Source organism: Meleagris gallopavo, chromosome 4 (assembly GCF_905368555.1).
Source record: "Meleagris gallopavo chromosome 4, MGAL_WU_HG_1.1, whole genome shotgun sequence".
NCBI lineage: Eukaryota > Metazoa > Chordata > Aves > Galliformes > Phasianidae > Meleagris > Meleagris gallopavo.
This window is the reverse complement of record NC_139407.1, coordinates 7,572,979-7,861,336: the sequence shown is the minus strand read 5'-3', so window position 1 is coordinate 7,861,336 and position 288,358 is coordinate 7,572,979. Positions and strand designations below refer to the sequence as shown.

Genomic DNA, 288,358 nt, shown 5'->3' with positions numbered 1-288,358 from the left:
GGTGGATTTTTCTATAAAGTGTGGTACAGAATAGTCTACTTTTCAGGTTATTTCAAATTTTCTTTTCTTAACATTTATCATGCAGTAACAAAGATATCACTCTAGCTATCTTTCCCAAAGGACAGTATGTACTCTTCTTGTTCAGAAACACTTTCCATACAATGTTTATATTGTTTTTGTTGTTGTTTCTGTTTCTACTATTAAGAAGGAAAGCAGAAGTTAAATAAGCTTTAATGTTATTTTTGAGAAGGCAGAACAGGTCATGTTTGACACTATTTCTGCATGCTGGTTGGCCTTGATCATACCATCTCACATTGACTAAAAAAGACAGTTAATATTTGTTAAAAAATAAGGACAGTAAAAGTTCAGTAAACTTTAGCTCTGGTGAAAAGCATATCTTCATAAACATTTACTTGCATAATGACATGGTTAATTGAAAATATGCTAGTCAACATCTTTACAGGTTATTGTGACAAAATTTGCATAAGTTTAAATCTATTCCAAATGTCAACAAAAACACTAAGAATTTCTCCAGACTATGAAAAGAAAAACCCGCTAAGTTTGATCACATCTCATTACATTTCATTGCATCAGACTTCACTCAAATCCACAAAATATAATTTGTATTATCAACTGTTAGCCAAATTGTATATTACTTTTCATTACGTTGTCACCTTTTAAAAATACTGCAATCTATTCCATTTATTTGCAACGCTGTCATGCAGTATTAGCAAAATAAATCAAGCACACATTAAAAGTCCCTTTTTCTTCTTATTCATTCTCAACACTCGCTGCATCCAGTGCATTTGTGTAAATGTGCTTCTCAGCAACTCTCACAGTAACAGCTTTCTTCCATATCCTAGAAGAGCCTTTTAAAACGTGTAACTTTTGATGTATACAAATGCTAATAGAGTTTTTTTCACCATGTGTATATGGTGGAAATAAGACCCATTCATCTGGCTAGTGCATTTTAAATTTGGCAATCTTTCTGCTTAGTTGAGATTGGCAGACTGGCGAGTGTGCATAGGTCAGTACATTTTATTGTTCTTACTTTCTTGTTTAAGACAATTCATCATTGCCCTTTCTATCTGGAGAAGTTTTAAGTTTTGAGAGTTAATTGACTGAAAAAAGTTTGATTCAATAGCCTCTGAACTTTCTGCTTGCAAGTGAGCTTATATTATATTTTTCCTACTTTTTCTTTTTAATAATCAAAATCATGGTTGATTTCCACATAGTGAATAATTAATAAAGTAAACTGTTCTGCTGGATGAATTAGAAATAAAATAATATCAGTATAACAGAATATCATTTTTCCTTGACATACGGGGTAGAGAAGTGCAATTCTGAAGGAGGAATATGAGTCGATGAATAAATATTCAACTCTCACAGACCAGTAGTTGCTATCTGGAGACATCCAGCCTCATTTCACTGCAGGACAGACTGGTACACATGTCATTTAATCCCATGTTGCATCCATTGACGCCAGACTACTGTATTCTATCATGTTTCTGTGGCTATGTATAAATCAAAAATGACCAGATTTTGTTGGAGGTGAACATTCAAAACCAGAAGTAGAAGAGAACCAAATACTTGATGTACTGAACCTAATTAATTCCTTCACATTTACAACTTACTTTCCTTAGAAAATTCCACAAAAATTAGAAAGTGAAGCAAAGAGTAAGAGGCTACAGGAAACAGATGTAAAAGAACATTTAGCATTTTAGGCAATGAGCATACTTCTTCTATATTAGCTTGTTATATACTGTCTTCTGACAACAGAAAATACTCCAAATAGTTTCCTTGGAGAGTGGAAAAAAAGAGTAAAGGATGAAAGAAAAAAAAAAAAAAAAAAAGCCAGTACTTCACATTTTCAGTCATTGTAAAAGTTTATCTGTAGCACTGGGAAGCAGCTATGTCCTAACTAAGTCAGATTCTTTTTATTGTTATAGTAAGGCAAACATTTACTTATAGTTATCTACATAATGTCATACTTCAGAAAACAAATGAAGAAATAACATTGTCTTGATAATATTTCGGCAACTCAAATCTGGTATCTTTTTCACTTAAAATTATTTCTTCCAAAAAGACACATACTATGGATTTAAATTCACTATGTGGAGGAAGCAGTAAGTTATCATTAGTGTACGAAGTGTAGGATTTGTCAGTGTTGAAGTATAACAAATTACCTTTTATAACACTAGGCTTTATTGAGGTCCCTAAATACACACAAAAACATGAAGCCCACAGATGCAGAGGTGCTAGCTGGATATACTGTAAATAAGATGTTCAGGACATCTAAGTGTGGAATGGAGTAGCTTGTGCTCCTAAAAGCTGTGAAATTCAATAGGGGTCATGAATCAGAGTTCTCAGCTGTGGTAGTACATAGATCAATACATTAACACAGACTAAAATCAATGATGTTCTGCATAAATATGCTGGGTTTTAAATTGCAGCACCTTAAGATCAGGCTCGTTGCTCTTCAGCCAGTTTCAGGACTTGTAAATGCCACTCAATGAATGTGATGGACAGTTAAGGGTGATGACCTCTTAAATTGTCCTAGTCTGAATCAGTAGAGTTTATGAAACAGAACTCGTTAAGAACTCCTTTCCTCCCGATGCAAAAGAAATATCTAGACCTTTCCCGCTACCTTCTTTCAACTCTGCTGCTTATAGAATTTTATGAGTACTTAGTAGCTGCAAAACCTTCCTTTCTCTTGTCCCCTTTATCTTTTTTATCTTCCTCAGTTCAACTAAGAATAAAGAGGTAATAACTTTCCTTGTCCATTATTCTAGCTTTCTTGTTTAGATAATCATAGCACTAATATATATTGCTTTCTGTATGAAATTAGTCTGCTCTTTTCTTTATACAATCCAAACTCATAAAAGTATATAGTGAAAAACCTAGCAGTTTTCAGCTGAACAATTTTTACTAGAGGAAACTTATAATATCATTATTGGTCATGGTAATGTTTAGACTTCACTTTTGTTTCAGAAGCATAATTTGTGACTTTGAAAAGTAGACCTAAGTTGATATAAATAGCTAAAAGATTTACTTTGCTTGAGTGCCTGTCAGATTCTCCCGCCTACACATAAATTGCAACATACGATTCATTTAATACATAGAATATCTATTAACTTAATGCAAGACAACAGGATGGATACATAGGTAACTCATCTGTCATATAGTTGCATTAGAGAATTATAGGAGCCTCCCTTTGGTCTACTGAGAAACATGAGGGTTTGCTTGTTTCTTGGCTCATTTTTATCATACTTCACAGTCCAGTCACAGAGAACACCAGTCCTGTAAGGTAGGAAGCAGAGCTGTGTATCTCTAAGATTATTCATGTACTTAGGGTTAACCAGGTTGGGGCTACAAAAGAATTTTCTTCCAGGCTGAGCTGTAGAGATTTAAAAAATAATTTTGCTTTCTCTCATAGCTTTAAGTTCCTTCTTCCTACTGCATTGACCTAGGACAGCAGTGATACCCTTCATCTTCTCCATTGGCACTCTATAAATTTTACAGTATTTTTCAAATAAAAACTTTAAGAGTCTGTGTCTGTATTACATCCTGCTACATGCAGGAGAAAGTAGAGAACCGCCAGTTTGTTCAGGCTTCAACTTAAAGTAGAGCAAAATACTGGATGCAAACACACCTGCCATTCAGAACAGGCTTTGGATTTTGTCATGTAAAAAGACAGTTGCCAACAGTAAACAAGGCATAAGCTGTCAGTTCAGGTACTTCAAGTTGTCACAGGTACTCACACCATTTTTCAAATCATACTTTGGTTGCATTTGACAACACTGCATAAAACACCAAAGACAATTTGCATACATAGTTTGTCCTGGAGATAGCCAATTGTACAACTGTAAAAATACCTGTGCAAAGCAGCTTGGCTAATTGGAAGAAGTCCTGAATTTTATTCCTGCCTTATATATATACCATTTACTGTGTGAGGAAAAACTGCAAATATGTCCTTTTGTTTTACCTCATCATTTTGGTGGTCCATCTGACAATTTTTATAGCATGTCATACTGTTTCAGTAAGCCATTCCCATAGTCTTCTCTGCCTGCTGTACATTTTTGCGTGTGACTCACTTCTCACTGATGTAATCCACAACACCTTGATAGTACTTTGAATATTTTATGAAGAGAAGTCCTCCTTCCCACCTGCCTGCTGATGAGGAGTGGAAACTGTACAAAACCATGACAAGGCATAGGAAAGAGCATAGTGAGGATGGCACTGCCTGAGCGGGTCTGAAAGGCAAATGCACTAGAACTTCAATCGGCATAAAGGAACTAGAAACAGGTGCAAAAGGAAGTAGCTCACGCTTTTAAGAAAGAATGTGTCTGACTAAACTCCAGCTCCAAAACCACAATGAGCTGGACAGAACGGTAGAATACAACTTAATTTCATGTAAATGTGGGCAACAGCTATAGAAATATCAATACTGAAGCTAACAATTCTTTTTGAAGGACCTGGCATCAGGAACGCTTTCATTTGCTGGAAATTTGTTCAGGCAGTACATACATGATTCGGACTTCTATAACCCTCTTCCATCTCCACCGCAGAGCAGTGATTTTCGTACTATTCTAAGGGAAGGAAATGTTAAATATTTACTGATTGGTTTTCATGGTTCAAACCAATATGTACCCTTACAGTTGCAGACTAGCTCTTCTTACTTTCATAAGGAGTGCATATGAACCCAAATCTGTTCTGATTTCAATTTATGCATGCTGCTTGTTAGTCTCTCACTGGTTGCTCACAATTGTAACCACTGTTTTGAATAAAAGCTGTGCTTCCATTTGCCCAGGTAAAACAGATGCACCTTTACCCATCTAGCAATCTCACCACAGCAACTGTTCATAGGTGAAAATCAGGTCACTTGCTATCCTTGCCATTTCTTTCATCATCTGCCTTGGTACATGCTTTTCTCTGTAGAAATAGCACAATGAAAACAGAAAACATTACAGAGAACGCGGTTTTTGAGCACTCAGTAATATTATTAAAAAAATAAAAAAGGAGAATGATAACAATATAGGCAGTTAAATAAAGAAAAAAGTTAGTGGAATTTTCTTTTGTATGTAAGGAAATTGTTTAAAAGTCTTTCATTTTGTAAAGGTAAAATTATCTGAAATTAATTTCCACAACAAATCCTAAAAGTTTTTCTTTTCACCCGTTAGGACCTATATACTTTAGAAGTCTTTTTAATGTAAGCAGACCTTTTTAAAATGTCTTTATTTTTTTCTTTCTACAGTAATGCTTTTAACAACTTAATTTCTCATTTAGAGCATAGAATAGTAATTTCCAAAGAAAAAGCAGGCAACAAGCTACAAATGCAAATTGCAGGGAAACTATCACTCTTTTTTCCCTTAAAAGCTTGAAACGTTCTGTGCAGTGCAACATGACATTGTCTGAACATGTTGCTGGCAGCATGAAGTGGAATTTCAGAAACAGAAACCATGTTGGCCATAATATTGTCTGAAAGGACAGGTATTTTGTTGTTTTCTGAATAGGTAGGTGTACTCTATTAGGCAAGAAAGAACACGGTGTTACTTCAGTGAACATTGTGTATGTGTAGCCTTACAAGATTCTGCTTGCTGCTCTCCTATAGGTATATGGGATTTGTTCCCATAGATTAGTGAAAAGTTGCCTGAAGAACATTAGATGTAATCACCAACCTGACCTCATCAGAAACTGTATTCCCTTTCTCCCTCAACCTGTGCCCTTCTAATGTCATTAATTAGATATCTGGCCTCATGCAGCCTCCTTAATGATAAATGTAATGCAGTGCAGCAGCAGAACAACATAAAGACCACTTCTATCAGCTCTGTGGGCAAAGAGGATGAAAAGTGAAAAAAGAGATTCTCTGTCTTCAGGGAAAATACTCTAAAAGCAGCAATATGAAACACCGTGCCATGCAAGCCAGCAAAAAAGCACTCCAAAATATGAATAGCAAACATCCTTTCATGCTCTCACATCAAAAACCAGGAAGCAAAGTGGGCAGGAAAGCTCCTATTTGCTCTCAAAGACTAAATAACACAACAGAACTGCAGTAGAACTGCAGTTTTCTTTTTTCGGGGGGGGGGGGGGTGGCATTTTGTTTGTTTTGTTATCACTCCACACAATAACAATTCTGCAGAACAGGTGTTAACTATGACCCGAGGGTAAAGACAGACTTCTGACAGCACCCAAACGAGAAAAGGCAGTCCTTACCAGGATCTCTCTAGCATAACAAAGGCTAAGTGAGTTCACAATCACTCCAGAGGAGGGTGTTTTACTACTAGTAGACCACATATTGAAGAAAAAAGAATTTCTGATGCAAGGAAGGGCTCATGCCCGGACTGAGAAGAAGGTCATGATGATGTTAAGCTGGCAAAGGAGTGGGTTTGGTACAGGAAATGGTCTGAATGGGGCTAGTAACAGTGGACTAAGAGGCAAGAAATCTTACATTACAAGACGTATATATAACCTATGCCAAAGATGCTTCTTACTTTATACATCCAGATAGCAGTCCTTACAGTCCTTCCAAGTGTCAGGGTACGTCCTAGGAAAGAAGCTTGAAGAATGAGTGCTAAGACTATCTAAGCACAGCAATATAGAGATCTTTTCCATTAATTTCTTGAGCCCAAATGTCAGCATGGATATTATGAATTCATTGGTTATGAATTATTCCTCATCACCTATGTTCATACATCATACTGAGCACATTATTTTATGTGTTTTGCACTTGTTTCCCCTTTAAAAGCATAAAGCCTTAACAGCTTCTATGGAAGCTTCAGATTCTCCTGTTGACCTCACCAATCAGTGTAAGAAACAAAGTCTCAGGTTTCTTATTCTAACTGCCTTTAATCTTCAGCATTGGATGCCAATGAAAAAAATCTGGTATATATGGTATATGCTGTGTGTGTGCGTGTGTGCCTATGTGTGTATGTAATCCTTCCAGGGCTAGGAGGCACTGAGACATGTGTCAGTTGTGCTCAAACAGAAAGCAGATGTAAGCAGTTCTTGTTTAAGATGAGCAAGTCTTCCTACAGCTTCCAGTGCTCTCAGAGTCCATCAGATCTTTGTTAATCTGATGTTATATATGAAGATAAAAAAGATTTTCTTAAAAACACCTTCTTCTCTCTTCCATCAACAGAGGCACATAAACTGTAAATTTGAATACAGTTTAGAACATCTGTAATACAAACCATATTCCAAGTGTTCCTGTGATCTAAAGATGCTGTTCTTTGTTTATTCATTAAATGCTGATATTCAGAAAATATTCCATTTGCAAGGTGCTTCTACTGAGGAAAAAAATAAATAAAAATGAGGCTTTATAGAATTTTCTCATCTAATAAGATTTAAAAATAATCAAGAGAGAAGAGAGGTAAAACAAGTAATAGTGTTCACTAGTCAAACAGATATTTGACTTTTCAAAGTAAAGGAGTTTTCCTAACAATGAAGCCCTGAACAACAGTATTAGCAATAGCGTGCAATTTTCAAATATAAATACCCCACAGAAAAAGCAATACTCTCCCTATTAAATCAGAGCAAAAAGAGAAAAAAAAGGTAAGCCTGATTCATTTTAGTCCTAGTTTTCAAGTACTCTTTTAACTATCTCCCTTAGGCAATGAAAGAATTTGCAGACAGTTTTGGTGAAACATTAAAAAAATCTCCCTTCTAGTGTTTTGAAATCTTGCTCATTTAATTTTTTTTTTTTTTTAACTTCATAGCATTTTAAACTCACAGGAGGAAGCACATCCAATTCAAAGACTTTCTGCTTTCTCCCTACCTTGATGTATGCTAAATATAATACACTAAGTATGACAAGATAATGGCTTCAAGGTAAAGAACAGTAGAATAACGTTAGTTGTGCAGCTGCTGCAAAATACATAGAGTATTTTGTAAACTGAAGAATGACATTTGCCACTACTCTACCATAAATTTTATAGTTGCAATTCAGTACTATACAGACACTGTATGTTTTTATGTTTCTAGCAAGAGATTATAACTTTTCTAGGTAATTTCAATGCTATTAGGTTTCTTTTATAACAGGATCACAGATTAGGCGTTTACGTATATTAAAAAAGAAACAGTTATTTCACCTGTTATGATAAACTAATGAATGAAATCATCACCAAGCCTTCAATATCAGACAAGCTTTACAAAAAAGGTTATTACTCATTTATCTCAAGTATAGAGTCATATATGGATGTCTATTTATATTTAAGGCTGCATCTTTTATAGGTAGAGAAAACTTTTACTCAGACATCAAAAACAATATAGAGTTAAGATGATGTAGAAAGTATGTCAATATCTGAAACAAAAGTGTAGGGTTAAATAAAGCATCTCAATTCTAAGTGTCCTTTGTCTTGAATGTAATTTTTATGAGAGGGATGAATTAATGCTACATATATAAAGGAAGTATCTATCTTGCATTTCTAAATTTCTAGTTTTCTTCGTGAGGTATACTACCCTGAAAAAACATTGGCTTTTTTTTTTTTTTAATTATTTTGCTTGATCCTTTCAGTTAAGCAGAGATGGAAGAAATCCATCTAATACAAGGTTCCAGAAAACCCATAAACAACTTCTTCCTGCTACTGAGCAAGAAGCTTTATTTGGTCAAGGAAATTAGCTTTCTTTTTCTTTTGCATCTCTCCTTATTTATTTATTTATTTTTAATATGCTTATCCATCTAGATCTCCTTACTTCTACTCCTTTGAAAAACAATAAATGCAATGACTAAATATTTCCAACCAAGTCAAAAGATATGTGCATTTTTTTTTTCTTTTCTGTTCTGGGGACAACGGAAAGCAGTTTAGCAAAGAAAAATCTTCTAGTTAATCAGAAACTCATAACCTCTGATATTCTTTTATTTTATTATGGGGATTCACCAGTTCTAATTATCTTTTGTTCTGAAACAGTGAAGGTTCAGGTTAAAAAAAGTAAAGTGTTGCTTGGGGAATTATCCCTTCTAAAAGGAAGTCTAGTTGTCAATACTGAGAAGATAATCTAAGAATTTATTATCCTACAGAGATTCATATTTTAACTTAGCTAATTCAAGCTGTAACTCTAAGGGTCTGCAAATACCCTTTCTAATACTGTTGATGGTAGAAACCTGACTAAAAACAAAGCTATGACACTAGTTTGTTTGGAGATTTACACCATCTCTCAGTCTTCTAAATATTTAATAACAAAAGGCTAGTCCTTTGAAGAAGCATAATCTTCTAGCTTTCTTAAAAGAAGGTCAAAACAAGTTTCTCATCAGCTTTCTTAGAAAAACTTTTGATAGAATATTAATGATAAATCTTAATCTGCATTTTTTTTTTTCAAAAGACTTGGAAATTACCATAGGAAATTAATCTACAGAATAATAAAAATAATTATACAAAAAAGAAAAAGTTAGTGGTATTTTGATTGCGGTCTTACATCTTAAAGGTACATTCAAGTAAAAAGGGAAAGAATTTCCACTCACTTTTGAACTTGCTCAGTCATTTTTATTTCAAATGTGTTAAAGAAGAGAAACAAAATAGTTTAATTTCTCTCATTTCAACTTTCAAATGTATTGTGAAAAACCCTTGAAACTGACTGGTGGTCTCAAGAGGATGACAAGGAGTCCAGAACTATAAGATATGGGTCCCTACATGGCTGTTAAGCAAAACAGCTGACTAAGATTCTCTGCAACCTTCAACTCTGCTTTATTTTATCCATGTATACTCCCCTGATTCAAGTTTGCACAAAGAAAGTCTGGTGAATCATGAATGCACTTTCAAAATAACTGCCTGATATCTTATGTTGCTTGAATTCTTAATAGGCGCCTAGAACTACTTGCCAGAATGGATATGTATTTAGTTATGCTTGGATTTTACAGTATGTGTGCACAGTAGTAACAGGAACAGGGAAATGAAAAAATTTTAAAGCCAACCTTTTGCTAATTTTACTTTCAGGGGAAAAAAAAAAAAAAAAAAAGGTAAACAGTCTTCTAGAAATGGCAGAGACAGTTCTTCCAAGTATGGATGCTACAGTTACTCAGCACTATATGGAACAGAGATGTAATTATCTGACATTTAGAAAGATTAATATCATTATTAATACTCAGTACCACAAACAAATAATAATATTAATAATTCAGTACCACATATAAGTCACATACATTTAACTATTCTCCAGATGGAAGGTGCCCTTAAATTATTTATCCGTGTACATGCTATTGTTGGAATTATAGTTTCTTGCTTTCAGTAACCAGTGTCAGTAAGAGAAAATAACTTTCACAAGATATATACTAAATCTGAACAGTGAACTCATCAGGTACATTTCTGTTCAGCACTACTGAACCTGCCCACCAACATGGACCCTATTTGAAGCAATGATGCATTCATCTAAAGCTAGGAAAGTTAGGTATGAACTTGAGAAAGTTTAAATGTTTTCTGACAACAGACCCTCAGACAAAATGAGAGACCAGAAATCTGCTAATCTGCTCATTATCCCTCATCATCTTGCACAGCTAGTATATGTATTCATCTACTGAAATCACTTAAAGACATAATAAGGATTTCAAGGATAATGGCATCCTATTAATATTATACGGAAAATTATTTTAAGTCTCAAAGATAAATCTGCGCTAAGGCACTTGTTTCAGTAACTACGTATAGTTCAAAGTTAAATAAGTGGTTTGATGCTATGATAAACTAGCATTCATGAAAATTTTGTTCAAAAACAATAAAAATGATCTGTCAGATTAGTTGACGGACAAACCACGTCATAGAAATAGTGATGAGAGTGTCTATGGCAGGTTGCAAGAGATATCAAGGTATATTATATTGTAATATAGGGTAATAAATGCATCTGTCTTCTTTGAGGCCATCTGTGTCACTCTCAACCCTTGACTGACAACCATGTTTAGCTGCTCAGCAGTGGTAAGGAAGCTGAAGATTCAGTTCTGGAGGTAAATGTACAACTAAGGCAGGTCAATAAGTCCAAACATCATCTTGCTGCACTGTGGAGACCCTCAGCTTTGGACTAGAATTTCAGATTAAAATCTCTGAGGTTTATTATTTCGGCCATGATTATATAATTATAAACACAGAGTGATTTAAAGAGCTAGTTGGTGCAAATAATTCCATTATGAATTCATCTCTGGAGAGTGTAATGCCTTCAGTCCTCACCTCCTCACTAACTTTCTTTCCTTCCTGGGGGTTGATATAACTTCGTACCTCATATAAAACAAGGCTACCAAGTGATCCTGTTGAATTCCTGAAGTGATATACAGAAATCCTCCCCTTGAAGATGTCATATTCAATTAGAGATTTCTTAAAGTCTATAGCTTGGAAGGAATGAAACACATTGTTCAGATTCAGCAAAGGAAAACAGAAGTGAATAATAGCAAAAGAAAAATAGAGTATGATGAGTGTGAAGAAATTATCTCAAGTAATAACTGGCAACTGCAAGTAAATGACTTGTCTAATGCCTAGTGATTGAAGCAGAAGCATAATATACTAAAAGTAATGCAAAGTTTTTAGGTGTAATGTAATTGTGAAAAAATAATCAGTTTTCAATTACAAAGTCTCTTATTATGATTCAGTATGACTGTATTTCAGGTCTTTTTGAATTATTTCACAGCTACTTTGAAAGGATTTAATTTTCCTAATTTGTTAGGTTTCTCTTTAACACTGAATTACTCTAGAAGTCTATTTGCTCTCTATTTATTTCCCAGTACAGTGAGTGTTCACACTTTAACTCACGTGCATAACTTATTTATTACAATCCTGATTAAATATTTAATACTATGGATAGGTTATGGAAATTGTTATGAATTGCTGGCAGTGGTGGGTGTTAGCAGTCACTTGTCATTTAGGGCAGATGTAAAGAACCATTAAGCTCCTTTATGCAGTTAGGCAGCTGAGGCATTAAGTACGGGAACTCAGAAAAAACGTGTCCCTCTTCCACTCCACCCCTGCCTTCAGTTTGGGAGCTAGGTAAGCACATTATGTGATGAATTCACTTGCTTTTCTGGGAAGAACGGATTTTAGAAGAGAAAGCAGAAACTTTTAAGAGAGTAAGTGAGCACAAAACAGAGTGAACAGGTATAGCAGCAAGTCTCTGACAAACGTTAAAGGAGAGGTCTCATTCGTTTTTGTCTGAGATGTGGTAATAGAAGCTCATGGAGGCCATAAGCAAAGAATGCTCTGTTTTCTGAATATTCTTAGGGTTTGAAATATAGGAACTGGGAAGTTTCTTATACAAAAATTCTAAGTATTTTATGAGCTCTACTTGATTCTAATACTTTCTGCTGTTAATACCAGTATATGAAGACTGAATTTTGCAGAATACTTCAAGTAGTAAAAATAACTGACTTTATGCTATCTTTTTCATTACTTATTCTTCTTTTTGTCAGCAAGTAACCCTATTTTCCACTGATAAAACTGCTCAAGAAGTGCTTCTATAAAATACTACATACAGTTCAGAAATTAATCATGGTGTTATTACTTACATTGTGTCTGAAAGGAATAATGCCTCAGAGACATGGACTGAACCAGATGGTACAACAAAGGAAATCGGGAGTCATTAAACTACAGAGAGAGAAAGAGATGCTGTGGAAGAAAATTACAGAGCTAAAAGACACATATGCTATGTAGAGCAGAAAAAGAACTGGACAGAATATTTCTAGATCTCCCTGTGAGGTACTGAATACAGTAAAAGTGTTTTAAAAATTCTTTTTCATTTTGTTTGGAGATTTTTTTCTTTATTTTCTGAAAGACAGTTTTGGTAAGAATTTTATGAGTTAGTAACTGTTTAGATAAGTGTTTTTAAAATTCTTTCTGTGAGCCACTTCATTTCATTATTTTATTCTCAAAGAAGGAGTTGTCTATTTTCTTCTCCCTTGAAAAAGATAGATAATATCAACTAGCAGTTTGGAAGAAAAAAAAAAGTCTTGGAACTAAAATTAACCATGCTATTTCAAGCTACTATTATTAAGTCACAGTATTCTGTACAATGAAAGAAATGAGTCAGTATAAACCTAATATGACTTATTAGTTTTTGAGATTTATTTTAAATGTAAGGCTGGCATAAATCAGTATAAGTTACTCAGCTTCCATGAAAGAGTTCATGCTGAACCTGCTCTCACCTACCAATAACTCAAAATCTGAAATTAATTTTCTAATCTAGGTTTAAATTGTGAATAGCAATGTCTAATCCAAGACTTCTGTGCTATTACTCTGACACTTGATAACCACTCAAATTAAGCCTACCCAGGGAATAGGACACTTAATAAAACCAGTCAATACATGAAGTCCTAGATGTAGTAGCCCCACCTCCTACACTCTTCCCAGAGGCTACTGCTCATTATAGTTTAATTTACCTGTTGCTCCTTTGTTTTTCTGTATTCTGGATTAATGTAGCTAGAGCTGAGCATATGGGAACAAGAGCTCCATTATCTGAGAGTGCTGTTGAGTAAGCTTCACTCTATACACAACTGTACAACTTTTTAACAGACTCAACAAATAACACATCATACTCACTTAATATCTATATTTTTTACTCAGGTTATTAGGTACAAACTTTGATAGTCACAGGATTTAAAATTCCATTTCAAGTCAAGCCTTAGAAAGGATACTTAGGAAAAAAAAAAAAATTGCTAATAAATAGCAAAAGATATCAGACAACAAAAAAGCTTCTCCTTGTCTATGTGGTGGAATGGAGGTTTTGTATTAGGGATTTGTAGGAATTACGCTTTTAAAAGAGGGCTTATGTTATGCAAGCATAACATTTGGACCTTAAAAATGAGAAAATTACTTAATACTGATTCTGAAAAGGAAGGAAGTATTTATTAAAAAAAATGAGTGTTTTTTTGATACTGATTATAAACTGTTACTGATTATAAACTACAAATAAATTTTTCTAGAAACAATTCAGTTCCATGTTTTTCCACATGTATCTCATTAATAGTTAGACTGATTTTTCTCACACTTTATATTCCCTTCAGAAGCTTTTTTATTGTATAGGTTTGTCTAAGTAACAAATTGTTTGAGATTTCTAAATTTCCATGTTTTTTGCCTGCCAGAGGCATAACTAAGGCTTATAATGTCCTAAGCTTCTAGACTCTGTGGGAGCACCAAGAAGAAATGGCCACCATGGTGTCAGAATTGTCTTGCTGGAAAGGACCTCTGGGGATCGTGTAGTCCAGGTTCCCTGCAGTATGTTGCAAAGGAGAGCATCCAGGTGAGTTTTTAATATCCCCAGAGAAAGAAAATCCACAACCTCCCTGAGCAGCTCATTCCAGGGCTCTGTCTCCCTAAAAGTAAAGACGCTACATTCTAGATGGTAATAAAGATACACATGTAATTAAAAATATTCAAAATCCAAATAGATAATTTACCTTCACACTTGCTGATCAAGGTTATCAGAGTAGTTTACTGAAATGTTCATTCTGTTAATAGGAATGCCAGTCCATACACACAAAAAGAAATAACTACTGCAAGCTGACAGACTCCTGCCTCCTCTGAAAAACTCTTAGTGAGAAGGATGGAAAAGTTTATACAAATAACTTAAAAAAAAAAAAAAAAAAAAAAAGAGGCGACTCTTCTATTAATGTAAGCTTTTAAAGATTCTAGCTACCTTTCAGTGACACATTTTTAGACAGAGGGATGTTATTGCTCATTTGCAGGGTATTCTATGGCGCTGTATGGTAATACTTAAAAGACTTGGTGATCGAGACTTTCTACAAGAATAGTTCTTCACAGATGCAAAATACTTGACTAATGGTCAGAAGATCCATTCTAGAACTGCTTGTATGTGCAGTTTCTCTTTGACACAATCTCCTATGTCTTTTTCAGACCAAACATTTAGCAGAGCTTGAAAAGTATAAAGCAGCAGAAGACACGTTCTTGAGATTGGATCTTATAAGTTAAAGCAGAATTAAAAGGAAGAATCATCAAATAATAATAATTTAGGGAGGAACTGAAGTCTGTTCCATCAGAATAAAAAGCAACCAAATACACTGAACAAATCACTCTGTGAAAATTATTCACTTGATTCTGACATAAGTAGTAAATTTTACACGTCCACAAATTTGAAAGAGTACCTTGCACTTCATTCAGAGACTGCTTGCATATGTAAAATTTGCTTGTCTGTCAAATCTTTTTGCAAAAATGACAGTAAAAAGGGCTTGTCATGTACAGTCTCTGATCTCAGTTAATCCAACTGTACCATTCCAGTCTTTTATTTCCCACTGATCCAAATGAGGGAGGAATCAAGCAAATTGTCAAAACTGTGCTTATGACAGTGCTTTGCTGTGTCAGTAAATACAAAGTATCTACAGGCATACTATTAAATTATAAATGGATGTGCCATAAGTCACACCAATAGGCATTAGCACACACATCTGCAAATTGTAGTTAGGCATTGTTACAATAGCAAGTGCTCATGAATCAGAGAGAAGTCTCTTTTTCTTTCATCAGCAAAATAAATACCATTATTTTGTTAAATCCAGGTAAGTAATTTTGTATAACCAGAAAGTCTGAGACAAGGTGGAGAGTGAAAACCACTTACACATTTTCTTCTACTATTTTAACAAAGAGCCATATTTAATCAAATGGAACACATTATGATTATCTCTAAAAAGCAGACAATAACTTTCCTTTGATTGCTTGCCTCAGCCTAGAAGCAGTGTGAAAGTTATAGAAGTAATTTGTATTAATTTATTACAATGTCACCTCATTTCAATCCCATGTTAGATAAGTAGCAATAAGCTATCAGTTAGATGACTCCACATTATAACCATTAGTACAAACTCTGATGGTGCTCAGTTGTTGAAGATTATCCTAGACAGTTATTGAGATTTAGGAGGGGCAGCTTTCTACTGATTAAGGACAGATTCTGTAGACAATTTTATCATTTCTTCTAGAACTGAGGTATAAAAGTAATATCATGAAGAGACTCATGATTGTTTCCTTCCAAAAGGCAACATAATGCTCGCAGTAGAATGATCTTCTTTCTCTTTACTTCAAGTAATAATGTTGCTGCATTTTCTGTTGGCACTTAAAATACAGCTTAATGCCACGTTTCGATCAAAACCTCTGTGTGATTTCCAAAGGCACTGAATTATTTGAAAAACTGAGAACTGAACTGAGAACTGAACAATTTCAACGTATTAGAACACTGCTGGTTGTTTTTGTTTGTTCTTTTTTTTTCTCCTTCAGGATTGCGGAATGGAGATGATTTTCTTATCAGGTGAGAAAATGTCTGCACCAATGTCTATTCTGAGTTTCATCAAAAGTACACATGTGAAAACATGTAGTTTTGTTTCTGTATAATGATTCATAAGGATTACTTCTAACATGCATCCCTAACATTGTTTTACTTATTTGTATAACTTATTTGTCGTATGTGCAATTAAAAACAAACAATCAAATAAACAAAAACCCACAAAAACTTAGGGCTGTATCTGCTCATTACAGCCTGAAGAATGAATCAACTTCCAAGAAAGAACACTTACAGAGTGATAATGCTTAAGCAGAAATGTTGGAAAGAGCCATAAAATAACATGTCAGCTCTTGGGAGAAGACATTTATAATTTTCATTGAAGATTGTAAGATCAGCCAGCTGAATGTATGAATGGCTGAAGAGAAATTCTGGTTTAAATTATCTCTTCCTTGTGAATACATGGAATTATTTTCTTCATTATGTTTAGATGTGTCAGTAGGATCAGACAACTCCACAGTAATACAGTCATGATCTCCTTTTAAATTAAGATTTATATTTACACTAATATCAAATAATCTTTAGTCACAGTGAAAACTGACTTCAGTTTTTTCTTTGCTCAGATTTTTTGAAGGTACATCTTCAGATATTGTGTGTTATGCAAACATCACTAAAAGTCTGAATTTGTTTTTTAGTATTTATTAGTACTTTTGAGGAGAAAGATGAGTTATGATTTGCCTTTCTTAACGTACTTTCTCCTGTCGTAGGTAAAGGAGAAGAGTTGGTGAGGAAGTTGCTTTGGTGGTTTATATTTTTTCATTTGTTTCCAGATACAGAATATTTGCTGATGACATATTACCGTGTTAGAATTCACCATGTTTATCAGGAACACACAGACTAGTCAAATGAGTTTTCAGTTTGAAGAACACTAGTGTGCAAAGTCAAACAAGCACAGGCACTTATCAGGGCACTTATCACAGTCACTTATCATAGGCACTTTCTTCATATAGACTGCTAAAAATGATGGTTCAGAGTTTATTGATGAACTCTCTCAACATGCTATATTACAGGATGACACTATATACTTTATAAGATAGCAGATGTATAAGAGGAAGATTTTATTTTTGTAATCTGCAGGAGTAGATCACATATTTAAAATATTGTCAAAATGTCCAAAAAAAAAAAAAAAAAAAGCAAGTCATTTCTGAATCAGATGTTATTTAGTCTTGAAACTTGATTTGAAACAAAAACAGTAAAAAGAACTATTACAACATCCACAAAAGAAAGACAAATTGCAGAACTGTGCAGTCCAACCATAGCATTCATCTAGTATTAAGCATGCTCCAGGAACAGGAACTTCTCATGTGAGGTGCTAAACATAGCTGCAAAGGATTACCTAGCTTCCTGCTCCATTCTATTGCTTGTTCAGCCAAGGTTACAGTGACAAGATTATAAAATAACTAATCATTACCTACCATAAAATAAAGTTGATGATACAAAAAACGTTCATAAACAAAGAAACAGAAGGATAGATATACTTTTCACTCTTCTCTCCTTTCCTCATTTTTTCTTTCTTAAAACTGATTATTCTTAGAAAGTTCATGTTCAAGAGAAAATCTGTTTTAACAGCTTTGGCACACACAAAAAACTTTCATGGTCAAAGAGTCCATCTGAAACATGTAATATTTAAGTTATGAAGGAATGCACAGATAGGGGATATTCTGCTTTAGTACCTAAGATATGAATTTGTGCCCATGAATAATTCTGCATTCATCCATGAGACACTGTGGCTTTTTCTTAGCAGTTTTAATTAAAGAATAGACTTTAGAATATAAAGAGATAAGAACTGTATATGGAAAAAAAGTCCTACAACATAGAAAATTAATGAAAACTATCAGGATTACAGCAAGAGAACAGAGAACCATATCTTGTTCTCACACTTGCCCTCAAATGCACATTTATTATTGCAGAGTTTTCAGTCTTTTTCTATTCCTTGTCCCCTCTAGGCAAAGAGCTAATGGCAGAGAAGTGAATGGAGCCACCTAACTACTTCACTGCATCAGTCAGGATAACTGGTGGCTTATTTAAGGAGTAGTGATCAGAGACAGAGGAAATTCAGTACCAACAACCTACAGAGGCTTTATGAGGTAAACAGATATAAGCCCAGCGAAGGCAAGATACCAGCAACGTACTCTTTAGTGTCACTTTCTCTTAAACTAATTTGAACCCCTTTTTGGACCTAAAATAATAAGTTCTAATTCAAAACTCATTTCAACTTTTATTTCAGTAACAGACGAAATAGAGATACAAACATAAAATAGAGATGCAAACTGTTTTAAGAATAGATGAAAAATGTATGGCTGGAGTGAGAAACTTTGTGAGAAAATAAGAGTTATTGTGTACATCTGGCTTGTTACACTGCTCACTGTGAGATCTCACCTGGGAAGACTAAAGGAAAAACAAATGAAATAAAAAGTGAAAACAAGATATTAAATATATTTTTGTGTTTCTCTTAGATCTGTAGATCTATTAAATAATATGTAAGCTTCCAAGTTATAAAAGGTTTTGCCTGAAAATGAATGGCAAAAGGGGGCACTATAAATAGAATACAACTGCAAAGATTCCATTTCCTGCCAGCCAAAAAGGCAGATGTCTTCAACTAATCACTTGAATTCCTTCTACCAGTACACCTGGATAAAAAAATTCACTAAAGGAAGAGTGCACTTAACTTTGTTATGGCACTGAAAGGATTAAGAAGCTGATGGCAATTAGCCTCATTGTATATATTTCCCTATTTCATCTTCTTGTTTCTGAACAAGTTTTAAATGAGTGAATTAACATGATTGCTCATTTCTGTGTAAATCACATTTTCAACTTTCTAAGTGTGACCCTCAGCAGCATAATCAAAAATATGATTTGTAAGCAATTCAAGCTTCTTAAAGAATAAGCACTTCAAATTTTGCCTCATCAGCCAGCTCTATGTTCATAACTGTCATAAACTAAAAACATTAAGCAAAGGTAACAAGGTAACAGATGATACAAATTTTACAGTGCAACACTAAATGCTTCAATATTTTGATTTAGAAAGATTAGCCTATATAAATAATACATCAAGAAATAGCTGAAGTATTTTTGCAGAATGGAATAGCTATAGTTGAGGACACCAGTGGAGAGACAAATCTTATCCATGTATTTAAGTAGATCAGAAAAACCGGGAACAAAAGTAACTTACCACTCAAACATTGTGGTAACAGTAAATTAACCTTGCTAAAAACTTCAATTATTTATTTGGACTTTCCAGCATATGTCAATCAAAGTAAAAGACAGCTGAAGAATAATAGCTCCAGAAGTTTTAACAACCAAGATCTTTGAACTCTATAGTGTATTAATACAAAGAAATGTAGGATAACTACAAAACTCAAGACCTATTTTCTGCCTAAGAGTTGCTACCAAATATGCTTCCTGTGTAAGAAGTGTTAAGTGATATTTTCACCTGATAATAAAGATCTTTATATTTTAATCCAGATGCTCAGTCCAAAAAAAAAAGACATCTTAACAAGATCTCTTGAAAATTAACTTATTTTTTCATGCAAATTCAAAACTCATAATTCATAAATTTCAGCACATAAGATAATCATATAATAATAATGAATTACATACAAAGTAAGAAAAACTTAGAAAATGTTTTATGACAACAATGACACACATTTCTCTCTTTGGATTTAATCTTGCCATTTTAAAAGTAACTTTTAAGCATTTCTGGACACTAATAACTCCAGCAGTGATTGACTTCTTTGATCCTTGAGATTACAGTATAATGAGATATTAAAACACAAACCAGTAATCTTTAGGGAAAAACAAAACAAAACAAAACAAAACAAAAAAACCATCCACAAACAAAAGGAAGTGAAACTTAAAGTGAAATAGAAAAAGAAAAACAATCATCTGCCGAAATTGGGTAAGAGATGATCAATGAAACAGTTTCAGATCTGGTCTCCCATACTGAATGCAGCAATGCTCATTGCTATCAGTTGTAAATAGTTATTGGTTTTGTTTATTCTGAAGTCAAATTACGGATAATTGTGGTGGGAACACAAAATAATGTGCAGAAGAAAAGTCAGAGATATTAGAAATTACAGTATCCTCTGTTCTTATTACTTACATATTAATTTTGGTAATCAGGGCTAAAAGTTTGTAAACCCAAGCTTATTTCAGACAGCAGTAATAATAAAATACTTTTACTTTCAGAAACATGCTATAGAATATATATAATTAAGAAAAAATGAGGCTGATATTGAGAATTTATTGGAAAATCTTTACAAAATGAGAACTATTAGGATACATATAACATGTTTGCCAGAGAGCTGCCAAACATTTCTATTTATTTTCTTAGCCATTATTCAAATTTGATGTCAAGGATCATCATTTATAATTTTACATGAGATGTATTTCGAATACAACGGTAAAAAAAAAAATTGTATTTTATTAGATGCAAACAATAGAGTTAGAACAAAAATACTTATGGCCTTATATCCTGTTATCAAGTGGCCATTGAAGCCTAAAGAACATGTAGAAAAACAGAAAGAAAAACACCAATCACACTACTTTCAGTGAACATTCTCACCTTTCAAACACTTGTGTAGTAGCATTTCTCTTTTCTATAATGGATGATGATAATTATTTACTTTACGAATTTATTCAGGTTTTTATTTTTTAACCCATTTAAAATTTTAGCATTCAAAATATATCATGCAATTTAATTCCACTGCTTTGTGAGGAAATACTTTTGTTTGTTTTAAGCATGTTTTTCATAAGCATGTTTGTTTTATATCCAGTTATTGTTTGCTTCATTTGATGTGGTTATTACATGGATTACAATCTCTTCATTTTCACCTTTTTCTTAACAAACATCCTTTAAAAGTATATACCATGCCCTACCTAAATTAATCTTCTTTTTTCCAGGATGAAGTTTTATACTCCAAATATTCTCTCTGGATATAAAAGCAACCCTGCAATTTGACAACCCTTATAGTTCTTACTGTACACTTTTGACATTCCCTTTTCAAAATGTAGGATCCAGAACAATGCCCAGTATTGAGGTGTTGTTATCTCATGGGCATATATACTGGAAATATTGGATGTTTCCTGTTTCTGTATCTGTTCATCATAGAATGTTCTTAACATTCTCTTTACATCTGAACCGATGGTTTGACAGATCTGTCAAACGGACAACCATTTCATCTTGGATAGAAATAGATAAATTAGAGCTCACCGGTGTCTATAAACTTAAAACTACTTTTCTATGAGAATATTAATTTGCATTTATCAATTTTAATTTCATCGGCCATTTTATTGCACTATTACTCTTAACACCAAAACATCTTTTTGTGTTCAGAATCTTAGCAGAGTTTGTGAAGGGTCGTCTGTGGATTTACCGGTAACTGCCTTTCCCACACACAGGTCTCATATCCTACTACTGTGTGCCTAAGAGTAAACCCAGTCGTAATTCATCACCTTCTCCTACATTTTATCTTATTATAACAGTTGTCCGTAATAACCAGTGTAATCATCTTTATCATTAGGTCTTTGAAATGTTAGGAGATTTTTTTAAAGAACATGTGATGTTAAACATTGCCAAACAGTTTGGGAAACTACGTAGATGTAGATGTATCAACTATATCATGCTATTCTATTCAAGAAACATCATATCACAGCAATCTCACAGTAGTCTAGAAACTCACAGATACGTCCTATTTTTATATTGTATATGTAAATATATATACAATATATATGTATGACTTGACTTGTCTATTTTCATAAGCTAGAATTCAATCTGAAATAAAACATGATCAAAATGTTCATCATATGAATCTTATTGCAATAGAGCCAATGTGTCAAGAAATACTGCCTCATACTCATAATTTAATAAAAATTTGTTCTACTTTTTCTAATGTCTATCTGAATATAATGTCTGCAACATGAAATACCTTACCTGGGAAAGTTGAATTTAATTTTTAGATTAACACAGTTTAATAGCCAGAAATGAAAATGAGAAAAAAATAGTATAAAATTAGGTTACAGGGAACAATGTTTGAGAGCTGAACAAGAGTCTGGATCATATTCCAAACAATATCTCTATTATTTCTAAATATACTATATTCAGAAATAATTTTTTCCCAATTAATCTCTGATTATGTAATTATTTTCCCATTATGAGTGAATTATCAATTTAAAAACTTGTTGCCAGTAGGAAAATCTAAACTAAAGAAAACCCTACTTCACACTGAAATTTTTGTGGTACTGAGAAACTAAGTCTCAAATGTCTTCTATTAGACAAAGTCATAGATCTAGTTTTACAGGGATATGCATTCTTCTCTAGATCTGAAATGAAAAGTATACATTTCAAAGGTAATACAAGAAAACAATACTAGATCTGAAATAGAATAGATATGTTAAATGGGAAATACCTAAGAGAAAAACTACTAGGACAAAGAGGAAACATAATAGGAAAAGATGATAAGATGGTTTGCTTTTACAGTTAAAGGAGAGATTTACCACTAGTTGTGCATGACAGGATAGCTTCAGAGGGAGAGGAAAAATTGTCACGTCATAAACTGGATAACTCTATCAGGTTCATGATTTTTAGCATTCAATAAAAATTACATTGTTAACTTTTATGAGTAAATCTGGACTGATCTGTAAATTTTGTTTGACTGATTTATGGGTTTTAGTTTAAAGAATAAGAAATCAAGGCTTTCCACAGCTTGACACAAAGACTGATGAAAAACAGTCCTCTTCAGTTTAACATTTTCTTTTACACTGCTTCAAAAATAAATCCTCACTAAATGTTAAGATTTTGTACTCACTGGATCTGAAAGTAAACCTACCTCTTGAAAATACCATCTTTCACATACATCCAGATAATGCCTGCTTAATAAATATTTCAGTTAAAAAAAAAAAAAAAAAAAAAAAAAAAAAAAAAGACCATCGTTTGTGAAGAGCCAGTAAGGATAATAACAACTGAAAAAACTAATACTAAACTTAATACTAAAATGAATAACAGCTGTTAAAATATATATATATATATATTATTTTCAGAAGAGCCCTGCTCTAGAATACTTATGTAACTGCAACAGTCTCTATCGACAGAAATGAATCACATCACCAATATTATAAGGTAAATCACATGAAAGAGATATTAAAAATTATTTTCAACATTTTCAGAATTCAAGTTCTGTTTAAAATTAAAAACAAAACAAAACAAACAAACAAAAAAACAACAGTGAAACTGAATTACATCACGGTAACTGAAAACCAAGTTTGAAAAACACTAAGAACTTTATCTCTACTGTGAAAAACACAACACAGCATGTGACTTCACAGTTCTTGACTGTACAGCAAAATGACATGACAGTCACAAAGATTGTGATTATGGTCTTTGAAAATAAGGACAGTACTGACAATATAGACAGATTCATGACAAAGCTCACAGCAAAACTCAGAGGTTGGCTATATTCTTCACTAGTCTAAATTCATGCTCTCTCACAATTCTATTTAAACATAAAGAAATCTGATAAACACTTTCTAAACTGGAAAAAATATAACCCACATCTCTAAATGATGTTCACTTTCTTTCTTCGGTAACATAAAATAGAAAATTCTCTCATTTTGGTGGTTACAGGTAAGATATTGTTTAAAAAATGTTTGTATTACATATCTAGGTTCATCTTTTATTTGAATCTTAAACTTCTTCCATTTTAGAAGTTGCAGAACACATCTTAGGAGGAGAAGAATATATGTAAGTGGATATTACAAATTCTCTATCAGAAAATACCTATAGAAGTATAATTTATTTTGCTTTAATATACTTCATTTTATTTCTACATTAAAAATAATGCAAAAAAAAAAGTCCATTTAAGACAGTTTTCTAGCTACAGCACTATCTGTAGAAGATCTGGCTTCCAAACTAAGCAAGTGTTCCATCACAGAAAAATTTTCTACCCACTGTTAAAAATAAATAAATAAATAAATAAATAGATAAATTGATTCACTTCTAATTGAAGAATAAAGTTGTTTGAGGTGTCTGCCTTTTGATAGAGATTTAACAAATAATCAGACATTCTAGATGGAATAGAATCTGTGCTTCAATGTAAATTAATATTTTTCCAACAAACACTAGGAAATAAAGCCTGATTGCTTTTTCAACTGCACTGTGATAACTGTGCATTATAGAAAAGAAGGGGGAGTTAAAAAAATGTCACTTTCAATGTAAATATAAGAGATTGTGCACAGTAAGTTTAAAGAGTTACCATCCCCAGTGATTTACAGTTCTACACACTTGCTTTCTCTGTCTATCAAGGGGTTTTGTTTGCTTTATTTCTGCTCTGCTTTGTTTAATTCATAAAACTGGAGAATGAAATGGAAGTCTGTAATCATGTCCTAAGGCAGCATCTTCACTACACATAAAGCTGTCAAAGAAACCAGTAAGAGTCTTCCTTGTTTTCATAACGGCACACTTAAAATTTATATTATGGGTATTATGAGTTGTTCATTCATTTCCTCATAGTCAAAACAGAACAATTCTAAGCTTGTTTTAATTTATGATATAGATACAGTACCTCCATTCCGCACATTGGCACACAAGAGGGTTACTTATAGAAACTTAATTGGTTGCTGAATGGAGATGGCACCCCCTTTTTAATCATTATAATCAGTTAAAAGAACGAGGACCTTTTTCCTATTACTGATTTCAAATTCTTGAAATTGAATACAGATGTATAGTGTCTTTCTCTATCTTTCTCCCTTCCTCTTATTAAAACACCCAAGGAAGATTGGGCTATTGTAATTGAAGTTAGGCCTTTCGAATGGCTCAATCATCTAGAATATTTTTTACCATAACTCCTGAGTTTTTAAAACAATTAGTGTGTGTATATTAATTCTATGGTAAACGAACTTCACAGAAATATCTCAAATTTTTTTGTTTTCCAGAAGAATGTTTTTACCACACGTAAAGCCATAGCTTTCGTCAAAATGGGGACACGTTCAATCTAAATACTGCCAATGAAATCTAAGGCTCTAGCTTTTAAAGGTCGGGAAATATGTCCAAGCTCCATGTTGAAACATTCTTCTGTTTCTTTATCAAAACTCAAAAATGCTAAATGTAGAAGATGGAATCATGTTAAGAGATTTTGACAACTCATCCCTGGAGGTGTTCAAAACCAGTTTGAATGGGGCTTTGGACATCATCTCTTCTAGTGGGAAGTATGCCCGCCCGTGGCAAGAGGTTGGAACTAGATGGTTTTAAGGCCCCTTCCAACAAAAACCCATTCTAAGATTTGGTGCAAAAGAAGCGAAGAATACTATCAAGTAAAAGATTTGTACAGCATCACAAATGTAACCTTTGGCAAATGTAAGTGTCAAATTAGTGGAATCTCGTTCCAATCCCTCATACTCAACACCATAGCTCTTTTTTTTTTTTTTTTTATTGTTTGCATTTTACACGTAAAATGTTTTGATTTAAATACTACATAAATCCTCACTGTATTATCTGTATTGATTGCAATCATACTGCAATCATGAAAGACATAATTGTATCTAATTTTATTTTCTTTTTGAGGATACTGTGTTACCTATAGCACCAGAGACAGATCTTTAGTCACTATTTGCCTGCTTGCCTGCTTGTCTTCTATATTTACCAGCTCCAAGTCACAGTAACTGTGTTTGCCTTTGGAGGATGCCTGACTTACAAAGGTACACATGGAAGGAAAAACAGAGTAACATTATTTGTTGTCATTTATCAATATAAATAATCAGGCATTAAAGACTTAAAGAGAACTAAGATATATATCATTATTTTTACTGCAGCATAGTAAAAATCTTAATGTTAGTAAAGTAGAATCAATTACTACACAGATGTGAATAATAAAAAACATTGCAATATTCACCCTGAAACAACCTCTCATTTTAAAATTTGTTATCGTCTGTGTAATACTAATTTGACATCATACTCTTGAGAAACAATCATGGCCACGGCATTAGAAATCATGTACAGTGCACAGCCTCACGTGAAGAGCTTCCAAAACAAACACTCATGGTCCATAAGAACTGTCAATCATTACTTCATTGGAGCTGCATAAGAAGCAGCCATGCCAAATCCAGTCAGCTACTATAATTATGAGTTTATTTATTATCATGTGTTCTTGAAAATTTAGCCTACTCACACAAACTGTCTCCAGAGAAAGAAATTTAATATAGACACAGGGCTAGCTTAATCTCTTTTTGAACTAGATTAAAAGGACTGGGTTAAAAACATCATTGTAGACCTTATCCTAATCAGCAACACCTGTATAACTATGAAATAGGAATTTCATTCTTTGCCTCTGTCCCTGCACATTTTAGAAAATATCACAGAAAATGGCATTAGGCAGCTGCCAATTATGGCATGTGATGTCTTACTGTTTTAGAATAATAATTTGCTGGCTGCTAAAACATCATCTACCTAAAGAAAAAATGGAGAGTTTTATGGCCATAAAAAAAATTATCACAGGGTCAAGTGTCTACCTTGCTCACACAGCACTCAAGTTCCACACTGCTTTGCTAACAATTGACAGTAAAGAAAAACATGAAACTTCACCCGGAAATCCAGCCAACTCTAATGTACATTTCTAATAGCAACAGTTAATCAATCTAACTTAAAGGCATAGATCAACAACGCAGATTTTCTTTCCTCTGATATTCACTTTTAAAATACTGATACACACTTATTCTGGTACTGCATATATATATAACAGTAACAGATGTATATACCAATTCTAAACCCTAACACAAAAAAAATCTGATTAAAAAATAAGTAGCCTATTGGTATTCTGTGGCTATAGATCAAAATGCTTACAGCAAACTGTCAGATCTGAAGCTCAGTGCCTTCAGGAAATGTTGCAAAGCCTTTCCTCAGAAAATGAATTTCCCTATAAGCCAAATGGTATCAACAAAACTGATTCCATCAACATTTGAAACACTTGTAAACCCCTTCCCCCCTCATCACTCCCCACAGGCACCGAGATTTATCTTTCTGTGGAAAAATTTTTTTGCCATCTCATTCTTACCTTCTTCTACCTTAAAAACATCTTTTGACTTACTTATAGCATATGTAGAAATAACAGTCTCAAGACTGAGATTTATATGCCAACAAGGAGTCTGAACACATTCTACACAGGTTGATTCAAGATTTAATTTCTATAAGTAAATCTTAAATTTATTTACAATCTGAATTTATCCAAATTGGAATTTAATAGCTTCCAGCTATTAAAATGTTAGCAACTTTCTCTTACGCACATCTTTCTCCAAATTCATTCTTCAATATGTGCTTTAAAACTGATTAAATCTGTACAATCTTCATACAAGCAGTCATTTGACAAGGCTATTTTATTTTTTTTTTCTAGGAAGGAAGGAAGGAAGGAAGGAAGGAAGGAAGGAAGGAAAGTTCTGCGTCTGCCAGGAAAGTCATGTTTATAGTAAATCTACAGCAATTTCACTGCAACCAAGAATGTTCTTCTAGAATAACACGATCAGAATGTGGGCCTACATCATTAGATCTGTGTGGCCCAAATAGCGGCTGGTTTACCACTGTAAGTCAAGTATCCAGTTGAAATTCTGGACATTTCTGTACACCTGTGAAAGCCTGTCAGACTGAAGAAAAGCAGTGCTGACACCTCTGTCTCTGTATATAACTGTTGGAATTGGTGACACAACCCAGTTCATATGACACATTTAAAATTTTTTTCTCTCTTCATTCGGGAATTCTCTGATAGATTTCTTCATCATATCTTAGACCCTCTGAATGAGCAAAGTGGCTTTTGCTGCATTTGTTCTTAACAAAGAATAGAGAAGTTCATGATATTTCTTGAATGATTTGTGTAACTTTGGGGGTGTTTTTCTTCTCTTTTTTGTGGTATCTGAGACTTGGCAATAAGGAGATACATAGTCAAAAACATATTTCTTAGTTCATGATAATATTCACAGGATTAATGTAACTGAAGCAGATATACTGAAGTGAAGCGATTTGAATGGGGCAGTGAGCAACCTGATATAGTGGGAGGGGACCTGCCTGTAGCAGGAGGGTTGTAACTAAATGATCTTAAAGGTCCTTTCCAACCTAAACTATTCTATGATTCTTTGATTCCTATGAATATAAATGAAAGATATTTTCATATGCACTTTTGCATTTTCTACTTCAGAAGAAACACAACCTTTTTTTATTTTATTTTATTTTTTATCTTTTATTTAGATTTAGTTAGGCTGTCTCATTCAGACCTTTACATCTTTCTTTAGGCAGTCCTTGAATCACAATTCATTGCTTTGACTTAATTATATGCAGCACATCAGTATTTACAAGGGAAGTTTAGGTTAGGATCTCTGTTAGAAAATGAATACTATGGAAATATTTGTTTAGAAGGGGGGCTTAGGACCCTCTTGAAGGAGCTTCTTAGATTTTGTATAGTATAGGTTACAAGGAATATCATGGATGGCATTTCAAAAAATATCTGCTTTGAAAGGGAGTTTACTGATCATATCTTAACTTCTCTATTAATTATAGGTGTTTGATCTTTTCAAAGGTCAAAGTCAACATTATTTCCTTTTGATTCAGCAGTCTGTTGACTCTGAGAACCTGATACAAGTTCAGAAATATCTTTGGCACAGAACTATCTAGGAAAATAAGCATTATCTTTTATAGGACTGTTGTAAATCTCTGTGATTCTTTACCATAAGACAACTTCAAGTAACTGGGCACAAGTCCAATCTTGAACAGATCTTCTCTGAAAAAGAAAGGACAATAACAAAAAAAAGCAGATATTAATTATATGAAACCACAGAGCTTCATATACATGGTGTGTGTGGCTGCTTTCCATCAGCATGAGGTTTATGACATGCGCTGGCCTCCAGCCTTGTGTGTTCACAACATCAATGCTATTAAACTCTGTTTGTTCCTCATATTTTGGTTTGCACCTGGTTGTAAAATCACAAAGTCAAGGAAAAGCCCCAGTATAATTTCTGAACAGCAAATTACTACAACCCAAGGTATCTTGTAGGCAGTTCCTTCTTCTGTTCTGACATGGCCTATCATATTCGTCACCCCAGCCTTGGTATTTTATGATAATCTGGTGGATTGGAGCCTGTACCATTACCTTCTATGTGAACTGACTCAACAGCCTCTCAGATGTTAATTTTCACCTAAGCCAGGTTGTATGTATGCATTACTTTGGACACAAAAAGCTTAATCTTCTCATCATCCATTATCTCTTCATAGCTCCTTTAATAGGTGAAAGCACATTTTCATCCATTTGCATGTTCATTGTTTGAATCAAATAGGAATTAAAAATCTGCTTACTATTGCAGTAACTGACACACACATAAGGCAAAAGAAAATCCTTGAAAAATGGTATGCTGTCCAAACACTGATTTAACATTGAAATCCCTAAACTGGTTTCAGAGTAAAAAGCATGATTTAGTAGAGGACAATTGACTTGTGAATGATGTATCACAAATCTAAATCTTACTTCTTTACATCATGGATGGTTCACACAGATAGGAATATAGAATATTTTGCAAAAGATGCTCAGTCAAAACTGTAAAAAGTCCAGAAGAACTGGCCTCAAACTGGCAGCAGAAATCTGTACAGGAAGCAAGTGCCCCTGGCATCAGCTGTGCTGAGTGCAGATAATTACAGTTGACCTCAACCTCCTCCTAAGCTACTTTGCTGGTCTGACATTTACATCTACTGAGAATCGACACACACCAACTGAACTGACAATATATACTCATTCAGCTATGTCAGTCTACATACCAACTAAATTCTCAGAATGCACAGCTACAAAAAGCTTATCACTTGTTTTCTGACTTCTTTGAGGAAAGAAATCCCTGTGCTTTTCTGCCTCAAGGCCCTAGTGACATAGGATACTGGTACATTTTCAAAGGTCTGTGTTGTGGAATCAAATACACTCCACTTCACACAGCCTTTTTAATGATTTAAGCTTACAAGTTATTAATGTTATGGTTCTTGAAAAGTCATTGTGGGATGTATGTTTATTAAGATGCTATTAAAATGTACTGAAACACACTAACACAGCATGAAGAAATTTTCAGAGCTCTGTCAGAATGTAGATAAGGCTATACTGAAATAAAATTATACCATGTCCCACTTTAGTTATACAGTCTTTTTTGAGACATGTTATCTTTAGATAGGAAATAAAAGTTGGCAAGCTAAAACATGGCAGTATCAATGTCTAGAAATTAACACTTCATATTAATTTAGATGATTAAAGTCAGAGTCTGACATTCATTCCAGAATTGGAAATATACGTGGGTCCCTACAGATCTTCACACATTTTTCCAGATACGCATCCTTTAATAAGCTTACATCAGATTCACACAATTCTCTTTTCCCTGTATGGTTCTAGGTTACAGGATTACTACAGATTTAAATAATTGCTTGGGAACTGCTGAATGATGGCCTGAACCTCTGACTGACCACCTGAGGCAAGCAATGTCAACCACGGGAGCACAGGTGAATTGCCTCGCTCCACCCTTCCTATATCCCATTTTAAGTGCTGACTGCCACTGAGGAAGGACCTCTTCCTGGAGATTGCTCCTTGTGGAGAATATTGTGAGCCTACAACGTTGGTAAGCATTTTCTATTTATTTTCATCCTGTTGTAATAATCTTACTTAGCCTAACTTTCCTGTATATTTCTTAATTATAACATCTGTGTATTCATTGATTGTACAGCAATAAACTTAATGTAGTATTGTTATACACATGTGGTTACCAACCTGTTCAATTTTACTACGTACTACTGGCCAATGCAATGATCTTGGACCTGAATGCTGAGCTCTTTCTGGAAGTGCTCATCCTCAAATATTGCTATAGGAAGGGAGATCTAAGGCTGCCATGTATTTTACAGAGCAAGGAAATGTAAAGCAGCTTATTGCATTACAGATGATATCGCTGCCATGTTTAAAAAAAAAAAAAAAAAAGTTTAAGGGAGAAGACTACTGTATGGGTTCACAATCATACAATTTTAATGACATTTTTGAAAATAGCTCTTCATTTTTTTTTCCATCAATGAAGGGCCAAGAGAAACAGACTTCTACTGACCAAAACCTCGCATATGCACCAAGCAAAAAATGACACTGACTCAAGACTATCTCATGGAAAAAAAAGTCACAAAGACTCAAGTCCATTATTTTTTTCTGAAGTATGTATAATTCCTTTAGCTACTTCCCTGCTGAAGGTTACTAATAAGTAATATCAATCTTTGCCTTCTGTGCTTAAAGCTCCCAAAGAGTTTGTAGTTTTTTTCTTTTTACATTTGTTTTTTTTTGTGGTAACATCCTCTTTGAAGCATCTTCTACCTGGAAACCAGAGAATAAAAGCATAGTGAAACAAAACAAGATAGAAATCTTCTAATGTCACCATTTCTGGACGGGGAAAAAAAAAAAAAAAAAAAGGAATCTGGAAAATTCCTTCCTAAAGAGGATGTGAACTTCATACCAGAAGTAACTGTCTATTACTTTTCTAGGTAACCTTAGGAATGAAAATCACAATTACCTTTAAAGGTGGAGTCAGCTCTTGTTGCTCCTACCAAGGAGACAGTAAACAAAATCTAGTGTCTCTTGGATAACCTTTCAGAGTGTTATTTGAGTAAACCATCAGTAATACCTAACGGGGTGGGGGGGGAGAAGGGAGGAAGGAAGAAGGGGGAAAAAAAAAAATCACAAAAAACTAGAACAGCATAGTGGGGGGGGGGGGGGGGAACTAAAAAAATAGAACACCAGTTAAAATGATGAGACTGGAATGACTTTCTCACCTCTGTGAGACTAAAACCTCACACTGTGATGAGATGACAAAAGCCCCAGTTATACTTTTCAGGTTCAGTTATACTTTTGTATTTCAAAAATATTTATTCAATTATCCAAGAAATGTCACTTAATATCAAGTTAAATAGTATTTGGACTGCGCAGGTTCAAGGCAACAATTTCCAAAGGTCTGTTGCAGGCTACCACCTGCTTTAAGTTATTCTTTGTGCCTGTAGCACGCTGAGATCAGTCACTTAACGGAACACTGAGAGTGTAGAAATGGTGCTTTTGGGAAGAAGAGCAGAATGGACCTGCAGATGCAGAAACAGGCAGGAGCTTCCAGAAGATACTGAATTGCAGAGACAGATAGCTACCTGTGAAGCTTAGCTCTACAAAGCAGTTTTTCCGAATTAATTTAGATGATTGAAAACAAGCACTTGAAATGAAAGAAGGAAGAGCAAAGAAACTGGCTTGTGCTTTTGGCACCTGTTTGAACTCCTGTGGTCTCCAAATGGAACCCCATATTGTTTTTGTTAATCCATCTCTGAGGTGTCAGAGGTGCAAGTTGAGAGCCACAGCTTGCATACTGTGCTAGAGAATGGCAGTGCTCAATAAAAACAATTATTTCAAAGTCTATATCTCATCCATTATTAAACCTGTGAAAAGAGTTTTAATTTCCTGTGCAATTATATGGTGCAATGTCATATTTTATGGAGGGGAGAAGGGGAAAAGAGGGTTTTTTTTTCTGATTTAAGAAAAAAATAAAAATGGTTTTTGTATTTTATGGCTCGGATAGCTGTGTACCTCAGAACCTAATTTGAAGCTTATATACTTCTCTTCAGTCACAATCTGAGAAAGTCCACTTAGTTATTCAATTATTTCATTTTATTTCTCATGAAGAAAGATGAATTATTAACATATTGCAGTTTGAAACACCACAAGAAAATTTTGTCTTTTTATCCATGTGTAGATATCCTGCTGACGTGTAGTAGCTAGGAATGATTAATGTATTTTGTAATGAATTCATACAATTGCTTTGACTAATGCTTCCATGTGACACAAATCAGATTGCCTGTTACTATTATTTGTTTTCTACTTAGCAATGATTATTAGCGAATCAATAACAATGAATATTTTCCTTTAAATATATGGTGACAAATTATATGCTTACTGGGGATAAACTCACTGAAAATGGGTCTTTGGAAAAGGAAAGACAAACTCAAAAGTCTCTCTGATAAAACAGTTAGCAGGGCTTCTTTGCATAGTGACAGAACCAGACAGTCCCAGTGGAGCTGAAATCTCATCTGTGAGACTGCAGAGTAGCAGTAGATCCTGACATTTAGACCTCTTGTAACCAATCTCAGCTAGCTTTGCATCATTATGGAACTTAATTCTTTTATTCTGCTCTTCTTTTTTAGAAAATATTTGGAATAAACATTTCAAATAAAACTAGAAATTCCACAATTTTGCAAAGGAACTGCAACTTCATGTGCCCCAGTATTCAGAGTTCAGATGTACTATTATTTTGTTTATGTGCAAGATGATGAAAAATTGAGTAAATATTCACAGGAATTGAGGAAATGACTATGATATGAGGAAATGAAACCACTAAGTATATGGCTAAGGAAGCTACCTTAGATTGGGGAAGGTACAATTACAGGTCAAGTAAATTTAGGTGCCTGTATCATGTGCAAGATAAATAGTCAGAGGAAAGTTATTTCATTATTTAAAGAAATAAAGTAGATATAGTTTTAGAAAGGACTTCCTAGAAATAATATGTATATACATGCAAATCCTACAAATATTTGCAGTTGTATTATTTACAGACAAATTCATACATAAACATACATGCATATACATACATGTACTTATGTGTGAGAGAGAGATTAGGAGAAAGAACAGGTCTTGAAATTAGTCTCTTGTTTCTTTCTTAGAGGTTTATTTCCAAATACATTCTTTAAAAAAGCATTCACGCAGGAGAAAAACAAAAAACCAACCAAACACCAACAACAAAAATACCACAGGATTTTGTGCAGCAAAACTGGAAAATTCTGTTCAGCAATTGGAAGAGAAGAAGGTTATCAGGAATAGAGAAAACAAATTAACCAAGGGGAAATCATGCTTGACCAATCTGATAGCTTTCTATGATGTTATCGCTGGCTGGATAAGATGGGGGGAAAGCAGTGGATGTTGTGTACCTTGACATCAGCAAGGTGTTTGACAGCATCTCCCACAGCATCCTTGTTATGAAACTTAAAAAATGCGATTTACATGATTGGATGGTGAGGTGCATTGAGAAGTGGCTGACTGGTAGAGCTCAGAGGGTGGTCACCAGTGCTGCCGAGTCCGTTTGGAGATCTGTAACAAGTGTGTTATCCTTTCCCTCTACTCTGCTCTGATGAAGTCACATTTAGATTAATGTGTCCAGTCCTGGGCTCTCCAGTTCAAAAATGACAGGGATCTCCTAGGGGTCCAACAGAGGGCCTGAAGCATCTCCCAGATGAGAAAGGCTGAGCAACCTGGGTCTGTTCAGCCTGGAGAAAAGAAGACTGAGAGCAGATCTGATAAATTTTTATAAATATCAAAAAGGAAGTGGGAGGCAAATGGATGAGGCCAGACTCTTCTCAGTGGTATGTAGAAAATAGGACAAGGAGTAATGGTCTAAAATTTGAACACAGGAAGTTCTGTACCAACATGCAGAACTTCTTTATGGTAAGGCTGACGGAACCCTGGAAAAAGTTGCTCAGAGAGGTTGTGGAGTCTCTATCTATGGAGATGTTCAAGACCTGGACATCCACTTGTACAATCTTTTGTAGGATACCCACTTTAGCAGTGGGATTGGACTCAGTGATCTCTTGAGATCCCTTCAACTTTTGGTGATTGTGATTCTGTGAAAACTGAATGAAGAAGTTAACTTGGTTCAGGTGAACTAAAATATATATTATGGAAAGCAACACAGCGTTTTATGGATGGTAAGAAAGACAGTTTTTGCATGGACAGTACAAAAAAAATTGTTTTTAATTTGTTAACCATTAATTCAGTAAACAGAAAGGCCAGAAGAAAAAAAAAAAAAACAAAATGAATAACAGCTTTTATGAAGAATTTGCCAGATACTCTGAAACACAATAAAATGGAATTTCAGTATTCACAGAGTAGATGTTTTCCTGAGCTACCATGTTTATAAGTAATCTTATGTATTATTTATCGACTCACGAGGAAAACATCTAGAAGATTACATGGTCAAATTGTGTAATCCATGCTATCTTTGAAATTTACCTACATAATATATCACCATCTTTGTTAGTTTTTAGAAGCATAAGGTATCTGAGTTTCTCCAAAAAGGTGGAATTTTCTGAAATATTCTATCACATATTTGCTGGAACAAATTCTAGGCAGTTAACCTGCCTTGGCTTTCTGAAACAGTGGTTTATCCTGAAAACTGTGTGAAACTCTACACCCACTACCTCCTGCCCCTTCACCACAGCATATGAGGAAAAAATGGAACCTAATCTGAATTTTTTCTAGATTCCCTAGACTAAAATAATAAAATGTAATAAGACTGATTTCATCCATTAGGACAACGTGATCCTCACTGACACATTCTCTCATCAGGCAGTGCTCTGACAAGATATGGAAGTGGCTCTTTTTAACTCAGAAGTCAACGCAATACTAGAGAGTATTATGCAAAAGTCAAAATGGATGAAGAAGAAACAAGAAGAGAAAAGAAGAAGGAACTGGTTTTTAGTTTTTCCCTTAAAATATTACAAAGGTATTGCTTTTTGTCCTGTAGCAATCTGCAAGATTTTATCATCATTCTATGATTTACACTTCTACAGCTCATTTCTAAACATCTGTTTAACATTCTTCTTCCTTAAACTAACGTGACAGAGAGTAGTCAGCTGCTATTTGGTGCCTTGGTTATACTTTTTTGCTGCATTGCCCACAGTTAGCAGGATGTTACTCAGTTATGAATTATTTTATTGATTTAAGTAAATAGTAAGTGATTTTCATGCACAATACACATAACTAATCCTCACTGTCATAAATAACTCCTTATTCTACTGAAAGGAGCTATTTGGAATAAGTAGGAATCTCACTTAATCACAGGACATTTTCTGTAAAATCACAGTTACAGAGCAACTATTAGTTCTTAAAAAGTTATTGTGGAGATAGCCTCTATTCATCAAGAAGAAACATTTTTACTTTCTTCCCTTAAAAACAAGGCAAAACAAATTCTACCACTGGTCAACATTAATGGTGCCATGAGCCATTTTTCATTGTTTTATTGCAACTAACTGACATTCTAACTACATTTCGGTGATGTACCTTATAAACTAGTAGATCTCCTGATTACTTCGGGTCTGTGTAGTACTAACTGATAGTAAATTAATTGATAGTGCAAGAGACAAAATGTAATTATACTCTCCCTCTTGTCATGCACTTTAGTCACCTAAAGGCTAATTACTGAAGCATTAATTCTGATTACTGTAGCAAAATACTGTCTTATTTGCTCTAATACAATTTTCAATTTTGGTGTATCATCCAGAACATTTTTTTGCTGTGACTTCATCTGAAAAGCTTACTGACATTTCAGTGTGGGGCTCTATGGCTGAGAAAGTCTTCCATATTCTCACCCATACCTATGTTATTGGAGCCATTTGTACAAAAAGCCCTTGAAACCTGATGTAACTTGCTAGCAGATGTGGTTGTAAGCAAGCAATAATAATTTTTCAAACATTTAAGTCTTTTAGAATGAAAGCACTATCTTCTGAAATGACTTAAGATTTTAGACCAGTGTTTTAGAGGTATCTGAAAAGCCTAAAGGTAGGAACAACATTATGAATTTTTAAATGTTTAAATAAATTTAGAAAACTGGCCCAAAGGAATGGAAATTTCATTAAATTAAATTAAGGCAATCATTTCGGTCCATCGCTTGAAGACAAAAGAATAAATCACAAAAAGTTCTACCAATCCATCACAGTGACTGATACTGAACTAACTCTTTACAGGAAATGACATATATCATTATATGCAAGCAGAAAACAGTTTTCAAAACCTGTTATCAACTTAATACCTAAAAAAAACTAACCTGGATCCAAAGGTTAGAAGTTTTGGAAGTGATTCCATTGCACTGCTCCTGTAACGTTCACACTTGCCAGCATTCCATTAACTTTATAAATGCAGAAATCTCTTCTTTCTCCCTCTCCTTCTATATATATATATAAATTAAAACAGCAAGCAAGCTCACATGTATTGAAAATTCTGCTACTAAGACAGGAGAAAAATTTGGCTCAGCCTGCAATCTGAATGTAACATGAAATGGGGTACAGATTTAAGTAACCATAGAAAGTGATAAAATCACAAAGTTCAGAAAAATCTTCAGATATTAACTTTTGTTTTGTTTTTGTATTCCCCATATATTATTGAACTTCTCAAGTTCTACAAACAGTACAAGTTGACTCATGTTTCCTCACCATTGTGTCAATCAGGTCTCTTTATACCTCAGATGCTTGACATTAGTCTTGGCCCTTTTACTTAACCAGGCAGAATTTAATACGTGCAATGTTTTGGCTCCAAGATTCTGCTTCTCACCATGAACAGCAGACTTTTTAGTTCCTGACTGATATTTTGAAAGACAAGACAATACGCCATAAAGAAAGCACTTTTGAATGCTTTTAGAATTTGCTGTTCAGAATGAAAGGCAGTAATCTTTTTATGAAAAAAAAAAAAAAAGGACTCAAGTTTCTCCTTTTAGCAATCAGATCCTATCATATAAGTTAGATGCTAGATGATATTTCCTGCAGTTAAAGGAGCCTGGGAAACGGAAATCTTTGTTATTATTTCTTTTAGAGATAAATGGTTGGTTGAACAGTTATTTTTTAAGTCTAGAAAACTTGTACGTGAGAGCTCTCTGAGAATCACTGTCAATCACTAATGTTCATTACCATTAAGTCTTATAAGGCTAAAGAAGAGCAACTAATAGAAAACTAACATATATGGAAAGATAAACAGAATGAAGAATGCAATTACAGGCTTAAAAAAAAAAAAAAAAAAAAAACACAGTAAAAAACCATAACAAAGAAATGAAGGCAGTAACATAAATTATTTTATGAGAGCAAATTTAAATGAATGTTATCAAATCAATATTTTCTATGTAAAAAAATGTAATATGTAAAGAAATTTAATAAACTTATTTATATTTATTTAAGTAGCAATGCATTTCATTGAGTATAAGGAGTTTTAGGAGAAAAAATATTAAAGTAGCATCAAATATTTTGATTAAAACTTGACTGCTTGGCTCTCAAAATATTTTTGAAAAAAACTAACTTGACAACAAAGAAAAAATTCAAAACTAAATATCAGGTATCTCTCTGGCTAGATTCAAGTTAACTTGCATTAAACATTAATCATACAAATTTTGGTGGACATGATTACGTGCATCTCAGTGTAAATAAACTTTTAAATATGTTGTTCAATGTTTCTTCTAAGCAGATAAATCTGAAAATGCGTATTAGCAGCAAGGAACTGATTGATAGGAAAATCTATTTTAAATAAGTTTTCCTAATTAATATTGGCATTCTGAATTTGCTGTTACAATTTTTGCCATTCTAATTTACTACTACTTTTCGGTTTCTTAGCCTAGATTTCCAATAGCACTGCTCCTTAAAACTGTGCTGCCTTTTAGAAAGAAGGCTAATATCAGCAGCTGGTTCAGTATTATCAATTCTAATTAAAATTTTCATTTTCTAATATGTCACAAAGTTTGCCCATGGGAAATGACAAAAACAGGCACAGACAGTGTTTTTACTCTATGCTAGGTAATATATATGCTATTAAGTCTCTCATTCTATAGTTGTCATTCTTTTCAAGAGGCTAGCTGACAGAATCTAGCAGATTTTTTTTTAATGGTTCATTGTATCTAACTGCCATGAGACATACATTACTGATAAAAATTAAAGGTGGAACATGAAATGAAAACTTTATTTTACTGTTACAAATAACTGATCTATCTCACCTTTTCTGTGTGCATGTGGATTTTGAATAAATTAAATCAATGACCTAGGGCATAAGTATCATGTGTCATACACTGTACTGCAGACAGCTCTACACATTGCAGCGTCCCTCAGCACGTCTCTTCCTGAGCTGAATTAACATATGAGTGTCAGCTGGAGAGCTGGGTATGTAAGTCTGTGGTTCTTTGATAAACAAATTAAAAAAAAAAAATTAAAACAGCATTGACTGCTTATTTAAGTGCTAATTGTTCTCCTACTTTCTTTATACTTGTGGATTATAAAATATCCAGGAACATAGCCAAGAATGGTTCCAGTCCCTGAAGCTAGTGGTCCATGATGTCCTGCAGTATCTTTCAGAGCTGTAGCCACCACAGCTTTCCCAGCCTCAATATTTGGGCTACAACTGGAAAAAGGGGGAAGAGAAGAAGTAGTTGAGAGGCTTAATAGGAATGGAGAAAACTGGGAATGGAGGCTGAGCATAGCCACAGTTGACTTCTTGAGATCATATAGAAAACTAGAGATTTTGCTGATGTAATAAGGCTAGACTACCATGCTTAAAAACAAAAATAACTTATATAATTTTTATCTCACTCTCAGGAAAGAGAAGCTGAAAAAAATGATGGGAATTGAATGATGCTGACGACAAGGCAAAAAAAAAAAAGTATTAAAAAATTCATTTATTTCTTCAGAAAATTCTTCTGAAACCTGAGAGAGGAAACACAGAGTTAATTAAGGTGAGGGGGTTAAAAACAGTGGGGAGGGGGAACCTACATACATTGCTGTAACCATTGGATCCTCCATAAGGATGAGGTAAGACTAACTTCTACAAGATGACACACGTCTGCTGGTTAAGTCATAAATTTCCCTCACCCAGGTATTCTTAGTAGATTTGGTGTTGTTCCAGTGGGTAGAAGGCAGCAGATAGGTCATTTCATATTCTGAGTTGCACCTTGGACATCAGAGGTGAGAATCCCTGCATTTTATAGGGATAGAGTGTAAGAAAAGCAAATAAGCATATGAAAGGGAAATATACATTGTTCCTGCTACTTTTCTTCTTCATAACATGTCTGCTGAGTGTGACCACTCTATGCTGGCCACCAAAGAACAGACACTCCTCATAACCAGGACCGGCTTGACTCTAAGCTGTCCCGTGAGCCCCTTTAGTAGATTTGTAGCTCTCCTGCTTCCCTATCTCATACAAACTGTCTGAATTGGAAAATTCACTCTATTTGTCTGCTATTTCAGCAGCACAAGACAGCTCTCAACAAAGTGTTGTCAGATGCTTCACCCCAGGACAGACACCTTACTGTAATTTTCTTGGGATTGAGGTGCATTGTTTCCACACAGGATGTAAATAGTACATTACTATTACTAATCTCCTTACCCTTTTAGCTTGCTGTATCTGTAATTAGTGCAATAGCTCCTAATCATGGTGAGAGGAAGGCAAGAAAAGGGGTTATCTCCTTCTTCCACAGGAAGTTTCTCTTGTTTTCTGGGTCTCTCACTACTATATCCAAGCACTTGAATTATTCGGTAGATGGTGATAGCAACAATAATGGGATGAGGAATACTGAAGGGGTATCTGGTTATACGGTCTATTTCGGTTATTCTGTAGAGGTTTTATCCTAATACTTGTCTTCATAATAGACTAGGAAGCAGACTTTGGCATTCCTGTGAGCCTGGACTACACAAGCTGCTATGGTGATGAGGGGGAGAAAAAAGCAAAACCAACAGACGCAGCAATATGGTAACAAAAGGCAGGTGCCGCTTTCACATTCTCTCTCGATCTGGTCTCAATCTGGTCACGTATTTTTGGTCAGGGAGAAACATGTACCTGCTGACTATAAAGTGTTTTTAGACTGTTAAAATAACTTAATAGATGACATCTAATAGTTACTTACTGTTGACTCTATTTTAAATCACTACTGAGATCTTTTACAAACACACATCGTTTTGGTCAGAAGGATACTTGCGCAGTGTGACAGGAAAGATTGTTTCTTCTCTTTTCCATATTTACATTACATTTTAACCAGAATTACTTTTCTCAAGATATCATATACACTTGAAACAGGATGAGGTTAAATATTGCCAATTCAGTTCTTGTGTGCTATTTACATAAACGAAGAGAAAATGTTTGAAATGTATCTATTATCCCTGTAACAACAACTACAGGAGCAGAAAGCCATTTCATTCTGAGTAAAAGAGTGAGGCATACAGAACATATAATCTTCAGTCTATGTGCATTTTCTCTACTGCTCAGTTCTCTAATTTAGACTTTTGTACATAAGCAAAAGGTAAACCTACTTTTGAAACAAAGATGATGGTTTCCAAAATATGCAGTCTATGTCATTTTATGCAGTGAATAAAACAGTGAATTCTTATTAAAACTGAATCCAATGCAGACAGTTGTTTTTCTTCCACCTTCTGCAGTTTGTGTTCTTTGAAGCTAAATTAAACAAACAAACAAACAAAAAAATCATTCAGATACACTTACTTTGAGACTAAAAATTACCTAAATTTGAAGTGCCTATTAGGCAGCCATCCATTGAAAAACAATTAAAACATAGCAGTAAAACTAAAATTTCCAAGTGAAATTTAGAAGGCCAAATGAGAAGAATAAAAACAGCAAGATGAGGGTTTGTTTCGGAAAGCAATGTTAGCAAGGAGATAAAATAGCAAAAACGGCTTGAAATCATAAACTGTTACCTCAAGTCTTTTAGCTGCCAAAGTTTAAGCATGAACAAGTGTGATGAACAAAACTCTGAAAGCTCTTCTAAATTTGGAAATTGTCTTCTGGAATGAGTTATGAAATTTCCTTCTGCATCTAAACTAGCTCATTGTTAAGTCCTACAAAGTTGGCTGAACCAAGACAAGCAGTGAGGAAACAATTCATTCTCCCTGTTAAAATTTAACACTACTCTGCTGGAGCAATGCATGAGTCAAGTGCAAGTTGTAGATTTTCACTAATTCCACATAACTTGTCTAAACATTTCTCAGCACTGCTAAAGGAAAAAAAAAAAAAAAAAAAAAAAAAAGAGAGAGAGATCTAATTCGTATAGTTGGTTTTTTTGTTGTTGTTGTTAGTGTTAGTGTAACCAACTAAAGGAGGAATTCCTATTGCAGCATTTAATTACTGGAGATATAATTAGTTCTGTCACCTGCATGGCTGCTTATTTTCATGTAACTTGGAGTTAGAATGTGTCACAAGTGTATTTGCTCTAATTTGAGTGAAATTGGGTAATGGATTCAAAATTCGTAGAGCGTAGAACTCTACTGGTATTGAAGGTGTACTTATACTCATGAACTACCCTTTCCTTTTGTGCCTCATAGAGAGGAAACACTTCTGTAAATAGGTGTAGAAAACCATCTTTAACATAATTTTGAGACTTTTCCAGCTTAAAGATAAGTGTTGCCATTCTTACTTGAAATATATGTGAATTTGTTGTCAAATATTCAAGAGTTGTTGTTCCTCTTGAGAATGCCACAGCACAATTTATAGAGGGTATTATTGCTGTTGTTAGTTAGTATGAATCTCTGAAAAAATTAGAACACCAAGTAGTTTCCTTTGTAAAATGTTAGTCAACTAACTAAGGGAATTCTGTTTACTTTAATATTCAAAATATTTCAAGAGATGCATTTTCCCCAGGATTTGCTGTTTGTTTATACCCATCAGTCTGGCTTACCTAAAACCTAACTTATGAAATATAGAAGCAGATGACAAAAGTATATTGAATTTTCTATCACTGCTTTGTATAGCAGGGTTCAAATGATGAATCAAAGATTTTCTTGGAGAATGTCTCACAATTGAAGGAATTCTAGGGAGTCAAGGTTATTTCGCCATTATTTACAGAACAATTTTGTTTTTTTGTTTGTTTGTTTAGCCTTCTCTGTAACAGTGTCTTTCTAGATAAGTAGGCCTTTCTTTCCTGTTGTCTTTATTACATTATTCCCCTCCATTCTGTTTCAGTTTGAAAATTTTGAATGGGGAGATTTTGGTTATTTTTAAATGTACCTTCTTGACAACACATTTTTCCCACATGACATCATATCAATATTTTTCAGTTTTTTCTTTCGATGTATAGTTTCTTCATAAAATAGAAATTTTATTTCTTATTACATATCTGTTATTAATCAAGATAAATGGACAAACAGATACGTATGTGTGGATCTGGAAGAGCTTCTTTACTGGAAAAGGCAGTATCTATCAATAACTGCCTGCTTTGGCTAGCCAATAAGCTGTAAGAGATATGGTAAATGTGATTGTTTACATAAAATACATAAAATATGCTGACCTAAAAACATGTACATTTGATCTATTATGAAATATAATAACAATATACATTAACACAAAAAAAAAAAACTCTGAAATTCTTTTTTCAATGGGTAAGCAATAGACTAAATTTTGTAAATGACACTTAGGAAGCCATCATTCTTGCCATTAGATTACACTGTTCTGATTAGAAAACAGCTCATTCCTGAATATATATCCATCAACAATTTGACGAATACCAGCACTTGAAGTAGGACTATTCTTCTTATTATTTTTTTCTAACTCATGCCCATTCTCCCATTGGACTTTACACAAAATAAATTATAATTTTCCCTTCTAATCTCTACTGCATCATTAGGATTTTGAGATGGGGAATCTGTTTTCTATAACAAATGGCTAAGTGCCGAATACTAGTGGCATTTTAAAATGAAACAGGCATCACAGCAAACTCAATTTGCCTTCCCTGAAATTTCCCCTCTGTTTTATCTTGTCCTCTAGAATGACTTTACTTTTATTAACTCCTTTTTCTGTCTAAGAAAGAAGTACTTTTCTGAAAGCATGTGCCAAAATTGGACACATGAAAAAGCCCCACAGAGTACACAGACATAGAAATTAATCCAAGTACTTTGGCAGCCAACCATTCCTTATTAAAGTCATATAAGATGTAGACTGTCTAGTAACATTCCCAGGAAGTCCCAACTCCCACAAGACCAGATTACAGCTGAACAAGAAACCTGGAATTCCTATACCACAATCTATATTAATTTGCACAAGAAGTTTTTACACCTTTCACAAACAATCCAACAGAAACAAACTCTGAAGCATCTTTTCAGGATAGGTATTAAAAAGGCAGTAGAAAAGAATGACAAAGTTGAGGGCCCTTTACAGGACTCTGGTTGTAGGTACTTTTTGAAGAAGGTCTCACCAGTCAACACTTCTGCTCTGTGAAATGCTAATGCAATATAGCATGATGCTGTCAACTGCAGGACATTACTTCATCTTCATCCCTCCTTTATGGTTTCAGGAACTTAAGCAAAGAAAAGAAAGGAGTTGTTTAGAGAGGCCTTTAGATCACACATTGAAGGAGAGTGATAGGACAGAAGGTACAAATACTTCATGACATCTTTTTCTTACACTCATTAGGGAGTTTATTGACATTGCTTTTTCAGTTCCACCAAATGAAAAGTTTAGGAACTTCCTTGCATTCAGAAAAGGTCTTTTCAAAGTGGTAAAACAACATGTGCATCCTACCCAAGAAAAGGGACCTCAAAGCTGACACAGCTAGTAGTTATGGATGAACATCTTATACCTATTTATCAGGGATAAGAGTAACTGAGGACTGTGCATAGCATGCAAAAAGCAGTGGGGTTTAGAAGGGGCACAGAATCTTTAAGCATATAATTGCTTATAAAAGTAATAAGCTTTTTTCTATCACTATATTCCCTCCAAAGAACACAAAATCTGTCCAGATATTGATCCATTATAAATGCCAAGGGATAAAGTGTTGAGCACTTTTAAGCAATTTCTGTGCAGAAGCTATTGACCCTCTGTGTTCTTTACTCTAGTTAATAGAATTAAACCGCAGGAAAATTCAAATAATCTGAAGGAATTAGAAAAGGTTAAGTGGAACATATTAATAAGCATTGAATTTTTTTTTTTTTCAGTAGTTTTAATAACCATGAGTTTAATTTAGCTACTTTATCCAAGAAATCAATTTTGATACATTCAGAATGAAATATTAGGGATGTAAAACACAGTCCTGAAGAAAAACATGAAGAAGGAACAAACAAGACCTGACAAAGACATATTTAAAAACTCATTATTGAAAATTGAAAGCTAATTATACTTGAGAACAGTATTTCTCTTTCTCAAGGGTTTAAAGAAGGCTTAGTTTGCATCCCAAATATGAGTTGAAATATAACTTCATATACTCTGTGGGAACAAAGGATTCCAATGCCCATTTTCATCTTCATGCTAGCACCTTGTTATACCTCAAATATGTTACTGAAGTAATAATGCTTGCACTTGGTGTGTTCTTTTAAAGAAAAAATAAATCAAAGTTATTGGAGTATATTAGGAAGCTGTTCTTCTCCTTAGATCACATTGATATATACTCTTATTAACCTTAGACTCAACAGGATTAATTTACATTTTATCCAACAGCGCAAAGATCTACTCTATTAAAAGTATCAAGTAAAATAATACTGTATTCATTAGAAAGCAAACTTTGCTCTGATTTTGTTTTATACCTAGTGGGAATGGATTTACAGTAATACTGTCTTAATGATCATATAGTTGTACTAAAACTGCCAGGTACTACTTGTCCTTTATTGACACCCTTTTTTCTTTACTCTCTCTAATTCATTGCAATTCCTAGTTAACCTTTGTGAGTTGCTATACATAAACTTCTTTTGTCTCAGAGATAGCTGTGGAGTACAAGGACAACTGGAGGTATCTCTGCCTAGAAGGGGGTGTCAGGAACATGGAAGATAAGAGAAATATCTTGACAATAATCACCTTCCAAGCTACACCCAAGATGTAGTGTCTCAGCCTTCTGTGGAGGCCCCAGTTTCTCTGATGTGAATAAGCCTGCACTGGTCTGTAGCACCTGTGTCAGATATGCCATTACTATGAACAACCCAAGGAGAACCAGACAGTGTGTGTATATATATATATGGAGTCTGCAAAAACAGTTTGTGCATACTTTTCCCTTTTTGTGTTTTCCTTCTGTCTATGATGTACTGAGAAAGAGAATCCACCTCCATCTCCCCCATCCCCACTGCCAACAGGACTCATGATATACTGTGACCCTCTGGTGGTAACTATCACCACATTCCTATAACAAATCCTTGCTTTTTAACTTTTTACTATTGCTTTCTTTGTCCCACCTCCCATCTCCAGGCCTAGCTAATCAAAACTTTAATACTTAACTTGTTGGGCAAGTATTTGGCTCCTTTTTGAGTCTTAATCTCATGTCAGGTATACATATACTATGAACCATTTTGCCACTGATAATTAGAGCAAGAAAGCATTTTGCACCTGAACAGCGTTAGATACATAATGTACAGCTTAGTTTATATTTTCAAACAGCATCATTGAAATGTTACCTAAAAGTGAAAAGATTGAAAGAAAAGTACAATATTTGATTAGAATTTGCTATTTTAAACTAAGACTTTATTAAATCCCACTCCAAGTAACTGTACTAAATTAAAGGATGCAAATAAAATATAATCAATGCCCTCAGTGCCTTTAGTTGAACAGGAGAAAGATTTTTATTTATTTTTTGCATAATCATATCGTAGAATCTTACAATGAAGAATTGCGGGGGTTAGAAGGGACCTCAAAAGATCTTTGAATTCAACCCCTCTATTAAAGCAAGTATCCTACAATAGGTCACGCAAACCATTTGAGTTGGGAGGAATCTTTACTCCAGCTTCCCTGCAACAAACTGGGAGGCCTACAACTAGGTAAGGTTGCTCAGAGCCCCCATCCAGACTGACCTCAATTATCCCCAGGAACAGGTGCAGAGGAACAATTACTTCATGTCCATAATTGATGATTGAGTACCTGGTGAAGGGGATGGCTGGCAAAGGAAACACAGGTGCAAGCAATTCACTTGTGTTTCCCACCTGAATATAAACAGTAGAACCTGGGTCCCTGAGCTCATTTAAGGGCTAGCCTCCAAAAGGAGAGCATCTCTTGTGTGAAGGTTGCTTCCTGAAAAGTAGTGTTTTGTAGCTAGAAGACCCTTATTGTCAGTCAGGTGGGTTATTTATTTTTTTTATGTATGATTTTGGCATTTCTAACAACACTTTACCTAATACTACAAGAAGCTTGTCGAAGGCTGTTTCACTTCTTCCAAGAAATAACAACAGGGCATCCACCACCTTCCTGGGAAACTTCCTCCAGTGCTTCAGTACATCTACTGTAAAAAGTTTTTTTTTTCTAGATCTAGGCTCTATCCTTACATGCCCTGGCTTGTACTGATATCAAGAGTTGCCATGATCTGTGATCTTCTACTTGACTTTGTTGAACCTCATGAGGTTCTCCTGAGTCTGCTAATCAAGCATGTCTAGGTTTCTCTGGATGGAATAGTGCTCCTCAGGTGTGTCAACCATACCACGCAAATTAAAGTATTTACAGATTTACACTTTCAGTACTACTGATAATGTCACTGATGAAGAAGATATAAAAGAATCTGTCCCAGTACTGACTCCTGAGGGTAACCGCTCGTTACCAAGCTACATCCAGACACTGAACCTTTGACCATCACTCTCTGGGTAGATTTCACTGAAGTTTTACTTTCTTTACGATGTGAAATTAGTCCCCTTTTAAAGTTAACATGGTTGTTTAGTAACACCTTCAGCAAGGATATATTGTGTGATTAGATGCATTTGACTGTTAGTTTTTAAGTCATTTATGTATACATCTATTAATGTATTTACATGCAAAATGCTTCTGAGAACATTGTTGAATCTGAAGGAGCGACAAGTTCAGCTACTCATGTCCTTTTGATTAAGTGACTACAGTTACCCCTTTCTAAATTATGAATTAAGCAATTCCTTATTTCTACAGGTTCTGTATCCTATTCCTGTAAGCTCTTGGTAGTATTATTATTAATTGCAGGAAAAAGTCTACCTCCATTTGGCTATTTGCATAACTTGCAAACTGATAGCTATTTGTTTGGCCATTGGCTATTCAGGTATTTTTATTGTATTTCTTTCCTGACAATAATTGGGTGTCTGTATTCATTCTTATTAATGTAAACATCAAAATCCTCCTCATTTGAGGGATTTTGTTTTCAATTGAGTAAATAAATCATGTATTCTCCCATAATGTTCTCATCAACAATTACATTTTTCCATAATTCTCCAACAGAAGCAAAAAATTTCTTGTTTTGTATACATTCATCATTTTTCTTTAAAATATTAGCTAATTACTCCTTCCATACACTTTGTTTTCCTCTTTACACTTCAACTGCTCAAGTTAAAGTCCTTTCTACTGCTATTGTTGACTAGATCTTCTATGGTAAAATATTTTTTTTTTCCTTCATGTCTCTCTACATACTGTTACTTAATTGCAGACTTTTTCCCTTCTTCTTGCACCTGCTTTTTCCATGTAGGAATATTGGTAAAGGACATAAAACTCTTTTTAAATAAACAAAAAAGCAAAAATAACCTTGTGTGCAAAACTTAAAGCTCATTAAACTGGGTTTGAACTTGTAAGCATGCTATCTTGTAAGGCATTGAGTTGGAAGGGTCCTCAAGAATCACCAGGTTCCAACCCCTCTGCTACAGGCAAGGTTGCCACCCATTAGATCAGGCTGCCCAGGGCCCCACCTAACCTACCCTTAAACAACTTTGGGGCAAGGCATCTGCAACCTGTCTGGGCAGTCTATTCCACTGCCTCATCACTCTCCCAGTGAAAAACTTCCCTCTGATATTCCCATCCAAATCTCCCCTCTGTTAGTTTAAAACCATACCCCTTTGTCCTATCACTATCTACCTGTGTAAGAAGTTGATTTATCTCCTGTTTGTAATCTTCCTTTAAATACTCCTGGAAGGCCCTAATGAGGTTTCTGTGGAGCATTTTTTTCTCTAGACTGATTGAATCAAACTATGTCTCACTGATACTTCATTTTCTACAGCAGATAAGGACAGGACACAGATAGTTTGAAATTAGTAGACACCTTGTTGAGTAAATTTTTTCTACAACACAAGATCATCCAGCCTTAGCAGCAATGTCTCTGTATAACCAGATAGATGTTGTGTTGTGCTTACAGGGCTAACACAGCTGAAGCCTACTTAATGTGGGTCTGCAATTGACAGTGCAGATAGGTTACAGGTGTTGCCAAATAAATTTACAGCTGTATGGACTTGAACTATAATTACAACTGTGTAGTGTAAACTATGTAACTTCCTGGAATAGATAATCCTTACTTGCTTATTATCTGAAAAATTGATTTATCACTAGCCTGTGAACCATCTCTTTTATATAACAGTATTTGCAGAGGGGAATATGTTTATGTATCTATGTAGCAAGCAGCCATTTGAAGTATCAATACACTGCCTCTCTAAATCATGTCCTGATGCGAAAGAAGGAATTTGATGGATACAGTTTCCTCACAGTCTATTTATTGTATTGTTTCCCTCCTAGTAACCAGAGGCACTGAAACACTTTTGGTATCTACAGCTAGATAATTAACCCCTTCTACATGAAGAATGCAGAGCCCAGATTTCCATCTGTTTTAAAAGCAAAAGCAGACATCTACTAACACAAGGGACATCATTGTTGTTTTAAGCATTTCAGGGCACTTATTATCTCTGGCTTATGTTTGAATGAGGGATGTTTCTGAAACTTGCAGCAAGTATAGTGATTATTTTTCTCACTATTTAACTGTCCAACAGCATGGTTGATAAATACTGACTCCTTAGACTGAGGTACACACTAGCCTGAGTAAAATGTACTTTATTTTATCAAATCATGGTGTACTACCATTGTCCTTGACTTCAGCAATGAAAACTTGGCAATTCCTACCTACTATCATTAATTTGTACTCTATAATTTCAGTTTCCATGTTGTGAAACTATTTGATTCCCTCATCACACAGGTCTTAATGTTTATCTTCTCAGACTGTTTTTAAGCCTTGTCACTGTGGGAAGTTGTTAAAAAATTTTTTTTGAAGTAGCAAGTCAGTTTATAGTAAAGAATAAAGACCTAAGATCTTAGAAGTGAAAAAAACCCACAAAACAAAATGAAAAAGCACCTCAAAACATTAAACAAGCATTAATATGTGTGGAGAGTTTAAGGTCTTGTTTTAAGCAGTTGAATGTACTCCATGCAAGCATCCTAAGCTTGAAAAGAGTACTAATGATACTATCACTAAAATAGTGTTCAATAATTGGAGCAGCTGTTTGCCTTGAAAGTAGTACTCACAAGGAAAGAGAGAATGAATTGATGTGATTGTCTTTATCAAACTAGAATTTGAAGGGGAAAAGTTTTCAAGCTTACACATGGTAGATTTAGGTTAGATATAAGGAAAAAATCTTTTACAGTGAGGATGGTGAGACACTGGAACAAGTTGCCCAGAGATGTGGTGGATGTCCTGTCCCTGGAAACTTTGAAGGTGAGGCTTGATAAGACTCTGGGCAACCTGATGTAGCTGTGGTGTCCCTGTTTATGGCAGGGGAGTTGGACTAGATGGCCTTCAGAGGTCTCTTCCAACTCTAAGGATTCTAGGAGCTTCAGGAGAAAACTTTCAATCAGGTATAAATATGTACATGGAAGAATTCCAGAGAGCATTTAACAAATGTTAATGTTAATTGAAAAGACTGGTGAAATTAATTATGGAAATCTGTTTTTTCACTGCTCAAAGTATTAAAATGTTCATTTTTTTCTCCAATTACTTAGAATTAGTAAGCATAATGTGAAAATAAGCAAAATATTACAACTTTTGATGTATATAAAAATATTCTTTCTGGTCTTAAAAAAAATATATTAATTTAAACAGGACAGTCATTGAAGGAATGTTTTTTATATCATGAAAGATCTAAGATAGCGTATATTTTTCCTCTTTGAAATACTGTGCTTAGGCTTCTTTCTACCCGAGATTTCTTAGCTTTGATGGCATAATTTTCTCAGTCACATTAATACAATCTTTAAGGAAATAAATACAAAATAAATGAGTGGTGTCATCTCAGACTTCAAGAAAATAGCTCAACTGTCTTGTCAAATTTTATCTTTCTAAAAAACATCAAAGGAGTTTCATGCCTCATAGGCTATGTGTAAATAAAGACTGTATAGTAAAGTACCAATCTGCAATACTGTGTTTTCATTCAGTAACAGATGTATTTTGGTACAACTCTGAATAATTTTCCACAATTTCCAAAATAAAACACAGAGTAAGTGAAGGTGTCTCTACTCTTCTAAGACATTCTTGATTGAGAGGAGTGGATGCTAGCTTTTTTTCAATTTTCAAATTTGCAGAGAAAAATCAGAGGATCATGGGTTAATTCAGGAGGGAAAGGATTTCAGGATGCCTCTAAACCAATCTGCTTCTCATAGACTGCACAGCCTCTCTGGGCAGCCCAGTATGCTGCTGGATCTATCTCAGGGTGAAAAGATCTTTCTTTTGCCTAGTTGAAACCTCTCAATTTATACCTACTGTCTCTTGTCCTCCCACCATGCAACACTGTGAGGAAACTGACTCTGCCTTGACAACCTTCTTGCAGGTGTTATAAAGCTACCATTAGGTTTCCCTTACTTTGTTTTTCATGAATGTATTAGCTCACGAATCACTGGAGAATAGGAAATCCTAAAACTCACATTAAGGTCCTTCTCTTGGAGTCAGTGTTGCACATAACCTGTAGCACACAAATAAATCTGTCTCATCATCAGTAAGGCTGAAACTGCGAGGAACTCTTCGCCTAGAAAACTAACTAAAGTTAACAGTAGTGTTCTAATTTGGAGTATCAACAGTGTAGTTTCTTCAGTAAGAGATCATTGTAATGTTATACTGTTAAGCTTTTTTAAAGGGAAAATAAAAATTATTCTTGGTCATGTTTCACTTACTTCACAGAAATGCAGAATGGTCCAGGCTGGAATAGACTTCTGGAGATCATCTGCTACAACTTCTCTGCTTCCTGTACAGCCTCTTGCCCAGGACCTTTTACCAGTGCATTTAGAAGTGAAGACCAGATTTATAATTCACAGGTTTGAAACTAATTCAGGATTCTCATGTGTAAAACAAATAGACTTTAAACAAAAAAACTTATATTTTAAGAGCCTCTAGTTTTATTCAGCATCTGCATTATTTTTTATTACTGTAATTACAACTTAAAACTGTTTAAGAAAATTTGTAAAAGGGATATGAACAGCACAAAAGAAAGGATTTCAAGCTATCTAGACCTAATTAGCTTCTGTCTTATTTCTTTAAATACTTATGCGGCAGATAATTCTGGATTATTTTGTTTTTTCTAACCTGCATAAATCAGAATAATAAAGTTCATTCATTTTGATCTGACAAGATCATTTATCTTCACCAATTCTTTAGCAATTATAAATTCTCAAACTTTATTTTTGAGCCTTTAATGCTGATCCCAAATTTTGAAACAAAGCAAAATTTTTACTCTATTTGTTCTGTTTTTCCAGTTGTGCTCAAGCATCAATATAGAAACTTGCATTTTCTACATCGATATGCAAAAAATCATTAAATTCCCAACAAGCAGAGCAGAAAATCTGACCCATTCTTACTGACAAGTTTGAGAATATTTTCCTGTATAATGAAAACTCTAGTCCAAACTTTCGAGTTTTAAAATAACCAGTTAGTAGATAAAATGTCACTACTATTATCATTGTGAAGCTTAGTTTTTAAGATTCATTTTTTAGCTGAATCAAACAGATATGTTATCTGAGTGTTCTATTTTTCCTAGCAAGTAGCTTCGATTGAAACTGATATGATAGTGGGATTTAGTAATATCCTTTAGAAAGAAATGTTAACGAGACTACGCTTGCTTGAACTTCTCCACAAAGAGTTGGTTCCATCTGTATTGAAAGAGACAAATTAAGAAGGTTCTGTTCTGCCCTTGGTGTGTGCGCAGACTTTAACTTCAATTAGTGTCATTAATCAAGAGGAGAATCAGCTCCCAAGCCTACTGTAATTTTTTGTTGCTGTCTCATCAGATATCCCATGCACTGAGAAAAGGCACACCCAAATGCTGACAATGACATATTGCCTTGATGTTAGCTCAGTCACATGCCATATGCTTGAGCTGAGAGAGAGCTGACAACTCTAACAGGACATCAATTATTGTCATCCGGCCACATACCAAAACATGCATGGGTTAATTCCAGTTTCCCTATCATACCACTACATGAACTCATTAAATCCTCTATATTTAAAGTGCTTCTCTAGAAATTGTGATTAATCTAACTGTAGCTGACACCAAAGATCAGGTCAGGCTACAGTAGAGCCTGCAAGGGCTGTCACCTGCAGAAACAGCTTGAAAACCAGTTCTCAGACCACTTTTCCTGCACCTAACACCTCTTGAATTTAAATGAGAACTAAGATATATATTTTTTTCATTCTTTAAACAAGAATGAAAAACAAATGATCCAAGAAGCAATTATTGCATAAGGATCCATTTTAATACTCTATTAAGTCTTGGGCGAGATCTCAGACTCCAGCCCACATGAAACACACAGACTATTGCAGTAACAGGATAACCTGAAGCCAATGCTGCTGATTGCTCCCCTAGTTGGTACTGACAGGTTGGAATTGTGCAAAACCATTTCCAAAGTGTGTTTCTTATGCATGAAGATGGATGCTTTAAGACCTCTACTATGATTACTTGATTATTACTTGTCTTTTTCGAATAAATTTTTATCATTATTCATGGTTTAGAATTAGAGTTAAAAAGAATTTTATACCACATCTCTACTCCTTATGTTCAGAACTATTTCTCAGAAACTGGAAGTATCATAGATGAAAAAGAGACAAACAAAAAGTCAATACAGAAGAAAACACAATATTTAAGGTGAAATAAGTATTATACTTTGAAATGAGAAACCTTCTAAAATCGCATAATAAAATTTGTTTATGAATTTCCCAATTTGAAAAAGAAAATTGGTTTCAATGTTGCCTGATTATCTAATGCTTATGATGATTCTTAAATGTTGCATTTCAGTTTTGTTTTCCACAAATTCATATATTGTATCATATTGTCATGGTTTTATGATTTTTTTTTTTTTTTTTTTTTTTTTTTTTTGTGGTTGGTATTCTACATCATAACATCATGTAATGCACTAGGAGTTAATAAGTTAATGTTCCAGGTCCTTGGATTGTGGATAGTTCCTGGTGCCTGGTTCTCAGAAAAGAAGAATTACGTACCTCAGAGGACTTTTTTGTTGTTCTGTTTCTGTTTTCCATTCAGAAGGAAAGAAAAAAAACTGTTTACAGATTATGAAATGTCCTCTCTTTTGCCTTTCTGCTCAGCCCAGCTGGACATCTCACCTACAGCATTAGAGTAAGGCCTTTGATTTTTGGACACTCTCGTTTTATTTGGTTTATTATCTTTGGTTGTATTATATTGTGTTATCTTGCATTCCAATATCTTTTTAGTATATTAGCTTTCCTCCTCAGATCATTATTGCTGTTTTGTTTTTAGGCCCATCTCTGTACCATTTTCCCTTTTTCTGGGGCATGGGAGCATCAGTCCCACTGTGCCACTCATCACAACTGGGCCGAACCAGCCCATAAACCTTTGATGCATATTCTTTCAAACAATCATAATAGAACCTTCAATATGTGTTGTTCTGCTTAAATAAAAATCTCAACACCTAAAGGGTTGCTGAAAGCATATAGAAAAAAGGTTCTTTTTCTACTTATAGTGGGGGAAGTATTTAATTCCTGATGTAGCTTAAACTTTCTAGATAGTTTTTTAGTAATATAGATGTTAAATACTATAAAAATATCTTGGCATATCAAATAGAAATGCAACTATTTTTGCAAAATATTTGTATTTTTCAGAGAGATTTTTACCTTTTCCTACATAGTGAGTAAAATATTGGGGTTAATAGGAAACATTAAGGAACTTGTTTAACAAATATATGAAATATATATCTAATTTTAAATCCAAATTTCAAAAAACAATTAATGGTACAAGTCCAAAGGTATTATGAATAGTACTTGTGAATCTGGCTTCAGAAAGTTCTATTCAGCATCTACTCCCATTTTTTAAATGGAACTTTAAAAAAAAAATACATCTAGCATACATATAACAAGAGATGCAAAAAAGTTACTGGACACAAGTGAAACTGGTAATTGTTGCCTACATAATGTGTGAAATCCTCTTCACATTCTAATTGCGGGCTGGATTATCTAAGAACACTGTGCTTTTGCTACGGACTAAATAGCAGTTATTGTAAATGAAGGCAATTACTGCATAGCAGCTGAGGCTTGGTAACATATGGCTCTGAAGCAACTTCTCTGTGTAACTGAGCCCTAAGAGATATCGAAAATCCATGTGGTTTAGGCTCCTTAACAGTTTTGAAACTAGGATTAAGTTGCCTGGTAAAAAGTAAGTGCTTTTGAAATTTGTAACTTTCAGTAATATTGATGTTTGCTATTCCTTTTCTTTCTTTTTTCCCTTTTTCTTTCTCCAGCTCGTAGAAAATTATTTTCCAAGATGTTCTATGGCATCTCATAGAATTTTTATTATTGCTTAAATCCTGACTGGTTTTGTTATTACATGAAATTTAACTAGAAATATTTTTGTTAAAAACAATACAAATATACATAAAAGTTTGAATTGAGCATAGATGGTGTCCTAGTATTCTAGTCAGCATGTTAAGAGTTCAAAGGAGGGGGAAAAGTAAAAGAAAAAAATGACATGCTTTGGTTTGATCTCTATTTCAACCATGAAAACTAAACATGACTTCTGTGTTTCAAATGGAATCTTTCTTTTTTCACGTTTCATAAGTCCTGGTAATATAAGATCTGGATTTTGTTTCTATCTACTTAATTCACATTTTTAATATATATTTTTAAATGTTGCTCAGATACACCTATATTACTGTGTTATTAGGAGCACAAGAATGCTAGTATAATATTCTCAGGATGATTGTGAATTACTAAAGAAAAGATATCATTATTTACTTTACTAGTCTTTATTTCATCATAACTTTAAAATACAGTGAGTTTGAACTGAAAAGAGTAAGCCTGCAGCTCATTATAAAATTAAGATAATTTATGTGATCATATCTACCATCTCAGCCATTTCTGAGGAAGATAAAAGGTCCTTGCTTTGTTGACAGAAGTTCTAAGGTGCCTAACATACATAACTTCTACTACCTATCTTAGAAATCTCTGGTCAATTGCCAACTGAGCAGACACAGTGTAATGACGCCTACAGCTCAGATTTTGTAACAGAAGTCTATGGGTCTTAGTCAAGTACATCACTGGTGAGCAAACATAACAAAGGCATACAAAAGCCACGATCAAACATGGCACAGGGATTCTTAAAAAGCTGTTGTCTTAGAGAAGATAACATGTACTCTTGCACACAAAATTCAAGAGTTATCCTGGATATCTCCAAAATGTGTATATTATGATAAATTATGATCTGTTCTCCCATGCAGACTTCCCACCGCTTCCGCATAATTACCTTGGGAATCCAAGCTGGCTTTCACCAATTCAGAACAGGGAAAATGATTTTTGATTGTTTTTTATTTTTCCCAACAAAAGAGGTAAGATGGTAAGAATTAGTAAAATAGACTATGCATTCCCTTATTAAAATTCAGCAATGATTTTGAAAGTTAAACGTGGAAGAACAAACAGTTAACTACTTTGTGACTGATATCTTTAAGTGTCATGTTTGCAGCACAGTACGGAGATCCAGACATTTTCATGAAAGAATAAAAGCACTGAATAGTTTAAAAACCAAAGCAAGTTAATTCAGACATGACCTGATGAATGGAAAAGATGATCATCTTACATGGTATTGGTGCTATGGCATCTGAACACTAATTCCTCACTAATTCCTGCTTGCATCCACATGCACTGTGTGGAAACATAATGTAATCAAGCAGAAGATGTGCAAAGACTTTTGAAATCTCACCAGAATACATCCATTCAGCAAGACAATAAAATCATCCACATTTCAGGTTACTTTGTCCTGGTTTCATACTTAGCTCCACTACACAAGCTACAAATACCCCTAAAAATCCAATATGTCAGCAAAAAGGTCCACTATCACTGCAACAGTCGGCAAAATGTGAGCATCATAGTTTACAGTGCATGAGTGAGTACTAAGAAAGCTATTTGTTCGCCCATACAAAGTTACTGACCTATGTAAAAACTTGAGACCTGTATTTAATAGTGTTAATAACTAGTGAGTAGCAGCTTAACTGCAGAACTTTAATAATCTGTAGACATTCTTATGTGTTTTAACACATATACTTTTAGTATATTCCTAGAAAAGATGAATTCTTTGCTTTACCTTTCAAATCCTGATTTCATGATAGTAGGTAGCTCAACTGAGCGTTGATACAATATAAAGAGAATTTGTATAACTGAATTTTATTTATTTACTTAAATTTATTCTAGGCATCAATTATTAAACAGGAAAACTTAGCAAGAGTCTACATGTGAAATGATTAGAGCATATACCACTAATTAGTCTAATGGCACTCACTGTTAAATATTTATAAACATTATGAAGGTTAAACCACCAACAGCAATATGATTGAGATTCACCGTATTCAGAGTCTACAGATGACAAACATTTTTTGTCAATAGTATGAACTTCAGGGATGTAGATAGAAATAAAGAAGGAAAGAAGAGGACAAGTAGATGACTAGGAAGTTCAAAATAGAAAATTGCTTTGTATTGTGGCATTATCTACATCTTCATATAGTCAGCAAGTCATGTCAAAAGCATCTGTAAGGTAAGGCAGCTTGTAAAGAAGAAAAAAAAATCTATAGAATCGTAGAATGGTTTAGGTTGAAAGGGACCTTAAAAGACCATCTAGTTCCAGCCCCCCTTTTCTGGCAGGACTGCCCATCACTAGATCAGGCTTCTCAGGGCCCCAGGCACCCAATCCCTGAGCATCTCTAGGGGTGGAACATCCCCTGGACAACCTGTTCATCTGCCTCATCATCTTGAGTAAGAAGTTTTCTTCTAAAGCCTAACCTAAATTTCCCCTCTTTTATTTTAAAACCATTCCCTCTTCTCCTGTCATTATCTATCCATGTAAAAAGTCAGTCTACCTCCTCTTTATAAGCTCCCTTTAAGTACTGGGAGGCTGCAATGAGGTCTTCCTGGAGCCTTCTCCAGGCTGAATAAGGCCTCACTCAGCCTTTCTTCACAGGAGAAGTGCTTCAGCCCTTTAATCAAGTATAATCAAGTAAAAGGATCAAGAGTGAGTACTATTTTAGCTTCATGTACTTGGAATCACTCTCTTTCAGTATCTATGTATAATTTAGCATTTTGATCTACTTAAACTAGTACTGACAAATTTTAAATCAGCCACATAACTTTTTAAGAGCTGTTCTTTTGCTATATTTTGCCTACAATATTTTGTCAGAAAAGCTTAGTGTCCCTTCAAAAATTCTCTATGGTCAGTGATGTTACAAAGAAATCCACTAATAACTTCTGCCTCTTCAAGTGTTACATTTGTTCAACACATTAAAAATACATAACTCCACATGTTCATTATCTTCTTCAGTTTGGTAGGGAGACTGTCAGCCTTGACAATTATATTACATCAGAGACTTTCTTTTCATTTTTTTCTACCATGTTTTCTAATCTTTTTGATTATAATCTACAGAATTTTTCTCTAAACTCTCACTTTGCCTTAAAATAGGTTTTTTGTTTTTTTGTTTGTTTTTTTTTTTTTTTCCTGGAAAGAATTGCTCCTCTGCTTTTTTCATCAGACTTTGTAGTAAGTACATTTTTATTATTCCAGTGTTGCTTTCCATCTCTTATGGATTCAATTTTCACTATGTATTATATTCTTCAGAGCTATTATCCTCTTCACCTCCTCAATTCATCCTTCTGTTCAGTCTCTTTTGCCTTTAAGTCCCTTCTTCCTACTGTGACCTTTCCCAGTCCTTTGAAATCCCCAGTTTATGTCTGTCCTTCAAGTCACACTGCTACCCATCAAAATAGTTCTGCTGACTGAAACCTGGACCTCTGTTTGAAGACTTTGTCCTAAACTGCTTTCCATTTGTATTCTAATTGGAGAACCCAGAAGGAAAAAAAATCAACTACATTTTTATCTGAGAACCTATGAAACCAGGGAAAGCAAAGCCATTCAGTTCTGGCCACAGAATGCTCCCAAAGAAGAGTTTCATTAGTCATAAGGTAAAAGTGCTGAATTTTGTTGGAAAAGGGACTGGAAAGAGAACAAATGAGGATATCAAGTAACTTACTTAAAATACATCTATTTTATCTACATTCTATTTACTATTTCCACACAATCTAATGTGAAAGTTTTCAACTACTTCTGTAAAATCTATACATAGCCATTTTATCTCTACTCTCAGCTACACACACATTAAGCAAGTTTGAGCTTTAAACTTGGATTCTATTGGATAATTATAGATGTAGCGAAGTAATAAGCTTAACTACATGTATTTTAGAGGTTATGCCACTTTCCTGAAACACAAATCTCATGTTCAAATTATATTCATAAAAAGTTAAAAAATGAGCAAACTTTCTTAAAGGCTATCTGCCATATTTTATCACTACTCTAATATCCATTACTTGCTTATCATTTTGAGCTGTGAAGGTATAAATGTCAAATACTAAACAAGGATATGTGCTTCATCTTCAGTATGGTTTATACATCCTCCCATTCTTTTCCCAAAAACATATACATAATCATATTTGGAATCTATAAAATCCTGATCATGATTTTGCTGTGAGCAAATCTCCTTCTTTGTCATCTTTTATGCTACAAGTCTGACCTAGAATCAAATGAACAAAGCAGAAGACATCAGGAAATAGAAAAATCAATTTTAAATGGACTGGAAGTTTTTGGAGAACACAAAACATTGGTCTATTAAAAATGTAAATAAAAATCCCATTCAGTAACTGCTCTACTTCTTGTCTATTTCTTTAGTCATTGATTTTTACATTAAAAGATGAACAAAAGTTCATTTGTCTAATGTGTACTAGTAGTCCAAATGGAAACATTTTCCAAATGAATATGAGAACTGAACTGAATTTTCTTTGCTAGCCTTCAATTTTTTTACTTATCCTTGTTAGTTTTAATCATGTTCCTTCAAATCCTTTTCAGAGTGTATGGAGCTGCTGAATCATGGCCTGAACCTCTGATTGATCACCTGAGGCAAGCAATGAGTCAGCCACTGGAGCACAGGTGAAGGCAAATCACCTGTGCTGCAGGAAGGGGTGGAGCCTGGCTCCACCTCTCCTAGACTCATTTAAGAACTGACTGCCAGCGGAGAAGGATCTCCAGAAGAGATCGGCTCTACTGGAGTCTTTTCATGAGTTTCATGAGCCCAGGATAGGGTGTCTTTCTTTTCCTACTCGAATATAATAATTATATCAGCTGAGCTTCTGGATATACTGTACCATCTGTATATTCACTGATTGTACACAGTTCTTTTTATGAACTATTTTTTTTGTAATTAATAGCTACGTGCATGCCTTTGTGACTCTCACATGTTTTTAGCTACTCATTTAGTATTTCGAGAAGGCTGCAGTCTAGTGGCACAGAAACTGGCAATAGATGGAACTAGACTGTTGAAATTAATGAAAGTTATAACATTTATAGTTTAATCATTAGGCCTAGGGACTTATATAATACAAGGAATACACTAAAGCCTACACTAAATAAGCACTTTCTTATGTCCTTAAGGATTTGTTTTTAGGATATCATTAAAAGAAAAAATAAAATATTGATGACTTTCTATCACGATCTTAAATTACAATTATTTTCAAGTATTTTTACGTATTAATTGACATGAGAGTGTCATATCATAACTTACTTTCTCAGTTTAATGTAATTTTGAGATAGGATGAGGCTTCATACAAATGGTTCTAACTTCTAAGAGGTTCTATCAGACCCCTTTGTTAGCAAAGATGAAATTTCTGTTCATAAGGAACATGAATTCAATACACATTCAGTGATAATCCAGGTAAAAAGACAGCTATTCAAGTTGTTCTATTGAAATGCATTGAAGAGTTCTAACACAGTTTATTTCTTTTTAGTGAAGAAATAACTAGGAAAATGGAAACCTACAATAAGAAAGTTTTAATGGCAGTTTATGGACTTTTTTACCTATCAATATTTTATAGACTGTATCATTTATTATTATAGTACAGTTAATATATTTTCCAAATGAAAAGGAATCGTATCATTTTGAAAGTTTCAAGTTTTACAATATAGTTCTGTGTTGCTAATAAAAATTTAATAATAAAAATTAATGTAACAAGATACACATTTGTTTAAATCAAGTATCATTAAAGGAAACAATACATGACATTCAGGAACAGGCATCTCTCAAAATCTGTTGCATGTTGTAAATGTTTTGTGAAGTTTTAAATCATATTTGCTTTTTTCACCTTCTTAATGTACATATAAGAAAATACTCCATTTGGTCTGTAGTAAACAAGAGCATCTCTTCTCCTTTCTTTGAGTGATTCAAGACAGCAAAATGCAGTTTGTTGAAACTCTCCCTTTCTAAGGGTGATGATACAAAAAGTAGCCCATTATCTCTATCCCATCATATAATTTGATTGTCTAGTACCTAATGTATCATCTCTGTTTAGGCTGTTCAGAGCAATAGGAGAAGAAAGCCTGACACCAAAGATTTGTTGCAAAACTACTACTGCAGTCTGATCTCCACAGCTGAGCTCAGTAGACATAACAATTATGGAGGATGTGTACATCAAGATTTGGTATAAACTGATAAAAACAGTTTAGACTTATTATTTGAGTTTACCCTATCCTTGCTCCCTATCCTCCACTGTTTTGGAGGATATCCCTATCCCCAGTCCTCCACTGTTGTGAACAATCAAGGTTTAGGTAACACAGAATGTGGTTGCAAGAAAGCATATGAACGCACAATGGTTATTTATTCATTCTGACATATACAGAAACATTTATTCCTCTTTCCCAAATACAGAAACAGAGAAATTCAGGAAAAGACTTGGGTACCTAAATTAAGGCAAAATACAAAGATTGAGAGCAGACCCTGAAGTCCACACCCAACCTTTCTCAAACATTCTCTTTAGATCTCTATAGATGTCAACATAACAGACTTACTCAGGTAACACGTTGTACTATTTTTCATGAAAAGTCCAACAGATTTAGGAGAAAACAACATCTATATAAAGAGTTCGTAGAACTAATGGCAGAATTCCTAATACTAAATTTAAATTACTGTCTTTTGTAGAGGAAGATAAAAGTAGAAAAATGAAAGTAATCTTCATCTCTTTGAGAGGTCCTTCAGTATCTCACCAAGAAAAAAAAAAAAAAAAAAAAAAACAGGTTTTATAAAGAAGTGAAACATATAAATCAATGTAAACACTTTAACAACCAACATAAATAACTGCAAGATATTATCAATAAAGTCAGAAAGTATAATTGAACTCTAGACTATCTCTTAATACAAATCTCACTGCAGTCTTCTAAACCAAGCCTGTTATTTCTAGTCCAGAAAACAAATTTTTACATTCAGTATTTAGAAAATATGACTAATGAAATTTTACAGTGGGAAAAAAAGAAACATCCTGAAAAGAAATGGGAAATTTAAGATGAAAAAGTTTACTATTAGTTTTAAAGAATATCCCTTACACATACTGCTTACATCATTCATTATTTATTTTACAAAAAATTGTTTGTTAGAGAAAATATCATCAATTTGCTTGGTTTCTGATCCTAGTTTGTCTCTGATCCTCTGATGCATGTTGCATTGTTACCTACAGAAAGTCACTTTAATTTAATGTGATTTCTTGTAGGCAGTAACCTTTGTTACACACAGTATTGACTTAGAATCTTAGATTATAATAGTTATATATTCCAGTTTAGGACAGGAAAATGATTTTTGTGTTTATACTGATATATACAAACAACGAAAACATTAGTGTGTTTTTCTCTTCAGATGTAACATCTCTGTACTTACAGCAAATACATATTTCAGCTTGCAAAATCCTGATACCATTTTCAATTTCTTTATAAATTTATCTCTGTCAAATGACATTCTTCATTTTTTACATCTTCTGAATTATTTATGTTAAATTACATTAAGAAAAGATTTAGAATGAATAACAATAAGGTTACCATGGAATGATTAGACATCTGCTGCTGTTTTCTCACTTGAAGGCATATCTTACAGCCTCAACTTTTTTAAAATCTTGGTTCATATTTCTACAAAGAAAAATAACACAGAAGTGAGATAGCAGGGAGGATTTTAAACCCTAGGAAATACACATTTAGGCTGTGAATAAATTACTCTGAGATTACAGGCCACTGAATTCAGAGCAAAAGGATTTTCCTTCATCCACTGTGGACGGTGACTGAGAATGTATGGTGTTCATAACTGTTCAAGTGGAGGAAAGTCAATCTAGACATCATTATTCTGCAATCTTTTCTCTTTTTCCTCTTGTCAATGAATTTCTTCAAGCTTGAGTTTACCTTCAGTGATTTTTCTCCTCCATCACCTACAGACTAAGTAAATCATCATCCAATCTTAATGAAGTATAAAACTTGACTTAAACTACTACTAGTATTTAGCTTCTTTTCCCAAGGAAAATATAGATTTTCCTCCATGTCACTATTCCAGTAATAAAATTACACATAATGTAAGCATTTGAATGCAGAATTGATAATGAAGGAAAGAGGAAGAGAATCTTAGGAGAATTCATGTAATACAATAATGTTTTATTGGGAAATTTCTAAAAAATAACTATATAAAATATATTGTCCACCTTCCTTTTCCCTTTCACGTACTGGAAATAAAGCATTTTTTTGACTCCCTTTAAATGCAAATAAAATTTGTATTGTACCCAAAAATACATGCCAACAGACAATGAACGTTTAATTGCTTTGCAATGCAGAATACATTTTTCAATATAATGCAGATTTTGTTGATTAATGGCAATTTTCCTCCCCAGAAAGTTGCATGAGCTCATCCCTAGGCTGACTTCTTGTCCTCTTTGTCACTTTTTATGCTTCTAATGGGAATTAGTTATACAAAACTGACATACCATGGAACCAGTACTATAACAATCGCAGGTAACAATTTTTAGAAAAGCAAACAAGTATACATGCCTCTTCTTATACACATTAGAGCCTACATTTCATACCTGAAAACACATATTATAACGTATAAACTTTGTTGTTTTTTTCAACTTGAGTCTACACTTGGTGATCTATGAACTATAAACACTTGCCATCTAAATATCAGAGGAAAAAGAAGCCTTTTTGATCTTTGTTAATGAAGGTCATAGTAGATCAGGTGACTTCTCAAGGCAGGCACTCTCTAAATAATGCTGGTGCACTTTCTCCATGGCACTGTTGGTTTATGTTTATAACACTTTGTACTGCCTTTACAGAGTCAGTGCATCAGTGAATGTTCATTCATTCTCCAAATCTACTGGAACTGCCAGCATGGAAAAATAGTAGCCACTGAAACAAGATATTTGTGCACTTTTGGGCATACTACTCTGTTGGATTTTGGTCAGTAAACGTAAAAGAAGACAAGCGTTCATTGAGTTTAAGCCCATGAAATACACCTGTGAAGCAGAGAGCTCCCCTTAGAGGCTGTATTGCACAAGAATTGAATCCCAGATTTCTAACCCAAGAAGTTGCCTGCTGTTTGGAAAGGCACAGATATGCATCTAGTATAACATGCTGTTACCTCGGTAGTAGCAATTCATTCACTCCCTCCTTATCTCCACAAAAACAGTATGTGATTCCTCAGCAGTAGAAAGCTTAGAATGCAAGCTAAACCTAAGAATAATTTTGCGTGTAACTATTTTCAGAACTTAGTTATGACAGAAACGTAAGAAAAAAAATAAATCAGAAGAACTCAGAACTTGTCCATTTCCGAAAAAACGTTTCAAGACACTTCGGTTTCCAGAACTGTGGGGATATAAAATTAATTTCTGTATGAAGCATTAGGAAAAAAAAAAAAAAAAAAAGTGTTCATGGACTGCATAATTTAAAAGATTATGCAATTAAGGAGCTGTGTAATTCTTCATAACGTTATAACTGCAGATTCCATAAAACCCATAACCTAAGTGGTACCGTATAATTATTAAGCCAGCATTTATGGCTTTACTTACTATAGCACTGTTATTTCCAAACCATTATTAATAGAACCAGTATTAAGTATCCATAGCTCAAAGTGGTAGTAAGCATTTGCACGGCATTCCTGCAGAATTAAAAAATGTATTTCAGATCCCATCTGTACTAGTCAATACCAGTTTCTGGAAAAAGTAAGAAAGGCAACAATCTATCTTGGGAAGCAAAGTCTTGGTGTTTGGGTTTTTTCGGTTGGGATTTAGGGATTTCTTTTGTTGTTGTTTTGTTGTTGTTGTTTTGGGGCTTTTTATGTTTTTTTTTTTTTTCTACAGGGAAAAAAAAAAAAGCTGTTCAAGCAGTAAAAAGTATTAAGTAATAGAAATAGAAAGCCTGCAATTTACCGTTGTTTGTTGACAAAGCTCAGAGCTTAAGTAAAGGAATACGCACAAAGGCAAACAAGGAAAAATAACATCTGTAGTCATGCACACTTGCTCCCACTACATATCTTGAAATTTTCTTTTGAAGTCTTAACGTAAGAGGATAGATGATAGTTGTATCACAACATATTTCACATGCCCTTTCATATTTTCCACTATTTATATCTAACATTATCTGAAAAAAATAAATGAATAAAAACAGAAGTAGGCAGTAAGAAGTTTCTCATTAATTGTGAAGATAAATCCTTCCAAGAAAAATTTATATCATGGATTCTACTGTTTGTTAAAATACTTATGTTTCAGTTTCCTAGATATCACAGCTGGGTGCACATTTTAGTCTGGATTAAAATTATCAGGTCTCCACATGTTCAGCAGAATCTGCTCAGCACAGGAAGGCAGGCATCCCTTGTGTAGATACTGCACCTATGACAGAGCACTCGCTGCCCTGCCAATGGGCTCCCTGCAGCTGCTCACTTTTGCCAGAATCCTGAGCTTTTTTGTTAGTGGTGATGGCTGTATTGCCACAGGGCTGCCTTCCATTGTGCCCTTCCAGTTAATTTACTCTTCCTTGCACACTTGCCTGAAATAAAATAGGTAACTGTAAATAATAACAGCAAATCATAAGCTTAGCCTTGTTCCCATCAGCATTTAAGACATAAGATGCTGGTCTCCACTGCTAAACACATCATAAATTGGCATGAAATGAGCAGTAAAGATGTTGCTCTCATCTGACTTCAGCTGTTCTCTTACGAATGTGATACCACGAAAGGACTATTATTGTGTGAATACTTTTGGACATTCATGTACATAAAGAAATAAAATAAAAGCAATTTTTAGCAAGCAGAAAATGACAGCACATACCAGCCTATCCTCACCAGAGGTGCTCTGTCTATCGGAATTTTTCATCTTCATCAGAAAACTAGAATGAAGTAATATCAGTCTGATCTTAGCAATCTGAGTTTTTATATGTTGCATAAGCATGTTCTCCCACCTACGTACCACGAGCACATTAATGCCTCATGAATTCATCACTGAGTACTGAAATAGACCCTATTAAACTGCCCTGACAACCATAATGCATAGTGAGAAAGAAGAAAATTTTTTTCCTCTTAGGCAGTAGAATAGTAACATAGTGACTGCAGTGTCCTATCTTCAGTTGCATTCACACTACACGAATTCTGCAGGTTTTCCTTGAATAAATATTCCAGCGATACTGATTAAAGCTAAAAATGCGTAACTTCAGTCTCACAGGTCTCTCAGATTTAAGGCTGTAGGTTATTTTTAGTGAAGATGTTCTTAGCTTTTTTAATATTCTATTTTTAGCTGAAAGACTACTTGATCTTTTCTTCATGTGTTTTGGTTTATGACAAAACTCTCATAATAGCTACTATTTCTAACCTGAATGGTGATATCTTTTATTTCCCACGTTTCATCTACCTTGTTGCAGGTATTGTTCATTTCCCACAGGAGGAGCCAGACAACAGTAGCCAGGCTATTGGCTGATTCTAAGTAGTTTTCTTCCTAGTCATGCAAAATGTGGACTTGAGAAAAACATAAGACCAAAATAACACCTACCTTTATAGTTTTGATAGATTCTAGACAACTTTCTTTCACTGTCTTAAATCTTTGCTCATTACAATATCTGAACAGCACAGTCATTATATTACAGTAGAATAATTCAAGTAGGTGTAATGATTATTATTAACACTTGACTCAGTTTTTCCAGGTGGATTGGGAAAAAAGCAAAACAAAACAGCTTTTCAGGTAAACTGTGCTCACTAATTACAGCAATTTTTTAGTATTTTTAAAAACAGAATTTTTTATTTTTATGTTGATTTTGGAGGAAGCCAAATAATTATAGAACCATTCCTTTAGTTTTAATCATTTCAAGGATTAGGCGGAAGCAATAATATAATTTTGAAGATATGATATCTTACCCAAGATGTACTTAATGGCCTTACTGTCTTGCAGTCTTTTCAGCAGTGAATGGGGCAGTCAGTGTTCATTTAGTGTCAAAAAAGAAAGTGACATTTATTTTCATTACTATTCTTGATTCATGATGCGGAAAGATGATATGACTAGATATATGGATGTTCTTCTGAAATCTTTGCTATGTTATGACTAGACTTCTTTGAGTAAATTTGCATGTTTCAGTATTGCTCAGGGCTAAAAAAAAAAGAGGCATTTTTGTCCTTTCTGCATTCAGTAATTTGAATAATTAACTTAAACCAGTTTGTACGCATAGAACTTGTACCACTGACTATATATTTTAGTATGGTCAAACCCTTTTATTACAGAAGCCACCTGTTGTTTTCATATATCGAAAAACCTGCTAAAACAAAATAAAATATACAATATATGATCTTAATGGTTCAAGATAACAGGATAAAGCAAACAACAACAAAAACAACAAATCTGGTTTATTACAAATACAGAGATCATGTAGGCTATTTTCTGATTCAGAAAACGTTATCGATACATACCTTCAATGTCATTGATAAGGGAAATGAGTTAGTGTGCCTGCAAAACTTTCTGCAATTTTTTCCCAAATTTTATCAGCTGCTTTACTAATGATATTTGTTTTCTCTAGTAACTTTATCTCTTTCAACTGTGGTTTAGACAAAATGATATTCTCTGTGCCTGGCAAGATCGTGGAGTAGATCATCCTGAAGACCCTACTAAGGCACATGAACAATAAAGATAAGGTGATTGATGGTAACCAACATGGCCTCGCCAAGGGCAAATGACGCCTGACAAACTTGATGAGCTTTTATGGTAGAGTTATAGTGTCGATGATTAAGGGAAGAACAACTGACGTCACCTACCTGTACTTGTACATTGTTTGATACCATCCTGCATGACATACTGGCCACCAAATTGGAAAAAAATGGGTTTGACAGATGGACCACTCATTGAATAAGGAACTGGCCAGATGGTCACACTCAGAGAGTTGTAGTCAATTGCTCAATGTCCAAGCAGAGACCAGTGATGTGTTGTTCCTCAGGGACTGGTGCTGGGACCGGTGTTATTTAACATCCTTTTAGACAACATGGACAGTGGGATCAAGGGCACATCAACAAGTTTGCATATGACATCAAGTTGCAGTTGGTGCAGTTGACAATGCTAGAGGGAAGGGATGCTATCCAGAGGGACTTGGACAGGCTTGAGAGGTGGGCCCATGCCAACCTCATACAGTTCAACAAAGCCAGGCGCAAGGCCCTGCACCTGGGTAGTGGCAATCCCAAGCACAAGTACAGGCTGGACAGAGAATGACTTGAGAGCAGTCCTGAGGAGAAGAATTTGGGGGTGTCAGGTGATGAAAGATTCAACTTGAGCCAGCAACACGCACATTCAGCCCAGAAGACCAACTGTATCCTGGTTTTGTATCAAGAGAAGGGTGATGAGCAGGTGGAGAGAGGTGATTCTGCCCCTCTACTATACTGTCATGAGACCCCACCTGGAGTACTGCATCCAGCTCTGGGGCCCTCAACACAAGAAAGACATTGAGCTGTTGGAGTGGGTCCAGGATAGAGCCATGAAGATGATGAGAGGGCTGGAGCACTTCCCTGTGAGGACAGGCTTAGAGAGTTTGGTCTCTTCAGCCTAGGGAAGAGAAGGCTCTGGGGGAACTTTGTAGACGCCTTCCAGTACCTGAAAGGGGCCTACAGAAAGGTGAAGAGGGACTTTCTATAAGGTCATATAAAATAGGACGAGGTTTAAAACGAAGGTTTTAAACTGGAAGAGGGTAGATTTAGACAAGATATTAGGAAGAAATTCTTTACATTGTGGGTGATGAGACACTGGAACAGTTTGTCCAGAGAGGGAGCGGATTAAATACTGTTTGATTAAAACAACTCAACTGTACTGAATTTTTAATTGCACTTTTACATTTATGTAAGCTGTTGTTTTTTTTTTCCTCATAGAAAATTACACTGTAAATTAAGAGAAAAAATTATTTCACTTGTTCAGTGAAATTGTCAGGTCACAGCCTTAACAAATGGTATAGCACCAAGTATGGCTAACCCAGGGAGCTCAGCAGAAAACAATGCACCTGAGTGACAAGAAGGACTGGAGACTAGATTCTTCTCTCTTCTTCTTATTATGGGTCGGAAGCCAAGGGAGCTGTCTCTCTCTAAGGTTGCACTCCTTCTGAGCTGTTGCTAGTCACTGGAAGGGGGTGAGTCAATTTTTTTAATTTTTTTTTTTTTTATTTTTTTTTTTAGCACATCTATCCTACAAAAAGCTCTGTCATTGCCTTTGTTCGCCCTTCAGCTTGGGAGGGACAGAAAATGGAAGGCAAAGAAGTAAAAAGTACATGTAATGGACTCTGTACATTTCATATTCACTTTTTTTATATCAGTGTATGTTGCAAGAGGAAAAGGCAGTGAACAAGAAGCAACAGGTTAAAGAAGTCAAAAGAGAAACCAAATCTAATTTCTATCATGAACTAAACTTAATTTTATGCTTAATAAATTCAAATAGATATTTGTAAGTCCAAATCAGCAATGGTATTACTACTGATTATTTTACATTTGACAAACAATTGCTAAGGTTTTTTGAAATACAGCTTTTTTGTTATGTAGATCTTCTAAGTTCAGATGCCTCTACCTACTTATGCTATGAGGACTGAAAATTGAGGTGTTTAAAAAGATACTTTTCTTTCAGCAGGTACTGAAAAAAGAAATCAAATCAAATTCAGAAAGGATGGGAAAAACTAATTCTATTGTATTTATCTGACCACGTTCAGAGTTTATTGATTATGTTTATGGTTTTCAAGTGCACATTAATTAGTGAAAAATGATGTCTCATTGGAAAAAGATGATTTTGAGAACACATGAGGAAATAAAATGGAAAAATGAGAAAAATGAGTCCTCAAAGTGTCATCAGATACATTCTGGACTAGAACAGTGAGTATGCATGAATTTCTCAGAGCACAGGACAACACCTACCCATGTGCTGAAATAGGATCTGCTCTAGCTGTTTACTTCTCTGTCTCTCAAAAGAAAGCGAGGAAGAGCATTTCTAGATAAAAATCAGTTAGGAAGATAAACTAGCTGATAATGAAACATCAGCAACAGAAAGACTGATGAAGAATTGGTTAAGGCAGCACCTAAGAAAGAGGATAAAAGCTAAAAACCTAAAGGATGTGAATGCTTAGGTGCAGCATACCTCTAATCTTTAGGACAAGAGTATTGTACCATACATAGCTGGTCACAAGTCAACACTATCTTTATAATTTCGTATGTCATAGCACAGGACTGGGTAGATGTAACATCTTGGCTTCTAGATTTAGTGTGTTTTGCTAGTACAACACTATGCTTGAATTAATTATCTGCGCTTATTTTCAGGGCAAACTAATATGCACAGCATAGTACTGCCACAAATCTGTTACTATTAGTTGTGAATCTCTTTCCAAGCCAGTTTGCATGTTTCTTTAAAACTTTTGAAACAAGCACTCTTGTTTGTTCTTGAAATCCTTGAAAACACACAGTCAAATACATGGCAAAGTTCTGGAAAAAAAATAATAATAATTAGGTACTTTCTCCCAAGGCTTCAGATCAGTCACTTTCACCTTTAAAGGTTGTGCCACAGAACTATACTTAAGAGAAACAAGATGGAACTCTCTTGTCTTAAAAAAAGCTGTCTGGTATTATGTGTTTGCAATATTGCATTGTAATTACATTTGCAAGGGCTGCCCAAGAGTCATATGTATTTAAATGGAAATCAGTTCAAATAATTGATATTTTTAGAAGCAAAAACATGATTTAAAACTTCAGAGGTGTGAAATTTACTTCTGCAATTTTAAGCAGGATCTTACAGTGAAACTTAAAGAATTAAAAGGTAAGAATGTATTATTTTTCTCTATTTTTCAGTATAACTATTCTAGTTATTTCATTTAGAAATTCAGTCAGAAATGTATGAAACTGTTTGTTTGTTTGTTTTGTTTTATCTCTACCATACAGAATAGTCATTTACATAAATTGACTTACTTCTGAATAAGAGAATTCAGCAGCAAAGTATATTTCTAAAGGGAAGGAAATGATTTTAAATGCTTCAAATATGTTGAACGGCTACTTATAAAAAGGCAGTGAACCTTCTGAAGTAAACACCAGGATTCATCTCACCAGAATTGAATCCACTCTCATAAAGCGTAATTCCTGATTTTTCTGGCTAATACGAGTAAAACAGTAGATTTAGTCATGAGTCCTAGTTTGATAATCCTGCTTAGAACTGTTTCACAAATTACTATAGTAGTTTGTCTGACAAGCATGTAACACCATTGTATACTTCTGGCACAAGCTCAAAGTAGATACAAGAATAATGAAGACCAAAAAACCTACCAACAAAAAGCAATATCAGCTGGTTTTACTAATCCTCCCTTGCAGAAGCAGCGTATATACCATGCAGCTATAAACAGTAAACTACTGCTTTGCTTGAGGAAAGAAAAACAAGTGCAGAAAAGAATCTGCAAACCTAAAGCAGGAAGCAGGTTTACATTCTACAATCCAGAAAATCATCTTTATTAATTACTTTGGGTGGCATGGGAGGGGAAGTAAACAGACAATGATGCGAGATTTCACGAAGATCTAAGAGCAGGCTTTTTGAGTGAAGGCAAGTATTCCTGGTAAAGCTAGGTCGTTACTGAGATTTTAGAAAAAATGAAGAATATGGAGCACATATATTTAGTCTTTATTTCCTCTATATAATCCTCAGATTAGGATTGATTAGGACATTTTCATTCAGAATTATCTAATGTTCTATCCTGACACAAAAACATGCGTGCATACAGGAAATTCATACATCTAAAACTTCTTCATTTCCACGCATCTGTTTAATACTTACTTGCAAAACATGGCAATGAATAATTTTTAAAAGTTAGACGTATTTTACTGTTACATTAATTATGTATTTATGTACAAAAGTCTCATTTCAGATTAATTAGTAATATATACTGACTGAAAGAAGGCGTCAGCACTATCCGAACGTGAATTTCCACACTATATGGGAATTGCTAAGTCATGGCCTGAACAAATGATTGAGCACCTGATGAATGGACAGAGCCAGCTCTGGGACCACGTGTAAAAGCAATTCACCTGTGTGACTAGGAGGAGTGGAACCTGGTTCCACCCCTCCCCAAACCTCATTAAAGGCTGGCTACCATAAGAGTGGGTTTTTTTTGTTGTTGTTGGTTTTTTGCTTGCTAGTTTGTTTGTTTTTGAGTATTTGACAAGCCCTGCTCCTTGGGATGGGTAAGCATATATTTCATTCTTTAACTGGATTATGACTATCACTCTTTTTTGGGAAATTTGGAACCAGTTATCTGCCATTGTCTTTCTCTACACATGTATACTAGAAATACTTGTAATTTTTATGTTCAATTAAGAATAATAAGTGTAAGCAAACTTCATCTGCTTCACATAAGTATATGTATTTCCAAAATACCTCAGGTTAATTGCAGTATTCATCAAAATAATTAGTTTACTGTATCTGAGATATCGGTTATAAAAGCTATTCTGGAAAAAATAAAAACAAAACAAAAAAACCCTCTAAACCTACTTACTTTTCATCTCTTCACCCTTTACTGAAGGGTACTTCAAAGTTTTCTTATTATCAGTGGGAGACTGATAGGTGTTCTGAAATAAATTGCAGAAGAATATATCTATGAGATCCTATTTTACAATGCAGTATGTGCCATGACTAAAAGATATTTGGGAACTCTAGAGTGGTAGGTATATATCTTTTTCTTTTTATAATGGTTTTAGAGCTACTCACTTTTACACAGAAGCCTTATTCACATTGTACCATTTAGTAAACATGAAAATTACATAGGATTTTCTTCCCTGCCTTAAAAGGGACAATGCAAATAAGGAACTCTTCAAAAAGATGCTTCCATATGTTTGTCGTTTATTTCCATGGTTATGTTTTTGTAAGTTAGCTTCAGGAAGAGCAGAAAGAGGCCTATAGAATATAAATAAAAAACTCACAAAGCAATAGTTCTAGTATGAAAATTGATAAATATGGATTAGAGCTGGAAAACAGCATTTGAATATTTCTTTGAAAAATTACTAGTGAAGAAGAAAATTACTATGAAGATTTTATTGATTCCTATTGAATTTTAGCAAATTCTCTTTCACTGCCTTTCAAGAAGGTTTTATTAAGAATCTATATATTTGTGCAAACTTAAGTAAGGAATGAAGTAGGGAAAGGATGGGTCTGGAATCATAACACAATGTTGACAGGAGCAAAGGAAGGCAACAGAAATCAGAGGCAGGATGAGGTCAAGAGTATGAGTAGTCAGTGATAGTGAGAAAGATATTAACCAAACACAGCAAATGTCTGTTCCAGATTTTGGATTATAACAAGGTTCAAGAGTCGCTGCATTCCCTCATTAACTAGGAAATAGTTTTTGGTTTTTGATGGAAAAATATTCTTTCTTCTGCAATATTAACAAATGTACTTAAAGGAAAATAGGAAATCTTTGACACCAGATTATCCTACAGGAAAATTCTGTGTTGTTTACTGCTGAAAATATTGATACATCCAAACATTGTACTAGGTAACTAGACTTCAACCCATGAAGTTGCTACTTAATGCTAAGCAAGGAAATGAATCCAAGTTCTTATAGGGCTGCATTAATTCATTTTTTCAGGATGCATACTCTGAGAGGTAGAGATTTTGTGGAACTGCAGACTATTCATGCTTAGGCTGGAAGACAAAAAGGGCAGCTCTTCAAACATCAGTTTCACTTCTGTGAAGTTATGTCTGTGACTTACTGACTTCTGTATCCAAAATTGCCAATCTTATTTTCAGCATCTCAGTTCTACACTTCTAAAATGTATTAAATGTCTTAGAAATTGTCTACTGGAGTTGTTTGCTTGTTGTTCCCTGGTGGCGAGTGTCATTTTATCAACCTTGACACACCTTGAAGTAGGTGAAATAAATAACCTTCTGTCAAAGATGCATGCCTCTGTGTGCACCCAGCCTTGCTGGTGAGAGTCCCCAGACAATACACTAGGATCCCCACTGAATTTCTCAACTCCTCACAGAACTGCAAGTCTCCTCAACAGGTGGGAGACCTACATCTGTATGTAAAACTGTAGCTCCTAATTTCTCTGCTGGCATCAGGCTTCATGCCTACTGGGTGATTCTGACCAAACTGTGAATATCTGCATGCTAAGGAGTGCAGCACACCCTATGCATATCTTATGAAAGTGAAAAATAAAGAGCAATCATCTAATTAAGGAAGATAACATACACGGAGAAGCCAATTAAGCTGGCATGAAAAATCTTCATTTTGGCATTCCCTACATTTTAAACGCTTTGCTTTGCAATTTTAATAACATTCTTGGTAATGTTTTCCCTGAATGTGTATCTCTATATATTCCATGTATAGGTACAGGTTTTTCTGCTGGGGAAAAAGATTTTGCTATTATATATAGCAGAAAGGACTCCATTTTGTAACACCAATACAGTGACAGTGAGTGGGGGGTGGGGGGGGGAATCTAGAAAAGCAATGACAACAAGAAAGAGGACTGAATTACAATTGTATTGGACTAAAGTAATCCTGCAAAATGAGGAGGGGGAAAAAAAAAAAAGTGTGATATGACAAAACCAAATCACTGCTGAAAGTAACATTCAGCAAAAAGAGCAAAGCATAAGATAAATCAAAAATCACACTTTTCAATAGCAAGCCAATTTTTAGGATCATTATAAGTTATCTAATTGACAGATAATTTGATATTCTTCGGATGAGCTACCTTTAAATAAAAACAAGATCACTGAATGGAAAGCTAAATTGCAATGAATGAAACTGAGTTAAAATTGAATCTGATGTACCTGTCTCTGCAATCACCAACCTAAGTGTTCCAGCAATGGGCATTGGTAGATATGCAACAAGATCTCTGTGAGACTACTAATATTAACTTAGGCATTTTAGCACTGGTGGAGGAATAAATGAAATAATGTTCTCAAAAGACAAGTGCAACAAAAGGACTGCTAGGATTTTTATTAGAATCAATTGCATAGTTACTAAGTTTTGCATCAGTGTTAGAGGCTAAGTATACAAAACACTAATAGGCCTAGTGTTGGGAGAGGTAAAAAAAAAAAAAAAAAAAAAGGAAAAACTACAAAAAAAAAAGTCTTAAGCGAGGAGTAATCTGTATGCTCTTCTCTTTTCATATTTACATGAAATCCTTATAACTTTGGCAAGCAAGAAATGGAATATGTATACTATTTCCCTTGGTAGATGAATCCATTATCCCCTGTTTAGAGCCAGTTGCTGATGGAAATATCTGCCTTTGAGACTTCTATAAAAAGACATTTTTGAAGTGAGACAAACTTCTTAGAGCTGACCAGATGTTATCTCATGAACCAAAATATTTTCACAACTAAAATTCTGTAGAAAGCAAATACTCTCATTATAGGAATTCCGCTGAGTTAGTTCCATTAAATGAATGGATGACAGCCTTCTGATTTCTTACTTGAATTAAAACTTTGTTTCAAATGGAAATACCACTTGTCCTTTCCAATGTTTCCTGTAAAGCAAAGGTCTTTATGTTATTTTAGGAAAGAGAGTTTTTCTTCATGAAGATATAAAAGGTGTCATGCAATGAAAGACAATATAAAATGCCTAAATCCTACAAAGGTTAATGAGTGTCGAATTCAGACAGAAATTTCTGTTTAATTTAACAAAGCTATGGCAAATTTTTGCATGTTCCTTTCAGAATAACTATCAGCTCCAGCTTCCATTATCCTTTACAAGAACTATAATAATAAGAATAGTAATAAAACAACCAGAAAACCCAGCATTTTCATGCATTTTATATCAGTTAACAGTTCAAACTCCAAGCACACCAGCCACTGTTGGAGTTGCTTCAGTGAAAAGTTCAGAAAGAAGCAGCTCTAAGGGTGTGGAAACTACAGTAGCAAAGTAACTTATTTATTTGGAGTGAACATAAACCTAGCAGTTACTTGCTCTACTACAATGAGAGAAAAAGTAGACAGATAAGATGTCTATTTTCTGCTTATGGGCTTCAGTATGCCAATGAGATATGATTGGATCTTGATTTTAGTTTCAGTTGTGATTTAATCTCCCTGCAGCAAAGTTGACATAGACTGGCTTTTGTTTTTATTTCTTGTGAAACATTGCTAAGCATTCTAATAAAGTAGTGACAAGTGACTGTTTTTCAGAAAGCGTTCTGGTTTAATTTTTCAGTTTCTCAAGACAACATATCAGCTCCTCAGGCCACTGTTACAGTGCTCTTCCTCTACCTTCCCTTGCTCTTCTCCATCCTAACACAGGGAGAGGTTGCATCAATAATGAAAAGTGCCAGCACTCTGGTGGAATGCAAGGTTTTTGGTACCAGGCCACTTCTTCAACAAGTGGACAATAACATTAATCAGGAAGCAATCCAGACTTCCACCAGAGAAGAATCATGACCTGCCTTGTTTGAATTAGTGCTGGATCCTTCCCAGATGAGGTTGTACAGCTGAAGCATAATTAAATTATAGCCCTTGCATCTTCACTGAGTTCCTGTGTGTCTAGGACAATGAATGAGTACACGTCTTATAGGGATAGATCTTCCAAGAAAAAAAAAAAAAATAGAATTAAAAGCCTCCTTTTAGATTAACTATCGGTCAGAGCACAAAGACTTCAGCTGTAGCTGCTGTGATTTGTTTGTCCAAAATGAATCTCTCCAAGGAGATGTACTCATAATGGCAGGCTCTGTTGAAGTTCCTATTAAACTGCCACTTAAGAAAGAAATGACTTCAGTGGAAGAATCAATTTAGTTCTAGCTTCCAGCTTAAGGAATTTAATACAAGAACTACTGAAGGTCAAGTCTGGTAGAAACTTTCACGATGATGCCCCTAAATGGTGGTCATTTAAAATAAATAAATAAATAAATAAAATTGTAAGGTCTTTCTAAGCTACTTTGTTGAACAACTTATTCAAGTGTGGCTCCTCCAGACAGCTTAGGTAGGCAAACAGCAAGGAAATCCTGATGGTTTGCAGGATGGTCTGACCCTTTGTGGGGAACAGAGAGGGTCCCCACACTGGTAGACATCCTCAGCAAGGCTGGGAGGAAAGAGCTAGTTAGGCTCACCAGCATCCTTAGCACTTCCCCATGTCCAAGGAACAAATCTGGACAGACTGCCCAGGTGCGGCGAGCAGGCATGCAGCTGGATTCCAGCCAGGGCACTGCAACTTGCTGAAGGGTACCTGGGTCTAGCAGAGTATGAGACGCCAGCTTTGTCTTAAAACAAAATTCTACTCTCTTCCTATAGAGTCTCTCAATGGCTTTGCTACGCTGTTACCAAGTTGCAACATTCCATGCTACTTTGAGGCAGAAACTTTTCATAAGCAAATAAGGACCTAAAGGAGTCAGCTAGGAGCTGCCATCCTCAAAGGGTGCACTGCTTGGGAGCAATCCTTACATCTGATAATGGCCTATTGGTTACAGCATTGTAATTTGTACTGTAAAGCAGAAGTCAGCACATGATGTTTGCTAGAGAGATGAGGATAGAAAGCTCACGTTTTTGAAACCTGTCACAAGAACCTACAGCTCATGAAAGGAATTTGTGGCACACTGGCTGATGGTATTCCCTATACAGCTACCAGACAAAATGGCTGAGGGGAATGTCTGTGCCTGTGGCACAGTCACCAGCATTAAGGAATTCAGGAAGGAGAGCGCTGAAATGGAAATATGACAGTAAAGCTTAAGATGTTTGCTATGGGAAACTACTGTTTCATCTGTCTAAAGGTCATCCTTGAATCAATTCTGATATTATCAAGACTATAAATGTTATGGGTTCATCAGTATGTTAAGTCTAGTGCTACACAGGCACATAGCATTTTGGAAGTTGTAAGATGCTTTTGTTTTGTTTTGTTTTGGAGAAGTGCTATAAATTAAAGAACATTGCAGAAATAAAACTGTGTTCCATCAGAGGTCTGACCTTCAGAATAAGCCTCTCTTATGGTTTAAAAAGGACACCACTTAAAATTAGTTTGAGATTTGTTTGGGCTTAAATTAAAAAAAAAAATAAATCTTGCATCATTGCTATTTAGTCATTTGCAACCTGACATTAAAGGATTTCAAAAAGATTTGATTTTTAAGACAAGAGAGATATTAAGTTAAAGCCATAAAGCTTCAGTTCTTCAACTTCAAGCCTTCAGGGAGAATTCACAGTTATTTTTTTCCCAGAGGAATGCCTGCTCAGCCCAAGTTTTAATTCCACAGAAGGAAATGAAAAAAATTGCCTTTTAATAAGACAATTTATGAGTCTATTCTTTAATTCTTTGTAAGCAGTAGTCAGAGCTTCTTGTAACCTTGCTCTTCCTTATTAGTGTTTGTGTGCATACACACATTTCTAACTCATTTTGTTATATTTAATTTACTTGTATTTGACATTTTACTGTTAGAAGTGTTAAGAAACTAATTCAAAAGGTTCTAAAAATTCACTGTTGTCATCTGGAAAACAGTAATGTAATCTCTATTTAGAGCACACATTCTTAATAGTAGCAGTTTTGGTACCAACAGCCTCTTTGAGAGATCTATAATGTCATGGCAACCCAGTATTTATGCTGCATATAAATTCAATTATTTAATAGCTCTGAGTGTACTATCTACAAAACTCCATTAATCATTTTATTAAACAAACAAAAATCCTTTGTCTATACACATACGTTTCTAAAACAATTCTTAATTATACTTTACTGTTCCTAATTAATATAGCAATATTCTCTTTAACCCTTGGTACTTTCTAATTTTAATTTTGGCAAGCAATGTAAATGCCTGAGGTATAAAAACAAACTCAACCATATTGTTACTTTATCTGAGCTTGAGATACAGAATTGAATATTTGTGTTGTGGTTACTGAATTTTCCAGTTGGATCAATACTTGCAAAGGAAATGTACTTGGCAGTAATGGATCCCCTGTAATCTTTGCATATTTTCGGACTTGTATTCATACAGACATACAGAGCACATGCCTGCGCACGCACAATACTTGGAATACCTGAAAAAATATCATTTACTAAAATATAGATAGAAACATTGCACATCTTATCAATAAATCAAGCACAGAACTATTTGCTTGTTTTTGGTCTGTTCTGATAGCATGTGAGAAAGCAAAAGTAGCAAACTAGTATGAACTGTATCAGGTCAAAAACAAGTAAATAAATCAGTACTGAGTGTTTCTTTGATAAGGTTAAATATTTGAGATGTTTTCTAAATTGTGGTTTAAAAAAAAAAAAACAGACAAAAAAAAAGAAAAAGCACAACCAAATATTTCATAATGCTTATCATTTGGATAAGGTCTCTGAAATGCATTCTGTAGAAAACTTGCACCTCTCAGAAAGTAGTCAAAAATCAGCCCCTTCAGCATGACTCAATCTCATTTTGATAAATTATTGTTTTAACCTTGAACCTGGGAATAATATCACACAAAAAATGAACAAAGATATGGTAACTGAATGATAAATTCACGTATGATTTCAAACACAGATTGAATACACCAAAAAAATTCTGCTAACCTTTCATTCAATTATACTGCTAATCCCATTCTCAATCTTCCATTTTCATATTCCATATCAAAATTAACTGCTGATATCTGGACCTGGGACATTTCCACCCAGCTTCGACACAATGTTTCATTAACTTCTCTAACCTCACATCTATAACTCCGTCTGATCTCAGTCATGCAGAACCTGAGCATCCCTACCCCTAAACTGTTCAACATAAACAGCTGCAGATAACGTACCCCTGCAAAAAGAGCAAATGCTGATAATAAGTATCGAAAGCCAACCTGAAACAATAAGATTAGTCTTTGAGTAGCTGCTCTTTGCTCTGTACAAAGCCTAGACAAAAATAATAATAATAATAATAATAAAAATAAAAGTAACATTATTTAACATTTTTAGCAACATTTAATTCATGCAAATATCCAAGAACACATCTACTTATTAAAGAGTAACTGAGAAAAGATCTTTAAGATATATTTTATTACACATTTCTATGTTCTTTAATCAACTTGACAGTTGCTGTAGCATGGATTCCAGACAACTATCAATTACAAGTGTTCACACAGCCCTGCTAGTCCTACCAATCTTACTGAGAAATCAGTTGCTTCATTAAAATATTGGTTGTATTCCAGGAGATCTAATTTAAAGCTTTATTAGAGAGAGTACAAAGGTATTCACAATATTCAGATACAGACAGGTTCAGATCTCAAACAGGAGTTAACTAAAAGGAATACAAACATTCATGTAATAATGTACTCAGTAATCTGCTGAAATTCAGTGCCTGTATTTTTATTTAGATGAATGATGTACAAATGGCAGAAGCATTAATTTGCACAAACATTCTTTATTTCCAAAGTGACTTATTTGACGGAGCTACTATCAAATATAATTCACTAATGGTTAAATTAGAGGGCATTTCAAAGCAGCAGATGGATCAGTGTCTTTTCTTTTTTGTTTGTTTCTAACATGTGCAACAAATAATTTTAGTATGGTGATGTGCATACATGCTTTGTACTTTAAATGTAATTTGTGAGTATCTGTATTCTGAAGTGAAGCAGGAATCCCTTTTTCTGCCCAAGCACTGATTAAAACCATGAAGATTAATAAATATGTTGGGATTTATAAAGATGGTGATATTTTCTGAAATTCTGCACTTACTCTTTCCCCATTTAACTTACCAATGCACAAAGACAGAAGCTGTAACCATCTGAAAAGCTTTCTGAAGCCCTGTGCATCAGTATTTCCATTTTTCAAGATTTCCATCTTAGGCCAACAGGATTTCAAGGTAGAATTTAATAATGTCTAAGCAATTATATTTCTGGGTATTTCTCTAACAGAATCATACAACTTTCATATTTGCAAAGGTAAAATTTAATGTACCACAACGCTGCTTCTTAACAGAGCAGAAGAACCTTTGAACTGCAGCAAGGTGATGATAGGGAAGAAAATATGCAAAACTGGAATTCTTCCCTGGTGTGCAAACAACATCAAATAGAAAAACTATAGATTTGAAACATCAAAGGATGCCTCCTTAATCCATGGCTTCCTGATAACACTTCTTACTTTCTGTCCTAAACATGTACATACATTCGAGTTTCAGAGTGGAAGAAAATGTATCCTATATGTGAATTTATGCATAGAACTCTGAAAAAAAATTGAGCAGATTCTTGATCCTTATTACAAAATGGTAAAAATGTGAAATCACATCTTGGTCTTGACAAAACAACAAACACTAAAAAATACCGATTAGCTGGAAGAGCAGGGAAAGTTACTTGGTGTTTATGGCCAAGGCAAAAGGTTTTTATAAAAGGTATTTATACCTACACACAGCTTGTCTTCTACAACAAAACCAAGCCATTTTCCTTCTCCACTGAGAACTACCTCTGAACTTTGTTCCACTTCACAATTTCACATAGCTTCCATATCCTGGGTATTCCCTTCCTCAAGAATATGAAATAAGAAAATACTTCTGGATTGTACAGAGGATACCTAAGAACTCAGAAAATAAGGCAACAGCTGCAAAATTAGCATAAGAGAAAAGAAGATGGTCCTCTAACCAGAGGATGACAAATTCCTACTAAAACTATTATTTGGTTTTCTGTACCTTTAGTTGTACAACCTTGCTTTTATGAATTTTATAACCAAAGAGTTCAGATTGCTGCCAGTCAAAGAATCCGGTTGTGTTGGATGTTGATCCCATCTTTTCCTTAACCCTTTTTTTATAATTCAATTTTTAATACCATTTCTTTCTTCCTACTCTTTTCTTCAGTCCTAGCTTTAGTGAACACTGAATAATTTCCCCTGGGGAAAGAGAAGTGTTTATCTGGAATAGCTTTACATTTTTATTTATTTTAATAAAACTCCTGATACAGTTTTATAAAAGTCTACAGTTTCTCTGAAATCACAAAATATATTCCTTCTAGTCTAAAATGCATTTTTCTGATAGCTCTATAGCTAGCAGATTCTCTCTGCACTTCTTTTATATATATATATGCAGGTGTGTATATATACATACATATATCTATATACCCAGATAGAGACCCACAAGGGTATTTATTCTACAACAGTTCAGTAATTACCTTTTCTCACTTCCCATCTTTTCACTATTGTTTCTGGCATATTAGTTTTCAAGGTCTCGAAGTTCATGAGAGTTTTTTGCAAGAACTGTGATAAAGTACTTCCATTATGAATAGTAATTTTATTCTCAACTACTGTAGCTGAATACAGTGACATATAGGCTACCTGGTTTCAATATTCTACTTAAATTCCTTAGGGTTCTATGTCAGCAACAATGTATTTAGAAACCTTAAAGAAACCTTTTCTTTATGTTGACAATTTTATTTATTTAAAAAGTATCCTCATCAGGATAGGCACATGATATGCAAGGTCTTGCTGGCAGAAAGATCCAGTGGTAAACATTCCAGAATTCTCAACATCTGTAAAATGAGAGTAAAACACAAGGATAATTTGAAATGCTAATTAGGTGTTCTATTTTAACGAGAAAAATACACCACATCATAATAATTCTTTGTCTTTTCTTCTGGGATATGATGATCTGAATGATTTAACAAATATTAACATTCTAGCTTGATGTTGTCTAGCTGATGTTAATTAATTGAAGCTTGTTATACTGAGCTATTGTTATCTCTACTTTTAAAACTTGAAGGAAGTGCTTTCTTTGTACAGATTACACCTTTGTTTACACATACAGTTAACTTCACGTTTGTGTGTTTATGTACACAGAAACATCTGATCTGTGTATACAGAAATGTATGATCTTCCTAAAATTTTAATTAAGTAATATTTTTATCAATATGAATTGATTGCAAAAAGGAAACTATTAAGTCAAGATTTTCTTGTTCCAATTAGGAAAATAAAATATCAGTTTTATGCTTGAGCCAAACCTCTCAAATGAAACTCTATTGAATTTATTCAAACTGAGAAAAAACTAGTCTTGAGTGAACTGGCCACTATTTGAGCACAGTTTCAAGGCTACTGAAATGTTAAAGAGCAATTTGTTCACAACAATTTTATAAGATTGGTTCAAATATTAACAGAATAATCATTTAAAAATATCTATAACTTTCTACTTGCATTTTCAAATGTTATCATATGCAAAGATCCTTCTGGTCACATAATTTCAGTTGATTGTTTTTGTGTATTTGCTGAAAAATTAAATGTTAATATACAAGAATTTTTCTCAGCACCCTTAGTAATTATTTTAATCATTAATATATTCTATTTTCTTCTACAGCATTTTTTTTTGTTGCTGTTTAAAATATTACTTTATCTCAATTCTTCTTTCATCTACATAAAAGTACATGTGATATGTAGCAACTTTTAGCTTTTCTTTTAGAACGTAATGTTCACATTTTAATCTTTTGCACTTAATTACCTCGTCAGACTTAAGTACTCAAACCAATATTATAAATATTATGTTATCAGCAGAAGCTGTCAAAACTGGATTTATTTGCATTAGAGTTAGGAGAATATTTACTCTTCTAAGTTTCAGTGCTAAAAATGTACACTCAGACTTAAGATGAAATTCAGATCAACATTATTTTTTCTAATAAAACCAAAAGTTTTGAATATTAATGAGATGTAAGTCTAGATATATTTGGTTTATAAATACCTTTGCTTCTTCATTAATTCTAAAGTGAGAAAAGAAGCTGAAAATTAATTTTTAATTGAAATTAATCTATGTATTATATCAGAAATATGGTAGGTGCAAAAAATACCTGTTAATCATACAAATACAATGATTTTTCTTCCAGTTATGCACTTCTCTTTTTATTTTAAATAAAAGCATCATTTTTTTCCCCCAAAAAACACTACTTCTAATTTAAACACAACACTAATGATGGTTCATGTCAAAACTTATATGTTTATATATATAATTTTATAATTTGGTATCATTGTCTAACTCCCAATTGCTATTTAATCTTTAAAAGGCATCAGAAAATAGTTCAACTTTTGTTCAGCTTCACTTATTAGGTGAACTTTCCTGGAAGGAAACTTGCAGATCATACACTGTCCAAACCCATATCAAGGATGAGTAGAAGAAATTTGGGGATGATAAAGTGTTAGTTGATAGATTCACACTTTGTCATCTTTATGTCCGTGATTGTTAAAACTCATTCAGCAATGCCATTTGCAGTGAGCCATAACCAGTGTTCTTTGCCCTAATTAATTTTGTCATAACCTTACATGCAGTTAGTTGACATTTTATAACTTCCAGCCTTTTGACATAGTGTGTCATAATGAATATAACCTTTAACATATTACTTCCAGGCTAGTGAGCACTACTGACTTCAGTTCTTCTTCTTGTTGAACTTGTCAATGATTAAAAGATGTAAATGATGAGAATCTAACTCATCCTATGAAATCTTAAACTAACCAGTTCCAACGTCTACAAAGACTGACTGACCCTTTTGGTACACATTACAATGCATTCAGTCTAAGTGGCTCCAACTACAATCTGTTGCTGATGGTGATTAAGTTATTTAGTGCTACACTAGAAAATACAATATAATCTAATAAAAACATAGAGATGCTTGAATTTCAAGTTACTTTTCAAATAGTCTCTAATCTCTTTAAGAACAGGGAATGAAGCTATTGCTTCATCCTCTACTGAAGCATAGCCAAGGAAGAATTTGCCAACTGCACTGCACTGAACTGCAATAATGTAAAGCCAAAAGGGTTGTAAAAAAAACTGGCTGACATTGAGAATGCAAGGTAAAATTTGCTATGCAAAAAAAATAAAAAATAAAAAATAAAATAAAAGGCAGAAGAAACCAGTTAACATTCACCATTTTCTGGAAAGAACCATGGGATCTTGGTGTTTCATTTCTCATTTATCTAAGTTTTTAGCTGATTCTAAATAATTTCATCACCACTTCCCAAATAATGCATTATACAACATATCACAAAAAAATAATGCAACCTCTGGGAACACAGAAAAAATTAATCTTCTATTAATGCTTCCAAACCATTTTTATCTTTAAACTGAATATAACAAATTTATTTCTCCATTACTTAGAAGAAAAGTCAAGTTGGAATCTTTGTATGTATCTAATAATACTGGCCTACTGTGGTTTCTTGGAGATCTACAATAGGTTTTTCAAAATGTAGATGCAATAAAAGAATAATTAAAAAAATAGCACCTGAATGTAGTTTCCCCAGAAGACTGTCATATAACATTAAAACTGATGTGCTCCTGTGTGATAACTAAGGAGGAAAAGAAGATTAATGAAAGAAGTACATGATAAAATTCTGATGAATTCACATTGGCTTTCTAGGAGATTCAAAGGCAAAGAACACACACAGAAAATGCTAAATATCATGACGTTAAAGCCTTTAATGCATTCAGGTGGAAAAAAGATCTCAAAGGCTTTTTATTTTTTCAAAGTCTTACTGAATAGCAGTATATTCCCAGAAAAGAATCTGGAAATCTGCCATAGCAGATACAGGTTACTAAGTCAGAAATTTATTCAGGAGGCACTTTGAAAGTCAATATGTTAATCCTGAATTCAGACTTCCCTTTAATAGTCACCTGGGGTGAAGTTCCTATAAAACTGGTATGACAGGAATTGTACCATTAGACTCAATAATGCTAGGTTTTACACTACTGGAAGCGTGAAGTTGTACTACAGAGACTGACATACATTTGGAGAATTAGCTTTGTGGTGTAAATATTATTATTTAGAAAAAAACAAAATAGGAACAAAGGTCAGTTATTGCATTTAATGACTCAGAGTTTTCTGAAAAGTCAACAAATGATGAAGAATTATTGATTTCTAAAATATGATAAATTAGAACCAATTTGATATACATAGACAAGTACCTAGAAAGTAAATTCAAAGAAAAATTAACATTAACAACTGTAGTGGTGAACGGAAGTTCATTTCACATGTGTATTTCTCTCGTTAATCATTTCATAACTAATATTCTCCCCCCCTCCCCTCTCCCCCCCAACAAGGAATCTATTCTTCAATTTTTACCAGAGCACTCTTTCAAGTGTACAAACTACTTAATTCCATTTTTGGGCTTGGGGAGCTATAAAAGTAACTTTTAAATATTTATGCCACATGAAGCCTCAAACTCATTTATTTTTATAGACAGCACTAAAGACCATAATTGTATCAACAGAATTCAAGAATTGGAAAACTCGCACAGACTGATGTATTTTATGAATTGTTTTTACTCAATTTCTTGCTCTTCTCATGTAGGGATTCCCTTGAGACTCTCTTCAACTGATCTTTGGACTTGGAAATATTGAGAATTCTTCATGCAACAGGCACTCTTATTACAGATGCTGCTAACCAGAACTGCCTGGATTGCCTCAACTAGTCTTGCATACATTATTTTTTTTCTTTTTTAAATGAGACTTATAGAAGATATTACCAATATCACCAAAATATCAATAGCCATAGTCTATAAATATGATTTAAACACTTAGGAGAAAGTCTTAGAAATGAAAACATATTGTTTAGGCTGTCAGAACACATAGTTTGAAAGCTGATAGAAGTTACCAAAAACCACAAGTCTGTCATGTAATGTTGCATTAAATTGTAACAGAAAAGATGCAAAGCAGAGAATATTGGTCCTCCAGTGTAGCACCAAACTAAAATAATTACATCTTCCCAAGATAAGAGTTATAGGGCAAAGCAATGCATTATAAAGTAATGCACAGCCCTGGGAAAACAATAGGCTGGAAATAAACCTAGGAAATCTAATTACTTGTTCTAAGCCTGTAGCATATCCTGCTAAGTAGTGAAAAACATTATAAAGACACTATCAAATAGAAAATCTTATAATATACGATTTGTGTTCATTAACACATATCTATTATTTTGTAACATATAGCTAGTCTTTTGTTCACAATATCATTCCCTTTCACGTATTCCAGTGCTGTTACAGGAACAAGGTTTTCCATGTCACACTGAGGCATTTAGTTTAATGTTTTATCTTTATTTTGTGTACAACTAAGGTAAATTGTTACATTTGCCATATTTAAAACAATTAACTTAGTGATGACCTGCTCTACCATGGTGAGATGTCTGAATCTTATTGTTTTCTCTTTTCTCTTGGTGTTAGATTCTCTTTTCATGCTAAGACTTTAAAAAAGTGGATTTTTCTTTATTTAATCCATTTGATTAGTCAGTAAGAGTTTGCTCTCTGCCACTTTCTCCTTTTAATATTATTTCTCACAGCTGAACAGTCTCTGAAAAATATTTTTTCTTTTATTCTTTTCTGATGAAACAAGCAGAATCAAGCATTTACACCAATACTACTAGTTTTTATGCACAAGGTGTATTTTATGGAGTTGCACTTTAGCTTGATCATAAATACTTCATTTCTACTTCATGGTTTTAGCTGCGTCTCTCTGGGAGCTGGGTGTGTACCATACATTACTGAATGAAGAATTATTATGTTTTCTCATCTACAAGCTGACAACTCCTCATACCTCTGAAATATAGACTGTGCATTACAAATCTCTTCAAGATCCACATGAAAGAATGAACAAGTGTACAGGTCAAAAAGGCTTGCTTTAGGAAACTTGGAAAGAATGAGTATTGTCATAAACAAAATAGGTTTACAACTGCCTCTGAGAACTCCTTCATCAAATCACCCTCCTCAGGGATATAACAAAATTAACTACTGCTCCAGACTCAAAAAAATAAAATAAAATAATAATAATAATAATAAAAAAATCATTGCATGTCCCCTTAAGAAACAGCCTTCCCAAAAGTTTTTTTTTTCTTTTTTTTTCCAGGAGTGTTCCAGAGTGACAAGAAAATACAGAACTTAGTTCATCAATTACAAAAAAGATAAAATAATAAAAAAAAGAACCTTGCAAGAGCCTATTCTTTCCTCCTGTTAAGCATTACCATACATTGGAAAGCTTCAATTGAGATGCAAATTTTAATATATTTTTCTATTAACTCAGTGCAAAAAATTTCCAAGATAACATCGTAGGGATTTCTTATAAAATGTAGAACAGATCCCTTCTTAATACCATACAAATTCTTATTTTTTTGACATGTAATTTTCATCATGGCACAACTATTGCAGACACTTCTGTGATGCAGATGCGGTTCCATTGGAGTACTGTCTATACTTAAGCACCTATTAACTAGTTGCTCTCCCAGATATAATCTGTCACAGATTAATTACTGGCTCTGTAATGCTCTGCTTGACTTCAGTAGGACCTATTGCTTAGGGATATACTTGGCTGATACTAATAGCGGGAATTGAAACATGATTGGACAAAATAAAATAAAGAAATAAGTACTTTTTTTTACTTCACAGATGAAAAGCAGAGTGCATTAAGTATTTATGTGCTTCATCTTATCAGAGTAGTAAAAAAAAGAGAGATTTTTTTATTTTTTTAATTATTTTTTACAAGCAATTGATTACTCTCATTAATGGATAAACTGTTACCCCAAAATTAGCTTCATACCAATTGTGAAATTAGTCCAGTTAAATTTCATTAGGAAGACTGTATGTAAAGTTAAGCACTGATCACCAGGGATAAGTACCATTTGCTCAAGGTCATATGAAATCTATTAGCAAAGACAGCAATTTGTGACTTCTAGTTAAGAACTGCCTTAAACATCAGCTCTTTTATTTAAATAGCATTTTCATTCATACATACTTGTGATTACTGAGAGTTAATTGACCTAGACCTTCCTATCTGACAAAGGAGGCAGGAAAGTATGAACGTAAAATGCAGGCTGCGTCTTTTAATTATAGCCATGTATGTGTCTTTCTGCATATATATACATATATATATGCATACACATGCACTGTAAGCTTAATTGCATCTAACTGCATTAACGGTACATTCAAGTCTCTTGCATTAATTTTGGACCATGTAAAAAGATGCATTAATCTATGTAGCTTTGAATGTGTCTATTCTCTACTCACTGCTGCAAGACTATCTCTGAGAAAAACCCTGTGCATTACCACTTAGCGTTCACATATTCAGTCTTTTTTGTGGGGAGAATGCTTGGCCATCTTGTGTTTCTGCTGAGAGACTACACTCATCTCTGGTATCATTCTAGAATGCTAATGTGTTTGCAGTGTACTACAGATGTTGAAATTTTATACCATGATTTTGGAACCCTGGCACACCAGTGCTCAGAGGAAATGCACCAAATACACCAGTGTGCAAGGCACAAACAATTTTTCATTGTTTATATGAGTGTGATGGAAACCTACCTGTCTCAAACTCTCATGACTCTACAGAGCTCTCAACCTAAGTCAGAGCTACTGAAATTTTAAGTGCAAGACTTAAGATGCAACAGTTCTTTAGACAGTCTGCTGAATCGATAGGGCAATCCTGTAAATGCAGGATGTATATGTACAGTCTGGGGGGACAAGAGCATGCAGAGCAGACACGTGGAAAGGGGTCTGGGAGTTGTGGTTCAAGGCAAGTTGAACATGAGTCAGAAGAGTCCTGGCAGCTCAAAGGACCAATCATAGCGTGGGATGGATTAGGCCCAGCATTGCCAGCTGGTCAAAGACTTTGCTCTGCACTGGTGCAGCTTCACCTCAAGCTCTGTGTGTGGGCTTTGTGTACCAAAATGTAAGCACATAACGCTATCAGAGAGCATCTAAAGGAAGGTTAGGAAGCTGGTGAAGAGTCTAGAGGATAGGATACGTGAGGAGCAGCTGAGGTTCCTTGGTTTTTTCAGCCTAGAGCAGAGGAGGTTGAGTGGAGGCCTCATGGCATCTCCTCACCAGGGGAGCTCTGATCTCTGCTTTCTGGTGATTGCAACAGGACCTGAGGGAACAGGAGAGGGTCAGGTAGGTGTTAGGATAAGATTCTTCATCAGAGGGAGGTCAGGCTGGAACAGGCTCCACAGGGCAATGCTCATGGCATTGAGTTGCCAGAGTTAAATAAGCATTTGAAAAACATTTTCAGATGTAAGATTTGGATTTTGGTGGTCCTGTGTGGAACCAGGAGTTGCACTGAATGATCTTTGTGAGTCCTTTCCAACTCAGGATATTCTATGTTTTTATAATTTTATGATATTACAAACCTCCTACATACTGCTCCAAAATGGATTCCCTGAAGAGAATCTACAATGTTTCACGTCATCTTTACAAGGATCCAACCTTTCTGAATGTTGCAACATAAAAGAGAATTTTTAATCGCACACCAGATTTCCCAAGACTTGGACATGATATGCATTTGTTCTATCATTCTCTCCCTTCCAATCTTTTGGGATATTTTCCTTGAGTAGTAAGAAAAACAGTGCCTTCCACTGCATGAAAAACAGACGGTTAAAATTTCATTTTTATCCTAACATTAGTGGTATAAATTACTAATATTTTAAGGAACTTCATTCATCATTTCCTGCCCCACTTCAACTTCTAGATGAGCCGGACTTTTCTCTAAGACCTGTTTCTCCCTGTAATGTTTTTTCCGAGTTGTTGATGCATTTGCTAACTGTTCTGTTTGGCACAGTTTTTGCACTCTTGACGTAATTGCTGCCATTCCATTGAAGCCACAGATAAGAGCAAGTTAAGTTGTCTATGTCAGTTATGAAGACTATGAAGCCTGACTTCAAGATAATAAAGTCACAGTCTCTTGGCACACAGCAGGCTCCTTAACTATATATCTTCAATTCAGTGCAGTCAGGATTTCTCTCTAGCTGACAAATCATCTACACCTTTATTCTAATAATCTTAAATATATCCAATTTTTTTTTCCTTGTACATGCTTTGAGTCAACTTACTGAATTTCAACATTACAGTAAATCCTTTGAAAGTCTCACAATGTTGTTTTTAACATAGGCCAGAAAATAAGGTATTTTGCAAATAGCATTGTATAGATATCCCCAAGCTACAGCTGAATATTGGCAAAAAATGTAATCAGTGAAAGTTAGATCCAGTAAGATAATATGGGAGACATACTTTCTCCCAGACTAAATTAGTTGATAGATAATGGTATGCAGTAATTTCTTGATAAGCAAGAAGAGAGAATGATCCAATTTCCTTACTTTACATTCTCCACATTAGACAAAACTTGTGAGTTTGTATAGGAATTGCTAAGTTATGGCCTGAAACAATGGTTGAGCACCTGGAGAAGGGACACAGTCAGCTCTGGGAGAGCAGGTGAAAGCAATTCACATATGCAACCAGAAGGAGTAGAACATGGTTCCACCTCTCCTGAAACCTCATTTAAAGGCTGCCTACCAGAAGGAAAGGGTCTTTATCTGGAGATTTCTTCTTTTGGAGTATTTGGTGAGTCCTGGACTTTGGGATGGGAAAGCATCTCTTTCTTTTTTTAACAGGATTGTGTCCATCATTCTTTTCTGGGGAATTTAGAATTGGTTATTAGCCATTGCTTTTCTATATAGAGCTATGTTTAACACATCCAAGATACATAATATGTTACAGAATATTTCTCTGCCAGCAGAGAAACTGGATCTGAACTGCTAAGTTGTTTTTTTTTAATTAAGTAGGCAAATCAATGAGATTATACCACAAGTCTTAGAACAACCAGTGTTATTCAATAACAGAATGATATTCTGATGAATATTGTGCATTTAGTCTTTTGTGAAGAAATGACTTATAACAGAAAAAAAATGATGGAAAATGCCAGTGTAACTGTAACTAGACTAAACTTTTTGAAAAAAATATCCTAGGCTTACATATATCTTCTATAAGATTTGTATAATTTCATTTTTTTTCAAGTCTAGAAATAGCATTTTTTTTTCTCCAAGACATCAAAACAATGTCAACCATTTTATTTACAAACCAGATTAAGAAGATCTCTGTAACGTGAGTGAAATGAAGTGTCACCAAAACATGTTTTAAAAGTCAATGTGAAATTAAATGAAGAAATAGTAGATCAGCAAAATGTTGTAACATTAGATGTTTTAGTGAGAATTCCCCTGTAAAAATATTGATTTAGCATGAAGAATATCTCTTCAGCTTTGAAGACTTGAACCAAAAATACCTTTTTTTTTTTTTTTTTTTTTTTGTGGAAGAAAATGTGTTTGTGTTTTTTTTTTTTTTTTTTTTTTTTTTTCTTCTTCTTTTTCCAATGGATTCTTCAACTTGCAGCATCCTGAGGCATTGGAACAGGTTGCCCAGGGAAGTTGTGTATATACTATCCCGGTGTTCAAGGAGGGGTTTGATGGAGTCCTGGTCTGCCTGCTCTAGTGGCTGACTCTGCTCACAGCAGGGCAGTTGGGAATAGATGGTCTTTAGATTATCACTTCAAACAAAAGGCATTTTAATTAATTTCTTTAAAATTGGTGAAGTATTTACAATATCAACAAGAAGTACTAATATGTTTTTTCCTTACTGGAAATGAACAAAAAACAAAGTATTAAAACTTTTTGTAAGGAAGCCTGTTTAAATTGAATACGATATCCTTCTTTTCTTAAAAATATATACTGTGAAATGTAATCTTAAAATTCCAGTTGGAGTGATTTTTTTTTTTTGTTTTGTTTTGTGATTGATCTCACACACTTTGTTTCCTCTATAGCACTAGTATAGATGAGATGTACAGAGAATATAACATTACTTAGGAATAATAATTTGTCTGATTTTGCTTCTATGCTGTGTCTAGCTTATAGAAACACTCAAAATAAAATCCATTAGAAGAAAAAAAAAAATTGTTAAACGGCCCTAAAGGACAGTTTATGACAGTTGTGCAGCCCAGGGAGATTTACTACCATCACAACTGCTGGTGATTTGGGGGTAATTTCAGTTAATCTTAAGTAGGACTATTCTCATCATTGTGAAGCAAGTGGTCAAACTGTCAAAACTGCTGGAAGATGCCTTTAGGTAGGCTCCTTTATTGACTGTTTTTATTGCCTGCAATTCAAAGTGTGAAGGAAGACTCTGAGGCTAAATTTGCAACAAGAGATTTCTCTGCAAATACCATACATCCTCTTGCCTCCTTAAGCATTTATTTTCTTTGTTCCCTAAGTAATTCTTCCACAGAACTCTGAGGCAGTTCAAGCACGATACAGTAAGGAGACAATGGGTGCCCAAGATTTGTTTTGCTTTTCTAGGCCAGGAAGAAAATAACCAAAATATTTCTTCGATGTTTACTATGCAAATTCCATTTTCCCTTCAGCATCTGTAAATTTTTTTATATTTTAAAAGCTACACAAGTCATAGAAGGAAAGACAACCTCCTTCTCCCTATCCACTAAAATAAAAAACCCACAAAGGTGCAAATGAAGTATTAGTTGCAAATGAAGTATGACTTGAGATTATAGGTAAAAGCATTATTGAATAAGGTCAAATCTTTTTAAACCTGAATAGGAATAGAAAGCACTGCTATCTCCACCTTTTTCTTTTTAACAATCCAAAGAAACCCAGCAAGCTTAACTGTGAACTGATAAAATGTACAGCCAAGGAATACCAAACTGAACACAACAATTGTATGTTTAAGGTTTCTTGAAAAGACATGATAAAACCTATCAGAATTTACTAGGCACGATGATCTAGAATGCAAATCCCCAGGAAGCTGCCAATACACCACTGAATAGACATATCAAGAAAGGATCATTCTACTTTGCTCTGTTCCTTCTGTATTTATTTAGTGGGCAAAGTTAAAGAGAGATGGTATGAGAAGAGATGATGATCAGAACCCATGTTCTGACTGTGACCTCCTTGTTTTTGAAGTTCCAAATATTCACTCAATTTTCACTGTAACTATAAAATGTTCTGGTATCTTTATGATATTGACAAAAATGTGCTGGTGACAGTAAAATAACGTGTAGAAATACAGCACCTGGAACTGTGGGGATTTTCAAAGCTGGAGAATAATTTTGAAAATCCTTCTTCCACTCTAATTCAATATTATTATTATTATAATAGTCCACTCTAATTAAACCCCTATTTCCTCTTGGATGAAACAGCATTTCCCATCTCTACAGGTAATGATATAAGATATGAAATATTTTTGTCAGATTTTGATACACTAACTTATATTTCTTGGCCAAAAAAAAAAAAAAGAATTCAAATCAAATATAGTATTACACTAGCCAATATTGCTAAACTCTATTTTGAATTCAGAACAGACTAACAAACATATGCCAGAAGCAGTATTCAGGCAAAAGACATTAGTCAAATACAAATAGAAACATGATACCTAGAAAGTTAAAGCTAGAGATTAGTTTATGAAACTAAAAAGGCACTAAGAAGTTTAAAATAAATAAATAAATCTGGGTGATGAACTCAAAAATGGTGGCATGTTAAATCTGTTGAGTAAAAGCATTATACAAGACAATCTCAATACATTCAGAGAGCTGCTTGTAAAACTGGTTAGAGATGTGTCTGCTCAGTACATCAAAGAAAATCTGAGAAGTAACTTGTCAGCAGTGTATGAGCAATTTCAAAGAGAGAAAATAGGGGATTCTAAAAGTCTTGGGCAAAAGAAGGTATAACACAACTCAAGCTGGAAACAAAAGCCATATAAGTTTGAACAAACCATTTTGGGGAAAAAAAAAAAAGCTACTAAAAGTAATTTGTTTCCTATCTCCCTATATTTTAAAATAAAACTAAAAACTATGCTTTCTTCAAACAAGTTATTCTAGGCACTTCTTAAATAGACTCTTGAAAGAACTGTTTGCAATATATGTAAGCCTCTCTGAAAGTAATGTTTCCTATTAATTTCTATGGAAACTACAACTGATACAAAGAGGAAAATATCACACTATTTGATAGATCATGTTCTCAGATGAAAAACAATATTTTTAAATATAGTCACAAGCATCAGCTGTGTATTTTACCAGCAATGAACAAGAGCCTGAATGCTGTGTTCATAAAAAGTCTGGGCATCCAGGATGTAGGTTGTCCTCCATGTCTGTATTGGCACTGCTTAAACATACCACCTACCACCCCTCTGTGCTCACATGCAATGTTTGGTCCCTACAAACATTCAGCAAGTATCAAAGCATGTCAGTGGGTGCCATTTATTCCAAAAAGAGGAATTCAGTGACACACCTTTGCTTCATATACGCCTCCACAACATCAATTTTGCCCCTTGCTGCCAGCTGCTATGCAGCAACAAAATGTAACAGGTTACTGTCAGGAAGGCCAAACCTTTACTGCCATATCACCAACATCAGGTGCCAACATAATAAAATAGGGAGCTTTTGTACCTAGTTACAGCAACTATGCACACACAGTACTAAACACTTCTGTTCTCTTTGTCATTGTATGTTTGCAGAAATGTATGAATCTTTGCTCCTGGAAACATCTACTAAGAAACTCCCTAAAGTAAGATTTATGTTCTTCTAAGGCTCCTATATATCATTTCACACTCTTCATTAGTAGAAAACTATATATGACTTCAAATTACTCAATTTCTGTGAATTTTTTCTTCTGCCAAATACTATTTTGTTACTTTGCCATCTGTATACAAGTCTATTACTTAAAGGATTCTTTTAACAATTTTCCAAGTTAGAGTCGTCTTTTTTTTGTTCCGTTTTATATTTCTACTGCTTTTCACCCTCAGAGATTGGCACCATGCATTGTAGTTCTCACAACTTTTACCTCACCCTATAATTCTAATCCAAATTATACTGTATGTAAAATATATACTCGAATGCATGAATATTCGTAGCTTTATTACAAGCCAATCTAACTTTGGTATTTCTTTCTCAATACTGTGTGTATTGTGCTCAGAATAACTCTGAGATTGTTACAGTACTAGAACTGTGAATAAGGCAACAATTTACCCTCTCACTTCTTTTTCAAATATGAATGTATAAAGTTCCTATAGTCCATTCTCCTGCACAGTGTAGAAGTGTGGAAAATTGAAGCTTTGGACCACCTAACTTTTACTATCAAAAGTCTGATCTACTTCTTTAAAAGCTCAATTCTTTTAGGCTGCTGAATTTCAATTACTTTATTATGATTTTTTTTTTCTATATTTGAGTGAGAAGAGTTTCAGTCTCTGTCAAGATAAAATATACATCCAAAAGAAAAAAAAAAAATCTCATATTGACTGAATTATTTGATTATGCAAAACAGCATTATTGAACTGTTTTTTGTTCAACATTTCTTGGATACTAACAAAGACATCCAGGCATGCTAGAAGCCTTAGTGAGAATAATGGTAGGTTTTCAAAGCATTTTGAGTATTACTCTGCATGTTTATATGATTTAAGCAACTTAAGCACAAAGTTTGTCTTGCTTGCTTTTATGCTAGAAGAACATTTCCACATATTTATGATGCAGGTGATCTATGTGGAGAGGCACAGTGCATTGTTTATTAAACAAATGCTGCATCAACTTAAGTTTGTTAAATTCTTCATTACAGTATTGACATTTATAAACAAAAACTGTCAGTTACATTAAACAAGGATTCTTGTGGCTCTACCTTCATGAAATACAGCTTATTACATGAGTAGCATCCAACCAACAAAGCTGCTGATGGAGCAAAATGACAGTCAAAACAAGGAATATAATTACATGAGAACTAAATAGAAATGACAATATCCAAGCATTTCCTGTGCTAAGAGAGGATCCATGTATGTGCTAAATTATAGTGATTTTCAAAGGAAAAATCTAAAGATGTACCTTCATGCTATTTTACTGCAGACTGAACTATACCTTTGTGCAGGTGAGTTGGAGATTTTTGTTCTTTTTTTCTGCACACAATGCAGGTCAGTTTGCTTCTCAGACAAGTATGCCTAAACAATTAATAGTTATGAAATAGACAGCGTCACTGCAGTATGACTTCTGTAAAGAATGAAATATTGAATGGAATAAAATATTGAGTGGAATTAAATGAGAAGATATATTGAAAATCATAACTTTAAGAAACGTGTAGTTTTGATCTTCATATTAAGTGAATCATTTTCCATCTTTAAAATTATCAGTTCCTTTGGGAAATCTACTTACTCTTTGGTTTCTCAATGAAAACAAAAATTTTTTGTGCGTTTCTGTCAGAAAATCTAGGATAACATTGTCAAGCTTATAGAAAATTAGCTATGCTTTTTACTTATATAAAACATTAGATTTATTTTTGCCTTCAGTTATCAGAATGACTGAAACAAAACTGCATAATGAAGAGCAAAAACAGTATGACAGAAAATAAGACATAAAATTAAAAAAAAAGAATTTAAAACTGAGTTTACCTGCTTTTGATTTAGCTTACAGACATGAATAAAGATTAATATTAAAGATAACTATCACGTGGAAAAATTCAATCTTTCCATGATCATAGCTAACATTGTCTAAACTACAATTAAATATTTCTCTTACAGTATGCTAGAAAATTCAGTTTTGTCATTCCCAAGACTAGTACTGCGATTGTCCTTTCATTTAACAGATGAAAAGCACACATATAAATATTAAATTTCTAAAAAAAAAAAAAAAAAAAGATACAGAAAACACAATAATCATTATAATTGAGCAACCACATTTTCTGAAATCAAAAAAGCCTATTTATTTATTTATTTATTGTGTTTATGGAGATCTAAGAGGCACAGTATGTATTCCATGAAAATATTCTCTAGTTTTTATTTTAAATATAAAGGATTTTATTATGTAAAAGCAGTATGTGTAAATCCTGGCCATTCTTATATTACTCAGGTTAGTGTGTGCAGTGAGCTGATTTTTCTTCATTGTTTGAAAATATCTAATTTACCATCCTGAAGACTAGAAAGTGGATTTGTATAACTCATATTACTAAAATGACTTTCACAAAACCATTATAAAGATCACTATATTAACTTAATATCCTATACTGGTCACAATTTTAGTGAAAGAAGGAAGATTAAAGAAGGATTTTGTGCCCATTCTATTTTATAGCTAAATCCCTCAATGAATGATTAGTCATAAAAGCTCCAGCCCATTAGCTAAACACCATAATAAGGGGATGCCATCTTGATTACATAATGTTCTTTCAATGACTGACTGCGAGAGTTTATCATTTTGAATTTATGTGAGGAAGACTCGCTGTTTTCTAAATCTTAGTGTACCTCAAACATCATTATTTTGGAAAAGTGCAAGGGAACGTGACTTTCTAGAACCTATTTTTTTTTCTTTTCTTTAGTCCTTATTGAAACTTTCTATATTTTCCTTGCTTTTCTTCTTCAGTGGGATAGGACAAATTTCAAAATACTCATGTTTAAAATCATGAGTGTTTTATCAGGTATCAATATAACTAGAAGACAGAAAGCAAGTTTAGAGGTATCTTTGTGGGCTATATTTATCTCTCTCTCTCTCTTTTTTTTTTTTTTTTTTAACTGACCAGTGCTTTACATTGCTTCTCCTGCTATACAAATAAAAATATTGTGAGATGGTAGTGGTGCCTACTGATTAGCATTATGATGCATTGTCCCACTGCTCTAAAGAGATCTAAAAATTATTCCTGTATTTTGATTAGGAACAATAATAAGAAGTTGACACTAATTAATCAAAATTAAATTTCTCCTACCCATTTTTATTTAGTGCATTCAGATCACCTTCTAGCTTCTATCTTAATATGTATGTGAAAATCGGGATGAATATGCTGATATCAGCAGACATGCAAAAACTCATCTTGCCTGGTTAAGCATTTGATTATCACAAAAACAGAAGATTACTTTTATAATGGTCTCTCTCTGAATTGTGTGGTTTTGGCATATTCCACTATTGTTTCCATTGTGTTATTGTCTTGTAAGATGCCTTGTTAAACCACGGAATTATGCTTTTCTGTGAGTCTGTGATTCTTTTGTTGTTTGGGATTCAACATCTGTTCCAATGCAGATTCCCTAAACTAACTTTTTGCTTCTTTCATTTCAAATGTAGAAATTAGAAGAAATGACTATATCTAAAATACTTTCTGAAGTTAACGATATTATATGTCTGACCTTTCAAAAGAGAATTTAGTCTTGTCATCTGGTCATTTCAGAGAGACAAACCTCTATTTATGTAGCTATCTACTGAAATGCCAAATTAAGCTTAAAATAATTCAGATATTCAATGAATTTTTATTTGCATGTTAGTGGATATTATTATTTCTTAAATAGATTTCTAAGGCTGGAGGATAAACTCCAGGTTCATGATGCAGGTTCATAAGCTGTATAATAATGGCTAGCATCTCAACAATTTCATTAAATGATCCCATTGTATCTTTTGTACTTTCTGGTCACATTCTAAATTATGGTGTGTAGAAAGTGCAATAGCATGTAGCAAATATTGGTAGTCACAGTAGACAAGCAAGAAGATTACATAGACAAATGGAAGAAAGGCAGAAGTATGACAGTATCAGAAAAAATAAAGTCAGGCTACCAAAAAGCTGGAAGGCACAATACGTTTTTTTTTCCCCTTCAGAGTGATGGAAACTGTTTTCCATACTTCATTAGTATAAGCAGTTATTACATTCTATAGATTCTCCAGGATAGTTTACTTGCTAGAGGAACCAGGCATATGGAATTATTACTCCAAACCAAATGGGATGCTGTACTTAAGGTTTAACCTGACACTACATTAAAGTACAAAGAAAACTTTCTGGTAAGAAACAGATCATTCTGGTGAATGGACTTTATTTATTGTGCTACATACACCCACAGCAAGATCTTTAGTTTCTTTCAAGTGTATTGGTTCCTGTAATCTTTCTTCATTTAAAATGGCAGTTCAGATCTTAGATAAGTAGGCAAACATTTACCAGAGCTAATTGCAATAGGATGATGTTCCAATAAGCAACTAATTTTTTCAATCAAAATATGAAAATAAATAAATGAATGGCTGATATATTTTCTTAGAATTTTTCTCAGATTATGATAATACAAAACACACGTGGAAAGCAATAGCAAATATATTTTCAAAGACCACTTTTCCTAATTTTTCACAGGTGTTAGTAACTGTTTTAACTATTCCTACAGTATTTACATGAGATGGCATTATAAAGACAATTAGGTCAAACTAATATCTTTGTCTTCCATGTGCGGGTTAGGCTAATGCATGGGAACTGCTGAGCCTCTGATTGATCACCTGAGGTGAGCATTGATTCAGCTGTGGGAGCACAGGTGAGGGCAATTCAGCTGTGTGACCAGAAGGAGTGGAGCCTGGCTCCACCTCTCCTAGACACCATTTAAGGGCTGACTGCCACTGAAGAAGAATCTCTTTCTCTAGAGGTTGCTCCTTGTGGAGTTTCCTATGAGCCTACAATGCTGGTGAGCACTTTCTTTTTTTTCCTCTGATTATCTTTTTCAACAAGATATTTTTACCAGCCTAATTTCTCTGTATTCTGTACAACACCTATATACTTACTGATCATACAGGTAACGATGACGAATTTGTGTTAGCTCAGTGTACCAAGTGCCAAAATCCTTGTGAACCTAGTTTGGTCAATTTGTTTAAAAGCAGTACAATCTGATCACCAAGTAATGAAAAGATTCTTCCCTTTGGTTGCCAACACTGATGTTAAGAGGATGAAGAGGAAAGATTTAGGGCATGAAAAATAAATCTCTTTTCTTCCCTCACAGAACTAATAATAATAATACCCCCTTCAAGCTGTAAATCAGATTTGAAATAATATATGTAGGATTTTCTATGTTTTTTTTTTTTTTAGTTCTGTCTCACAGAACACCTTGATACTACTCTTCTCTTTCATTCCTAGAAGATAAAAATGCAGATATGTGGCTTATAATTTTTAATTAAAATAAAAAGCACATTGCATACACATTCTGAATATATAAGAACTCCTCGATTTAAAAACATACTGGATGCATCTCAGAGGAAAAGGACCCCTATGCCATGGAACAGTGTTCTTTGCATCTACAGATAAAAAGAGCAGCTTCAGTCCTAAAAATCAACTTGAACACCAGCACAGCTGAGCACCAGAGTAATCAGCACAAGAATTCAAAGCAAACAAAAAGTGAGCACGGCAGCCGTTTGCTTCTCCCTTATGCTAATCATATTTCCACAATCAAGGAAGCCAGGAAAACACTGCAGTAGAATGGTTCTTGGCTTCCTAAAGTATCATTAGGAAACTCAGTTGTTGTTACCTTGAGCAGATTACAAAGGCTATGCTATTTTAGACCACTCACTGGTTTTGGACTAGTCATTTGAATATGCAAATATTATAGGTTAGGTTATTTGGTTCTTGTAAAAGTATTGGTCATAAATTGATATAACTCTATTGCATCATTTCTCCAGAATTTCTATGAGTTTTAGAAATACACAAAACACTAGTTCAGAATACTCTTATTGAATTGTAATGCATTTTCTCATATAATTCATAATGTACTCTCTGCTAAAAAGCCTAAGCTAAAGCCCACTGGATAGGCAGTACTACAGAATGATATAGCAGCAAAAGGATATCTTGACAACATGTAATGCTAAGGTGATACCTCATATCTAACAATGGATCAATCCTCTACTAACAAAGCCTAATGAAAAAAAAAAGCAATTTCTAAGAGATAAATCAAATTGTAAATTCATGTTCATATCTGACACTCTGCTTTGGATGTGTATGCTGAAAAACACCTGATAACATTCTGCGATTTAGTGCAGCCTACGTAAATATGCAGAAGACCAAACAAGTTTCATCCACCATTTAGTCTTTTGATAAAGTAAATTTAAATAATGGCTTTGGAAAAATGTTTTCTCTTAAATCTTGAAAAAATACCTTTGGTACTTATATACATTTCAATCCCAAAACCGTTTACAGAAAAAGCTTTTGAGGCCTTTTCATTTAAATTAATTAAATATATTAGGCAATCTATATAGCATGTTTATTAATATAGTAAACTATATGTACAGAGAAATACAGTGGTATTTCTCTAAAAAAAGATTATAGTCACAAATACTATAACTTTTAGTCATAAGTCTCAAAATATTTGACTTTTTTCTTTCTCAATGAATCATGATATTGGAAACCTGAATTTGTGTGCAAATTTCAAGTTTCATTTAAAAGAAATAAATGAAAGCAAACGAGTTTAACAATCAAGGAGAAAAGTATTGAATCCAACTGTGAGAGTCAACTAACCAAGCCTTATGCTCCCTTACTGACAGGGAAATGGTCAATTATCATTTTAACACATGGCGGAATATTGTAACATACAGATAGCAGCAATATAGTTTTTTTATTTAAAAAAAAGGAAAAATATATACGAATTTTGTAATGGAGATGCATCATTTGAACTCTTGATTTTCAAGAAAGTAATTTACTCTGCTTTGGAAATTTACTGTTGTAAAAATTAACATAAGATTTAGTCAAACAGATTCTGACCAGATTTGAAACTTTCTGAATTTGATTCACACTCTCATCTCCGTTTCCTACAGCTGGTCTGAAGAGAGGAGATAATTAGCGTGGAAATTGGAACATTCTCAGGAAGAAGCAGAGGGCAGCAAAGCAAGCAAACAAAAAAAAAAAAAAAACTACCAAAAAGAAAAAAATTCCACTGCTCACTACTTCAATTTGCATTTGATGTTTTTCTGAGCGCATCTGAAGCAGCGCTATCTAGAGTTTAATTACAGAAAGTAAAAAAGTAATAATAAAAATATCAACCGTTATTTTCATGCTTTCATATAAAATATTGAAAACTGGAAGCATGTAGTGGTATGAATGCATACGTCCACACAGTTTAAAAGAATCAAGAAAACATTCTTCTGCTGAATATTTCCTACTGTACTACTGGAAAATCTCCACCATGGAAACAGCTTCCATGGCAAGACTGTTAGGCACTGCAGGCATGCAAGGAAGTCTCAGGAGCACTGTTGTATTGGAAATGACATGTGCCTCTGCCCTCGGGGTAGAATGCCCAAAGTGAAGTGCAGTGGCAATTCTCATCTCTGCAGCCAGACAATTCTGCCTCCAGACTGGTTCTGTGACTTCATATCAGATGTTTTTATGTCATCAGTTCATCATCTAAAGCTCAGCAAGATAGCCTGCTAGAATGGTGTAGCTATGACTCCAGCCTACAAATTCCAGACGTTGCTGTGCCTGGAGGCAGGAGTTTTTTGTTGTTGTTGTTTTAATGGTTTAATTTCTGTTTCCACCACAGCTGAAAAGCTTTGTATGAAGCAGAAGGCCCCACCATCACAGCGATCAGCCATTCTGGCAGAGTACAGTAATCTCAGGCATGCAGGAAGCATTGCTACCTGGAGGGTGAGCAGGCCCAGCACATCCACTCAGTGATATGTACCCACCTGCATATTGTGTGGTCAGCCTGCATCCCCCTTTGTCTGAGAAGCCATGCAGAAACCACATCTGCAGTCCTGTTTTGAAAGCACTCAGGAAGCGATATTTTGTGTATTCTCACAGCTTGAAGGGTACAAAATATTTTAGAAGCAGGCATGCTTGTACATCAGGGCAAGGATTGTACTCCCCTTTCTTCTCACTGTAATGAAGCCTAGCCTTCCCATCCTGAAGTACAAGCACTGAAATTTCTACTTATCATATTAAAGCTCTTACTGTTAAGCAACCCACATTATAGGTTCACCACACCATGGTGACAAAAGTCTGGAGGCACTGTTGCAATGCTTCTCTACAAACAGCTAGTAAAACTAATGTGTAAGAATGACTGAAACAAACAGTCTTAAGATACATCGCGTGAACAGCATCTTGCTGGAGTTGAGAACTTCTCCAACATGATCGATAGCTCATTTCTGTTGGAAATCTCATGTTCAGTCTTGAAAAGCATATCACAAATGAGAAACAGAACTTTTTCTATGAAACTAGGAAGACCTTCCCTGATGCCACATTGTAGTCATTAAAATGCTGTATTTTTTCTTGATTAATTTAATATAATACTTTGTTTGCTAAAAGACAAATTTTCTTTTCTACACCTGCAATACCTTCTTTCATCTTCATTCAAAGTATGTTAAGTTTTGCTGTTTGTTGATTAAATTTGCATTATCTGAGGCAACTGCATGTGTATGGACGTCTATTTATCCATAAAACTTTTATTTCTATAAAAACATTTATCTAGATACACTCACACAGCTACATTTAAACTAACAGCTACTAGTGCCTTTATAGATGAAATAGTACACAAAGTAGTTGAAACTGTGGTTAGTTATGAGTGATCTTACTGTGTTGTATGTTTCACAGCTGTTAACATTTTCCTTGTTGCTTTCTGTTTTACAATTACAATTACAACTCACAGCTGACCTGTGAAGCTGTATTAGCCGAATTTACAAAAGAATCAACGTTACCACAAAATAACTCAGCACATGAATCTCACAGTTATGGTTCATGGGACACATTTCACTGGTCATGGAGATATCACTAAAAGATTTTGACAAATTAAATAGAGTAAATAAGATTAATAGATCACACAAAACCAAAATAATGCTTTCCTTCTTTTAACTAGAAGACTATTCCTTAGAAAAACTTTATACCTTATCACAACATATCTTTGTCAGATATCTTGCTTCTTCCTTCCACATGTACTGCTTTAGCTCCAACCATACAATGTTCTGTTTAAGTTGTTGTCACACTGTCTTCAAAGATTTCATCAGACAACCTATGTCAGTTCATTATTTATGGAAAAATTGAAACAGCTTCATTAAGTATGGTAAATAAACAAGAGCAGAACTACCAAGTATCCAATTATTATTATTTTTTTTTACTCCCTACTTCTCAGCTAGTCTTGAGAATCTGGTGAAAGAAGTGGAGGAAGAAGGAACTAGGGTGGATGTAATTCTGACTTTTTACAATGATGCTAACTGAATGATTTTATATGCAGTTCCCAGGAAGCCACTACTATAATCACATAGATCTAGGTACATACAAGAGCAAACATCTGGTGCAAACTGACATTGAAAAATAGTAATAATATTGAAAGAAAAAAGACTAATGGTTATTGAAGACATTTCAAGACAATATTAAATAGAAACAACCATGATAACTGCTAATTTGTGCAGCAGCTCATCTGCAGCCAGCTTGAAATTACTACAGAAACTTTTATATTTTCCCTCATCATTGGTACACGTTTCTATATGAAAATAACAGTAGAAAAGGTATTTATGTACTGACAAAGTGATCATGAGATGTGAGGTCTTATCATCGCAATTTAAATAAGCATACTGCAGCGTGAATGCTCAGATGGGCTTCTCAAAAACTATATGCCTTGAGTGTGTGAAGTCATATGCATGCGTAAAAAACTGTTTAGAGAAGCTTGTCACAACATCCTCAAGCATTCTTATTTCCTCGAGCTAGTTTACTGTACAGACTTTGAAGATAAAATTTCAAATCCCAAAATTTTTCTAGGCATATTAAGACTGCACTACAAATAGCTGACCTGGATTTCACAAGTATTCTTGCTCTCATGGATTTCAACTGAAGCAGTGTCTGTTCAGTGTTTTTGAAAATGGGACCAAATGCACTTATCATAGTATGTCAGAAATTCAAATTACTATAATCTGAGAAGCCCGTCTGGAGAGCACAAGGCCAACAAAATAGGCTTAATTTACACAAATGCTACAAGACAATTGTTCTGCAGTTTCTTGAAAGCAATCCTTTCCTCACTAATACTGGAGATATTTCTGAGAGGGAAAAACTCTAACTTATTTTTATTATTTTTGTTGTTAGCAAGGACCTCAATTTCTAATACTAAGATGCCAAGAAAACCGTAGATTTCAGGGTGAGATTTATTTATCATTTCATACGTATGAAAGAACAACTCCTGAACAGAAAAAAGAAAACTATGATTTTAGGTACCTTCATAGAATAATTGCAGATAGGACAAAATTCTTATTAAGACATGATTTCAAGAGGAGATATATTCCAAAAGTAGGTTTATTGCACAGCTTGAACTTCATATTAAAAAAACACAGTACTCACAGATGTCCTGGTCTAATGGGAGGTTTCCCTGCCTGTAGCAGGAGGGTTGGAACTAGGCAAACTTAAAGGTCCCTTCAAACCCAAATCATTCTGATTCTATATGTCATCTCCTTGTAATCAGTATTGTGAAATTAGAAGATAAGCATTCAAAACAGAAAAAAAAACAAACAACCTTCTCCAGTCAAAACTTAGCTGAGTAACAAAGATTTTGAAAATTTGAAATACATTTTCCGAAAGAGTCTGTTTATTTAAAGTTATTAAGGAAGAGTATATCTGCCCACGGATGTTAAGATTAATCTTACCTGATTTTAGGCTATGACACCAGAGACATTGTTGATACAAATCACCCTGAGGCCTTTGTAAATTTATTGAGCATAAACAGGCACTTTCTGTGATATACGTTAACTGTTTCAGACATTTACCTCAGAATTAGATGAACCTTTTCTTAGAAATGCTTATTTTTCTCTCTTTGCTGTAAAAATGTCAGAGGATAATGAGCTACAAAATCTACAGTTTGGTGGGATACCACCTGTAAAAAGTAAAGATAAGACTTAAGGTAAAGTCTTAAATTCTGCAAAGTTGTCAAAATTCTAGAGAAGGCCTATTTCGTGCGTATCATTTTGGTGCTGCAGTCTACTGCGCAAAACTAATAGTTCCAACACAGAATTGGACCAGGATATGAGAGCATATACTTGAGAAACAAACGTCTGCTCCTGCCTTCAGAAAGCTAAATCATTTAAAAAACTTATGTCACATTGCCATTCAGAAACTTTGGTAGGGTCCTATGATACCATCATACCAGACCATCAGTCTGGCAAGTAGATACTAGTTCAGCTATATCAAGACAACTTGATGCCAAACAATCAATTCAGTTTGAAAAGTTTCTGTGAATCCATAAAATGAACCAAGTTCGAACAGTCTGATGGTATGAGTGTTTTATGTCAAAAATTTAAAAAGGTCAAAGTGGATAGGGAACATTTTCTCAATATTTATCAAATAATTTACAAATAATGATCAAACACTGTGAAGCATTAATAGATGCTTCAACTGTAGGAACATCTAGTAAAGTTCCAAGTATGACTCCTTTTTACTCAACTGCAGAAGATGAAGGAGCTGCACTAACACAGGAGGCAGGGTGCCTTGAAATAGATGAACCTTAAACTCATGTCTGAAGAGATTCATTTCGCTAGATTGGCCAGTAGAGTGACAGTTTTCAGAGCTGCTGAAGCTCAGATACAAGCTGTTATCAACTTGAACAGGCAAAAGCAAGGACATAAAGCAACTAGACTGACAGCAAACTACCAATCCACACTTAAGCTATTGAGCATGTTCAATACTTTTTTTATTTTCAAATGCACAAGTAGCAGTAAGTTTCCTGCATTCTATTTTGTTTTAAAAGAAATAAAGCAAGCAGTTGCCCTTACTGATCCTGATTTCTTATCCAGGCAACAAAGATGCAAAATTTACAGATTAATTTTCATAAAAAATGTCAAGAATGTACTCTTGTATCTGTCACCAAATTATGTCACTGAACATTAATTATGGTACAGAATATACTAATACACAGAATGAAGAAGTATAGTAAAGTATAAAAAATAAATAGTCCAGGTAAAATTGCAATGTTGTGATGATTTGTTTAAAAATGGCAAATAGAAAATCAAACGAACGAACAAACAAGAAACTTCCAAATAACTGAGTAAATACCAAAGATTTCATTCTATTTGAAAAATATAGTGGGTTTATTTGTTTGTGATTTCAACACATCTTTTGGTCTCCAGCAATTTTCAAACAAAAAAATGCTGTTATAAAATGAGAAGTCAAATGTATTGCTTCTCACATATTGAGATGGTTATCATTTCAGCTAAATGTATTAAAAATGCTTTTCTTTTATGAGATAAATAAGTTGCGATATATTTGAATTTGCAATTATTTCAATCTACCGTCCTTTAAAAATGTAGCTATTTTTCCACTGGGAAAAAGTACTACGTTATACTTCATACACATGGTTTACATAAATTCACAATACTTTTTCAAAAACCTAGAAACACTGTCACAAAGCTTTACATTAGCTATAGAAAGAAAAAGCATATAGACAGTTCAAAGCGTATTCTTCCTTGATCTAAATGACCTGGAGTAAAAACAATATTCTTACTAACACTGACCTAGAAATACAACATATCTTGTTTAGAAATAATATAGGATATAAGGGGAAAAAAATTACATTTAAATGTAGTTAATCAATGAGATGTGAAATAATGAGAGTTCAGTAAAATACAGAATGAAATATTCTGGCTCAGCAGTTTAATTAAAATCACACTTGCATTGCCTGCTCTTTAATCTTTGTTCTTTAACATTTACTGAAATGTCAGCAAAAGGATGATGGAATACTCACAAAAATTAGAAAAAAAATAGAACAGAATGAAACAGGAAGTGGACATACTAAGCCAAAATAAATATTTATTCAAAGATTCTGATAGCCTTCATGAAATGCAAAGGTTGATAGACTTCCAATCTTCCACTCTTACACAGTCCCAAGTAGACTCTGATATGGAGAACTATGGTACAATTATCAAGAAGTGAACCACAACATACACTCTAAAGCCATAATGTTATTCCAACTTTCTAATATGGCTAGGGAAGGAGAAAAGGATGCTTATTTGCAAAAATGACCTCTATTATCTGTAGAAAGTTGCTCCAGAAGTAATGCTTCCTATTTATTTCCATGGAAAATACAACAGATAGAAAGAACAAAATAACATTATTTGATGTAGAAAATTCTTAGCTGCAGAACACTATTTTTCAACATAGTCACCACCATTAGCTATGCATTTTCACCAGCAATAAACAGGAGCCTGCAAGTCACACTTGAAAAAATCTGCATGACTGTCAGGAACATAATTTGTCTTTCACGTGGCTCGTCGTTCGTATTGCAGTAACCACTGCTGAAACCTATCACCCAATGCCTCACCATGCTCATATCCACTGTTTGGTCTCCAGAAATATTAAGAAAGCATCAGTGAATGTCAATGGATGCCATTCTTTCAATATGGAGAAATTCGGTGGCACACCTTTGCTTCATCTACACTTCCACATCAGATTTCATCCTGTCAGACCACTCCTGTGCTGCCATCTGTTGCAGAGCAACAAATGTAATTGAATATTGAAGGAAAAGTTCACCCTTTACTTCCATACCAGCAATATCTGCCTCTGATATCATGAATCAACACAACAAAATAGGAGATACTACTTTCAGAGCAGCCCTCATAATTTTTTGACAACTCCAATCAGATAAATTTAAGCCTTTTTCTGCACTTGTCACTTAATATAGCCATAACTCTTCTGTAAACTCTTCAATGACTTTTGCTGCTGTAAAATTGGAGCTGGCGATCTATTGAACAAAATTCATATTATGATATTCAGCTATGAGACCATAGAAAACAGCAATGAAAAAAAACTGCTATGTTGTTTTTTTTTTTTCCTGGGATATAATTATAGCTCTCAACTATCAAACATTAAATGTAAGAAACATAAGCCTTAAACAAACAACAACAAAAAAATTAAATAAAAATTAAAAGAGCACATTGAAGAGAAACAGCTAAAAAGCTACCAACCAAAAGCTCCTTTCAACTAGCAACAAAGAGACGTGTTGGATATAAATGAATGCCTTTTTCAAATATCTAAGACAACAGCATAAAACCTACAGGTAAAAACCAACACCATGAAGAAATGGATGTGATGAATTAAAGACTTAAGAATAAAGAGACATCAGACAATCCTGATACCACTGGTTAGAGGGAAGGAAATTGGAGCATCTCATACAAAGCTGTGGAAACTACTGATTAACTTATGTATTAGGGACAGATGGATAGATGGATGGATAAGCAATCACCTAAGAACCCAGAACTGTTATAGTGCACACAATGAATAAGAATCTTTAACAGAAAAAAAATTAATTTAAAATCTACTATGAACTTATAATAACATGACTACCACTGCTGAAACAGTAATCTTTTAAAGAATCCCACAAGCCATGGAAAACTTAAGCCATTAATAAGTGTCTTGAAATTGAGCATAATTGTTTCTTATTTTCAGACTCTTTACATATCTCTGCCTCATCGAGGAAAGAGAAAAATGATTTAGAGATAGATTTTAAGTCTGTTTTTATTTCATTTTGGCAGATTGAATTTAATAGAAACATTATGCAAGTCTCACTGCCTCTTTCTTCCATCTCATGCCAGTTGGAGTGGAAGAGTTTTTATTATTCAAGGTCAATTAAGCCATGCAAATGCATTCTAAATGATTTTACAGTAGTAATAATAACTCTCTTGTCAGGAGGATGTGCTGAATTTGTTAAATAAATAAATAAATAAATAATAACTTTAATAAAAATGCAGTAGGTGCTTTCAAATGTTACTATCTACTCAAAATAACTAAATAGATTTATGAATATAATAATCTTGACCTGGTAGCATAGGTCTTAGGTACAAATTTAGCAGAAATTTAATCCATAGCTCTACTCTTGGAGCTGCAGTGATGTATGTAAAAAAAAACAAAACCATAGTTACTAATGAAATCATTGCAATTTCTTATCTTTTTTAGTAATATTTTAATAGATAGATAGATAGATAGATAGATAGATAGATAGATAGATAGATAGATAGATAAACAATGCTCTGACTACATTCGGTCCTGGATGAGAACTATGAAAAAATTTAAATGTGTCATTTTTTATTTCTAACCTCTTAAAAAACTATGTACTTTGATAAACTTTGCTTATTATATAAACTGCACTTGAATGACTTGACCTTAATGAAAATGGATTTGCTAGTGGAATTTTATCACAGTGTATCATTACATCATGGTAAAACATTCCTAGTCAAGAATTTTTTTTTTTTAATCTAACGAAACTGCACTTCTCATACAGTTCTGATTCTCTCTTGCCAGAACAAAAAAAAAAGTATACTGACCAAAGATCATCTTTACAGCAAATATCTTCTGTTTGAACAGTGCAACTCAGTATCAGGGGTCTAATTGTGGCACCACGAAGTCAAGCACAGGAATATTAGCTCAGTCATGTTGCCTTCATATTTAACGCATACTGCAATCACATAGTAATTACACTTCCACTGTTACATTTACAGAGCCTCACCTGGAGAATAATAACTAACTGCTGAAAGGACAAGGAAGCCACATCAACTTCCTACTTCATTGTCTCTAATAACATGATCTTATCCAGTCTTTTTTAGAACAAAAGCTTCATAGGTTAACCTTGAAATAACTGAAGATGATTTCAATGAACTTGAAATTGTCAATCTACAGCACAGAAGAATTTCCCATATGACAAATATCCCATTAACCAGATCCTTCTATCTATTCCGTTCTTATATAAACTATGAGTAAGGGAGATCATGACAAAACAAAGAGAGAGGATCACGCAAAAATACAGTTACCAAGTGAAACAACAGCCCAACATCATGATTAACTGCTCATATTCATGCCAGTATAAAAAAACAGCTTGAAAATTAGCTGTGTTTGCAATCGGGTTCTTGTTTCAGATTGGAAGACAGCAAGTAACTACCTGCAAATACCAGAGGCTGGCAAATGACAGCAATGCATTATAAATCACTCCTGAAAGATACAAGAATCTACAATTTAATTATTTTCCCTACTTTATACAGGTGTTGTCCATTTCACTTCACCAAACAGTGAAGTAAATTGTAGAACTGTATCCTTTAAAGCTATGTAAGTTAGAATTATATTCAATTCAATCTTGGTAAAAATATGACATTGAAAGCCATTTCTTAGGAATCGGGGTTAGAATTAAGGTATGTTTGGTCTCTCTCTCTCTTTTTTTTTTTTTTTTTTAAATAGAATGAAATGTGCTTTTTTGTTAAAAAAAAAAAAAGAAGAAACAAAGCTATTCATTTTTTCATTTTGTACTATTGAGGTTTTGATCAAATTTCCCATGTTGATCAGATATTTAACACTAAACGCTTGGAAATTACAGCTCTTCTCAATACTCATTTTATTTAGCCCATGTCCCCTTTAATAGAAAAGCTAACAATATTTACGACATATTTATGTTAAAATCATAGGCCCAAGAATTCATTCACAATTCCCTCTTTTATATAATTATGATGTTTGTGAAAAACGCAGATGCCTCATTGAATGTGCACATTTAAAATGATGTGATTGTATTCACATCTGTACAATATTTAAGCCATATAATACATACAAATAGGGTCCTCAAGCTACTTTGAAATGCCTAACACCTGGCAGATGAGATAGCAGCTCAACATAGTTTAAATACTGTATATTAATTCACTTTTCTGAGGCAGTCAGGCTATATAATTGCTAAGTCATAAACTTGAAAATATGACTGTATAAAACATTCTCCTTTAGATATATCTGACAGAACACACAGGTAATGTTTAAACATTTGTACTTGATGTCTTACGTCTTAACATATGCTTCCTTCATCATCTTGATTACTCTTTTCTGTTTCTTTTTCATACCCTTTTGCTTTCTGATGCCATTTACCTGGCAAATTACCTAGCATCCCCTTGTTTTTTCGATTACTTTTCCATTCTCCATTATGTTTTCTCTCACTTTTCTTCATTTTGTTCTGACAATTTCATCTTGTACTTTCCACATTCCTTTGAGTATATCTGATGGAGAATGAGTGCTATTAGCCTGTAATATCACCTGAATCTAAATTTTGGTTGCATCTAATGAATGAAGTCAAGTCTCTATGTCATTTCAGTGGCCATGTCAGATGGTCTCACACTGACATAGTAAGTTCTGTGCATCTGCTCCATATTGAAGTGGGATGAATAAGAATTGCAGCTTGCTCTTGGGCATTTTCCACAGTTTCAGCTGCACTTCTATAAAGCTCTTTCCTATACTTATGACTTTCCATGTAAATATTCAAAAGAGCACAATACAAGGATGAATAAGTTGGCAGACAAATTGAGAGGGAAGAGTCGGATCTGAAGAAAAATATGATCTACAGGTTGGTACATGAAATCTTTATCTGGAGCTTTTGTTATCAGACACATAAACATGGATATTCTAAACAGTTTCAACACTGATTCTAATTTAGCTCTTTAAAAGTGAATGATCGAATTAACATTATATATGAGGAGAAATATAAATATTAATTGTGCTGTTGTATTTTTACATCATTGTACATCACACAAAATACATGCTGAGTGATGGTAATTATGCTAGATTCCAGGAACCTTACATGTAATTTTTATGCCTTCCTTGTGAGCGCGGCAGGGCAGATACTGTGATGCTCACACTTAAGATCTTCAGTGAATCATTTTTCCTAGTGGAAAAGTGTTAATGAAACTGTGATTGTTGGAAAAATGTCAACTTTCCAAAAAATGAAACATTTCAGTCAAAATAAGTCAGTTTTGACATAACATCCACGGGGGAAGAAGAGAAACCGTGTTAATCATTTAAGAGCTTCACTTGGGATGTCAGAACAGGTACTTGACTATCAGACATTTGGTATGTCTGAAGATTTATTAGTGCTTCATCTTTTTTCTCATCCTAATTTCTCTTCCTTGCCTAAGAAATTCAACTCCTTGGTAAGCTCCCACATTCTCCTTAAAAAAAAAGTGGGATCATATTTGGAAAGATAAAAATTTTCACAATATATAAACTGTTTTCCATATAGCCTCAAATTTAGGCAGTCAAATGAATCTCACTTCAACTACAACAGGGAGAGAGGCTATGTTGTCAATAGGGGAATTATGATGCACTTTTTTTTAATAATATCCTAAAATTTGAATAGGAATGTTTGTCCAATACATGGAAAATCTTCTAGAATTCTTTCATAGATACATACTGATAGTTTTTGGTAAGTTTTCCCAATATCTGCTCACTGGGAAAAAATCTGTACTGCTGCTGAAAAACTGCATAGCTTAATTAAATATGCATAAAATTATACTACTCTAACGAAAAACAAAGAAAGAAAGAAGGAAAGAAAGGAAAAAAAAAGGTTGATTTTGAGCACTGTAGTACTGAAAGTATGTAGAGTACTGGACTTTCAGCAGCAATCTTGCAAAGAATTCCACCTATACTGTTCTCTTGTTTGAGTCAGAACACATGCTGTATACAATTCTTCCCTTGCGTATGTTTTACAATCAACCGTTGCTAGATGTGCATCAGTTCAGATATTTTAACACGTATACACACACACACGAAGTAATAACTATTCTGTTCTCTCTTACCATTGTAGGTAGCATATTCTAATAAAGTTGTTTTTAAAAGCTTTATCCTAAAAAATCCATGTTATTCCATAATGTGGATTATCACCCATTAAAATAATGAAATCAATCACTGAAACTACAGTGGAGTTTGTGGCTGTATCAGTATATGTACACGATAGTTATAAAAGAAAGCATGCATTTATAAAAATGGGCCATTTGGGTGATTAAACAGATGTGCTCTCTGCCCTGTATCAGGACAAATTTCTGAAATGAACAGTCATCTGGTTCTGCAGATGGAGAGTGCTGAGGGAGGATTAGAGCTTTCCCATTGCTCATTGTAAACAACCTCAGCTCCAGAGAAGCACAGAACAGTCTCCAGTGATTAACTGTTGTCATAGGAGCAAAATACTGTAAAATGAATGTAATGTCTCTGAGCATATAGTAACTGGCTGTATGATATGTGCATGCGCAGAGTATTAATCTGAATGAATTTCACACATACTAATAATGTAAAAGAAACTTTCCATTTTTGTATTTAGTAAGAAAAAAGAGCACAGTTTATGGTCTTAAAGAAGACTGTTTAACTATCATTTACTTTCCCATATGTAAAAAGAGGAAGAAACCATCATGCAGTTAGTCAAAAGAACACTAATACTGATAAATAATTTACTGCTTTAAATGATGGTTATTTAATTAGGGAAATAAACTTTATAATCACCAGGTAGGAAGAAATGTGGTACAAACAAGAAAGGATAAGCAATCTGCTGTTTTACCGCCTGATCACTAGAGTACAGTGGACACCAGTCTGTATTAAGGATAACCACAGTGTCATAAATGATCAGTTGTCATTTATAGTAAGTTTGCCCAAAACCAGAACGTAACTTTCCAAAAGTAAAAAAAAATAAAAAATGCTCTGCTTTGAAGAATGAAGACAGCACTTAAAGTCTGAGATGCCAAACAAGCAAATAAAAACAGCGCTCACCACACTGCTTTTTGGAATGAATTTATAGTGCACTTGTATAATAAAAAAAAAAGTTCTGTACAACTCAGAGTAAAAGACAGGAATTAAGGGAGACTGCATTTAATCCACAGGGAGTTTGGAATGTTCTCACTGTAGTGGCTTCATTCTGCTCCCTGTGGATGCTCCACAAGCAGCTGGGTTGAAAATTTCAGTCAAAATTACAGTTGGAGACCCCTTGATAGGGTACTCTAGTAAACAATAAGGGGAGGTTACAATATGCATTTATGTCTTTACATTCAGAGATCGAGTAAGCCAGCAGACAGAATATTAGAGCAGAACAAATAAAAAGACACAATACTTCTGCTTGAGGAAACTTTCCTTGTTCAATATATTTCCCTGGACATATTCATTTTTTCAAAGCATAAAATAAACAAATAATTGGCAACTAGTGTAAATAGTATTTAAATAGTCAAGCATAAGTAAGGATAGCCTTCTCAATATTCTAATAGGAATGAATTTGATTCACTACAATTAATGCCTATTCAGCAGTTTCGGACTTATAGCTACTACTACAGATTTATAGCTAACCCTGTGTATTAAAGCAAATGTGACAGGGAAACATAATAAGCAAGACATTTAAAGTTATACAGTAATTTAAAACTAAATACCTGAGAAAAGATTCAGAACTACATGCACGAATACAAGTAACATTCTTTGTAAGTTTGAATGGTGCACCTGCAGGCCATGAAACCATCATCTAAGAATACACTCTTAACAAGAAGTTCCATCTTTTTGAGTATTCTTGTTTTATTAAAAAAAAAAAAAGTTATTCTATTTATGGAAGGCATTCTAGATTGCTCTCTATTTGTAGGAAAAAACAGAAGTTCCTAAAAGACTAATTCTCATCTCTTTTCTGCTAGCATAAAGAGAGGCTGTAGGGGGATCTCCTGGAGAAACACTGTTATCTCGGATAATCTTCACACTTCACATATAAGACTTTACTTACAAGTCTAGTGAGAAAATGCTGAAGGTAATTACTGAATTTTACTTGTGGTTTGAATCATTTTTTTAAAGACTTGATAGGAGAAGAATTATTTAAACAGAAATGGAAATACAAGGGGATTTGTTTTGTTTTAAATGCATCATGTTTAAAAGCATGCTTTCTTCAGTAGCATATTGGCATGCCACCTTGTTATACGGCTGAATTCTGCCATAAGATCAGATCCTAAAGTTCATACAAGAATGATTAAGTTTTCAAAAAGAGTTTGTGTTATGCAACCTCTGTTTACTTTGGAATCAGTGATACAAACCAGAGTGTTTCCAAATGAAATATTAATTAAGCAACTACTACATTTTCTGAAAATCATATCATAAGAACAGGAGCTGTAACAAAATCTACAAGACAAAATCTACAATCTTTACAGAAGACTTGGGACATAGTATCTCCATGAACGTATAGTTGTGCTCTCCTCTTTACTGCCTCTGGGTTTCCATTCTGATCTAGGCACATTGATCATTTACTTGTTTAATTCTTTCAGTTTCAGGTCAACCTTGAAGTAGGCCTTAGAAGCTAGCAACAATAAAATCAGATTCATAAGAATATCTATTCTTCTCAGAAAAAGAGATCTTATGTATTGTCTGTCATTCACACTGCACTTAGCCTTTCCACAAACAGACTGGATTCCCTAAGTTAGGACTGGTAATACTCTCCAGCCTATAAGAAACCAATTGCTTTTAAGGAGCAGAAAGAAAATAGACCTGATCAGCTAATTAGCACTCCGTCGAGGACAAAGTAGCAATGCTTGGCTAGACAACAGCCTTTTGATAGCCTTTTTGAATACTGACATGAAACTGCACCTATTTAAAGAGCTGTCTTAATGTTTTATTTATTGTTCATTGATGATAATCTAGTTTCCTCTGATAACTTCAGTTACTACAATGGATTTAAACAAGGGTTAAATTTGGCCTTTTGTGTCTTATGGCTCACAGTGAGAATGACCCACCTTTTCTAGCATTTGTTGTATTATGCAGAGAAGCGTGACTTTCTTCTCTTTTGGGAGTCTTTTGAACTTGTATAAAGCAGCTATTCCCAAGTGATTACTCCCTTTCTCAATCGATGCAACAAAAGATTATCACATAAAAAAGAATCCCACCGTGATTTTTCTTTTGAACACAGGCAATGCTGAAAACATGCGTGCAAAAGCTGTCATCTCTTGCCCCTCTCTGATATCTGTTAGCTCCATGGGATAGTAAAAGAAAAGAAACACATTAAAGCTTTCTACATCATCGGGGTGAATCACTTTCTTATTATTGTAAGGGTAGCATTGATAACTGAAGAAAAGGAAGAACATACCTGCAGTTCACCTAATCACTGCAATACTGCGAAGTCTAGAAGGAAGTTTAGAGGAAAAAATAAAATAAAATTCAATTTATCAGTAAGTGGTGGTTACCTCACATTTATTTACCACTCCAAATAGTAAAGCAAATGTCTTTTAGACTTTTTCTCCTTACTTTTCCTGTCTGAGAATCTTTGTTTTTTTTTGATTGTGATTTCTGCACATCTAACCTAAAAACAAATAGAAAACCTATCAAAAATATGGTTTACTGAATAGAGTTTTCTTAACTTAAAACTGTATCTATGTATCACCTATGTCTAACATGACTAGAGGAATGTAGTCTGACAGTGTCTCCATTTCTGTGCTGGCTGTTTGTTGGAAAATTTGTGAGTACAAGTAACATTTTCCAAAAGAGATCCTCTCACTACAGTAAAGTAACTGTAAGGGAACAGAACTTACTCTGAAATTCAAAGAACTTGAGAGGCCTTTGTAAGAAAAGGCCTTTATGTAAGTTTAACACCTTAGTAGGTCATCAGTCTGATACCAAGTTTGAATGCCACCTCCTGGCTTCAGGCCCACACTATAAATGCTGCTTGTGTGTTTTAACTGTTTAACTGTAAAACTCACAATAATTCCCAACGCTGTGATGGGACCACCAGGATGACTGTCTTCCATGAGATGACACTGACAGCACCGGATTTTCCCCAGCTCACTACTACTGCTCAAACCGCAGCCTGTACTTCTTTCTACTCAGTTGTTCATATCAACAGAAAATGGAGGATGATTCAATTTGCGGTTTTGTCAGCTGTGCAATTTGGACATCTTCATAAGGAGATAGACGAGGTCAGTATACTCTCCTTCATACTAGGGAAATTCTGGAGCCCAGTCTTCTTGTTCTTCAGCAGGTTTTCTAATAAATAGGATACTTCGCAAGAGCTGGGGAAATCTCTTCCCTTGCTTTGTTTCGGGTTGATGTCAATGCTTCTGGTCAGTATTAGCTTTGACTTGAGGATCTCAAGATCTAATGGATTAGCTCTCTCAGCAGATTTAATGAGGTTTAAACTTTGGGAATTACAGCTTAAGTGTCTACATGCTACACGACCTTAAAGAACTATAAGATAGAATTGTAAATTTTTGGAGCATGTGCAGCAATCTAGCTTTATTTACCTACAATACATAGACATTTCCAGACCAGAACTCTCTAAACTGCAGTGGGCTGACACAACCTGGAATACAGCCATTCCAATTTCATCAGTTCTTCACTATTTAACACAGTGGCAGACAGAAGAAATGAACTTTTATCAGAGCCTGTTTTTAAGAAGTTCACTTTTCACTGTCATAGAATAAGAAAGTAACCGTGTGCATTTCTGTGCTTTGAAAACTGGTGATGAATAAGCATTTTTAAACTATTTCTCAAATGTAATTTTATGGACAAAAGAATTAATCAAAATAGTAATATATATGATTGATATGATTGATTCATTTGTTATTAGAGATATGATTTTGTTTTGTCCAGCTGAACTGCTAAAATTAAAACAGCATCTAGCAGGGATTCTCCAAATTGACAAAATTATTTGAGTCTGAAAAAAAAATGCAGATTTCTAACTCAAGATTGCAGTATCAATAGAAAAAAAAAAGGCATTTTTTGTATAAGAAATCTATGGCTAAATTCCAAGAATTCTGGATATTTTAATTTTGATAGGTGTACTAAAATGAGGCAGGATGAAATTATTCTTCCTATGTAAAATCAAATATCAACTTTATTTTTCCCATCGGTACAACAAAATAGCTAAATGCAAGCATTCTTCTAATTATTGGTTAGACACCTGCATTTGAGATGAGAGCTTTGTATTGGTAATTTTATCAATTGCCATCGTGTGTCTAAAGTGCTATAGTGAAGAAGGTGACTGAGAAGTTTATGTTTGACAGCTGTTACACCATCTGGCATCTTTGACTTCCATGACCCTTTGCAATCTGGCTTTCAGCCTAGGTAAGGTACAAAGACTGAACTGGCTTAATTGGTCTGTGATCTCTTCTTGGCAAAATACAGAGGTCGAGTTTCCACACTGATTATTCTAGATTTGTCAGCAACCTTTGTTAACACGAACCATTAAGTTTTGTTGACTCATTTGCAAATGCTGGCAAGGATGGCCAAATATCAGTGTAGTGACTCTGGTCTCTCCTCTATAGGAGGTCTCAGAGGGTGATGTTGGACAATTGCTCATCTGCCCAGAAGATTCTCATGAGTAAGTTTTTCCACCATTACATTCTGTTGCCTTTCTTGTTCAATGTTTACATGAAGCTTCTCAGGAACAGAGCAAAACATTTGGGGCTATCATTTCATCAAAGGAAATAAATTATATTTATCTTTGCCCACTGTGCTTTTTAAATGTGCTTTTTCCTCTGATGAATATAGTCAAGTTGATCTGCCTTCTAGCTTCTGGCTAGCATGAAGATCAGGGCAGGCAAATAGATTTAAATTCTATTTATGCTCCTTAATTATTTATAAGAAAGCTATTGTATAGGAATTGGTAGGTCATGGCCTGAAGCAGTGACTGAGCACCAGGTGAGATGGTGTGGCTAATCAATGGAGATCAGGTGCAGCAATGCACCCTGGGACCATCCCCCTCACCCTCATTAAATCGTTAGCAGCTGGTTAGCAGCCAAGGGAGCAGCAACTTTGTTTGGAAAATGTACATTCCTTCAGGCTTCCTGGGCCTTTGGAAAAGGTGAGCCACATTTCCTGTATTGTATTCTAATATAAATCTCAATGAATACCTTTACTAGTGTGTTATCCTAGTAGATGGCACTGTCATCATCTTCTGTTACACACTTCATAGCTATAAATGAGTGTGGAAAATCGAGGCAGGCTTGAAAGCTGGAAGATCGTAGCTGTAGGTTAACTATTCAAAAGAATTCTTTGGTTCAGCTATATAGGAGCATAGATCAGAAAACTACAAGAGAACTGCTAATTATACTGCTTAAAATGACTAGACATTAAAACAATTTGTTAGTTTACAAGGAATACTTCAATTTGTAAATATTAACTTATCTTTTTATTCTATTATTTGTCTTCTCATAAATCTCTAAGATACTTGTACCATATTAGGGTCAAAGAAGCAGTATAGATTAGCATTTTTTCAGATTGATTAAGCACATACCTGATTTGCAAACCAGGAAGTAGTGCAAATACAAAAGAAGATCTATCCATCTTAAAGAAAAACATATAGCCACACATTTACCACATACTGTACACAGCAACAAATTTTGCTGTTACCTGAGTAAAATTAGCAGATTAGCAGAAAATTAAGTGAATGTGAGAAAAAGCATGTTCCAAGGAAAAGCTATGTGGAAAAAAAGCCTTGAACTACCACTGATAATTCTAATATGCTGAATGATTTTTTTTACATATGCTTGCACTGGTTAAGTATTGCTTGTCAATGAATCAATTACCAAAGTATGCTCAAAATTTTTTGAATTAGAGACTCAGTCAAGCATTTTCCAATTTTAAAAATTATTATTGCCTGACTATCCTACACTTCTCAATATCATACTCAGTCTTCTACATATGAATATTGGCAATCACGTTATAGGTTATATTCATACAGAAAATACTTGCAAGTGTGCAGTTTCAAAGCATCTTAAATAGCATAAGTTTCAAATTAAAAACAGATATATTAGCAATAGCATTCTTTTTACCAGGAACTAATGTTTGAAAGTGGCTTTTACATTAAGCGATTGCAGTAAACTTCAAGTCATGTCACTCCACTCAGAAGATCAGTCTGAACCTTAAGACCTGCTTTCACCCCAAAATGAGGACTTACCAACCAACATATCAAGTATCCAAGAACAGACAGTAATGTTTCTCTTAATTCTATTTATATTCTGACAAAGGTTAGAAATACATAGAAATTTTTTATTCCCATATTGAACATTATAGAGACTGATAAGAACTGTTTTGTGTCATATTACCTTCATAAAACATTGCTTGCTTAGTTGTTAACCAGCTTGGATGGGTGACAACTGCATCTACCAACATTCAATGGATATTAATGCTTATGCTGCTAATGTGTAAAGAAGAGTACCAATGTCTGCGTTAAAAAATAATGAATTAGATATTCAAGATCAAGACAGTCTATCCTGGAAATATTTAAGGAGGTTTCTAAGTATCTTGAAGTTCTGTTGTATGTTGTGATGAAGATATTTTCATCATGTGATTTCTGGCACATAGTGTAAAGCTATTATTTTAAATAAATTCCATCACACCTAAAAATAATCCAGATTCCTCTGAAATATTTCATTAAATTATTTAAATGTAAGCTACTGTAAACAGGTGACAACACAACAATCATTGAAAAAATATTCTCCAGATTGCCTGACAAGGGCTGTTTTAAGACAGCTACTTGGTCATTAAAAAAGCCACTCTTCCAACTCTATAAATCTCTACAGTTCAGGAGAAGATGGGGACTTGCAAGTTGTAACTTCAGCAGTAGAAGGAAAAAAAAATCTTGGAAATATATAATTCCCATGAAAAAGTAATAAAAGTTAACTTAGATACGGAACACTTAAACAGGTAATTGGCAAAATATTTTGTATTTTATCACTATCTTCCAGTGCTTCCATGATACCTCTGTTTAATGTATTTTTTAATACATAACTCACCAAAAAAGTAAAACTTCATTAATACTGGGGAGGTTGACATAGCCTTATTAACTAACCAAACAGCTTATGATTATGGTACATGCAAGAGATATTTAAGCCAACAATTTGGTCTGGTTTTGACTTGGATAAACTTATTTTTCTTCATAGAGAAATAAAATATTTCATTTAAAAGGGACAATACAAAGATCATCAAGCTGACATTGTACTGCGTTTTGGATTTAGGATGAAAATATTTTTAATAACACACCTGTGTTTTTATCTGTTGCTGAGAAATGCTTATGCTGAGTCAAAGACTACTTTGCTTCTTGTGCTGTACTGTCAGCTCCTCAAGCACAGATAATCTATGACCAGAAAACACAGGTATTTACCCACTACAAATCTGTGTACAGTCTGTTTATTGTCACGCATTTCCAAGTGTTTCCAGGTCCTATTTAAGATAGAGTTTTAGCTGTGGACTTGCAAAACATCACCTGAAATGATGCTACTTCTCTTGAGTTTCTGCCTCCACTCTTAAAATGGGGGGGCAAGACGATGCTTCTACAGTTTTAAAACCAATTTCAGGAAACTTTCTTGAAACTGTTCTCTGTACTTGTTTTCCTCATGAAGTAATGATTTCCTGGCCAATTTTTGTCCAGTTTGAGAGAATGCTGGAGGTATAAAAAAGATGAAGTTTCTACAAGTTCTGTTGAAAAATATTGGTAGAAATCTGAAAAATTGAAACAAGGAACATGCCCATGTTAAATGTTTCCAACATGGGAAGGCAAACATGACATCCACACCTATCTATGTGTTCTGACTGAGCTGGTGACTGGTTGGAGACTGACCAACGTGAATGTGTGTAGTTGTTAACCAGAGAGCAGACATGCTGTTTTAATTAAGAGACTCAATGACATGCTGGGACTTCTGGCTGAGAAGGGACAGCTACTCTGCTGGAAGCATTCCAGAACAATAAACTTCAAAGGGAATAAAGTAAGAGCTTTACTGCAGTTACTGCAGTGAAAGTACAGGGATTAGGCAACATATGCTTTCAGTAACAGCTGATGAAAAGTATTCTCTGTTGCTTGATGCAATTTCTCAAGTCGACTGTAATCCTAGACTTACTAATACTAAATAGTAGCTTCAGAAAACTTTAGCATTTTAAGGATCCAGATAAGTAATTTTGGACAGAGAAGATACTATTGCGCCAGCAGTGTGCCAAGGCTACTAAAGTTTACAACATAAAGATCATTTCAAGTATCTGCTGGGCTACCAAAGTGTGACATAATTTTTGCCATCTATTCTAAGATGACTGCACAGTGAAACCAGGGATGGATTCTCTGCTGATCTCAGGACTCCAGCAGACAACTCAGATTTCCTAAGCGTTGAAATTTAAATATGGATCAGATATAAACAACTGCAAACTCAGAGGGAAGGTCCGAAAAAGTAGCCTGAATAACTTTCTCACTTTTTACTAGCATGTAATCTTATTGAAGTGTTCCTGAAAAAATCAAATGAAATTTAATAAAGAAAATCTTTGTTTTACTTTACAGTAAAGGAAACTAGAAGGAAGTGACTAATTGTATTAAAAAAATAAAATAAAAAAATAAAATCCAGAGAAAAAATATATATTAGAACAGAAATGTAAGGAGATAATATTTTACATTGATCTCTATGGTTGAACATGATTTTCATTTATAAATCTCAAATTTTGCTTCAACTAACAAGAATTGGGGAAGTTCTTGTCAAAATTTTATAACACTTTATCTGATCTCTAACCAATGTAATGCAAGTTAAGGGGAAAAAAAAAAAAACAATAAAAGCTCCCCTCGTTATGTTCCATTTAATATTTTCAGCTATTTGTCTGATAGGAACTGCAGTAGGAATACAATTTTCTATTGCTGTGCATTTAACTTCAATACAGATACTATTTCTGCTTTTTGCTTATAAGAATGCTATACTGTAGTTACAATAGTTCATAACTTTTTTTCTCTAATAGGCCCATTAAAGCCAATGTTATGTCAAGAAATAAATTAGAGTTCTCTAACGTAATGTTTTTGGCAGAATAGTTTGGGTTGTTTCTTCTCACTTTTGGAAGCTTTTAAACTGTCAAGTAAAAAGTTTCCTTGTTATCAACATTAGTCTGACTTGTTCAAAATTTTAATCTTCCTTCCTCTGCTTGTGTAGATGTGCTACATTACCCTCATTCATCTAGAGCCCATCATTTGATGGATTAAATGATCATTTTAAAGTGCTAAGTATTAAAAAATTCTCAATGAGTGCAGAGCGAGCTGGTACATTTCATCACTTTATCCCGATTTAGATGTGCAGTTTATTTACTCTAAGAAACTTGTTTTACTCCAGACCTACTTGTTCCCTAATCTTATTTTTGTTGTCTTAATAGTTAATAGTGATTGCATTGAGTGCACATTTACCAGTAATTTAAATGTGAATGCAAAGGCGTTAAACATTTCAGGCTCACTTATTTCACCCAGTACTTCTTTATTCAATTGGTTAGGCAATAGAGACATACTTCCCATTGTTTCCTCCTATTTTCAAATGCAATTTCAGAACATTTCTAGAGTCCTCATCATTCCTTAACTTGCTCACATGTGCTTATGTCATTGCTTTACATCTATTCCTAGAAATATCTCCTTTCATGTCCCTCTATAATTATATTTCAATTTTCAGGTCAAAGAAAGGCCCTGGTAAATACATAATTAGTGTTTTGATCTCCTTTTCAACATCAGAAGAGATGATTATCATGCCTTCAGTATGTTCCCATTCCAGAATTGCGGTCCAGCAAACCTGCTTTTCTGTACTCTCAACAGGATAGTTTCCTCATTAAATTCTTCTTGTACCAACATTGTATCTTCACAGATCTGTTTATTTCCTTTTTATTTTAACTGCCAAAGTTCTACCTTTTTCAATTTTTTTTTTTCTCTGAATATCGGATCTCACAGTCATTTTCATCTTAACTGCTGACCTCCTCCTTAGTTGTAACTAACTGAAAAACTAGAATAGCTTCCTCTTACGTCTTATTCACAAAACTAGAACTACTTATGCTCTTCATGAGCATGTTGCTAAACTCCATGATACTTCTTGTGCATTAGAGTTTCTTCTACTGCAAAGATCACACAAAAAATTATACCCACAACCAAGCTACACCATTGAGCAAATTACAAAATTTGGTACAGATCTTTAATAACACCTTTTAGCTGTGAAGTTTCTTTTTAAAAAATAATAGAAGCTTTTAAAATAAAAAATCAAGATGCAAAAAGCAAAATGAGAATAAAGAACAGAGTGCTTTCAGTAATAAAGACGGTTATGTGAGAAAGTTGGGGGGGAAGGGAAGGAGGAAAGGCAGAACTACAGTATGAACCTAAGACAGGATTATTTATTTATTTATTTATTTATTTATTTATTTATTTTTGTTTTAGTGCAGTCTGTCCCGAAGCATTTCTCTAGCAATGGGGAAATATAACAGGCTCCGGATGAACTAAAAAAAATAAAAGGTGATAAGTAATTAAGCACTATCTTTGTCTTCAGCCTGTGTGATCTGCTTGGTGTATTCAGTGAGACTAACATGTTACCTCCTATGGCATATGCAATTTCACTACAGTTTCAAATAGGGTTGTCAGTGTAGCACTCGTGTACCTTCATATAAAGAATGTGAAGCAAGAGTAATTGTAAAGTACAACTGGGACATAACTGTGAAGTCAACTGACTGTATCAGTCACAATCTAAGAAACTATGAATAATCCTTTCTTTTTTTGCTTATAATCCCATTCAGGCAGTTCAAGCAAGCTTCTCACTTTCATTTTTTTCCCTCGCTGTCAAGGGAGGAAAAAAAACAAGCAAGGTTTTCAACAAAAGCAGAACATTGTTACTCAGAATATGAATTAAGAGTTTACTATTTTTCTGACCTCATTCTCAAGCTTTCTTCATGTAATCTGTCCTGAGAGAACATTTTGGGACTGACTGTAATTTACACCCAAAGTGTGAATGATAAAACACAAGCACTGTTTTACACAAGGAGATAATTATGATCTAACACTGTGTTGTATACACTGTAGAAAGATGCACATAAGATATGAGGCTATGAGAAATTTAGTAACTCTTTTTTCATATGAGGTCTTATTCCTTTTAATATTAAAAGATTAAGCAGGCTGCATACCATCTTGTTAAAAAAAATCCTCTTTAATATCAAGTTCTACTGTAAAAATTGTCAAGAAATATTTTTTAAGAGTATCATCATCTTTACATATAGGATTTTTCTCTATTTCTCTGATTAAGTTTTAAAAACTATAATAGTAGTACTCTTAATGAAACCTTGATGTTCTTACTTATTAGTTTTGTGTTTAGCCAAGTGACTCATCCATAGAACACAACAACAAAAATTACCCTGCTTGTTTTATCACTTCATCATGGCAAAGAATGTCATGCACGTTTATTGTTTAGAACACTGACAGCTAATATTGTATTAACTTTCCTTACCCTACTGCAGATTGCAAATGTAAAGAATTTTGAAAGTATAGCCAGATAGTTTTCTGTTTAAGGAAAGGGATTTAAAAGCTACGTGTGTTGCATGTCCATTTCCCCCTTCTCCACCAGGGGCACCAGAAATTATGGGCCTCAACTCTCCCCATTCAACTCTTAACTTACTCACACTAGCCAACCAATTAAACAGGTTCTTGTGCCAGCACATTACAATTTGAAAGCAATACTATTCTGGTGTAGATAAGGTCTTTGAGATTAACTACCTTTAAAACAGTGTGTTATATAGAATTATGCCTAAACAGGAGGTTCTGTCTACAGTAGCATTTTCTTTTCATTTCCACCTAGCTGCTAATGTTTTGGAACAGATATACTGGCACAGCTTATCTTATTTTCAGATCAACTACCACCCCAAGATACTGTGTTGTCTAAGACTGCAGTGTATCTGAGGGAGCTTCAGACTGCCAAGGCCTCTGAGCCCTGCTTCCAATACAGGCAGTCCTGAGACTGTTGAAGGACCATAAGCTAGAGGAAATCCTTTCTTCAGCAATTACATTAGATGACTTCAGTTAAAATTATATGATTACTCCTCTCAGTGTATATCACGGACTACTTTAACCAGAGTGCTGTTCAACAACTAAAACTAAGAGAATATAATCACTGTGGTTAAAGCAAATGGTTTCCATGGAGCCTAACATAGCTCAACTGTTTCTGTGAGTCCCACCAGCAGACCAGTCAAGTAAGAATATTCTGGAGTTGAGTGAACGTGACAATACCAAGGAAAAAAAAAAAACAACAACAACAGATTCAGAAGAACAACATAAAATCACAAATAGTGTTAGTGTTTTGCTTTATGGAAGTGGGAGCTGGTAATGATAAAATCAGAGCACACTTTTGGTGGTAAAGGCCTTATGGATGCCACCTGGTTCTGTCCTCTGCTCAAACTGCAATTGCTTCACATCTAGATGAGATGATGATGCCCACTACAGGCCTGAGCTATAATTTTCCTCCAAGCTTCAAAAGAAAATCTAGTGTCATTGCATAATCCCAGAGGAACATAATTACTGATTATGTTTTTATTCAGAAAACTGATTAAGGAAATGTTCTATTAAATTGCCTACATATGGGTACAGCGTTCACCTCTAACCCATTTTGCCCTATTCGATGTGTGGTGGCGGTTTTAGTTAGCATATTTGAATAACATTTATCAAATGATTTCAAGTAGTCCAGAGATCTTTAATTATGTCTTTAATTAGGACTGGGCATACACTGTGATCTATAACGTGACTGTCCAAGCAATTTTTTGTTATGATATTTCTTGACTGCTGTTTTTTGAGACTGATAACTTCAAAAACAACTACTGAAAACCATTAAGGGAAAGCATTTCTTTCTGCAAACATTCTTTTTACTAAGTAATCCATTAAAATAGCTGGGGAAAACAAAAAGAAAGTATTAGCATGGACAAGGGCAATTTAACATATTATTTCATTCAGTGGGAACACATTTTTGAGGCATTTACTTGGCTGTAATTATTCTGATCTTGTATTAAGAAAGCATGTGTAGAAAATTTTTTCAATCAAATGATCAGGAGAGATAATCCAAGCGCTCTATAATCAAGGTTGCAATTAATTCTCTTAAGCTTTACCTTTATTCTTCTTAAGAACACTGAAATTCTGTGAATTAGACCTCTCCCTGCTTTAGGTACTATTTTGTATATTACCATCAGAGCGTAATACAGCATTGGTTCAATTTTGTGTAATACTGAGAATGAGATTAAACACAGCTAATGCTTTCTTTGTATTTATTTAAATGTATTGACAAAGGTTGTACTTTCTATTTCAGTAGGCAGTACACCTACAAAAATCTGCTGTAATTAAGTCATGAAATAAAGATGGCATAATACGACAGACTAGCATTTGGAACATACTTCCAAAAAACATATGCAGCAAACATCAAAATATGCCTATAACAAAATTTCACCCCAGTATTTATGAATTATAAAGCAAGTTCTGATATATGATTTAGGTATAAACACACCATGTGTTTTTCAGTATGTCCTGGCAGCATTTTACAACTAGCTTTCCTTTCCTAAAGTAAAACATTAAATAATGCACATGTGACCGTGTACATTATTACATAGTTATAAATACATTTAATCAAATTGACCAATTTTATGACACTTAACATCATCAGATGCACTTGTAAATAGACGTATGTGCAAATTTGTTTCTTTTAGAAGGTTAAGTTATATTTCCATATACTGCATATATAGCTGAACTTTAAACTCCTTTTCAAACATGAAATTTCATTTGGAACAGGTAGAGCTCTCTGCTTTAAACTGTGACCTTAAATAGCTGATCATTCAAGTGTTAGCCATTTGTCTGCAAATGTGAAAATGGATTTTCAATGGTCTCCAGAATCTCCAGAAATTATTTGTCAATGTAAAATGGATTATATATTTTTATAATGAGGAGTCCAGTCTGTCAATTTCATGATTTCTCTTCTTGATGTGTACAGAAGATATACATTATACTTTTGAAATGTAAAGGTCAGCTTTACGAGGTGCCAATTAGGTGGATAACTCACAGCACTGCACCTTCCCATTTATTCTGCTATTTCTGCTGGCAATGTTAAAAATGAGTAACACTTACTGCTCTGTCCGGTATTGAGTTTCTGATTCACTCTGACAGGATACCATTAGCAATTATTCAGTCTTTTGCCAGCTACTAAATTTAGTTACATTATCTTTTAAGGTTATACTGAATAATACTGAACAATTTTGTTAGAGTACTGCACAGAAATCTATTTCTCCTGATGTGAATGAAAGACAACAGATTGCAGGAAGCCTCAACAAACATGAAGCTGTTATTCTGGAGCAAGAATATTTCAACAGGAAAAATCAGTTTAAAAATAATAACAGCTGGCTGTGGTTTTTATGCAACTAAGAGAAATTGCACTAACAAAGAAGCATCTAGAAAGAAAACTTGTTTTGTTATTTGTGAGGGTTTGTTGTGGGATTGTTTTTGTGTTTGTTTCCAAGTGATCATGAACATATGATCATGAGCATATCCAATTGAAAACATTTTCCAATCAGAAAAAAAAAGTTTTAGTCATGTAATTAATGATGAAAAGCAGGCTAGCAGATGCTGTACAGTCACATCGTATGCACTGCAAGTGCAAATTAAATTTAACACAATATCCTATTTTTCAGTAAAATAATACATCAAAAATGCATCACATAGTAAAATCATCATAAAGGCACTATTTCACACAGTAAAATTACAAACTAAAAATCTTAATGTCACTTTCAAATGGCCTTACAAAAATAAATAAAAAAAAATGGGATGTAGGAACAGAGTAGGGAGAAATTTTAAAAAAAATAATGTTGGGAGAGGATCATTCTAACTTCCAGTGTTAACTTGCATATTTAGAGATGTAGGTGTTTATTGTCTCAAACTTTTTTGAAGTTCTAATCTACTTCTAAGTATTGATATATGATTGAAAACTTAAAAATGATTACCTTTAAGTGTGATTGAGGATCAAAAACTATCCAGACAAATGCTTTAGGCTTACTATAGATAGATGGCTTAAAAATCTTTCTCAATTCTAGCCTCGTACCATTATTTAAAACACCGAAAATAATCTCCTTGACAGCTTGTAGAAATTTCTAGAAAAAAGGAAAACAATGCCTCACTATTACTTGAAATTGCTTTTACTTATTAGGGATATGAAAATATCATTACAGAAGTTATACGTTAAATATCTGTATCTAACTTTCTATTCTATGAATAGAAAAAATTTAAAAGAAAAACAGATTTTTTTTTAATGCATTACACCAAAATAATTTCTTTCCTTTTAGCTTTGAACAGGAGAAAAAAAATATGCTGCCTTTAGAAATGAATTAAGTAGGAGAACTGGTTTTTACCCACAAATCTTTTAGTCTCAACAGAAAGCAGCTGATATTCTCTTTCTGTAAGCATTATTTTTGCAACACACTCATGGCATATTTACTTATTTATATTCATATGTATGCATAATTAATTACATGCTCCCAAATATATGGAGATTTTTGATGTGCCTGTTGACACCAATAATAACAATCCAGAAATGCAAAATCAAGTAATTAGCTACTAAAGTTTTTATGAACCCAAAACTCGGTGCTCTTACCTATTTTTCAGTTCTTTCAATTTCAGTAAATCTACAAAGGCAGGTTTACAGCTAACTAATCCTTTAATCTCCTAACTTCTGTCCCTATAACCAGACACCAACATAGTTCTGACATTCAATCAAGAGTATATCCATAAAATCCACACATGCAAAGAGCTTTTTCAGAATATCTACTTTTTTTTCTCCATGAATTACAACTCAGCTTGTGTAAGCTACACAAGACACTAATAACAGAAGACACAACTATGAATTTGGTGTTTTAACTAGTAATTGCATTGCACAAAGACATAGCAAAACATTATTGCATCAGCACTTGTTTCTCAGGATTATTGTAACGAAATGCAAACTCATTCTGTAATCACTATCCAAAGTTGGAAAGGTAAGCATGTGGCTTCCAGAAATGTAACTGAAGAAATGACAATACTGCAAAACTCTACAAGATTTCCACTGATTGCCATCAGTTTTGCACTGCTGGAAGCATGTTAGTGAGGCAGCAGGGGTATTTAATCAGAAGGGAAAAAAGGCTCTGTCTTTCTTTAAAAGCAGCGTTTCCAGTGTATCTTGGGAAGAATATGGATACCAGGTAAAACTGAAGGAGAGCAGGAAAAGAAGTTAAATAAACTGAAATGCATATCAAAGTATGGCTTAGAAACTTTGGCAAAAGAGACAGTATTACTTGCTCTGGTTCTAGGAAGATGAAGCCAGCAGCAAACAAAGAGAACCCCGTTACAGGGGAATCAGATTTCCTAGAGAAGACCAAGGCTTATTCAACGAAAATTAGAGCTTTCCCCATGCAGACTGCATCCTCTAAATGCTGACCTTTCAGGGTTAAAAAAGATCGGGAAAAAGGAATTTACCACATTGTATCAAGACAAGTTTGCCTAGGTTTTTAATTCAACAAAACAAGATTTTGCCTGAATTCACATGGAAGTACAATGAAACCACATCTTTCCTAGCTAGCTTAAAAAAGTAATGCGAATGTTTCTCTTAACTGAGAAAAATGTATTTTATTACGTGGCAAAAAATGTCTGCTTAAAGACTATTTTAAAAAGTGGTTTAATTTGTAGCTTACCTTCAAATCAGGATAATTTTCTGTGTATACAAATACAAAATTACTGTGAGGTGGTGGTGGGTGGAACACTGCCTGGAACCCTTCCCTCAGCCACATATCCAGTGGTCTATGTCATAAGAACAATTATTTTATTGATACTGATCAGATTAGAAATAGACTAGGATTTCTCTCAAAATATTAATTTGACCTGTGGAGCCCTGTCCAGAAGACAGGTATCAGGGTATCAGAGATTTTATACATTTCATCATTTCTCTCATCTTTTAATCTATGCTTGCACTCCCACTACTGAAAAATGGGATAAGGAAGCTTAGATAGGTTTTTTTTAAAAAAAAAAAAAAAAGGTTTACTTGCTTATATTTGGATTACTGACACAAGAAATGAGTTTTGTGATTATCATCATAGCTAGTAATGTTCCCTGTGTGTTTTACTCAGAATTTCTGTGATCCAGCCTTGGACAACTGGATGATCTGGGGATTTCCATAATCTTGTCATGAAAATCTATGCATAAAAGATTAGAAGGTGGTTCAGCTTTGTTCAATGAGAAGCAATAGTCCACTGCATCCAGCCCAGCCTCACTCTAGAGAACAAAGATCGCAATACAGTAAGACAGCTTTATCTCTTTCACCAGATTGACATTAAGATGGCTATCTTCATAATGCTGTGGAATAATTGTGGAATTAAAGATTAACTTTCTCTTTCCCTTTACAGTATCTTACTTTTCTAACTAATCAGGATGGCACTGGTAGATCCAATTTTACATTTTATATGTGCTATTAGAAATAAGACAGAGAATTCCAAGCTCTTAAATATTAAAGTAGGCACCCTTTGTTCAGCTTTCTCATCATATTTCCTGAAAGTTACATCTAATCTTTGTTCAGTAATTGCATCTAAAAAAATGTTTCGCTAAACATTTCTCTCTCTACCAGAACAGGTTTTTACTCTGAGAGTAGGAAAAGTAGGAAATCACTTTAGATAAGCTGTTTCTCTTCTGTATTCTGATATACAAATAAACAAACAAACAAACAATAAAGTTAGACAGTTGCTCCTCCTCTCCCTAATGCCACTACTCTTTATCAGAAGTTTTGTATTATGCATTTTGACATCATGAACTAGTGCCTAAAACTCCTTATTTAGTCATTGTCAAACTAGATTCTGAATGGATTGATAAATATAGAATAAATATTAAATCTTCTTCACTTTCCTTCAAAATTCTTTGTAAAACTTTAATTCTTGTAATTTCCCTTTTTCAACTGATAAATATAAATATTGAATAATGACAGTATAAGTACTGAATTTGGTACAAGTATGCTACATGTGTAGAGACTTACTCTTTGCATTCTTTTGTCTTTGAGCATAGAAATGGGCAAAAGTAAGTCTGCCTAGGACCAAAGGCAATCATTTCACCTATGTATGTACATGGTAGAGGGACTTCTCTTCATATTCTTATCTGCAAGGTTTGTGCTCTCCTTGTGCTGTCTCCACACTGTTTTCTGGTGTGCAAAGTCTTCCACTATTTTTTCAGTATCCAGAGAGGGGCTATAAGAAAGAAGGGAACAGACTCCTTAGCAGGGTCTGTTGTGATAGGAAAAGGGGAAATGATTTCAAATTGAAAGAGGGGAGATTTAGATTGGATATAAGGAACAGTTTTTTTGCAATAAGGATGGTATGGCACTGGAATAGGTTGCCCACAATGGTGGCAGAAGCCCCATCCTAGGAAACATTTAAGATCAGACTGGACTAGACTCTGAGCAACCTGATCTTACTGTAGGTGTCCCTATTCATTGCAGGGGAGTTGGACTAGATGACCCTTCCAACTCAAACAATTCTATGATTTTATAGTTGTTCTGCTACATTATAATGATGTGCTTTGGCATTAGTGGTTTTGTAGGGTCAGTAAACTCTCAAACCACTCTGAAAGATATAAAGGAAATTAAACAGTAAGAATGTTTTCAAATCATTTGTTTTTGGTGGATGACATTCTAGCATACCCAAAGAATTGATTGACATAAACATTGATTAGAGCTTTGAGAAAATACAGAAAGTGTACAAATTATCAAATGACTGGATAAGGTCTGTGATGAGAAGGGTAACTTACTACCTTTTAGATAATAGTTCAGAATTTAAACTGTTCCTGCAGACCGTCTCTTTTTAAAACTTTTCTACTTAGCATGATCTAATAATATTAGGACAAAGAGCAAGCATAATGCACCATCTTTGCACAAAGACAGTGAGGGGTAAAACAGAATATGAAAGCATATAGGAAGTTGTTGCTAGTCAGAATAGTGTCTTCAGACACAACTAGATATTTAGTAAAAAAAAATCTAGGTTTTCGTATGGTAGTACTGCTCTTGCTCTAGCAGGTGGATTAGGATTATAAAGTATTATCAATGTTTGTTCTTAGAGTATAACATGCATTTTTTATTTGCCCAGGATAACCAGGATAAAATAGCATTGGTGTCACTATTGATAAATAAAGTACAGCTTTATAAGCTTAAGCAACTTATAGTGACATCTTGAATTTCGATTCCATGGACTCAGCTCAACCCTCAGTATAAACTGCTAAATTTTTAGATTCTAATGGACATAGTAGCTCTACTGTTTTGTTGATCTATATAATTCTACAACCTATGAAATCCAATAGGCATGCTTCTGTCTAAAACTCAGTTATTTTCTTTTGATAGCTTATTTACTAGAGTCTCAAAGAACAAAAGCATGCACTATGCAATGATTTAGAGGAAATTAAAAGAAAAAAAATACATATATATATATATATATTTAAATACTGAGAGAAAAGAGGCAGCCCTGGAGGAAAAGAAATTAAAAAAAAAAAAAAGAGGGAAAACATTTAATGCTGTTTTCATAGTTTCATATATACAGGCACAAATAACATTTAACTTCTACTGTCTAGTGCAGATAAGAATGGTAGATAACAGAGTGCTATATGCTAAAGCATTAGCTATACCCTCCAACATGCATTATTTTATTCCAGTTTTTAAATTTACTTCTTAGTTTGAGAGCTTTCAGAGAGCTGATTTTCTATCAAAGTAAAGCTGGGCCATGTAACAGCTGGTACTTTGTCTCACTGCTTCACAGAAGCACAGAGCATTTCATCAAATACAACAGAGGCACTGAAATATTGACTCCATATTTTTTTTATTTTTGAATATAGATTACTGTAGCATAAGTGGCAGAAGGGAAGGGGCAGATCCTGGAGCCACCAGTGCCCTCCATGTTTCTGATGGCCATGCTTTGCCTGCACCATAGCTGCCATAACTGCTGTGATCACAAGGGTGAGGCCTGACTTTCATGGCGGCATTTCAGCAGCATGAAAACCTCTTACCATCCCTGAAAAAGGTAAGCATCATTTCTAAGATAGCTACATCAAGTTTAATTCTTCCTTGGACCACAAAACTAAGGGGTGAACCCCACTCTCTCCCATCTGTCCTTGGACCTGTCTCCCATCCTCTGCATGGACAGCTGCCCTAAGAAAAACATGAAAATGGATGGGAGGAAGGCAAGATGGCTTGTTTCTCAGCCATCAGAAATACGTTCTCATTTTTTTTTCTCCTTTTTCTTTCCTGTGGCTTGCAAGATAATATTCAGTAGGTTAATGGCTTAATCCGTATTGAGGATGCACAATTTATCTGTGAGAAAAATGTCAGAAACACAACATTAATTTATTTTCTCCAGAGAAGGGAAGAGAAAGCAAAAATAAGGGATCTGTAACATCAGCCATGGGGTAGTAGTGCAAAACTGTAGAGCTTAGATTCTGTTTTATATATTTTTTATTTCTGTAAGAGATGCAGCTTACACGTGTTACCTCATTTGACAGTAAAGGGAATTTATTAATTGTGAGCCAAATAACCCATTTCATTTACCTTCTCTGGTTACCAAACCCACTGCCAGATGAGACAGCAGAAAGTTTTTCTGGCCAGGTTTACTGACGATCAGTCTCTGCTGTTCCTGTAGCTTGCCTGGTTGTAATGCTCAGCAGGGAGCATGTGTTCCTACATGCTTTCTGAAATATTAATACACAAAATTGTTCTGAGGTTTCTGATAGCAGCAGATTGGTTTCTTTGTGGTTTTCTGATTAGAGGTGTATTGGTGATTCCGAGAAGCCACTGGCGCCAAAATGGGTTAAACCTAATAAGGTTTTGAAAATTGATAGCATATTTTAAGAGTTCAGAGTCACAAAGCTGCAGACCTGACTGACCCCAGCAAATTACAGTGTTTGTTAATGTTTTGTTATAGACATCTTATAGTTGGCCAAAAACAGATATATTAAGTGAAAAATTGACTTGTGGTTCACAAAGACAGGCTTGCATTTATGCCTTGTTTCTGACAGTTGGTTGACTTAGATGTAAAAGGAGGCATCATGGCTTCTGTTTTTATCAGGGCTCTTGGGAATGCAGCCTTCAAAAACATTAACTTCAGCTTCCAACTAAAGAAACATAATTGCCTTAAAATCTTTATCATCATAATCTTACACAATATGTGCCCCTTGGGAAATCTAAAAACAATTTAAGGAATGGAAGGCATGGGAAAAAATCCTTTCACTTTGAGCATGGTGATTATAATCATATAAGCTTTTAGAATGAGTGCAACTGGAATATAAAGAGTGATTAAAAAAGCACTAAAATTTATATTGTGCTTTCAGAATCAATGTTAATTAAATGAAGTGGTGGCCAACTCATGGCTTTTTAAAATGAATCTTCTTTTTAAATATTTAATGACAATAAGTTGACTTAGGAACATTTCTAGTGTTCAAAAGGGCTTTAGTGAAATTCCGGTTTGAATCAGGACAAGTGGACAGCTTTAGGAGTCCAGAAACTGAAGAGGAAAAAGGGATTTTTATCATTAATGAGTCTAAATGAATACAAATAGTTGACAGAGGTAATGCAGCCGTGTCTCTTCTTACGATCCTGTTACACTCTCAAGAAAGTGTCTGAATTCCCCTGCTTCTTCTACTCAGTATAGTACTCCTATACTAGGTATAGGTCAACACAAGAGGGTTTAGCAGTAATCAGATTAAAAGACTGTAAAAAAAAGGAGTAAAAGTGTAAGATATCAATGATACAGACTTTGTTTTAGCTGATGTTCTCAAGACACAAACCGTAAGGCCTCTGCTACTCAAAGAATGTAGCATCAGCTGCACCATTTACTCACTATTTGCTGAAGTTAGATTTAAAGCTTTTAATATGAGACAATAGCTTGAGTTGAGGCTAGGCTGAACACTCCATTTTCATAGCTTTTAAGGCCTGAAATTTTTCAGTCCTGACAGAACCATATGAAGAAGCCTACCCCTCAGAATAGCAGCAGTGTTGCTGGGGAGAGAAGACAGCCCTCCCTCTCCACTGCCACACAGACTGAAGGGATGGTTCCAGTGTTAGAGTGAAACAGGAGCACATAGAGAAGGAGTGGGAGGATACTTTCAACACCATCTTTGGAAACATGATGAGCCAGGGGCCACCAGGCACTGCCTGGACTGCTAATCACTTTAAAACATGTGCTATTGCTATACATCTGAGCTCTCAATACATTTTCTCTCAATATGTCACTGCAGAGGCAATTAATTTAGATGCAAAATTCTCTTCATTAAATAACCTTCTGACATGTCCCTTTTAGGAAATGAGACTTCAAGTACTGGAAGTAAAGCGAATAGCCTTTGATGATTACAGATGGAATTAGGAGTGTAAAATGGGATCAAAATCTGGGAGTTTCTGGTTGATAGTGTTTGCCTGTGTCTATCTGATTTAAGAAAACGAAAAATACTTCGTGGGCATGAATTTTCCGAAAACAAACAAACATACAAAAAGCATATTTGATGAGATTTTTTTTTTTAACCATTTGCTTTTAAGTTTTAACACTGGCCTGAATTCCTTGTGTTCATTTACTACGCCAGAGGCTACAGTATCGCTGCTGTCAGTGGCTGCCTGAAGGCCTAATTCCATCAATGATCAAAATATGTATTTTTTTCTGACAGTGTTTCTAGGGACATAATAAACTGCCACAACTAGCCTCAGTGGAGAAGCTTTCAGCTTAGTTTTTACTGTGGTCTCTAATCCTTATCCTAGGTAAATTTTAAGAGAGAACTGTTTCCACTGAAGCCAGTATAAACAATCTCATAACAATCAAAAAGAGCTGAGAAGTCACTTCTCTTTACTTCTACTTCTCTATATTAAAGTTATGAATAAACAGAAGTTTTATAATAGTCTGTAATTTATCAGAATATGCAAAGGGTTCTTCCTCTGTGTTCTAATTCTGAAAGCTAAGATACGAGTGTTGAGAATAGTTTATTTTTAGAAAAAAATAAAAGCATTCAGAAAACAAACAAACAAAAAAAAAGTTACAAGTGAAAACTGAGCACTAACAAGAGGAAGTTACATAGAGATGTACAGAAAAGATAACCAATTATACAGAACACCTTGAAGTCAAACCACTATTATTAGATCAGTCTAATTTTCATATAACGATAAGTTTCCCTAGCAGGTCCACTTCTGAGAATGTAAAAACAGCAGGATAACGTTGTAATGAAATACGAGATACATGTATTGACACAATATTCAATGACTGACTTTTCACTCCTCTAGGTTGCAAACTGTGAGCTGAGCAGAAAGAATAACAAACTAATTCCCTTTGCCTTCTTAGAGCCTTGACTTTGCAAAGTATTATTCTCCCCCCTTTTTAAGTGTATTTCTCTCTTCTCATTCTACTGATGGACAAAATTAAGACTGCTCCAAATATGGTGGCAACTCAGAATTTAGTATTACTTTTAGACAATGCAGTACATGCCAGTGACTATCACATGAAACATAAAACCATAAATTGAAGTAAAGTTGTGTGTTTAAAGCTGTAAAAGCTTATTTTGGGGAAAATTAAATTTAGAAGTTTGTATATAAAATTCTTATCTATTCCTGCCTAAAATTATGTACTGTCAGTAAATGACTAGTTCTTAACTGCTAGAGACTATCTAGGTAGCATTGCTAATACTGTGAAGTAGAATAATGGCAGCTCAGTAACAAGTAATGACAAAAAAAAAAAAAAAAAAAAAAAAAAAAAGGCTGTTTCACAAAGCTTTAAAGGAGGATGAGAAAAGAAATTCCCTGCTGTTTCTCTGAGGGCTTAGTGTAGGATTGCATCACAATTTTTTTCTTTTAATCTTCATAAAAAGTCACAGCCTAGCAGGAACATCATGAGCTGATGCTACCTAGAAATAATGTACGTAAATTAATACTTTAATACTTCAAGGGGAGGATAATCTTGTCATGTAATCATGCATTCCAGAATACTTGAATGCGACTTGTGTAATCTGCACAAATTAGATATCACCACTTTCAGATGCAACTCCTACCTTGTGAAAAAATTTAATTTGAAAAAGACCCAACTTCCAGTTCCCTCATGTATATTCACATGTAGTAGACAGCATGTGAATAGATTAGTTACTATTCAAATAAGCACTAGGTATCAAGATCAAGACAATTCTTACTGGTTCAATAGCCAATTCTGGTAATAATGGCCAGAAAGTCTTTAATTTTTTAAGTATAATGGACCAAGTTCAGCAAAAATAAAGGCAGGATGTTTCCAACTTTGCTGAAGATAATTAGGATTCTCTGAACAGATGGGATAAACGGGATTAAGGGGTCTCAGGCAGAGGAATTATGTGCACACACAGCTCTCATATTTAAAGAAGGCTTCAACATTAAGATGCTATATAAAAAGTGCCTCCACTCAACAACAAATTAACAGAGGGATAGCTGTGGTAGCCATGGTCTGAGAACTCCTAGGAAACTGAACTCTTCAGATCAACTAATTGCAAGGTTTGGCAGCAATGTTGAAGGTTTTCCAGGAAGAAGTATCTTGTAGCTACCTGCACACATTTGCACAGTGGATGAGTATGTCCCATTTAAAGTACGAGTTTAAAGCATTTTCTCTTAACTTTTGAAGGTGCTTATCTTCCATGGGGGCAAATAAATAAATAAATAAATAAATAAATAAATCAGATTTGGAACTGAACATTCTGCTAGGCAACTTTCTAAGAGAACAGACATCGCCTGTTTAAGGTGGGCAGATTATTTATATTCATGGGGGAAAGAAGAGAAGGAAAATTGATTTCTTGAGTGAAGCTTAGTGTTTTCTTCACAAACATTAGGATGGGAATGAATATAGTGACATCTGCTTGGTTTTCAAGAAGTGCAAAGCATTCATTCAAAATAATTTAGCAAAAACGTTTTTATCATTTCTTTCCTCTTTGTCCTTGTATGGCTGAACTTCACAAACAGCATGACTGGTTCTTCTACTGCTGTAGGAGCTCGTATCAACACACCATCAGTTCAACTAAAGAAAAAAAGAAATGGAAATGCAGTGTTCAGTAAAAAGCATAAAGACTTGCACATGCAGCAGATACTCCCTAAATGGGCTTTAAAGGAAAGTAGACTGTGAATCTTAATTTGTAAGTATAAACAGCTTTAGAAGAGTATGCTTGTATTGCAAATGACAGTGCTGATCAAAATAACAGGATCTCTTCTCTTCCCAGAAAGAGCTGCAATGAACTGATTGAAATTTCATTTTGAGGTCATCTCTGGTCTCAATTGTCTTCCCTGATACATGTATATTCAATAACCATTGTGATGTTAGTGACATAATCCCATCAGTATTTCAAATTTTCCAGTGCAGTCACTGCATGATGTTTGGATATATACATGCAGTCAGCAACAGGAAAAGATATTTTTAAGTATACTACATATATTTACACAGCACCCTGTAACCTAAAGTATTTAATAAGTTTCAGAAACTACACACCTTTGGCAGATTTAAAATAAACCTGCACCAGAAAGGTTTGCAACAGCTCGGCAGCATAGAAAAAAACACCAGACAAAAGCTTACTTGCTCATGTATGAGAATGTTTGTAGTGGTTTATTTAGATGAAATATTTTTTACAATTTTTTTTTACAAATGTTACTTAATTTGTCAAAAAAAAAAAAAAAAGGTAAAAGTTCATGCTAACTGAAGAAGTTTATTATTTCTTTCCACATGAACTCCAAGTTATTTATGTGGTGTTCAATTAATTCTCCTTTGAAGGTTGAAAGCGACAGCGGGATATGTCTAGATGAGGTTCTGGAGTTTCAGAAAGTCTGGAGATAAGATTCAGTGTTCAGTTGTATAGATGCAATTCCACTGCATTAAATTAAGTTCTTTCTGTATTCATACTAATGTATGAAAAATATTAGCATCATTCTTGAAATCTTATCAATCACAACTTTTTAAAGCTAGCTGTTTAGTTCTCTGACTCCTCATTCCTGTTACTTTTATTGTCAGCTGCAAAGATGTCTTCATTTCCAGTTCTGTGGAGTAGTAGCTAAATTTTAAGAGACCTGGGAAAGGATGCTGTATCCTAATTCACAAAAAAAAAGTTGTGCATAATAGAAGTGTCCAATACTGATCAACTTTTAAGTTATTGTGTTATTGTATTGTCAGTAAGCATTATACTACTTACAATATTACTGTAGATACTAAGTGAATGCAAAATAGTGAGATTTATGAGTTAAAAGTCTAGAAATTCATATCTGACACCGGGACATCACATTTGCATAAACATCAAATACTGAAAAAAGGTAAAAATAAGTGGAGTACTAAGGGCTAAATTCAATTACCTTTTAGGTATTGCTGTGAATTTAATTCATTACTAGAATTAAAGTCACACAACTTTTCACTACTTTAGACTCAAATCTTTGGATGTTTAACTGTCTTCAGCAGTTCCTTCACTGAAGCCAAAAAATAACCCTACTGCTTTATAAACAGCATTTTAAGTAAGCTTTGTCCTTGTTTTTAGGTACAATAATACACAGCTTTAAAAGCATATAATTATGCTACTTTTGCTGAATTACACAGTGAGCAATGAGTTATTTTTTTTTAAACACAATATGAAATTGGATGCTACAAGTGAAAAAATGAAAATATTTAGAGCATAACAAAGTCAGTCTTCCTCTACTAACGCACAAAATGTATCGATGGAGATACTCATTTTAGAAATCTATTTTAGAATCCCAGGCTCCATCTTTCCTGCAAACCAAAGCTGATATTATGACCATGGTTCAATGAATTGCCTCTAATTCAAATTTCCTGTTTCCAGATTACCAAAATGAGTATGGTAAAATTGGTATGCAAGCTTGATCAGGACAGAAGCTGGTGAAACCACTGACAAACATGAAAATGTCTGCAGATGGATCAGCCTCAGACTGCATAGTTGATGCAGATGACAGATAGAAATTCTTCCTTACGCTGGATATAAGGAAAATATTATTTTACTCTGGGAAAGTGATACAGTTTCCCAAAAGCTGTGGAGACCACATTGCTACAGACAGTTTGGATTTTCATATCCCTGAAATTTTCCAATTCTGAGCTAGCTGGAACTACAGCTGACCTGATCTACTGTTTCTTCCAACATCTCCATCATTCTTCGAAATCTACATTAGACTGAACATGGTTTTACTGCAGCACATCTTGGCTGTGATCCTAAATCACACATGTGGCTCTGCTTATCAGGTAGACAATCCTTCCTGATGCCAATGACTGTAGAAGAAACTCATGTCCCCAGGCAATTCCTCAGATGACTGCTTCCAGCAGAAGACAGAGGATGAAAAGAAGTAAGTCAAGTTTTGGTAAGTGGAGATCTAAAAGGTACAGCATTCATGTGTTTCTCCCTCCTTGCCAAGAGTTGTTTTGAAGTGCTAAATTCAACCGGCCAACCTGTCTTCTCTTCTGGGTGATGACAGGATGACATTCAGTAGCATTAGAAGATCTGTCCAGTTTTAAAATCACTTTTTTGCAAATCAGAAGAACAGGAAAATTAGCTTTTATTAAAGTTCAGATTTTTTTTTAAAAAAGGACTATTTGCAGGCAGCTACTGATCATTAATGTTGACTTCACAATACAGTGAGCTCTTTGATAATTACAGCATTATGTTTTCCTTTCTAGTTGTTACAACTTTAAAGCAAGTTAACCTGAGTGATAAATTTGGTATTTTAATGTACTATGTTGTCAGAGATACAGTACAGTAAGAGTCACCGGCTGGTGAGATTATAAGATTATAAGAAGTTGTGGAGCAGTTGTCTGCTAATACATACATCACAATACAATAGCTAAATCACCAACTTCAAAATGAGTCAAGAGTTCTGAACTGCAGGTCAGACTGAAAAACATCACCCTGCAACTTCATCTCTGTAATGTTGTCCAGCAATGAGGTTCTGAACCTTCTTATAGATAATGAATTTTAAAGAAAGAAACTTTTATTCTTGTTGCTGAGAAAAAGTGAAAATAATGTTGTAAAATCACTAACATTGAACTAAGAAAATAAAAAGGAGTAACACTGATTGTTCACTAATTATCAGAAAGAAACAAGATTTTCATGCCTATTTTACATTAAGATAGCAAGAGCCTGCTAAAACCGTCAGACAAAGCACACAAATCCTGGATTTGCAATTCCATGATATACATGATAAATCCCTGCACACATTATTTTTTTGCCAGCTATTCAGATCTCTGCATTTTACATCTCCCAGACGCTGTCAATCCACAGAAGAACTATTTTAAAAAGTGCTTGATTGCAAGCTCTGCTGTAGATTCAACCTCAGTAGTTTAGATAGACAAAAAGTCTGACTCTCACAGACAAAACAAAACAGAGGAATATTTTAGCCCTTTACAGAAAGCACTAAACCATTTTACTAAAATCAATACTACAGAGGATACAGTATCAGGTTTTTTGTTTTATCTCTCTTTCCTCCCCTATTCCCCTGAGAGTTCTATACTGAATAGTTTACTATCTTGCTGTACTGCAATACTGTAATAGTAAGTAATATGTCAAAGCTATGTTTTGGAGCATAGTAACAATGGGATTTTATATCAGACCACAGGTTTCAGAATAATCAATGTATATTTATAGTGACTTAATTACAGTGATGAGGTATGTTTCTGCTGCCATGAGGACAACTGATAGGAAAAATATAGTATCAATTATATATAGCATAACCTAGTACTGTTTTGCAAAGTTTGCTATTAAGAAAAAACATTTTACCTCAGTGAAAATAGATTTTTCAATAAGAGGCTTTGGAGACATACTGTGCATTACAACAAGCATAGAAGCCAAACCCGTGGAAGTAATCATCTCACCTGAAGGAAACAGTAAGGCTTTAATGAACTGATTTCTGGTTGAAACTCACTTGGATTTGGAGAAAACTTTCTGATATGCTGAGTCTCATGCCAGACCTGAAAAAGAAAAGAGATAGCAAAGATCTAGTTTCACACCATAATACTGATACTCCTTCTGAAATACTTTAGAGATTTTTTTTGAAGTTGAAAGGGTCAGACTTGAAAAGTATCTCCATTGGTTTCTTTTTTTAATTTGTTAACAGCAGACCTCAGCAAGAGAAAAGAATTTTGTTATTCACTGAGATGATAACTTTGAGGTCTGTAACTTTTCCCTTTGACGAGATGAAGTCTGGTAGCAGAGAAAGTGTACAGACTGAGATATTCACGTCATTTAGCTGCCTTTATCTATTTAGAAGTGAATGGAACTGATTACGAAAAAAGAAAGGTGTGATTTTTATTCCTCTGGATGGCTATTCTGTAAAAAAGGAGTTTCACATCTTTCTCACTGTCCTAGCATGTCACTCTTGGTTGTTACCCAGTTCTATGTTAGGAATTTTGTCTTGTACACTACGTGGATTAGAGGCCTATAAGAAAAATCTTCTTAAGAACAGGAAAAAAAAAAAAAGAAGAAAAGAAAAAACACCAAATGCTGTTCATATTTTCTATGGCACATTTACTCTATACAACACTGCACTGGACAGTGAGCACAAGGCAGGAGAGTCAAGTACTCATCTCATTCTGGATACCACTTTTCTTATGCAGGCCAAAAAGAGAAATCTAAACTCAAATAACTGTGGCAAAAACACTTCCCTGCAATATAAGAGATACTGTTTCAAAGCAATCTCATTGACTATTGGTCAGAAGGGATTTGAACAGCATTTTTCAATATTCCTGAGGAGTGATTTGCCACTACAGTGGCTATCTAAGAGGATTTCTCTAAAGTTTTTAAAATTAAGTTTTATTAATTGATTGTAAAATCAGACAAGATTATGTTGACTTTGGAGACTGACTTTCTATGTTAAATTCTTTATGGAAGTTGATAATTTCAGCAGAAGACAGTAAAGTGAGCATCATTTTGATATAAATGATTATATATTCTTCGAGCAAAATTTTGGGGAGAGATGCTTTAGAGAGCAGCCAATAGGGCACTTTAGCAAAAGTAAAGTACCACTACCAAATTGCCAATTTTTAAAAAAATCAAACAATATTTTTTGAAATACTGAAATATTGAAACAACGTTTCAAGAATGTTGAGATGGTTTTGCATTGTTCTTTTATTTATTTTGGTGGGGGGTGCGTGTCAAAACCACACAATATAAATACACTAGAAAGCTATTGTACCCACCGAACATTTCACTTCTTTCTTCTTAAAGATATTCACTTAAACCTGAATGGAACCCCAAAAAGTAATATCAGAAGACTATAAATCATAGAGATTTGCATTAACATAATGTTAAAAATTTCACTGAAACATGAACATCAATAAAATGTAGTAGTGCACTAAATGTGTAAAGAAAACATTTTGCCTTGATGTGCAAATGTGACTGTCAAATTAAAAAATGATTGTCAATGTTCTAACAAAGAAGGAGGCTCAGAATGAAACAGACTCTGAAATTGGCCTCCGAACATCTGTAATGATTTTCTCTTTTTGTTTCTTTTCCCCTTACTGATGCTACAGCCAACCCAGAGTTTGAAAGAGAACTGTGCATTTTATCTACCCTTTTCCTGTATTTCCAGCGTAGTAATCTTCTGTTATTTCAGAAACAGCTCTATGCTAAGGGAAGGACCCACCACCTTCTCCAACTAAAACTGCTCATCCCATTCTGTTTCTATTTGCTCATCCCATTCAGTTTCTATTTTTAAAGCTATCTGTTGGAAATGAGCTCTGAAATGTTCTGTTCCTTATATTTTGGAATGAGAAAAAGAAATTTTACCGAGTTTTATGAAACAGTCTGCTCTCGCAGTCTGAAATATTCCTAGTTTGTTTGTTTGCTTGTTTTTTAAAAAGCAAATGTATTAATGATATTAAATGAGTTTGAGTAGGATAATAAATATTATCACCTTTACAATGGAATAATAACTTGAAGTTTTATCCCTTCTCTCTTAAAACAAGAGTTGAACAAAACAGAGAATTGTTAATAAAAACCATGTTAGATTCTTCTTTTTCCTTCTGTTTTTCCTTCCTCAACATCATATACATAAAACTCCGATGAAGCATTGTATAAAATATGTGAAAATTTCATGCCTTAATGTTTCCATTTATTGTGCAGTTAAGTATTGTAACACCAATCCTACTTGCTTTCAGATTTGCAGTTGCTTATCGTCACCTCTCTGTTCAGGATGCTGAAGGTTCCTTAGAAGATGAATATTTAGTTCAGTAGACATATTTTTGGCCTGAAGCTTTGAAAACTCAGGTAATTCTTTACTTTGCTGAAGACTTGCTGTGTTTTTTGCTGCTATTGTTGTTTTCATTATTTATATTTTTATTTGGGAGGAAAAAAAAAAAAGACTAGCACCTGACTGATTTGATTGATATCTGTTATTCTTAAAGTTTCAGAAATGTAATCAGAAAAATTGTATACATAATGTTATATCCATGTGTAATGTTATATACAGATTAGAAATGTATTCTCCAGGATTATTTTATTTTTCCACTAAGGGTTTGTGTCGCTTCTCTGTTTAGGATGCAATATGTTCTAGAAAAGAATACAAAGGTTTGGTCAAGTAGTTATAGTGCTAGCATAAACCTCTGACATCTCTGGTAATTCCATGCTTTGCTGTAGACTTACTGCACAACCCTAGAGAAGTCATTTTGTCTATCAGTTGCAATTCCGTATTTGTAAAATGAAAATAACAGTAGTATTCCTCTCTGTCAGTGGGGTACTGTAAGGGATGCAGTATTCACAAGCATGAAAACTACATTGGTGTCTTAAGTACATGAAGAATGATAGATTATTTTTAATTAGCAAAGACATTTTGTGCATGCACAGAAAAAGAAGGGTGATTCTATCATTGCTGATTTTGTCAGCCTAGAATGGAGGCAGCACAAGTCCAGCTTGTGGCACCTGAAAAATGAAAGGAGGAATGTGATTAATGGAAGCCCTAAAATAATGCATGCATATTGACATTGCAAATCACAGGGCAGTAAATACAGGTGTGACAAAAAAAGCAGAAGAACAAACAAACAAAAAAACAATAACGTAGCTTCAGTATTATGGAACATTATCACAACGCTCTTTTCTCATGTTAATGCATTTTGCATGCTGCAGAAATTATACTTCTGAGAAGAGCCACTTTTCTGTGTTCTCTTAAAATTATTCTTTTACTCAGTGTTGAATCACGCATATCCTTTCCTGAAATCATTTTAATCTTCCCTCTCAAGCTCAGCTGCATCGAAATGTATATTCTGTGTGAATCCTGCTTTCATGGAACAATTACTCCATTTTGATTAGAGAAATGCCCGTGAGATCTCCACAAACTAAAGTCCATTTTAAATAGAATTACTTTTGATACAGACCTGTCTCTTCCTGTGAGATAAAGGTCTCCTGAGATTTCTGACATCTTTTACCACTTACGAGCAGCTTATTTTTTTTATTCTCAATCTAACTGGAGGACTGGGGTGAGGGGAGGATATTCCAAAGCGTTTTCATCTACATAAAGGTAGGGGTGGAGATAGGGCTATTCCTCCTAATGACATGATTATAAACATTGAAAATGTATTTTCTTTTGGGAATAATATGAAATAAAGATAATATATTAGTATGCAAGACCCTGTTGAATGAAAGGTTTTGCAACAGATAAGAGCTGGTTCAAGCAAGATGCAGAAAGTAGAGGGAAATCTTCTGCCAAAATTTTCCTGATGATCAAGTTCACTTTTCCGACATTGCAGGAAAATTCCTTGTGTGTGTATTAACTGTCTAAATAACAAATAAGAACTTGCTTTAGTCCTTTTTCCTCTTATATTTTTGGTAATAAGTGAGAAAAACGAGATTTATTAGATGAAATGGGAGGGAATCCTATACGTAAGAAAAAAACAAAACAGAACAAGAGGAGACAAGGATTGAGCAGTAGAGGAACAGTAGAAAAACAATATGAAAATTTTTACTGCTTCTGTGCTTCTTTATATTCTCTCTCTATTGAAAGAAAAGAAAAATGGAAAAACAGTCCTCTTTGCATTAGGAAGGAATGAACAAACAAACAAAAAAGGGCATATTTTTAAATATATATTTTAATTTTTCTCTCTGCTTATGTTATCAGGTAGTATCCAGCAAGCTGATAGATCCAAAAGAAACTGATAAAAGCAAAATAGATATCTGAATTAGAATTACACAAATGAAGCATGTTGTTTTATATGTTCTTGCAGAGAAAATGTTCTTTGGTTGTGGGGTTTGCTGTGTTCAATGACCTTTCTCTACTGTCCAGTCATAGAGCATTTGAAAGACAGATTTCATTTACAAGAATGTTCTCATAGAAGCAAAGAGTTGAGCATTTCTCCATGCAAACAGTATCTCAGACATAAATCAATTACAAACAAATGCACATGAAAAATCAAAACCAATTCACAAATAATTTGCAGGCAGTCAAAACTACTAAATTCACAGAATAAACTGATCGCTAGTAATAGCCTATCTCTAATTTGGAATGACACCAGCTGTCAGCAATTTACTGAGAATTCAGATTTTGGTATAGAAACACTTTTCACTTCATCCATCATAGTCTGACACTAGTGGTTTGGAAGATAAAGGAACCAAAAGTAAATAAATTCTGCTTGTTGCCTAAGGCAAGATTTAGTTTGTTACTCAGCCTGTTGCAGTATGCTTCATTTTAATGAAGCTTTTAATGAAATCCACTTATTTGAATGATCTGTTTAAATTATTATTCTGTGAAAGAATAAAACATGTTTGTGTGCCTGTAAGTTCAAAAAGAATGAGACTGCCATATTAGAGAAACAGACTGCCCAGGGAAGTGGTGAAGTCACCCATCCTGGAAAATTTCAAGAAATGTGAGGATGTGGTACTGAAGGAGATGAGTTAGCAGGCATATCATGGTGATGGGTTGATGGATGGGCTAGATAATCTTAAAGGTCTTTTGCAGCCTGAATGATTCTATATTGCTAAATCAGAGGCCAAGGTATCTCTAGGCATACAATTAATATTCTCTCAATTATCAATAAATGAAAACAATTTAACTAATGTAAAAAACTAAAATAAATAGAACAGGTTTTTCACTTTTTTTTTCTTCTTTTTTTTTTAAAGTAGCAGTGGGGACAAGTATAGGTTAATACACCATTGTGTGAAAGAAAGAATGGTAAGACAGCATGGAGCACTTGTGACACGGGGAGAACAAAAAGGGGGTGAGGTTTCAAGGATTTCTCTACCTTCTCTACCTCTTGTCAATCACTCTTCCTTGCTTAAGTGCTAAGATAAGATAAGGTAATAAAATTTTGAAGAGTATTTTTGCCAGTGAGGTTGGGAAAGTTTGCAATAAGTAACATTCGAAAAAAAAAAAAAAAAAAAGCTTCCATTTGGCCAGTCGTCCTGATGGTGGCACTCTTCACTTTTAGATCCAGTCCCACCTGCCACATAACGAACAATAAATACAGTTGATTTAATGTTCAGGAATAGGTAATTTAAATACAACCTTCTCCCATTTTTTACATGCTTGACTCAAAAAACAGCTGTATAAATCAGCTATTTTAAAAATAATGAATTTTAATAATGACAGAAGGAAATCATGTCATTCCAATCTCAAACGTTCTGTAGTCTTCTCTTTCTCTATATTTTTCTCCACCCACTGTGAATGGCTTAGAGGACTGTTTTTCCTACTCAGTGCTTTTATTTGATCCGTTCATTCTCTTTTTTTATCAAGATAAAATGCTTCTGCAATATTCATGAATTCAGCAGCAGCCTAGGAGTGGGAGTAGGGTGTTGTTTTGGCACTGTTCCTCCTGCTGAGCCCCCTGCTCAAATAGAGAGTATAATCACATTTTAGAATTCAATGGGCTCTAAGTTGTAGAGGTTCTTTCAGTTTTTGTTGATGTTGGTTCTTGTGGGTGGAACATGTTGGTAATGTTACTTTACTTCATACCTGTGCCTCAAAGGAAGAATGTTCTGAACATGACAGGATTTTACTGATTCTTGCATTTCTGCATTGCTTCAAGATGTTGGGTCAAAGCTACTTTTAATATATATAGGTCTGGAAGTTAATGTCAAAACTCTGAGAACAGTTTGAAGGGCAGCCCCAAATTTCTGTCAGAAGATTAGAAATTGCATGTTTCTACGTACATGTTCCCATTTACATGTTGAAAATGACTATGTTGAAATTTGCATATATATTGGAAATTCTCAGAGAAATTAATCCTGTTCTCGGACAGCAGTTCAGTTCATCCCTCTACAAACCCATGTGCTGATCAGCCAAACAATTTGTCTTGTCAAGGGTCTCAGACTAAAGAGAGACACAACCAACCCAAGTACATCTAAATATATATTTTAGCCTGATATATAACTGGTAAGTCTCTCTTTTCTTGCCTTTCAATTCCCTCCCATAACATGTGAGAGGGAAAAAGCAGAGTAGTTTGTAGCGTAATGGACAGCAGTGAACTACTGAAAAGATGTTGCCTTTATTTGATAGCAGTATTCCACAGCCTCCCTCAGATTTAGAGAACGGTTGTGATGGCTGTACAGACAAGTAAGGAAAAAAACACAAAGCTTGGTCCAGCACATTTAGAGCGCAAAAGATGGATAGGCAAAAATACTGAAAAAAAAAAAAAAAGTTGAAATGTGTAAGGGAAGAACTTATATATATCAGTTATATGTTGTTTGGATTTTTTTTTTTTTTCATTTAAAACTAAACCGGTCAGTGGGGAGTTTAATTAGGGAATAAAAAAAGAGAGAGAGAAAAATAAGAAAAAGAAGGCAATTATTGTTGCAGTCCATCACTTCCCTCAACATGATTAATAAATAGCATTTTGCAGGCCGTAAGACAGAGGTGATTTTCAAGGAAGTATTTGAAAGATATATCACTTATATAAATCGTATCAGGAAAACAAAAGAAAAATCACATTTTTTAAGTTATAGTCTACCAAAATAATACAGCCAAAGAAAAGTGGCAGAGATATTTATCAGTTTGAGTAGTATTATTTCTGTGAATAATATTGCCAGTAAATTTGGTATCAGCCATCTTAAGGTATATATAGTAAAAACTGGTGGAATGTAAAGGCAGCTGACTATTAGCAAGTACAAGAGAAAATCATCTTACAGAGTTTTTCTAAGAGCCACTAGCATGGGAACAAAGAAAGGCAATCAAGCAAGGTGATTTGGAAAAAAAAAAAAAAAACAGTTTGCTAGATTAAAATATACAGAGAAGTTGATGTCACAAATACTAATGGAAAAGAGAATATTTCTATCAGGAAACTGCCACTGAAGTGAGAGACATAAAATCTGGTTTGAAAAAATGAAAGCATAAAGGACAAATTCAGGACAAGAAGGTTAGATGTCACAGCTGAGAAGGTGAAATGAAGAAAAGAGACTGAATGGTGGACTGAGTGACTATCTGCATCTTCTTTAACATCAGAGAATGTTCTTAGGAATCAGATAAGGGACAGAAAAAAACTGATACTACTGAAGTCTGAATAGAAACATGAAAACACGAGGTTTCCTCTCCAGAACAGGCTGCCCAGAGAGGTTGTGTGTGTCCTTTTCTGGAGATGTTCAAGACCTGCATAGATGCCCATCTGTGCAACCTAGACTAGCGAGCCTGCTTTGGCAGGGGCTAAGCCAAGTTAAGCCCCAACAGTTCAGAGTAGAGGGGCAGGATCACCTCCCTTTACCTGCCGATCAAACTTCTTTTGATGTGGCCTGGGATACAGGTGGCTTTACTGGGCTGTCAGGGCACATTACTGACTCATGTCCTGCTTACAATCCACCAGTACCTCCAAAGTCTTTTTCAGTAGGGCTGTGCCCCTCCCATTCATCCTTCAGTTTGTATAGGGGGTGTTGCCATGACCCAGGCGCAAGGATTTGCACTCAGATTTGCTGAATCTCATGATATTCACCTGGTCCCCTTGCTAGAGCCTATCTAGGACTCTCTGAATGGCATCTAATGCTCTAAGGAGTTAACATCTTGTTTCTGGAAATAATCTTTTAAAGATACAGAATGCAGCTGCTGGAGTAACTTCTGCTGATGTTCAATGTGTCTCACGTGGCTTCCTAATGAGAGGTAGCATTTCTTCTTCCACTCTCTGATTGAGCAGAAAGACAGAGGTAAATTCTATCCAGGTGGTTACAAGACTTGGTCTAAAGTGTCAGATACATTTTTAAAGTTTTCTTTACAATAATTTTTATTGCTTTTCATGTGCTGAAATAATCTATGTTTATAACACTGCACATGGTTAGTAGTTTTCCATCTAAACTTTATTTTAACAAATGAGGATTATTTCTGCTGTCCTTGATGTGTCTTAGAACAACACAATGACCTTCTTAAAATTTCTATTCAGTGTTCTAAATAGATGTACTGAGAGCAGCCATTTCCTCATATCCAGAAACTAATAACACTGCTGCCATCCTCTGCTTTTCATTTATGTACACTCATCTTACATTCCTGCACATCTCTCTCTGCATCTGCCTGTGCAAGTCTTTGAAGAATAAATTGGGAATGCCTGTAATCATTAACAAGTATTATTTAATTGCCCAGAACCAGGTAACAATGTTTGTGTGTGGCCAGTTGCAGGAATGATGTAACTGTCTAGGTTGCTGATAACATGCAAGGCAGCTAGAGATTGTTTTTGTGTTCCCCTGATGGTATCTAGCTGCACTATCTGCAAAATTCCTATTGTTTTTGCATTTGTGTGTGTGTGCATGCACAGCTGGTTAGTGAAGAATGCAGGCTGTTATGTATTTAAAAACAGTAATCTAATCTCACTTCAGAAGACGTTTCTTCCTCTTGCTAAAGAAGGATGCAGTTCACCAGTCTTGGCAGAACTGTTGCCAGATACCCTAGAATGGCATAACCAAATTAAAAGGAAACATAACTGAGATCTAGAGCTGAGAAGCACAATATAGCATGCATAGTACCTGTCTCTGTCATGCTGTAGTGAATTTTCTGAGTCCCTCATTTGCCTGAGGAATATAATTATACACCTTCTCCCTCTACTTATCTCAAAAGCTGAAAGAACTGTTGATAAGTAACACCTTATCATAAAATAAAAAAAAAAAAAAAAAGAATGTCTCACTTCTGGCTGAAATATATCCTCACGAAAACTATCTAGCCTTGATCTCTGCAAAAGATTACCACTGAGAGATTTCTAGTGTCTGTACATCTTACAGTACACAAAAAGATGTAATTTTTGCGGAAGAATTGGAAGATTGATCTTTTTTCTTCTTCTTTTTTTTTTTTTTTTTTTAAATTAATCTGAGTTCTGAAACAGATGGAAACAGTTGATACACAGTTACTCACCTTTCCAGTAGATGGTAGTACAGATGTGCTTAAAAGTATTCAATTTGGGACTGAAACAAACAGTATGTAGACATTTTCATGTACTGAATACCGAGGAATTTTTAGCTGTATCAGTTTTTAAAATTAAGTCATGTGAAAATGCTACAAGGAAAGAAAAAAAGAACATTGAGACTGTTCTTATTCCAGCCACTGATCTTTAGCAAACAGCTACAATTTTTGTTTTGATAGAACACTTGGTTGAAATGGAAATATTCATAACTGAAGGACAGAGATCTCTATAAACCATTGACACTCATAATGATTTACTGTTATAAAATCTGAGTGGTGGTGCATTATAGTCCCACTGAATGCTAAAGCCTATGCCTGTTTTAGACTGTATTATAAGCTGCAGGTATTTGCTTTTTTTTTTTTTTTTTCTCCTTTTTTTTTTCTTCTTTTAAACTGGGCTTGACTTAGCAGCATTGGAAGAAAGAAGGATAAAAAACCTTTTTATGACAAGCTGTACAGCTTTTCCCTCATAGATTTGTCTCGCTTGCATATGCTGATTTTATCAGCACTAACTAAACATTCATATGATAACAAATGCTGTTCATTAATGTTCTAAGTATGCAAACTAAATATAAGGCACATAAGTTGGACATATTTGTAGAATGAAATGTAAATATTGCAAGGTTTTTTTTTTTTTACAGTATTATGCTCATTATATTAAAAATATATAAACAGAAGAGCAACTGAAGGAAAGAAAAAGCAATGGATTGCAGTTTATGTGATAACTGAAGCTCAGAATGTATTGAAGCTATTTTAATTATGACATAAATGTAAGAAAAAATGAAATGTCAAAAAATGTCTGCTACTTAGCACATAAATTTCTAAATATTTCCAGTTGGGGAATATTAACATATGGTCTGTTAATAACTACAGAATGTTTTCATAAATCACATCTACACATAAATTCCTTGGGAGGATTTTATCCAGAATTATTGCTACTAGCTCATTTCAGAGCTGCATACACGTGTAACGCTATACATGCTCCGTTTAAAATTAATCTCCATAATCTTTCTGAACACTGGTATTACCAGTGACAATTCATGTTAGTCAGTAATGCAGTCACATCAACCTTGAAGCCCTACAGCATTATTATAAAACCTTAATTAAGAATATATTTATAAATATAAGACTTGCAGGACAGATACAAAGGAGCGTAAAAACATTAATTTTCTGTTTTATTGGTCTTGCCTAATATATTATAATGATTACCACTAAGGAGAGTCTTATGCAGGATTTACACCTGAGGAAAAAGCAGGTGGTTCATTTTAAATGACACACTCAAAAAATCAAGATTGGTAGCAAGGCAGAAGGGGAATAATTATGTGGAAGACTAAGGATGCTGCTCCTGTAATCTGTTTCCAGCAAAAATTGTAGAGATATGGAAACAAGAGCCTCTACCTTCTGGATTATGTCAAAAGAGAAATTGTCTTGACAAATGAGGAAGATTTTAAATGGGAGTTTTCTCTGACCTACAATACAAGAAAAGGTTATGCTAATATGTTAAGGCACAGGCCTTTACTAATGGCTGAGCTGTAGACAAGGCAGGATAGCTCAAAATGAGAATCAGTTTTTTGTTCTTTCTCCCTGAGTGACTGAGAAACACTCATTATCCTGTCCTAGGTTATCCTATTATGAATGTTCTTATCTTATTATCAATGTTCTCTGATATAACTGTTGCAAACAGTGATCTCAGAGAGGAAAGTATGAAATTTGCATCAAGCTCAAAAAAGACAAACTACTTCTGTTTTAAAATAAAGAACAGCAGTTTTCTTGAGCAAGACTCTGTTCTTATGAATAATCATCTCTTTAAGTAATCATACACACACACATATATATATATGTATATGTTTCACTCCCAAATATGCCTTACTTCTGATCAATGCCAAATTTTGACCTAAATTATTCTACGTGCGCTTTTTTCCAATAATGATGAACTGAAAAAATATTAATCTTTTTAAAGCACTTTGAAGCCCACTGCTCTTTTCAGTTGACAAACCATTTGCAGGAGCCTCTGTCACATCAGGGAAGCTTGTCAAACTCATCACATGGAGCCCTTATAAAGCCAAATGGATATATGTCATAATGGATAAAATTTATCACAATATACTGTTTTTAGGAGTCTTACTACAACAAAGGTGGATGATTAAGCCATATATAAAAGGAAAAAAAATATATAAAAGCAGTTAAACAACCAATAGAAATAACAAAAGTAAGTTCTGTATATTTCCTTTTTGTCTCGTTTTTGTTAAGTTTAATGTGACAGAAAATGAAATATTCCTTGAATGTATTCCTGTTGCAAAAGTGTTTTCAGGAGGCCTCTTAGGCTGGCTTCTCTGTGTCTGATGTTGTGTTTATGCATGATGGTATGCAGTTTCACTCCAGTGATCATCTGTAGCTGCAAAACTCTAACCACTGTAACTGCTTCTGAGATCTCAACTTTCTCTCAAATATGGCTATAATGTACCTGTAGAAATAATCAAAACTTGTAGGATGTAGTAGTTGCACAGGCAGGAACAGAGATGCATTTAGAAAGGTATTTAATGACAGTTTGATGACAACTTTGGGGAATGAGGTTGAAAAAAGGTACTGATATTGAGCCTTCTCTGTTTTGATTTCCATGCTGAGTGTATCTTCTCTTTTATTTTCATTTCAACTGAAAATCAGTGTGAACATGATTGCACAGAGGAGCGCATACAGCTTTTACCTGGCAGGATTTTCCTGGATGGAAAGAACATTTTGGCACAAGGTGCAAACCAAGACTCACTACATTTCCATGCCCCTGAAATCTTGCTCTCTTGGCAGTACAGTAAGTAGTCCCAGTCTTGACAGGAACACAAGCAATTAGAGTAGCCTCCAGACTAGTGTTTTGGGCACACTTTGGAAAGCTGATTTGAAATCTTCACCATGAGGCAGAAGCAGCACTGCTCAGCTAATATGTAAAAAGTGCATTTGTTTTATATCCTGTAGGCAACCTTACTCAGTATGCCGACTGTTTTGGATCTCCAACAGCCATGCTTAACTGCCCCTTTGCTCTTTAGGTTTCCTTTTGTGGTGTTTTGGTGTTTTGTTATTACTGTTTTTAAATTGTATCTAAGCCTAAGATAAATTTGATTCCTGCTCACAGTGAATTCTGGGGCACAAGGCAGCAATCTCCAAACCCTACATGACCAGACCAGCAGAAGGTTCATCAGCTCAGCCATAATAAGCTGAGACACAGTGGTGCACTGACAGTTCTGATGCTTTCAAGACAAACTGGTAGCTGTGCACACTTGAAAGATCTCACTGCACTGTATCATATGAAAGATACTCATGCTAGTATTAATAACCTAGCATTTCTAGGAGAAATTCACAAACTTCCTCTGCTTGTCGCTGTTAAGACTGATAGATATGGCTCTCACTAGCAGAGGAAGTTGTGAGTACCACCACTGCCATTGGAGGCTTCTGTGTCAGCCTTTGGGTTTGTCTGCAATCCAGCTGAACTACAGCTAAGCATCTGAAGTGAAACAGATTTTCAATACCATTCAAAATATTACTTGGAAACAATTTTTAATGAAATAGAGTTAATGAAGAGGCTTGCTAAAATTCTAATCACTGACAATAACCTGATAACACACACAAATTTTGCTTTGCAATCTTTCAGAGAGAAACTTTGAAGAGAGCAAGGTTCTGTAGAAATTATCAGTGTAAATTAGTTCTACCTAATAGACACTACAATTATCTTCTGATATAATTATAGGCCTATTTTGCAACTCTGCCAATTTTTTTTGATCTTCAGGAACAACCACATTGGCTAGCAATCACTAACGCAATACGACAGCTAGCATACAACCAATCTATCAAGAAGACAATATTTTTTAAAGTGTTTATGCAAAACAAACCACAGCTCTTCTCCATATTTTGTATGTTTTTGAAATGAAAACTACTGCCCTAAGTTATTTTCTTAAAAGACATCTTTTATTATCCGTATTTTATGCCAAATTTCTTTTTTTGTGTGTGTGATAGCTATTTATCATAGTAAAAGCAAAACAGAAACATACTTCAATGTGGGAGTTTTATGTTTTATAGCAGGAGGCTTTAGTTGGAGATAGGATTGATACATCAAAGTCTCATCCCATGAGAACACATGCATTTCAATATTTACCTTCATTTTTGTCCTCTACAGTTAATACAATATTTCCCTAACATAAGCTGCTAAACATTTTCTATGCTATTTTCTTTTTTTTTATTCTTATTAAAATTGTGATTTGAAGATACATTCCTAAAGCTGTGAATAGTTATTAACATTTCTTTAAAGGCTTCAATATTTGAATGGCCAACTTCCAGCTTGAGTAATTACATTCTGCCTACTTAAATTCCCCACACAGTTTCAATTAGATAAGTTATTCTTCTGCTTTTTATGTCCTAAAAATGTTCTGCAGCATTGCTGCCACTATTAAACAGCTGCTGAATTTCGCCCCAGAGGTGCTTGCACTGATCCCTGCATGCCAAACACAATATACAAAACAAACCAAGTTTTTTTGTTGGATTAAAATTGTTAAATGTAAGTTTTATGATGGCTAAGAATTATTTTTGAACACCCACATTTATGCTCAATTTAAAGGCAACAATAACCTTCCCCACGGTGTCCTACTAAAACTGCTCAAGAGAAAATAGGATTCATCTTCCATACACGCTCAAAGCTTTTCCAGAGATTATTCTCAAGAATACTGTCCTTAAATCGTAGGCACATTGCCATATAGGAATCACTCTACCAAAGGAATTGGGGGCAGGATTTAGAAGATACTTCTCAGGTACTTCAGCCTCAGAAAGGGAGTTAATAGCTACGGCTGGCACGCTGGGGAGGACCCTTCCCCCTGTGCTTTTGGAAATGCTGCTAGGGACTTTAAAAGGAAACACAAACCTATCTTTAAAAGAGTTTCCTCCTAGACGATGACCTCAGCCTGAAACTATACAGTTGCGTGTAATTTTTCTCTACCAAGGAAATCCTTTTCTTCCTCCCGCACTTAAACTGGAGAGATTCTGATCCTTGAAGAGACAGGAAAGAAAGGCTCTGAAGTAGCGAAAAACACCACCTGCATCATTAAGAATGGCTATAGTGTGGGCCCAGGCTGGCAACGCATGAGGAACAAGGAACCGTTCCTTGTGATGGCTACAGTATCTTCAAGGTAATCCAACGCTGCCGGAGGTTGTGTGGGGAATCCTTGCCTAAGTGCACAACAGTAATGAAGCCAAGTTCCAGAACAAGTTTCAGATTTAGGCTTTTGCAAATTGCATTTGCAAATGAAATCCACCCTATTTTTTTAATAAGATTTCTATAGACAAATCTTCAAAGAGACCTAGCACTGATAGACCCCTGTCTTGGGGGAAGAAAGAAAACAAACAAACCTATATGGAAACTGAAATGATTACTGGGTTCAATTAAAAATGCATTTTTAAATATAGAACCTGTGGTGCAGGTTGAAGGAATAGGTGGCATTTATAAATCTGAATACTGCTGAGGCTGACTGCAGCTTTTTTTTTTGTTTGTTTTCCTTCCACGTTTCCTGGAGTTGGCAACGTGCTTGGTGAGGTATACATACGTATCTCAGATCAGGCATTCTTTTTGTTTGTTTGTTTTGCATAACACAACTGGTTCTTTAGGAGAAAGATAGATATTATTCTTGTACACAATACTTCTTTCTCTTAGGGGTTACAAGGCTTTTTTCTTGATGAACTTGTGAGGTTTAATGGCATCACCTGTAACAGATTTTGCATTTTGAGTTGTCAGCACTTCTCTTTTTTTCACTATCGTGTATTCTTTTTTCCCCCTCTAATCTTCAATCTTCATTCACACACTTTCTGTATCTGTGAATCCTTCTTCCATGCAGTCCAATCTTTTTTTCATATATTCCATTTCAGATAGTGAATCTCCTCCCTTGCTTATCCATTCTCATTCTATCCATTTATGTTCTTTTTCAGCTCCATGCCCAGCACTGGGAGAAAAACCCTGCCTAGCAGTTTCTCTCCTTGTACGGAGCACTGCTTCAGGATACGGGCATGAGCTAGAGCAGTATTTGCCCCCTTCTGCTTTGCTGAGAAAAGCAAGGTAAGAACACTTTAACCTTTTTTTTGCAGCGCCATCTAAAACACAGGTGCGGAGAGCAGTATTGCAGAAAGCATCTAGTTTATAGCATCATAGTGCAGCATAAGAACCTGGAAGAAATCATATCGCCCATGTAAGAACAGGGCAAGTTATGAATCAGCACAATATTCAGCTTGTGGAGTAAACCTACAATTACATTAGTAGTTGACGAGAACTATGTCAAGTTTCAAAGGCCAGCTTTTTTTAAATGAAACTATAATTGGAACATACCAGGGTTCCTCTAAAAATCAAAGTTGCCAGGAACATTGCAAGCAATTTCTTTCAACATTTGTATACTATTTCTTTATCTATTTGTTTCAAATGAAGCATGCTCAAATTTTATGAGTTTCTCTGACAAAAAAATCATTTCCACAGCACCACTGCTCTTGTTAAAAAAAAGGAATATTTTTTTTTGTCCATAGAACACAAAACACGATTAGTCAATGTCCACACTAACTTGTGCATGTCATTTTTGCAAACTGATCCACTGAATACCACAAGAACAGTTGTGCAGGTTAGCTGTTTGATAAAAAATAATGGTCTTATAGAAATACTTTTATTTTTTTCAGACTTTCTTACATATAGTTTCTGCTCCAGATGAATTTGAAAAGGAAATTTTCCCAATGCAGGATATTGAATCTATGCAGACATTTTACAGATCCTCCAAGTCTTCTCTGTACTTGAGTTTAATTATATATAAAACTATAAACTTTCAGTAGTTTCTAATTAGTATAGCAACTGAAATAATTACAAGGCCAGGATTTAACAGAAAACACCTTTAACGTTACAAAAGACTCAGACTTAAAAATCTGTACTTTTTTTCTTGTAAGGTAGACACTCAAACACATTAGTTATTACTGAACACTGAACAATTATATTTGCCTTTTATATTCAATTTGATTTTAAAAAATGATAATACTTCAGCACATTTACCATATGTTACTTAAGAAGCCATTATCTACTGTTTGAAATAATAGAGAAGACTCTAGATCTCTATGTATAATTAGCCAATGTAATCTGCATTTTTCTAAAAGCCTACAAAAGAAATCCTTACCAGTTAGCAGCTAAAAGGAACAATGTTCTCCTCTTGATGGCAAGAAAGTTTTAGTTTTTAAAGGAAACTGTGCCTCAGAATCACATATAATTTATCTTTTCTCATATTTTAATGATATTATTCTCTAAATGGGAATATGCGTACTATTCTTAATATATTTTCACCATATGTCCTTTGATAACAGAAGTGCAACAGTGCATACAAGCACACAATTGAACATTAGAAATAAGTAAAGCTGCAAAGTCTAATATTCTCAGTTTTACTTATGGTATGGAAAGTTACACTGTTTCAGTACTTGTCCCTGTATTTCCAACATTCAAGACATAATTGGATTTTAAATTCAGATTTTTTTTTTATGCACTGAGAAATTGTTGCCTTGATAATGAGAAATCTGCAACTACTGATGAAGTATTCTGTCATTAAAGAAATATAATTTACATTTTTTCAATTTATTGGTTCTAGCTTTACAAAGAATATTAAGAAAGACTGTTGTTGAAAGGGCCTTAAGTATTTCTTGAACAGGGCATTAGCACAGTAATTCCAGGCATGGTGGAAACTGTGCTCACAACTGTTCACTGCTGCATTCCCTCTGGCTTTCTACTGTGACATGTTCTTTGCAACATATTTTATTTGGTTGTTTTGTTGCTTTAGTTTTGTTTTTGAAGGATCACTGCATTGTCAACAGAAAAATAGGATTGATTTCTCCTCATTTTCCTCATCAAATGTGAACTCATTTCAGTATATGACAAGTAGTAATGAGACACGTACAATGCAATTTAATGGTGCACAAAAACAAATGGTTCCTTTAGATAAGCATGTTGGGTGTACCCTTTCCTAACTAGAATTTGTTTGTTAGGGAATATTTATGTGTACACACGTAGATATATACTTCCCACCAATTCTCCCTTGTAAGTAGATCTGGGAAAAATTAAAGACAAGGATCTAACTCTGAAATGCTCCAGCGTATGAATAAATCTCAAACTTGGATCTTGGTTGTGACTCTTACTGAGAGAATGAATCTTAGCTTGTGGTTTGCACCCTCAGTTCAATAGATGCTTGCTTATTTTCATCAAGCTTCATTTTAGACTCACTCCCCAAACATAAGGCTATGTGGCTTATTTGCTGTGACAGAAAATCCTGTAAGACAATTACCAATCATAAGGCCTATGCACTTTGCTATCTTTTTTTTTTTTTTTTTTTTTTTTGCATTTGTATTCTGTAGTAACCAGCAATAACTACTTTTGGTCTATGAAACTGTCATCATTTAGGTGGCCAGAATGAAACATTATGATCAACTTAGTTTCAGTGCTTTGTCCTGGTCCTTTCCTTCTCGACACTGACTACGAAGTCTCTCCTGAATTTGTTTTTGCCTTAGTGTGGTGGAGTCCTTCGGTCCATATGGAAAGGCTGTAAAGCAATAGGATAGAATAAACACAAAAATGTCATTATAGCAAGAGCCAAGCCTAGGCTAAAAATTGGAGACCTAAGCTTCTTTAAATTACAGGGTTTCTGGCTGGCAGTTCTCCAGTACTGAACAGTTATGTCCATAGTTAGCATTTTGCTTACAGTCTTTTCATAATTAAGTTCTATCATTGCCATCTCATGTGAATTGTCTATTTAAGAAAAAAATCCATTCAAATATGTTGTTTATCTGTAGATGAATTTCAAAACCAGTTAAGATAATCACGTCACATTAAATAGCGTAAGGTGACAGAAGGTTTGAGCGGGAGGCTTTGGCAGTTTTAGCAGACATCCTTAAATCAACTGTATAAATTTTAATGTGGTAATTGTATTACACCAAATGGATGTCTTAATGGGCTACTATTTACAGGGGATGTAAGAGAAAACTCAAATAATATAAATATATTCATATTTTTCATAACCTCTTTGTTTTTTAAATGTTCTGCAAACAAGCCAGCCCAAACAAATCTTTGTTTTTGTAATCGACTTCATTTCTAGAGCTCCTACTGGGTTAGAGTTTCCAATTAAAATATGATTCCTTATGCATGTTTCATAGAAAATGTTTATTCAACATTGTGCAGGGCTTTTTTTTTTTTTTTTTTTTTTTTTTTCCCCTCCCTGAAATGTATGGCTTTGGCATTGCAAGAAAATGAAAAGTTTTTATTTCCAAAATCTGGTTTAAAGCTCATTGCTATTAATCCTGGAAGGATTCCTAGAGAAATGTCTGTTAATTTAACATATGAAGAGAGGGAGATCAACAGTTTTTTTTATACTGTTTGGTGATTAGACTAATTAGATTAATTAAACTAAGAAGTTGTGAAAAGTTAAGTCAAATTCCCTTATTTTTACAGAGTAATGCCAGAAATGCCAAACGTATCTCTTTATTTAGTCTTGATGCTGGTACCATTCAATCAGACAAAAGCTATGTCTTCCAGGACAGACAGTGGAGTCACACTAGAAAAGAGAAAGTGAGAATTTAATATTCACAGAGCATGTACATTGTGGGGATACTTCATACTCACCCTGTGGACTAAGTGTATGTGGATGGCCAAAGTGCAGAGGAAGCCTCCACAAATGTGCGTCTTTCAGTTTTGTTTCACCCAAAAGGAGCTACTTCTTGAGCTCTGAGTCTGTTCCACAAAATGAACCAAGTAGGCTTGGTGGTGGTGGGATTGGGATCGTCTGAGATTACAAATCATCCACAGCAGTTTCCACTGCAGCACAATAGCATTTTTTTTAATAGTTTTGAGAATGTGGAAAAAAGGCATAAATGAATGCAAGAGGAAACTGTTCCTAGTGGGATCCCTACTGGACAAAACAGTCCTGGGACTAATTTTCACTGGAGCTGTGAGCGTTCAATGAGGAGAATTCATTTTTACACCAAAGCCTCAGATTTGGTGACTGCTGGTATAATATTTAAAAACATAGACAAATAATCAAAATAAGTTGGATGTATCAATTTTTTTATCAGGTAAACTTAATAAAATAAAAAAACTTAATAAAATAGGTAATTACTATTTCATACTAGTATCTTCGAAAGCGTCCGCTGTAATCACTGTCCCAGATTACTCAGCTTTTACTTACTTAAGTATATATAGTCTACATTAATGTTAATGCAGAGCAAGACTAATTCGGATCACTACAGAAATTAAGATCCCATACTGATAAATGCCAGAATGACTCTGTGCTTCAGTAAGCCTCGTCAAAGCAACCATGAAAGTTAATGCTATTTCTGGATAGCACTATTTTCTTTGAACCATTTAAATGGAAAACGTTTGATCTAGAATTGTTTGCAATGGGAAAAAAAAAAGAAAAAAGAAAAAAAAAAAAAGGAGCTGGTAGAGGATCTACATATTTGTAAACCAGCAATTATGGCACATACCCAGCAATCTGAAATATTTCTGAACTGTGCAGTACATCCCCAAATTGCTCATGTAATGAAAGCACATGAAAATGTTATTATCATTGTTTCTAGTTGTCTTCCATTTCCCACTGGAGAATTTTTGTCAGCTTAATATATTTTTGTTTGTTTTCAGCTCTCACTTTATTTGCTCTGGTTCTGGAGTGAAAATTAGCTAACGACGCAGTTTGTTAGGTTACACAGGCTTCTGCCATCTATTGAGGCTAGATGGGTCACTTAGGCAAGTGAACCTGGAGTGAAATCGGGGTCCGTTTTTTTACTGATTCTTATTTTGAGGGAGGGAGCTATGTGACACAGCCATGTGGAGCATCATCATCTACACTGCCTGAAGGTTACTATTCATTACTACAAACGGTCACTTCATATCTTCAGATTGGCCTCTTCAGTGGCTGGTTCATTTTTTTCCTAATTAAATGAAAAAATGCAACGTAAATCTGAAGAACTGCTTGCCTGAGGGCCAACTAACTCATGGTCATTTTCAAGAGCATTTTCAAGAAGCAACTGAAGGGCTTGGAAAAACAGTCGCATCACTTTACCTGCCCATTTTCGGTCCGAAGCTGGTTGGGTCGGTGATAGGTATCAACGGTCACATTTCTTAACAGGATACAAAAGGACAGTCACAACACTACCACTTCCACACGCCCCATTTGTTGTTTTACAGACACTTTGTGCCTCGCTGGCAGCACGCACCAGCCGCAAGCCAATTAAAATAGCTCTCCAAAGGTTTTCCTGCCTGATCCGTAAGTGCTGTAGAGTCGCTTTATTCTCCGCAGCGGCACCGCCGCAGCCGGGGACAAGCGGGGACGGCCACAGCGCCTCCGCCATCCGTTGATGCCAAGAGGACGCCTCGGGAACACAGGCAGTCTCTTAGAAAACAGAGCTGTTCTCAGGATGTTCTGATTCACAAGGGAGCGGGCTGGCACGTCATAGAGAGACAGGGGAAATAAGGGAGGTGTGCCTCAAAAGCAAGTTAGCTCATACAAAGAATTGTGATGATAGTGCCCGGATGAAGCTTATAAAGTATTTAAATATGATGACTGTCATAACAACAGAAAGTATTGTTATAAGACTAGATTGTCTTACTAATTTGTTGTGGCATCCCCAAGGGTAAGGAGACATTTCAGTTCTCAGCTTTCCATTTTGTTTGAATGCTATTAACCTGAAAATCTAAACGGCAGTGCTCAAAATACATACTTGGCAGAAGAACATCAATCTGTGTGCATACAAATAAGAAATGGGTTTGCCTATGGAATTTATTGTTTATGGTATTATTATTCAATTAGAAACAAAAACTTTCCAAACAAGTGTGTCTTGCTGTTTAATGCATACATGTGTGTGTGACTATACATACATTTCAAAACCGTAGAGTCCGCATAAGGGGAAATAAATTATGAGGTCACAGAATTCAAACATTGAACATAATCATGAAAAGCAGATTTTGAGGATAATCTTATTACAGGATGTGAGAAGGTGTAGGCAAAATCAGTTTACTTGGATCACCAATAATTTCTACTCGGTTTGTACTGAAAAAGGCCTAGCCCATGGTTACTCCTGAGCATTAATGCAATACAAGAAAATGAAGATAATACATAGTTATTATCACATTGAAACTGACCTGAACATTTCATATCCATAGTTGACACAGAGAAAAATATAGGTATGTTTAAAGGGAAAACAAATTCATAAATGTGACAGAGGCAACAACGTGCTTTTCTCCCACAAATTCAAAGATAAAGCATTAGCACAGATGTGTGCCTTGAGGGAGGGAAAAAGTTTGCTGTTACTTTATGTTACTCAATTTAAAGGCCACTGATGAAAGAACTGTATTTCAAAGGCTATGGGGGTTCCATGTCATAAAACTGCTATTAAAATAAATAAATAAACTAGTAATAAAGATTGAACTGATAAATGCTTGTTAACTGTCATTTTAAACTGCTTTTATTTACAAAATTGATTATTGCAGGAGGTGATAAATTTTCTCTATTTTGTCAGGGCTATTCTAATAGTGTTCTTCCTTGCTAAACAGAGCATAGCTATGCAAATTTCTTAATTCTCCTATGACATGAATCAACTGGCATTTGCATTTTTCAGTGTAGTAGTAGTAGTAATCTGAAATTTCAACAGAGAAGTTTGTACAATATAAAGGTGAAACTGAGAAAAATGCATTTTTATAACTAGTTCTTGCTATGTTCATGGTGCTGAAAATCAAAGTTATTTGTTATTTCTTCTCAGCCTTTGATGAGAAGAAACCACTTTTATATTGTTTTTCAGATTTATGAGATGAAGAGTTACTATGGAGTATTATTGAATACTAACTGCACAAAGTGTGTGAAGGACTTTAAAGGCACTCAGAAATACTGACTCTTCAGACACATAACTCAACTTAAGACTGGCAGTTTCTCCTTTCTTCATTCTTATAAAGCTCTTCTCTCTCAGGATTTCTGTATTTTAGTATTTTCTTGAGATTATCACTTAGAGTTTCTTCATTCTTCTCCTGTTTGAGATTTTTTTTTTTTTTCTGAGCAAATTTAAGCTATTCATGGTTCTCTTTCAGAGTTAAAATAGTGTGAGTCCTTCTCATTTTTATTTTTTTTTTAAACTTCCTCTCCTCCTATTTCTTGTCATAACAATTTAAATAAATCAAAAGTGGGGGAAAAAAAGGAAAAAAGAAACAGGGTTCATAATTCTTCAGTTGAAACAGAAGAGAAAGGGAGAGAGAGAGTACTGCAGATGAGATGTCAATTGCTGAAATTACCTTGTCTCCGTGATCAGACAGGCCTTGGATTTATTGAACTACAGGGCACTCTACAAGGTCTATTTAGTTTCTCACTTTTGTTTCACAGCACTGAGTTGAAGGAACTGAATGATTTGAGCATGGTTATTGATTAATAGTGTTTATTGCATCTATAGTTCCAGGCACTTAGGGAAAAATATGGGTATGTTTAAAAGAAAGTAAATACATAAATAAGATGGCAAGCTGGACTTCCTCTTTCTTTCTCCCTTTTTCTCTACCATCGTTTGCGTGTGCATTAGCATAGCTATGAAATGCCACCTGAACAATTCATAACAATAGCAAGCAGTTACGAAAAAGTATAGGCATATTTAAATCTAAAATATATACATAAATAAGACAATAAGGCATGCTATATGTGTATGTCAGCAGACATATGAAAGCTGTTTGAAAAAATCTATCAGGAGTAAGTATACTACAGGACAACTGGATGAACACACAAAATATTTCCTTCCCTGAGCATTACTCTGCAAGAGTGTGACTAGGCAATACAAAGCAAATACAGTGCATAACTTAGAATGTGAGAGCTGTAAGTGGAATACTGGTTACTATTTTAATCAGTTTTTTCTTTTCAGAGTAATAAATAACTTGTGTTAAAAAACAAACAAACAAACAACTCTCAACATTTAGAATTTCAAAGTCATACTTAACATTACAGAACTCTATCACATTTTCATGCTTTTGTCAGTTTAACTAATGTCAAGAAAAAAATGTTTTACTTGAACCCTCTTTTCTGAAGCAATCAAGGTCACCACTATAAACAATAGTCCCTGATCTGGCTGCTACATTTTCTTATTAAAAACACTTTTCTACCACTTGAAGAGCCCAGAAGGAATCAGTCTGCCACAGCTCCTGATTCTCAACTCACACTCTTCCTAATTTCTCCATAGCATTGTTGTGACCCATCCTAGTCACTGACACAGAGATTCTAACTCAAAGATGTCTCTTGTGTTGTAACGAAGTAGTTTCATACTTTGAAGTGTCAAACTGCGTTACTACAAAACAAGGAAAAAACACTTTGATCTCAAAGTTATGTCTACACAGTACATTGAAAGTGTGATTTACAATACAGGCACTCGCTTGAGTTTTAATTTAGCTAGTGTGGATAGTGTTAAGAGCTTGCATATCTCTGCATAAACTTTTATATACCAGATAAGGATGCTTCCTTGCACTGCTAAATGATAAGAATTCACTCTTTGTCCAGGGATTACTGGCAGAACGTAGTCATTTTATAGTCTGTAATTCAAAGGTTCCGCGTGTAACATTAGCACAGGACAATACATTTTCATTTCATTTTATGCAAATCTTTATCAATAAGATATCAGTTTTTAATATTAATGTGTTCCAGTCAGAAGACATGCCTTATGAAATTCTGTTATGCTTCCTAAATCATAAATTCAGACTAAAAATTACATTTTCAGAGAACATTAAGATTTCCTCATTTCTTATTCTCATTTGCCATACTTCTGGCACTATAACACAGACAGTAAGATTTTCAGTCATTTCACCCACTATTTTCCACCTCATCTCTTCTTCGATTTTATAGCTGCTTATAATTACTTAGGACCTTTTGTTTTTAAGTTCATGCAGGCCCAACCCACCTCGCTTCATTCCAGCTAGCTTTTTTTTTTTTTTTAATGAAACAAAATAAAAATCTCTTCATCTTAGAAAAGATTCCAAGCATCAAATGGCAAACATTCAGTGACTGATGTCACTGCTATTATTATTTGTCCTAGTCTTAGAAATCAGTAACAGTTGTAGATTTTGGTAGGCTGCTTCTGTGACATAACCAAATCTAAATTAAAAAATAATGTCCAAAAGTAATTTTTCCTAAGACAAAACTGGTATATATTCAGGAAATTTAAAAATAAATTTGGAGGGAAGTTGTTTCCTGTTTGTGAAGAGTCTGAGATTTACTCCTGTTATGAATCAAAACAGAAACATTTTTACGTCATTTTTTTGGGTAAGATGAAAAATCTAGTTTCTAAGGAGAGCTCTTAATCCTTACTGTGTGGCCTGTGAAACGTGAAAGGGAGTCCAATCCAGATGCCACAGGAGTTGGAGGCTCCACTTGTTTGATGATGAGGAAATAAGAAGACGTTCTCTTTTGTTCTGATTCATAGACTGTTAACTGTAACAGAATTCTAATTACATTAAGTGGATTTTATAGTTGACAGAGACCTTTGCAGGGAAGATGAGTTTGACAAAAGCAATAGAATCTTAGCTAACGAAGAATACTAGACCCATCTTTTAAGAATGTTAAGTAAGTGCTTTGCTTTTAATGAAAGATACGTCTTTTATATGTAAAGTAACTGTAGAAATGTCAACATTTCCCTTGTGAAGAAGAAAGAGACCTGGGAGTGTTGGTTGATGCTTGGCTGAACATGAGCTAACAGTATGCCTGGGTGGCCAAGAAGGCCAAGGGCATCCTGGCCTGCATTAGAAATAGTGTGGCCAGCAGGAGCAGGGCGGTGATCATCCCCCTCGGTGATCATCCCCCTCTACTCAGCACTGGTGAGGCCGCACCTCGAGCATTGTGTTCAGTTTTGGGCCCCTCACTACAGGAAAGACGTTGAGGCCTTGGAGCGTGTCCAGAGAAGGGCAACAAAACTGGTGAGGGGTCTGGAGCACAAGTCTTATGAGGAGTAGCTGAGGGAGCTGGGATTGTTTAGTCTGGAGAAGAGGAGGCTCAGGGGAGACCTCATTGCACTCTACAACTTCCTGAAGGGAGGTTGGGGTGAAGAAGGGTTTGGACTCTTCTCCCAGGCAACGGACAGGACCTGGGGAAATGGCTGCAAGTTGTATCAGAGGAGGTTTAGATTAGACACAAGGAAAAACTTTTTCTCTCAGAGAGTGGTCAAGCACTGGAATGGCCTGCCCAGAGGGGTCATGGAGTCGCCGTCCCTGGAAGTGTTCAAGAGGTGTCTGGATGAGGAACTGCGATATGTGGTTTAGTAGTTTGTGGTAGCAATGGTAATGAGAAGATGGTTGGACTAGACGATCTTATAGGTCATTTCCAACCTTGTGATTCTATGATTCTATGATTTCATTCTTAGACATCTTGCTAAATTCTGCAAAGGGTTATCAAATTACCAATAGGTTTTTCTTTCCCATAACTGTATTTATTCTTACAGCGTTTTCTTGCAGTGAAGTTCCGTGGACCAATCCTGGAAATGGCACACTCAAGTGTTTGCTTAACGCAGATTAAGCAAACTAGTCTTCATATTGACAATCACAGCGTGGTACAAAATTCTTTCTTGCAAGTGAGGGCTTTGCAGATGTGTCTAAGTTGCTTGGAGTGTACAAAAGTGCAGATGGGAGCTGGAACTGTAAAAATGTTCTTTTGTTACCTCAGGTAGTGCAAAATATGGAAACAATTGCTATCTTTTGTATTATTTAAAAGCGAATACTACGATGTCACTAGTGCAATGTGAGATGCTCTAAAATCTACAGAGAAACAGTAAAATGCTCAAGCCTTGGTTAGTTTGTTGGCTCGGTGCTGTGCTTGTTTCCTAGATCATAAGCTAACCTCACACTCACTGTGCTATATAATAGCACCACATTATGATGTTATGCCTCAACATGGGATAGGAGCTGATTGGAGCATAAGATGTTTGAGCATATATTAAACATTTTCTGAAATTCTTAGTTTGAAATCCCACAGACATAAAGTTCATTCTTTTTATAGCAAAAGTTGCTTCATTGTTTTAGATAATCATGTGATATCACATCACTCTTACACACTTCAGGTACAAATGTGCAGTCTCCATACTGGGAAGCATATTATGGCTCACCTAGATTTTTCAGGGAGTAAAATCTTTGGTTTGTTTGGTTTTCAGTACCAGTCAGACATCTTCTACGTGCACATAAATTAAAGTTTTTCTGGTAATATGGAGTTTCAAAGACCGTTTAAAGCCAGATAATGGTTTATTTTCTAATTATTCAAAGCATTACAGGAGAAGCCAGTCAGAGAAAGATTTCTTTGAAAATTATCTAGTATATCTAATCTAAAGTTTTTGCTGTCTCTTTTCTGAATCGTGTCCTACACGATAGATTCAATTATTTATTATAAGGCAGTGGTAAAATAGCATTAATTAGCAAAGATGAAAAAGACTGACTCAATGGGAGCTCCTGTAACGGAGCTCTTATTTCTAATGCCTGAGGTGACCACTAATTTACAGCTTTTGATAGCTTGCACGCATGGTTCATGGAATAAATTGGTCTTGGGGAAAAAATATTGTACACCTCATTCGCTATGGTTAATGAAGAAGGTTTATGTTTTGCTGTTGTTTTTTGTTGTTGCTGCTGTTGTTTTAGTTCATTCAATTTCTTTTTAATAAAACAGTTTAATGTGACACCATTAGAAAATAAAATATGCAAAGAGAGAAAATACAAAACTGCAACTGCAAGATTTTTCCTCCATTCAGCCCAAATGCTCATATCCAACCCAAGGGACTGGAGCTCTAGAAATAATTATGCTATTTTTGTTTGTTTGTTTGTGTTTTCATTCTGTGACGATCATAATGATCATAATTAGATAGCTTTTTCTCTCTTACAAGTATCTTCAAGATTATAAAAAGCTTTCTTTAAAATGAGATCCAAAGACTTTTACTATTTTGTTTGCTTCAATGAAAACAAGAGGAAAAATTGCCATGCAATATTTCAATTATGTTAATAACAGGAATCAGACAAGAAAAGGGAAACACAAATTTCTCTTAAACATAATGCTTCAAAATTAAATTTATATTTTTCTTATGTGTTTATTGTTTAATCACAGCTAGACCTACACAGCAGTAAAATAATTTCTTTAACAAATGAATGATTTTAATTAAGTAGAATTTTGCAAGAAGGGCTAATAGCACAGCAGCTATCAGTCTACTCCAAATATTTTTTCTCTGTAAACTCTCTTGAACTATCAGCTTGTTTCCTGAAATTTATCACACAGGATAGCATTTTTTTATGATTGTCCTAACAGTATTTAAGAGATGTTATTTGTACATGAAGGATTCTTTCTCTTTTTTTCTCTTCTTTTCTTCCATTACCTTCAAACTCACCTGTTTATTCTCCAAAAATATTTTTAAATATTCACTTTTTGTTTATCTATTTTTTGACATTTAACATAGCTCAGTCAAGAAAATAATATAAAATGTATAGAATGATCAGTATGTGAAGACCATATTCCAAGAACCTAAGACATACTGCACATCAGACTCTTCAGACAGAAGCAGAAATCTCGACTGTTATTATTTTTATTCTGTGCTTCAGATCACTGGTTTGGTGTTCAGCTAGTAGAAATGACTTGAATATTTTTTTTCAATGATATCTGAAAACAAAATAGAAAAATCTTTTCTGTCTGCACTAACCCAGAGTCTTGACCATCCATTTTCCCTTTACATGTTTTGTTGACTTCACTTATGCTTGCATTCCACACATGTAAAAATAAAACAATTCCTCAAACCTAAAGACAGATGAATTCATGTGAAAAATTCACCACTTTCTTAATCTCTTCTGTTTAGATCTTTCAAGCCTCTTCCTCAATTGATCTTCCTCAATTAACACCTTTCCACTTAGCCTATTTTCCTTGTTTACTTGTTCATTTTGTTGTTGTTTTCTTTATTAATGAGGTATTAATTGACAGTCTCTGTGATGTTTTTCATGTTTAAGCATTCTTCATCTCCAGACTAGCATTGCCAAACATTAAATGAAAACAATGAACAAAGTCATTGCGGGAGTTAAACTAAAAAGAGCTAAAACATAATGAAGTCAAGCAACAGATAGACAACAAACATGATTCTTCTGTTGGGAGTACTTCATTATCACCATGTTTCTAGTCAGAACAAAGGTGTGAAAGCAGAGAAAGGAAGGTTTAACAATTTAGAATGTCATATGAGAACAACTGAGATGCTCATGCACTCATGCTCATACGCTGACGCTTTTTCTTTTTTGACTTTCTGGTAACATATGAAGCATGGACATTCACTTTTAGGGAACGACTCAGGATAGATTTACTCTGGAAACGGTCCTAACCAATCAGGAAATGGGAGTCCTTATCATGTAACTTCCCTAGTGAATCAGAGAATAAGGTGAAACACAAAAAAATGGATTTATTAAAGATAAAATTTAATTAAAAATAGAGAATATGAAATATAAGAAATAATAGAACAAAGTGCAGGTAGTAACATGAACACGGGATTAATTTTAATAAGGTGAATAAGTCTCCACTAATATGAATACTGAGGTCAGAGTCAAGCCTGAGCATTTGAATATTGTCTGTGTTTCAGACATCTTTTTCTGTGTTAGCCGCACATCAATTTGAAAACTGTTTAGTGAATAGAAAGAAACGAGAAAGGGAAGATGTGAGTTTGCATTCCATAGAGCTGAAGAGGCGTTTCTCCCTCTGTTTAATATCAGCTTCCCTTGGGATTACATCGGAGTACTGAAAGACAGCAAAAACTCAGCTCAGGTACAAAAGTGGATGACAAGTAAAACTAAGATACAAGGCATATTATGCAGATTTTTAGTGAATAGCAGTTAAAGATTTACATAAAATTTAAATAACCTTTAAAATTAGGACAGCTAGGTCATTCTAATGCATTCTGAATCACTGAGCTAATGACAATTTTATTCCAGAATGCCCTCCGACCCTGCTATTGGAAACCTAAACCCATGCAGGAAAACAGGTCTGAAGGTCTACCCTGGGAAAACTGTCTCACACATCTCTATCTACATTTCATCTGAAGACAAAATATAGTTTTTAAGTAAATATTTAAAGTGAGGAATGTCTAGAGTCCTATGTATTTCATATTACTCTTCCATCTGCGTTTAGACCAGCATTTTTCTATCCAGAGATTTGGTTTGGATGCATATTCTTTATATGCTCTAAAGAGCAAGGCCAAACAGCCATCAGATAGACAGCAGTAATTAAATTAGCAAATAATATTTGATTATCTTCAAAGTACAGTCAAGGCCCATCTGCATAGAAGGTAGTTTTAGGCTGTATAAGTGGCAAAAACAAACTTGAAACCGGATTAAGTAGCTGGGCAGGAATACTGACCACATAATAGAAGACCTAAGTCTTACACAAAGATTTTAATGATCTCAAAGAAAAGAGCATCAGAGCTTCCTATGGGGGAAGGAGAGGCTGGAGTACACAGCATTCTGGCAGATTTCTAAGGATCCACGCGTTGCTTGAGACTTTAAGATAGGGAATCCTAAAGAATATACAATCATTCCATTGTTTTCCATTTCAGACTGAAGTCTCACTCAGATTCTAGAATCCAAAGCAATGATTTTAAATCACCAAGTTTCCGTACCGTCAGAACTAGAAATGTAACTCTGTAGTACCAGCACATCTGTTCTCCCTCCTTGACTCCAATGTTTGGCAAACTCTTTTCGCAACCTTTTAATGATAAAAATGGACACAATTTTTGGTAAGATTTATATGTAATTTCAAGATTCGATTCATCTCAGGAGGACATGAAGCAAAGTCGCATCACCGAATTCTTCCCTATAGAACAAAACAGTGGCCACTGACATTCACTGGCTCTCGGCGAACATTTATGAAGACAAACAGCGGATGTGAGTGAAGGGAGAGGAGTGCTGTAGCTGAGCCGATGGCAACAGCAGGGCACCTCTGCTGGCACAGATTTTTACCAGTGCAAAAATGCATAGCTTCCAGCAATGACTATGTTAAAACTAGTATTTAGTAGCTGAGATTTTGCTCTACCAAAGTGTTACTGTACTTTTTGTATCTGTTGTAGTTTCCAGGGATATACATAGGACGAATTTCTTTTGGAGCAACCTCCATCTATGCCTCCAACCTATATAATTCTATAGGTGCATATTTTTGAAGTAATTAAAGTCGTGCACCTCACTGAGCGCAGAAGAGCGATACAGCCGCAGGACCAATCCAGGATAAGTGTTTCTCAATATTTTGGGCAGCGATTTGGAAGTAAGTGCAAAATCACTTCTGCTGAAATTTACAGCCAATGCAGCAACTGGTTGAGCACTAAATAATTATAATCAGGCCTCACATTCATCTGGAATGATCTGGATTACAATAGCTGTGTTTATTTGACTTCTGTTGGTTTTGTCTCAGCTCGAACGCAGCCAGATGCAAACTAGTCCTGATTCGAAAGGCACATGGATGCAGTCAGCCTCACAGTGTGGCTGAACTCTCAGCAGTGTTTATTAGCTTACTGAGCACACTGTCCTGCTACTCGCAAATGCACAGCTTCCATTCTGCTGCTGTCTGATGTGAGTAGAAAATATTTGTGCCCTCATTAGAAATCCCTTTATCCTTGATGGCCTGGGTTTATTCCAGTAAAGTAAGTTTTAAAAGAACAAGCTGATTTTTTTTTTTTCCTAATGAAAAATAATCCAAGTCCTGCCTATACATATTGAGGCCTGATATGTGGTTTAATAGACCAATGTCTATTGTGGATATTTTATTGGATAAACAAACTCAGGTATGAAAAAATGAAATTAAAATACAGTTTCCACATACAGCCTGGCAAGCTAAGAGATTTTTCTGTAATAAAGATAAGAAAACATGAGCAAAGTTTAAGGGATTTAAGAGTGGGTTATTGGAAACACTAATATGTTGAGTTGGAAGGGACACCTCAAGAACCATCAAGTCTACCTCCAGGCTGCACTAATGAAGCAATGACTGCTCGGGGTAGTGCCCCTCCTCCATCCCCCACCTGCTTTTCCTAGACCTGGAAGGGGATGCTGCTGCCAGGCTCTGACCTTGCATTTTTGGGGTGAGCAAGGAGTTGCTGTCACAGGGTTCTTCTGCTTTTTTTTTTTTTTTTTTTTTTTTTTAAGCTAGCACAGGTGGCTGCTTCTGTGCTCACATCCTGCGTGCTTTGGAGCTAATGCAGGGCCACTACTGGGCTTCCTTTGCTTTTACTGAAGTCTACATGGCGCTTCTGCGGCCCTGCTCCCACCTGCCTCCTTTGGAGGGAGGCTGAGGGAGTCTGGGCACTTTTAATACCTTCTGGTTCTGCTGGCAGTAGGAAACAACACAAGAGGTTGGTATTGTGTCTTCTTTTTTTTTTTTTTCTCTTCCTGTTGCAGGAAGAAGGCTGAGATGATGATCATGTTTTTTGCCTCAGTCTTCATTAGGAACTGCATTACAGCTGTCTTGATAGGGAGAACAGTTTAGAAGGTGGAACTGGAGGAGCGAGGATGCTCCTGCAGTAAGCGAATATCAGGTTCACAACTTGCCTGAGGAAATGGAACATCTGTAAGCCTGTGGGTCCCAATGAGATGCATCCTAAAGCCCTAACGGAATTTGGTGATATAGTCACCAAATGACTCTCAGTGATACCTGAAATGTCATAGTGGTCAGCTGAAGTCCCTGTTGACTGGGAAAAGGCCACGTTCTACCTTTTTTTTTTTTTTTTTTTTTTAAATTTCAGAAAAGTAGGAAAAATGACCTAGGGAACTACCAACCTGTCAGCCTCTGTGCTGGTGAAAATCATGTAACCAATCATTCTAAAGACTAGGTGAAGGCACACAGAGGAAAGAAAGGTGAGATGAAAGAACCAGCATAGCTTCACAAGGGGAAAGTCCTGCCTGATCAACCTTCTACAATGATGTAACTGCATTAGTGGACAAGGAAAGAGCATCTGTTCTCAACTGTCTGGACTTCAGTAAGGCTTTTGACAGGTTCTCCATGACATTTGTATGGTAACTATTGAGTCATGGCCTGAGCCACTGATTGATCACCTGAGGAAAGGACTGAATCAGCAGTGAGAGCACAGGTGAAGGTGATTCAGCTTGTGAATGAAAGGAGTGGAGTCTGGCCCCACTTCATGACCCCATTTAAGGGCTGACTGCCACAGGGGAAGGATCTCTTTTTGGAGATCTCTCTGCTGTGGAGTCTTTCCAGCAAACCTAGATCTTCAGATGCAGGTGAGCATTCCTTCCTTGTTTGTTTCTTTTCCCATTTTCACGGTAATAATCTTTCCAGCTGTAACAACATTTTTCCAAATTAGGAATATAGGCATTAGATGGCGGTTTGTTTGATATACAAGAAACAAGTTGCAATGCAGACCCCTAAAGTCTTGGTCAACAGATCAACATCTAGATAGAGATCAGTGATAAGTTGTGTCCCTTAGGGGTGGGTACTGAGACTCATAGACGATGGACTCAACTGAACCCTCAACATGTTTGTGGGTGACACCAAGCTGCAGTGGTGTTGATAAACCCAAGGGATGGGATGCCATCCAGAGAGACCTAGACAGGCTTGGACAGTGAGCCTAGGAGAACCTGATGAGGTTCATCAAGACCAAATGCAATGTTTTGTACCTGGGTCAAGGCAATCATTACTACCCATGGAACTGGGGGATGAAAGGATAAAAAAGCTCTGCCACAAAGGATGTGGGGGTACCGGTGGATAGGAAGCTAGACACAAACCACATGTGTGCCCTTGCAGCCTGGAAAGTCAACTGTGTCCTGGGCTGCATTGAAAGAAGTGTGGACAGCAGATGGAAGGAGGTGACCTTGTCCCTCTGCTCTGTGCTAGTGAGGCCTCACTTGGAGTTCCATGTCAAAATATGGAGTCCTCAGCATAGGAGAGTCATGGACCTGTTGGAGTGCATACAGACAAGGGTTGCAAAAGTGATCCGAGGAATGGGATGCCTCTCCTATGAGAACAGGCTGAGGGAGCCAGGGCTGTTCAGCCTGTGGAAGGCTCTAGGGAGACCTGATAGCTGCCTTTCAGTAAGTAAAAAGGGGGAAACTATAAGAAAGAAAGGCAGACTGTTTAGCAGGGTCTGATGTGATAGGCCAAGGAGAAATAGTTTCAAATTGAATGGGAGGATTTAAATGGATATTAAACTTCTACAATAAGGGTATTGAAGCACTGGAGGAGCTGGTCCAGAGACATGGTGGATGCTCCCTCACTGAAGATATATGAGGTCAGTCTGGATGTAGAGACCTGACATAACTGTAGGTGTCCCTGTTCACTGCAGGGGTGTTGGTCTAGATGACTGTTAAGGGTCTGTTCTAACTCAATCAATTCTATTCTTCCTGCAGGTCTACAGGTCTGGAATGAGGATTCAGATGGTGTGAAGCTTCTTGAGGCCCTACAAGCAGTGGTGAGCTGTGTACTTATGTACCTAGACTGCAAGTGCTGCCCTTGGGCTGAAGCTCATGGCTGAGGCAGGTGCTGGAGAGAAAAAGTATTTCTTGTGTAGGGTGCCTGTGTTGTTCCCTGAGGTGAGGCCTCATTACGGATGTCACATGGAGGCCAAGCACAACTGGTGTGCTCTTAGCAACAAGCAAGCATGTTTTTGCTGTTGTTGCTGTTGTGTTTTTGCTGCATTAGAAAGATCCCAACAAAAGGACAGGCTCCTCGATTTAACGACTTCTGTCCCAAGCCCTCACCACTCTTGCCAATTGCCCCTGTGAGTCACAATTCAGTGGCTGATAAGCTCGGGAAATCATCTTGTCTCTCTGGCCAGCCTGTGTCAACTGACTCAGCTAAACTGAGGTCAGCTTTCCTAACCTTTGATGGAATCCCTTACTAAATATTCTTGGAAGGCTAAGGACACCTGGAAAAAGGATGTTAAAATATAAAATCAACACTTTCTGGATTGTTCCCTCATTTTTTAACCATATTAACAAAGCCCAGTAAGGGCAAGTCGTTGTCTTGTTTTATTTTACAGAAGATCTCTGTGGGACCTTACTAAACACAGAAAGGCTTATAGGTGACTTTAACCATTTGTATTTTGTGACAAAAGAAATATATATATGTTGAAGATGTGATCGTGCTAGAATACCGTTTATACCTCTTGATTACATATTTTGGTTGCAGTAGTATTATGTTTTGGGTTGTTGTGGGTGTCGGTGGTAACTGATATCAGTCCTTGGATCTGTTAAACTTCACAACTGGGTTCAGAGTTTTTACAGGTCATCCTGGCTTACTAGTACTCACTGCACAGTGATGCACTTGCTTTTGACCCCTTCTTTCACCCCTTTTTATCAAACTATTATGATTTGCATATAACTCCTCCGTGGTGTTTGCAAATTCCTAACAAACTGGGAAATGAACCAAGGGACTCATTTAATATCTATTAGACGTGGTCATGAAAGAAATCTATCATGAAGCCCTTTGCACTAATGTTTTTTTTCAGTGTCACATCAGTCCATCCAAAACATGGTTGCTGGAAAGTGTCTAAGCTTTGGTAAGAGATGTGTATGTTTCCCGGAGTACCCCTCTTATGGTTAATACTGTTGCGTATCCTGCACACACTATTTTCTGAAAAGTTCTGTAGACTATAAAGATACTTGAACTTGCCAAACTAGTATTTATATCTTTCAGCATTTGAATTGCTTTGGAAATGCTCAAGTGGAAAGTTCTCAAGACGATCATCTTTGAAAACATTACATGGCAAGTCCACATATTGTCAAATTGAACTAGATATGCTTTTGGTGAGTTAACTGAAGTGTAATATTGTATGGCTATTCATAAACATCACAACCTCCACTGAAGAATTCCCATCTGGATCCTGGCTTACAGTGAGACTTGGATGGGGAAAGCAGCTGCCACAAATACCTCTATTTATTTTACTTATTTATTGTTTTTGGTTATTGTTAAATGTATGGTTATTGTCAAATGTATGGTTGTCTCTTTTTCACTTTCTACCTTTTATTCATTATGTAATATTCGTGTCACTACTCCTGAAGAATCACAGGATGCTGTCTGTGGCAAGTTGATATTCATGTGCAGTTGCAACTCTTATGTTTGTTTCTTGTATGGTTCCATGTTTTATACAATGTGTTGTATCCTCTATGTACTTTGTAACCACTTTAACTGATGATGGATTGGTGTGTGTGTGTGTGTGTGTGTGTGTGTGTGTGTAGTTGATATATTGGTATATTGATAGTTTGGGGATAATAGCAGTATGTGGGTCGTCTTTGTTCTGGTTTTGTGTTTGCTGGATCTGATTGGTGGTAACTGTTAGGGGAAGCAGGGAGTGGTGTAGTCCTGGGGGTTTTACTTTTTTTTTTTTTTAAATTATTATTACTTTGGTGGAGCTTTTTTTTTTTTTGGTGGGGGAGTAGGCTCTGTCACCTTGGTCTGGGGCAGCCATGACTGGCTGGGGGCACCCTGGGGGGGCAGAGGGAGACCCAGCTGGGGGGCTTCCTTCCCTGGGGACAGAGGGGCTGAAGGGGCCCCCCAGCTTTGGGGTGTTCATGGGGGGGGGGAGAGAGGGGAAGGAGGGGGAAGGGTGGAATGGAAGCAGCTGTGGGGAGCAGCTGGGGAGAGGAGGGGAATGAGATGGAGAGTACTCCAGCTTTGGAGGGCTCCCCTGGGATGGGTGAGTGGATACCAGATGTTGGAAGAGGCTCCTGGGTAGCGGAGGCTGCTTTGCTGTGGCAGGCTTGGTCTCAGGCTTGAAGGGGAGAGGCATGACTGGAAGGAGTTGGGTTCCATGCTCTGCAGGAGAACAGAGTTAAAGTGCTTTCTGAGCACAAGATGCTATGGAAAGATACATTCCTCTAGGACTTGAGGGGTCACCAAGTGGAATAACTCAGGTTGTCCTAGGGAGATTTTTCTTTCACCTGTACATCTGAAGATGTTGGGTTTTTTTATGTGAAATGCTCCCACAGCAGGCAGTAAGTATACATTTTGTGTTCACTACGGATATTTTGCTACATCTTCAAAGTAAATTGACTGGGATCAGTAGAAAACTGAACAAGAAAACAGCTAAGTGAGTCTAGTTAAGCCCTTTACATAGGAAGAGTTCTGTGCTCTGAGGATTCTACTGCAGTAATCCACGCTACCTGCTTGAACAAGGAGATGTGTGAATTTTGAGGAGGTAATAGAGATCAACTGTTACATTTAGGAAAAAATACTGTCAATCTGGGTTTACCAGCTCATAGTTGCATTTCAAGGATTGAGCCAGGCTGCTAACAGACTGTGGCTGTAACTCTTTTGTTGATAAACAATGTGCTATCTCAATTTGTTCATGTACCCAAAGGTCCCAAAATGTCATCTTAAATGCTGTTAACTTGTAGGGCCTCCCCTTCCAAGTACGAGAACTTAAGCCTCTGATACAGATGCTGCTAATAGCCTTGGTAAGCTAGACTTCAGTTGGAAATATATGCATGAGTGAACATCTGCTGGAATTCTAGCTGAGCGGGAAAGCACCCGGCTATGGGGATCTTACCAGGGCTCGGCTTTGGTGTCTCTAAAAACCAGTGATGGTTTGGTGGCAGCTTGCTGTCTTTGGATTCCTGTTAAAGCCCATGCATTACAGACAGGAAAACCTCAAGTAATGCTTCAGAAGTGAAGGAAGTTGGCTGCGTGGCTGCTCTCTGCTTTTTTTTTTTTTTTTTTAACCATATACTCAAAGCCCTGCTAAATCAGAGTAACAGAAAAGTAAAAAAAAAAAAAAAAAGAAATGCTTCTATGACAACCTACATTCTCATAAGAGCTCTGTGCCAAATTAAATGTGGTCATCTGTAGGTGTCTTTGTAAACAGGTAGTAGGAAGAGCTCTGAAGCAAATGAAAAGGAATATTTGCTACTGAAACTGTTCTATGTAGCTTAGCTTTCTGTGAGCTTACCAGTAAACTTTCCTATATTCATGGGTGAAAGTAATGAGACATTAATCAGTTGCCTTAAAATTCTAAGGGGAAAAAAAACTGATCTTGTTAAGGATTGTAACTCCCTAAATATATTTGCATGATTATATACCAAGTTTGTTTTCTAGTAAGCAATTAAAAGGGTTTTTCATGAGCATAAGACATATCAAAATGCCTGGTATACAGAAAAAAGATTGCCATTCTGAGAGGGTGAAAGTTAACTCTCTTACAGCTGTTGCATTTCAGGCACAGTACTCTGACAAGTAAAAGAAAGGAAATAAAAAGCATTTTAAAATATGACTATTCTAGAGAAGCTTGCAGTGATAGTGACGTATAAAAAACGTAAATCTCAAAGAGGAAAAAATACTGAGGAAGGCAGTGTGCATGTACAGAATCAAGTCACTTGATACTGAAGTTCTTTCCCAGTCTGCCATTTGACATGTTTTGAGTTCTTTTTACCTTGCTGGCAGTTTTTGCAGTGGACTCTTCTGCAATGGTACTAGAAAGCAGTTTATACCCAAGAGCCACAACCTGAGCCCCAATATAGTCATTTTGCCACATCCTGTGACCAGAAACAGCATTCAAAAAATATTTTTTTTCAGTTTGACTGCATAACACAGTTACTCAAGTTAAGCCACCCTGCATGTTTCATGCTACAATTTTCTTATTTCCCTAATGTCTCTCAAATTCTTAAAATAGTCTGCAGAACATAAAATTATTTAAATTGGGAGAAGGGTTGAACAGGGTAAAGCTCCTGTTTAAAAGAAAGTCAATGACAAGCTGGAAGAACCTCATGAAGCTTGATAAAGGAAAAGGCAGAGCCTTGTATCTTAGATGCAATATTCTCACATACCTGCACTGTCTGGTTGGTGGTGGAGGAAGAAAGCCATAGCTGGGGGCGACTGGAATTTAAACTGGATTTGGCCCTGAGCAATCTCACTTGCTGCTGAAGTGGCATCTGATTTCAAGGTTGACTTCTTTGAGCAGAATGATGGATCGGATAACTTCACAATCTCTTTCTGGGGAAGAAAAAAATTCTTTGCTGCAGCAGAGTTTCTTTCAGTGGCGTATGTGGAGAAAAAAAGCAACAGTAGTGCTCAACATTTAGTTAAGTAAGTGCACAAATGAGGTATATATTTTCCCTTAAAAAACAAAAAGCTATCTTATGCTTTAAAAGGAAATTGTTGTCTACCCATTTCATTAGTTTCTGATCTCCTAAAACTGCATCCCCAAAGAGCAACCTCCTTCTATGATTAGCTCTCAAATGGCAAGAGTATGCAGTACATTGCTCTTTCTCAACTGTAAGTTTTATCACTACTCCTTCCTGAGTTTGCTACTGAAAATGGACAGCTTGTGAAATACTTCCAACTGTCTAGCTTCTGACAGTTCTTCCTACAAAAACCTGAGTTATCCGAGAATGGTCTGCTTGTAGCTGTCACAGCTAACTATTGCTCCACAACCTTCGCTTCTAAAGAAAAGTCCCTTGGGAATCACAGAATAGCGATAACATTAACCAAAAACTAAATCCATCTTGTGGTAGATGAAGTAAAAACAGAACAAAATGCTTCTTGTCACAACTATGAATTTGCAATGATTTTCCAGTTTTTTTCTAATGAATGACAAGACCTCTGCAACTGTTAGACAAGTTTATGTTTCTTTCAGGAAAATGCAGATAAATGCGGGATGTGGATCTAAGCAACCTCATCTAGCTGTAGGTGTCCCTGTTCATGGCATGTACTTTCCATTCAGGTTTGCTTACACCATGTTCTCCATCTGTTTTTAAAGTATTTCAACTACAGTAACCTAAGGGTTTTTATGTACAGACTCCTTTTCTCAAGATTCTGAGGTGAAGTTTCTCCAGTGTCACAATAAGAAATTATGTTTGTTTATATAATGCACTTTCAAAATACCTTCCTTGCATATACTGCCCATATACTAATTAGGAAAATGTTCTTTATAACCACGTATTTAAATCAACGGTATTTAATTAGATATTATTGCTGAATAAAGGATTGGTTCCTTTTATCAGAATATGAGACTCGCACGAGACTCAGTAAGAAAATACCTTTGGATTCTGGCAATGCTAGATACCAGTTGATCCAATGACTTGAGGCCAGAGAAGCCCAAAAGATTCTTCTTTCTCATTTTGTTTTAGTTGTAAATGACAGAGCTTAAGATGGATACTTTTTCAGACAAATATGTGTTGGCTTCAGAGGAAAGTTTTTTTTTTTTTTTTTTTTTTTAAATGAGATACGATGAAAGTTCTGTGTTGTCATGCTTTCTCTAAAGGTCCTTTTTCTGCACAGCCACTGTGCTGAAAATACCTTTGCCATGAGGAAAGTTAAGCAATGCCAGGGTAATCCACTAGTAGATTGACCAATTTCCACCCTAAACGTAACCTATTTTTAAGAGTTGCTTCCTGCAACATCTGATGCACAGACTCAGATGAATGATCCAAATCCCTTATTATAAGTTCTCACATCACTTATATACCTCCACAAGTTTTCCTTATTTTGCTTTCCCATCCATCTTTACAACTTTTCCATCCACCATTACACGTCAACAGAGTATTCTACAACCGCTCCTTTAATTGTTCATGAAGGCGTTTATCCAATCAGAGCTGTTCTTTCTTCTTCTAGAGATGTCCTTGGTTCTCATACTGTATATCTTGCACCGCAGCTGCTGCTGTGAACAGTGTTTTGTGGTGTTTTTTTTTTTTTTTTGTATTCCCACAGCTTCCAGCTGTAGTGCAATAAATACCGTTCCACAACTATTTAGAAGCATACCAGTTGTCACTGAGCCCTGCACTTCCCCCTTCTTCCCGTCTAGATGAGGGAAAGAACTGCAAAAAAAAAAAAAAACAAACAAATTGGAACTTATGGGTTGAGATATATATATACATATACAGAGATAGAGGAACTGTTAATAGTTAGGACAGTATACATATTTGAATGCATATATATGAATGTATGTAACAACCGATGCACAGCTAACTAACTCCCCAGCAAACAGAAGAGAGAGAGTGGCGTTAATCTCACTTTAACATTATTTCTGCATGATGTCATATGGTATGGAATACAATTTGGCCAGATCAAGTCAGCTGTCCCCATTCCATTCCCCCTCAGCTCCTTGGGCTCTTTGCTGAGAACAGCCTTGGCTCTCTGTACAACACTGCCCAGGAGCAACTATAAACACATCAGTGTGTTGTCAACATTGTTTTTCTCCTAGAACCAAAACATGGTATCATACCAGGCACTCTGAAAAAAAATAATTCTGTCCTAGCTGAGACTAAGAAAATGCCTTTTGCTTATTTGGAATTAAAACCAATTAGCTTGATAGGCGAGATAACATTTTTCATGTTCTTAATCGACAAAAATTGTTCCAGAAGTATTATTTTTAAAAAAAGTTCCTGTTGTTTTAATTAAGATAAATAATTATAATTAAAAAAAAAAAAAAAACAGAAAATTAAAGTCTTCTAATTTACACATTCAGCAATTTACAGAAAAAAAAAAAAAAAACAACCAACAAACACTAATTAGTATAAAATAAGAATCATTTCTACAGAACAAAGACTAAGGATTTCATTTTGTATATCACAGAATAATAAAGTGGTTGGAAGGGAACTCAAGCATCATCACGCTCCAACCCCCCTGCCAAGATCATGCTAAAGAGCATGTCCTGAGACAGTCATCCAAATTGTAGTCTACGATTTTATTACACAGTGATCATTTAAAGCTTTCATTACTTCAGTCTCATCCTGCAGTGCAGGAGACCACAAACCTAAAGTCTCCATTCATAGCCATCCATTCACTTAGCATTTCTGTTTTTTTTTCCTCAAATCTGTGCATTAAAGAAATGCTAAGTGGAAAAATAAAATTACAAGAACAATGGCAAACAGACTGGTGTTGCAACATTTCATGCCAAGATGAAGCCTAATACAGAAAAATAGAATCAGAAGTCTGAATTTGTACTTTGAACTTTTACAAAATTAAGTGCTAGAGAAATACAGAGAAAAATTGAAAATGAATTTGTGCATATTTACCCAAGGTGACGGATATGCAAGTCATCATGGAATTATTTTTTTTTATTGTTACCCTCGTATTTTCAAGGAAAATCAAGAGATAGTCACTTCTTTCCAGAAGGAAAATAAGATTAGTTCCATCCAATTGTGATCTTTCACTAGCTTATCTTCTCATGAAATTTATGTATAGTTATCTAAATAACATGATAAGTATCCAATTGTATCCAATACAATAAGCACTGTGCACATCATCCTCATGCCACCAAAATGATAATCATTACAGAGAACTTACTTGTGGTGCTCTGTATTCCCACAGTGGAAATGTAACAACTGCATAAATCAAAAACAGGCTTTATTTAAAGCTGCAGCTTCTTCAAAAAGTGAAGTTGCATTGAGGTACTCAGAAAACCAAAGCAGCTGTATAACTAATGGTTCCCTCATAAGCTGCGAATGGAAAGTAAAAAAAATAATATAAGTACTCGGTGTTAGTATTCAGAATGTCACTTCACAGGTTCACAGCCATTATTTGATCTACATAATTATACCAAATATTTCAGTTAAATAAAAATAATTAAATAAGAAAATGATCCAAATCTAACTTCAGGAAAAAAAAATTGGCTACAGTTAGAAAATATTTTTGCACTACTATCTTTAATGTATAACTATGGAAATATGATTTCATCTAAAAATAACATAATTTTGCCTAAAAATAGAAATCTAACATATGCTTCCATTATTTAAAAATACCTTATTTTTTAGATAATATGACAGAGATAAATTATTCGTTGAAGTTAACATGCTCTACTTCTCTGTCTATTTTGAGTGCAAGTGATGCTGCTGAAAAAAAAGTACTATTTTGGCTTTTCTTACTGTATCAGTTCTCTGGTCCACTTTACTACTAAGCTGTGGAAAGAGCTGTACCAGCAAAGCAGCAAGGGGGGTAAGAAGCAGTAGTTAGAGATAAGGATATTTGAGATAGTATTGCCTTCAAAGAAATGCATGTGGAACCCTCTTCAGGGGAAGCAGTCAGTCCTCAGAAAGAGTCCGTGCTCCTGATCTAAACTAGACAGCTGTTAATAAGCTCCAATGCATAGGCTGCCCTATGACCTTTCTGCCTACAAAAGCGCTTTGGCCATGACCGCTTTCACCCTTCATCTGATGCCTAAAAAACAAACCTTAGAAGATGTGTAAAAAGAGTTACTTGCTTCTGAACGTGCTTTAAAAGCTATCCTTCAGAGGAGATTGAGTTTATTTTGTAATCTCCTTATAGCAGCTGAGCAATAGAAATTGTACTGCACAGCAGACCAGAGTAAGTGTCTCATTTTAAACTGTTTGAAACATGATAAAAATTATGTTGGTTGCTCAAGAAGTAATAACATCTATGCATTTCCATGAACACTCCATTCAGATCAAAGACCACAATAACGCTATTTGATAAGAGAGAATTATCCACTACGAAACACTGATTTTCAACATGGTTGCCACCATTAGCCATTTACTTTCACCAGTGATGAATGAGAGCCTACGTGTCATGCTCATAAAAGTCTGCACAAACAGAGGTGACCTGCTGTCACTGCTGCTGATATGTACCACCTGCCACTTGACTTGCGTGCATCCACTGCTTGGTTTCAGAGGTAAGCCAGTATGGATGAGTATCAGTAGATGCATTTTTCCCATGTTGAGGAATTCCACAACACTCTTTAGTTTTGCACGCACTTCCAGTCAGAAGTCTCACAGAATTTTGTGAGACTGCCCCTCTGTTGCCAGCTGTCTCATGGCTATAAGATGTAATGGAACACTGGCAAGAAATTTCATCCTCTACTGCCAGACCACCAACATCTACCTCTGACATTGTGGGTCAAAACAATAAAATAGAAGGCATTACTTTAGAATACTTAGCATTGAGACACCCATTCCTTACAAAAATGAAAGGTTATGATGTTGTCAGTGACATTTGATTATTTGTTATTCAACTTTACTTTTCATTAATGGATGGATTTGTTAGCTTCTACTTCTCAGCGTTAGCCTCAAGAACTCAATGCTAGAAAATCTCCAATTACCCTTTAAAAGATTTATAAATATTTTAGTGATCTAATCAAAGTAAAGGAACAATGGAATATGATTCAGGTTATAAAAAGACCCAATGAACAGCAGGACTATCTTTGCACAATCTATTTTTGAGTAATTTTGAATAGGAGTGAATTCCTTAATTTCAGTCTGTTTGAGAATAATTTATGAGCCGAATAAGAGCAAATATTCTTGAATGTTATTGTTTCCCCCTTCTAATAAAGGTTACAAAAAAAATTGGAATATATATCCTCTTCTAAGCCTGAGTTTCTCTTTGAGAAAAATTTGACACAATCTGGATGACCAGTTGTCTTCTTTAAAAACAATGGCTTTTACAGAAACCGGGACAACTGAAAGCAAAAGAGTGAGGGAGAGGAAAGCATATGCTAAGAACTTTTTGAAAGAAAATTTAACTTGTACCTTGTAAAGAAGAGCAGATGATGTATTTTAGTTACCACTTACTTCAAGATAATATATATTTCCACTGATTTTACTTGCATTTCAGTTTTTTAAATGGTAATTGCCTACTTATCCTGTTCTTATCAGCTAATCAGGAGTAATTATTACATTTCTAATCAACGAACAATAACTACTGTGTCTTGTTTTGCTAATTAAATGCTCTTTAGAAGAATATATAACTTGAAATGATAACATTTCTTTTTCTTGGCTACCAAGTTGACATAACTTTGTTATCATTATTCTGCCTCTATAAGGCAGTGAATGCAAAGCTCCTAAGAAGATTATGTATAACACCTTATATCTACCATAAAAGGGCTCAGCTGAAGCTTATGTTATTGTTAAATGCTTGTACAAGGAATCTGTAACAAAGTTTCATTTATAATACAGAAAGAGTTCCAGCATGGGACCAAGGGGAGGAAATAAGGTGATTTTTCACCTTATGATACGCTGGGGATCTTATTTTGGGCTAACTTCCAGATTACACCATCTTTAATGAGATCCCAGGGAAAATAACCTATCAATTCCACAGACTCTTTTCAGTATGCAAAGGTGACAATTAATGTGAATCATCAGCTTCTCCAGGTCCACAGAAATACAAAGGAATTTCAGTAACATGAGAAGCTGGACCAGACAAACGCGGATCAGGAGACCCCTACTGCCACTATTTTATTGCACAAACTGTGACCCTGCTGCCACGGTGCAGAGGATAAGGAGCAGCAATAAAGTGAGATATTATTCTGGAATATGCTTACAGAAGGAAGCTATCTCACCTACCTCAAAGCAGAGTGGAAAAAGAGGTGGCAATGCCGTGTGTAGAACCCGAGAATGACACAGTTAGACATCCTGTTCTGACACACACCAGGTTTTTAACCGTGGTTCTGACATGAATTCAGCATTGCTTAGTTCTCAGATTTAATAAATCTACATGTAATGAGAAACTGATTAGATCCAACCACATTTTACTGTACTGTAATTTTGTTTAGTTTACTAAGACATGCACATAACTTGTAGGTAAGGTAACGCCTTGTTAGAAAAAACAAGAAACTGGAATCCACGATAACTCAGCTGAAGTTTGGGTAGTTTCTCTGTTTAAGCATGTATGGTTAAAGGTCCACAGTTGCATTAGTTATTTCAGAGTTATTAAAGAAGTACTCACTTTGGAATCATTCCACAGCAGTGTCACTTATGCAAGCTCACGAACCCATACAATGAATGTGAGCTCATCCTGTTGATACAAAAAAAAAAAAAAAAAAAAAAAAAAAAAAGAAAAAAAAAAAAGAGGGGGTCAATAGAAATTTGAGAGTCCACAAAGCATAAATTAAGAGCTACAGAATGAAAAATTCAGGTTATTCATTTATTTTTCCCCCCAGTCAGTTATTATTAATGATATAAAAGTGTAGGAGTGAAATGTTTATCTTAGTCTTATCATTTTTGAGAAAAAAAACCAAACATCTTTAATACATTCAAAGGTTGTTTTTCAATGAAGATGATATTTCTGTGGAAAAGAAAGAGACAAGGACATTTCTTTCTTACAGAATTTTCTACAAATATGCGAATCACAACAGAAAAAACTGCCTAAGAAATATCTTCAGCACAAGGTTGAAAAGATTTAAATCCTGTGATGTAGCATAATAAATAAAATCCTTTTTTTCCAGAAAAAAAAAGCTGCTCTGCATGACCTTTGTCAAATCAGAATGTTTTCTGCTCATAATAAAATATTGGTATTGTCTCTGAGAGGCCACACCTTGCATAAGCAGCGACCTTCAGTTCTCTCCCATCGGCCCGAAAAGCGTAGGCATTCCTCTGAACACATCAATACCTTTTCTGATGTTCTGAAATGACTTCTTGTTTTCTCAAGCAAGATTTGAAGGTAATGCACTGCAGTTCTTAATATTTGCAAATCCCATGAATTTATTTGGCCCTTATGCTTTGAATGTCACAGCTATTTCATTTGGTAAGTTATTTTAAAAAGGGAGACATTTTTGCAATCAAAAATAATGTGGTACCTTTTGACCTCTTCTACGATGCTCGCGTAGCTCAAGTCCTGGCACCATACAGAGGTTATTTCTGTCTATTTATGTACCAGTTTTGCCATGTAAGGGTGGCTATTTATTTGAAAGTTATATGCAATCTTTGGAATCTATCCAAACTGTAGTAGTTGCAATTGATCGTATGCCAATAGGACTGTTGTATGTATTTTACTTACATCCTTGGTCTTGAATGGTTGTTGCTCCATTTGAACAACTGAGGGGTTTTTGTTTGTTTGTTTGTTATCTATCTATAAAGGCAGAAGAGCACTGAGACTGTTTCTGAAGAAAGGAAAATAAATCCAGGATACCTCTAGTAACTAGCACAGAATTAACTTGTAATACTTAATAAAGCTTGTATGGCTAACCGTTATGCTGAATTAGAAACAGCTGATTTGAGTATGCAGAAACTTCACAAAAAAATCTATGGGAAATGGTATGTGCTCAAGAGAGTATTTAAAACAGTTTTTTAATTAACACTTCACTTGCCAATTATTTGAAACTAAGTAGGATTAAAAATACAAATGATGAAATAGAAAGATGGAGAAGCAACTTTGAGCTAAATGGGTATAAAACCAGAACAAATAAAGTGAAGTTTCCTAATGTGATGGTATAGCATATTTATATGAATAAAGTAGATTAAATTATCACTATCTAGACATTTTATGTTTATGCAAGGAAAGCCAAAAACCACTGAAAAACTACAACTTAAACCAGGTGTACTAGAACACCTAATGTAGCTGGTTTTGAAGATTCTCATTAGAAGAGGAAAGCATTTCTAGTGTTCCTGAGCAGATTTTAAGTTGTTGCAGAATCTCTTATTAAATTCAACACCATTTAAGTAGCAGGATTTCTTCAAATTATTTGACATTTTTCTTTAAAAACAAAATAAACAAAAAAAAAACAACAAACCAGTCAGATAAAAGTCACCAGGGCTTATTAATACACAGTGAATGAAGCATTAGTGATCTCGAGGTGTGTGGGTCTGGCAAAGAGTAGAGTCAGGACCCTGAACTCTGGAAGAGCAAACTTCAGGCTGTTCAAGGAATTGTTGGATGAGATCTCCTGAGAAGCTGTTCTTAGAGACAAAGGAGTGGAAGAAACTGGCTACACTTTAAGGATGCCTTTCTGAGAGTGCAAGAGCTCTGTGTTCCTCAGAATAAGAAAGTAGGCAGGGGAGGCAGGAAGCCGGCATGGCTAGGCAAGGACCTGCTGGCTAGACTGAAGGAAGAGATTGTACCAGCTGTTGAAACAAGGGCATGTCACCTGGGGACAAGATAGGGATGCTGTCTGGACTTGCAGAGGGCAAAATGGGAAAGCCAAGACACAGGTGGAACTGAACATTGTGAGGGATGTTAAAAACAAGAAGGGATTCTATAGGTAAGTTGGCCAGAAGAGGCAGGACAAAAAGAGCATACCTCCTTTGGTAAGTGAGAAAGGAGAACCAGTTACAACAGATATGGAGAAGGCTGAGGTACTAAGCCTTCGTCTTCACCGGCAATCAGGATTTACCTGTCTCTCACATCCCTAAGCTTGCACCTCCGAGCCTCTAGGTGGGAACTGGGGGAGTAATTCCTCTTCCCTTCCTCCCCAGCTGTAAGGGCAGACATAGTCTGAGATCGCCTCATCAGACTGAATGTATACAAGTCTATGGGGCTGGTTGACATGCATGCCAGGGTCCTAAAGGAGCTGGTGACATGGTTGCTGAGCCACTCTCCATTATATATGAAAAGTTGTGGATGATGGGCACAGTTCCCAGGGACTCAAAAGAAAGGAAACATCACTTCCATTTCATGCCAATAAATGTTTGATTAAGTGGGCAATGCAGCTGAATAGAAGTAATATTAATAGATATAATATGAATAAATATCAATTTCCCCACTTGTTCTAGTAAGGAGTGGCTTACTAACACAAAGCTAGAAAACTGTGCAAATAGATAACATCAAAACAATATTCATAAAAATTGGATTCAAAATGCCCAGAAGAGCTCTTTTTCATACTCAGGGTATCTGCATTAGAATACAACATGCAGAGGCAGAATTGGGAAGCTGAGGGAAAAATTGCTGTTAGAGGTGAAAATAAGCTATCTCTAGTTCTATACTGAAATTCAAACCATTTGGGGTCTAAGTCCTTAGGCAATTTTCTACACAGAAATTGATTTAATGCTGTTATTATTTTTCCCTCAAATTGATTAAATAAGACTGTGGAAGACATTATACATTTAAATACTCCTATCATTTATGGAAAAAATCAGATAATACTGAACTCCCTCAGATCTGGTTCTTAGTTGCTACAGAACAAAATTTTTGGCCCCTTCACCGTAGTGCTAACTGTTCACTTCTATTCACAAATACAGTACCACCAGTAGCAGATATCTTATTGCCTGATTCAAGCTACGGCAGGGGAGATTCAAGCTGGACATTAGGAAGTATTACTTTTCAGAAAGGGTAGTCAGGCACTGGAATGGACTGCCCAGGGAGGTGGTGGAATTGCCGACCCTGGGGGTGTTCAAGGAAAGACTGGATGTTTTGTTGAGGAACATGGTTTAGTGGGAGCTATTGGTAATAGGTGAACGGTTGGACTAGATGATCTTTTAGGTCTTTTCCAACCTTGGTGATTCTATGATTCTACGATTCTATGAGAGTAGCAGTAAATACAAAGCATGGTGCCTCTTTAAAAATTATCCCATTCAAAAAGAACTTGTTGTCAAAGAAAAATCATAACGTACTGGTAACTGAGTAAGATATAAGTACAACACATTGAACAAAATCTTCATTGCAGCAAAATAAAATACTGGCATGGACTTGAAAGAAAGATGGATGGAGATTTTTTAAAGCAATCACTGCTAGAACAAGCTAAGCATGTCCATGTAATTGTCACTTATCGCAAATACGGCCATGCTAATTCATACCTACATCAGAGATTCTCCAAACCAAGTTAAATTAAAACCAGAGCAATACTGTTTATTTCTGAACCAGCACCACTTCAACCCATCCTGAATATAAATCTTAAGCCTTCGTAGTTAAGCATACTGTTTCTTCAGCTGAAGGTAAAGAGTACTCTAGGAGCAATAGTAAACCCATCTATTTCAGTGGTTTGCAGACATTCCACGCTGTCTTAAAACACATTTTTCAAAAAGAATCCAAGTAACTGGCGGTATGAGTAATCCACTGGGGGGGGGGGGGGGGGGGGGGGAAGATAAAATGCCTTAAAAAGCTTGTTTGTAACTTTGTCTTGTTTCTCAACTCATCCTGGATTTAAAAGGGCAGAGCAATCTGAAAAAGTGAGAAAGAAACAAATCAACTGGGAAGTAAATGGATGTCACAGAATGGCATAGTTTGTTTGTTAATTGCTTAACAGTAAGAGGTCGTAAATCTAATAAATATATATAATTGACTTATTTAATATGCAAATTTAATTTAAATTTAAAATTTAATATGCAAAAAATTAGGCCCAAAGGGCTGCTAAGCCATTTATTTGTGACTTAGAGATTTATAAGAATTTTCTGTTATTCAGTCCAGCGCCACTTGCTTACCATTTCACTAGAATTTATAAGATATCCAGTAATACCAGTAGAAATTATATAAGGGTATTTAAGGACGATGTTTGTGCAAATAAAAGGGTTATTGTCCTTCCTGAACAGAAACTTTGTTTCAGCGGTATAGTATGCAAGTACATATATTTGCTAAGTATAGAGATATTGGTATCAACTGAAAATGGTTTAAAAACTAGTGTGATTTTGACCGATCAGTTACGGATACCCCCACAAGCATAAGAGCGCAGGTACCTTCTTGTTTATATACTTTATTCCCACCTCCTCTTCCCCATTTTACATAGTTGAATTTCCCTAAATACAAACACAAAAAATGTCTCAACTTCTCTTTATCCTCATCACTTTTCTTTATATTTTACTGAGTTTTGTTATGCTATATCTACACTGTTACATTTTACCGTACTGCTTTAAGGTGGATAGGATCTGTACACAGCGTTCAAACTGAGGTCAAGTGGCAGATGCATATATAATGGCTAACAATGCTCTCCACTTCCTTCTCTTTTTTTTTTTTTTAATAAAATATTTGGGGTTTGAATACAGAAGAAATAGAAGCTAAATATTGTAGAATTCTAACACTACTCAGTAATAAGGTTCTCACTGTAAGAGTTAATTCCGTATATATATATATATTACCATACGTGCTATGTTGCAATGATTTTTCTTCCCGTGTTCATCACACTATGTGTATTGATATGGAATTTAATCTGCTAGTTTACCACCAATCCCTGAAATTTTTTTTTTTTTTTTTTTTTTTTGTATCTTTTTGGCCATTACCCTCGTCTTTGTTATGGTGAATAACCTACCAAACTGTATAACTTCACCATTCATTCTCTTTCTCACTTCACTGATGAATACATCTCTGTGGAACCCTACAGTGATCTTTCAGCACAAAAACTGACCGCTTATTCCTCCTTTCCGTGCTGTGAGCTGTTTCTGTGCACAGGAAATGTACAGAATAGGAGGCTTCTCTAACTACTTCCAACTTTGAAAAATTATTTCACCTAACTTATAATTATTTCTAATACATAAATGATATTTTAATGATATAAATATATTCCTAGGAAGAGACCCAGCAATTATCCTTTTGAAAACTAACAATTTCTTTTCTTATTAGAAGTAATTTAAGTTTGCCCTCTGTTGCACCTTGACATTTTTGCTCAGCTTCTATTTTTTACATATGTGAATCGCTGGCTTTTTCAATAGCAAACTGTCACGGATGCGTATATTTTGAAAAGAGGCAGTTTCAGTACTATTACACTTACACATTCACCCTGAGGCACAACTGTCCTAATATACAATTTTCATCCTGCAATTTAACAAGAGTTAACTTGTTTCTTTCTCCTTCCTGTAACTGTCATAGGATTTTCAGTGTGCGTTGAATAACATGAGCCCTTTCCTGTTCCCATGGAAATCAATAGTAACACTTCTTACCCATTAAACTCTATCAGAGAAAAAATGAGCTCTAAGTAATTAGGACCTTCTTTTGTTTGGTCAGAGGTTCATTTGAAATCCAAAGAACTCTTAGTCAGGAAAACACAGAGAGGTCTGCAGTGAGCTAAAATGTTTACATAACAGAAATAAAGGACAAACACCCTCTGCCCCACTTTGCAGGACCCACGCTACTCCTGTTCCTCCACAGTGCTGTGCTACATCATAAGTGCAGTAGCACAATGCTGTGTGTGTTTACCAAAGGACTAATCAGAGATTCTGAGGAAAATTACAGAAATTCAGCCTTTAAATGGGCTGTCATAATCTCTTAGTAAGCATAATAGGATATGCTTAGTTCAAATAAAAATACGGAGAAGGTTTCTTTATTTTCCCTAAAAATCCCCAAGTTTTGAAAGACATACAAAAGCTAAACATCACACGTGGTATTAATCATATATAATGCTGTATCTACAACTTTTTTATTTAATAGAAGGAAGAAAAAATTTGCCAGATTTCCTGTAACTGAAAAGTGCAGAATTTTCAGAATCAACGCAGTAGCGATTAGGGAGCAGATAGTAACATAAAAGCACAATAGACTTCACAAAATGAAAAGACTGACTCCTCAAAAATATGTCATTCAAATACCAACCACACCCAGACCATTCAGGAACTAAAAGACAACTGTTGCAATAAGCGTTTTAGGATTACTGCAACTTCCCTGAATGGCATATGCTTTCAGATTTCAAAAAGTATCGTTAACAAATGCCAGAGGTCATTGAAGCTTTGTAGAAAATCCCAACTACATTGCCTTCTTGCTGTGAGCAAAAGATGCACTGCTATTAGTGAACTGTAGGTGCACCACAGGTAACTGTGTGTGTTTAGAAACTGGTCAGTTTTTATAGTTTTTAATGTCTTTCAACTCTAAATAATGAGCTCACCCAATATCATTCTCTGAATAACCAGTTAACATAGTCTTCTTTAATGTAACATTCCCTTATCGTGAATCTTATTCTAGACTTCAGCACAAACAGATATAAGGTATATTTCATAAAACATTAAACACAGTACTATGCACATGCTTTGCTGAAGTTATAAACTGAAAATTGGTTTACTGTAGTGCATTTGATACTTGACTTAACAAGTACCTATAAAAGACAGAAGAAAGCAGGCATGTACCAATTTGACACTCTACCTGACACCAGACAGAAGATTTAATTATTACTGTCACGATTTTGCAGATCTACTTTGTTCTCACTTACTCAATTTTAATATTACCAGCCTCACAAAGTTCAACAAGGCCATGTGCAAGGACCTTCACTTGGGTCAGGGCAATGCCAAGCATGGATACAGGCTAGACAGAGAACGGCCTGAAAGCAGCTCTGAGAAGAAGGATTTGAGGCTGTTGGTAGATGAAACACCAACCCAACATGAGCAGAAAATGTGCATTTGCAGTCTGGAAGACCAACAAGATAGAGAAAAAGAAAGGAGTATATCTTAGTATGACTTTTCAATTCTCTAGTTATCATAATATTTTTACAATAGTAAGAGACAATGCAACTGACTAGCAAAAAGCAAAATAACTAGATATTATTGCCACCTACATATTTCACAGATCTTTGCTATTCTGTTGGTTGTCAACACATGGACAACAACCTACAGTGGTGCTCTCAGATAAAATTTCATTTTTATTCTGTTTAGATTCATTTTTAGCAAAAAAAAAAAAAAAGCTATGAAAATTCACCTACTCACAGAATTTATAATACTGTATGGAAAGATACTTCCAAAACATTTAAAACAACAACAACAACAACAACAACAACAACAACAAGGGAGAACAGAATACCAGAAAAGCTGCCTGTATTTGACTAGGATGAAATATGATTGAATAATGATTGTATATATTGTATGTGTGCATTAGATCTAATAATTAAACTTTGGTTCAGAATATATGTACATATAGTTAACACACCTAAGAATCCACTCTAAGAAGCTCTAATGAACTTTAAGCTATTAGTAAGGGATGGGACATAGTACAGTGAATTGAATATAATCTTTAGAATTGGTATCGTTAAGTGCCTACGTAAGAAGATTTCTGGACTTGAATGATATCAAGAAGAAACACAATAAGCATGTATCTGTAATTATTTTGAAACTAGCAATGTAGAAAAGCAAGAAAATATCTGCTGTGATTTTACTATTGTAAGCCTGTTTTCTGTGTTAATACTATCGTAAAATAAAAACAGCAGTATGAACAAATAAAACAATGCAAATAGTATAAATCAATGGAATTTTGTCAATAACTTCAGTGAGACTGACTTCAACAAGAAGTTGCAATACTAATCTGGAAGATAACACAAAGATTTTCATATGACTCTTATCGAGATCCCGAAGTAAAATAAGCTCAGATTTTTTTTGGTTTTTATGGAAACCACTGTACATATCAAACTTACATACTACTGAATGAGAATATTCCTATTGTCAGGAGCTTTATATATAGAAGATGAGACGTATCATCTACTTGACATTTCATTAGCATCCCAGAGTATGCAAAAAGAAGGAAATCCAGTCTCAGAGTGCTTCATAAAAAAGCTTTATATTTTCTTTATCTTAATTTTTATTATTTTTTATTTAAACTAAAGTAAAGCCTGTAGGCATCTAACTTTGAAAAGGTATGAAAAGTTTCAGTACAACAAATATAAAAGAAATGCCTTCCAGTTTTGTTTTATTTCTAGGTAAAGGTAGGTAAACGTCAAGAAATCTCTTTAATTTTATATTCTAAAAAAGAATGATTTATGGGGAAGAGAAATCAAATTACTTACCTATATTTGGAGGTTTTTGAAGGTAGTTCCCAGTTTCCCTAAAGGTGGCACTGAAAGATCTGTAATGATTCACCAGTTTGTAGTACAAAGTCAGGAGGTGGGAACTCCATTTATTATTCAACTCTATTAAGAAAAGAAAGATGATGAAGAAAATTAAACATAGGACACATGGAGAATAAAAAAAAAAAAAAAAAAAAAAAGCATCCTTTTTCTCACCTGTCAGAAATCCCCATAACTTTCAAATAAGAAAAATGTGTGAGCTAAGCAAGAAGAAGAAAAACTGTGTTCACAGAAGATGACTTTTTAAAATTATGATGCCATTGCTGTGAATTCTTGGTTTCTTGTACACGAAGATATTGGTGTCTGAAAGAATCAGCAACGTGTCAGTATGGTTTGGCTTGTAAATACAGGTATATATCTGACCATTTATATATCTCAATGACTACCAAAATTACAAGGGCTGCTCCAAAAGTAATGCCTCCTGTTATATTATGCTGGTCTACAATGGAGGCAGATGCTGGTGTATAGCACTAGAGGTTGAATCTTCCAGACAATCTTGCATTACATTTGTTGCTGTATGAAAATGGCAAAGATGGCAGAAGAGAGGCAGCCTGACAGAACACTGTCTAACATGAAAGTGCAGATGAAGTGCAAGCGTGCTCCATGAAGAAAAAAATGGCACCCACTGATATTCATCGACAATTGTTGAACATTGCTGGAGACCAAATAGTGGATGTGAGCACAGTGAGAAGATGAGTGATGCATTTCAGCAGCGATAACAGTGTCAGTGGGTGACCTCTTCCAGTGCAGATTTTTTAATGAGCACAGCATGCAGGCTCTTATTCATTGCTGATGAAGATGCATGTTGAAAAAAGTGTATTGTAGCTGAGAATTTGCTCTACCAAATAGTGTTACTGTGCTCTTCTTGTCTTTTGTAGTTCCTAAGGAAATAAATAGGATGCATTACTTTCAGAACAACTCACATATCTTTGGGTTTAGCATTCTAACTGATCTGGTATTGCAAACTAATGTTTCATGCTTTCAGTGGAAACAGCTTCAGTTCATATGACTCAGCAGGCTTCTCACCTCAGTGGAGCAAAATTTATTTGTTAAGTACAATCCTTTACATTTTAATGACATTCTGTGTAAAAGAGAAAGACATTGTGAGCACACAGCAAATAGAAAAGGATGTAAATGTACACACAAACCTAGAAGAAAGGATCACAAACCCACAATGTAAGAATCTGAATGCTTATTCAGATAGCAAACAGCTGAGGAAATTTAAAAGCAGAGGAGTGACAGAAAATGCAGGAACACATCATCTTAAGAAAATTCTCATATTTCTACTTGATAGAGTACATGTTTAGAATATAAAGAAAAGGACCTATAAATATTAACTAAGGCAGTTTCAACCATTTCAAACATTTTACTGGAAGTTTGAGCTTCTGAAAACCTTAAAATCATAACAAAAATCATGTAAAAATAAAAAAGAAGCAAAAAAATCCTTTTCAGTCAAAACCTTTCAACCTTCCCAGGGAAAAAAAAATATAAATATAAATATACATATATTCAAAAATCTTTAACATACTAAAAGAGAAAGAAAGCAATATCAAACAAAACAAATTGTACTCTCTTCTTTCGGATACAGCATAATGCACCTCAAAAATAATTATCCATAATCTCCATAATTATTCTTAAACCTCAGAAGTTTTCTTACTAGAACTGGTTCTAGCAATCATCTCTTTAAGGTTCTCTCTAAGTCTGTTAATTAACAATTTGAAATTTTTTCCTTACAAATTAAATCAAAAGCAAAATCTACACAAATTAAAATAATAAAAATAAGTGGGGATCTGGGGATTAGGAATCTAAAAGCAGTTTAGTTCTGGATGTTAATCTACTTAGAATGTTTCAGAGATTTTTGTATTATCAGAAGGTGCTTTTTAAGGATATACATACAAGTCAACTAAGATATGCTGGGGGAAAGTCAGAAGTAGTAGCTAGTTTTCAATCTCTGAAGTGTCCCTCTGGGAGATTTTCTGAGCTTTCCCAAGTGATACCAACTGGAAAGAGCAAGCTGCATCCCAGCTGAGAACCTTACAGTAGCTTTCAGGACACTAAGCCTACCCAAAGAGACATCCATGCAGAGACACTACTCAAGAACAAGCAGAAAAATTCTGGTCCAACATGCATATTAAAAAAAAAAAGTTTTAGCTGGAGTCTGAGTGCCATGAACAGAACATTTATTATATAATTGTGATAATATAGAGGACATTACACATTTTAGGTTCATCCTGAGTTCCTAACCAGCATCCTTAATTTCTGGGCATACATTAAAACTAGCATGGGGCAATGAAATTTACATATTCCGTGGTAAGAAACTCCATGGAGAGCAATTTTACAGCTTTCAGAGATCGTTTCTCTGATAAAATGATTTTGTATAAACCTCTCTTGTATACACTCTTTCTTAACTGACATTTTTCGATCTTTAATGAATCCAACATAATGCATCTGAACATCCTGAATGCTCTGTAATTTTAATTGATTATTGTATGCGGTTACGAGGAAGGTATAACAATTGCACATCTCAAGAGAACCTGATCTATATTTGTTTAGATGTATAGAATTAGATTATCTGAAAGTAACTGTTAAAAACAGTCTAATAAAACCATAAGCTCAGTTCCTAGAACTGATAGTTAAATCGATAACATGCAACCTATTATTCTGGTTGGCATAAGCCTTGAGTAGTTCTGTCAGCAGAAGGTTATGCCATGAAACATAATTAAAGATAAAATTGATTGCATATCTAGATCTTGAAACTGAAAAGGTTTTCTGATGATTATTGAAATATTGAAGTGTTTAATTCATCTCCAGTTTAGAGCACATCAGTAGGAAAATCTCTTTTGCAATTGTGATGTATTACTTCTAAATTTACCTTTATTATAACAATATACTTTTTCACTCTAAGAAGTGGTTATGAATAGAAAACTGATATTGCTTGAAAATACCAGTTTGAAATGTCTAGTAATGAGAACAGATGAATCCTTCCTAACATATTTCTGTACTTATTTTACTGTATCTCCACATGAGCTTTCAATGCAAATTAAACTAGCAGAAGAATCGTAATTGCTATTTTTATTTTTATTTAAGATAGTTTTCTTCTAAAGTTTAAAGGAAAACAAGAGCAAGGCATGTATCTTGCTTTTGTATAAGGCTCTACAATGATTTGGTTATAATGGGTCCTGAATAAGAGAGAATCCATACAGTGTTACATCTGACAAGCCCTTTATATATTTCTACGTAAGATGTAATCGTGTGAAGCCTATGTATTTTTCTTTTTGTAAAAAAGGAAAGTCATTTTACTGGTCTCCATGCAGACATCTGGGTGAGACTAAGAGATCTAGTTTCAGGTGTACTGAAGACACCACACAACTTTAAATAGGTCAGTTAACTATTGTACAATTTTGTCTGCCTTTTTGTGAAAGGAGAACAAAAAAGTAGATTTAAAAAAAAACAACAATCCCAAAACATAATAAAACAGTAAAATAACATTTATATTCTTGTGGTTTTGCAAGGCTTATGCTACATGCTTCAGCTACCTTCATATTATGTGGCAAGTCTTACAGAACTACAACTAATCTATGCCTATAATGGAGAAAATACTGTATTTCATTATCTTTACTATACATTTTTTATAGTAGTGTATCTTCAAAAAGATTTCACTCCAAAGACACAGTACTCGTACTCTGACAGGAGAATAGATCACCCCACCCAGTGCTTTCTCTCTGCATATTTTTGTTTGTTGGAGAATTGTTAAAATAAGGATTTAATTGTTATTCAGCATCATAATCAAGAATCAACTTTGCATAGGGATTTGTCTAAATTAATCCCTTTTAAACTTTTTTTAAACTTTCATTTTGCAGTTAATGAAAAGAATGGTATTTCAGTGATTCACGTCAGTATTTCAACTGTATCAAAGTGGTAAGTAGTATACATTATGCAAGACTGGGGGAGGGAAGAGGAGCTACCATGTTTCATAGTTTCTTGTTTTCCTTCACCCACTTAAACAAAACTGCTAGCCAAACCTAGTGGCTGAAGAACATAAAGCATCATGCAGAAGTTTTAGCACGCAGTCAGCCTGTGAATTTCAAAGCTGTCAAGGCTGCATGTTTCAATCAGTTTTGACATCTCTTGGCATTTCTCTTCAGATTCTACTTTCTATAAATAACTCCCCTACTTGGGTGTTATTTCTGGTTCATTTCTCACCATATAGCAAGAATGCTTCTCACCTTTTACTGTGTCTTCCCCTTGTCTTCACTTTCAAAATATATATAAAGAAGAATTACAATTTACCTGAATTAGTAGGTTTTGATGATAGTATACATGTTTCATTTTAATTTGTAATTGAGGTCTTGGAGGAATTACCAGTAACTCCTTTTCTTATTTGAGATTGTTGGAGTTTTCTGGCAGCATTTTGATTGAGTTGATAAACTAACAGTCTCAGTCACAGCAGGAGAATCTACGGAAGGAGTTATACCTATATAAAAGATTCTGGGAGCCTCTGGAGACTCTTCAATATTTGTATCTTCTTGTTTTCTACTTCTTTCTAAACTACAGAGAGATGATAGGACTTGATGATTCTCTGATAAATATTCTTTAACATTGCTACTTCTCAGATGTAAGCCAAGCTATCACAAGACTTTTCTGCTTCTTTTCAAGGAACTGTCTTAATGAGGAAAACATTTTAGATGTTCACTTACCAGTACGATTTCTGCAGCGAGTCAGAATAATATCCATCCCATTCAATACTCAAAAAGTGTCCACATGAAACCACTAAGTGACTGTCCTGATGGATGTGAAATGGAGAAATGGAAATATCTATTTGGGACTCCATAAGGAATAATCATCATAAAAATAAAGGCTTTTAATGCAGTTCTCTGTGATTAAAACTTTTCTGGGTAACTTGTACTTTGATTTCTTGTTTTCAACAGCGTACTGGATTGCTAAAACAATCACTGTTAATTTCCACTATCCAGATAATTTAACTTACCTAAAGAAAGCTTGTAAATTAAATTAAAACATCATGTAATAAAATTCAAAGGCTGCTCTGAAAGTTATGCCTCCTGTTTTATTATGTTGGTCCCTGAGGTCGATGCAGCTATTGTCAGTACAGCATGGCAGTAGAGGCTGAACCTTTCCAGTGTCCTGTTATATTTTGTTGCTGTATGACAGATGGTAGCAGAAGGGCAGTCTGACAAAATGGCATCCAACATAGAACAGTGTGTGAAGCAAAAATATGTCACTGAATTCCTCTATATAGAAAAAATGGCACCCATTGACATACATCGACACTTACTGAACATTGAGACCAAACTGTAGATGTGAGAATAATGAGATGATGAGTTCATTTCAGCAAGGGAAACAGTGACACAGACAAGCCACATTCCAGACATTCATACGGATTTTTATGGGCGCACCATGCAGGCTCTTGCTCATAGCTGGCAAAAAAATGCCTAGCTAACGGCAGTGACTATGTTGAAAATTAGTGTTTTGTAGCTAAGAGTGCACTCTTTCAAACATTGTTGTTGTAATCTTTGTATCTGTGTAATCCTTGCATCTGCTGTAGCTCCCATGGAATCAGTAGGAGGCATTACTTTCAGTGCAATCTACATTGATTTGAAGTTGAACCAAATAGAAATTATGATAGAGAACCAATGATAGATCCTTCTAAGAATCCCTTTTGGACAATTGCTCTTCTGTATTTTCATTAGCAACACAGAATGCAATATAATTACAAGCAATTACTGCCACATCTACAAAAGTTTTGAAGAATAACAAGCAAGGAAGAGAGCCACTAAAGAATGAACTGCCAATAAATAGGCTTTAAAACAGAAGCATTATGTGAAATATATATGTAAGCAAAACATTCAAGCCATGACAAAAGACTCATTCTGTGAAAATAGGATTTATGAGTCATCAGCTACAAGCATTGCAGGATAAGCTTGCCACTGCTGAAGGTCTAATGCAATCTTTGGTAATGCAAAGAGGGGAATTTAAAGATGAAGAATGCACACAGAGTGCTAGCAGGACTTGTATTAGAAATATAGTATTTGTGTCTTGTTTTCAAACACACAAAGTGAGTTAAAAGTGAGTGTGGAAAAACAAAAAGAATCCAAAAAGGTCTCATTCTTATTATAATGCAACATTTAAAGCATCTCAGCTTTTTCAGCTTGTGGAAGAGAAAGTGATCATCCTATCACAGAAAAATAGACATAGAAAATAATTTGACAGTAGAACAAGAACAATGTATAGTAAGAGCTTCTCAGCTGAGTAAAGCACAGAAAGCTGTGACTGTTAGAAAATTATATCATGCAATTGCAAAGAATCTAGCAGTTCTGGTTCGGCTAAGACATCTTTCAAAGCTGATTTCACAGATCTCAATTGTAATATCTATCCTCAATAGTGGTGCCTCAGTAAGTAATTACAGCCTATGTTGCAAACAAGTTGTTTTTGATCTGAACTAGACCCAAGTTTTTTCCTAGGATTTCTTGCAAGTTAGTATACTAACTGATTTGAGTGTCTTGAATCACTGCTAGAAACAGACATTTCAGTTTTCCTTTACTTTCTTGCTGAAAAGCGGATATTTTTAACTTCAAATCACTCCTGCAGTTCTTTCTTGAACCCATTTTAGAAATACAATGAAACTTGACCCAGTGATTGATAATGTTCTCATGAACGTTACATGCAGTAGAACAGCAAATATCTGCTTTTACTCCATATTCTCCTGAACTTTCATCCAGCAATCACGTCTTACAATTTTAAGTAAGGATTCTGGTTTAAAACCTGTGATGCTACAAACCTCCTCAATAACTGCAGATTATGGTCTTGCTTTCAGACTGCAGCACCATAGAGATATTGATCAATATTGTATGTAACATACAATAACATACTGGAAATAAGCAAAATTTGATTCTGTAAAAGCTGTCTTACTATCTTTTGATATCAGTTTACCTCTGTAATATTACGGTTCTCTGTAAAACATAGTACTAGGGTCTAATGCTGTGTTTCAGTGAAAGTATGCCAGCCGAGCACAGCCAAATGCTGTCTTCATTTAGAAAAAAATACCATTTTTGCCTACAACTTCAGTTAATAGATATAGATACTAGCTAGTAATGACTCAAATTTTAAAAAAACAAAACCAAAGCAACAAACAACAGCAACAAAACAAAAAACAAAACCCAAACACTGTTAGAAATTCTCCCTGCTGATGACTTCAAATGTACAATCACTTTTAAATATTTATCACTGTATACTACAAATATTTAACACAATCTGGGATAAAAGAAACATACTCACTTGAAGCCATAGAACTTGTCCTTACCAATCCACATCAGTGGGAACCATTCTACTCAAGCAATGGAGCGAGTCATAGCTGGAAAAAACCTGAAAACACATACTGTTCAACATGAATCCAGGAGTTCTAGCTGCCATGCTGATTTCCAATTGTCCATCCCTTGTCTGTTTAAGAAACCCCAGAGAGGAGAACTGGGATTATAGGAATCTGCAGAAACATTTTTTGTGATGTCAGATTACTGTCAATAGAAATAGCAGATGACTTTCTTATTAAAATAAACACACACAAATAAGAAAAGCTGCATTTCCCTTCCACCCCATAATGTGTGGAATTTGTTTAGTCACTTCCGTTTGAAAATCTTTGCTTCCTCATCAGTTTGCATCTGTAGATTTTCACTGCTGGCAATTAGTAAGCAGAAGAGATCCTGCTGAGGAGAATAAGTTAAAAGGGGGCTTAAGAATGACTGGGTCTGGGAAAAAAGCAACCAGTCTGGAGTCACAGACTTCAAAACTTCAATTAAGCACATTATAGAGATGAAGAGCCAGAGCAACTTCTCTTCTTAATTCCTTTTATCTGGATCTCCAATCTGCTCACAACAGTATTTAGTCCAAAACTTAGTCCACTTCAGTGGGTTTGGGAAGGAAATTGCTAAGATTTCAGCATTCATTGTATCCCCAGAAAAGAACAATTTAGATAATGGCTTGCTACTGTCTGGATAATAACCAAGTAACGCTTTTCACATCCAAACCATTTCAGTCTGGCATCTCCCAGGAAGCTCTGATGCCTCCAGATGAAAACTAGAACATTTACACAGGAGGAAAGCTCTCCCTGCTGCCCAGCTTTGATCTGTAACACGAAGAAGCAAAAGACATTTTCAGTGAATTCAGTAAATCACAATAGTCAGTCTTAAGTGCCATACTTACGATGAAGAAAATTATTCTTCAGCTATGGATCAGCTTGAGAACTTTCCTTAAGGTCATAAAAGCTGCATAAACACAAGGCATAAGAGGGAAAAATGCTCCCCAAGTGTAACCATATTATAGCTCTCTTGCAAAAAGTGCCTTTTTGAACTTTCAAGATCATCTTAGCATCCCTGTTCACAAAGCCTGCATGGTATTTTAATGGTGTGAATAAATGACAATGACTTTAGGTAAATTATCTTTAAAACACAGTCAGAACACTGTTAAATAAAAGATGTCTTTTCAAAGAGAATGTGAAATGTCACGTAACATATTATCATTAACTGTCTGTTTTTTGAGGGAAAGTTGAGCTGAAGATGCAAAACTCTCTAGCAGTATTAACTTTCCACAAACAAAATCTGAAATCGTTGAGAACATTTCAAAAACCAATTAATTTCAGTTTCCAGCATCAAAAAACTGAACATACTTTTTGAAGTTGCCTGGTTCCTTTTGGTTTTGCTCTAAACTATCAGAATGTAACAAGAGTTATGAAGAATTATGCATATACAAAGGAGAGATAAGGGATTTTCTTTTTTAGCAGTTTTTAAAAATAAACTAAACAAAAATAAAATTAACCGAATGACACAGGAATTCACTTTGTAGTTGTTCCAGCAGGAAGGCTTCTATCACTGCAGCTGAGTTTTGGCACTCACACTCCTGCCTGCTTTACTGTTTTGAACAATTTCTTGCCTCTCCAACACTGCAATCTTCTACGCTCACCTAAACAAGATTATCAGAAACTATTTGGTCATCATAGTTAACTGTCATGCCCTTTGGAAAGATTTCCAAATACAAAATTTCTAGTAACTTAAAAAGTTGGGAAAGAAGATACTAAAATATATATACATAATGTTGATCCTGAATTACCACATTAATTTTTGAACCATATTTTCATTCAGCTTGGAGGTACTTACTTCTAGGGTTTTGATTTTGAAATACGCTTCAACAATTTTATTTTATTTTTTTTTCCATGCAAGAATACATTACTGCAAAAGATTTCTCAGTCTATGATCCTATTACTTTTCAGTACTGGCATTTTGGTAGAAATCCTGCCCTTACTTGCTCCCAAAGGGAGTTCACCCCCATCAACTTCAACAGGATCAGGATTTTTTTCTTCAGATTTAATTAGCATTTCTCATTTTATTTGTCCCATTTACCTACTTCATTGTCATATTATTATCCATTTTCATCAGGTAAGATTTCATATATGTACTATCATACATATATACCTACAAAGTTCCATCCAGTCATTTAATCTTTTCCTGTCTCTGAAGTAAAATCACATAAAAACATACATCAAGGCACTTCTGTCTTATTTATCACCTGTTCCACTGAAACAGTGATGATGAAGAGTCAAGGGGGAAAAAAAAAAAAAAAAAAAAAAAAATTAGCTACAATGAAGTGTCTGTAAATAAGATTTTCATTGCCCCAGGACACAAGATTGTCTAATGGCTGGAACACTTGAGTTCCAGCTTCAACGTCCTCTGCCCAGTTCCACATTTCAGGAACATTACTAGAACAATAAAAAGAATTATTTCCATTGCAAGTTGAACACTTGAAGCACAGTTTGGCCTGAATACCATTCTTGCATTTTATTCTGAGTAAAATCTATCCTATTCTAACACCATAATGTAATGGAAAGCACAGCAATAATAGCAGAGTGGCAAAATCCTATGCTGCAGCAAGTGAAGATAAGCCAAAATTAATCAGCCACAGAAACAAAGGAAAAAAGCTGCTTACCCACAGAAAACTACAAGTAGGTAGAAACCTCCAACAAGATACCCTCACTGCCACTGCCAACCTTTAAATGAGGTTTGGAAAGGGGTGGATCCTGGCTCCACTCCTTCCAGTCATTCAGGTGTATTGCATACACATGATCACTTAGCATTTCTGCTACACCCATCTTAGCCACAGTTCCATTTGATTCTTATGGTCTGAGTCCTGCTGAAAAGGATTTTGGCATACTGATGGGAAGCAAGGTGTACATGAGCAAGCAATGTGCCCTTGCAGCCCAGTAAAGCCAATCCTGGGCTACATCAAAAGAAGCATGGCCAGCAGGGCAAGGGAGGTGATCCTGCCTCTCTGCTCTGTGCTGGTGAGGCCTCATCTGCAGTACTACATCTAGATGAGAAGTCCTCAGTACAGAAGAGACATGAACCTGGTGGAGCTTGCCCAGAGGAGAGCCAGAGAAATGATCCAAGGGATGGAACAGCTCTCCTATGAGGACAGTTTGAAAGAGCTGAGGCTGTTCAACCTGGCTCTGAGGTGACTGATCACAGCATTTCAATATCTAAAGGGGAGCTTTAAGGGAAAGCTAAAGGGAAAGAAGGGAACAGATCCTTCAGTAGGATCTGTTGTTATAGAACAAGGGGAAATGGTTTAAAACTAAAGGAGGGAAGATATAGATTGGATACAAGCAAAAAGTCCTTTACATTAAAGGTAGTAAAGCATCAGAACAGTTTGTCCAGAGAGGCAGTGGATACCCTCTCCCTGAAGACATGCAAGGTCAGGCTAGATGGGGCTCTGAGCAACCTGATCTAGCTGTAGGTGTCCCTGTTCAGTGCAGGGGAGTTGGGCTAAATGACTATTAAAGGTCTCTTCCAACTGAAACAATCCTATGATTCTATTTCTAAAGCCAGGCAAGTATTCTTCAGCAGCACAGAACTACTTTGTTCCTGCAGTTGTACTCTACTTCTGGAAGAGGGTAATGGAGTGCTTGCAAAACAACCTGTTTTTATCTTAGCTGTGCTGAGATGCTCAGGAGAAAACTGCTGGATAACGACAGTTCTTCTCCTTTCTTGTACAAAGCTCACCAGTACTAGCAACTACAAATGTGCCCTTTGAAAGTCATTTTCATTGCAGATCGACAAATCCAGTTATAATTCAATTGAGTGCTCTAGAGAAAAGTATGAACGTAGTATAGGGAATACAGACTATATTCAAGATGTTCAAAGTATTTCAGAGTTTCTACTTCTTAAATAGCCAGAAGGGGGTGTCCATGTACAGTGCAACCTGTACATCCTCCCCCCACATTACGTACTCATAATATATTACTGGAATTTTTAGCCTTTGTCACTTCAATAATGAGCACAAAATTCTGACTCGAGGTGATGTAATCTTAGGCCAGCAGGTCAGCAAGTCTTCATATTAATCCTTTGCTCCGACTTTCAGTTATGAGCAATGAAATTGAGTACATATGTAAAAGATTTAGAGAATTTGCCAACTGATCCGCTGTATTCACTTTTTTAGCAATTTATGTGGCTTTATTTAGCATTTTATCCACATCTGTGTCATTTCTTTTTGGAAATAACAATGTAATCATCATTTATGTATGACATGCACTGAGGTACCTGGTATTCGACAACTGCGTTTTATGATTCCAAATAACTAAAACTATACAGTTATTTATATTATTTTTATATTATTAAACTGTGCTAACTTAAAAGCTTGCAGTAAGGAGACAACACTGCATTAATTTCCCTTTGACACTCTTCTTAGTGTCTAATCACTTTGGAGAGTTTGAGCGGTCAGAAGTATTTTGAATTATTTATTTTAAATGCAGAAAACATTAACTATTTCAATTAAAATCAAACCTGCTGAGCTCACACAACATTCTCCACAATCATTTTCATCATATGTAGTTCTTTACTTGTATTCAGCAGGAATCTAATTTTGCACAATATCAGCTCCCAGGGAATATTTGCTGCACCTGGGGTAAATGACGTGCATTTTTGAATTTGTCTGGCTATTCATTCATCTGAAATTGGCATGCAATTCCACTGGAAGAAAAACAGAATGCTGAACAGGAAGACACTCCTGTTAAACAGCATATAGCTCATCCTAGTTTTTATTGTTTTTCACATTAGCATCGGTGATAATAAGAAATCAGCTTGTATTTGCTTTTGCTAAATACAGAGGCTGAAACAATCAGGGGATATGATATTAAAAGTCAAATTACAATAGAAAATCACAACTAACACTTTTTAATAGAAGCTAAAAATTAAAAGCAAATAGCAAAGCATTCCTTTGTGGTCTTTGATTCAGTAAGGTACTAAAACACATTTATAGATGTATGCAAAATAAGAGATACGCTGAAGTTGAAGATCAAGTAAAATTAGGCCTCTACTTAATGGCACTACATTGAATTCTAACTCAAAATATACAGAGGTTTCCTCAGAAAGGCATATGTCCAACTTTAATTGTATAGATTTAACTGTAAATGTACAGTTAAATACATTCAAGCACACGGGTCCTTATATTATACTTACCTTACTAAATAAAATCCAAATTACTCTTCCTTATGAATTACAGTAGGACAAGGAAGTAAGATACTGCATGTTTTGCATGATAGGCACTTTTCAGTGATTTTTCTTTCTTCCTTTCCTCTTTTCCAGATGAACAGACCCTTTTCATTAAAAGCCAACTGTTATTGAAAATCTAAAATATAGTCATACAAAGAAAGCCCCAAAGAAAACATGCATCTTTTAATTAAAGCTGGACCTCATTGCTGACTTTCTTGTTAAGTAACAGAAATATATAAATAAACAAATATTTATTTAGTAGGACAATGAGAATCAATTCCCCCCCCACACACCCCCCTTTGGGAAGTGTTTTATCGTTTGCTTCCTTTCTCTTGCCTGTTTGCTGTGTAATTTAAGACTGATGCCTCCTGGTGGGAAACAAAACTTGATCAGAGAACAGCCTGCACTGTCACCTAAACAAATTATGTTTAGTCACTGCCGATGTTGGCTCTGTCATAATGAAAATGTATAATTAATGCCTTTCCTTTTACCACCATGGAAAAAGAACTCTCTGAAACTGGTTTAAGAGGGGGAATTTTAGGACTGTGCCCTTTTCCTTTTCAAACATTATCACAACAAATCAGTACAGCAGCCATTTACTAAAAATGAATGATTGGATCACTCATCTTTACAGTTATTTATTGAATCTGCAGCTAAGGCATTCAACAAAACAAAACTGATCTGCAGTAAGAATTTACCAAAAGTGAGACAGGAGGGAAAATTCATTAACAGGTGAAACACTATATTTCTCCTCTTAGAGGAGCTTGAAAAGATTAAGCTATTTCCATTAGTTTCCTGCAGAGTTGCAAGCAGTGATAACAGACATGTGCTAATTTCACTATTGCACTGCACTCTGAAACAACATTTTAGATCATCTTTCACCTGTGACATGACACCTAATATCCTTAATTAGCAGCTCATTTTTTATTTTCAATTTTTGTCGTTGAATTTATAGCAACAGCTAAACATCTGGTATTATGACTGCAAAGTCTCCATTTACTCACCTCTGGGATGCAGGATAGATTCAGACTATTTATATTTTGATCTAAAATTCTAAATGATCGTATTATTCTGCTGTAATAGGTCCTAAGTGACATTAAATGGATAGTCTCAGCTTTTTCTTTCTAAAATGGACAGCTCTCTTGCCTCTCATAGCTACTGCACTGCATGAAAGCTCAGTGCAGTGAAATAACAGCAACACAATTTTCAGAACTGAAATAACCTTTGATTTCTACAAAGACACTTATAGGCCAAGAAATGGTAAAAGCAATGCAATAAAGTGCTCTAGGCACATTCTCATGTCATGAGTACCTTATCATTTATACCTAAGATTATTATCAGTTTGTGCAGCGATCAGATTAAGGGTGAGAAAGTATCCATCCCTAAAGAGTTGTGATGTAGATTAGATGATAACATGGATAAAATAGGCCTAGCTTCTAAAAAAATCAAGCTGTTTCCTGTATTTATTCCCATTGCAAGATATTAAATGATATCACTTCTATACAGAGTTTATTTTCATAGATGTTTCATTCTGAAAATCTCAAATTCCGTAATTCCAAATCACTATCCAAGCGATGTAACTATCATCATCATACCATTTTGAAAAGGAGAAAACTGTGGTACACAGCCTTTGGAAGTCATTTTGAAGAATTATCATTAAGCATTTTGTTTGTTTGTTTTGGGAGGAGCAGAATCAGAAATAGATGAGAAGAGGTTGTAAATCCCACATCTTGAGCTGATACAAATTAGGTTAGCTACTCTGAAGTCATCAACATCTAAGTTGAATTCAGACAAGTCTGAAATCTGCTCCCAAATCTTCTTATGGTTTTGTAAATGAATCACTCATTCAGTTACTTCAAATTCAGAAGGTAGATACTGCTGCTAAATATATACTGTTCATTGATACACAGGAAGTGTTATGAATTTCACATTAAAAAAAGGGTTTGTTACAAGTTCATAGAAAGTAAGTGACTTTAAAATAATCCAAACTCAGGCAGAATTTCTGTTAAATTCCAATTTACTTAGCTTTATTTCCTATGGAAATCTCATTTCCCCATGACTTTTATAATTCTATTTTTCATCTGTGAGCTAAGATACCCTGAAAAAAACAAATAAACAAACAAATAAACAAACAAACAAAAGCCAGACAGCTAGGATAGAAGAAGAACAAGGTAGAAATAGAAATATCTTGTTACAAGACTTACTCAAAGAAGCCAACATAATCAAAAGATTATACGTCAACAATAAATGAACATCCAGATCTTGAACTAGGCTAGAGTTTAGGTACTGTGTGGGACATCTATTCAAGCATTTGAATAATGAGAGGCTGGGAACAGGCTTGGCTTATTGCTCTAGTACAGCAGCTGACAACCTTTCGGGCAAGGAGTGAATGGGTCCTCCGATGCAGATCAGCACAACACCAAATTTGTCCTTGTCTCTCCGGTTTCTCCCGCTAGGTGCTGATATGCCAGATAAGACTGTTTATTTATCAGCTGTCAAAACCGACTTTTAAGGCAAACATGTAGTCGCAAAAGGATCAAACTTTCTGGACGGTGATGTAAGCTGTGTAGGGCAGGTGTTGTGCCTACAAACACCCTATTCAAGTGCTCTATGGGCAGGATAGCTGTGATCTGGATATGCCCTGAAGACCTGTCTCAGCAGCTCATGTGCTGAGGTGGCTGATATGGGTTGCTTTTTCCCAGCAAGACAGTGTAGACCAGCCTAGGGCCTCTTATTTTCTGCAAGAGTAGCAGATTGGTGAAAACTAAGCTATTTATAGTGTGATGTGTTTGGAGACAAGAAGACCACAAGGCATATTAAGGTACAGAGAAGACCTCTTAGCCCATGCTGCTTTCCTTATTAAAATTCTTTCCTTGTTTCTACTCATATATCACCTCAGTTGGCTCCCACATCTGAAACAATGAGCGCCAATGAACAGATAGATGTTGGAACACACAAAACAGAATGAAGTGAAAGCCCTACCCCAAGCTGAGAGTTTTGGGCTGTTAATAATGTTATCCTTGCAGTAGAAACTTAATGGTCATTAGTTATTCAGCATGGCTGAGCAGGCTGCATTTTAAAGCCTTCAGCTTTGCTAACATTCAGGACCCAGAGTTTCCAGAAGGTGGGATCTTTCCAGTGAATAGTGAGTAAAACAACAGAGGAAGACAATTAAAAAAAGCTGCAAGGTGAAATAACAACAGCTAAGAGTTGCTCATCACTATCAGGAAAACTGGTTTGTATCCTTACAGGCACCTATTGAAAGAGACTGGCAGCTGCATTAAAGGTCGCAAAATCTCTCTCAGTACACTGAGCGTGATAACACATGAGCAGAAATACACGAAACAAAAGCAAACCCAGCAATTACGTGCATACACACACAGAGATGCGCAAGTGGAAAAGAAAAAGGCCAAATTCTCACTGAATGCTCTAGCAATAGGGAAGTAAACAACACCCCCGGGTAACCACATTTTTTCAGAAAATCTATTACTAGAAATCCTGCTCACTAAACTTAACAATCTGACATGGAATTCCTCACACACATCACTTCGGGCAGACAAATGTATGCATCCCTTTGAGGTCTTCATAATGCTGTCAACAGATATCCCTGTATTAATCTCCCTCTCAGATAGATATTTTTGTCTCCTTAGTTTGTAGACTCTAAGGTCATAATTTATTTTAATTATTTGTTTTCACGTAAAATGGGTACAGACCCTGAATAAGAAATACCATTGAGCTTCACCATAACAAATAGCACTGTAAAGATGCTACTCACTTTGTATGTATTCTAAGAGAATTTTAGCATCTTAACTTAAGATACAGATACAATAAACATATTCATGAAGGTAGCATAGTAATTTACTTAACAATAAAATATAGTATACAATATTGAGATAGAGATCTTAAGACAACAGCCACTCTATACAGCATTATCAAACGTGAAAAAATACAGTGAAAGAGAAAATATTATTGCACATTTATCATTTATATACCTTGTGAGGTTAGGACCTTTATCTTTTTCACAGTTGTTCCACTTGACTGGTATAAGGATAAATCTGTTGCATTGTATCTTTGTCATCAGTTATGCATTGTTCCATCTTTCACTCACTATGAGAAAAAGTAGAAACAGAATTATGTTACAACAATCTGTCTTTTTTCCGCATTAGGTTTCATCTTCCTTATTATACGTACTGCAGCACTTGCAATAGATTGCTTAATATATGTTTAACTGAATTTGTCTCTATATGTTAGCCATACAGATAGCTCAGAAAGCTTTCTTTCAACGTAACTGGGAAGTAATATCACTGGAGAAAAGGAAATTAAGCTGAAATAAAAATATTGCGAGTGGAGAATTGGGACTGAAACCTCAAGATGATTGTAACAGAACCAGTTCCTTTATTATTTTATAATTAGAAGGAGAGAACTGACTTGAAAGCTAAGATGGGAGGATGGGTGTGGAAGACGCAAAGAGCTGCCATAGCTGTCTCAGAAGACCAATACCAATGAGGATATCTTCTGCTGTGCCCTCTGCCTCCTGCTGCTACAGGCAACTGCTGTGACTTCTTTCCTTCTGCATTATCAACTGTGTTTTCCATATTGTGCACAGGAGAGTTTGGGAAACGTAATGTGACTAACAGTCACAGAGGCAGTGAGGTAAGCAGGGAGTTAGAGGAATTTATAACTCTCACTCTCTTAAGCTTGCACATGGGAGTCCCTAATATAGACTAATAGGTTGTTTTAGTATGATACATAAGCCATTATTTTCATCTCTACCTATATACACAATGGGATTTGCTATGTCATGGAGTGGAAATTATATCTTCAGTGCCCATTAATACTGGAAAAGCCACTGTATCTATTTTTCCTTCTATCTATTAACACAACATCTATGCAAATCCCAATGATATTTTCAAGACTAAAGGAACAAATTCTACAATGTTTTTCTAAAATATTCATAACCTTACTTTTGCAAACACTTTCAATGACTGGGTCAAGTTCAGCTTGTACTCTAAACCCTTTCTGCCTCCCCTGGGCACTGACCAAAAATTGAGATGGCTATCTCTTGGGAAATAGTTCTTACAGCCAAATGAATTTGTATCCTTAATTTGTGTCTACCGTCACCATAGATTCTCAGCCTTATTTTCATTCACAGAAGTCAAAGTTTATCATTTCACACTGACATAAAAAACCTCTTCAGGTGGTTTTTGTTTCTCTTGTCCTGCCTTTTCTCTATGTGACATGCAACTCTAAGGAATACATTATTACTGCAGCAGGCCACTCCAAATGGTTCAGAGATACTCTTTATATCATAGCCAGAAACAGATGAAGAACGGGGTCCCCTGAGATCTCAATATTACCAGTCCAGCTGAAACCATTCTCATTTGGTTTGTCTGAGAGTGACTTTGCATTTTAATTTTTAATAATTCTTTATTTCTTCTGAAGCAGGGGAATGAGAACAAACAAAATGGAATCCCTACACAATTTTTCTCTTTTCTGCCTTATTCATATTCCCATTCCCTCAAACTGTGTATTCCTCTAATTTTAGAAGACGTTGGTTGAATGTATTAATACTTAGTTGCACTTCAAAATAGTGGGAACTTGTATAGTATTTTTTCCTATTTTTTTTACTAAGAAAATCTTCTAAGAAGATCCTCTATAACTAGTGCTTTGAAAGTCAGAGGTGCACAGGAACAGACAAATTTGAATTAGGATTCCTTTGTATTCTTTAAAAATTCTCCCCACTTCCATATCACCTCCTTCTTCTTGTAATCCATGTTTTTTGTGCCTTTTCTCCCTGCTACAGGTTATTTCACTTCAGCAGATTTCTTTATCACATATTGTCTTACCATAGACTAGCTTCTGTGTTCTTCTTGTAGAGATGTGTATATCCACTCAAAGCTCCCTCAGAACCTTGAAATATTTTCTGTATTTTAAAAGCAGTCTTATCTTAATTTTGTAAAGTAAAAGATTAACTTCAGTTCAAAGCAGATATTTAACAAAAAGTCCCACTTCTGAATCCATCAACCAGAAGAAATCTACAGATAGCTCTGCTTCTTCTTTTTTTAAACCAGCAACTTAAAAACAAAAGCAGCAATGAAATACAAATAGAAAAGGGGAGGCTGAATTGGAAGTTCAAGGGAAATGTGATCTATTTCAGTGTTCAGAGTCTGAAAAATCTGTGCAGACTGAGACTGCATCTTACACACAATTACATGTAATCTTAAGAGCTGAAACTGAAAGGATTACTTTGCTGCTAGCTTCAGCAAATACTAGCAGCCTGATTGTATTTTCAGGACGCTGGTGGGCAGCAGCAGATGGTGGTCATTTCCCTGGCAGGCCATATCTAGGATAATCACCAGACACAGTTCCAAGGTTTATGATATTATAAACCTCTTTTTCATTTCTCATTCACTGCATGTAGAAAATATGGCCCTTTCAACTCCCTTTTTATTGATTTTATACTAGTATAACACCTTTGCCTTCAATGATTCTGAAATGATTCAGTGGTGAAGTAAAACAAGAAATAGACACAAGAAAGTCAATTTTTCTTTCAAATAAATAAATCTTAATGCTCTTCTTATTTTATGCACTTGAAAATGAGAACTAGTTTTATGATTAATAAAATTAAAAAAAAAAATACTAGCAGAATTTCTTTCAGTCTGTCCTGGAAAAAAAATATATATATATATATATATATATATATATATATATATATATATATATATATATATATATATATATACTGTAGGCTTTTAAAAGTTGATGGTTAAGATGACTGAAATAAATTAGCCTGTAAGCTAACAATAACTACAAGACTAGTAATACTTGAAATGAATTGGTCAGAATCCAGACGTCTGTTTTGAACTAGACTAAATTTTTTGGTATAGTGTGATCTGGACTGATCGGCATATTATAAGTGAGAAAGACAAAACTCAGACTTTGGGAGTTTACAGAATAGATGATCATGCAAGTTAGAACACAAGGGTCAAGATTTGGAATAGATGTCCTGCTTCAGTGGAACATTCTGTTCACAATTTTTTACAGCAAGGGGAATGAAATTAACCTCTGATGTGTCTCTGTTACAATGGAAAGACTCACTCTGATAAAATACTTAATTAAATGTGGTCAAATTAGCAAAGTCTGAACTTCTAACACATTCCAGAGACTCAGTCTTTGAGTGTTGAGATTTATCCAGTCAATCCAGAAAGTCCATGAAAAAAATTCATGGAAAAGCAAAAGTTCTGTACCTAGGTCAGAATAACCTTGTCTTAGGTCATTTTGTTAGTAACAGATGGAAGCCAAATTGAACAGTATCGGCAGTGCCAGAAAAGGTCTGGTAGTTACTGTGAATGTTTAGCTGAAAATGAGCTAACTGTACTTTCTGAGCAACAAGACAAACTACACATCCTTTTCAAAGCCAGCAGATCAAGATAAATTTTTATACTTTTCTAACTCAGCACCGTTGAAGCTCACTTGAATTAGGGCAACCAGTTTTTGGACTCTCCAGTTCAAGAGATTTACTGAAACTTTGGAGAAGATCTGGGACAAGACTATAAAGACAAAAATGACCCTAAATAACATTACTTATGAGAAGAAAACTGAGGGAGCTGCATTTGTTTAGTTTAGGGAACAGTTGGCAGCTATGCAGCCTACAGTTACGTGGAGAGCACTTTACACAGCCTAGCTCTTCTTGGTATAGGTGCATACTGTAATATCTTGGAGAAAAACATTCCTCGCAAGGTGGTAAAGGCAAGACTGGAACAGTTTACCTGTAGACTTGGTGCAAGATCAGTCCTAGAAGATTTTCCAGACTCCCGCAGACAGCTCTGGTTGACAGGATCTAGTGCAAATGACAGTCCTATTTTGAGAGGGACACTCCAATAGGCAACCTTCTTTTTAATCAGCTTGTTTGCTTGCTTGTTTTGTGCATTACTCTGATGATGTACCGATCTCTTAAGAACAGCTTTCAGCCCTTTCCTTGACGTTGAAATGTAGTAGGTGACACAATCTACTATAGATTTTTGTAACAAACATTGGCTACAGTGCTACAAAACAAAGTATACATAAAGTCATGGAATTGCAGTGGTAATTATTTAGCCACACCGAGTTCATTTTTTCTCTTGCTTTTAAAACCAGGTATTAGCAGGCCACTACAATAGCACAGAATTCACTGGAAGAAGGAGCAAAGAGAAAAAGAGGTGGTTAGAACTTGCACCATCTAAACCTTTAATGCATTGGGTTGGAAAACTGCAATTTCAGCTGTAGATGATTGTAGAAAAGTCATACCTGATAGGGTGAAAATGAGTTATTCCAGTCGGGCAGAATAGAAAAGATACGGGAATAATACAGATAAGTGATAAGGGTAAAGTTTATATATATACATATATATATATATTTATATATATATAAAATACAGCTGCTTAGTATAATTCATATATATTTTTTTCTTTTTGCATCTAGTTAGACAACAAACATAAAGGGTTAACATACTTCATCTAGATCAACAGGCTTCTAAAGTATGTGGTAATACAGTGGAGATAATGCATATTGCAAACCCATTACCGTACCATTTCTAATTTTTCTCTAGATACCGAAAATTCACACAAGTATATGGCTCATTACTGGGGAGGGGGAAGGGAGGGAGGGAGAAGGGGAGAGATGGTAGTGAAGATTTTGTTGTTTTGTAGAAGCTATTAGAGAAAATAAAAAATATTCCCCTAACTCCTGTCACAGTGACCTTGCATGGCGATTTCTTTCAGAACTTATCAGAATTGCTCCTAGGTATACTCAAAAACAAACAAAAAAATAAAATAAATGGGAATTGACAGAATATACTCTTCCAAGAAGTAAATATATTGCCTCAGTAAAGCTCTATACTTTACTGTCCCCGAGTAATAAGGGACTTGTCCCGAAGCATTCACTTCACTTCTCAATTGCTGTAGGAAAATGAGGCCTGTAAGATACTAATATTTCTTGAAACAGGAAGGGGGGATCATTTCTGCTCTTTGATTAATCCCTCATGCACAGCTCTAGTCCATTAGAGACATAAAGGTGCCTTTAACAGGCCTCTGAGCAAAGTGCTTTATGCAACATATTCCCTATCCTTTACACAGACAGAGTATCTCAAACAGTGTCTACAACTAATGCAAAGTATTCAGAAACAGAGGAATTCCTCCAGGGATCTCTTTCTGCCAAGAAAAATCACAGCAGCCTGTGGTTATTCTGACTAATAGTGGAAGCCAAATCATGCCCAGGGCTGTGCGGTTGGGGTGGTGCAGCTCATGGCCTGCTCAGACGGGCAGTACGGAGGCATCGAGGCTACACACATCCAAGTTCTGCCTACACATATGTACCAGGAGTCCCATCAGACACAGTGGTAACTGTGACTCTGGGAGGAGTTTAGCCACTACTTGTGATGTGGAGGTGGTATTAATAAGGTAACTAATCTTCAGATAGTGTTTGCATTCACTGTTTATGAAACTGAGACTGTGAAATGTATGATTCTGTCACATCACATGTAATTTTGGTGTGATTCACACCACACTGCATAAGCCTGCAGTAAAAGTTATTGAGAATTGGTAGTAGTTCCACATAAAAGCAGGAGAGCTGCGTGTTACAGAGAGAATGTTACATGCTCAGCTAAAGAAAGGGACCTATTTTTCATATACACTTTTCTGAGTCAGACTGATACAGGTAACAGCCTGCACTGACTAATGGCATTATTAGACTACTACTGAGAGCTAAGAAAAAATGATTTAACTAAGTTTTTACAAGAGGCTTTAAAACATGACTGGCACGAGCATTGCCATGAGCTATGGCTCACAGCATGATAAACTATACACATTACAGGGCATAATCTCCTCATCTGTTGTTTTATTAGTGTTCTCATAAGTGCTGGAAATTGTAACTTAAGTATGAAAGGTCAGCCCATCCACTCAAATACAAGAAAAACTGTGCAATGAATCAATAGAAAAAAAGTAGAAAGAGCTGAAACAAAAGATGATTGATTATGGAAAAAATCAAGTCAAGAACATTAATTGATAATCAGAAATCCTGTGCAAAGAGGTAAAGGCAGAACAAAATGATGAGGGAAAAGATTTTTCTATAGCTTTTAGTAGAGATATATCAAAGATTACTTTGATAACACCATTAGTTCCTCATGATTACCAACACAAGAGCTAATAGAAAATCTTGTTACAGACCTGGCAAGTTTTATTTCAGAGCCTGAATATCTGTTGGCATTATTGCTGTGTGTTTCTCACATCTTTACAGTAAGAATCATGTTAAGCTGGCATAGCATGAGTAACAATATAATTTTCCTTCACTTATCCACCAAAAATTCCACCAATACCATATTTCTTAAAATGGCGTATGGTTGAGAGAAGTATTTTATACCAGTATGTTCAAAATACAATTATAAACAGTAACATTTTAAGCTAGTACGTATCTGCTTCTTTCTGACATCCACAATTTTCTTGAATTTAATATATATTTTTTTCTGCTGTACAGTAAGGTTACACAGAAGCTCTTTCAGAAATAATTTCACTATTGAATCTGGAAGCTAATGTCAGGAACTGTGTGTTACTGTTTATGCACTGAAATGCCTGTTGAATAAACGGCCCTCTGCAGTGCTGTTATATTTGTCTATTTCTCTATGCCAACTATGATATTTTCTAAAGTATATACCATCATGGTATCTAATCACTGACAGTCAGACACTCCACTTAGGTCTGGTTCCAGCAGTGCACAGGAGCCATAAAGAAAACTTAATGAGCTTCCTGGGGATTGCCTATAATAGAGAAGTGTGCATGTGGCATATAGCTGCTTGGCGCTAATTCTAAAAGAAAAAAATGAAGGTGTAAAACCTAATGCAGTGAATTCTTGCCACCAATGGGAGGAAACTATCAAATGCTGAGTTTATAGCAAACCTTTTTAAAGTGCTAACCTGGAGATTAATGAAAAGGTCTGAGACTTCAGAAAATTTCTGCATTTAAATTACATATTTCATAAGGAGTACAGCTAACAAAATCCTTCCCATAGATTTATGACTTGTGTTCTTTGATCCTCTGTCCCTCTCTACTTTGCTTTCAGTTCTTTCCTATGAATTCTAGTATCATTCTTTGTCACTTTTGCAATATTAGATCCTTCCTCCACACCCTTTGAACTCTTGCCACAGCTCCTCTCTTTTCACAAAAACCTATTAAGAAAGAAAAAACACATCCATGACTGATTTTGGGCCACAAATGTTTTCAGTGAGTCACCTAGCGCATCAACAAAACAGGTAAACTCAAGCTCCCCTTTATTTCCCCCCCCCTAATTTACTACCTCAAGACAGCCACTGATCTGAAAATTGTAGGTAGTTCAAAACTCTGAGACCTTTTGTCTTCTGTCAAAATGACACTGCTTAACAGGTCAGAAAATTACTTGCAGTGAAGAGAAAGTTGTTCACAGAACAAATGAAAAAGAGATGACCAGGAGAAATAAGCTTAATAAAAAGAGGAGGCCAAGAAATATGGTTATTAGAATAACTTTGAAACACAGATGGAGGCCCTTCCTAAAGAAAGCATATAATTTCACCTTTCTTATGGTTACCTTCCTTCCAAAATTTCCAGGAGTTTTCAGAGGTTGCTCTGTATTATGCTACTCTTCATAGGAACAGCAATCTCTGTAAAGATACAAAGAGCAGCATATCAAGGGAGAATCACTGGTGAAGCTGAAAGCATTGCTAGCTCAATTGGTTCTGTCACCAGATCACAAGGAGAATGTATTAGGACACAGCAAATACCAGCAGTGAGCCACAGCAAGCCAGATACTACAGTAGCACAAAAGATGGCCAAAAACACAAGACATATTGAGGCCCAGAGAGTGGCCAGAAGCAGAACAAGTAGAGAAGCCAAGTACCCCGTTCCAAAGCAGTTCCTGCTACGCTCAGATTAGCTGAACATCTTTCATTTGTTCCTACAGTTTTCTGTCCCTGAAGACTGATGCTATCATTGTGTTTCCTTTTCCATCTTTTAGTTCTGTTAGGCCTAGATATCACCCCTCTTCAGAGAGACAGTTCTTATAAAGCCTTTCCTTCAACAGACTGGGCTGAACCACATTGCCAGCCTCACCAACAGTGACATTTACAGTTCAGTATTTTTAACAGAGACATTTTGCTTAATGCCATTTCCATCCTCACTTTGCTGTGGATTTCCCTTTCAAAGGAGCATCGCATCAAGTTTAGGACTCCTGCATGTGTAACAGTACTGCAGTAACCATGCTGCCTAATTAACAGAGAGCAGTGCTGTTATGGCAGCAACCCTGTAGGCTGACCTGTCTTGCATTGCATAGGAAGAGAAAAAATGAACATTCACTGAATACATCTGGAATGGGGCATCCCACAATTTCTAGTCTGCTGGGCATGCTGGGCTCCCTCCAGCCTGCACACAGTGGGTCAAGGTATGGCTGCATACCATCTTCACACACCTGGATTTTTACACAAAGGAAATTTAGATGTGTATGGAAGGAAACTGCAAGAAGTTCAATAAATCTTCTCACCTGGACTCCTATTAGTAGCTTTGAAATAATTAGTTGAAGGTGTACAACAATTCCTACAGAATTGTTTAAGGTCTCCCTAAACTTTATTATTATTATTATAGTATTCATTTTTTATTTTATGAGCAAGAATTTGCTTTCTCTCGTTACTAGGTCCTTTTATTTTTTATCTTTCTCTCTCTACCACAGAACGCAATAAACAGAAGAAAAACACACAAACAAGAGAGACTTCATAATAATTTCTTTAAAGATTAAATATTTTAAGATCAGTCAGGGAAAAGTATGTATATTTTATGAAGTTTGGAAACGTCATATTAGATACTCTCTGATCAAACTATGTTCTGCTTTGTGCTGAGAATATTTGGGGAGGAGCGTTTGCTATTATTTCAAGTGTACATTTCATCTTTGCTACTTAAACTGAGATCTAAAGTTAGCCGCCTGTCCAGTTCCCACAGGCTTTCTTCGTTCAGTGATGAATGATATTAGCTAACTTAAATTGGCTTACTGGCCACCCAAGAATTAGAACTCCAAATAGCAGTTCTCCACCTGAGTTCAGCTTGATCAATTGGCGGAAAAAACCTTGAGATTTGGGACCACTGTCACTACCCAGCATCTCCCGCTAAATAATACAAGAAGAAAAACATAAATAATCCTAAGAAGTGCCCTGAGGAAGAGGCAATCATTTCAAGAAAAACAAGTACAATGTATTCTGCAAATTCCGACTTAGGCACATAAAACCTCCATATTTTTACAAGCTCAGAAATATTAATAAAATTGTTGTATTATCATTTACAGTATAAAATAACAATAGAAAAACAGAATAATTAGAATAAAAGTTAGACAAGTTTCTGCAGTTCCAGTAAAATATAAGCATATCATTCTCAGCAACAGGGCAGCCTGTCCTCCTGTTGTATTAGACGATTTATTTGGGTTTTGTTCTTGATATTTTACTCACCATTAATTCAATTGTAACTGCTAAATCATATTTGTATTCAAAATATATAGTCAATCAAAGTCTTTCCTAGATTTTAAAGACATCAATTTTTTTCTCATATAACAAACATCTGCAATACTATTCTCCTTATGATAAAAGAAAATGGTGTTTTCTGAATTGGCTTGGTCTTTATTGCCATACCACCAACATTCACCTCTGACATGGTGAGCCAACATAATAAAATGGAAGGTATTAATACTGGAGTGGCTCTTGTACACGAACAATCCTATTGGAGACAATGAGATAAGTCAATAGAAAATCTACATTGGTTTTGGAAATGTTGCCATCTTATTAAGGATTATTAGGAGAAGTGTTACCATTTTCACACAGATGATTGCATGAGGAATGCAAACAAAAAAACTGAACCTCATCATTGCCAATAGCAATTCCGGTGATGCGTCTTCCTATTTAATTTCATGATTTTCATTTAACCTTAAAAAAATCCCAGGTTTACCTTATGAGTATTAAGCCTGGAAAAAGCACAGAACATCACACTGCTTCTTTTCTGAAGTAACTGAAATTACGAGTTCGGCTAAGAGCAAACTTTTATGTTGTGCCTGCTAGGACCATGTCCCATGTACAGAGTATTCCTTGAAATATGTTAAGGAATCAATTTTGAACGTGCTTTTAGGATTATATGATAACTTGATCTGAAACACATATTCACAGAGGTAATTATGGTTTGGCCAGTACATTATTAAGCTAATATTCAATACATGCACAGTTGTTCAAACCATATATATATATTTCAAGGTTTCTCTAATTTATTTTAGTGTAATAGGCTGCTTAAACTAGGACTTTCCATACCTGTACACACATCAATATTTAAAATTGTGTTAAAACACTCATAACTTTGTTAAGCTTTAAGAAATAACTTGTTTCAAAACACTGACTAGATACACAAACTGTCCTCTTTTTGTGCACACTATAAATACTAAGGTCAGATTAATTAGCTGGACACTGTATTCTTGTGAAAGCAGAGAGAAAACTGGCAATGGAGTTTGCTTCTCTGTCTCTTTTTCTACCACATTCTCACTTACTACATCTGAAATAATGGCCACATTCAATTCAATAATATTTTTATTTGCTTCATTGTTGTTAAGTATTGTTAAGTATTGCACTATGAGACAGCAAATCTTTTTTTTTTTTTTTTTTTTTTTTTTTTTTCCAGAAGATCCATTGAACAGATACATCCTTGAGGAGATAAAAACAGGTCAGCTATTTCAGTAGAAAGCAACTCCAGATGTAATTCCTCTATGAATTATATACACAGATATGAACTCAAAGACACACTTAACTGCACTGGCATGTATAAAAGACAAGGCAGCAAACTGAAGAAGCTAATTTTCTATAGCAACAATACTATGAAATGAGTTGCAGCTATGTTGTACGGACTTCATTTAACTCCTTAAAAAGGTTTCTTTCCGTTTCAGTTGATTCTTTGGTTATTCTTTTTTCTAAGTCTTGTCATATATATTGTATTTAAAAAATTCCTTATAGAGAATGGCAGAAAGAGAAATTGGAGGAATGGTATAATTATAAACTGAGAAATTGTTCTGTATGATGTAAAATACAGGAAGTGTTGCATTGTTCTAAATTAATGAAAGTCTCCTGTAATACAGGAAATAGTAAAAATAGGATCTCAAATAAATTAAACATATTCATTAGTAATTCTTTAATGGACAAAATGAATTTATTTCACTTGCCAGAGAGATAAATACAGTGATTTAATTGAAAAAAAAAAAAAATCCATAAAATTAGCTACTGGTTTAAATAGACATTTTGCCAAACAAGAATAGAAACAAGGAATGATCATTATGTCATTTGTGTTTCTTTTTCAGTATCAAACTGCAATGCACACTGATAACTATCAGAATTTTTTCAGCTTAGCTGTTTATCTTGACTAAGGAGTAGCAATTTAGTCCTCTAAAAGTAATAAGAAAGTTTTCATCACACAGTCATGCATAAGGAATAATTCCAGAGGATATTATGTCCTGTAGGCACTTTTTCCTTGTAGTTTCTCTAACAGTTCATTTTCAGTCTAAAGTTAATTCCTACTACTTTATACAGAGATATTGCAATTTCTAGCTGAAATGTCTGTTGAAGCAACAGAAGGTAAGAACTGAAGGCTCTTCTACCACTCCAACTACCTTCCACCAACATATTCAGCTATCAAGGGTAATGAAAAAGCATAACACAATTCACAATTTTAGACTCTTTCCAAAGCTAGCAATTCTTTGACTTATGTGTGAAAAGGTCTGCCACAAAATTAAGAACAAATCTGGAGAAGAGATACTTGGAACTCAAAGGAGCTGCCAGTTCTCAATTTGCTATCATCCAGTTAGTTTCAATGGCGAACAGAAGCTTAACTAAAACATGTCTTTCTTGATCAACAGTAATATTCTTAAAATAACTATTATTCTGCCATTTGTGAATGCTATCTCCAGCTGTAAGGGATAGAACAAGAGCAGGGTGGACAGGATTAGAAAAGAGTTGAAGGTCAGAAGGGGAGAAAAAATGAAATTAAGCAAGTAAAATCTGTATATGATATTTGCTTTGAAGCTAAACACATTTCCTAAAAAGTAACACACTACTTACTGAGTGGAGGCCAGAGAGACAGTAGGCCATATTTAGGACTATATTTGCAAGATGGCAAATAGAACATTCCTGTGACATTTCCTTTACCTCAACTGTGATTAGTAAAACTTATTTATTTGTTTCTGTCAGTTTGTGTTAAGTCATTGCTGAAGAAAAAGCAAACAATCTGCTTTATTTGCTTCATAAATATAATTATAAACTTGCCAGAACCAGGTTACCCACAAATTAACATGACAGCTACATTCACTTTCACATGGATTATTTATAAGGAAACCTCCACAGTATATAGCTACTGATAGGACCAGGTGTTGCTGCAGAAGCCAACAGAGTTGCTATAGTGACAGACCACAAGAGCAGTCTTAAAGATATGATAAATGACGAACATCTTGTAATTTGCAAGCCAGCAAAGTTTGGCATATAAGAAATATTGGTTACATCTGCAAATATAGCTTCTCATATGGGTAGAGGTGAGTATAGTGTACCAGGTTCCACATTAAGCTAATAGGCTCCCTATGCTCTCTTACTCCATGAACACTGCAAAGCTCTCCATGTCCATGTGGTAACTGAATTACTCTCTTCCTCCTTGCAGATCCTTTTCTCTAAGCACTGGACTTAACAATGCCTACAAGATGATTCTTCTCTGTACCTTTGGAGTTTGCAATATATGCTATTTATGGCAGATTTTAAATATTTAAAATTTATTCACCTTTTTAAATCTCCAAGCATCCATGGAAACTGGCGGCAGATTTTCCAAATAAATAATACAACATAAGCCTATTTTATCCATCAGTTAGCAGTTCCATACTAAACAAAACAAAAGATTTCAAGCCTCCAAAACTATAGGAAGGCAAAGAGTCTGAAAGTTTTGCTAAAGCTTTTAGTAAAAGCTGTGTAGATTTATCTTAACAATGTCAGAAGCTTCTGCATGGATGTTCCATCCATTGATACATACGCATGTTATATAAGGTGTGGGAATCATAAGGCTAAGGAACAAGGAGAAAAATAAAATAAAAATTCCTACAACTTTTACAGTAACAACATTAAAAGAACAAGGTAATGTTTAAATAATGACAGTGTCAAATTTTTAGCTTACAAAAAACAGTGTCAAATTTTTAGCTTTAACAAAGCTACAGTCCCTATATAGAAAGCATGAAGTCCTGGTAATTGAATCAAACAATATCTGATCGCTAGGAAAGCCACATTTTCTAAACAATGTTAGCTGAAATAGAGACACATGAGGAATCTATTCAAATTCTGAGATGGGTAATGTATTTTAGGCTAAAATTAATCTTTGAAATTGCCTTCTTCATTACTGCTGTAAATTACTCGTGTTGTTTCTCAACTCTTTTTCCTTTTTATATCTTCAGGTAGACACACAAAACATAAGTAGAAACAGTTACAGTTTTCTTCTTCCTTCAAATTGTGCATTCTTTCCAAGATCAGAAACATCACTGACATAAAGAAATAGAAAAAAGTAGTATCAAGCACTGAAAATTTTAGTAATTTTCTTAATAAAAATGTAATTTGTTACTTCAGAACATGGTGTGGAATGGTTAGCAGAAAAGAACTTGTCCACAAAATTACTGCATTTTAATGACTCGAAAAGCAGCATACATGACTTTGCTGCAGGCTGCTTAAAGCAAACCTTTCACAGTGGTGAGCTGCATCCTCTGTAATATGAATGCTTATACAAAAAAGTATCACACATAGCTCCTAACTCATCATGTGCGTCATCTGACTGACTGACAAGGGAAGAAAAGCATAACTGTATTAAACTTCAACTGCACTAGTATAGTTTCGTTCTACCAAAGTCATCTTAGCAACACTGAAAGCTGCACTGTATTAAAATAATTGCCTCACAAGAAAGAGGAGGAAGAACTTTCCCTGGCTGAATAGTGAACAAAAACATTTGAGGCTGTGCTCCCCATAATGTTGCATATTTTGCAACTAGCCTTTTAATGATTATTTCACTGCAGCCTAACTGTGTCAGACAGTGAGAAATAAATGGAGTAATGCGCGTAACTCTTCTTCAGAGCTATCTTTACCAAGTTACCTTCTAGCTCTATCATCATGACAACAGCTACAACTTGCCATCAACTACATATTTCCCACCACTTCAACGCTCAGAACAAGTGCAGTTACCTCAGCCTCTAATGATGTCCTCTTCCAGCAAACTGCTTTTGCAAAGCCATATATATACGCTGTCCATATCCATAGACAGCATAAACCTTTCCACTTATTTCTTGCTGCGTGGTTGCTCTCATAGTTTCATCTTTGTGTTGGTTGGTCCTCCTTCCGATGATACCAGTCACCTTGCTATATAATTCACTGTCATTTTTGGCAAATTGCTATCTCTCAGAGGTCCAATAGTGTCATAATGTCCTGTTAATAAAAGAAAAATCCAAAGAAATCTCAGTATTACATCTCTGTTGACAAATTACTTGTAAAGGATAAACTCACTCAGTGATATGGCCTACTGATTTATGTCATCTTGCAGTATGCCAGTCTGACCTAGGTTTAAATTTTTTACTTATAATTTAGCCCCCAGATGTCAACAGAGAATAAATGCAGGGATATCCCCATCACAACCATTGACCTTACTTAGGGGGAATTGCTATAGTGTACTATTTTGTATTACACAGTACAAGGACTAAGTATATTCTGAAAGCTCATTAAATAATTAAAAATGGACTGCTTTCTATCTCAGTATCTCTCTTCCAGCCACTGGAATATTCATGTTCTCTACTTTCCTCTCTAAATTCTGTTAATTTTATATGAAGTCTCACATAAAGCACTCAATGATCATACGAAGAGAAAACTAAAAAGTCTCCTTTTTTCATTTCCATCAATCGGAAAGGAATAGAAAAAAGAGTCTGTTAACTGAAACAACTGAATATACTACAACTTATGAAAGCTGAGAAAGTCATACATGCCTAAAAACTTGTGGCCTTGTAGTGCACTATGCAAAGGCAATGCAAGAAATCTCCTAGACTTCTCAAAAGATCCACCATGAAGAAATTTTATGTGGCTTAAATATTCAGGGAATATTTCGTTTCAGACAAAACCAAACATGAAAAGCACTTAACATCATAAAGGAAAGCAAATGGATTGTTAATGCTATATGAAAATGTTATTTACAAAGGCAAAACATAAATATGCTTATAATCAGAAAGCCATTTTTTTGCATATTACCCATTTTCAGCTTTCCAAAATTTAATACTCTCCAATATTTAAAGTAGGCTGACTCTGGTTTTGAATATAAATATGTACATATATCAAAGCACTGTTTTTTCAAATTCCTCATAGGATGTTCATTCAGAACACTTTGTATAGTTCCTCATAATGACCTTCTATCTGGTTAAAAAGAAAAAAAAAAATCACTTAATTTGAATATTTTTCTTACAGAAATTGTACTTCCAAGAAAATACTTCATAAATATTTTCACTATTTTATTTCAACATTTCTATCCATTTTTTTTTCATCCTGAAACTAAAATCAATTTCTCTGATTTTATTATCTGTTCCTTTTTCTGCTAACTGAGCAGGACATGGTGAGCAGCATTTTGTTTCTATATACTTGTCATGAAGTACATGAGCAGCATACTCACTCATCTGTGATACAGCATTTGCTCTCTAGATACAAAAAGGTGCTTTCAGTAAAATATCTACTTTGCCAGAAGCAGAAAGTCCACAATATTTAAGCATATACTTCATATTTTGAATTGGAAAATGCACCTTTCATAGTCTGAGAACTTCTGAAAGCAATTAAATGCTAAACTCACTTTTTAAATGCTTAAAATATATTCTTTTTTTGTTCTCTGAAGTTGTTTCGTGTGCTATTTAAATACCAGATTCCTGACGTCTTTCTCTTGTTTTACACAAAAATTCAACACAAAAGAGGCTTCAGTCATCATTCCTCCAAATTTAGAAAGAATAATATAAAAAAATAAAAATAAAAATAAAAATAGCACTCACTTCTAAATGGATTTTAGACTTATTTTTTTAAAATAAATGTGATAAAATATTTCCCTCCCTCAGAAATATTCAGAGATTTTATTTCAATGTTTGAAAACAACAGAGATAAAGTAAAATGTTTTGTTCTTACCAGTAGCTTTTTATTCTTTTCAGGCTTATTTTCAATTTTTGTTTTAAAAATGCAGCTACTGAAGTTACTTCTGTAGCTTCATAAGACTTGAAGAAATCGTCAAAGATGAATTTTGAAAGAATACAAGTAACATGTTTGGATAATTTTTGTTAAGTTTTCTTCCTCAGACTCCTCTAATAATTTTTACTGCAGTTCTAGCCTGTGATAATACACGGCATATTTCTATTCTTTTCAAACTGAGAAAAATATCCATTTTAAAGGTATAGTTCAATTAAAGTATCACAACATCATAATTCAGTTTTTTATCATTCCTTTCTGTGACCCATGTGGCAAAATTATAACACTGTATATTGAATAGAGCGGCTTGAAGACTTGTAAAGGAATTTGCTGTTATGTCAAGTGGCTTCTCTAACAATGTCCTAAAACAAAACAAAATCATTTTACACTGCCCATGCAAAGCACATACATTAGAATTTAGAAAGGAATGCATAAAAAAGCCCAAATACAAATTCTTCTTTCTGGGTTTTCTTAGGTGTGCCATAAGGAAATCTAAGTATAAGAGTAATGCTAACATTTAGCCTTTTAATTGCAAATATTGTTTTTTAGGATACAATAAATTGTCATTGTGATAGTCTTCTGCTTCCAGTGGATATAGTAGATATAACAACCACTGTAAAACATTCACTGAATTCTTCAATTAGATCTTTATCAGTGATCAATGACATTCACACAAACACTCTTATAAACCTTTACTTTCAGGCAAAAACACTACCCATTTTGTATACCGCATTCTACACACACCAAGAGCCAAAAAAGTACCAAAATTAAGTACACAAAGTAATAACTGTAGAATATGACAGATAATCATTCACAGAGACAAAGCATAAATGCTTTATTGTGGGTACAGTAAATGTATATACATGGCCTCCACATGCCATCCCTCCTCCTGTTCTGTGAGTTAGTTCCTGGAAAAAGAGCCTCTTTCTCTGAGTGCAGAAAAGCAAAGACATAACAAATACTTTAGATGGTTTGTCCTATTTCAGTGCAGATGACTCGTACATGAAATGGAGAAAAAAAGCAATTGGTTGCATCCTTCTGTAAGACCTGTCATTTCTACAAGTTCAGTTCTGTGGAAGCCGAAGTTGAGCATTAGTTGGAATATTAATTGGAGAATTTAGAGTACTGGCATTAGATTCATATGAATTTTTAACTGATCCAAAGAGATTTCTTTCAAGTGCTTTTCTCTTTAGATCCTGGATAGAGTTTAGAAGCATTATACTGTGATAATTCCAAGACATCCACATCTTTAGAAATGTAACAATGCCTTCATGACCATGCTTCTTCAGAAACAAACAAAATTGACAGCACAAACTCATTTGGTTTTGTTTTTAAAGTAAAACAATGCTACAGTGAAGAAGTATGGTAATTATTCCAATTAATTTTATAGAGCAAGGGATTTTTTTTTTTTTTTTAATTGCCAATCAGTATGAAGATCAAGGAAGAAACACCCCTCTGAAAGCAAATACATTTTGAGAAACAGCAGGAAAATACTGGAGCATTTCCACACAATTATTTGAAATAGTTTCTGTATTGTCAAAGATCAGCTTACAACAAAGAGGCTCAAAAGTTATTCTTACAGAACACCTGGCTAGAAAATACTGAGGATTGCTTAAAAAAAATGCAAAAGAAGAAAAGCCAAAATAGATACTTTGGAAGTCAATGGAAGCCTGATGAAAAACACAATTAAAATCTAGTAAAATGAAATCACTGTAATATTTATTAAAAAATAATTATTAATTTTTTATTTATATTTAATTTTAATTTAATATTTAATATTAAAAAATAATTATGCTCAGATTATGCTTATGCATCACTATCATACAAATCCTCTGGATCCAGAAGCTTTACAAGTATTTTTGACCCTCTAGCTTAAAAGAAAAGCCATTTTTTGGCAGCTTCAGTTAAGGAATTCATAAAATTGATCATATGTTGTTCCATATACAGTATTCAGTTGGGAGTCAAATGCCTATCCGCATAGTTCATAATGGTTTACTACTGCAGTTCAATAAACATAGAAATTATACAAGAGAGGTCAGAATAAATCTCTAGATATTCCTTATGAACACTATTTCAGTACAATAGACATGAAGGACTTGAATCAGTAAGGATGCCATCATAGTTTCACAAGAAGGAGTTTGAGATAAGTAGGAGCACAAGCAGTACTCAAGGAAACACACTGCTCCTGACACTAGGCAAAGTATCTGTGTATGTGAGAACATGTAAGGCCAGAATCATGATAATAATCATGCTAATCCTCTTCCAAACATAACTTCGAATGAAGAAAAGGCACTCAGAACTACATCCAGATCAAGAGTTTGGAACGTAGAAGGGATAGCTATAAAGCCATGCATCTAACATAACTGCATTTTGATATAGGTTTTCAGAGGTAAAAATTATTATCACAGCCCTGACTGACTGCAAAAGTTTCTTAACACCCTCTACTGCATTATTTATCCAGATTTAGTATAAAAAACACACAGGCACACTTTTTTCAGACTGCAATCAACCATGAGGAAAGACCTGAATTTGAATAACTAAACAAGAAGACTTTTTCCAGATTTGTGTGGATAGTTTTGAGTCTTATTATTGCCACTTTGCAATATGATCCATTATGCTAATCCAGTTTAGAAGTTAATACAACATTTTAGGAACTTGACTTCTGAGATTCATGCCTTTGCTTATTTACTCATTAAATTGTGAAAAGTTATCTTGCATGAGATATAAACTGAACTCAGTTTCTTCTTGACTTCTGTGGAACCTGGCCAGTTGATGCCAGTAAGAAGCCAATCAATGCAAATTTGCATAGTACACCAAGGTAAACAATGGCTGCTTAGAGTTTAGGTTTTTTAGTTTCCTCTACAGCTTTTAAAAGTAGCTGCTCAAACTATACAACCTAGTTTATTATCATTTTAGCCCATGGCCTTTGTGTCAATATATCACTTCAGAACTTGATGTTTGACAAGGTCCTGTTTAGAGAAATCAAGTTGCCAAAATTCAGAAACAGAGGATATTTGTTAACTGCAAATCTCAGCCTATCATGAGATGGGAATTAATTGATTGATTACTTAAAATGGAAAACACCTACCTGAGTAATTATACATAATGCAGCAATAAATATAACCCTATTGCATAGAATTGGTTAATGTGTGGAGCCTTCTTGGGTATTATCTTATAGGATATAGTTCAGTTAACAAATTTACATATTTCTATGAAGCATGACATGCTGTTTCTGCATTTAAATTTTTTGAGAATCATGGCTAAAGGTGATCTGAACAAACAGTTGAGAATTAGAGCTGGAACCAAAGAATTGTGGAATGATTAGGGATAAATAAAATAAGTCATTTTCTGGTATAAGGTGTCAGAAAGTTTCTTAAGAAGAATTTTAAATTAATTGAGATTGCAGTATTATATGGATTAATGATCCATTAATGTCTATCATTTATAATCATAATAAAGTTTACTACTTCAAGTTATGTAAAATAATAATGTATTTGATACATCATCATGAAGATGTAGTACCAAACTATTTCATTTAACTGTTCATTATCAGCAGGAACACTAAGCTTCCTTGTTACCTTGTAAAGTAACAGCCTTCAGGACTTATAGTTCTGCCACTCCCCTGCCTTTTCTATAATCATGTATTCAATTATAATCCATGAATAATGCATAAAGCATATAACCCTTAGGGTGTAAAGCCCACTCTTACGGTCTTTTCCTTTTTAAAATAGCATCTAAATTAATCTTCATTCTCCACTTCTAAACCTTCACCAACACAGCAGCCTCAGCTGTTCTCCATGTGAAGCTAACATGTCTTTCATATGGGTCATACAGACTCTGGTGCTCATTTCTTCTACAATTGCTAAATGATCAAGATGCCAGAACAGAGATTGAAAAGTGTACTGGACCAAAATAAACAAATGAACAAACAAAACAAACAAACAAATAAATAAAGTTTTCTTGTCCAGTCATCCACCTGCATTCTCCTAAAAACATTGCCAACATTGCCAAGGCCTTCTGGGATCTTCGCAGTGGCTTGGGGAGCAGTGGCCTGGCTGTTTGTTGTATTTGTTTGTTTATTTTTGTTTTGTTTTTTAATGTTTTTATTTCATCCTCCAAATGCACTTAATTGTGATGTTTGCTTAATGCCCAGTGCTCAATCCTTCTGAATCTTCCTGGATCCTTGACTGTAACAGGTGGGGATTATAGATTGCAATAATAACTTACTTTGTTAGGTGAAGAAGCAAATGGAGGTATATACCAACACATAACACAGTATCTTCTTTTGGATTTAACTCTCAAAAGTGAGGAAAAACTACCATTAAAAGTTTTGTTTGGCTGATGTTGACTTCAGCACAACCTTCAGAAGCAAAGCAAGTGCTCTGGCCCATCAAGGATAGAAGCAGAAATACGTTAGCAATATTTCGTGTACCTTCAAAAACAGGATGTGGGACTTGAGAATGTATTACAGTAATTATAATTTTCTATGGGACAGTGGCATTCACATTTTCAATTCAGTTACCATGATCTGACCTTTGGACAGGATTGCATTACCACTGTCCCTGGTAATACAGTTCACACAGTTCAAGTATATACATTTTTTTGTAGTAATACTTCAATTATCTCATAAGAATAATTCCTGTAGTCTTCAAAGAAGGTAAAGCTAATGAAAATGCATTGGTTGTAGATGACTTTAAAGTAACCTGGGGAAAAAAAAAAAATATCACAAATAAATCCCTTGATTCGCATATGAAAAGGAAACCAAGATCCTTCCGAAGTTTAGAAACTGGATTTCATTCATAGAATTTCTGAAAAAGGGAGTACCTAATCTGACCTGTTGTGTGACTAACGTAAGATATCATTTGTATGCAGATCCTTGTTCTGATTCAGCAAGCCTGAATTCAGACATGCCTTTAGAAATGTAAATTTCAACTACATTGAATTTATAAATCTAAAAAATGTATTTTATCTTGAATTTCCAAAGAGATTTTTATTTCTGGAAGATTCTGGAATTACTGCTTTTCATCTTGAATAGAAATCCTGTCATATCAACTTCTGCTAATTTTTCCTGCTTCACTATCACAGGCTACAGATGTATCGGTTGTGCAGACAGAAGAAGAACATTCTTTCAAATGTTTCCAGACATCATAATTCCTGTAAATCTTTTGTACTGCATCTGACACTGCAACTACCTTCTAAAATGAAATTCCACTGCCTAAGTATTACTATAACAATTTAGTTCATGATGTATTTACAGATTTCATTCAGGCCTTCAATCTGACAATGCTTCTTCTTGAAGTCCAACATTAAGTGACAACAACTTCACATTATTTCTCTCTCGGCTGCTGCACAACGTAAAAGGTTGCAGACAGCTTTCTTGAACACTTGGCTTTTTTCAAATCTGATATAATTTCATAGCCATCATATTTTAGACATTAGTCTTACATTCTCCAGAAATTGGATGTCTAACTATAAAAAAAAGAACATACACATGAATCAATACCAATGAAACAGAGGGTTTTTTTTTTGCATCTGCATCTGGTTTTGTCTTGTCAGTGCAGCAAGACTCACCACTTTTCTCCCACCACCTTCACTCACTTGTACTTTTTTCTCTAAAGTTTAGCTGGTTTAGAGGTAGTAGACAGTTTTGTTTCTTCTCAGGAGAACAGCAACAAAAAGGCAGAATCAAAAACTTGTTAAGTATCATTCTTCCTGTTTCTATTTTACTCTCCACTTGAAACAAAGCAATAATTATCTTTTCCCAATATCTCATCATTCACATATTTAAAAAGCAACATATTTCAGATCAGAAATATCCTGGACATAGCTAGTTGTGCTGCCATGCAACAATCTACTACGTACCAGAGATACAGCACCATTTTAGCTGCTCTGAAGCTAATCAACAGATGTGCCCAACAGCACAGTTTCCCTAGGAACAGGATTTTCACTAATGAGCAGGAATATTGGTGTGATGCCATGTCCCTTTTTCTCTGAACCTCTATTGCAGAGAACACAATTGGTAAAAAATGGATGAATCTGTGTTGTCCTTAAGTTCCAGCAATTTCTATTTGCCAGTAAGCAGCATTAAGGCAATGAGCTTTAATTTTCTCTAAATCATGAAGCAAATCAGACTGGTCAATGGCCAATTTTTGAACAAAAGGAGCATGACAGTAGCTAAAAGGTAGCCAGCTCCACCACAGTATGCTGCACTATCCTAAACCAGAAGACTTGATACACAGTTACAAAAGCAAACCAAAAGTTTTAAAATTTTCACTAAGACATAATGCCTACTAAAAAAAATAAAACCAACTCCTCAGTATGAAAAAACAAAACAAAACAAAACAAAAACACAGAAACATTTCTAAGCTTTATTAGAAAACTAAATGTAACTGATGCATTTTACTAGTTCTAAATTATATTTACAGCGGTTTTGACTTTTAGACAATATTTGTCTATGGTTTTAAGAACTTAGGAGTAGAAAAAGAATGAAATTAATTCTAAGTTACCCTGGGAAGTCTTGCTGGAAGATGAGTGGGATGAGAAACAATTGACTTATTACAGAGCTTGAAAGAGGGAATTATTACTAAGTTGCCAAAATTTGTGGGCTCACCAGTGCCTACAGGCAATTTATCATAATCCTATTTAAACTCAATATATATAAATTTGAAGTTATTTCTTTCTTATATAAAGCTAAAATCAATGAAATCTTGAACTAATTTAATGAAATTGCCCATAGAGGAAGTTGCACAGTTTTAACCAAACACTAAAACTGTTATCAGCAAAAGCAATGCACGTGAAAACAATGCTGTATAAATAGAGACTTGTTTGATCAGTTTGTTTTCAATCTGTTCTACTTCCAAATATGTGGTTGAGGACCTAAATGCTATTGCGCTCTTTGAAGTAATTTTGCAACAACTCATTGACATTCATAAGGACATAATTAGACCTCTGCTATTGATTACTTCAGCCTATGCATGTTCTGAAGTAGGCTCCCAGTAACCTAATGCAATCCTCATTTCTGAAAATAACTGGCTAAATAATGGATAAACTGTGACTGCACACATCGTGTTTATCCACAGTGAAACCTATGAAATTTCACCTGTAACTGAATTAGGCTGTTAAGATCTAATTGCATTTTCAATGACTATTGCTTATTGGGCTGAATTCTTACATAGGCTGCCAATCCAGTCCTCCCTCTCCTGATCTACAGCTTTATATTTCTTCATGCATATATCAAAGTTTGCAGTTTCCAGGAAATCATCATAGATGATGGAATGGTCCTCTCATTACCTAATTTCCATCCCATATGGCTTGGAAGTAAAGCTCCTCCAGGTCCCGCTGTTATACAGGAGCTTCATTTGAATTACTTCCATTCCAGGCTTCTGGACCCCCTTGCTGCCCTTCTTTCCTACACATAATGCCTTCTCCAGACTTTTGTTCTCACTACACTTTACCCCACTGAAGCATAATGGCAACAGCTGTCTTCAACATTAATGAGACAGGATGAACAGATGTGGGTGAAAGAGCCACTTGCTGTATGACTAGTAGCCTAAGTTCAGAATAGAGACACAGAATTTACAGTACACTCCAATTTGTGGTGGATGCTCCCAGCAGTTACTTCTCATACCCTTAGGTCTCTGTGAGTAAATCTACATTAGAGTGCATCAAGCCAATTGTTCTCGTTTCTGAGCATGAATTTCTTGGTGCTTTAATTAATTCACCCACAGATGAGCACCACTGTGTTCGATGCATACTCATTCTTGAAGAATTTGGGCAAATAATTACTGTCATGAAACAAAGACTAGTGGACTGACAGAAACAGTGGTCTAGAAAAACATGGGAAGACAGAAAGGCAGAACATTAGTAAGACAGGCAAATTTAATTTCAATTCTTTCTTGCAGATGTGATCATCACAGAAAAGGTTGTGTGTGTATGGATACATACACTTTTTACCTTTTACTTTGATAAATGGTTTTGTATATATATATTCAGAGATAGATATATGTACTGTTTATATAAAATTATCTTCAGTCATTTTCATGAGTCTCCCAAAGTCTGTAGGTTGAAAAATGTTTCTGTTTCTTTACCTGGACTTCTCTGTAAAAAATGTGTCCAGTCATAAATTTATTTGTTGGCTTAAAAACACTTTGGGCAGAAAGAAAAAGGGAAGTCATAGTTTTCATTTCCTTTGTTCCTGAAAAACTGGTCTATGCACTCTATGCAGCAAGATAAAAAAGAAAAAACAAAAATTAATTCACAGCAATAAAATACATAGGCACTTCTCTGACTTGCCCAATAAATGTGCTATTCCAGATAAATGGGAAATGTGTACAGTCTATTGGAAGGCTTCTTAAATATGAATAGATTTTTTCCCCTTCGCTCTGAAATCTGTAGTAGGACATAGTCTTCAAGCTAGTTCTTGTCACATATCTGCAAGCCCTTTCCCGTTTCTGAATTTCAAGCTTTCCTAGTGTCAGGCCAAAGTACTGCAAGCTTTTTGAATCGGACCTCACTTCTCATTCAAGCAAATACTATGTCTTAAGAGTGCATTTTTCTAGTACAAGGGCTGCTCCAAAAGTAATGCTTCCTATTTTATTATGTTGGCTCATGACATCAGAGGCAGATGTTTGAAACATGGCAGTAAAGCTGAATCTTCTTGCCAATATTCCATTACATTTTGTTGCTGTGGGACAGGTAGCAGCAGAGGGGTAGTCTGACAAAACGGCGTCTAACATGGAAGTGTGTAGGAATCACAGGGTAGAACTGAATTCCTTCATGCAGAAAAAATTGCAGCCACTGATATTCATTGACACTTGATAAGTGTTTATGGAGACCAGACAGTGGATGTGAGCACATTGAGCTGGTGGGAGGCACATTTCAGCCGTGGTGACAGTGGGTCACCTCCACTGGTACAGATTTTTATAAGCATGGCATGCATGTTCTTGTTTGTCTCTGGAGGCATAGCTAATGGTGGTGACTGTGTTGAAAACTAGTGTTTAACTGCTGAGAATTTGCTCTATCAAATACTGCTGTTTTGCTCTTCATTTCTGTTGTAGATTCCATGTAAATAAATAAGAAGCATTACTTTTGGAGCGATCTCTAAGGAGGTTAATATTGCAATAACAACAAAATTCCATTTCCACACTTACCAGAAAAGTTGTTGGTTAAAGCCAGAGATTTATGTATGTTTAGTCAAAGATTTTGCTCAAATCTTTAATGCAAAACAAAGCATAAAAAGCTGAAAAAGTTAAAATAAAACGTAAATTAGATAAATATTACATAGACCACTATCAAGAAACATAACCATAACAGAACAGATTAGAATTTTAATTTACAGCATTATTTCAGTCAAATCTTTGTATTTAGATTCAACACTAGAAAGTTGAGGAAAAAATGACACCTAGATCTCAGCTTCAGATTAAATACTTGCACGCTGTACATTTTAAGTAAGCATTAACTAGCAGGATATTTAAGAGTATCATCTTCTTTCTGAGGTTTTCTTCTTTGCACAGAAAACTATTTACTGAATGTGTGCCAAGCTGATTGCAGGCCAGCTACTGGGACCTCATCTGGAATGTGCTAATTGGAAGGGAACTTGTATACAAGTGTCCCAAAACCCAGATGACTGCCTTGATCAGCAGGCTATGTAATTAGGGCTCTATTTCTGGGTTTTCATGATAATTTGGAATTTAGTGGTGCAGTGTTCTCTCCAATAAAGAACAAAAATAAATGTGGGAAACACAATATTCTATCACATGTGGATTCTTTGTTTTCCAGACAAATTTATCCACATTTGCCATTCTGTTGCTTTCAAAATCTTTACTTTTCTTGAAAAATACTCTTGCTTCACTTTTAAAGAATTAGGGCAACATTTTTACCTCAAAGAAATCCAGACATTCATTGGAGAATGACAAAAAAATAAAATGAAAACTAGAAGTCTGGCTATTTCATGAGTTTTTTAAGACGTTTCTCAGAGAAAAATATCCACACAATTTTTGAAATGGTGGATCCTTCAAAAGGTCTGCCATTTCTGATTCACAATGACAGATTCACACTTGTCTCTTCCTGTGTTCATTGCTACAGCAAAACTGAAAAATATCTTGGGTTAGAAGGTATCACAAGGATCATCAGGTTCCAACCCCTCTGCCACAGGCAGGGTTGCCAGCCACTACATCAAGTACCAGATTAAGGCCCAGGGTCCATCCAACCTGGCCTTGAACACTTCCAGGGATAGGGCATCTACAAACTCCCTGGGAAGACTGTTCCAGCCCCTCACCATCCCCTCAGTGAAAATCACCACTCTCTCAGTGAAAAATCCCAAATAAATTTCTAAATAAGGAAAAAACGTGTCATCTGCCAATCAGCAGAAGTTCTACTTTACTAGCAATCCAATTTATTCTCTCATAGAGCCCCAGATGTAGGCTGCTCACTTTATTCTGTACTTTTCTGATACCATTTCAACTTAGTTTTATGCACTTTCTTACAATCCTCTATAAAGCTGTTGCAGCCTGTTCACATACTGCACAGTATATATGTGATACCATGGCTTCTGCTGGTGTTCCAGAGGTATTTGTTATTGTCATCATTTCAACACACTGTGCTGTTAATGCAAGCAGTCAACCATCGTTTTTCATGTACATAAATTGTATGCCTAGAGACACCTACTACTATTATTTAATAAAATGACTCTAAAGATAATAATATCTTACATTTATATAAATCTCCCTTCAGCCAAGAGCCTAAAAATACTTTGCGAACATATTATTTATATTTTTTTAACTTGAATGTAATGTTACAGATTGTTCTACCTGACACTGAAAAGCAACTACTTTTAGCATGCAATATAACCACTTAGCAGTGCAAAGCAGTGTAAAACATTTTGAACGTGTCTATATGACTATATCTGTTATAGAAGACAGCATCACAATCATCCAAGTGCAGAAACACAGCACAATGATGTTAGGAGTTAACAATACAGACCAATTTGCTGTGCACCTCTATGAAGAAAATAAGGCTACAGGTCTGCTGAACCACAGAAGTAGGTATAAAGGAAAGTCTGAAACACTGCTTGTAGAAACGGATGAAAGGAACTCAAGAATTAAAAAGAGCAGTATTTAAGGTGCTTAGATGTATTTATACTTATGATTAGATCAAAAAAGCCTAAGCACTCAAACAAGAACAATAAAGCTTGAGTTTTGAGGTCAGTCAAGGAGACTGGTGAGTAGCTTAGCAAAAAAAAAAAAAAGCAAATAGAAAATATTTTTCTTGTCTCCTTCTAGTTCCCAACTAGAATACGGCCCTTACGCTGAGATAACTTTCTCTATTCATTTTTGCGGTCAAACTAGTCCAGTGGTTTATAGTAAGTGTATGGGTTTCTACATTCACATAATCAGACATACCCCGTACAGGTATTCTGATTTAAAGATTGAAACTCCGTGACAACAAGAATTACAATTTCTTTTACAAAAGTGATGTAGTTGAACTGGAAACAGAGTAGATGTCATGTTATTTCCACAAAATACTATGCAGCAAAGTCATTTGTCTATACTAATCCTCATATACAGTCATAATTTGAGTTATTTCTTGATGGGATTTTTGGGATTTGAAGAAAGGACTCCTGTTACTATCTGTACAGTGCCATACCGCATCTATGAAGATGCTGCTCACCTATGAAATAAATATAGGACTTTGTAAACGTAATTGTTAAATTAATTTGCAATGCTTTCCACCCAAGCTCCTTCTGCACCTAACCAATAGTAAAAAAACATTTTTCTAAATAAAAGAAATTCCAATTAGGACCCTTGAAGTTCTATATAATCAAGGACAGCACATGGCACTAAGTTTGTCTCAGTCTGTTTTGTTGGAAAAGGTTGTTATTGGCCCTGTTCTTACCTCTTGAAGACAGTAGCCCAAATTCTTCCCTGTTACAGAAGTCCAATCTGAAACATTGATTTCAATGGGTTTCAGTAAAGTAACTGAAAAAAGAATTTGGCCCATAATCACTGACTTTATTATATAACTAGTAAGTGCTTGGCTAAGATTAGCTTTAAAGATAGGCCAAGGGGATAATTCAAGGACTTGAGAACCTTTACTGACACCAAAGGCTTCTGCCTTTTGGGAAAACTCAAAACAAAACAAAGTGCACTTATGGCACTATATTCCTTGAATGGAGGGAAATTATTAACTAAAATACTAAAACATGCTACTCACTCTACTTCAATAGGACAAATAAGAGGGGATATTTATGTTCTAGAAAAGAATTCAGCTTTTCATTTTCTAATATTTCCAAAATTTATATCAAGTTATGCCTGATTGCCTTAATAGGCAATAGTTTCTGTTGTGGGTCACTGTGTGCTACTAGAAAATCAGTCAGTGAGATAAGTGATGAGACTTTTTGGAAGCTTGATTTGTTGAGTACTGAAACACAAGCAGACTCTTAGAGCCCCATGATCTTCAACACTAAGTGACAGTAAGTTTAAATGCCTTTCGATTGATTGAGGATGTAGGCTAGTAACCTTATTTCCACTTACCAGTCTTCTTCGTTCAACTGAACTCAGGCTTTGAAGTTAACAAGTCTTGATCCCCAAAAGCAGAAGTCAGTAAGACAATGAGTAGAAATAACTTGATTGGATTCCACAGCGATGCTGCTGCTTACTGCTGACTTAGTGCTTGAGAAAAACAAAACAAAATTCTACAGAAAAGGAAATCAAACACTTCTTCAGTTTGAATTTTCTGGATTCTTTAGTTGTACTCTACCACTTGGTTCATGTTACTGAATACTACAAGGCCAGAAAAACAATTGTAATTTGTATTTAGCCTCAATTCAAAGGATAAGAAAGATGATAACTAGATTTCCAGATTTTAGAAAGATTATTAATATAGCAGATAAACTTATTCACTGAGTAAGACAAGGCCTTGCCCAAAAAAACCTAGAAGTCCTAATATAAACGTAAGTGGGAAATTAAATGCAAAAGGTTAATCTACAATCATTTTTTCTAATAAAAGTATACTTTATGTCCATTAAAAAATAGAGAAAACACTGAAATCACAGAGAATTAAAATAATACCCAAGAGTGGCCTCTTGTGCAAGCTTTTAGGTAGGAGTTTTTAGTCTAAATTATAATCCTGGAAAAAAACTCTACCCCAGATTTAGGCTGCTTACAATGTTGTTGGAACCTTAAGTCTTGCAGAAGCCAAAGCCCTGCTTGCCTCACTCTCTCCAGAGAAGGAAAGGACTGGGGCTCCATGACCATGCTGCCAGCCGAAAGCCTCTTGCTCTCCACTTAATTTACTTCAGGTCATACAACAGACCTGATACACATTTAATTAGAAAACCGCTATGGCCGTTAGAAATTTCACACGCCAACTTGTTTGTTACTGCCCCTCAGTCAGAGGTGAGCATCTTCTCAGGAGGATGTATCAAAGCTAATTTATAATCAAGCAATTCGGTTTAAGTCCTTCATCATCGGCAGCATAAGGTGAGCCCACCAACTTGGTAATCTGGGTAATACACAGACCGCAGTGGAAGCAGCAGCAGTCAGAAGAGTAACAACACCCTGATAGTGTTCTCATTCACCATAACCACTATCTGTACAAAAATAACTCAGCAACAAAAAGCTCCAGCTGTTTCTGTTGCCATCTTTAAGTTATGCCATCATAAGCTGCAAAGACATATAATATCCACCACTCTCCCTGTGACTTACCCCTTCTCTTTATCTTTCCTTCCTTTCTTCTCTAAGCTGAGATCTACTTAGAATATATATGCTATGTATCATGCAGAGGAAAAATATTTCTATATCACTCTTAACTCAGAAATCTCCCAGAAGTGCAAAGATGCCATCTACCCTACGACAGATTTTGATTCATTTTTTTTCTCTCTCTGATGATTTAGATTTTTTTTTTCCTAACTGATTGAAAAGCATAATAAATCTATTTATTTGAAAATTGTGCGATGTAAGTCTGAAAGCAACCCTTAAAAAATCTCCAAAATAAAACCATTCCAGCTCATCCCTGTATGTAACATCAGACTTGCTACACAATTACAGGGAACTACACTCTGCCAACACTGTTTAATTGAGAACCTCTCTTTTTCTGGCTCTGCTACCATTGGACAGCTTATGTTCCCACTGCTTTGCCTCCATCTGTGCTAACAACAGAATCCTTTTTGATTAAAATGCTCCTAAGTTATATTGTGAAAGATCACTTTAACTGTGCACTTCCTTCACTTTGAAATGATTTCCCCCCTTATGTATGCAAGATACAAGCAACTGATACCTGCACCTCTGTGCTGTTGTATTTCAATGAGAGGGAAAGAAACTAGACCTTTTAATTGAACAAGTTTTTCAAGGAAGGAGAAATTTGAGCTCTGGCATAGGAAGAAATGCAAGTGGCTAGTATTCACGCATGGAGAAAAAAGGCATAAATTTCTTCAATAAAATAAATAAATACTCTAAAATGAGAATCACTAAAGATCTGCTTCACAAGACACTGAAACTACTATATTTCATGAAGATATATCAGAATATTTGCTTTTCACAAAAAGACAACTTTTTTTTCATTTTGATTTTTAAGTAGGAAAACTATAACATGTCAAGAATTCTTGTTTTCCTGGGTTCTCAGTGCAATTGACCCTTGGACTGTCATTTGATTTTGTAATGAAAATATGAAGTCTTCAAAGCCACAATTAGTTATCTTTTGCAGGACGCAGAAATATTTATTTTGTCATAGCAAAGACCATAGAATTTGTTTCCCAATTAAATGAGGAAGGATAAAAATGTAACATATTGATGTAGGGATTAATAGGGAAATTATCAGAGGAAATTAAGATAAATTAGTAATTCATTAGACTATAATTAGGAGATAATTAAGTAAATTAAGGAATTTAGGATGCACATTATATGTTCTACCTAAACAATAGTTGTAGTTCAACATCTAATATCATTAAACACTACTGTAATTCTCAGTGTCCCATTTCAGTTTCTGAAGTACTGAAGTTTGTATTTTCAGGTGAACCTCAAGCCTAAGAAATATCTCTACGTTAGAAAACACTGGAATCAAATAAAAAGTTCAATTGCTATGTTTCTTGAGAACTAGTTGAAGTTTTGGGAATGATACACTTCCTGCACTGAAAACAAAACTGAGTTCGAGTCCTGGCTAGAAGTTCCTTTAGAAAGTGGAACAATTATTTTTTTATCAGTCTTGCCAGGATGCAGAAAATACTAAAACATGAGATGGAGATGAAGAAAAAATCATCATGATGCCTGGCATTTTCAAAGACCAGATTGTGTTCACGCTTGAAATGTGTTTTGGGGATAGACTCAAATTAGTCCTTCCTTTACCTGCCTTGCTTTACCTACCCATTTCTTCAGGAAGGTTTACTTAACAGATTGACAGAAAGTGTGTTAGGCAGGTTTCAAAGGTACTGCAGAAATAGAAGAACTTTTCTCTTTCTTGCTAATGCCCAAACATTTACTAATAAAAGAAGTAAGTTGCTGTTTGTTTTGACTAGTCTCTAGAGTTCCACTGCCACTCAGATCTAACATTTACTTCACGTATGCATTATTTAGTACTCTACAGTTCAACCCAGGTACAGTTAGAATAGGCATTACATACAGTTCAGAGCTTGTGCGTCTAAGTCAACCACTGTTTTATATCAAGTTCTTACCCTTTTGCAAAATGTAGTCCTCTAGCCATAAAGTGGGAAAAAGTTCGTTTGTTACAACTGCAAGACATTTTACTTTAACTATTACAAAGCAATCCATTTTCCAACACTCTTAAACAGGATTCAAATTATTGGGCTTAAATTAGACCTTCTGTCTATTATTTTCATCTGATATGAATTCCTCTTAGAATGAAGCCACAGAGCTAAAGCCTGATTAAAAATGAAAAACGAGCACATGCTACTTTCTCTATGATAAAACACCTTTCTCTTCAATGAGTTTAAACTTGCAATTACATTTGAAGACCGATGTCAGATAACTGCTGAGCCTTTGTTCAGGCAGGAAGAAATATCTTCATATTCAATATGTACTGCATGGAGCTGTAAGGCCAGCATCATGAAAATGTCTCTGTTCCTGATGAAGTAGTTTATGGGATGTTTCTTGGCACAGTCCTTAGAAAGGAGACCCCAGTCATTTTCATGAAGAAATGAATGCAATTGTTTTCCATTTGTTCTACATTTTTGTCTCCTCTCTTTCATCAGAAGTACATCAGAATATATAAACATACATAAATATAAGTAATCTTTTGTTTACATGGTATTAATTATCTAGCTGGAAAGCACACTTGTCATACAATCTATACTGGAGCCATGGGAGTCAGCCACGAGAACATGATCATCCTCTAAATAAATATAACTACACAGCAATAAACAGCAGCCACATGCAATAAAGTAGAATAGGAGGAGTAGAATAGTATGTTCAATTGTAAATCACTGTGCATGGAAATTTAGGCAGGCATAATACAATTACCCAAATGGAGGTCAAATGCAATTTCACAGGGTGAGTAGCAGCCTATGACCATGTAGCTGTTTAATTTTTTTTTAATTTCAGAATGACCCATTCATTATTTAACATTTGGAAGTATCTTTGATTTTTCATATGCTATTCTGATGAATGCTATTAATTCATTCAGTAGACAATTGCAATTTGCATAATTATTATGAGGAATATTTTACTTACAAAGTTTGGAGTTTTTCATTCTGATCCCCACACTTGAACTAAAAAGGAAAGGACCCGAAGTGAACAGAGAATACTAATCATAATACTTAGCTGAAATCACCTCAGAACATGATCCATCTTTATAGCCTGGAATATAAAAGTTTGCTGGAGAGAAACAGTAATATAAAATATGAGTAACAGTGATGACATTACATTTATTTTTCTAATTAAAAAATATATCTATAAGGAAAAAATCAGAAGGAATTCTTGCCTATAAATGATCCATCATACATTAAAGAAAATCAGATTCAGGTTTTACTTTTTAAATTTATACCAACAACCTCAGCAAGAGCTGTGCTTTGAGATCACTCTCAAGCTATGGTCTCACAAAGATCTTGTTCTTTAAGCCTTCCTTCATGCTTCATAACTATTTCTTAATATTTGCATGCTTCATTTTAATTTACTGATATTCAAAGTTTTATTTTTCTTCTTTCCCTTAAAGATTTTGATTCTGTAGTACAAGGAAGAACAAATTATTCAGCAAAATGGCCAGACTCTTTGAAAATGTGAAATTTCATCACTGTGTAGATTCAGAGCCAAAACTCCAGGTGCTGGCCTCCATTTTACCACTCAGACACTGCTGCAAACAAACCAACATTGAAAAAATTAGCTTTATTGCTTCTCTGCTAGCTTTCAAAACTAACTTTTCTTTTAAAGAAACAAACATACAGAAGCTATCAAACTTATTAGCCTTTCTTTCAAAGGTCTTACATTTATACCTGAATCACAGTACCCAAAGGGCTTGCTCAACGCAAGTAGTTTTGCAAAATGTAATGCTTATCATAGAAAATGACATAAATGGTTCACTACCTTAAAAACCTTTAATATTATCCCATAAATACAGCACTTCATTAACAAGACACTGGGTTGGATCAATGTGAGCTCCTTCTGACAGTTCTGCTATATACCTGTCTCGTTTTGTTAGCTTAATGAACTTGTTCCCAGCACAATCCCACAAGCGGAGCATGCTATTCACTTGAGGAAAAAAAAAAAAAGTGATTTAGCTTATACAGATTTTAGAGTCACTCATCTATGCAACACTGAATGACTTTTTTGGCCAAGGATCAGCAATGAGCAGCAGACTGAAGCAATTTTTTTTCTGCTGCAATGCTCTTCCCTTGTGAGAACTGGAAACAATTTTAAAATACCACTCAGCTTCATTAGTTTAAAAAGTTCTTTGAAAAAGAACTCACTGTGGTTAACAGCTATTCCATGGGTAGAGACATGAATGCCATACCTTAGAACAACAATTAGAACAGGAAGAGGATATACAGATGTGTCTGGTCGCATTGTTTGACGAGCCATGTAGGCAGACCTTTCCAGAGTTAAAGATTTTTTTTTTCTTTCTACATGGAGACTGACAACATCACTGGAGTCACAAGTCTACAAGCAAGATGTGAGCTTGGCAGCTCCTACACTGAAAATATAGGGTAAAATATATGTTTACTGCAAGCAGCCCTGTTGTTCAAAGAACTGACCAAGTTGGCCTCAGTCCAGTAGAGCACTTAGAGGACCACTGGGACTCCTGACATGTCAACAGCTAAACACATCTCAGGGCTTTGCAGAAGTGGTGTCTGAGTACCGAGCATCTCATAGCCCTGATTACATGCCAGACTAGGGGTTTGACTGTCATGTTTGCTGGTAAACGATCAGTACTTGCCAATAGCACTAACAGTGTTGATCTATGCAGAAGAATATATGGTATTCCAGCAAAATATCACAGCAATCATTCACTGAAGTTAATGAATGCTTTACTGTGGTATTTTGTATTATTTCCTTTTTATTATTTTAAATTTTTTTTTCTTTTTTTTTTTTTTTTTTTTAATTTAAAAGATTTTGCAAATTCCATTGGTTAATAATTGCATAGCAAGTCTTTGGCCACTGAAGAAGGAAAGGTTGATCTCTGAAGCACATATACCACAACTGAAAACTCACTAACAGCTGCCTTTTGTCTTGTGTTTTTTTTTCCTGTTTTTTTTTTCTTCTGTTTTTTTGTTTTGTTTTGTTTTGTTTGAAAGGGCACTTGTTGATACATGGACTTAGACAATGTTACAAAGAAGAAAAAGAAAAGTCTGGATACTGAGTTGGTCTCCACTCTTAGCTTCTTAGAGTGGCTTGCATTTAGATCCTAGACTTTCCTGTGATGCTGATACTGATGTAGTTAGAACGAAGCAAGCACCTGCATCCAAAGCTTGCTTAAGTTTTGATTTATAACAAACTACCTCCAGTTTTGAATATGCTGAAAGATTTTACGGATTTTAATCTCTGAAATACATTTTGAATTTTTACACTTAAAAGTATGTGCACTTGAACCTTGATTAATATTTTAAAGAATGTTTACCAATGGTGAAAATGATAATAAACTTATGTAAGAATTTATTAAGATGTGCTTGGGCTTAAGTGATACAGGAGAATCACTTGATAACCCCAGGGATAGAGGTCCCATATTATTTATCCTGAAATTTCTAAAGCTCTGAGGGAATCCTCCTGATACACAGACAAGACAAATCCACACAGAAACATTTTCCCACTCACATTTTCTGGTTTATTATTATTATTATTTAATTTACAGCATGCATCAAATCTTTGGCATTTTGTACTAGGCTTTCCTACAAGACAAATAGGTAGAACTCTCAAGTTAAAAATGATGTGTAATAGCAGCACAATTTCATCTTGATCCTGATAATTTCCTTGTACTCAACCGCAAAACAAATACAAAGGGTTGGTAATCTGGATAAAGAACAATGAGAAACAGAAGATTTCATATCTGCATTGAAACAGGAAACATGATTGGTCTCTTAATTTCAGATGTTTCCCCTGGAAATCATGCAAAACAACAATTCCTCTATCATATGTTTAAGGATAAAATTCTACCAAAAAATCACTCTGCAAGTATGGTCAATATTTTCAGCCTCCTGCTTCACGATCTCCTTTTCCTGTTGTTGTCTAATATATGAAGTGAGGTTTTATTCTGGAGGCCTTCTATGTTTGCAGTGATTTGCTCTCTTGGTTTCCCTTCTACATACCAGTCTGCTTTATCATGAAATCATTGTTAATTTTCCTTCCACTTCTGTTTTTCAAAGGGTCTCCTCTAATTCCATAATTTTGAAATAGATGAGATTGCCCCTCATTTTTATGCTAATGATTCAAAAACTAATTTTTCTGTCCTAATATAGCTCTGTTGGCTCATATTTCAGCCTGCCCCATTAAGATCTTTATACAGATATTAGCCAAATATATGTGTGTGTGCGTGACAAAAGAAATAATAAATAATTTTCCAGTATCAAATCCACAGTTCGTTCACACAGACTCTGCTTATGTAAGTTTGTTATAATACCATTAGAGGATTTGCATCTCGTTCTCTACTTCAATAATTTCTCTTCATCTATATCTCTAAAGGCATAAGTAACCATGAAGTTTAAAGAGTTCAGGCTCTTTTTTCTTGTCTTTTTTAACTGTAACTTTCAAATGTAACCAATATACTGAGCCAATATGTATTTTTTATAGAAGACAGATTGACTTTCCATTTTATCCCTCAGCCCCACACCCTCCTCTAGTCATGCACCTAGCTTCCCCACCATCACCACTCTTCTGTGCATATCAATAAGAATTAGGAAACAGTCCTGAAAAATGACTTCTTGAAGAAATTCAGGCCCATCGGAAAAATGTAAGATAAAAAAAAAATAATAACAAGACAAAAATGTTTCAGTATTTAAAATGTAATTATACTACATAGAATATAGTATCATTGCATGTACATATACTATATGTCTGTAAGACAGCTTATTGACAGATGCCCCATGAAGCCCACACCCTTATCTCTAAATGGCTTGTATATAAAAATGAATAAGTTTTAATTCCTTCATCTGGTGATAGTTTCTACCAAAAGACATGGTAATTTTTATTTTAATTTTAAATCTGGGCCTAATAATAGAAATTATTATAAAATTAGTACTAAAAATAGAAAATATTTCTGAAAGTACAGTGCTGGGGTGGGTTTTATTACTTTGTCACTGTCTGCTCATACTAAATACGGAAGAGCAAGCTGCTGAATTACAGAAGAGGGAAAGCAAATCACTACACAAGCTTTTTATCCTGAAGAAACAAAATGAGGGAGAGGGCAGAGGTAGGAAGGGAAGAGCCCACATGAGATATACTTCCAGGCCATAGATCATCCTTCCCTTCTCTACTTCCTTCTCTTCTACGATCCCCTCACAGGTCTCAACTACAGTAGTACTGTGAAGAGACATGGCTTCCCCCTTGATCCACAGTCTCACCAATACATCATCTTAATTAGTATTTTCAATTTTAAAAAAGAAGGAAAGAAAGCATGGTGAACAGTAAACTGTAACTTTCATTTCCTCCTATAAAAAATGTAAAAGCTTATTAAAAATTTTTTCATTCTGCTCCAGAGCCCTGAAACTAAATCATTGATTTCATAATGTTTAAATTTTAATTAAAACTAAACTCTTGCAAAACAAATTAGAAATACATAAATATTGTGTGTTAAGAATACCAAAGGATTTTTCTGACAAGGTACCATGTCAGTCCCCCTGTCTCTGTGGATGCTGTGCAGTACATAAATGTGTTCTGAGGTTTCCTCAGTCCTAGCTTCAGCTCATGATCAAAGGAGCTTGTCAAATACATGTCACAAAATTGTCACCACATTAAAAATTAACTTTTTTTTTTTTTCTTTAATTGGACAAGGTTATTACCATCTAAAACTACTAAATGCTCCAGAATACACTGGAGACTGCATTCCAACAAGAAAGTCCTGCTGCCCTGCGTGCCCTGATTAGCAGTTCCCTATGGCCGGCTTTGTGACACAGTTACCGCCCTGCTGGGTGTTGCTGCACGCACCATGGCTCTTCAGCCTCCCCTCTGATAAATGTCAGGAGAGTCTGCCATGAGAATAATGAAAACACTTTTTTTCTTTACAGTCCACTCGTCAAGTTTCCAGCCTTATCTACATGACACAAAAAAAACAACAACCCTGAAGATTATTTTAACTGTAAAAATGTTTTCACCGGCATGTGTATCTCACAAATCATTGCATGCAGAGTGATTTAAGATTTTGATCTACTTTGAAGAATTAGAAGGAAAAACGCTAGAAAAGTTATGAAGATTGACTTACAAATTAGAAGAATGCTTACAGGACTCGAGTAGAGCTGTAAACTGTTACACACCAGCAGCAGCTTTATGGACCTATTCCTGATATGAAAAATTGACCATAAACCCACATATTTTCTTAAACACCAGCAGCAATCAGAAAAGTTGGACATGCTAAAAACCTTTGTAGGTTTAAACCTATGGAAATTTTACATTTATTGTATTGGTTTGTTTTGTTGCTATAATCTGGATACACGCAAATTGAATTATGGTTGAAGATCTATCTGTAAACCCACAGTATAAAACAACTGTCAACAAAATATATTTCTAAACGATACCAACAGAGAAACAGCAAAAATATCTTCAGCATTAACTGCAACAAGAAGATTCTGTGTCTTTAATTGCTGAAGCTTTTTCTCATTTCTGTAGTGATGGCTCACTCAGTCCCCGCTAGTTACTTGAGAGTATTTACTACATGTTAGTGTTTGAAAAATGTTTTAAAATGTTTTAAAAAGTCTTTGGTAAAAAAAAACAAAACAAACTTAAACTATTTCCAAGACTACATTAGGGTGTGAAATTATTTTAAATATGAAAACTGTTTTTTAGCCAGATCTTTCAAACGCTTTAGCATCTCTCCTGAAGAGAAGGATTTGGGGATATCAGTTGATGAAAGATTCAGCATGAGCTAGCAACGTGTGCTTGCAGCCCAGAATGTCAAAAGTATCCTGGCTTGCAAGAGAAGAATTGTAACCAACAGGATGAGAGAAGTGATTCTGTTCTCCTGAGACCCCATCTGGAGTACTGCATCCAGTTCTGGGGCCCCAGCAAAAGAAGGACACCGAGCTGTTGGAGCAGGTCCAGAGGAGTGCCACAAAGATGATTAGAGGGCTGTGGAACACCTCCCCTACAGGAACAGGCTGAGAGAGCTGGCGGTCTTCAGCCTGGAGAAGAGAAGGCTCTGGGGGGATCTCGTAGAAGCCTTCCAGTACCTGAAATGGGAGTACAGGAAAGCTGGAGAGGGACTTTTTACGAGGGCATATTACGACAGGATGAGGAAAAATGGCCTTAAACTGGAAAAGAATGGATTTAGACTAGACATTAGGAAGAAATTCTTTACTGTGAGGGTGGTGATACTCTGGAATAGGTTGCCCATTGACGTTGTGGATGCCCCTCCCTGAAGGCGTTCAAGGCCAGGCTGGATGGGGCTGTGTCCCTGACAATAGCAGGGGGGTTGGAACTACAGGATTTTAAAGGTCCCTTCCAACCCAAACCACTCCAGTTTTGCAGCAGAGATGTGAAACTTTTGGGACTGTTTCTTGCTCATCTGCTGGATACAGAAAAAAAGGGAATGCTAAAACCATCCTAAGGCTTTGATCATACTTTGCATATGCTCAGAATTTTGGTGGATGAATTCTTTAAAAAGCTCATCTGAACTGACCTGTTCCAAACCAGGACTGCACAGACTGCAGTAGTTTAGCTGTTACTGCTGCAGCTAGATGCCACTGTGGCACAAAGCACTGTAGCTGAAAGCAGAGCTTCTCTGCTTCCCTGCTCGTTCCCTGCCGGGCACACAGGAGGAAGCTGGAAGCAACCAAGCTTACAGATAGGCTCATGTTTTGTGCACAGGAAGTCCAGAGTTCTGCTTCAAGAGGAGGCTAAACTACACAGGGATGGAATGAGAGAAGGAATTAGGCTCAAGAGAATACATAAGCAAGGACTGTGGTGAAAGGCTTCAAAATAAAATGAGCAGGAGCTGAAGAGTGGCACAAATATTGTGATTTCATATTGCTAGACAGGAGAAACCAAGTGTGAATCGTTGTTTCTCCAGAGTCTGGAATAAAAACTAAGTAATTTGGTGTTAAAACACTTGTCTCCTGACAATTCGCTATCTTAATGACAGAGATACCTTCTAGATTTTGATTTGACACAATCATTTTCCAGAATATTTCAATTCTCAAAAACTGAATGAAAACTAGGACTTGTAGTAGAGAAAAAGCCCTTTCCAAAGCAACCCTGGTAAAATCAATTGCTTTGCTCTTCTGCTCCTGAAAAACATAATCTTTTATAATATTGAGCTGTGTAACATTTACATGATCAACAAATGAGTAATAGAAGCCTTGAAGCCAATATGATGAAGTTTGGAGAAGCTCACTCCATATAGAGATCTACACCAATAAGGCACAGACTATCACCACCAAAATCAGAAATAGAGCAGGACAACTTCTGTGAAACAGAGGTCTATCATGAAGACGTCTGAGAAGAATCTGACAAGCTTTCTTTACAGTATCCAAAGCAGTGTTAGCCTGTGACAAACGAGCCCCTGAAGAGAAATTAAACATCCTGGTTTAGAGCTGCTGTCATAGTCTGAACTTCATGGAATTACTATTTGACTGAAGGAGAGAGCTCTCATTTGTAGCCATTCCACAGAAGTACTCCTTCATTTGTCCTCAGAAGCAGTATTCTTTATTGACACTTATTTACGTAATAAGTTTCAGTCCTAATTACCATATATAAGTAAATACAACACAAATACCATCATGTCAATTTTCAGAAACTGAAGAGAGATATTCTGATGATTTCCATTGAATTTAAACTCCAGCACTGCTCTAAAATTCTAGGAGACTGACTGTATGAATACATTTTCACAAGCAGTTTTACAGAAGGCACCTCAGAAGTTACCAACAACTCCACCAGCACAAACTGGGACTTCATCTGAAGAAAAACAAAATATTGCCCTGTACTTACAAACAAATGGAAAAGTCACAGACAAGCCAGGTTAATATATCCTTTCCTCCTCTTGCCATCTTACAGCATCCAGCCTAGCCTGCTTCATGCACTTCAAGAAAAGCAGGAGCCTCAGAGCTGGACCAGACAGGCACACAGCTTGTTGTCTGTCAGCTGGAGCCACTAAGGCTGCTGCTTGGGCAGGGGGACAGTGCCCCTGTCTCTCATCAACAGCTCCAGCATCACTCACAGGATCTGTTTCCAAGGAAGGGTGTTGCCCATTTAGAACCTCACAGCACGGAAGGTGGAGGTTAGGGGGCTGGGGGAAGGAGTGTTGATTCCATGACATTTATGTTAGGGGAAAAAAAAAATAATGCAAAAAGAATCACATACATAGATAACACAGCCAGAGGACCACACCTTTGAGACGCAGGAGAACCAGATTCGCTTCCCTGCTACAGCCTGGACAATGCAGAGATGTTGTACTTTCCACATTCTGGACAAAGCCAGGAAAACACGTTTGCTGACCACCACTCCTCTCTCATACACAGTACAATCCTTCAGAAATAAGGCTAACAACACTGTCCAGAAATGATCTTCAGTGAAAAAAACTCTATTTGATTTTTCAGGTTTGTTCCAAGCATTTTTTTGGTGTAGAATATGTTATGTCACCCACATTAGCCAGCCTCCCAGTTCGTAATGCATTGCAGAGACCTTGAAATCTCAATCTGATATATGGCTGCTTCAGTCCGTGCTTCTTCCTACCCCATTATAAACTTGACCTTAATTAACCCTCTTAGTGAAATGGAGTTTGTTGACTCTCAAGGACAGTCTCATTGAAAAACAATGTTGCAATGTCACTCAAAAGCTAAAGTAAGTCTGCTTTATAAAGGGATTTGTACTAATAACTCTTGAATATTAATAGCTTCTTATGCTATGTGGCTTATATAAATTTATATAGATAAGCTAGGACTGAGCTCTGTCATTCCCAGACTTTAGAAAAGAAATAAAATCCCTCTATATTTCCTTTACAGAAATCTACTTCTCTTTGGCAATCACTAGATCAATCTTTTTGAAAAAAAAAAAAAAAAAAAAAAAAAAAGATATTTATATGCAGATTTAAATTCAAATATGGCAGAAACAGCTGCAAATCAAAGCACTGTCTATTAAAATAGGATATCTAGTTAGCACGTCAATTTCTAATGTGGCTTTCTAATGAAAATGTTCATCTTCCTCACCTTACTCCACATATGTTTTAGTTTTATACATGACAAGTATATGGGGAAGGTCCTGAGGCAATATAATTTAATTAAAAATTCCCCTATGAAACTATGAAAAAGCTGGGGTAGCAAAGGTATCATCTGCCCTACATCACTTGAAGGTCTTTGAGTATGCTCAGCTCTGACTGTGAGATGGGTCTTTACTGGCATTATCTATCAATATGTTACAAATATGATATAACAACAATTAATCTTTTAAAATTCACTTTATAAGGAGTATATAGTTTCTCACAAAAATAATTGAGATCACTGAATTTACTAAGTTGCTTTGTTTGTCCAGAGTCTAGAAAGTATATACTTCAGAACTGGTAGTCATGTTTTTTCCCTTGCACAACTCTGTACCAGTCTTCACTTTCAAGAACTGTACTGAGCCATAATTATATCTTAGACTATTTACAGATTGAGAAAAGATTATGAGTTCGTTTAACAATGAAAATATTCATACAGAGCATCTAAGTAACTGGAGTTATTAAAAAATAAATAAATAAAATCCAGCTGGCACTTTCTGAATGGTATTTGACCACTAATGGGTTTTTGTCCATGAATTACAAAGCAACTATTTTATGGATGTACGGCACATTTATTACCTTGTCACAAAACACATTTCATCCTCTAGATTTTGCATAACAATATACTTATATAGCATTAACTATATAAGCTATATATAGCAAAAGGCAAAACACAGGAATTTAAGGTATTTACGTACCAGGGAACCAAAAGCAAAAGCTATTATTTACCAGTAGGTTAGTGTGAAGCATTTCTCACTATTTTGGCATCATACCTGAAATCTGCAGAACCTTAAATTTTCACCCCTGTCTAGAGCATCTCCCATTCAATTTATTTTTGTACCATTGTGCTGATTGATTTAAGTAAAAAGAACAAAACAAATACTGTGCCCACCAAAAAAGCATGTGCTGCTACATAAAGACTGTAGCTTCAGTGGATGAGGAGAAAAGCACTCCTTACATCTAAACAGACTCAGGGGGCAACACTTTGCATCCAAAGTGCCAACGGTTTCAGCAAAGCCGAGCTCTGTGGAAAGCAGGCCAACACTCCACGCTAAGTGGGAGCTCAAATTGCAGGACCTGAGCTTCTCCAGTCCTCCTTCCACAGTCTACTACTATCAATTGCATGGACTGGTTCATGAAATGATTCACAAATATCTCCTCCTCATACCTGCCCTCTATCTGTCTTCTCTTATAGAGACAGCACAGAGAAAGAGAATTCCTGTTTTTGTGTGGTTCACAAAATTCATGGTTTTGTGTGAGATTCAGCACAGTAGCTACAGCTTTTTATTCTTCAATGTACCCAGGGATGACCAATGACTTCCAACCCCCAGTTCTCTGACCTTCATTAATCTGTCATTAGAGTGTTCAGTTGCTGAATATTATAATGATGAAGGTGCCTCTGACAGCCTTGAAATATATCATAAAGACATTATCTAATGATCTGGTGATGTTACTAGATTAACAAAGAGAGAACTATTATTACTGAAAGAATCCTAAAATATTACAAATGCCAAATTAGGATTATATTCAAACACTACAGAGATTAAATAGCATCACTTTGTTGCCTCTCACTGTAAAATTACTAAATCTTTATCCAAGTGATGCAGCCAAAACTCTCCATATTAACCTAAAAATTGAACTATTTGTCTCATAACAAAGTTGCATGCTATGGCCACAATGTATAATATACAATTATAAAAAGTGATTTTTTTTTTGCTCATTTCAAACTTCTTCAGCTTTTATAAATGTTCACAGTAGCCTGGCAAAATTATTTAATATAAAGTAATAATTTTATCTGTGTGAAATTATCAGCTCTGAGAAAAAGCCTTTAGAAAGTTTCTTTTGTATAAAATGGTTTTAATCATACCAATAAGTGACCTAGGCTGGTCTTCAGGTCAACAATTCGTACTGCAAAAAATTTTGCATGCCCATCATATGCATTTCATCACTTAAATCTTGTGAGAGAGGACAGAATCAAGGCTTGCTTTACCTTACTTTGTGTGTCTTTGAAAATAAGCAAAAAAAAAAAAAAAAAAAAAAAAACCAGTAATCCTGAAAATCAAATCAACTTATTATTATAAGGAGTCAGCATGGCCAACATTCAAAATACAATATACACTGCTTGATCTCTCCTCCGTTTCCTTTACCAGGCTTCATCCTGAGATATGATCTACTGACCACTCCTTCCCTGTTGTATACAGTTATATGTCAGCAAAGGCCAAATTAAACTACAACTGTGTGAGATGAAGCTGGGAACTATGAATCCAAGTAGTTTATGTATTCAACACAAGATTTATCATCTTTACAGTCTTTATTTGCCATTCTCACATGCATAGAACATATTTTCTCCTTCTCCTATGACAAATAACCTTTAGGATCTAGGACTCAATTTTTCAAATATGTCAAAGTGTTAAGAAATGCTTAACAAAGTAACATTTCTCCATGTGGAATGGGAAAACTTCTTGATTGATGACATTACTCTGGAATATTTAACCAAAACAGGAATATCTAGTGCATTACTAGAAGCAATCTGGTTAGTTCTTGTTTTGCCTTTACTCTATCATAAAAATTAGGAAAGCTAATTCTATTTACTTTCTCAGACAGTCTAATGTATCAGGAAAAATCCATTCAAGAAAACATTTACCTTCTCTATTTACATTGTATAAATCTAAAAGAGGACAGATGTATGTTTAAAAATAAAAACCTGGAAATATATATACCATAACCAGGGGTAAGCAACAGTGTTACTCTTCCATTTTTGCTGTTCTAAGGTGAAACAACATTTTTCCTCAAGTAACAAAATAATGACACAATTTCTTTTAAACCAACTCTGTTTGTTTTCAGGTGTTTGTATCTCATAAAACATGTATATCCTGTTCTTCAAAGTTACAGCTGATATATCAGGCATTAAACATATATTTAGCTATAACCAAAAATGATACATTTCCCTTTTCAGGAAGCTGTAAATATACAAAAGTGTTTTCATTTTTTAGTGGGGGAGGGGAAGGACATTCTGAAAATTAACCAAATGCACATAACTTGCTGACCTTATTAGAATTTCAGCTGGTATTTTATGATTTTTTCATTTTATTTATTTATTTTGGTGCTAAACTCAACACTTTACACATGGAAAGTACATTTATTATCCCCCACATGGTGAATAATATCTCTTAAATATGTATAAGAAGGCAAACTCTTAATCCATTTAATGGCAATAAAAACAGAAAGAACATCAGTGAAAATGAGTTTGTCCTTTTCAAGCCATCAGATTAGAAAACGGGGAAAAAAAATTCTGTATTCAATCCAGTTTTCCTATGATTCCAATGTCTACTTTATCTTTAAGCATTGTAGATAGAGATACTAAGAAGAGGAAGGATAAATTTCATGTTTTCAGGCCCACTGATGTAATTGAATCAGACAGTGCGTGCACATAAGACAAAGTCTACTAATGGATTAATATACAAAGGATTGCATTATTAATAAGAATTTTCTTCTTGTTAAATACCACACTTCCATCTGTGATACATGGCCACCTAGTGACTAATTTAAATTGATCGAAACATTTATGTGATATATACAGTTAATTACATTTCACCTTCAGCACTTCAAAATATTCCAAAACAACTGTCAAAGTCGCAGCACCAACCTGTAACTGGTAGCTGTGAAATGTGTAGTTTTGTTAAGGACTGAGTGAAAAATATGCTTATGATTTCATTAACATATTATTTTAAAATCAGTCAGAGGCAACTCCAACATTTAAACCGAATGTGCACACACTATTGTTTGGGAGAAAAAAAAAAATCTTATGAACCATCTTCTTTGTAAGTAACCTCATTATTCAAATTCTGCAACTAAAACAGAAAAAATTCCCCCCAAAATTAACTACTTTCATCAGTTCAGCTATAGCAAGAGGTTTTCAATGTTTCAGAAGTTTGTTCCATTCATGTTTGTCTCGTGTGAAGTTAGCTAAAACATATATATTATTTTTACATACCGAAAGTGTTGAGCTTTTGTCTAGTGCTACACACACACATTTTCCTAATAGAGCTCAAAATTCAGATTTCCATTTGCTTATTTTTCACCTGATCATCCTAATGGAAGATGAACATTGCTAGTGAAATCTGTCTTCAGATACAAGTTCTACAAGTTCTAAGTTCATTGTGAAAAGCACATAATCATTAGCAGCTATTGTGAAGGAATAGAACTAGGAAACTCATATATTAACTCGCCCTGATTTACTTGCTTTAAGTCCGCTGTTCTCATTGTTTTCCAGAAGTTCACATTTGTATTTGCTAGTGAACTGAACAGTGATGACGATGACTGGATAGGTGATCCCACACCTACCCAGATAAAATAACCATAGAGCAAAAAAAAATAAAATAAAATAAGTGAGGAAGAAGAAACAGCATCCAACAGTCCAACACATCCAGGACAGAGAACGGTGATAACATTTAAAAAAAAAAAAAGTCCAGACAGACATCTCTTTATTCAGTCCCAACAGTTCATGCCATTTGAAGGCTTCTGTATCATTAGTCACCACATCATGCACTGCCATTCTCCCTAGCTTTCTGTCCAGGGACTTTCTCACTTGCTGAGTCTGAATTTACAAATGTTTAACCATAGCTTTTTAGGGTTTAAAATTGAGCTTTGGGTTTCTTTTGTCTCACTGTGAACTCAGTTTATACTATCAGGCTTGTAACAAATGAAATTTTGACAGGTTATAAGGAACATCTTAAATTTGCAACTACCACATGAAGATTGTTTTCAATAAGTATTAAATTTTTCACTGGGGATTCATTCTGTAACATTACTAACTCTCTATTAATAAATTACAAAAATAAAAGCTCTGGTGAGGATGAAAATAAACAGCCCCCTTCCTCAGCTAATTATCTTTGACCTTTATTTGCTGTGCAGTTTGCAGCACAGAAGTGATGAAGATAGGAGTCATCTGAGATAATGAGCGTTGCTTGACAGAGAAAATACTTCAGAAGTTGCAAGTGATAACAAAAGAAAGTGGTGATTTCTACTGTATTGGCTGTATCAAGAATTTGGTCACTTTGAACTGGGACCAATTGCATATTTTTACCATCTCTGTGAAATGGATTGGGCCTCCAGCATCCTTCAGCTGCTTCATTTGTAAAATTAATGCTACAAATTATATCTGGGGAGCTTAGGACCGTGGAAGTAAAGCACACGTTTTCATTTTGGGATTGATATATGACTTACAAGCTTAAAAAAATTTTAAAAAGCCTCAAATTCTTCCACATTTGAGCTCCTCAATATTGTGACATCTATAATGGGCCCAGGTACATCCCTCTTCCTTTTTTTTTTTTTTTTTGCACCCCCAAACAAAAAACTCAGAGTTTCTGTGTTCTGAATATTTCTTGTCCATCTACTTGAAGCATCTGAATTATTATAATCATTAGTATTTCACCGAATCGCACTTTGTGAGCATAAGAACAGTTTTCCCAAGAGAATTAATAAGAGAAACAGGAAATTTGATTTTCTATGAAAAAAAAAATCACAAAGTTAGTACACAGGTAAAGAATATTATATAAACAAGTCTCACTTTCATACTGAATGTTTGATAACTCAGAATGTCAGAATTAATTGTAGATTCTCCCAGCTTTTGACAGCCAGGGAACAACAGTCTCTCCTCGTACTCTGCCAGTCCCATTTCAAGAGGTGACAGTCCTGCCTTTTCTGAGGGAGAAGTACACTGACATTCTCCTCAACATAAGACTCTATAAGTACCATAAATTCAAGTAATAGGTGAAATAATAAATAACAAACATACACAGTTTTTAGCACACCTTCTTCAGATCTGATTTGCACAATGTAATTTTAGGCGCACCTGAGTAATACTGATAGTACTTTCTGGTATTTCATTGAATGCTGGAGGAGACTGGCCGTCATCTCTTTTCCTTTGGTACATAGATTCCACAGTTTAACAAATGAGATGACCAGGAACTTGACATTTTCTGATCAGAATTCTCCAAGCACAATTCAGACAAATCTGTAGAAGGAAACAGACTTGATAGTAAATCCTTGATGTTCTTTTATTTTTTTAGGGCAGTGGCAATCTCCATCCAGAATTCTATTAAAACATTACCTCAAGCTTCTTAATTATTTGTAATAATTCAGCTATTTCATAATATTGACCACTGATCACTCTCCATAAAATAATTTCTGAATAGAACATTCTGCCTTTGCAATGCCTTTGTGCTCTCTCTATGCTAATGTAATTAAGTATTATGTGTTCCCTATTTTAAACAGCATATATGTTCTTTGACCATTACAAAAGAAAAATGTTGTCTCTTCCACTTTTGATTTCCTGAGTGTTGCAAGGGGACTATACTCATAATCATGCAGCACATGGAATCAAGATCATCATGAAATGTTTATTCTTCCACCAAAAAGCCAAAGAAAAGTTACTGATACAATCTGAAATATAATCAATATGAACTACAAAAATGCAAATATGACAGTTCAAGCACATCATCAAATTTCATTCCATATTCAAATTTGTATTATCTGGCATCTCATACAAAAGATATTGATTTACTTATATAACAAGTATAAGAATATTAATTGTTTCTAATGACAACTTCCTAATTTGTGAGCACAAGAGAACATTGTTCTGGGCACACTGGTTACAGAAGGCCCTATCTTCATATTTATTTAGTGTCAGTCACATAAATTATTCTAATCAGAGAGTACTGTTTCAACACAGTAAGTTGAACATTCCATCTTTCTGAAAGTGAAATGCCATTGCTGTTCCTAATTAAGCTATTTTCCTTTTAAGCTTTCCAGAGGATGGTGTGAAGGGTAGCATTATTGATGAAGATAAATTGGATTGAAACTGAGATACAGCTGTAGATAAGGTTATTCTGCTAGTTAGCAAAAGGAAATTACAGCCATTTAAAAGATGACTAGAAGCTTGGTTTCCTAGTGCTCAGATAGTATACAGTAGAAAAAAAAAATCCAGGGTCTACGGGAAAAAGAGATATTTCAGATACACTGGCACTCTTACATTTGAATTAAGAATAAAAGTGTAATGTTGATTTTTAAATAAACAAAATGTATGTGTTCAGTTAGTGGATTATGAGGCTTTGTCCATGAACTTGATAGATTAAAAAACTATCAATGAACTACAGCTTTGGCTGAGTACACTCTCTACGCTGCTATAAAGGTACTAAACAAGTTTACAACAGTATAGGAAAGACATTTCAGAAGAGTTAACTAGACACTTTCTCTGCTACTCAAAGTTAATGGTATCAGGTAGATTTAATCTATCCTGAAGTGTAGATTTGTCAAAACCTAGTTGATAGCATGACTTACAAACTGTTAGGAAAAACAGAAGTCACACACCAGAAGTTGCTACCTTTTCATGATAAATAATTTTAAATCTATCAAGTAAAATGGAGATTCAACATGTTGAATAGATCTGTATTAATAAATTAGTAAATTCTACACAAATTTTACTTCCCAGACATCCTGCAGTGTAGTTATTTGACAGCTTCCTAAAAACTGGCCAAGCAGTTCTTCAAAGACTATTTTCTTGACACTGGTCACAAAGCTACTACAGCTATAGTTTCTGCAAGAGCTTTAGAAACAACCATAGTAGATATTTTTTGAAGTTACAAGGAAATCATTTTTGGAATAATTCTAACACATCTTTCTCTGCAGTCATACATATATATTTTTACGTAGACACACACAGACATAAAGACATAAGTCAGCCAACAACCTGAAGTATTTTTGTTTCACAGTTACTTTACTGAGAAACTCATTTTTCTGAGCATAACATTGAGCTGTGTCTACAGTTTAGGGCAGTAACCTGGAGGAAAAACAGTTTCCACAGATAAATTTTTCCACCGAAGTTAGTGTTTTGTAAAATCATTATACATCTATAATGCAGAAACAAATGTACCAGACAAATTTGCCAGTGGCACCTTTATCATGTAGATATAAACTGTAGCACACATTTCTTCCATTACCAAAGTCATGTGGTCTTAACACTGCACATAAGCTAGCACTGCGACTTCATTAGTCTCCTCTTTCTCCAGCAGCCACACAGCATGACTAGTTAAATAAATTCGGACTCACATTTGTAACAGTTCTACAGAGCTATTGCATTAGTGCTTATTTCCTTCACATGCAGAAGTGTAGAACATAGTCAATCGGGTTATATGAATCTCTATATCCTACAAACACATATGTCTGTCTGTCTTCATTTCATACTTAGTTCAGGTAGTAGTAAAACCAATGAAATCATACGTTCTTGTAAGTAGCAAGATTACCACAAACACAGATCCTAATATGCTGCATATATTTACAGTTCATAATGCAGAGATTATATATAATTTATTGCCCAGAAATAAAAATATCTTGTACAGTCACATCTGAATGCAAACAAACAGTATAAGCTGTAAAGCTGTCACACCCACTGATATGTGTAAATATATACTGCTATCTTAACAAATAAGATGAGAAGATGCATACCTTCCCCATTTCAGATTATTCATCCATTTGCAAAATGCCTATTTTCTATTTCTTTATTCATTTTCCAGTTAATGTTACAGTTGTCATCACTATCAGACATCCACTATGAAACAAACCATAGGCAGTAACCCATAGATCTGAATCCCTTTATAATACAGCATCCATAGCAGTATCATGGTTTAATACTCAATCATCTCAAGTACATTGGAAATTGTTTAAAAGAAATGTTGCTATAAGAACATAATTACATTACGTAGAGTAAATCCGAAACTAAAATCTTAGGAAAACACAGCACTCAGTACCAGGCTCTTTAAAGCAAAACAGCTGGATGTGAAAGCATAAAGTGGCTTGACCCAAAGTCAGCTCTGGCTGTGCCCAGCAAATCTTAAACCCACAGCTTGTTGCCGTGCCTTTTCAGACCAAGATGGTTCTGCAGAAAACAACCTTAGTATTGCTACAGTTAGCACCTTGGCAGATGTGCCAGGGCAAATTGCCAAGTAACTATCTGGAGCCATCCCAGGCTCACAAAATCCTAAGTTCTAGGAAATCAGATGCACATACGGGAGAAAAGCTATAAGCAAAGAGGGCCTATCTCCCACAAACTCTGTCTGAGATGATCTTGCATCAAACTCTGCAGCCTTTCCTGAGCTATTTCTACTAAGTAGCTAAATCTTGATTTGGGACATTGCAGCCACGTTACCATGCACATGAGTATAAAAAAACTGCTTACAGTAGTAAATTATATTGATTAGTAAATTAGAGATTTCTTAACATGCACAAATAAAGAAGATCCTTACTTGTTAAAGTGAGTTGAACTCTGTAGGTGGATGTTCAGTGATTTTCCTAGTAAATAAGGGTATTTCATGAATATGATTAAATAGAGCACAGAAATACACAAGCAGCTGTTTAGCAGAACAGCTCTGTTAAGCTGTTGAGCACTACAATAGTTTTCAAACAAACAAACAAAAATGTTATCTACTTTCATAAGAACCTGAAACAGAAAACAAACAACAGAAACAGCATATACTCATGCATCCAGATTTTCCTCAGATATTTGGATTTACTCTTCATACTCTACTGAAAGCCACATAAGAAAAATCACAGTATCACAGAATGGCCAGGGTTGGAAGGGACCTTAAGGATCACGAATCTCCAAACCCCTGCCACATGCAGTGCCACCAACCTCCACATTTAATACTAGACCACTGATTTGGTACATCTGTAATCCAAAGGAAAAGTTTGTCTTTTTTTTTTTTTTTTTTCCTCTGCCTAATTTTCTTTCCTTGGAAGTTCTAGAAATTGCATTGGAAACCACTTTTATTCTTTAGGTCTGTGAAAGGACTTAGGTTTTCATGAACTGTTATGGCTTGGAGAGATATGGCACCATAAAGTCTGGGGTGCTGGAATCCCCCCTATTCAATACCAGTTTTAACTGGTGAATGAACTGACAGCGTTCATTAAGAATCAGAAAACACTAATATTGTCTCTATCGCAGACAAAACAATCCTATGTATATTATAATTGTCCTAGTCCATATTTGCAGTTGAATAATAAAACTGACATATTTCTAGTATCCTCCATGACATTATGCTCTTTGACTTCTAAATACAATATATTGCATTACCTTTGACATCAGAGATAGAAATGCCTTGGTACAGTGTTCACACTGGCAATTTGTTTCAAATTCAATAGGTATGTAGTACTCTGAGAAAGGAAATTGCAAGTTGCAGCCTGGCTGCCTGTTTGAAAAACATTTTTCCTGGGGCCTCTATGCTCCTCTCTCTCTCACATAGACAAAAAAAAAAAAAAGAAAAAAAAAAGCACACCACGGGACTTACTAGCCACAGTGCATCTTGAAAGCTGTATTTAGATTGCTACTTATCCTTGTTCTCTGCAGGTTGCAAATTTTTTAGCTCAAGTACAACTCTCATGAGATGCTACAATATCATTACAAATGTTTGCTTATTAAATGAAAGACTGATTTTAAAATTGAGAATCTTTTTATTAAAAAATGGATATGTCAAAGCCCCAAATTTCCATTACTAATCAATTTCAACAATACACTTTCTATCAACTCCAATGAACATATGCTAGAAAACGGAAATACTTGCATCTTTATTTTCATGGGAGATTCAATAATCCTTTCACAAATTAGCAATATTAACGTGCTTCTGTTGTGATTACTAGGAAAAGATATGCCTCAAACCCTCACTATCTGCTTCTCTTTTTGCTGCTACTTCAAATTGCCCAGATCTGTTTGACAGAAAAGGTTGGAGCGAGTAAGACTGAGCAAGGCAAGAGTAAAATTTGTCCAAGCAATGCTCAACATGCAGCCAGGCAGCTATCACTGGTATTGGAGGAATCATGCCTCCAGCTCAACATTGATAGTTTACATCTACTGATAAGATTTAGATGACTATCATTACCAACTTTTCTACATGTAAACAAAGTAACTACTTAAAATTAGAGAGAGAGAGAGAGAGAGAGAGAGAATATGTAAATCCTAAAATTTAACTTCTTACAGCAGTTCTGTATTAAGCTATACTTTGTCCCAGAAGGTTTTGCCACTAGATCATTATTTACTAATGGGCTGTACGGTAGTAATAGAACATAACCTCCAAAGGCACCAGGATGAATATTTAATCCAGAGTTTCTGCCCGTTAATATTTTATTAAAGCCAGGATATTTTCCACCCTCCTGAAAATACTAAATTCCATTAATGATAATTATGAATCTAAATGGATTCAGATTTTAGCAGTTTGAGTATTACAATGAAATAACTCCTGTGCTGCTCATTAACACCAAATATGGTGCCCCTTGCGTTTTCAACTCCCAATATTTATTTGTTAATAATTTTCTTTTAGCCAAACCAGTATAGTATAGCAAGTGGCTTCAGAATTCATATTAATAATAATATCACAAAAACATTTCCTTGTCTCAAATATGAAAAGCTACATTTAAGCTCCATTTCCCCTGTTGTGCAGGAAATACAATGCAAGGCCTTTCTCTTTTGTACATTAAGCCAATTCTTATAAATTATAGCTCTTCACTCATCCAGGTAACATTAATTTGATAGCAGAGCCTGCTTTTCCTGGCTCTGTACAAAACAATATACACAATGATGGTGCCAGCAACAAAGCAATGGTCACTAAATTAGGTTTCCTAGATCAAGCCCAGTAGAAAAAGCTTTTTCTGTGCTTTTCTATGACTAGAAGACTAATCTCCAATGACTTTATTGAATGTCTTTCACAGATATTCGATTATCTAAAACAATAAAACAAAGCAAGGCAGTTTATTGCCTTGGGAACAGCAAATTTCCTTCTCCCTTCATTTACAAAGCTACTGGAAACAGAAATCTGCTTCTTGCAAGTCCTATAGGATAGGGAGGGAAAGAAAACAAGATAAGCAAATGTTCAGGATCACTACACAAAGGAAAAAAAAAAAAATGAAGTCTCTGTCCTCGAGCCATTAAGTTGAAGAAGAAATTGCACTAAAAAGAGTATTCCTCTATTTTTTTTTTTCTTAAAGCATTTCAATGCTGTTTAGACAGCTTTTTAGCAACTGTAATGGAGTAAAGAAGACAAGCCTAGCATGGGATGTAAACCTAGTTATATAGGCTAAGAAACTGAAATCTCTTCTAGAGGAAGAGTTCCATAATCTAGAAAACAAGCAATGTAGTATTGTGTTCTTTACTTTGTTTTAATCTCTTGACACTTTCATTCAACTAGAGGTAAACTACAGACGCATTAAAGCTACATTTGATGAGAAAATATGTATAAACTCTGGTTGCTTTTGAACTAAAAATACATCCATGTAAGACAGTGTTCAGTATCCATTGACATTCATGCCTACTTGTCAACAGGAACAATGTAAATGTATTTAAACAAATTCTATTCCAAAGACTAAATCTTCACAACTGTAATGAGTGCAGAAGTTACATAGTTGATATCAACATCCATTAACAGAGAGTTTTCTAGCAGCAAATTTTACCATATCATACTTTCAACTGAAGGGAAACAGACAGTATTTGTTACTTTCATTTTCTGTAAGAGTGTTATTATTCAAAATATGTATTCAACTATATGAAATACATAGAATCATAGAATTGTTTGGGTCGGAAGGAATTCTTAGATGTCATCTAGTCCAACTATGCGATATGCATTAGATACAAAAAAAACAAAGGATATTTTTATTCTAAACATAGGTATTTATTCTCATATACAAAATTATCCACAGGTGCTATTTACTTTTTAACTTTGTTCCACTGGAAGTATTTATGTACAAGAGTCATCCTACTCTGAAGACAGAACTCGCTAGTTATCATTCTAATGATTCATATATGTTCACAGTTTTTCGGATAAGTTTCATTGCTAAACGTTAAATTTTTGTCTGTACTTCAAAGTGCTGCAAAACAGTACAGGAGTTCAGGGGTTGATCCTTAAGTAAATATAAGCTTCAGCTTGATCCATTTTCCTAACTGAAGCAGGTATGCCCAGGTAGACTGTTCTTCCATGGGCAAATTGTCCACCTCTCTCCACAACTCCAGTTTTTCATTTTATTTCAGCACATGGTAGCTGGATGTTTTATTTGAGAAACCACTAACTTCAGCACTACTTTTCAAGTAAATCTGTTTACTTCATCTTTTACTTTAGAATTTTTCTGTTTAGCATGGCAAAAGCTCAGTTCTTCTACACTTGATTCCTTCCACCTTTGCCCAATGACAGTAAAAGGAAGACCTTAGAAGGAATAAATATAAAGGATTCCTTTTTTCTTCCCGGTCCCTAATCACACACACAAAGATAAAAAAAATAAAAATGACACAGGTAGTTTTCAGAACCAAGTAATTGAGTCACTTTCTTTTCTAGGTACTTCATTGAGGAAATAGAAGAAGATACGGAGAGGAAAAATTGCAAATATTCTGCATGATTTCAGAATTACGAAATGTTTTCAAAGTAGTGAGTATGCTCAGAAGAGTGTAAGATTGAAAGAGGTCAGAAGGAAGCAAATAATGTATAAGCATAAAGCAAATACACAGGGAATTTTATGTACTTTCATTACAAATCTTGGAATATTCAGCACAAAAATAACCTTAAAACAGCAGATCTGAGGTTACAGACGATCAGTTTAATAGATGCTAAGCACTTCGCCCTGTTGCAGTGTGCAATATGTGCACAAAGCAGAGGCCTTCCATTCCAGGTGAGAGCTGTATTACAGATCATAAAAGGTATATACAAAAATCTTTAGACAAACTTTTAAAAATAACAGCCTACTACTTATTCAGACGAAGTGGGAAGTTACTGAGGGCTATGTTAGGTATCGTAACAGTGTAAGTGAAAACATACACAGAGCATTTCATGATACACTGCAAAGCTTTCACTTACACTCACAAATAGGCAGTTGATAATGGTAAAAATGATCAGTAAGACACAGAACTGGAAGATGCTTATCTAGAATGCCATTAGCTACCACGAGTGGTAGGGAGGGTGAAGCGAAAGAATATACAAAGAACTAATGGTCCATGGCTGTCTTTTGCAGATTCTGTCAGTGATAAGGATTTTGCTTCTGAAAGATAATGAAGTGGCAGAAGAGATAGCATGCTTGATGAGGTACTTTTCAATTTTCCTTCTTTCTAGAACTACAGCATAATGTAAATATGGGATGGACAAGATATAGTATATATTTGGAGATATATGGAAATATTTCCATATAAGAGATTTCTTCCTTAAATATTCAGAGTAATAAATGTCACTATTTCCATACATGAACGTGCCTTACACAGAATACTACATTTAAATATTCACATTGCTTTGTGTACTCCAAGTTGGGATGTTGTAGCTCTAAGAGGAAAAGTAGTCCTCCACAGCACACGATGCAGGATTATCATTTATTTTAACAAGATGAAGGGTTTTATATATGCATCAGTCTTTCCATGTCCACGTGTGTGTAGGTATACGCACGTATATAAATACATATTGCTTAGCTGTATTTTAGTCCAATATTTGTATTTTTATTTTAGTCTAGTTTCAACATATTTACCATTATATACAAAATTATTTACATGCGTTCTTTTTAATCTGTCCCCTGTAATGTTTGCACACATCTTTTGATCTCTGCTGTATGCAGTTATTACACAAATAAGAAATACAGATTTCTATACCATTGGTGGCCTTGCAATCAATCAAATTCTGAAAGCTCACAGTACACAAGCTAAAATCTATTTACTTTTAAGGAAATTAGCAATAGAAATGCTATAGCTATAGACAGTGTACCTGGGCAACTCCATGTAAGACTGTTCAACATACGGAGAAACAATGGCATGCATACCTCCCAGTCAGCCACTAAAACACATCAAGCCTCTGCTGACAGTGGCTGGAATAATACCAGAAGTAGAAGAGAGAGGAAAAGAGGTTTTTGCCAGAGACACACCATGAAATGATCAGCTAGACCAGGTCACAGACAGAAAAGTAGCACCAAACCACCTGAAAAGGGCAAAGATTTTGTTCATCTCTTATATTCAATTCCATGCAAGCAGCCAATGATTTCATTGGTAAGATTACACACTGCAAACAGCAAAAAGCAAAATTAAACATCTGGTATTTCTCTCCAGATAAATATGCGGTGTAGTGCAATTTGATCCACTACTAGCACTGTGATGCCCTCAGGATGAAGCCCTTTCTGTGTTTATGCAGGTCTTAGCAGTGCTCAGTCCATGTCTCTGATCTGGAGATCAAAGATCTGTGAGCACAAAGTGTGTGATCACACTCGCATTTGTGTTTAGTTGCCTGTGGGGGATGAGGGACCCACCTTAAATTCAAGATGACAGAGAAAGAGCAGGATCCAAGCAGCAAAATATGGCTGGTGATTAGGGCAATTTTTTTTTCTATTGCCCATTATTGTAGAGTCAAGGGTTCAACCACCTGGCCCAAATATCCTATTGCTGCTCACAGAGAGAAGCAGCTGCACAGTTGCTGCTTCACAGCCCTGAGTGCAAATACACAACACAAATCATAGTACAGCTAAAGGGATGCTTAAGAATTTCCCAGTTCTGCTATGGAGTACATTATTTATCCCCCTCTGGTGCTTCCTGAGATCGAAATACATTCTCATTATGTACCCATTGATGTATTCAGGTGCTTCAGCAAACAAACACTGAAGATGTTTGAAGATGTTCTATTTTAAACTAATAGAGAAATAAAAAGCGTGCAATCAATTCCTTTCCTATTTATTCAAGTATTATGGAACTATAATACATTACTAGGCCATTCTGAGCATAAGAAAATTTCTTGGATTCACGCTGGCAGTAAGTGGCCCTTTGAGAATTCAGGTGTTTTCACCCCCTAGCTGCTTTTCTTACTCTTCTGGTTGATCTAAATCTTATCAATTTCTCCCTCTTGAAGTAAAAAGCAGTTCAGCTCTCAGATGGCTTGTGGTTTTTGAGATTGAAGTGGAGGGAGAATGACAGTCTGTCTGTCTTAAAACTTATTTCTGAATTCATTCATGAGCCCTCTTTAAAGATGTAAGAGAATTATGAAAGCAGAAAAATAATGAAATAGAAGACTTCTCCGAACTGGTCTCACTATCCTTCCACAGTCAGACATGTGATATCCATTGTGACACACTTTCTTCCACATTGATGAATTTTAATTTTTGTTGCTCAAGGGTAACACTTCAGGAACAGCATGAGTGGTCATTATATCACATACATATTTGAGTCTGCCTCTCTTTAAACTAGATGCCTGAATTAATAAGGTCCTTTTCCAGTACTGTGCTGCCATACTGGCAAATACTTTCTGACTGGGTAAAACTAAAGTGCAAAAAAGTGCTTTCCCAGCTGTCTTGTGAAGTCAAGATCAGAGAACAGCATGAGGGCTTTTGATATATCACATTGGGATACACATTCTCCAGAACTCTCCATTTTACCAACAGAGACTGCGTTGCTTGAAAATCTGACTGTGAGAGAAGGGACAAGAAAACTTCTACACAACCCCCCAGCACACTCCATTCTTAAACATCAGTTAACATTTTCAGTCACTAACAACAGAATACTAAGTAATATGTTATTTTTGCTTAATAAAAAAGTATAGGTTAAGACTATTGAAGCACAACTCTTCCTTCTTTACATGTAGACCCTTCTGACGTAAACACTTGGAATAACTACAATTAGTAATGGTTTCACCCTATAACTTCATCTACACTCTATCTTGAAAGTAAAGTTTACTCAGCATTAAAGATGGCAAGCTTATTTTTACAGAATTTGTTAATGCTGGCTTCAAAAGATGTTACACTTGTTACAGTGCTTACCCTTTGCTGAATGCACTAAAAATAATATCTTCCAAAACAATATGCATCACCTACTGACAGAGCAACCTAGAGCTTTTCCTCCTTTTTTGCAGAGGAATAATTTTGCTATCCTCTAAAATATAAAAGAAAAAAAAATCCAAAACTGTAAGAGGCTTAAGAGGAAAAACACAACAAGATTTCTTCACAATAAATTAGCTTATTATGATTATATTTTCATGAGTTGTCAAGAGCAAAAGTGTCAGTCCATGTCACAGAGGTACTCAAAGGACTAATCTGCTTGAGTAAAATGCTGCTGTGCAGTTTTCTGAATCACCTATTCTGAATATAGCCTACATATACCAGCAACGTTTGTCACATAGAAGCATGTTAACTGTGTATACACTGCCCGTAATTTTGCTTTCTAAGCAATCAGTCAATACTGACTGATAAGATCACATCAGCAACAAGGGCAGCCTTTCAATATTAACCGATTTAATATCTTTTCCCAGGAGACTGGCTGTGATGCCAGGTGAAAGGGTGATGGGAAGTTCAGAAACACGAGATAAATGATAGCAAGAAACAAATTCAATTAGGAAAGAAAAAGTCTGAATGTTGCTATTATTTTGTGCATAAAGACATACTCCCTGGCAAGATACAGGTGGGTCAAATCATAATGTCCTATCTCTCAACAAGAGATCCACTGGGAAGGGGAGGAGAAGACTATGTTTTAAGCTTTTCCCAAATACGGGTAAAAACTCTACCTACCTCCCACCCAGCAGATTTATAAGACTCATTTATGCTGGACTGATTTCTGGTATTTGTCTGAAATTATCCCCAGATCTAGCTACCTCACTCCCACAAACACAGACTCATGTCTGGTCCTGCAGTAAGCTCAGTGTGTTCATTCAGATTCCTTTCTTCAATTAGAAGAGCTCTACCATCCCTACAGTTGAGCCATGACTGAGTTTTGGAAAATAGAAAGACTGAAAATAAAAAAACAAAAAGTTGCATAGGGAGGAATGGAGAAAAAGAAACAATAAAAAGAAAAAAACAGCAACACTGCCAATCTATTTAGAAATGATATCAACACTTTTGCACCCATTGTACAAAATTTGCTCAGACATGCAATAAAAGCCCAAGTAGCTGCCGTAACCTGTACAAAAGAAACACCTGCATTACTCACACTAGTAAAAGTTACTGTGGAGCTGTGCTGAATAGGCTGTTTCTTCCTACACAGTAACAGATTCAGTTTTCTGTGCTTATAAATGGATCCCATCTTCACTGCTTGAGATGGGAAGCATATTACATAATGATTTTCAGCATGCATAATACATAATCATTTCATCTTGAAGAGACCACGTAAAACCCTAACTCATCAAGTAAGAAATACCAATTGGTTAACCAATGTTATGTTCACAATGTCCAAAATTCTAAATAAGGGAATTTGCCCTGTTTTCCTCTTCAAGAAGAGCAGAATTGAGGTGCAGACTCAGTCAACGTCACAAGAGTCTGGGTCCTTCCCAGCACATGAAGAAAAATGTCCCCATTACCAGCTGCCTACATCTATACCAGCACTCCTGTTTTGACATACAAACCCCACTATTCTATGCTGCTTCTTTTACTCCAATAGGACTTCTGTTCTCCTGACAATCATCGCTATCTCGAATCTGTTTCCTTGGGAAAATTTAATTCTGCCTCAGATTTCATTCTGGACAACAAAGACAGGTGAGCCTGTACAGGATTAGAAGAGGTATTTTTGTGGACTACGTTAACCATTAAATAATTAGATAGTAGCAGTAGATGCCAGCCTGTTCCACACTGGGCTATTTACTCCACCAATCAAGTTGTTGTGCTCTGACAAGGTTAGAGTCATCAACAGAATCTTGTGCAACATATTTTCCAGTAAGGAGCTTTCAAATTAAACATGAGCAACAGATACATTGCCCTTGAGTGATAAGAAAGCAACACCTATATACTGACCAGTATGACAGTTATACTGCTAGTTATAACCTCATAGCTCAATTATGTGATCCTGCACAAGGTTATTTGATTTTCATCCCAGAAAACCAAATTCTCCTGTTAAATCAGCAAGATAAGCATTCTCTGGACATCCATTGGGACATATTTTTTCAAATAACTTGTTTACCTATGGGTCACTTATCAAAGTATATGTCTCTTGAGATGTAGAGAATATTATTTTAAGACATGATAATCGAACTGAAGTTTTTTTTTCAAATGCAGTTAAAAACAAAACACTAAAATATTCTTGTAAAATGCTCATTCTTATTTTATGATTCCCAGATTCCTTACAATCTCAATAAATTTGAATTACATGCCAAATGTTCAAAAAAATTGTATACACAACACATTTAACTACGTTATTAATATTTGAACAATATCTTAATTGAAGCAGTGTTATTCTGTGTTAAATTTTATTCCTTTTCCAGTGACAGCAAGCAGCAACCTAAATAAAAAAGTGAGTTATGTTTGAATACATTTACACTGATATTATTTGTTTAATTCAGCACTCACAAAATCTGAACTTTTGGCAGCTTTTTGGAAAGACGGATATGTAATATGTACCAAATACTAGAAAGATATATATCTATTAAAATTTAAGACTGACAGACAGCTGGCTGGATTTTAAGGGAAAGTAAGTAGACTGGTGGTAGTAACTATGAGAACTTAATAGCAGAAAAGTGAGAGTCATGGGATATCTGGCTTCAGATCAAGATCTGTCAACCAGAAGATGATATTGCTCCTCTAAGGCCATCAGGATTCCCAGTCTGCTCAGGAAACAGAAGATTTAAAAACAGCTCTGTTTAGTGTTAAGGGAGCCCAAAGTAATTTGAACTGGCAAAAAGAATTGTAACACTGCATCAGTTTTGCCTGTTTCTTCTGGCTTGTTAAGAAATAGGGCAAAGCACTGAGAGCATGAACACACTTCCTTTTCTTTTCTTTACCATTAATAGAAGAGATTACCATGGAAATATATCCTCCAAATCATTCAATCACTGCTTAAATGCATATTTAGGTCATTACTGATGACTTTAGATATAACTTTTTAAAGTTCCCCTTGCATGCAGTTTTCATACATTGACAAGTTATTCTCAGATATATTACTATCACTTGAATGATTCTTTATTATAAGCAAACTAATGAACGTGGCGTTTTCTTTAAAAATAAGGAACAACTAGTAAGCACAGTGATGACAATAGGTCTGTTACACACAGCCCAAAAGTAGTTTCTCACACCCTGCCCTTCACAAATCATTTTCTCTGCAGATCACAAAATTTGACCAAAGTAAAAATAATACTGAAAGTGTGCATCTACTACTACCCTTTCTAGTAGTAGCATTCACTGAGAATGGCACAGAGTTTAAAGATAATGTTAGGTATGGCTCCAACATCAAGTAAATACTAGGCTGTATATAAAATAGAGCAAGATGGCCAGTAAACTTACATCCTAAGATAAGAATAAAATCCCCAAACTAAACATGCTCAAAGGGGAGAGAGAGAGAGAGAGAGAGAGAGAGAGAGAGAGAGAGAGAGAGAGAGAGAGAGAGAGAGAGAGAGAGAGAGAGAGAGAGAGAGAGAGAGAGATAAAGGAGTGAATCTATTGAAAGATAGCATCAGATAATTTGTCCCAAGACTTTTTAAAAGTTTGGAACTTCAGGAACATATAGTAATATTAAAAGCATAAAAATAACACAACAATGGGGAAGTTTGATATATTGTACCTCTTTTTAGAGAAGAAGAAAATAATAACACAGGTCAAAGCAACTTTATGACAGTCAGTCCAATCTCAGTCAACCAAAGCCCCATCCCTAAAAACTTATTTACGAAAGATCAGAACCTAAGTTAATGGAAGTACAATAAACTTGTATTGAATTTTATTCAAGGTTGATTGTTCCAGACTAATGCAATAATTGTTTTATAAACAATATAAATTGACAATAAGTTCAAATAAGTTACTGAACATTCAATACAGCACTAGAACAAAACTAGAACAAAAATCATAAGTTCAGCCACAAAAGACAGGCTGCAATAATTCTGTGAAAAGAATTAACCAAAGAAAAATAACAGTGATTATCACTCGACTGGATCAACGTTGCTCAGTCTTGGAAATAATATTAATTAGTTAATAACTTCTTGGGAGAAAAATGGAATTGACTTGTGAAGAGTGTTGATCAAGAGAAATCATCAAGATAAAGTCAGATATAACTGAATAACTCATAGAAAAGATGAGAGCAGTACAACTGCAATGATTTTTAGTCAAAGTGTAAGATCACTTATTCAACAACACAAAGCCTTTCTAGATTAAGACATGCATTGTTTGGAAGTGATGAAGAGAGAGATTTGGATTTCTTTTTTAGACTGGTTGACTGAGCTGTTAATGCAAAATATCTGTAGAAATACAGTTTTCTGAGGAGGCAGTTTTTGTACTTTCCTTTTACAATGTATAACCACTTGTGAAACAAGTATGAAACCACTTGTGAAACACAGCAGCTTAAAACAGTGACATCTACCCTGTCCACAGTGCTGAGTTAAAGAAAATACACTTCTTAAAAAGTAGGGAGCTTAGGTGACTGCTACGCTGTCACTTTTCAATGAGTAACAAACTCATTAAAACTAAATATACAGCAAAATATTCCTATGCCTGAAGGAAATTTCTCACATCATCCTGGGAATAAAAATGATGTCACCATTACAAAACAGTATAACAGACAGTATTTGGCAAATTGAGAAAATTAATCCATGTAGTTTGGCTGCTACTGAGTAGCTCTGTAAGTTTAGATCTTCTAATGAAAAACCTTTATCTGAATTTTGATTTATCATTAGACAACATATATAATAACCTATAGCAAATTACTGATTCAGCTATTGGCCTTACATATCTCAAACAGTTCCTTCTCATGTTACTTTTCTATCACTGTTATCATTGTACCAAATTCACGTTGCATTTATGAGGATTGCATAGAGGGCTACAAAGTATTAATAAGTTATCTAATAAGGTTTTCCTTTCTTGTAAACATTCTAGATATCAGCAGACCTTTTACCAAGGCCTGTTGAACCTAATTTCAGTGGAAATGTTTGTATCCTTTTTTGTACAAGAGGGCTGGGATCTCTGCATTTTTACTGCACATTTGTTAGTCTGCAGAACTACAAAAACTTTTCATTTTAAAAAGCTAGAAGATTAAGACCAAAAGCCAGTTAGAATAATACACCATGTCAAATCAAGACGGGGTTATAATAATCATCACATTTAACATTTGACATTTAAGGCACAACTGAATATCTCATATTGTAGTACATGACATAAGTAGAAGAAAGGAAAAAAAAAAAGGACAAAGACTGCTGAAGGAAAATTTCAAAGTATCAGCATTTTAAGGGACACAACTTCAATTGTGTTCTAGATAAAGACATTCATTCTACTTAGGAATTCTTCTGTTTTGAAGCCTTTCTTTTTGCTATACAATCATAGCCTCTTATTATTCAATATCTATTTCCACTGTGTGGAAAACTAAAACAAAAAACAACCAAACTACTAAAACAACTGTATCTAAATACCTGGATTTCTGCCATATTCTATCCTGTTATTTATGCATTTCTTAAGAAGTTCTCAGCTTTCAGGCATTTTGCAAAAAGAAAACAGGCTGCAAAAAAGTTTTGCCTCAGTCACCATTAAAAAAAACAAAAACCAGGGGATTCAAAGCAGTCCAAGTTACAACTGCGACCCTGAGTTTTTAAAAGCACATTTGACTGGATCTTCTGTCCGCGTCCAACTAGGACATGCTGGCATGATAACATCCAAGGGTTCTGTTTTTTAGAAATCAAACATCTAAGAAGCACAAACAGTATACAGAGTCCTAACCACAGCCTTGCACGACCTGTGTGTCCAGTGTAATAACAATCCATTCTTTTCACACCTCTTTCTTACACAACTAAAGCACTGAATAGGAAATCTCATGGCAGTCCAGAATTCAACAGGGAAAAGGAACTGAGGGTTTAATCACCAACCTCAAGGCAACAGCAGTACATTGTGCAGTATGGTTTTGGAAGGAGTTCCACTGATTACACATCAGTGGTGAGACACTTCGTGTCACATTTATTTCTAGCATAAATCAATATTTAAGGAGAAACACTTGGGAAGAATTTGACCTGTTTCATACTTCAGTTAAAAACTGCAAAATCATCTTGGAGAGATCCAGAGAGTTTCAATTTCCACCACATTTACATTGCTTACTTTTTTTTTTTGTAATGTCTCTTTTAATCTTTTGGAAAACATCTGATTTTACACGAGTTAAATCACAATACTGATCGTAATTCTCATACATTTCTATCTGTACTTTTAAAGTAATTGTATTATCATTCAACACGTAAAAGGATCTGACACCTTGCATGCATGATATGAAGGCAATTTTACTAAAAATGTAAGAGAAAAAATTGACTGAAGAGGAAGGGAGGGAGGAAGAGAAGTAGAACATATTTAATTCAGTACTTTGGCATCATCCTTCATCTTAACAAGTGAACACGTTGAAGAGGGAACACTGTCATGGGTCTTTTAAGAAAATTATAATAAAAGCACAAGATATTAACAGTACCAACTGGAGATATACTTTTTTTTTTTGTGCTTGCTTCCTGCTTATTACAGATTCATAGTAAATCTCCAAAACTAAACTACTGCCACATGCATGTTTCCAAGAACAAAGGATTTAAGCTTCAATAAAAAGTTAGGACATATTCTTAAATACAGTTGTATCCAAGTGAGTAGATGTTGTAACCAGCTTTGTGATATATAATGGTGCACAGGAAAAAATGAAAACCTTTAGTGTGATTATGCCATAGATGATAAGAAAACTAATTCCCTTATTTTGCATGAAAGAAGATGGCATTGAGAAGACCTGTTTAAGTTATCACTGGGTCTTTAGCTTCTCTGACAAACCAACTTGTTTTCATTTTCCTCTTTCTGGCACAACAGAAACTACTTAATCTACATCTGCAGCTGCTGGACTGCTTCAATGTCCAGACATCTGTCTGCACCCAAAGAAAAGAGGTTTTTGTTGATAGCCTGACTTTAACCCCCTTCATCCTAATTTCTATAAAAAAAAATAAGGAAATGCTGCAGCTGCAGTTAAGCAAAACTTTTTCATAAAACGTGAGGAGAAGAAAAAAAGCAAAAAAATGTATAGGATATGGAACACATCCTCCAATGCACACTATTAAAATTAGTTACAGCATATCAAAAGGAAAGAGAGGAAAAAAAAGCAGACAGATCACAGATTTCTTTTTCACAGTGCTCTAAGGGAGAGAGTTCCCTGGTCACAGGAGACCTGTGACCTCCTGGAAACGTTAATGATAAAGGTCCTAGCACTCAGTGAATGCTTCATAACCCTGAACATGATCTCCAGATTTAATTCAGCTGCTCTTGTCTTTTCCACTTTCTGCCACAGTCTTGAACAAGAGTTATGCTATCTTGGCTTATAACTTTGACCTCTGAAGGCTAGGGCCATAGAGTCAATCAATTCTTCATACCTCAGAGCCACCTGAAGGACTCTATTTCATCATACCATTGCATTCACTTTCTGAAATATTCTCTTTGAATATCACAAACATGTTTTAGCCTCAAAACCATTATGAAAAAACCAGCATAAATTGTTAAAACCCCTCCTCCCCAGCAGTAGTTATCTTCTTCCTCTTCCATATTTAGAGTGGATGCGGGGAAAAGGACAACAAAAACCTGAAGATGCATTCAGTAGGAGAATACTAGCGCGCTGATTTATACAAAACTAGCAATTCTTACGGTATTTTACTTCCAAATTGACAGGCTAATACTGTCTTTTATATTTGTTCTCACAGCACACTTTACCTGCAGCTACATATAACAGAGGGAAGGGGAGGGGGAGAGAGGAAAGGCTCATTATGGGCAATGCTTATTTCCACTCTATGTACAGTTACAGGTATGAGTTAGTTTAAATTTCAAAGCAAGCCATTAAACAGCTATCCAATTAGATAATCTCCATTACAGGAAACTACTGCTATTTAATTAGCTTGTTAAAAAACAACCCCACTTCACATACCCTGAGGAGAAGACCTCCTGTAAAAGAAGAGGGAAGAAAAAAAGAATATTGAGCCACTATGACTGCCAACATTCACAGATATATAAGTCTGTTTGTCATATAAAGTACGTAGAAACCATTATGAGATTTATTCTTCTTAAAGTCACAGGATTCAAAACTGCCTGAAACCTGCTTTTTGGCTACTTGTTTGAGTAGAAGAGGGCAAATTTTGACCAGATGTGTAGCAGAAGAGATGAAATCCCACTCCTCCTTCTCCGAAACAAAATCATTATAATACTAGCCAGCACTGAGCAATCCATGGGGAATACAATTACCTGGACAGACACAGCTTTCTCAGTTTATTTCCTTATCCCCCTTCCTCCTTGTTCACACATCTGCCCTTCTATTTCCTACACTCATTCTTTTTAAAGATAGGTTTTAGTTTTCTTCCTAATTAGGAAAGCTATGCAAAGGGATTCACTGACCCTTAGGAGAACCTGTTATCTGTCAAGCTGTCTGCTGCCTGGAAACATAATTTATTTCTCATTATATTTGTACAAAATGTTCCAAAAATGAGAGCATCCCCAAAACCTGAACTCTTCAAAGCTAAAAAAATATCCATCTGAAAACACCTTGAAAGCTCGATTCTCACTTTTCAGGAAATAAAATTTTGCCTCATAGCTTGCTTTAAAACCCACAGTAAATCAGCTAGGTAAATCTGTTAAGTTACTCAAAAGAACTGTTGTCTTTGAAACTGTGGTATAGCTCATAACCTACTTTGCAAATCTATCCTAAAAACCAGCATAAGGACCGCTCATTACAGATAATCTTGCAGTTGCAAGCAAAGGTGATATTGGCTTCCACAGTGTTTTACTAGCTTCACAGTACTATATACCATCTCACAAAGAAGAGTACATTTATAACACTTCATGAAGGAAAAGCCCTCCCCTTGCAGAAAACTGCCCAACACAAGCATTCTCTTTTTAACTGTTAATATTTTTAGAACAAATGTGGCATACATAATTATTTGAAAGTGTAAATATACCCACAGTTGTTCCCCCATAAATGTTGATATACTTCAATTAAGCTTGAAGAAGTCTAAGGGGATCAAGAAGTGTATGGGGCTGCTGAATCACAGCCTGAACCTCTGATTAATCACCTGAGGAGAGCAATGAGTCAGCCACGGGAGCACAGGTGAAGGCAATTCACTTGTGCTGCAGGAAGGGGTGGAGCCTGGCTGCATCTCTCCTAGACCCATTTAAGAACTGACTGCCAGTGGGGAAGGATCTCTTCTGGAGATCCACTTCACTGGAGTCTATTTTGCAAGCCCAGGAAGGGTGAGCATCTTTCTTTTCCTACTCCAATATAACAATAACATCAGCCAAGCTTCTGGATATACTATACCATCTGTATATTCATTAATTGTACAAGACAACATTTCATGGCTCAGGCCCTTCAAAAGAAGAAATAATATCCCTTGCTCAGGGTTCTCCTTTAGAAAAAAACATGCACTCCAAAGCAGAAAATACATTTTTGGCTGGGCAATTGCCATAGGCACATGCCTCATCCAGATGTGGGACACTGCTGGCAGTGCTGCACATGAAGCAGTGAGGGGAGTCAAGGGGAACATTACAGAGGCATTTGTCTGATGATCACAGGAAAACTGATCAGCATTTTGGCTGAGAAGTTAGGTTTCCTGAAGAGAAAGTAGATCAAGAATGTTCATACCCAAAGTGAATTGTGACTTCTCTGGTTTCTTTCTTTTATCCAACATGATGTGACTGTCATTTTGAGATGCTACTGCTCCACATCCAACAGATCAGAGAATAAACGGTGAGCTGGGACCTGCAGAGTACAAATGCAATAGTCAGGGAAAGACACAATCTCTGTGGCAAAGTTAAGAAGACCTCACTAGAGCATTTCTGAAAGAGATCAGGAGTTTGGAAGAGCAATTCATCTCCCCTGAGCTGTATGCGAGTACTTTCTCCACCTCGTTCCAAACAGCAGGGCTCACCTGCTGAGAATAGGACTCCTACCACTTTCAGGAGCAGCAACTTAAACACAGGAATATCTAATCAAGTTAGGCCCCTGGCATCTTTTCTGCTGTTTTTTTGGTATCCAAGTAACTCCACAACAAAAATTCTTACTCTAGAAAAACGCAATCTGCATTCTAGTTAAAGATATGTCTGCTTATTACCACCCCTTGACTACACAACACAGAGAGGAAAGGGACAAGGAGGGAAAAGGAATATTTTTCCCTCTCTCCTCCACAAATCTAGAAACAGAAATAAACTGTATTACTCTACAAAGGCAAGAGCTCTTCTTTCTGTGCCTAGTGACTGCTGTTTTCCTGTCACAGCATATGGTTTTGTTTGGATTCTCTCTCCCCTAGCAGTGAACTAATAAACAAGAGGTAAGCCTCTGTGTTGCCACCTAGGGAAAAAGAGGAACGTACTTCTAACAAAAGGTAGACACTTGTCTTGGTGCCAAGAAAAAGTGTTCATGCCCCATTAAACAGAAGGTGGATTCCTGTCTCTCTGGTTCTTTTGTTTGTTGCTTCAGATTGTTGAACAGAGCAAGGGCACTCCTGCTTCCAAGCACCTGCATTTAATTGCAGCTTATTGTGTTCCCCACAGGGAGGCAGGAACAGCTGTGAGGGAACACGGTACTGATGCAAGAGCAGAAAATACTCATCCTGAGGAGGAAACGTGCTCTTTCTTCTACAAAAAGCACACTACTCTGAAGAGAAATCATTAGGAAAACAAGTGCTGCTTGATTCTCTGATTTCTTTCATGTAATGTTGCTCAAACAAGTTAATAAACTACACCTACAAAGATATTATGATTAATGCTTAAGAAAGAGTCTATTAAAACAACTTAAAAAAATATATATTTTTGTGTGAGCAACTTACTTGTTTATTAATTGAAATATTTTCCACAAAGCCTTGGTATGTCATTAAGATTGACATTTAAGTGAATATAATTCATTAAAATCAATGGATAAACTAAGGTTGTGAATAACTTCTAAAAAAATGAAAAATAAGAAATTGTCCACACCCTGGACAGTGTTTAATCATTTAATTAGGGAGGTCTGCGTAATGAAACTTGCTGAGAAAGCATTTTTCCCTTTGTGACAGGCATATTTAGTCCTTCATTCCTGTGTTCATTCTTGGCCTTCTGAATCAAATGGTTTAATAACTTCCTGCGTACGCTGGTTAATTTTTTCTTGTATTTATGCTGGGTTTTTTCCTAGTCCATTTTGGAAACTATCTACTACAATGAAGAATGCTCGAACACTTCAATAATTTTGCCAAGCTCAAACCTACAGGATGGCCAACAATTCTCACTTTACACGCGTGAGACCTTTTATCAGTTGACAGAGTAACAAGAAACCATTCTACTATGACAAGGATGACTGGTTTGAAAGTTCCTTCAACTCAAGAGCAGAGAAAAACTGGAAGCATTGTGCTCTGCTTTGACGAAAAGCACAGTGATACCACGAACTATACATGCTCACCTCAAACTGAAAAATCACCAGGAGAGCTCTTCCTACATGTTACATTCCTAGGGCTCCCTTGCCTATCTAGGTAACATCCACCAAAATCAAATGGAAACAATAATCCTAACTTTTGGGAGCTACAGAGCCTCCCAGAATGGTCACAACAGCTTTTTTTAGATTTCAGATGTTTGGGACATATTAGGTCATAGCATCACTTTCTGTCTAGATCTCCTAATACAATAAAAGGGAAAGAATAACTTCTTTTGCATGTCTATTATTCTATATAATTCTAGTGCTTTATTGTATTAGAAAAGTGGCAATCTTTTTTTTTCTTTCCCCTAAGTACTGAAAAAATAGAATATTTAACCTCCCACCTGTTTCCTCAAAATAAAAAGAATAAAAATGGAAATGTTTTCTTATGCTCTTTGAAGTACACTGGATTTAAACAAACTGTAATACTGAAGTTTGGTTAGTTGCAGGCACAGTATATCTCCTGTTATCTGTCAACTTATTTATTTATTATAGACAACATTAAAAAAGTCAATAAGAACGATCCAATTTGACAGTCTTAGGGGTGGAAGCCTTTGACAGAATAGGTGCACACAGAAACAGCATTCTTTCCCTGTCTTGTTTATTTGCATCAGCCTTAATACAGAGATACCTCTTCCTGTATTGAGGGCAGCCTACCTTTAGCAATCCTTCTAATATTTTATCTCAGATCTCAAAGGAATGGGGAATTTTCAGATGGGAGAAGTGGAATTTCCATTTAGTTAGAATACATTACTGCCTATGCAGTTTAAGTAGAGGGGAATACAAACACCCTACACATTGTTCTCCAGCTGTAAATGCTGGGAATTAAGCTATCTCAGGGAATGCATCTCCTCCTTCCTCATTTCCTTGTCTCGGCTGTCTTAAGAAAGAGCTGAGACACGGGTGACTGCTGGCTTGTGTTCCCCTCCTTATATCCATCCAAGATCAGAAACCATAGGATGGTCCCAAACATAAGGGAATAACAGTACATCTTTCATTTGCCCATGATGTGAAACCACTACAATTCAGGAAGGGCTACTTCTTTATAGAATATATCTTCTACAGTACTTAAACTATTAGAGCTTTATAAGTTTGTTCCTCTCCGAACAAAAGCTTCCTAAGGCTTTAATTGAGAGCAACTCATCAGTATTTCAGATTTTCTGGTAAGTGAACAGAGATGCTAGATAATAGTCACCAGCACTTGAGGATAATTATAAAAGCTTGGAAAGCGGCAAGGTAACAAGAGTTACCTTGGTACTAGCAGGATATCGGTTAACATGAAGAAGTCTGAACGTAGAATTACTATTTCCTCCATTTGCTTCACCTGATTTCACACTGCATTTTATACTTGACAGAGTTTTGGTGTTTCAGTTACCTACATTGATGGCAGGCCTCGCAGTATGACGGACAGGGATGTTCTCAGTTGCTAAACAGAAGCTTACTTGATGTTTACTTCCTGCGTAAGTGTCCAAGAGTACTTGCTTAGATATCCTCAAAAGCTGTACATCATGTATATAAGAGAACAAGATAACAGCGCCTTCTGCTAGCCTCAGAAGCAACTAACACAACATATTCACACCTGTACTTCTTAAAGTTTCTGAAGCCTAATTCATTAACTTGCTTACAACAGCCTTGACCTAAGTAGTAGCTTTTTAAATTTATAGTAATTGTATAATCAATGGATATACAGATGGTATGGGATATCCAGGAGCATGGCTAATGTAATTGTTATATTGGAGTAAGGAAAGAAAGTCACTCACCCTATCCTGGACTCACAAGATGGACTCCAGTGGAGTGGATCTCCAGAGAGATCCTTCCCCACTGGCAGTCAGCTCTTAAATGGGTCTAGGAGAGGTGAGCCAGGTTCCACCCCTTCCTGCAGCACAGGTGAATTGCCTTCACCTGTGCTCCCGTGGCTGACTCATTGCTCGCCTCAGGTGATTAATCACAGGTTCAGGCCGTGATTCAGCAGCCCCATACAGTAATAAATTAGGAATTGGAGGTATTCTTGAACCTAGACTGAAAGCAACTTGCCCTGAAACTTGACCAAGCATCAATACTGATGGAATTTTGAAATAGGTCATGCACATGCAAATAGTTTAGAGATTTCCCAGTAAAGAAATACAGCATCCTAATGAGAATCTATTTGTTATTAAGTCAACTTCTACCTTTTGCTCTGTTATATAGTAAATCTAATATTTGTCATTCCATTTATCTGGGATCAAATACAGTTTGATACACTATAAGCTAAAAATTCATGCAAGTCATTTAAAAGTAACTCCTCTAATACAGACTAGATTAAGTCCCCATTGAAAAAAAAAGTAATACCTAGGGGAAAAAAAATGTGTATATATATATATATATACATATATACATATAATTCTTCTAAATAATAAACCCTTTGTTTGATTAGGTTTATATAATTACATAATGTGATTATCGGAACATTTAATTAGCAATATGATATCATCATTTACTCTGTTACTATATCACATCATCATCCTAAAAAGCAAGCTCTAGTAGAAAATACACAATAGAAGGAAATATACAATAGAGTTAACAGCATTTCAGGCAAGGATTTTTTATCTTAATTATCATAAGCAAGAGCAAAATTCCTTTCTATCTTTGAAGTAAAATGTTCTCAGAGTGCTGACGGGCATATGAGTTTTACTTAAACTATCATATAAATACCTTATTTTGTAATTACCTACATAATGAGAATTGGATGAGAGTTTTACCGTCATATTTGTACTCATAACTGTAAAGTGACACTTTGCATCTCTTGTGCTTACTTTCTGTCACGTTATTTTTCATATTGACAAGTCATGTCTTGTCAGATTCTATGAATATCATCTACACACTGGTTACACACATTGACAATTTTAAATAATTATTCACAAGCCATGCATTCTGTTGTTAATCAGATCATCTCTTTTTTTCACAACTTCCTCCCAGTATCCACAGCTCAAAATCTAAACACTCAGACAACATGAGAAAATAGGCATTTGTTTGGCTGTCAAGCAAGAAAAGGGTTTTTGCTAATGTTTGTTGGGGACAGCAGATCTATACCCTGAATTTTTTT

General features: G+C 35.1%; 1 protein-coding gene across 3 annotated transcripts; it reads right to left on the bottom strand.

Annotated features, from left to right (window-relative positions):
• Positions 1 to 165,569: 165,569 nt before the first annotated feature.
• On the bottom strand, positions 165,570 to 284,001 carry LOC104910521 (uncharacterized). Of its 3 annotated transcripts, XM_085222081.1 has the most exons (19): positions 283,763 to 283,995; positions 283,477 to 283,593; positions 243,596 to 243,733; positions 240,215 to 240,303; positions 229,047 to 229,286; positions 222,368 to 222,440; positions 218,545 to 218,615; positions 214,768 to 214,882; positions 205,518 to 210,879; positions 202,922 to 203,007; positions 198,381 to 199,105; positions 198,165 to 198,287; positions 189,494 to 189,562; positions 186,104 to 186,255; positions 184,284 to 184,632; positions 182,644 to 182,809; positions 180,534 to 180,640; positions 174,504 to 174,589; positions 173,290 to 173,626 (listed from the first exon to the last, which is right to left on the bottom strand). In XM_085222081.1, the coding sequence occupies exons 16-19, from the start codon at positions 182,746 to 182,748 to the stop codon at positions 173,598 to 173,600; spliced, it is 327 nt and encodes a 108-aa protein (XP_085078207.1). In that variant the 5' UTR covers positions 182,749 to 182,809; positions 184,284 to 184,632; positions 186,104 to 186,255; positions 189,494 to 189,562; positions 198,165 to 198,287; positions 198,381 to 199,105; positions 202,922 to 203,007; positions 205,518 to 210,879; positions 214,768 to 214,882; positions 218,545 to 218,615; positions 222,368 to 222,440; positions 229,047 to 229,286; positions 240,215 to 240,303; positions 243,596 to 243,733; positions 283,477 to 283,593; positions 283,763 to 283,995; the 3' UTR covers positions 173,290 to 173,597. The 3 variants fall into 3 exon arrangements, 1 of the variants encoding a protein (XP_085078207.1); XR_014882818.1 differs by lacking the exons at positions 173,290 to 173,626; positions 174,504 to 174,589; positions 180,534 to 180,640 and adding an exon at positions 165,570 to 170,517 and having other exon boundaries at positions 283,763 to 284,001; XR_014882819.1 differs by lacking the exons at positions 243,596 to 243,733; positions 283,477 to 283,593; positions 283,763 to 283,995 and adding an exon at positions 242,958 to 243,038.
• Between the last annotated feature and the right edge of the window lie 4,357 nt (positions 284,002 to 288,358).

Excerpts from the sequence above, each read along its gene's own strand:
- LOC104910521 (XM_085222081.1), bottom strand. The coding sequence starts at position 182,748 with ATGCCACTTCAGCAGCAAGTGAGATTGCTCAGGGCCAAATCCAGTTTA. Across the intron at positions 174,590-180,533 it reads GGAGCCTCTTCCAACATCTG|GTTGCGAAAAGAGTTTGCCA; the intron begins GTATCCACTCAC and ends TATCATTAAAAG. Across the intron at positions 173,627-174,503 it reads TTACATTTCTAGTTCTGACG|TACTCCGATGTAATCCCAAG; the intron begins GTACGGAAACTT and ends GCTGTCTTTCAG.